Source organism: Myotis daubentonii, chromosome 6 (genome assembly GCF_963259705.1).
Source record: "Myotis daubentonii chromosome 6, mMyoDau2.1, whole genome shotgun sequence".
Lineage (NCBI taxonomy): Eukaryota > Metazoa > Chordata > Mammalia > Chiroptera > Vespertilionidae > Myotis > Myotis daubentonii.
The window spans coordinates 37,164,087-37,452,444 of NC_081845.1; the positions used below are offsets into that span (position 1 = coordinate 37,164,087).

The 288,358-nt window shown below is 42.1% G+C and overlaps 4 protein-coding genes, 2 long non-coding RNA genes, 1 other non-coding gene and 1 pseudogene across 15 annotated transcripts in view; 5 read left to right on the forward strand and 3 right to left on the reverse strand.

Annotated features, from left to right (window-relative positions):
• The first annotated feature begins 17,902 nt into the window (after positions 1-17,902).
• CDK19 (cyclin dependent kinase 19) lies at positions 17,903-156,118 on the forward strand. Of its 3 annotated transcripts, none has more exons than XM_059700713.1 (14): positions 18,156-18,296; positions 38,317-38,378; positions 57,532-57,607; positions 91,657-91,767; positions 93,634-93,774; positions 129,194-129,251; positions 134,537-134,668; positions 138,443-138,586; positions 138,755-138,824; positions 142,265-142,337; positions 142,731-142,828; positions 143,524-143,602; positions 144,423-144,695; positions 151,812-156,118. In XM_059700713.1, exons 3-14 carry the CDS (start codon positions 57,584-57,586, stop codon positions 151,941-151,943), a joined length of 1,335 nt encoding a protein of 444 aa, XP_059556696.1. In that variant the 5' UTR covers positions 18,156-18,296; positions 38,317-38,378; positions 57,532-57,583; the 3' UTR covers positions 151,944-156,118. The 3 variants fall into 3 exon arrangements, with proteins under 3 accessions (XP_059556694.1, XP_059556696.1, XP_059556695.1); XM_059700712.1 differs by lacking the exon at positions 18,156-18,296 and adding an exon at positions 29,407-29,433; XM_059700711.1 differs by lacking the exon at positions 38,317-38,378 and having other exon boundaries at positions 17,903-18,296.
• LOC132237730 (U6 spliceosomal RNA) lies at positions 26,695-26,801 on the reverse strand. Its single transcript, XR_009453574.1, has one exon. It is a non-coding gene; the product is annotated as a U6 spliceosomal RNA (small nuclear RNA).
• LOC132236456 (eukaryotic translation initiation factor 3 subunit H-like) lies at positions 66,140-67,798 on the forward strand (annotated as a pseudogene).
• A 66,759-nt stretch (positions 156,119-222,877) lies between the features above and the next one.
• SLC22A16 (solute carrier family 22 member 16) lies at positions 222,878-248,486 on the forward strand. 2 transcript variants are annotated; one of them, XM_059700715.1, is made up of 8 exons: positions 222,878-222,970; positions 226,133-226,612; positions 231,538-231,655; positions 234,375-234,906; positions 238,440-238,567; positions 245,523-245,632; positions 246,809-246,908; positions 248,100-248,486. In XM_059700715.1, the coding sequence occupies exons 1-8, from the start codon at positions 222,918-222,920 to the stop codon at positions 248,283-248,285; spliced, it is 1,707 nt and encodes a 568-aa protein (XP_059556698.1). In that variant the 5' UTR covers positions 222,878-222,917; the 3' UTR covers positions 248,286-248,486. The 2 variants fall into 2 exon arrangements, with proteins under 2 accessions (XP_059556698.1, XP_059556697.1); XM_059700714.1 differs by lacking the exon at positions 222,878-222,970 and having other exon boundaries at positions 225,072-226,612.
• A 151-nt stretch (positions 248,487-248,637) lies between these two features.
• Positions 248,638-251,422, reverse strand: LOC132236998 (uncharacterized). Its single transcript, XR_009453428.1, has 3 exons — positions 251,293-251,422; positions 250,573-250,807; positions 248,638-250,094 (listed from the first exon to the last, which is right to left on the reverse strand). It is a non-coding gene; the product is annotated as an uncharacterized LOC132236998 (long non-coding RNA).
• Positions 251,423-251,479: 57 nt separating this feature from the next.
• DDO (D-aspartate oxidase) lies at positions 251,480-264,420 on the forward strand. 6 transcript variants are annotated; one of them, XM_059700720.1, is made up of 5 exons: positions 251,518-251,639; positions 253,315-253,490; positions 255,896-256,004; positions 259,608-259,784; positions 262,354-264,382. In XM_059700720.1, exons 2-5 carry the CDS (start codon positions 253,319-253,321, stop codon positions 262,919-262,921), a joined length of 1,026 nt encoding a protein of 341 aa, XP_059556703.1. In that variant the 5' UTR covers positions 251,518-251,639; positions 253,315-253,318; the 3' UTR covers positions 262,922-264,382. The 6 variants fall into 6 exon arrangements, with proteins under 6 accessions (XP_059556699.1, XP_059556700.1, XP_059556703.1 ...); XM_059700718.1 differs by lacking the exon at positions 251,518-251,639 and adding an exon at positions 252,351-252,512 and having other exon boundaries at positions 262,354-264,383; XM_059700722.1 differs by lacking the exon at positions 251,518-251,639 and adding an exon at positions 255,521-255,609 and having other exon boundaries at positions 253,355-253,490; positions 262,354-264,389.
• LOC132236670 (uncharacterized) lies at positions 263,830-274,609 on the forward strand. The gene is given in 13 exon segments (XM_059699754.1): positions 263,830-263,834; positions 272,386-272,731; positions 272,733-272,832; positions 272,835-273,112; positions 273,114-273,306; positions 273,309-273,353; positions 273,356-273,394; positions 273,397-273,496; positions 273,498-273,694; positions 273,697-273,913; positions 273,915-274,069; positions 274,072-274,400; positions 274,403-274,609. Coding segments are annotated over 13 exon segments (2,211 nt in total).
• Positions 274,610-284,143: 9,534 nt separating this feature from the next.
• LOC132237000 (uncharacterized) overlaps positions 284,144-288,358 on the reverse strand; it is a 5,964-nt gene continuing 1,749 nt past the window's right edge. Inside the window, exons 2-3 of the long non-coding RNA XR_009453429.1 lie at positions 288,213-288,358; positions 284,144-285,648 (exon numbers count right to left, since the gene is read on the reverse strand). The exon at positions 288,213-288,358 is cut by the window's right edge and continues 87 nt beyond it. This is a non-coding gene — a long non-coding RNA (uncharacterized LOC132237000). The remainder of the gene's footprint in view (positions 285,649-288,212) is intronic.

Consider the following 288,358-nt stretch of genomic DNA (forward strand, 5'->3'; position numbering starts at 1 on the left):
AAAAAAAGGTTGTGGGTTCGAGTCCCAGTCAGCACACATACCTAGGTTGCAGCCTGATCTGGGCATGTAAAGGAAGCAACCTATCTCTCTCTCTCTCTCTCTCTCTCTCTCTCTCTCTCTCTCTCTCTCCCCCCCTCTCTCTCTCCCTTTCTTCTTCTCTCTAAAAACATATCCTCAGGTGAGGATTAGAAAAAAAAAGATCTAAAGAATCTCCAACTGTCAGACATTTTGGTTGATTTCCTAAGAAAGAGCCATTATTAAACCCTCTTCCTTTCCTCTTCCTCCTTTTCTGGGCTTTCTCAGGAATCAAGTCTTTAGCATTGAATGCTCCCCACGGTGACCTTTGCTCTAACTTCACTTAATTTTTTTTTTTTAAGAAAGCAATTATGTGAACAAAGTATTACAGTAATTCCAGCTTAGCTTTGTTTACTTTGGCTGGTATTGACATATATACCTTATACACTCAGACTGATATAATTATACTCAAGGAGTATTTATTTTACCTACTCAGATTTATACTGAGAGAAGTTATATAGAAGTGATTCCTTCCTCCTGTGTACTCATTTACTTTCCTTTTCTGTACCTTGCTAACCTACATAAAAGTCAGTTGTAACTCATTTAAATTCAGGCTTCCAGTGTGAAGTAGTATATTGCTTAACTCTACAGAGCTATAACCCCAAGTGTGAGAAGAGGAGTGTCAGCGTTTCCCAACAGCAATGTCTTTAGCAATGAAGGTGTGGTGGCACCAGTGCTAAAAAACCCTATTCCAGTCAAACACGTTTCTGTTCTGCATCTTTCATTGTGCAGCAAACTCTCTAATATGTATGTTCTAATCCTTAAATTTAAAAATCCTTAAAGGAGGAAAGCTAGAACAACAACCACAATTCAAAACCAAAAGTCACCTATAGCCTCTGAAAATTCCTGAACATAAAGTGTCAGTCACTGGATTTTCCTTCACCCATGCCAAGTTCTACAGCCTCTGAGCAGGTTTCCCAACAGAAGGTGAGAGAGGAGACGGGGGAAATGTTGCTAAGTAACACATGAATACAATTGTGTGGTGGGTCTATCAGATGACACAGCCTTGAGCCTTACTCTGGTTCACAATCATTCCATCTATACTAATAAAAGGGTAATATGTTAATTAGACCAGATGTTTTCCAGATGAAGCTGGGGCCTGGGAAAAGACAGCCAGGGTCCTGGGTGCCTGCAGGTGGCCAGGGAGAAGTCAGCTGTGGTCCCAGGTGCCTGCCGGCAGCAGGAGGAGGGAAGCCTGGGTACCGGGTGTTGGAAGGAAGCCGGTGCTGGCAGTGGAAGGAAGGCCTACCCTTGCAGGAATTTTTGTGCATTGGGCCTCTAGTGATATAATAAAAGAGCTGCAATATTATGTAGACACAGAGAGCAAAACAGAGAATTCCTAACATAAATTGTTAGTTTCAAAAGGTCAGGTAGTTTAACATGACATGGTTACTTAGCCCTATGAATTTTTCTTGTTAGTCTTATATTTTTCACAGAACACTTTTAGGTTTAGGTATCATCTTTGTGTATTCATGAATGAATGAATGATTTCAATCACTTATTCATGCAACAGCTATTCATCAGTCCCTATTTTGGCATTGTGTTAGGTCTTAAGTATTAAAATTGAGACTCATATTGGTATTGTGAGGTTATTTTTTTTATTTGTTTTTTGTCAATCCTCATCTGAGGTTTTTACAAGAAGTTTGTCACAGCCCTAACCGGTTTGGCTCAGTGGATAGAGCATGGCCTCTGGAATGAAGGGTACTGGGTCTGATTCGGTCCCGGTTCTGATTCTGGTCAAGGGCATGTACCTTGACTCCAGGCTCAATCCCCAGTAGGGGGCATGCAGGAGGCAGCTGATTGATGTTTCTCATTGATGTTTCTATCTCTCTATCCCTCTCTCTAAAATAAATAAAAATATAAAAAATGGTTATAAAAATGACATAGAGATCAAAATCAGTAATTCCTTTAATTACTTATTATTGTTGCACTTTATTTTTAAGATAAATCTAGAATGTAATCCTTTATTTGATATGACTATGGGTTACAAAACATATTTCTCAATTATTAAGGAAGATAGAAGTCTAAACATGAATAGCTACACAATATATATTGGAAGCTACATTATATATAGAAGAATTTAGCAGAGTTTCCTTTTATTTTTTATTTATTTTAAAGTTTTTATTGTTGAAAGTATTACATATGTCCCCCTTTTTTCCCCATTGACCCCTTCTACCCCATCCCTGCACCCTCTCCCCAGAGTTCCCTTTTAAACAAGAAGCTCTGGGTTTGACTTTAGTCCAATTTATACACATTTAAAAAATTGTCTAAAGTGAGCTGCACCTGGTATTTACTTAAAAAATGTTTTTATTGATTTTAGAGAGAGAAAGGGAGGAGAGAAACATCAATCGGCTGCCTCCTGCTCACCCCCTACTGGGGATAGAGCCCACAACAGGTCATGTGTCCTGACCAGGAATCAAATCTGTGACCCCTCAAATGCATGGGATGGCACTCAACCAAATGAGCCATGCCAGCCAGGGCTGTATTTACTTTTTAAAAGACATAATGCTATTGCATACTTAATAGACTACAGTATAGTGTAAACACTGGTGGAGCAAAAGTAGGTTTATAGTTGTTTGTATGGAAAATAATACAATCCTATATAATAAAAGGGTAATATGCAAATTTACTGAACAGCAGAACGACTGATTGCTATGATGTGCACTGACCACCTGGGGGCAGAAGCTCAACACAGGAGCTGCCCCTGGTGGTCAGTGCACTCCCATAGGGGGAGTGCTGCTCAGCCACAAGCCGGGCTGATGGCTGGTGAGTGCAGTGGCCCACCTCCGCAGCAGCGCTAAGAATGTCCCACTGGGCCTAAGCCATCAGTCGGACATCCCTCGAGGGCTTCCGGACTGCAAAAGGCCACAGGCCCGGCTGAGTGACCCCCCCATCCCAGTGCACGAATGTCGTGCACCGGGCCTCTAGTAATTAATAATTAATAATACAAGAATAAACTTTTTTGTGTGTGTACAACTATAAACCTACCTTTTCCCCACCCTGTATAACTTTTGTATGCATCAGAAACCAAAAAATTTGTGTAACTCGCTTTATTGCGATATTTGCTTTATTTTCATGGTCTAGAACCAAACCTGCAATATCACCAAGATATGCCTGTATGTATTTCTTTTCTAGAGGTCTTATTTGGTTCATTTGCAAACTTGGTTGCTCATTTTTTAAGTCACTTGTTTTTTACTCAAATTTTAAGTCTTATCTTTTATTTCTTTAAATATATTAAACATACTTGTTTTGTAGTCTATGTCTAATAATCCTAGTATCTGAAACTTTTGTGAGACTGCCTCTACTTCATGGTACTTTATTTTCTTGTGTGTTATGTGGCTTGGCAAAAAAGCTCATTGTACCTTGGTACAGTATCTGTGAGAATTGTCTGTGGTCTGAATGGAAGGGTGTTCTTCTAGAGAGGATTTTCTTTTGCTTATATTAGTTTTCTAGGGGTACTACTAACCTAGGACCAACTTACTAAATTTTCAGCATATGGTGTTTGGACCACCTGGATATTAAAAACTGTGAAGGGTTTGAGATTTTACCCTGCCAGTTAGCCTGACATTATTGCATGGATTTTGGCAGAAGACACGCTACTCTTGGGCTATAGACCAAGGACAGGTTATTACTCAAAGCAAAGGAATAGCTAGAGTATCAGCATTTGTCGTTGGTTTCCCAAGTCTCAATTCCCACAGGGCAACACAAAGTAGTCCAGGTGACATCTACACACGCAGTGGGTTGAATTCCAGGAAAGGAAGTCTGAACTTGCAGAACATGGATCTTTTATAATGGGTAATAAGCATGTATGCCTTTTTCTCCAGAGGTAGACCTTACAGCCATCTCCCAAGACTATGAGCAAATCTGCCCTCGCTCTCTTCCAACACTGCTCAGGATATAAGCCGCTGAAAGAGTCTGGAACAAAGACAGTTGTGCCTCTGCTCACAAGATGTAGAAACTTGAGAGACTCATGAAGAATAGGCTGTTTAAACTGGGTCATGAACCCATGCCTGTGCTTGCAAATTATTACAGTAGCTTTCCCCTCTTCTATCTAGAGCCAAGAAGAAGACAGGTTAAGTTTTCTTGCTGTCCTCTGGTGCAGGGCAGGTGGTTTTGTTGTTGTTGTTATTTGATGAGGGTGACCTTTGTATGTGTGTGCCTGTGAGGTTCTATTAGATTCCTTATCTTGGCTGGTGTCTTGGCTTTGCTCCTATTTCCTCACCTTTCATGACCATCAGAACTCTAGTTCAAAGTCACCAGAATTAAGATACCCTTCACCCTCCATTAAATTTTTCCTTTTGTGCTGTTCACCGCTCTAGATTCCTGGTTTCACTTGTTTTATGGCCTCTGAAAGTTCGTAACTATTTGCTAGCTCAGAAGTTTATATGAACAGATGTTTTTCATGTTCTAGACAGAATTAAATTTGTTTTGTGTGTGAGGGTTATTTTGAGAATCTAATCTCCCAGAGTGCCTGAAATGCAGGGGAGGTTTTCATAATTGGAACTTAGGGTATCATGAGTCACTTCTGAGAATGCTGAATTCACTTTGGCTGGTGTGGCTCAGTTGGTTGGGCATCTTCCTGTGCACCAAGAGGTTGCCGGTTCAATTCCCGGTCAGGGCACATGTCTGGGTTTTGGACTTGATCACCAGTAGGGAGTGTGCAGGAGGCAGCCGATTGATATCTCTCTGTCATCCATGTTTCTCTCTCTCTCTTCCTCTCTAAAAATCAATAAAAACATGTTTTTTAAAAAAGAATGCTGCCCCTGGCTCAGTGGATAGAGTGTCAGCCCATGGACCAAAGGGTCTTGGGTTTGATTCCAGTCAAGGGCACATACCTCGAGCCCTGGTCAGGGCATGTGTGGGAGACAACCAATTGATGTTCTTCTCTCACATTGATGTTTCTCTCTCTCCCTCTCCCTAAAAATCAATGGAAAAATATCCTCGGGTAAGGATTAACAAACAAAAAATAATGCTGAATTCATCCAGAAGACTGGCATGTTTGGAAAAGGGTATACTTAACCAACATAATTAGGAAATGAGGTTTTTTTTAGTTAACTGGGCTTTTCTCCAAGTTAGAATCAACTGTTTTGGGAGTAATACCTCTCCACATAAGGCTTCAGTACATAGAAAGCAAGACCTCAGGATTCTCTGAGTCATATATAGTCACTGTACAGTTACATTAGTTGATTTTGTTGGCAATTTTAGAAATGCTACACACACTCAATTTCATAGCTTTGTATTCCATTTCATAGTTTTGATATAGCAACTACCTGGATCACTACAGCGTTGACACCTTGTGAAATCTTGCCACTCAGTGTAGCCCATGATCAGCAGCATCAGCACCACCTGGGGGCAGTTGGAAACACAGACTCTTAGGCCCATCCCCAGCCCTACTTAAACATAATCTGCACTTTAACAAGATCCCCAGAGGGTTCTTTTGCTCATTAATGTTTGAGAAGCACTGCCCTTTAAAACATGCTTTGGGCTGGTTGGTGTGGCTCAGTGGTTGAGCATCTACCTATGAACCAGGAGGTCATGGTTTGAGTCTCAGTTGGACCATACGCCCAGGTTGGGGGCTTGATCCCCAGTGGGGGGTGTGTAGGAGGCAGCCAATCAATGATTCTCTTTCATCATTAATGTTTCTATCTCTCTATCCCTCTCCTTTCCTCTTTCTCTAAAATCAATAAAATATGTTTTAAAAAATCACCTGAACTTGAATCTTGAAATCTTTCCTACACAAAGTCAAGACCCCACACATTCCAAACCGTGCTAGGGAAGACATGTTTTTGGCCCAGTTCTTCCCAGTGACACTCCAATTAAAACTTAACCTGCATCCCAGCTTCATGGTTCAATTGAAGCATCATCCCATGCACCAAAAGGTTGGGGGTTCAATTCCAAGTCAGGGCACATACCGAGGTTGCAGGTTTGATCCCAATCGGGGCATGTATGGGAGGTAGCTGATCAATGTTGCTCATATCAATGTTTCTCTCTCCCTTTCTATCTCTATAAAATCAATAAAAGCATATACCCGGGTGATGATTAAAAAAGAAAACAACTTGACCTGCCAGCACTATTCCCCCTAACCCTTTAAAAACCTGCCAGAACCCTGGATCAAGATGACAGGTTTGGACTTTCACTTCATCTCCTCATTTGGCTACCTTTTGAAATAAACCCTTTTCTTGTTGCATACCTGGTGTTTTAGCAATTAGTCTTACTGCATGTTGGCAAATGAACTTGGTTTCGATTACACATATACTATCCTATATCATAAAAGGCTAATATACAAATCAACCAAACGGCAGAATGACTAGTCGCTATGATGTGCACTGACCACCAGGGGGCAGACGCTCAATGCAGGAGCTGTCCCCTGGTGGTTAGTGCACTCCCATTGCTGGTGAGCACAATGGTGGTGGCAGGAGCCTCTCCTGCCTTCACAGCAGCACTAAGGATGTCCAACTGGTGGCCTAAGCCATCACTCGGACATCCCCTGAGGGCTCCCAGACTGTGAGAGGGCGTAGGCCTGGCTGAGGGACCTCCCTTGAGTGCACAAATTCTGTGCACCAGGCCTCTAATTACTTATATAACCAATAATTAAACTGTCTCTAATTTTTTAATCTTAAGAACTATAGTCATGTTAATCTTTGTACATTTGTCTGATTACTTTAAGAGTTCTCAAAAGTGGAATTGTTAGGTCAAAGAGAATATATATTTATATATCCTATATAATAAAAGGCTAATATGCAAATTGACTGAACGGCAGAACAACTAGTCACTATGACCCGCATTGACCACCAGGGTGCAGATGCTCAATGCAGGAGGTTCCCCCTGGTGGTCAGTGTGCTCCCACAGGGGGAGCGCCGCTCAGCCAGAAGCCGGCTCATGGCTGGCATGTGCAGTGGTGGTGGCGGGAGCCCCACTTAGCGTGGGGAGCAGGCCTAAGCTGGCAGTCAGACATCCCTCGAGGGGTCCCGGACTGTGAGAGTGTGCGGGCTGGGCTGAGAGACCCCCTACCCAGTGCACGAATTTTCATGCACCAGGCCTCTAGTATATATGTAGGGTCCAGTCCCATAGCAGCATGGCTCTGGTTCCCTGGGACTGTGGGCCAGCGGGGAGGGACCAAGAGGCCAGTCCAATCGCAGAATGGCTCCGGTTCCCTGGAGCCTGCAGGCAGGGGGAGGGACCAAGAGGCCAGTCTGATGGCAGCATGGCTCTGGTTCCCTGGAGCCTGTAGGCAAGGGGATGGACCCAGAGGCCAGTCCAATGGCAGCATGGCTCCATTCCTACAGCTCCCTCCTGCTGCCGCGCCATGGGCGGCCAGCACCCAGGACTGACTTCTGCTGCGCTGGCCGGGACAACCCCTGGTGTTCGGTTGTCCATCTGGACGTTTAGGGCATGACAGACCCTAGCTCTTTATATATTAGGATATACTGATTGATTTCTGAGAGTAAGGGAGAGAGAGAAACATCAGTAAGAAAGAATCATTGACTGTCTGCCTCCTGTATGCCCCCACCTGGGGATTGAGCCCCAAACCCAGGCATGTGCCCTTGACTGGAATCGAACCCAGGACCCTTCCATCTGCAGGCCTATTCTCTATCCACTGAACCAAACCAGCTAGGGCAAAGAGGATATATATTTAAAATTTTAAATTCACACTTCCAGACTGCATTCAAGAAAGATGATATCAATTTACCTTCCTACCAAAAATGTATAACATTATCTAATTTCCCTGTCTTCAGTGAAACTCAAGCAGCAATCCTATATAATAAAGAGATAATATGCAAATTGACCATCACACCCTTGTACAAGATGGCTGTCCCCATGTGGTGACAAGATGGCTGCCACAAGATAGCTGGCAGGGGAGGGCAGTTGTTGGCGACCAGGCTGGCAGGGGAGGGCAGTTGGGGGCAATCGGGCTGGCAGGGGAGCAGTTAGGTGTCGATCAGGCTGGCAGGGGAGTGGTTAGAGCAGTGGTTCTCAACCTTCCTAATGCCGCAACCTTTTAATACAGTTCCTCATGTTGTGGTGACCCCCAATTTCATTGTTACAAATTGAACATAATTAAAGCATAGTGATTAATCACAAAAACAATATGTAATTATATATGTGTTTTCCGATGGTCTTAGGCGACCCCTGTGAAAGGGTCATTCGACCCCCAAAGGGGTCGCAACCCACAGGTTGAGAACCGCTGCCCTAGAGGGTCTGTGGGACAAGATGGAAAGTAAGCAAAAGCACTTCTGCATACTGAAGTGCAATGATTGTCTCGAGGAAAGGCACTTTTGTAATCGCAGGAATTGATTACACAAGTGGACTAGCCACTTTTTTTTTTCCATAGACCACCATTTTTACTCGAAAGAATCACTGCCTGAAAAACTATGATTATTCAGACTGGGTATTTGGTATTTTCTTAGAAATGAATAAAGTGATTCTGTTAATTCAAGGAAAATAGTTAATGGTATTTATTGCCCATGATAACAACTGAACTTTCAAGCACAAATTAGTAGTTTGAAAAATTTACCTGATACCATAAGCTTGATATCTTCCCAATGCTTAAATCTTTCCTGATGAGACCTGTGGTGATATTAACAAATATTTTTTTGATAATGTAATGTGTCAACATTTGGAAGATCTGCATAATTCAGTGAAACATTTTCTGAATGGCTTATGTATGATGCGTAACTTGACAGTGGGACCAATCAACCTACAAATGTGTGAGGAAAAGATGAATTCAAAGTTCAAGATAGGGCAATGGATTTTTAGGTCATAAAGTATGAAAACTTCATTGCTGTTGGTTTCAGATTCTACATTGTTACTCTCCTTTAATAAACTGCCACTTGTTGAGTTTTGATGTATTATCAGAGAATAATATACATGTACTAGTAGCTACCTAAAAGGGCTATTAAAATATTGCTCCCCTTTGAAACTATATATATATACTTGTGTGATTCTAGATTTTCTTCATAACAAGACATAATTAACCAAATAAAACATAACCAAAACAACGTAATGTATCAGAATGCATGCAGAAGCAGATATGGAAATCTAACTGTGTTCTAATAATCCAGGTATAAAGATTTACACACAAGTGAAACAATGACATTCTTTTCATTAATTTTGTTTTGGAAAGTTATTATTTCTTAATATATATTTTTATTGATTTCAGAGAGGAAGAGGGAGGGAGAGATAGAAACATCAATGAGAGAGAATCATTGATCGGCTGCCTCCTGCACGCCCCCTACTGGGAATCAAGCCCACAGCTAGGGTATGTGCCCTTGACTGGAATTGAACCCAGGACCCTTCAGTCTGCAGGCCAACACTCTATCCACTGAGCCAAACCAGCTAGGGCTGGAAAAGTTATTTTTAATATAAATATGTTAACATATTATTATTATTGAATAATTAATAAAAAGACTACTTAAAATTATTTGTTATTTCCAATACACTATCTGGGAAGAAAGACTTATAAACATGATATGCATAAGATGAAGAAAGTGTAAAGAAATCTTACAGAGTGTTACCAGCATGGATGAGGGGCACTCAACGTAGTCTGGGGAGGCAAGAGAAGACTTGATAAATCTCTTTAATAAACTTTCCTGACCTAGATTAGACTATGGTAATAGAAATGTTATCTCCATATTAAAATTTGACTTCCACATAGCTTATAAACTGGTTATGACTAATGGCATAAGCATTAAAAAAGTCACGATTTTGCTAACTACTTCTATCACATGTGCATCAAACCTGATTGGCAAGATTTGTAGCTCAGTTCTCTTTATGACTAATCCACTGGAATCTGGGCACACCCACCTTTCCTTTGACATGAACAAACTATTGAAACCATCAATTTCTTCTTTCATTGCTCTTCTACCTGTGCCAAATGAACTCAATTTTTTTTAACTCAATATTTTAATGTTCAGATCCAACTTTTCAAATACCTTACCTGCAATGTAATTAGGCCTTATTAATTTCTGTGTGATATCATTAATTTGATTTTTGTTTAAAACTTAGGGCAGAAAACAATTAGCGCTGTATTGGGGCTACAAAGTTTAAAGAATGAAAGAATGACTGGCAAAGTCTTATTTGTGAACTTTTAATTTCTCTCTGTTGTCCTGAAAACATAGTAAGCCAAAGAGACAAATAAGGTTACTATGTAGTCTTGTTCCTTTTTGAAAGGAATTTGACTTTTTTCTTCTCTGAATAAAAAGAAAACAACATCCCTCAACTCTTTGAAATAAACATCTGCTCAATAGTGGGGCTGATCAACCTACTTTATTGTTGTTATTGTAGCACATGGTATTTATTGTATATTTGAGGATACCCTATATTTTTCCAAACATAATCAACTGAAAAATAGCAATAGAAAGAAAAAATGTCTTGCAATCTGTCTACAGAGAATATTAGGTTAATTTTTAATAATCAGATTCATCTACCATGATCTATTTTTGTCAAGGTAGAATAGCTAAAAAATAAAGAGGGAATGTTTAATAATATTCTTATAGTTAGACTCTCCTTTATTAAAAGAAAAATACAAATAAGAAAGCCTAATCTGGGATTTCAAGGTGTTTGATGTTATCTGAGACAGATTGCTTTTTATTTTTTATTTAATTTTTTAATTTTTAAAATTTTTTTATTAAACCCTTATTATTCAGATTATTACATTTGTTCCTCTTTTTTCCCCCCGTAACTCCCCTCCACCCAGTTCCCACCCCACCCTCCTCCCTCACTCCCCATCCACTGTCCTCATCCATAGGTGCACGATTTTTGTCCAGTCTCTTCCCACATCCCCCTCACCCCTTTCCCCCCCAAGAATAGTCAGTCTACTCCCTTTCTATGCCCCTGATTCTATTATAATCACCAGTTAATTCTGTTCATCAGATTATTCACTTGATTTTCAGATTCACTTGTTGATAGATGTGTATTTGTTGTTCAAAATTTGTATCTTTACCTTTTTCTTCTTCTTCCTCTCCTTAAAGGATACCTTTCAGCATTTCATATAATCCTGGTTTGGTGGTGATGAACTCTTTTAGCTTTTTCTTATCTGTGAAGCTCTTTATCTGGCCTTCAATTCTGAATGACAGCTTTGCTGGATAAAGTAATCTTGGTTGTAGGTTCTTGGCATTCATCACTTTGAATATTTCTTGCCACTCCCTTCTGGCCTGCAAAGTTTCTGTTGAGAAATCAGCTGACATTCGTATGGGTATTCCCTTGTAGGTAACTGAGTTTCTTTCTCTTGCTGCTTTTAAGATTCTCTTTGTCTTTTGCTCTTGGCATTTTAATTATGATGTGTCTTGGTGTGGTCCTCTTTGGATTCCTTTTGTTTGGGGTTCTCTGCACTTCCTGGACTTGGAAGTCTATTTCTTTCACCAGGTAGGGGAAGCTTTCTGTCACTATTTCTTCAAATAGGTTTTCAATATCTTGCTCTCTCTCTTCTTCTGGCACCCCTATAATTCTGATGTTGGTGTGCTTGAAGCTGTCCCAGAGGCTCCTTAAGCTATCTTTGTATTTTTGGATTCTTTTTTCATTTTGCTTTTCTGGTTGGGTGTTTTTTGCTTCTTCGTATTTCAAATCGTTGACTTGATTCTTGCGATCCTCTAGTCTGCTGTTGGGAGTCTGTGTAATATTCTTTATTTCAGTCAGTGTATGCTTAATTTCTAGTTGGTCCTTCATCACAACCTCGAGGGTCTCATTAGATTTCTTGTAGGTCTCATTAAGTTTATCGGCAGTTGCTAGAAAATTCTTGAAAAACCTTAAAAGCGTGGTTTTGAGCTCTATATCCAGTAGTTTGCTTTCCTCCATTTCTGTCATTTGTGTCCTTTTTCTTTGTCTCCGCATTTTTTATGCTTCTCTGTGTTGATAAAGTGGTTTTCTGTGCTAAGTGTCCTCTAGGGCCCAGTGGTTCAGCCTCCCCAATTACCTGAGGAGGACACTCTTGGTGCACCCCCTTGTGATCTTTGTGCACAGTCTTGTTGTAGTTAAGCCTTGATTGTTGTAGGTATCACTGGAACGAATTGGCCTCCAGGCCAATTGGCTGTGAGAATCAGCTGTGTCTGCAGTGGGAGAACTTCTGTGCCGGAGACACCCCTCTGGGGCAAGACTTGCTTCAATGGGGCTTTGGTGCTCACTGAGTCTGCCCCCTGAGTGTGTCCTTTATGTTTCCATGGAGCTGCAAACTGGATGGTCCCACTCTGACCTCTGGGTATACTGGCTCCTGGATCTCTAGGGAGGTGCTAATCTAGCCCTTGCCTGAGGCTATCCAGCAAAAGCCTCCCTGCAGGGTTTGGGCTGGGCGGGTCCCACGGGATCAACAAGGCGGGGCTAGCAGTTATGGCTGCTCTCAGTCTTGCCCTCAGAGGCTTTGCTTCTCAATGTCCCGGTAATCGCTGCAAGCCCCTCTGAGAGAAAGCTGCCCTCTAGTTCCGACCGCTGCCAGACAGTCCGCTTCTCCCATATGAGTCTGGGTCCCTAGAGACTCGCCCGGAACTGGAGCTCAGAGCCTGAGACTCCCTCCCGATTGAAAATGATAACTGCTCCCTCAGCCTCCAGCCCGATCAGCACACACCTCTGCACCTTAGTATTTTACTCCCACACTGCGCCTCCTCTGAGTCTCGGTATGCTTTTCTCTTTCCTTCTAGTTGTAGAATTTCCACTCAGGCAGCCTTCCTGTTGTTCTGGGTGATGTCTGTTCCATATTTTAGTTGTATTTTTGAAGTGGTTGTGCGAGGCAGCAATCTCTGGTGTTTACCTATGCTGCCATCTTGGTTTCTCCTATTGCTTTTTATTTTTAACAAAAAAGCATCTGGAGATCCAAGATGGCACCAGAGTAGGTGGAAACTACACTCACCTCATCACAGGACCAAATGAAAATTACAACAAAATCACAGAACATTCAACTGAATAACTAAGTGAAGTCTATGCTCAGTCATAGGCTGGGAGTAGCTCATGGGGAATATGGCCTCACTGCAAATGCAGTGGTAGATTCAGAGCTTAGCAGCTGGGCCTCCCTTCAAGAAGACGACCCACGAGGCATATTTTACAGATTTCACATTATTGTCAGGGCTGCATAATCATTCATTCATGGATGTGCCCTAATTTATTTGTCCAGTCCCCCTCTAGTGAACATTTCTGAGGTGGTTAAGGCAATTCCTGAAGGGGACTCCCAGCAGCTTAGAGGTATACATCCTTTAGTCCTGAACGGGGATCCGGGAGGCACATCACAGTTTCCACCACAAGGAGTATAATTGTAGGATACTACTATGTAACTTTGATAAATGCTGCTAAGATCAAAATCTAATGTAGCCCTAGCCGATTTGGCTCGGTGGATAGCGCTTGGCCTGTGGACTGAAGGGTCCCAAGTTCGATTCCAGTCAAGGGCATGTACCTTGGTTGCAGGCACATCCCCAGTAGGGGGTGTACAGGAGGCAGCTGATTGATGTTTCTAGCTCTCTATTCCTTTCCCTTCCTCGCTGTAAAAAATCAATAAAATATATTTTTTAAAAATCTAATGTATAACATTGGTATGTATTTTTCAAATATTTACTTCCATAGGCAATGTAGGAGAGTATCTGTTTTCCCATATCCTTGATGACACAGGGTGTGGTCCAATTTTGTTATTTTTTTGTTGTTAAGATTTTCATAATTATATTTTAATTTTCACTAACACAATGGTCCACTTTCCATTTACGTTTTTTTTTTTTTAATCCTCACCCAAGGATATTTTTCCATTGATTTTTTTTTTTTTGAGAGAGAGAGTGGAGGGAGAGGGAGAGATAGAGATAGAGAAACATCGATGTGAGAGAGACACATTGATTGGTTGCCTTTCTGTGCTTCGACCAGGGCCGGGGATCGAGCCTGCAACCAAGGTACAAGCCCTTGACCAGAAATGAACCCGGAAAGCCTCAGTCACAGGCCGATGCTCTACCCACTGAACAAAACTGGCTAGGACCACTTTCCATTTATTTTCAAGTACATATGCATTAAGATCTGGCTCTGCAATTTATTAGCTGTTTCAATTTGTTCGAAGATAAAACAGGAATAATATAGCAGACCTAATAGGGATATTTTGAGAATAAATGAGTGCAAAACTCCTATTTTAAAATAGCAACCAACCAGCCCTAGCTGGTTTGGCTCAGTGGATAGAGCATTGGCCTATGGATTGAAGGGTCCTGGGTTCGATTCTAGTCAAGGTCATGTGCTAGGGTGAGGAACTGAGTCATGGAAGGGTTACAAAATGTTAAAGAATGTGGTAAGGGAAGGAAATGAGACATAAGAAATTGAATATACTGGAAAAGGGGAACTGACGTATGGAGAGGAATTATGTCAGGATGTGAAGAAGGATTGTATTAGGGTTAGGAACCATGGAAGGATAATTGCTAGATTGTCATAGAAAAACAATGTGCTATGATACGCTCCAGCCAGGTGTGACTCTGTTTACCCCCCTTTTGTGCTTATGGACTTCTAATGGAATGCTTTGTAGTTGATTTTTCCTAACACTGATTTGCTATAAAAGATCATACTGGCCGAAACCGGTTTGGCTCAGTGGATAGAGCGTCAGCTTGTGGACTGAGGGGTCCCAGGTTCGATTCTGGTCAAGGGCATGTACCTGGGTTGCGGGCACATCCCCAGTGGGAGATGTGCAGGAGGCAGCTGATCGATGCTTCTCTCTCATCGATTTTCTAACTCTCTATCCCTCTCCTTTCCTCTCTGTGAAAAATCAATAAAATATATTTAAAAAAAAAAAAGATCATACTGCACCCTTGGTCTTTGCCACATGCTCCGAATCTCCCAGAGGGGGAGATAGGCGCTGTGGTCAGCTGGCCAGCTTAATAAAAGGCTCTTAAATTTAAATTCCGAGTCAGTGGTCTATCTCGTTGAGCCAACCCATAACAGTCACATGCCTGGGTTGCAGGCTCAACCCCCAGTGGGGGTGGGGGGGCACACAGGAGGCAGCCAATCAATGATTCTCTCATCATTGATGTCTCTCTCTCCCTCCCTCTCTGAAATCAATAAAATACATATAAAAAAAATAAAATAGCAATCAACCAAAAAATATTCTCCACACTCCACCATCATACACTGATGATTTCCATATCTGTACATTTAGGTCAGACTTCCTATTAGCAGGTAAAAATACTCATCTGCTTACTAATTATTTTTATCTTTTTAAAAATATATATATTTCTTTATTGATTTCAGAGAGGAAGGGAGAGGGAGAGATCATTGATCGGCTGCCTCCTACACGCCCCCCACTGGGCATCGAGCCCACAACCCAGGCATGTGCTCTTGGCCAGAATTGAACCTGGGACCCTTCAGTCCACAGGCCGACGCTCCATCCACTGAGCCAAACCAGCTAGGGCTGTTCTTTCTTTCTTTCTTTCTTTTTTAGGGCTGTTATTTCTATGTTGATACCTCACAGGCATTTCAAATTCAACATGTCCCAGGCAAACTCATCATCTTTCTCTTATAAATTGCTCCTATTCTTTTGTTTTCCCATCTTCTCCTTCCCATATTCTCTTCTCATTAACCCTCATATTTAATTAATCACTAGGTCCTGTTGAATTTCGTTCATAAATAATTCTGGTATCTGCTTTTTTTCTCATAATCAGCGCTATCAATCCATGGTTCAGATCCTTGTATTTTACAAGTTTTATGCAATAGCTTTTTACTATTTTCACCTCCCCCAAGTCTATCTCAAATACTGTTGTCAGAAGGATTTTTTGAATACACATTGGTTACACCACTCCTTAGCTCACAAGTCTTAGCTCAGTAGCTTCCTATTGCCTACAGAATGCTGAAATCTAAAACTTCTGCTTAATATACATAGCTCTTTCATAATTTGACCTCTGCTTATCTGTCCAGTTTCTTCTTAGCCTCCTCCCCTCTCCCTTCTTCCGCCCTCCCTCACCCCTTCCCTTTCTCCCCCTTCCTCTCCTTCTTCCTCCTCCAATAGGTTTTAGTTCCCAGATGGAAAAAGATCAGTTTTCATCTAGTACAGTGGTTCTCAACCTTGGCTGCACATTAGAATAACCTGGGAATCTTTTTAAAATCCTGACTTCTGGGCCTCATCCTCAGGAAATTCTGTTTCTTTGTTACGGGGTGGGGCCACAACATTAGTAACAAAGAAACAGAATTTCCAGAGGATGAGGCCCAGAAGTCAGGATTTAAAAAAGATTCCCAGGTGATTCTAATGTGCAGCCAAGGTTGAGAACCACTGCTCTAGTATCTCCAGCATTTATCATAGTGCCTGGAGACAAGAGAAACTCAAATACTTCTTGATTTACTTCAAGATCTGAGGAAGTTTCTCAGGGAACTTACTGTTGTCCTAAATAAACCATCCTCCTTCCTCCTCCTTCTAGGTCCTAGCAGTGGTTCTCAACCTTCCTAATGCCGCGACCCTTTAATACAGTTCCTCATGTTGTGGTGACCCCCAACCATAAAATTATTTCCATTGCTACTTCATAACTGTAATTTTGCTACTGTAATGAAACGTAATGTAAATATCTGATATGCAGGATGTATTTTCATTGTTACAAATTGAACATACTTAAAGCATAGTGATTAATCACAAAAACAATATGTAATTATATACGTGTTTTCCGATGGTCTTAGGTGACCCCTGTGAAAGGGTCGTTAGACCCCCAAAGGGGTGGCGACCCACAGGTTGAGAACCGCTGCTCTGGGTGTCTAGGTTTCTTACAGAACCTAACAGACAGGTCACTGTTCACTCTCCTTACCACTTCAGATAAACTTGACCATTCCCTCCTTTGTGCTTCCACCGAATGTAGTAGGTAAGTCCCATCCTAGCATCAATCATGTTTCATATTGTATTCCAATCATCTGACATGTTATGCACGCAAAAATGAAATGAATTAGCGTTCATCTTGATTAAAGAGACTTTCTTAAACATTCTAGGACGTCAGCATTATGCATAAACCGTAAAAAAACACCTTTGCAACCCAATTCAAATTATTGTTTTTAAAACGCTGCATCCTCCAAAAGCTTTAATTGTCCTCAGACAGATGACCCAAGCTTAGCTACGGAAACTCAAATGTTAGGAGGAGACCATGACTAGAAGGTCAAGAAAAGGATGATTGGCTGTTAGGGCTCAGAAATTACATGCTCTTCTCAGGCCGATGCCAGAACTGGGAAACAGCATGAACAGTAATGTTCAGTTTTTGAAATACGGTTTTTGCATCGTCAAGAAAAAAGATTAACCTATCAGGAAGAAGTCAGCACATTCAATTACCAATCAAGAGCAGGAAAGAAGCCAAAGCCGGGGGATACCCAAGCACCAATGAGGACGTCATGCTCTAGTCTCCGCCAATGAGCGGCTGGATAGGGGGCGGGGCAACAGGCGGACCAATTGCCACAAAATACAATCTGCACTACAACTGTTCTAACCACAGTCCTCGCTTCTCAAACCACTGGAACAAACTCTTGACAAGGCGTTTGTTAAATACTTTCTACTCTCCTCGCCCCGGGAAAGTTATAGTGAAGTCCCTTCCTCATACCAGAACTAAGGCCTTCTTTCCACCAGCTCCCACAGACTCGCAGAAAGAATTGCAACTTTGCACTTTTTGCCTTCACAGGAACTGGCAATCCAGCGTTACCTGAGGGGGTGGGACAGGTACAGTGCGCAGGCGTGCATGCCTTGTGGGGGCGAGGCTGTAGTGACGCAAGGCAACCTGGGAGTTGTATTTTTTTGTGGTGCTGAAACTCAAGTGCTCCTGGGGCCGCCTGAACTACATTTCCCAAGAGCCTCCGCGACTTCGGGGCGGGAGGGCTGGTTTGTTAATGAGCTCGAGGAAGCCGCGGCGCGGCCCACCAGGTTCCAAAACAAGGAAATGAAGGGGGGAGGCGGGATTGGGGGTGTCTGCTGGAGCTGCCGCCACCGCCGCGGAGGAGGAGGAGGAGGTGGCTGCGGGGACCGCAGAGGAATCCCCTGCTGAAGGCGGCCCGCGGGGCGGCGGGTGTCGCGCGCGTGTGCGCGCGCCCGACTGGCGGCTGTTGGAGAAGTGGAGCGGCGGTCGCGGGGGGGAGGAGGAGGAGGGACTGAGCGGCGGCCCCCGCGTCCCGGTGCCTCTATGGGGGAAGCAGACAATGGATTATGATTTCAAGGCGAAGCTGGCGGCGGAGCGGGAGCGGGTGGAGGATTTGTTTGAGTACGAAGGGTGCAAAGTGGGACGCGGCACCTACGGGCACGTCTACAAGGCGAGGCGGAAAGATGGGTAAGAGCTGGGGCGGGGGAGTAGGCTGGCTCGGGTCCTCGCCCTGCCCGCCAGCGCGCGGGGTGGGTGGGTCGGAGCCCGGTCGTGCCCGAGGGGCGAGGCGGAGGTGGTCGCGGCGCCGCGTCCTGGGACGGACTCGGAGGGACGCGGGTTCTCCCCGCCCCCCCATCCCCCCGTGCGGCCCCGTCGCGCCCCTCGAACTCTCGCGGCGCAGCTTGGTCGGGGGGCGTCGGCCCCGTCCGGGAGGGAGATTTCCGCGTGCGAGGAGCTGGCGGCGGGACGCGAGTTGGGGTCTGATCGGAGGTGGAGTTTGTGGGGTCTGAGCTCCTGGGGAGACGCGGAGGGCGGAGAGCTCCGCCGAGGAGTTGCCGCTCGGGCCCTGGGCTGGTGACGGTCGTTATGGAACTTCCAATCGGCTGGGCGCCTTCCGGGGGCGGCGGTTTGAAACCTCGCGGAGAGCGTCGGGCGGCCGAGCGCCGGCGTCCCAGACAGCCTAGCGGGTCCGACCCGCGGGGCACCGCCGCCGTGGGGCCGCCAGCCCATGGCCCTTCAGCGCAGGTCCTCCGTCCCTGCCGGCTACCCGGCGGCTTCTCGACCCCTCCCCCGATGAGCTTTCTCCCGTCTGGGCTCTGCACCTTCCTTCGAATGTGGGGGCCCCCGAGAGCGGAGCCGCGTTTGGCCCGCGGAATGGAAGAGTTCGTCCAGTTCTCTAGTAACTCCTTCCCCCACCGTGGGTCCTCCGAGGTCCTCCGCTCCACCCTCGGCGACAGGGCTGCGGGCCGGGGTTTTCGAGCCCCCGTGATCCAGAGCGGAATGCGGAGCGATACAGATCCGGGCCGAACCTTTGTTTTCCTGGGGGGTGAGGGGGACCTGAAGGAACCCCTTAGGAAGCCCTTGCTGATTGTTCTCCGACTTAGGGGAAGGCGAGCTGGGTAATGTCCCACTGAGGACGCCTGTCTCTGGTCCTGGAGGGCTTGGGCTGGCGCTGCGGGACAGGGGGGGACCCCGCTCCCTGCCTGCGGAGAGGAGGTTTACATCCATCCTTACCTCCTTGCCTATCCTGGCAGGAACTGCCCTGCCCCCCTTAGCCTTTGAGCACGGTCTCACTGTACGGGAGACATGCCTTAGGCTCTCGGCGGAACACGTCTCAATGAGCCATGTCAGTCACAGTGACATCAGTAAGTTTGAAGAGCTGCTTGTCGTTCTGTGCGCCTTGTTGTCATCGGAATGGTGGATACATGGACTTTAGGTAGTGCGTAGGTGTGTGCTAATTTCATACAGGGAATGAAAAGGCACACGTTATAAGTTGCTTTATCATGAAACGTGAAAATTATAAGTTACTACGTAATAGTAAATAATTTCTTCTCGTTATAACTGAATGGGCCCCATAGTATTCAGTTGTTTGTAAGCTTTTTTTTTCTCTCTCCAGAATGCTTTTAGTTAATTGCCCGGTGTCTTTGAGGTACTGTAATTGACTTGTATTTTGTTTTTGGATTTTCCACTTTACTTGGTTACACCGTTGTTCTGGGGGGAATCTACGTCTGAGTGTCCTGATTGGACATTGACATTACAAAACAAACCAGATGTGCTGTTTTTCACACTCATGCTAACTTTGTAATATACTTGATCTGGAATTTTAGAAAATGTTTTTTTGATTTTTTTGTTGGTTAAAATAGCAGGCAACTTTTGAGAAAAGTTAAAAATTCCGCTTCTGAATTGTATTTGAATAGCATGGGCTACAACAGATAATTTAATTCCTGCTTCTATTTCTTCTTTTAAAATATTTCCCTCCTCTAATAAAGTTTTTGAGTCAAATACACCTTTTTCTTGCGTGAAATTTGTTTGACTAGGATTAATGGATATTCTTTAGTAAAGATCAGTTTGTGTATCTTCAAAATATTATGCTTTGAAAAAACTTTCAGGATCTGAAAGCATTAGTTTTCCTTTTATTTTTTTGAAAGCATTAGTTTTTAATTACTATGTTTCTTACATGTAAGAAAAGTCAAAGTAAAGGATTTCTTTCTTGGACCAAAGGTCTAGTTGAAATTTAAGCTACACTTCCACATCTCTTGTGGGTTATGTCAGGTTCATTTTGATGTTAATTGATACCAGCAGTTTGAAAGAAAAAATGTTTAGTGATGGACTAAACCAGCGGTTCTCAACCTGTTGGTCGCGACCCCTTTGGGGTCAAACGACCCGTTCAAAGGGGTTGCCTAAGACCATCGGAAAAAACATACATAATTACATATTGTTTTGTGATTAATCACTATGCTTTAATTATGTTCAATTGTAACAATGAAATTGGGGGTCACCACAACATGAGGAACTGTATTAAAGGGTCGTGGCATTAGGAAGGTTGAGAACCAATGTTATTATACGGATTTGCATAGTAAAGGATTTTATACTCTGATCATGGTAAATAACAGTTTAGCTCTTTCCAGAATTTATTTTGGTTAACTCAGAAAAACGTGTAATTCTATTTTAGGGAGCAAGAAAAATCACATGGATACCTTAAAGAGAAATTAGTGTATATGTAGTGTAGTATACTGTATAACCAATAAATTGTTCAGGTCTTTAGAAAAACTAATGTAACATAAAACATAATTTGAAAAGCCTCTATTTATAGTTTAGTATTACAGTTTATAAAACCTTAGAATTTTATTTCCTTTGAAATGTATAACTTTAACTTAGACCATAAATTTAGAACAGACTGCAAAATGCAAGATTTACATCTGAGTTTTTCACCTTTAAATTTTATTTGTTCCATCTTTTTGTTTTGAAGAAAGAGAATCTTTTCACCCAACTTTTTAAAAAAGAATCAGGTTAAAAATTTATTCTTGAAGAGAAACAAGTTCAGAATATTTCTATATGTTTTAGTATGAGAAGAATTTGTGATAGTTTTTCTTTTAACATTAGTAAAAAGTCACAATAGTTTATGGTTACAAATCTTGAGACCATATTTCTCAAGTTTGAAACACTTTTTGTTTTGATTGATAAAGGAATATTGTTAAAAAGTTCTTTGTCAGTAAGAGGTTCAGACAAACATGATTCCATAGGATAGTGTTATGTCTGAAAACTTGTACCCAACAATACTACTATTCAACTTTGCAGACATTCATTTAGTCTTTTGAACCACTCCAATAAAAGAATGCTCCTTTTTGGAGATGTTTTTGAAAGATACTTAGTAATTGAAAGTGAAATGGCTGACACAGAAGTCTTACAGAGTTAGGGTTTCAGATGAGTAGTTGATGACTATATGTCTTAATGTATGCCATGAAACCTTCTACAAATAAATGTAGTAGGTAAATAATAGAATAGTGTTTGCCTGGTTTTGATGGATTTTTCACATTTGGTTGGTAGTTAAATAGATGATTGTGTTTGCATTTTTTTGGAGACCTGAAAATTAAAGATGTATCAGTATGATCATAGCATTTTAGAACTTGCAAGAGTTTCAGATAATCTTGTCTAATTTCCTCTTTTTACAAATGAGAAAATCAAAGCTTTTAGAAGTTAGTTGTTATGCCCACAGTCTCAGCAGAGACAACCTGAAGTCCAGATCTCTTGACTCTGAATTACTGCATTTCTAATGTCTTTTCCATCCTAATGCCATGGGAGGAGAAACAAAAAAGGCCTTCAGTTTTGACAAACTTGTTATATAAACTTTTTCCATGCAAAGGATACATTTATACCAAAGAATATGGGAAAGGGAAAATAATCACATATGAGGGACATTTTTAAAAAGTAGGCATGCTGGCCTCTGGATTCTATCACTGATTCTCTTCATCTGGTTTCTCTTCATCCTCACCGTCATTACTTTTGGTCATCTTCTGATTTGCACAGTAGCTGATTGGTCTCTGCCATTATCTTTCCTCACTGTTACCCAAGATCAAAGTTGCTGCCAGTGTCATTTTTGTACAAAATAAAATAAATCATGTCATATCTCTTATTGGAAAAACTGTACATTCTCTGTGTCTCATACAGTCACATCCAATCTTAATTCCTTAGTTTGGCATCTAAAAGTATTTCCATTCAGATCCTAAAGCCTTTAGTCTTCACAGTCTTTACACTGCCACCAACTCCCTCTTTTTTTTCCAGTGTGTTCAAGCCATATGCTTTTGTAGCCTTGAACTACCCATTTTTTAGGACTTGCTAAGTTTTTCATGTTTCATTTTCTTTTTTCTATATTGAAATTAGAGTGGTGTTGCTCTACCATTCCTCCCTCTCTCTTCCTCTTACCCCATAGACCTGGCAAACTCCTGCTTATGCTCCAACTTAAATATTTTTTCTTTTAGAAGCCTCCCCTTGTTCACCCAGTATACTCATTAGCTGTGCTTCTGTCCCTCTATTCTTATGTGTATAATAGCACTGTAAGTGATATTTATCTGCCCCTTCAACTAATAGCTACAAATGTGTGATCACAGGGTTGGACAGATACTGCACTCTCAAAATTTGTATTTAATTTAAAAAATGCCCTGAATTGGTAAACATGAACCCCTAATTTTTTAGTAATAATTTTGAAAGCCTGAAATACAGTGATGTTGCATGAGATACATGGTTAAATATAAATAATTCTGTAGCACTAACAAGGTCTAGTGTAATTTTTGTTCTAAGAAATTATATGGTGCTTTTCAAGACAGTTGAAACAATAGATTGATAAGGAGCATAGGTGAATTTTTTTGAATTACTAGGCATTTTTTGGTCTTTATGCCAGCTCTTCTAAAGGATCTAGACTGCAGTTATCTATCTTCTGTGCTTTTAGTACCTATTTTATAGAGATGCTTAGAAAATGTCAGCGTTCAAACATTTTAGGACTTTTTTGGTATCATGGATATATTTTAAAAAGTTAAGTAGCACTTAGTGAATCAAGTAGGCATTGGTATATGTTTAATTGGTTCTTCATTTATGCATTGCAAGCCTTCAAAACTTTATTTTTGAGGCCCAGAGGAAATAAATATTCTTTTCAATGAAATTGAGCAGTGGTTGACAAATTTTTGTAAAGAGGCTGATGCTGCATATTTTAAGCTTTGTGGGCCATACTTTCTATGTTGCAATTTCTTGAATCTGCTATTGTAGTGCCAACATATCAACAGATAATATATAAACAAATACAAATTAGAATGGCTGTGTTTTGTAAGTAAAACTTAATTTACAAAAACAGGTGATGGGTTGGATTTGGCCCTGCAGACTAGTTTGCCAATCCTTTGATTAGAGCGGTGATGTTATTATTTCTGCAGTGATGAGAACACATTTGTGCTGTCCAATATGGTAGCCACTAGTCACATGTGGCTCAAGAGACATGATTAGTGTGTCTGAGAAAGTGGCTAGTAGCAATAATATTGGAATGCACAGGTTTAGAGTTTTTGCAATGAGTGATTTAGCAACACATAATTCTCAAATCCATGGAGTGACCTTTTAATAAAAATGTGTAATGGACGGTGAGGACAAATGAAATAGGAAAGATGCCTTTCAAGTTATAGGTGAAAATTTGAGGCTGAAATTGTTTGATAAAGCAAACCGATAATTGGAACTGGAAAACTCAATTTGTGAGTGGAATCAAGGGTATCTGATTACTTTTTCAAAAAACATTTTATATATAAAAAAAAGAATGCGTAATAAATGCATGTGCACAAAAAGATATAATGTAATGTAGTCTTCCCTTTACCTTTTCTCCTTTCTAGAAGCGACTTGTTTTTTCTTTTTAGAGAGGTTTTCTTGGGGGCTGTGTGTTTGATGATAAATGGTAGTACACGTTTTTCTCTCTAGTTTTTTAACCTTAAATATAGCTGGAAGATTATTATGTATCTTATGTACTGCAATGCCTAGTTCCTCTTAATAGTTTCATTGTATTCTATTGAATTTGTTCTTCTTTATGGGCATTTAGGTCGTCTCCAGTCTTTTGCTAGTACTAACACTGCAGTGAATATCCTAGTAGGTACAGTATTTTGTGTGTATTAGTATAACTGTAAATTAAATTCCTAGAAGTTGTTTACCTTTGGAAGTAATGGCTTGAAATGATTTGCTTAATATGGTTCTGTATGAAATAAAAATTTTCAAAGACTAGAGACAGGGAGCTGAGAATAAAGAAGAGAAATGTTATGGCTTTATAAATAATTATTAGTACATAAAAATGAGTTCTAAATCATTAGTTTGCTATAGGAAGTGAAAGTTACTGGTTTAGTAGCATGGGAAAGGTATGTCTCTGAGTTTTCGATAGGCAAAAAGTAGACAGACTTATGGGGAGGTGTTTTTTTTTAACGCTTACCAGAGGATATTTTTTCCATTGCTTTCTAGAGAGAGAGGGAAGGAGGAGAGGAAGGGGGAGAGAGAGAGAGAGAGAGAGAGAGAGAGAGAGAGAGCAACCGACAGACATGGATGTGAGAGAGACACATTGATTGATTGCCCCACCCACCCCACCCCCCGCAAAAAAAAAAAAAGCAGGGCAGGGGATTGAACCTGCAACTCAGGTATGTGCCCTTGACTGGGAATCAACCTTGGGCAGGCCAATGGGCAGGGAAGATTTTTGATGAATTAAGAATTTTTACTTTAGTGTACTATATTTTTGAACTGGATATGCTGGATAAAGAAATTAATATGTTAAATTGTGTATTAGTTTTGTAAAATGCTCAAGTAGTGCAGTGAAATTTAAGTATCAATGTAGAAGACTTAGGCAGTACATTAGAATTTGAAGTTTTCTTGGTGGTAAATGAATAGAGTCAGAGTATTTGGCTAATGTTTTTAAAGATCAACTTGTTCCTTATCTTGTCATTTTGTGACTGTGTGATGTTAGTGCTGCTTTTGGATTCCAAAACAAAAGAACAAGACACTTGCTTTTCAGAGAGCATTTAAATCTTTTTAAGTACTAGTGTGACTGTGTCTTTAAAATCAGGTAGTTTTTTTGGTCTAGAACCATAAAGAGGTAGCTGACAAAGCTATTTAAAGATTTTTGACCATTTATAAATAGCTGATGGTCCAACAGTTCCAGTAATAGCTGTTTTGAGCATGCATTGTGCAGGATAAAAGAAAGTCTCAAGAGAGACGACAGGATGTAATTCAGGATACAAGTGTGCAGCAGTAGTTTTGAGGGTTTGAGTTCTTATCCAGAAGTCGGTGATTGATCAAAGAGAAATAAAAACCTGTGAAATCCTCAAATAATTGCTATTCTTTTAAAATGTTGTGAATTTCTAATATATGAAGTCTTTCTGAAGGAAAAACACACCCTCCCTATAGAGGCTTTAAACTGTTATGCATTTTCTATTTAAAAATATTATTTCAATGAGGCTTTGTGGTTGATGATCTGTTACCAAGATGAATGTGATTAGCAGATAGCTTGGATTACCAAATAACGCCAGCTACCCTAGTTTTCTTCTGTGACCACAGACCAGCCGTGGGCAAACTACGGCCCGGATCCGGCCCGTTTGAAATGAATAAAACTAAAAAAAAAAAAAAAAAAAAGACCATACCCTTTTATGTAATGATGTTTACTTTGAATTTATATTAGTTCACACAAACACTCCATCCATGCTTTTGTTCCGGCCCTCCGGTCCAGTTTAAGAACCCATTGTGGCCCTCGAGTCAAAAAGCTTGCCCACCCCTGCCACAGACCAAAACCTGTCATGGCAAACTGTTTGGCAGATATTTGTAGATATTTACATTAGGACAGAAAGGTAAGTCCACGGCTGTTAAAAAAAATAAGGCAAAATTTTGGCCTTATAGGTGGGTTAATTGCCTCTTTCTGTAGAAAGTTATAATTTTTGTTGTGATTGTTAAATAAGCTCACCCGTAAAAGTACCAAGCAGTTTGAGGCACAAAGTATGTTACTTTTTACAAAAGCTTGTTCCTTCTTCCCCTTTTCCTTTTGCAATGTAATTATTATAGTTTCATTTTAAGAGTTAAACACTGAGTGAAACCTATCGTTTTGGATTTAGATGCAAATTAAAAAAAATTGACCTTCCTTCTGAAAAGTTATACATTGTAGAGCAAAAAGTTATACATTGTAGGTTTACAGTTGTTCATATGGAAAATAATACAGTAATTAAAAAATAATAATACAAGAATAAATTTTGCATTTCGTTTATTCATAACTGTAAACCTACTTTTGCCCCACTCTGTGTGTAATGTGAGCTTGTGTAACTTAGAAAGTCAGAGTTCTGTTAACTAATTTCTCAGCAACTTTTTGATTTTTATAGCATATTTGTATCAAAATAGAAATGTTTTTATGCTATTAAATTTTGTCAGTTAATAGCACATGATTTAAAAAAACTCCAACAGTACAATTGTACTTACAAGTAAAAGCTTTCTTATTGTCCACTCCCAAGCCTCCTTCACTTCTCAAAGGAAACTAGTGTTAACTGTTTGTGTTTAAAGTTTTGCTGGTGCTTACCATTATAATTTTTTTTTCTTTAATATGGAACGCTTCACGAATTTGCGTGTCATCCTTGCGCAGGGGCCATGCTAATCTTCTCTGTATCGTTCCAATTTTAGTATATGTGCTGCCAAAGCAAGCACCTAACATTATAATTTTAAAGTATTCTATATAATAAAACCCTAATATGCAAATCGACCGAATGGCAGAACTGCACTGACCACCAGGCGGCAAAAGCTCAGTGCAGGAGTTGCCCCCTGGTGGTCAGTGCGCTCCCACAGGGGGACCACCGCTCAGCCAGAAGCCAGGCTCACGGCTGGCGAGCCCAGTGGTGGTGGCGGGATCCTCTCCTGCCTCCGCTGCAGGTGGGTGGTAAGGAGCAAGGGGTCTGGGACTGCGAGAGGGTGCAGGCCGGGCTGAGAGCCCCCCCCCCCTTTTTTTATTATAAGCTTGCTTGCTTCTCTGTGCACTGGGCCTCTAGTATACATATAATTCTGTTTCTTGATTTATCCACTTTAGGCAGTTTCTGTTGACTTTACGTTAGAAAAGCTGAGCAATTTTGTGAATTCTCACTACTTTCAATTCCATATAGAATGTGTAGATTTTCTGAGTTCTTGCGTGTAGTTTGTCCTCATACTTGATTGATAGTTTGGCTGAATATAGAATTCTATATTAAGAATATTTTTTTTTTCTCAGAACCCAAAACTATTGCTCTATGTCTTCTGGTATATTTTGTTGATCATGGGACCTTTTTTTTTAATTAGAAGCTTGCTTGCTTTTCTGTGCACTGGGCCTCTAGTATACATATAATTCTGTTTCTTGATTTATCCACTTTAGGCAGTTTCTGTTGACTTTACGTTAGAAAAGCTGAGCAATTTTGTGAATTCTCACTACTTTCAATTTTCCCTTTTCCCATCTCTACCTTGAAATTTCTTTCTTTAATATATTTTATTGATTTTTTTACAGAGAGGGATAGAGAGCTAGAAACATTGATGAGAGAGAAACATCGATCAGCTGCCTCCTGCACACCCCCCACTGTGGATGTGCCCGCAACCAAGGTACATGCCCTTGACCGGAATCGAACCTGGGACCCTTGAGTCCGCAGGCCGATGCTCCATCCACTGAGCCAAACCGGTTTGGGCTCAACCTTGAAATTTCTTACCTTTTTTTTTTTTTTTTTTTTAACTTTTTATGGTGAATACATTTATGACTTTAAATTATAAACTTAAATTTCTTTTTCTTAATTTATTAGGATATTATATGGACCTTCCTGATATGAATGTTAAAGAAAGTAACACATTTCTCTTACTCTTTTTTTCTCTGTCTCCCAGTTTTTAAAGTGTAATTTTCATAGCATCCTGGTTTATTCATTGCTTTTTGTATATGGGTTGATTCTAAAAAGTGAATATTGGAAACTGTTCAACAGTCTTAAAATATTATGATTATGAAATTTATTTATTGCTGAATGAATTAGGGTATTGAGACCCTTATAGAAGGAAGTGTAATCTTGCGTGTTAAATAAGTGCTTTTTGAAATAATCTAGGTTTTAAGGCCTAATGGAAGTCTTCTGGGCATACTCAGCTAATAGTATTTCTTAATATCCCATGTGTGGTTTTTGTTGGATTCTTTTTTTTTTAAAAAAAAATGTATATTTTTAGTAGCTTTTTCATATAGAATGTGTAGATTTTCTGAGTTCTTGCATGTAGTTTGTCCTCATACTTGATTGATAGTTTGACTGAATATAGAATTCTATATTAAGAATATTTTTTTTTCTCAGAACCCAAAACTATTGCTCTATGTCTTCTGGTATATTTTGTTGGTCATGGGACCTTTTTTTTATTAGAAGCTTGCTTGCTTCTCTGCAATCACTTAGGTTTTACAAAATTAAAAATAAAATAGCCCTAGTCGGTTTGGCTCAGTGGATAGGGCGTCAGCGACATTGATTCCAGTCAAGGGCATGTACCTCAGTTGGAGGCTCGATTCCAAGTCCCCGTCTGGGTACATGTGGGAGGCAATCAATCAATGTGTCTCTCTCACATTGATGTTTCTCTGTCTCTGTCTCTCCTCCTCCCTTCCATTCTCTCTGAAAATCAAAGGAAAGATATCCTCAGGTGATGATTAACAACAACAAAATAAAATAAAATCTTCACACCTGATTTTCCAGGATGCACATCTTCCTGTGTAGGCCAGTCTCCTCTCAATTTTGTGAGTTAAGTCAAAATTACGTGTTCCTCTTTTCCATATATTTTTGCTTGTTAGTGTATTTCTTCTTTTTTAAAGTATATTTTTATTGATTTCAGAGAAAAGGAGAGAGGGAGAGAGAGAAATATCAATGATGATAGCTAATCATTGATTAGCTGCCTCCTGCACACCCCCTACTGGGTATTGATCTCACAACCCAGGTATGTACCCTTGACTGGAATCAAACCTGGGACCTTTCAGTCCACAGGCTGACGCTCTATCCACTGAGCCAAACCAGCTGGCGCTGTTGGTGTATTTCTTGAGCTGTTTCCATATTATTTTTTTCCTTTATGTGAAATGGTTTTGTTTTTTTTAAAAACTTGGGACTACCAAGTTGTAAAGAGGTAGACTATTCAGCTAAGTTGAGAAGGGTGAATTGATAAGCTTGTATTTGTTTTTATAAGTAAATTAATCTGGGGTAAGAGTTGCTTTTTTATTTTTAGGAGTTAGTACTTGACCACTGGTTTGGTACATCTCTGTTTTGGGTGACATGTTTCAACAGCAGGCCTGCTATTTTTCTCCATGACTAACTATGTAAGTGCTTATACTGTAATGGAATAAATTGCTTTTCTACATATAAAAAAAGATTGGGCTTTGAAATTGTATTATCTAGATTCATAATCCCAGCTATACCACTTATTAGCTGTGTGACTTGGGCAAATTAACTCTGTGTCTTAGTTTCCTCATCTGTGAAATGGGGATAATAGTGGTACTTACCTGATAGGATTGGTGTGAGGATTACATAACATGTGAAGTGCTTGCAACCAGTGTGTGGCAGATAACAAACACTTCTATTTATCTTTTTACACTTTGTATTTCTATAGGATAAATTCCTATTAGGGTAAGAGTGTTTAAGACACCAAGTTTCTGTCTTAAAAAGTTGTTCCTTTTGCACTAAAAATGGCATAACAACTTTTTAGTATATCATTGTTATGATTGTGTCCAAGCTCTCTTTCAATGATCTATTTCTATATTTATCTAAATTCTTGAGAAGTCAAAAGATTCATGTATAAAATTGTAAAATTTTCAACTTTTGATTATAAAAACTTTCTAACATACAGAGAAGTTCATAGACTTAGTCCCATGATCACCTGTATATCCATTGTCTAGATCGGGAGTTAGCAAAAAATTTTTTCTGTAAAGGGCCAGTACATAGTTTAGGCTTTGAAGGCCATGTGGTCCCTGTCAAAACTACTCTTAATTCTATAGTTGTAGTGAGACAGCAGCCATAGACAACAGGCAAATGAATGGACATTGGCAGTGTTCTAGTAAAAGTTTATTTATAAAAACAGGCATGGTGGGATTTAGCCTGGGCTGTAGTTTTCCATCCCAGAGTCTGATTAAGCAGTTAACAGATAGCTACATTTGATTTTCTGTAAATGTATTTGCATATACATCATACACACACACACACACACACACACACACACACACACACTAGAGGCCCGGTGCACAAAAATTTGTGCACTCGGGAGGGTCCCTCAGACCGGCCTGTGCCCTCTCACAGTCTGGGACCCCTCGGGGAATGACCACCTGCTGGCTTAGGCCCGCTCCCTGGGGGGATTGGGCCTAAGCTGGCAGTCAGACATCCCTCTGGCAGCCCAGGAGCCCTTGGGGGATGTCCACTTGCCAGCGGGGAGCAGGCCTAGCCGCAGTCGGACATCGTTAGCGCTGCTGAGGAGGCGGGAGAGGCTCCCGCCACCACCGCTGTACTGGCAGCCGTCAGCCTGGCTTGTGGCTGAGCAGAGCTCCCCCTGTGGGAGCACACTGACCACCAGGGGGCAGCTCCTGCATTGAGCGTCTGCCCCCTGGTGGTCAGTGTGTGTCATAGTGACCAGTCATTCCCAGTCTTTCAGCTGTTAGGGTCAATTTGCATATTACCCTTTTATTATATAGGATATATATATATATATATATATATATATTTGTGAACCACTTGAAAGTAAGATGCAATCATTATGGCACTATACCCTTTAATATTTCAGTATGCATCGCCTAAAAATAAACACATTCTCTTGCATAACCATAACACCATTATTACAGCAAAGAACATTATAATTTTCTTTTTTTTAACACATTGTATGCGGGAAACGTGTTTACACGTTTTACGTATTTATACGTTCTACCAGTGTAGTAGAGCGCGGGACACGTATTAATACGTTTTTTATAGACTAGCGGTAGAATGCGGGTAACGTATAAATACGTAAACTAAAGTTATCGTAATTTTACTGAACCTTGCCATTTGCGCAAAAATGGCCCGCGCCACCTGTTAGCGCGCGATAAAAACTACCCGCAAACAATGTGTTAATGGAACCAAGATTATATAATGTAGCACAAAAAAAGTATGAAAATCCTTAGGTTTGCTTCTCAATCATTATATTGAATTGTCTTTATCCCCATCCTCTTTTCCTATATTTTTATTGATTTATTTCTGTAGGTAGAAGTCTGGATTGGTAATGCTGTTTGCTTATTTCATTTGACCCAATTACACAATCAACAAAGGAGTGGTTTTGATTTTTTTCCCATGTGTTTGGTTTATATTTTTAAAAATTTGGGTTATATTTCTTTTTTTTAAAATATATTTTTACTGATTTCAGAGAGGAAGGGGGGAGAGAGGGAGGGAGGGCGAGAGAGAGAAACAGAGAGAGAGAGAGAGAGAGAGAGAGAGAGAGAGAGAGGAGAGAGAAGAGAGAAGAGAGATATGAGATGAGAGGGAATCATTGATCGGCTGCCTGACCAGGAATTGAACCATGACTTTTTGGTTTATAGATTGAATTGACACTCAACCACTGAGCCACGCCGGCTGGGCTGGGTTATATTTCTGTGTTTTATATGATACTAGAGGCCCGGTGCACAAAAATTTGTGCACTGGCTGGGGCGGGGGAGGGTGTCCCTCAGCCCCACTTGTGCCCTCTCACAGTCTGGGACCCCTCGGGATGTAATGACCTGCTGGCTTAGGCCCGCTCCCGGGTGGCAGAGGGCAGGGTGGATCGGGAGGTTGCGATGCCACCCCCAGTCACGTTCAGGGTAGGGCCGATTGGGGGGTTGGGGCGCCACCCCCTGTCACGCACAGAGCAGGGCAGATCAGGGGAATGGGGAGCTGCCCCCTATCACTCACAGAGCAGGGCCCATCGGGGGGTTGGGCCTTCGTACCCTGTCACACACAGAGCAGGGCCAATCAGAGGGTTGGGGATCTCCCCCTTGTCATGCACAGAGTAGGGCCGATAGGGGAGTTGGGGCACCGCCCCCTGTCACACACACAGCAGGGCGGATCAGGGGGTTGGGGTGCCACCCCCTGTCACCCACAGAGCAAGGCCGATCAGGGGGTTGGGGCACTCCCCCCTGTGACATTCAGGGCAGGGCCGATGGGGAGGTTACGGCTCCACCCTGTCACACACAGAGCAGGGCCCATGGGGGGTTGGGGTGCCGCACCCTGTCACACACAGAGCAGGGTCGATCAGGGGGTTGGGGAGCTCCCCCCTATGAGGCACAGAGCAGGGCCGATCAGGGGCTTGGCGCGCCTGCCCCTGTCATGAACAAAGCAGGGCAGATAGGGAGGTTGTGGCCCCACCCCTTGTCACACACAGAGCCGCAGGGTGATCAGGGGGTTTGGGCGCTGCCCCCTGTCACGCTGCTCCAGGGGCCAGGAGGCCTCACAGCTTCACTGATCCCAGTGCCAGGAGGCCTCGCGGCTCCGCTGATCCCAGGGCGTGAGGCCTCGTGGCTCCCCTGATCCCAGATTCAGGAGGCCTTGCGGCTCCGCTGATCCCGGTGCTGGGAGGCATATTACCCTTTTACTATAAAGGATAGAGGCCTGGTGCACGGGTCGGGGCCAGCTGGTTTGCGCTGAAGGGTGTCCTGGATCAGGGTGGGGGTCCCCACTGGGGTGCCTGGCCAGCCTGGATGAGGGGATGATGGCTGTTTGCAGCTGGTCACACCCCCTTCAGGGTGGGGGTCCCCACTGGGGTACCTGGCCAGTCTGTGTGAGGGGCTGAGGGCCGTTTTCAGGCTGGCGGGCAACTGAAGCTCCCAACCTCTCCTTTTTTTCTTTTTTTTTTTTATTCTGGGATTTATTTACCTTCTGTGGCTGTCACTGGAACTGAGAGCTGGCTTTAGCTCTGAGGCTCGGCTCCAGCTCTGAGATCTCGGCTGCTGAAAGCAGGTATCTGGTTTGTTTGGCTTCTATAATTGAAACACTCTTGCAACTCCAGGTCCTCCGGCTGGCTGAAAGCATGGGGTTTGTTTAGCTTCTATAATTGCAACATTGTTTCTTAGAGTGCAAGCTCAGAGCCCAGCAGAGGCAGGTGGGGAACCTTGGCTTCCTCCTTCACTGGAGCAAGCAAGCCTCCTGTTCGCTTCAGCTGCCTGGCTGCTGGCCGCCATCTTGTTTGGCAGTTAATTTGCATATCACCCTGATTATCCAATGGGAAGCATGTTGGAGGTATGGTTAATTTACCGTGTTTGTCTATTATTAGATAGGATGAAATAGAGTTATGTATGATTCATAATAAAAAAGAGATCTCATTAAGTTGCATATAGTCTATAATTTACATTGGATTGTTCTTTTACATAGTAGAAAAAAACTAAAGGAAAGTAAAGCCAATTATGTGCTTTTAAAGTGGCCAACTTTTGGATTTTTATACTAAAAGGAGGGAAAATAGCATAGACATTCTTACTATTTTCAAAGTTAACTTAATCTTTTACTTGATACAAAGATTTATAACACTTCAGATTAAACTATTCCACTCTGTGACAAGTTGTGCTGTAAATTTATCCAGTGTTCTTGCCCTATTTTCCTCTACTCTTCCATCTCCTTCCCAAATTTAGCATTTTGCATTTTGCCTCCTGCCATATCATCTCTTAGGCAAAGGATGCAAAGCATCAACTTATTTTATCCTTTTAAAAGCATCAGTTTCCTTGATTGGGAGGAAAAAATTTAGTTTGTTGGTATAACTGTGGGACTATAGGTTACAGTGGCATACTGCAAGATGAGGTATTTTGGTGCACCTTTCCTCCTCCCCCCACCCCTACACATTGCCTTTGCCTTTCTCTTTCTTAAACTCCAAGGGCCCTTCTTTTGTTTCTATAACTTGTTTCCTGGGCCCATGCAGCCCAGTTGGCTCACTTCTACTACCTCTGTAACTTTTAAAATAAACTTTATCTTATAATTTGAACAAAAAGAAGAAATGGTGTATATTTATTCTTTATTCTTCTTAGATTAATGACTTACTATAACTATTAGTGGAAGGCAGGTTAATTATTAGGGACAGACTCAAGGTGTATCTCTGTTCTACCCAAGGGAAACAAAATGTATAAAATTATGATATAAAGAAATGCACAGCAAGTAATTCAGGATGGATAGAGTAAGTACTTAAGGTGGAGGTTGGCAATACATTTGAGAAAGACTGAGTATGATCATTGCATGCCTGGCTAAGGAATATGGACTGTAATCTGATGGAGAAGTGGAGTATAGTAATTGATTCTAAATGGAATGGAGTCCCAATAGTTCGTAAAGTGGAAATAATAAACTTTTTTTTTTTTAATGTAAAAGGAACACATAACAGAAATAACCACTGCTAACAGTTTGGTGTGTAGCCTCATAGAGGGGACTGTCATAATCAGTTTTTCAGCATTGTGGATAGTGGAGAGGACAAGAGGAGGGTGAGAATGGAAGCAGGAAGGCTATTGGAGAGGTCCAGGTGAGAAGTGGAGGACCTGTTTCTTAGCGGCAGCTGTGGGAGTAGAAAAGGTGGAAGGCTAGGATGAAAAGTTCAAGGAATATTTGGGAGAAAGATAGGATTCAATGACTACTTGGATGAGTGGGGTGAAGGACACCCCAGAAAAGAGGCCTGGATGGTAGTTGAGTTGATTTCCCAGAAGCTAGGAACAAATTGTAGGCTCATTTGAGATGACATAAAGAGGAAAAATAGTTTACCAACTGCATAATGCCAGAGTGGAAAGTGTATCCTTTATTGTTTTCTTCTTTTATTTTTCCAGGCTTATTTAGAAGGGGAGGATAAAAGTAATTTAATTCTGTTGTGATAGATAAGAGCTATTTTATCATGCCCCTTTCTCTTACTAATTGTTTCTTCCTTTAATTAAGGATAGCATCTTCCTTTGAGAAGTTGCTTCTGTTTTGGTGTGTGTGTAAGCATTAGCTCTTGTATTTCACAAAGTTCTTGTTGGAAATTTTTATTCTGAAGAATTGGGATTGGGGTGGGGTGAAGGAGGCACTCGGGCAAGTTACTGGCAGAGGTTCCTTGACTCTTGACGTAAGTACTGATTGGGCCTCTGAGAACGATCTTGCTTTCATAAGGTTCTGCTGTGTTTTTCACCATTGGGAACAGGGCTATAGAATTCACTTTGTGAAAACCCTGTTCTGTGTTATCGTCACAATATTGCTGTCTGTATTGGCATAGAGTGAGTTCTGGGACACAGTGAAGGATCTTCAGTTTCCAGGTAACTAAAGGATGATTGGTTAATGGCTGGGGGTTATAGAACTAAGACATTCATTCCTGGGTGAGGAAGACTTAAGTCACTAACACTAACCTCTCTTGCTTTCAAATAGGATTAAACGTGAACTCCCATATAGATAAAAAATTCTGTATTTTTAAATATTCCCATAGAAGGGAATTTTATACTCTTTGGTTCTTTGCATTGAATATATCAACCAAATCCTCACTGTTGGGACATTTTTTATTCTAACTAAAATGCCTTCTGCCTCTATTTCATGGCACTTGTTTGGTTTTATGTTATGTCCTTTCATGGACCTCTTAAAGAATTGCCTGAACATACGTGTGCTATCATAGTAATATATTTCTTTTGAGTTTGAGAAGATCTGGATAAGGACAGTAGTCATACCATTTAATTTCCCCCCTAGAATGACTTTCTTGTTTAGACTCTATTATTACTATTTTTACTAACCTCTTATGGATATAGTTACTCATCTGAAATAGCCTAAATATATGGTGAGAAAAACATATTTTGTAAAACAGTCATTTGAATTTGACTTTTCTCAGGTGATATTGCACATGCTAATATATATATATATATGTATATATATATGTATATGTATATATATATATGCGCTTATTTATAATTGTTTGATTTCTTACATATAGATAAGTGCCTGGTTTGTGCGATTTTAATTTTATAGACTAGATGATATAGTGACTAAAAGTGTGACTCTAGAAGTAGACAGTTTGTGTTTGTATTGCAGGTCTGCCACCTCTGGCTATGTGCATTTAGCCAAGTTTCTTTTTTAAAAAATATGTTTTTATTGATTTTAGAGAGAGAGGAAGGGAAAGGAATAGAGAGATGGAAACATTGATGAGAGAGAAACATTGATTGTCTGCCTCCTGCATGTTCCTACTGGGGATTGAGCCTGCAACCTTGGTTCATGGATCGATGCTCAACCACTAACCACACTGGTTGGGCTATTTCTTTTTTATTTATTTAAAAAATTTATATATATTTTTATTGATTTCAGAGAGGAAAGGACAGGGAGAGAGAGATAGAAACATCAATGGTGAGAGAGAATCATTGACTGGCTGCCTCCTGCATGCCCCACACTGGGGATCAAGCCTGCAACCCAGGCATGTGCCCTGACTGGGAATCGAACCATGACCTCTTAGTTATAGGTTGATGCTCAACCACTGAGCCAGTCAGCCAGGCTTGGATCCAAAGTTTCTTAAGCTTCCTGTGCCTTAGTTTCTTCATTTGTAAAATGAGGATAATAATAGTACCTATCTCAGAGTTATAAATGAATTTCTGTCATCAGAAAACCTGTAGAGCTGTTAAAACTGTCTGGCACATCATACATCCTATATAAACCTTTGCTGCCACTATTTATTGGGTGGGATCTTATGTCTTTGGTTTTTAGAAATATATGCAATATACAAATAGTTATTGTGTCTCAGATCTTAGCTTAGAATGTCACAAGCATTGCCTTAGAGGAGGGTAACCTATAAAGTTGTTTTGGGAATTAAAGAAGATACATTTGAGATAGATAGTGCTGGGAAAATTGCTAAATTAGTAATATGATAAAACCATCTCTTGGGGACTGTGACCTTCTGGTTGTCATTTAGCTCTGATGACAACTCTAGGCTCTTTTGGTAAACGGCCTTTTTGCTTTGCTTCTTGAGCTTCCTTCCCTACACACTAACCCAAATTCCTTAGCTTGGCACTCTGTATTTCCTCTATTTCTTAGTTAACTTTCAAATTGTTAATTTAAGTCAAATGCACTGATTTAAATTTTTGCAAAATATAACATTCTGTGATTTTTAATACCTTTTTTTATTTGCTATTCAGTATAAATCTGAGAGATGATGAAGTTCTCATTGAACAACTTCTGGTTGTAATGAGAGGTTAAGAGACGTGCCTGATGTCACACAGCTATTAGGTGATTTAGCTGGAACTTGAACTCAAGTCACCTGACTTCGGGGCCAATGTTTAATAATAGTATATTTCTTTCTTGACATACCATCATGTGCTAAGATAATGCTTTGTTCCTTCTTTCCTAATTTGATGATATTTTCAAGGATTTCTAAATATTACATAAAGATTATCTGCCCCTCTTAAATTTAAGAGCTACTAAAAATTATCTGATTTCTTTTCTTATATACCAGCTGTATTTTGTAACTTTTTATTTCTGTCATCAGAAAACAAAGAGATGAAATCAGAAATCTAAATATTTTACCTGATTAAATCCTTCATTTTTTACATGAATGTGTTCTGAAAAGCTTTTCAAGTTTCATACTTATATTTATTTTATAATATTGGGACAAGGTAGATTTTCCTTATACTGCTCAGCATATGTAGTATACCTTGCTCATTTCAACAGTATTGTCAGACTTAAATTAAGTCTTGGCATTAGACTGTCTTTACAGTTCTACTTTTCCCTTTTCCCCTCGGCTTTTGTCCATTTCCAGGTCTTTTCTAATTGTTTTTCTCTTATATTCCCAACACTCTCTGGTCCTAAGAAAGAATGTACCTTGAGTTGTAGGTAATTTTCATTTTGTGAAGTATATTTTTCCATTTAATTTCTTTTATATTTCTCATATATGTATCACCTCCTCCATATACTTGTAAAAATTAAATTGTTACTTTCAACATATATGAATTTATACATAGTTGGTCTGTTAGCATTTCTCATAGTGTAAATCACTTCTGTTGGTGAGAATATAAATTAGTTAAGGCTCAACTCCCCCCCCCACCCCCCATATAATTAGCTGCATAATATATAATGAACTCTGAAAATTATCAACATATTGTTGATTTGCTCATTGTCAAAGCTAAAATCTGATTTCCTTGGCAGATATGTAGACTTGTGATAGTCATTTGGCATTTTATGTTTTGGGCAGTGTAACTTTAAATCTACATAAACTTCTCTGCCTTTTGCCTCTGCTGTGTTCATAGATTCCAGGAGGGCTTCGTGTATGGACCTCAAGCGTTGGAGGTTGCAGACTTTTCAGCAGAAGGTAAAGCAGAGTGTTTGCCTTCTGGTGTCATTGTGTGTGTGTGCTGGGGTGGGTATGTGACAGGTGAACTTTTCACAAATGTCAGCATAAAATAATTTAGAATGATTCATTAGGTAATTCACTTTCACAAAAATTAAAACCAAGTTAATACTTATATAATTTTATTCTGTATTACTAAATTCTATTAAAGAAAGGAAAACTTCCTCTCTGCTGTTAACTAAAGAGTAAGAGTGATTAAAAAAAGATAATGTTAGTGTAATTTGTAGTAAATACTATCTAACTTTCTCAGACCTAACTTCACTATGATTTCTTCCTGGGAAGTTGTCCAAATTATTATTCATATGTTGTAGTCTTCCCTGCTGCTCCTTTTGCTGAAAGATTGCTTCACAATATATAGAAAGGCAGCCTAGTGTATGACTCATTACTGGAGGATAGACATTCTTGCTATAGGTCCCATGTGCCAAAAATGTTAGTTTCCAATATGCTAATTACCTCTCTCTTCAGAACTTGTTAATACGCTCTTTCTCAAGTTAGTTCTTGTTTCAGTAGAGAAACAAACACATCCCACATACTTGTAAAATATGTTTTTATAGAAACCTTCTTAATGAGTTACTTTTTAAGAAAATAATGTGACATAATGCTTCTTTGGGTAATGTTTCTTTGATTTTTTTAAAAAAGAAATATTTTCCCATTTATGTGCCAAATAATATAGATACCGCTTTCTGTGAATTTATGAAACCATTTATGAACTTATTTCAGGTGATACCTGAATCGTTTTTTTTTAAAGATCTATAGTAGTTAACAAAGTTGTAATCTTAGACATAAAGTTAATAATATGCCTAGTTGTTAGATTCTGAATGGGAATTAAAAGAATGTTTTCTTATTTTTTCTGGAAATTATATCTGTTTTGATATCAAGTAAATGGCTGTACATTATACCTTATATTCAAGATGTGAACCTTATGTGAAGTTAGGATAGTACATATTTATTAAATTTATACTATGTTCCCCAAGCAAGACCACTCCATTTTATTATCAACCCTGTTTCACTATTTCTTTTCCTTCCTATTAAGAGAAGGTACTTTTTAAATTAGAGGGAATAGATGATTTTTAGGTATTTATTGAGGTTAGCTACAATTTTACCTCTTAAGCCGTTTCTCCTTTCTATTACTTTTTTCACTAGCCATTTCGAGGATATTTACCAATAATAGATTGAAAGTAATTTCTTTTTTTTTTTTTAATTGCTTAAAGTATTACAAAGGGTATTACATATGTGTCCTTCCCCCCCCCCCCCCCCCGCCCTTGACAGTACCCTAGCCTCCCCTATCCCCCAGTGTCTTAGAAAGTAATTTCTTGAAAGGCCTTTTTATATTTCACTTTCAGGCTAGTTGGTTGTTTTCACCACTGTTGAATTATTCAGTGTTATATTTGTTTAGCTAATATAGTGTGGTGTATTTTGTTGCCAGTTGAGAATCTCAATTGATAATTCTAATTAATAGCATAAAGATATGTAAAGTACTGCCCATATTAAGTCATAGGAAGACTGCTCTCCAGGTCCTTATCTCCCTACTTCTATAAGAAAGATTGATGAAATGAATGGTTTAAAAGTATAAAAAACTGGACTTTATTTTTTAGAGCAGTTTTAGGTTTGAGTGGAAGTACAGAGTCCTTGCCCCTCTCCCATCTCCCTATGATTAATATCTTGCTTTAGTGTGGCACATTTGCTACAATTGATGAGCTAATATTGTTACATATTAATTAACTAAGACCCATAGTTTACCTTAAGGTTCATTCTTAGTGTTGCATATTTTGTGGGTTTGACAAATGTACAATGACATGTACCCATCATAACAACAACATACAGAATAGCTTTTTTTTAAAAAAAATATTTTTATTAATTGCAGAGAGGAAGGGAGAAGGAGAGAGAAGAGAGAGATAGAAACATCAATGATGAGAGTCACTGATCAGCTGCCTCCTGCACGCCGCCTACTGGGGATAGAGCCTGCAACCAGTGCATATACCCTTGACCGGAATCAAAACCAGGACTCTTCAGTCCCCAGGCCAATGCTCTATCCACTGAGCCAAGTCAGCTAGGGCCTTACGGAATAGCTTTATTGCTCTAAACATACACTGTGCTCCACCCATTGATCCCAGGCTCCCTCCTGACAACCACTAATCTCTCTCTGTCTCTATAGTTTTTTTACAGCTTTTCCACAATGTCATAGTTGTAATCATGTAGCCTTTTCAGATTAGCTTTTTTCATCTACACTAATAAAAGACAAAGATGCTAATTGACCATACCTTTGCTATGCCCAAGCCACGCCCACCAGCCAATCAGAGTGACTATATGCAAATTAACCCAACCAAGATGGTGGCCGGCAGCCACGGAGCTGGAGCAAGCAGGAGGCTTGGTTGCCCCGGCGATGGAGGAAGCCAAGCTTCCCCCCTGCTCTGGCTGGCTGTGGCCTCCACAAAAGGCTACAAAGTTTCAATTATAGAAGCTAAATAAATCCCAGATACCTGCTTCCAGCCAGCCTCCACTGGGAGCTTGGGTGGCTGGGGGCTGTGGTCAGCTTGCAAACAGCCATCAGCCCCTCACCCAGGATGGCCACACCCTCATGGGGTGAGGGTCCCTGATGGGGGGCTTGGCCAACCTGCAAAGAGCCATCAGCCCCTCACCCAGACTGGCCAGGCACCCTAGTGGGGACCCCCACCATGAAGGGGCTGTGACCAGCCTGCAAACAGCCATCAGCCACTCACCCAGGCTGGCCAGGCACCCCAGCAGGACTCCCCTCCCTGAAGGGGGTGTGGCCAGCCTGAAAATTGCCCTCAGCCCCTCACCCAGGCTGGCCAGGCACCCCAGTGGGACCCCCACCCTGATCTGGGACACCATTCAGGGCAAACCAGCCGGCCCCCACCCATGCACCAGGCCTCTATCCTATATAGTAAAAGGGTAATATGCAAACTGACCCTAAAAGCAGAAGGACTGGGAATGACTGGTCACTATGGCACACACCAGGGGGCAGACGCTCAATGCAGGATGTCCGACTGCAGCTAGGCCTGCTCCCCGCTGGCAAGTGGACATCCCCCAAGGGCTCCCGGGCTGCCAGAGGGATGTCTGACTGCCAGCTTAGGCCCAATCCCCCAGGGAGCGGGCCTAATCCAGCAGGTGGTCATTCCCCGAGGGGTCCCAGACTGTGAGAGGGCACAGGCCGGTCTGAGGGACCCTCCCGAGTGCACAGATTTTTGTGCACCAGGCCTCTAGTTTTGTAATGAGTATTTAAGGTTCCTCCATGCCTTTTCATAGCTTGATAGCTCATTTCTTTTTAGCACTGAATAACATTCCATGGTTATTATCTATTCACCTACTCAAGGATATCTTGGTTGTTCCAAGTTTTGGCAATTATGAATAAAGCTGCTATAAATATTTGTGTGCAGATTTTGTGTGGATGTAAGTTTTCAGTTCATTTGAGTAAATACCAAGGAGTGTAATTGCTGGGTTGTATGGTAAGAGTATGTTTAGTTTTATAAGAAACTGCCAAACTTTCTTCCAAAGTGACTTACCTTTTTGCATTCCCACCAGCAATGAATGAGTTTTCTTATTGCTCCATATCCTTCTCAGCATTTGATGTTGGCAGTGTCCTGGATTGTGGCCGTTCAAGTAGATGTGTATGGTGTCTCATTGTTTAATTTGTAACCCTCTAATGACATGATGTTGAATATCTTTTCCTATGCATGTCATCTGCATATCTTTAGTGAGATATCTCTTCAGATCTTTTGCCCACTTATTTTGTTTTATTTTTTCCATCACCATTTCTCCCCCTCTATATTATCCATTTTTAAATTGGGTCTTTTGTCTTATTGTTGAGTTTTAACAATATTAAATCAAGTATTTTGGATGCAGGTCCTTTAACATGTATATGTTTTGCAAATATTTTCTCCCAATTTATGGCTTTTTTTTTCTTAAAAGTGTCTTTTTGCAGAGATTCTTTTATAAATGAATTTATCATTATGTAATGTTCTTCTTCGTCTATTATATCCTTTGTTGTGTTTTGTCTGTCCATACCATTACTTTCAGTTTGTGTGTGTCTTTCATTCTTAAGTGGGTCTCTTGTAGACAGCATATATATGGGTGTTGTTTTCTTTTCCATTTACTAGTAGCAACCCTTTGCCCTTTTTTTTCGTAATCCGCATCCAAGGATATGTTTCTACTGATGTTTTAGAGAGAGAGGAAGTGGGGGGTGTGGGGGAGAGAAACATTAGTTGGTTGCCTCTAGCACACGCCCTGACCAGGAATCGAACCCACAACCCAGGATGTGCCCTGACCAGGAATTGAACCTGGAACCTTTTGGTGCACTGAATGACATTCCAATCAACTGAGCCACCTGGCAGGGCTAGCCTATGCCTTTTGATTGGAACATTTAATTCATTTACCTTTATTTAAAAAAACAAACAAACAAACAAACAAATATATATCTATATCTCTTTATTGATTTCAGAGAGGAAGAGGGAGGGAGAGACAGGAACATCAGTGATGAGAGAGAATCATCGATTGGCCGCCTTCCACAAGCCTCCCACCACGGGGGATCAAGCATGTGCCCTGACCAGGAATCAAACCATAACCTCCTGGTTCATATATCACTGCTCAACCACTGAGCTACACTGGCCAAGCTAATTCATTTACCTTTAAAGTGATTATTGATAGGTATATGTTATATACTGTTATTATATTCCTTATAATTATGTTTTCTTTTTTACTTTTCTTCTTAAAGAAGTCCCTTTTAACATTTCTTGTAATACTGGTTTGGTGGTATTATTGCCTGGGAAGTTGTATGCTTCTCCTTCAGTTTTTGTTTTTCCTCCTTCAGTTTTAAATTATAGCCTTTCTGGGTCTCGTCTTAGTTGTAGCTCCTTGCTTTTTATCCCTTTAAATATTTTATGCCAATCCCTTCTGTCCTGAAATGTTTCTGTTGAGAAATCAGCTGGCAGTCTTATGGGAGCTCCCTTGTAGGTAACTAACTGTTTTTCTCTTGCTACTTTTAAGATTCTCTTTTTGTCTTTAACCTTTGCCATCTTAATTATGATGTGTCTTGCTCTCTATGCTTCCTGGTCTTGTGTGTCTCTTTCCTTGACAAGTGTAGGGAAGTTTTCAGTTATTATTTCTTCAAATAGGTTCTCAGTTCCTTGCTCTCTCTCTTTCCCTTCTGATACCCCAGTGATGCAGAAGTTGTTACGCTTGATGTTGTCCCAGAGGTCCTTGAAACTATTCCTATTTTTTTAAACATTTTTTCTTTTTTCTGCTCTGATAGCATTTTCTTTTACTCTGTCTTCCAAATTGCTGATTTGATCCTCTGCTTCATCTAACCTGCTGTTGATTCATTCTAATGTGTTCTTCTTTATAGATCCTGGCTTCTTCATTTCTGATTAGTTCTTTTTTATGGTTCTGTGTCCTCTTTTTTGCTTCCTATCTCTTTGTGGAGGTTCTCACTGAGTTCATCTATTCTTCCCCTAAGTTCCTTGAGCATCCTTATAACCATAGATTGCTTACCTCCATTTCATTTAGTTCTTTTTCTGGAGATTTTTTCCTAATCTTTCATTTGGGGCATCTTTCTTTGTCTCACCATTTTGGCTGCCTCTCCATATTTGTTTCTGTGTGTTAGGTAGATCTGCTATGTCTCCCAGTCTTGGTAGGATGGTCTTTTGTAGTGGGTGTCTTACAGGGCCAGTGGTGCAGTCTCCCTGATCACTTGATGTAGGTGCTCCAGGAATGTTCCTGTGTGGGTATGGGAGCTCTCCTGTTGTAGTTGAGCCTTGATTACTCTTGGCCCATCTGTGGGTGATGTTGACCTTCAGGCTGGCTGACTATGAGGATGGACCCTATAATAGTGTTTGAGCTGCTGTGCGGGGGGTTGACCCAAAATAGTGGAATTTGCCCCAGCAGTGTCTGGTGCCTGCTGAGATCTCCCTTTGGGTGTGCCATTTGTGGTGCCAATTAAGTCATGTTCTGATGTGGTCTGAAGTTTGCCCTGTGGTGTTTTGGTTCTGGGGCCTCTTGGGAGGGACTTTGGTGCAGATTATTGTCAGATGCTGCCTGTGACTAGCTCTGGCTACTTGTTTGGAGCTGAAAAGTGACCCACAGTTTGTGGTTGCCTCTGCTGGTCCGGGGTGCACCTGAGAGGGCCAAGCTGCATACCAAGGCTGGCTTCCACCACACAGTCCAGGGACAGGTCAGCAAAAAGCCCAAGGCACCTCGAGATCTGCCACCGTCTGTTGGTTGCCTGTTAGGCTTAGTCACTGGAATAGACTCTGGCAGTAAATATAGAAATTGTATAAGGTAGGTTTTCAGCGAGTCACCAGGTAGGGGCCAGTGGTGTTCACCAGTTTGATACAGATTTAAACTGTATGCCAATGATGTGTCTAGGCCACTCTGCAAAAGTTTCATTGTACACCAAGGTCAGCCAGTACCCGCCTGGGGTCTGTGGACCAACCTTTGTGATGGAGTGGGGTCTTAAGGAGTTGGCAGGGTGAGGCCAGCCGACTTAGTTTAACACAGATCAAGATTGACTTTTTAATATTAAAGTTGTATTCTACAACCTTGCTATAATCGTTTTCTTGTTCTAGGAGTTTCTTGTTGATTAGTTGGGATTTTCTCCAAAGACAATCACATCATTTGTGAACAAAAACAGTTTTCCCTCCCTTCTCAATTGGCATACTTATTTCCTTTTCTTATTTTATTGTATTAGCTAGGACTACCGGTATGAGATTGAATAGGAGTGATGACAACAGACATTTGCCTGATCTGAGTGGAGAAGCCATCTAGTTTCTCTTTATGAAGTATGATAATCTTGATAGATTATTCTAATCAGTAGTATAAAAGATGTAAAGTAGTACTCATATCATGTCAGAGGAGGACTCCTCTCTTCCCAGTCCCTTCCCCTCACCTAAACTTCTGTGAGACAGGTAGGATTAAATTGATGGTGATAAAAATATTTTAAATTATGGGATTCAGGCAGTTTTCATATAAAGCCTTATATTTAGTTACTATGCACATGACTAAGTTCCTCTATACTCTTGTGAACTCCAGTAGGGCAAACACTATATATACCTCAGTATCTTATTGCAACCCGTGTAGTGTTCAAGATGAAATAGGCATAAGTATATATTGAAAAACTAATTCTAGACTCACACTGTTAACCTCTATTTTATTAGAAAAGGCAGATAATCAATAATATCAGCCCTCTAATTAATGAATTGACCAAATATTTGATTATTAGTTGTGATGCCTATAAAGACATACATGATAATGATAGAAACTTAGTATCCATATTAGAGGCCTGGTGCATGAAATTTGTGCATGAGGGGAAGGTCCCCTCAGCCTGGCCTGCACCCTCTCCAATCCGGGACCCCTTGGGGCATGTCCGACTGCCAGTTTAGGCCCTGCGGGATTGGGCCTAAACTGGCAGTCGGACATTCCTCTCACAATCCAGGACCGCTGGCTCCTAACCACTCGCCTGCCTGCCTGCCTGCCTGATCGCCCCTAATGTCCTCCCCTGCCAGCCTGATCGCCCCTAACTGCCTTCCCCTGCTGGCCTGATCGCCTCTAACTGCCCTCCCCTGCTGGCCTGATCGCCCCTAACCGCTTCTGCCTTGGCCCCTGCCACCATGGCTTTGTCTGGAATGATGTCCAGTCTAATTAGCATATTGCTCTTTTTTTTAGTACAGATAGGAAATGTGAGTTTCAAATTTCATGTTCAAATTTTTTGCTGATTATCTGTTTGTTAAAAAGTCATTTTCTTGTGTCCCTTCATGAATGTTCTAATTGAAGTATCTAGTCACAGATTTCTTTTGTACTCCTTTAAGAAAAGTTTATAGTTTTGATGTAGGAACTGACATTGAGCATGAAGTGGGTGCTGACACTGTGCTAGGTAACTTAGTTATGTGATCTCATTTATCATTAAAACGATTGTGCTGTGTTAGTATTATTATTCCCAATTTGCGGATGCAGAAACTGGTAACGTGGGTATAAGTAACTTATTAGCTCTGTGACTTAGTATAATAGGTGTATGATTCTATGCCCCAGGCTCTTTAAAGCACACACTACAGAAAAGTTACCATACAAAGTGGTATAGGATGAATGTCATGTATATAGTATAGAGATGTGCTTGGAGAATGAGAAGAGAGGTTTGGCCTTAGGTTAGAGTGTTCATAAATTTCTGGAAGCTTGACATTGTCTGATGGATAGGAAGGCAGGGAGGGAGGGAGGGAGAGAGGGAGAGAGGAGAAAAAGGGTACAATTTGAGAGATCAGGGACATCATTCAGTGTGGAAAAGACTGAGAGCCAAAACAGCAAGTATTTTGTGATTTGACAGTATAATATAAAACTATAATAAAATTTATACCATAGTAATAAAATGCTATAGAACAAAGTTTGTTTTTTATTTTATTTTATTTTTTTATTTTTTATGTTTTTTTTTTAAAAAATATATTTTATTGATTTTTTTTTTTTTTTACAGAGAGGAAGGGAGAGAGATAGAGTTAGAAACATCGATGAGAGAGAAACATCGATCAGCTGCCTCTTGCACACCTCCTACTGGGGATGTGCCCGCAACCAAGGTACATGCCCTTCACCGGAATCGAACCTGGGACCTTTCAGTCCGCAGGCCGACGCTCTATCCACTGAGCCAAACCGGTTTCGGCTGTTTTTTATTTTAAATGAGTACCCCCTCCTCTGTTTTCCCCTTAAAATAATTTGCTATTAGGTATTGAGTGTGAGAGAGTAATCATTATGTAACTCCTATATTATCAGTTGTCTGCTGGGTTAGAGCAATTAGTGCAACAAGTACAGAGGGAGCGAAAGCCCAGGGAAGAAAATGGAAGATCAAAGGATCTTAATAAAAGAATTTTCCTAAAATCAAGAATATTATATTTATCTCTTCTCCATATCTCAGTTGGTTAAGTACCTCAAACAGCCATTAATATTGTAAAAGTTGTGGAATTGCAATGGTCTATAGGAGGTATAACAGCTTTCAGTGAACTTAGTGGGGAGACCAGAGTGAAATAATTGGAAGCCACTTAACAATGTTAAGCATGAGATAATGTAGTATACATTATTAATACTGTGATATCCTTTTTCTTGAATGATGTCCTTGAGTTCTGTTCTCCTCTATTCTTAAAATTTCTGTTTCTAAATACTTTCACATCTCTATCTCCAGTTCATATCTCATCAAAATGCCTTTCGGACATCTTCATTTAGACAACATCACAGTACTCTCAGCTTTAATTTTTCTAAAACGACTGTAGTCTTTTTTCTTTCTTAACTGAGTGGATGGCATCATAGTCACCTCGTTATCCAAGCCAGAAACAGAATCATTCTTGCTTTTCTTTCTCTTGTTTCTTAACCACATGATCAGTTGATACTGTTTCCTAATGATACTTCAGAACCATCCGCTTCTTTTTATTTCCTCTGCCACCATCCTAGACTGTAGTCATCTCTTAAATTACTGAAAAGACCTCTTAGTCTCCCTGTGTCCTCTTCACCTCCAAACTATTCACAAACGCACAGTGTGTTTAAAATCCTTTTTTCCTTGAGATGAAGTCCAGTTTTTTTTTTTTTTTTTCTTTTCTGTGGGCTTACCTGTTCTGCTTGATTTGGTCCTGCCTCCTTCTTCAGCTTTAACTTACTTTCCTCTGTTCTAAACTGAACTTAACATGCATTGAGCTCTTTTGTCTCTGAGCCTTGACACATGCTACTCCCTTTTTCCAGAAGAGGAATATAAAGAAATGAAACTGTGGCGATTAAAAGCACACAAACTCAGGAGCCAGACTTCTAGATCCAGGCGAATCTTGGATCATCCACTTAACTAACTGGGTGATCTATAGTGAGTTTCTTAACCTCTGTGCTTTCAGTGGCCTCATCTGTACAATGAGGATAGTAAAAGTATGTGCTTCACAGCATGTTGTGAGAATTAAGAGTTAATGTAATTGAGGCTCTTAGAATGATGCCTGCTTTGTACTAAGTAATATATAAATGTAACTTATTAATAACTCTTATAAATGTGTTGTAATACTGGATAGTATTTTTGTTTTAAAGTTGATTCAATATTAAAAGAAAAAATACTATTTTTCCTCAAATTATGAATTGATTGGCTCATTATTATTGGTAATTCTGTTCTTGAATGGGCAGTAGCTTTATTTTTCTAAATTCTTTTTTTTTTAGCTTTCTAGTGATTAGAATTTGATCTTAGGTTGACATTCCTATGAAAAGGATCACTTATCAACATTAGGTTTACCTGAATTTTTATACAGACTAATTCAGGTCAACCTATATGAAAACTTTTAGAAGAAAATTATTTCTTAATAGCTAATAGCTGACTTTTTACTTTATGATTTATGTGCTATATTGATTAAAGTTTCAAGTAAAGTTCTTTGAAGGAATTGACTCTTTTCCTTTCAAGTTTATTTCTGAAATTGTGGATTATAATGGTTCAAATGGTTTGGGTTCTGGTAAGGATACTTGCTATATAGTATTAGGAACTAGATTTTCTGAGAGAGAAAATTCTACTTCTCTATTCACAACTCCACTTACATTCAACATTCCCCAGAATACTTCTGATACCAGATAATGTGTTTTTTCCTCCCATACTGACCAATTCTCTGACACCAGCTGGGGTATCCTACAGTTTAACTCAGTTTTGACACTAATTACTTGGAGTTGGTACAGACTCCACAGGTTAAGAGCTCAGTCCCACACGATTGTCCCCTAACCCCACTTCAGATGCCAGGCACAAGTATTGGGTCCCCAAGTTAGTTGTCCCCATCTTCTGTCCGACTTGGCTTCAAATCAGAAGTTCCCATGACTCCCTCCTCAGATTCAGTCATTTATTAGAATGTTTCACAGAACTCAGGAAAACAGTTTACTTACTAGATTACTGGTTTATTACAAAGGATATACTGTATAAAGGATAAAAATGAACAGCCACATGAAGGATACATAGGGCTGGGCCTATATCTGGAAGGGTCCCAAGCACAGGAACTTTTATCCCTATGAAGTTTTAGAGTGTGCCGCCCTTCCGGCAAGTGGATGTGTTCTGATTCACCAACCTAGATGCTCTCTGAACTCTGTACTTTGGGGATTTTTATGGCGTTTTCATTATGTAGGCATGATTGATTAAATTGTGACCATTGGTAATTAATTCAACCTCTAGTTACCCCTCTTGGGGGTGGGAGGGGCTGAAAGTTGTAATCACCTGATAATGTTTCCCCGACAACCATCCACCCATCCACTGGTTATCTAGGGACTTTCCAAAACTCAGGTGTGGTTGAAAGGGGCTTGTTATGAATAAAAGAATTTTTTTTCATTTATCCTTCTGGAGCTATTCCAGGAACAAAAATGAAATATTATGGTAAAAGATACTCCTATGCTCTAATCACTTAGGAAATTACAGGGGTTTTAGGAGCTGTGAGCCAGGAACTACGGAGGAAGATTGAAATATATATTTCTTATAATATCACAGTGTCACATTCTGTGTTGTCACAGTAGTTAAGATCAGCTATGAAAAACATGCAAAACCTAAATTTTATCAAAAGAAGATTCCTCAGTTGTCTAGGTTTGGCAGAACCTTCAATAGTATGGTGAAAAACTATACATGTAAATTTTAAGCGTTGCTGTTGACATCTTGACTATTAATTTCTTTTTTGATACGCAAGGTTTTGGGTTTGCTCCCTGCAGGGCACATACAAGAATCAACCAATGAATGCATAAATAAGTGGAACAACAAATCAATGTTTCTCTCTCCCTTTCTCTCTTTCTAAAATCATTGAAAAAGACTAATAAGTTTATTTCAATGCAACAATAGTTGAGTTTCTACTATTTGCAAGGCACTTTGTTAGCTCCTGAATAATATACGGAAACTTTTATAGCTGTTTTTATTTTTTGGTTAATCCTCATCCGAGGATATTTTTCCATTGATTTTTAGAGAGAGTGGAAGGGAGAAGGAGAGACAGAGAGAAACATCCATGTCAGAGAGACACATCGATTGGTTGCCTCCTGCACACACCCCTACTAGGGTCAGGGAACTTGCAACCGAGGTATGTGCCCTTGACCGGAATTGAACGCAGGACCCTTCAGTCCGCGGGACCTTTCAGTCCACGGGCCAATGCGCCAACCATCGAGAAACACCAGCCAGGCTGTCATTTGTTTGTTCATTTTTGGAAAATTTCATGATAAAAAATTTTAAAATATTAGGGTATTACATAAAAGAGAAAGAGTTCCCATGTAAGGAATCATTACTACCAGCCTGTGTGAATATTGAGTTTATAATATTGAATAATGACACCAATGTAAAACTAATCTTTTTTGAGTTTTGTTTTTCCAGATTTTTATTCCTTATTTTGTGTGTGTGATGTGGAAGTCTCTTAATCCGCTAAGCCAAATCATCACATATTAAAGAAAAGAGATATAATAATAACATTGATTTATGCCAATATTCTTCTTGAAGAAAAAAATTGTTGGCAAGACTCAGGTGTCATATTGTTTGAAGAATGTCTTACTGGTAACACATGGTTGTAAAAACTGGTCATACTGTACCATCTTGGATACTGTTATTCTGATGATTTAATTATTTGAATTTTACTCTTACAGTTTTAAAAAGAAAACCTGAAGGATGAATTCATAGAATTGTTTGTGAGAGAGAAGTGCTCAGAAATTGTTCTTTCATCTCTTCTTTCCTCTCTCTGTCTCCTTTCCTCCTTGTCTCAAGTTTTTTCCTGGGCACCAAAAAAGTCATCTATGTGCTGCTTCCTCTAATCCAGAGGTTCTCAACCTTCTGGCCCTTTAAATACAGTTCCTCATGTTGTGACCCAACCATAAAATTACTTTCGTTGCTAATTCATAACTGTAATGTTGCTACTGTTATGAATCATAATGTAAATATCTGATATGCAGGATGGTCTTAGGCGACCCCTGTGAAAGGGTCAGTCTACCGCCAAAGGGGTTGCGACCCACAGGTTGAGAACCGCTGCTCTAATCCAATCTCTCATGAAGGCTCAAGGTCTTTCAATCTGAAACTACTATGATAGGCCCTCAAGAAACATCTTTAGGATATCTCCTCTTGGAACTTCTCAGATATTTTCATTTTGGGTTAAAATTTTTTTCTCTGTAAAAGAATCATAAGAATATTCTGAGATCTGACCCAACTCTTGTTCCCAATGATATCATCCTCCCCATCAGCCAAGCTCAGAACCTCAGACTTAACCTGATTCAATCTTCTTAATCATTATTTATTCATTTGGTTCTGCCAATTCTTCTTAAAAATTACTGTCACAAGTGTTCCTTCTTTTCTCTAGTCTTACTGTTACCACTTTGTTATGGAGAATGTTGAGCTTGGAATTAAGAGATTTTGTCTCAACCCTGCTTCTAGCTGCTGGCCTAGCTTCTTCATCTTTAAAATGAGGAGGTTGTCTTAAGCCCCTTTTGGAGCTAACTTTCTATTACACTAACCCAGGTTCTCACCTTCTTACATTTACAGTAACCTCCTAATTGGTTTTCACACTTGTAATTGCAGTTCTTCCTACATAGATTAATCTTCATATATAACTTCCATTGCCTTTAGAATAGACTCTTATAATATCTGGTCTCCATTTTTTCTCTCACATCATCATTTCTTTGGTTAATGGTGTTATCATTTGCACAATTAGACAAAGTGAAAACTTCATCTGTCTTCGGAATCTTTGATCTACAAAATCAAATTGGTTATGAAATCTGTTGGTTCTGACTCAGAAATGCCTTTTGAAATCCATATTTGTTCTCCTCTGTCACTCTTCTAATCTCCATCTTTTCTAATCTGGACATTTGATGCAACCTACCAAATATTTTGTCTACCATCACAGTTATCCTTCTGAGCAAATATCTGTTAATGTACCTTCTCTGTTCTAAAAACCTCTGGCTCCACATTGTTTACATATGAAAGTATAAGCTTCTTTGACAGCTCACATGGTCCATTCCCTTTACTTTTCTAATCTCATCTCTTGCCCCTTGTCATCATGCCTCCAGCTGCCAGCCATCTAAATACCAGTGGTTTTCTGAAGATGCCTTTTATTTTTCTCATGCTACGCTTCTGCCTGGAAATCTGTATCTCCTCATCCCTTCTTCCTGGAAACTGTTCTCTTAAAGGCATTACTCATGTCGTTAATTTCCTTTCTTAAAACTCTGGAAGAAATATTAGTTTCATTCTTTCTGTTCTTGTTATGCATACCTCTTGAGTGCAGAGGGAGTCATATCAGTTATTTGTCTATATTTTCCACTCACCCAGAATCTCTTTCAGCTGGATTTTGAACTTTGATATCTAGGGTAGTCTAATTTTGTTCATCCTCAGAGCTTGGCATAGTGTTGGGGCATGCACTATTGACTCAGTATTTGTTTGTTGGTTGATGTAAAATAAATTAGTAAGGTACTTCTGTTTTCGTTAGAAACAAAAATGGATTTTAACACTATTAGTTTGAAGACTAAAAATTTTCTCTCAGCCTTACTTGAGCTTGAATTCCCTCATCTTTTTTAAAAAGATACTTCTAGATTTTTGTCTGTCAAAGGTTCTTGGGACCAAAGATGGCCCAGAGCTGATCTGAATACCTTATGGTGTAATTGATAAGAGCCAAGAAAAGCCCTGCATCTGTTTAGTTATGATGATAACAAATGGAGTTTTGGGCAGACCTTAACCATGCTGTGCATACAGGCTGCTGCATGGTGCTTCACCTTGCTAAAAGTGACTGGGGGCTGGTCACCAAGTTTGTACGTTATTAAAAGGTATAAGACTATTTTTTTCATTAAACTGGTTCTTAAGATTTCATTTAAGACATGTTCCTACTGAACTTGTTTCTTTAGCTTGAGCAATTCTTCCCTGAATTACATGCAAATAGTACCACTGAGTCTGGTAGAAATTTTAAGGCAATGATTTCTATAATTTGCACAACTGTGTGCTTTTTATTTTTCCTTCTGTCTATGGAATTGCTTGCATCAAGCGTTTTTCCGAACACAGTGTCTCAGATGGAAAGGTAATCGGGTCACAGTGTCTGCCAGATTTACTTTTTTCTTTTGTTGTTACATAATGTTCCTGTTGAATAATACTTTCTTTGTGACTCTTGAGAGTAAAACCTGCATGGTTTTGCTACACATTACTAACATATAGGAGAAATGTCATTAAATTAAAAAAATTTCTACATTAAATATATCTATTGTTATAGTACAAATTTATGTATTTTTAATTTTGGATTTATTTAGTAAACTCCTTTGATTATTTTCAATATGTAGGCGCTCTAACTTAGCACAGTATCTAATATGTCCTAAAATTTAGAAAGCAGTTTACCTGAAGGCTTTGAAATTGCTTTGTCTGTCTTTATTATAGTAAACAATAAACTACTTTTATTTAGAAATAAAATAGCTTTAAGAAAGAACTAAGCTGCCTGTAAAAGCCAGACCATCATAACAGTATAGGTAAGGTTCACCTGCTTTTCAGCCTTGTTATGTAAAAGGACAAATTATACCTACGGCCCTAACCGGTTTGGCTCAGTGGATAGAGCATTGGCCTGGGGACTGAAAGGTCCCAGGTTCGATTCCAGTCAAGGGCATGTACCTTGGTTGCAGGCACATCCCCAGTGGGGGTATGCAGGAGGCAGCTGGTCGATGTTTCTCTCTCATCGATGTTTCTAACTCTCTATCCCTCTCCCTTCCTCTCTGTAAAAAAATCAATAAAAAAAAAAATTATACCTACGGCATTTAATATTATATGTGCCTGAGACATATAAGCTGTGGGGTATGACTTGTCACTTCCATTTGAAGGAATTCCTGGAGAGGGTCACTCACATGGATTGAGAGCAATAAAGTTTCCCTGCCCCGTGTGCTAGTTATTGAAATATTTGTGGGCCTTGTGGCACGTGACCAAAGATTGGCATTGACATAGTACCATGCTGAAAGTGGGTCCCATATGTCCCCTGGGATTCTGCCACTTGTTCATATGGTGAACTTCAGAGGGGCCATATCATCACTTACTACCTGACAGTTAACATACAAGAGAAATGGTAATGATATATGTACTTTGATTCTCAATCTGAAAGTTGCAAATAATTCTTAAGTTTGCAGACCTTGGAGTATTTTATTAATTTAACAGATGGAAGTTATATTTAAATTTATTAAGTGAAATAATTGCTGGGTTTGTTCCTAGTTCCTATCCACATAATTCAGAATAAGAAGCTTATACTTCAGTCTGTTCTGCTCAAGGTTTCAAATGCCTTTGACAGCCTCAATGTAAAATTCTAAAGCCATTAATGTGATGTGTTAATTTTGTACTTTTTGATTCACTGCAAAAATTTTATAGTTTCCATAGCAACGATAAACTATCCAGATTGTGTAATATTCTTTACAGTATTAAAAATAAAACTGTGCAATTACATGAGCTTCTGGAAGACTTCATTTAGAGAAATAGTATTGAAATATTTGTTTTAAAAAATTATGATTTCATATTAAAATTTTATCAGAAAGCTTATATAATTTTATTTTTATAATTTATTATACTTAAATATTCTGTAATAGATGCCTACTAGTTAATTTAATTATTAAATTAAGAACTTTACATTGTAAGCACTGTGTTAAGTTCTCAGGCACAAGGGCTGTCACATACATACCCACACATATATAGGGTGTCACCAAAAAATGTATATACACTTTAACAGCTGATAGCTTAATTTTGAAATTGAATGTATTTTAATAAGCACTGCCTTTATAATTATTCAAAGTGCATGTATACATTTTTTGGGATACCCTATATTAAGGGTGGGGGGGATATTTGGCTTTAATGACATTCAGTCACCTGCTGCTTGTACTTCTTAGTGGCTTCTGAGTAGTTTGAAAAAGTCTAGTTTTATGTTTGGAGGAAACAGGACAGAGAAAAAGGAAAAATGATCACTTAAGCTTTCCATGTTTTTTACTTTGTTCTTGAAAACACACCTAAGATAGCACTTTGAAAATACTGAAGATTGTTTTAGTAGGTGACTATTTTCTGACTGTCAAATTATTTTGGCTCTTTTCTTTTTTCCTTCAATTCTTACTTAAAAGACAATGTAATGTTAGTACTGAAGCTAATTAACACAACTTTCTCCATCTTAACACAACTGCTTTTCTTTAGCTATATTACCTCAACATATGTCTGGATATATGAATGTTTTTATATGGTATAATTTGTGTAATTCTTAGTAGTTAATGGTAAACATTTTTCATGTTTCTAATGACCTTCATAATTATTATTTTATTAATTGATAGCAGTCCATCCTGTTGAAATATCTGGTGTGTTTTCTTTTTATCAAAATGTTGTTTATAAAAAAAGAAAACAAAAATAAATAAGAAAGTTAAAAAAATGCTGCTTCATTATCTTTTTTTTAAAATTAATCTGAAATAAGGTTTATTTTTTTTTTTAACTTGTCCTAGGTTATGGACAGTAAATGACATTAATTAAATTTCTGCAATTAGTCTTTGAGTAACTTTATATAATCTTTGTTAGAGTGGCAAAAATACAAATTACTTCAGTTTATGAGGCCTAATACATTGACTTTTAATTACAGTTCTTTAGATGTTGGAAGGAAACCTCTCTTTATTTCCTTTCAGAATAATTTTCAGGCCAGCTTTTAGAGTTTCATTTTTTAAAAATCTTTGTCTTTCTTTTTTACACCAGCAACCTACAAGGCTGCTGCTTGGATCTGCTTAATTATCTTGAATGCCATATACTGGAAGAGTAATGGATATAATTTTCACACTGATTGTGGGGGAAAGTAACCATAACTCAGTTATTTGCCCAAAACATAGATGTTTGTGAAAATCTTCAAAAGGCATTAAGTTGTTTTAAATGCATATTATAAATAACCTCTTAAACTGATTTATCTGCTTATAAATGCAGAATGGGGAAAATGAGAAATAGGTAAGTAGGACAGGGTGTGGCACCACTATCATTTGGCAAAACAAAGCATCATGACATGGTGATACCTTGCTGAGGCTCTAATATAATCAAAAGACAAAATTTACAGGGTATGGATTATTCTCCTCTTATCAGAACAACCCTCAATATGAACCACATTTGTGACATTCAGCTGGGGCCTTGGTGTGGCTGATTCTGGTGTCAGCACCTTGAAGATACTGTGTGGTCCTAGCCACTCATCTGATATACTATTATTATTTTTATGAACTGTATCACTATTTTTGAACTGCTGTCTTCACTTGGTTAAGCATCCTGGTAACTACTGTGGTTCCCCACAATCCCTAATCTTACCTCCATTATTTGGAAAATTCACTGTAACTACTGGGTTTTTCCTAGAGTTCTTGAGATGTTGGTGGTTGGAGTTTCTCACCAAGTCTTTCCAAGGCTTTTTGTTGAGTTAATGGGGCTTTTCAATGTTCCCTATACTATGTGAGAACTAGGGTGTCTCAGCGGGTCAATATTCTTCTATAGCTTCTCCCTCCTAATAAATGATTCTGATACGATGAAATTACTTTAAACAAATATAGTTTACATATGGTATTTGTTTTTGTAGTTAATATTTATAACAATGCTTTCATACACCAGATAATTAAAATAGGAGTAGAATTATCTTGCAGTATACTTAAGTTGATATTTATGCTTATTAACTTTTTTTAAAAAAAACATTTTTTTGTTGATTTTAGAGAGGGGAGAGAGATAGAAGCATCAATGATGAGAGAATGATTAATTGGCTGCCTCCTGCATGCACCCTACTGGGGATTGAACCCCCAACCCAAGAATGTGTCCTCATGGGGAATCGAACCATGATCTCCTGACTCAGAGGTTGACACTCAACTACTAAGCCATACCAGCGGGGCTATGCTTGTTTACTTTTTGAAACCAGTGCCTTGTTAGGTATCCTGTTCTGTTTCAGTTTTGAATTTTATGTTTTGGCTGTGTCTGGTATTTTCATTGTGACATGAATTTATTTTGGTATTTTGTATTTCTATAGTTGAAGTATCAGAAATAATAAGCAGTGCATGCATGTGAGAGTGTTGACATATCACTGAGAGACTAGTGCATTTTCATTGTTTTTGTAATTATAATTTTAAATCTGAAAATGTGTAGAAAAAATAATTTTTTTGTGTTCATATGCAGAAAAGATGAAAAGGAATATGCATTGAAGCAAATTGAAGGCACAGGAATATCCATGTCGGCTTGTAGAGAGATTGCAGTAAGTGGATATAAATACTTATTCTGTTATTGATATTGGATGATGATTGGTATTAATATAAAATAGTTTCATTAATGTAAACAATACATGGTTATTTCAAAGATGTTAATGATATATAAGATGAGAAAAGCTGCATAAACTTGTTGATTACTTGAAAACCATCTTTTGAACATTGATTGTCTTAATGATATTTAGGATTTATAATTTTAGAATTACTAAGTTAAATGTTGACTTAATTAATTTAAATTGTGATCTAATGTAATTAACTTAAAAAGGGTTTTAAAAATATATTTTTCTATTGCTTTGAAAATTTCCTTTTTAAAAATGCCCCCTTTGCCCCCTGAAAGTCAAAATTGTTTGGGTATTTTTACAAATATAGGGTGTCATGGGTCATTAGTATATATCTAGTTAGATTATGTACAGGGAAATTTACCATGCCATTTGTATTTATGTAGAGTTTAGTTTAAATGGAAAAATATTTTTACAGTTTATCTTAGCCAAAAGGCTCAGAAACTGTAAACATATTTTTGAAATACAATAAAAAAATGAAAATGAAAGCAGATAAAAAACTGTGACCTTTGATCTTACTGTAAAGATTAAATGTACAGGGATACAAAATCATGCTTTTTCTTGTAAGGCAATATTTTTGCTAATAGAAGCTGGAAGCCAACAAAGCTGAAAAAGCCTCTACTAGTATGTCTGCCAGCCAGAAAACATACTGGGCAGTGTGAATTGTTTTGACAAGAAGGTGGTTTAATTTGGAAAGGCTGGAACTGCTGCCCTGGCCAGTGTTGTTTGGTGGTTAGAGGGTTGACCTGCTCACTGAAGGGTCACAGGTTTGATTTCAGTCAAGGTTGTTTATCTGAGTTGTAGGTTCAATCTCTGCCCTGTTGGGGCATGTGTAGGAGGCAACCAATCCATGTGTCTCTTACATCAGTCTTTCTCTTCTCTCTCTCTCTCTCTCTCTCTCTCTCTCTCTCTCTCTCTCTCTCTCTCTCTCTTTCTCTCTCTCTCTCTTTCTTCTACTGTCTCTAAAAATCAATGGAAAAAGACAACCTTGGGTGAGGATTAACAGTAACAACAAAAGAAAGAAGAAATGGCTGGAAACTTCCCTCTACTGGTATTTGGATTTGCTCCAACACAAAAGCCTAATCTTAAAAAATCTTATAAGTAAAAGTAACAATATGATTGGAGAGGTCCAGATGAATGAAGCTCCCTGAAATCTGGATGTTTTGTGACTGGGAGCAGAGCAGTGAAGACCTCTTTCAGATGACATTAGTCTTCCAGAATTATTCTCATTTTTTCCTTTTAGTCTCAGATCATGGTTTTAAAGGAATTGGAAGTTAGGCCATTTTCTTTCCGCAAGTAACTGAATGAAATTCTGATGTTTCTTAATGAAGCTAGTTTCTCTTTTTTGTTCTTTAAGAACTGATACCATCAAAGATTCTTGTTTTGTGAACCCATTTTGGAAACTGGAAAGACTGTTGAGAGATAAAACAGTGAAAAGTGGCTTGCCATTAAAACTGATGGTACCTGGTAACACATCTGGTTTTGTTGCTTTGATGAAGGAAGCTGTATAGGTCACTATGAATCATTGCTTTTACATTAGCATCATAGACTGTGCCAAAGATCATGAAAGAATTCTTCTCCAATGTCTTAAAAGTCACTCTTTATTCCTTGAATCACTACCTTGTCAAGAGCTTTTATTGAGAAATGGGAGTAGAATATTGCAGGGAGGTTTATTGATTCTCCAAAGAACAAGTCTTAACGCACTGGGGAATTCTAATTCCATTTGCTGCTACATAACTTGGTGTGAATCAGGGTTTTCAGAACACTTGTCTATTGGATTGTTAAAGCTACTGGCATATTGTAAAAAAACACAACCATTCTGCTTACTGTTCTAGCTCTTTATTCAAGAGAAACAGTAGCACCCTTCTAATAGTGGTTGATTTTTGTGAGATTGATTTTTTCTTTTACATTTAATATCCTTTCTAATCTAAGCATCCTTTTTAAGTTGGGAGAGTTTAATCTGTTTACATTAATGTGTCTATTCATATATTTAGAATTCTATTCTCTTATTTTTAAGTTATCTGTGTCTGATGCTGTGATTCTCCCCCTCCACCCCTTCTTTTCTTTTCTTTTTTTTTTTAAAATATATTTTATTGATTTTTTACAGAGAGGAAGAGAGAGAGATAGAGAGTTAGAAACATCGATGAGAGAGAAACATCGATCAGCTGCCTCCTGCACATCTACTGGGGATGTGCCCGCAACCCAGGTACATGCCCTTGACCGGAATCGAACCTGGGACCTTTCAGTCTGCAGGCCGACGCTCTATCCACTGAGCCAAACCAGTTTCGGCACACCCCTTCTTTTCTGATTTATGAAGCATTGATTGAGTTTTCCTTATTTCCTTTTTTTCTAAACTTCTGGTTTGGAAATAACTTACATTATTTCTAGGTTAGTAATTACTCTTGCATTTTTACATACGTATCTGACTTAAATTCTCAAGTTTATCCAGCTGCCTCCATGCAAGGACCTTAGAAGTTTTTAATTCAGTTATTTTCTTTTATTTCCATTATTTTAGTTCTACCTTGTTTTCACTTAACCTCTACGCCTAGTCCCCAACTTTGTATATTTTTAGTTTCTTAGCAGTCAGCACATATTTAGATCTACTTGATTCTTTTTTTGTGCACACTCCTTATTGAGGTATATTTTTAGTGTTTCTTTAATCAAGGGCTTGTTAAATGACAATTTTTTTTAAAGTTTTTGACCAAAAATGTCTATTTTGTCCCCACTTTTGAAATACAGTTTATCTGGATATACAATTTGAAATTTATTCTTCAGCACTTTGAAGATTTCTCCATGGTCTTCTGGTCTTGATTATTGATGATGTGATGTCTGTTGTCAGTGATGTCAGTGATGTCTTGGCTTTCCAGGAAGTCTGTGTTCTCCCTGTTTGATTTTAAGGTTTTGTCTTTGCCTGTGGTATGCTCTGCATGCTGCACAATATAAGGCCCAGGACCTATAGCAAACTTCCTTATATTTTGCCAGGCTAGTGGATAGAGTTTTTCTAGTCCTATTTTTCACTGAAGTTCTTCCTGGGCGCTGGGCACTGTGGAGGGGTCTTTTTTCACTACCTCAAATGTACATACCTAAGATACTATCTTCTACTTAAACAAATTGTTTTTTAATTGATTTCAGAGAGGAAGGGAGAGAGAGAGAGAGAGAGAGAGAGAGAGAGAGAGAGAGAGAGAGAGAACGAACCAACCATCAATGATGAGAGAGAATTATTGATTGGCTGCCTCCTGCATGCCCCTTACTGGGGATCAAACCCACACCCGGGCATGTGCTCTGACTGGGAATCGAACTGTGAACTCCTGGTTCATGGGTCAACACTCAACCACTGAGACACACCTGAGAGGCTATCTTCTATTTTTAAGTGGGAATTTTTGCTTTTACATGTAGTTTGTCATTTTTCAAATACAGTTGACATACAGTATTATATTAGTTTCAGGTATTCACCCCAGTGATTAGATATTATATAACTTACTAAGTGATCATCCTGATAATCTCATACCCATCTAACATCATACATAGTTATTAGAATATTATTCACTATATCCCCCATGCTGTACTTTATATCCCATGATTATTTTGTAACAACTTGGTTGTTACAAAATAATCATGGGATCCCTTCACCTTTTTCACCCATCCCTACAATATCTGGCAACCATCAGAATGTTCTCTGGATCTATGATTCTGTTTCTGTTCTGCTTGTTTGTTTATTTGATATTTTAGATTCAATTATTGATATATATGTGTTTATTGCCTTTTATTCATATATTTGATTTTTGTGTTTCTTCTTAAAGAATACCGTTCAGCATTTTATGTAATACTGGTTTGGTGGTGGTGAACTCCTTTAGCTTTTTCTTGTCTTTGAAGCTCTTTATCTGACCTTCAATTCTAAATGATAGCTTTGTTGGATATAGCAATCTTGGTTGTAGATCCTTGCTATTCATCACTTTGACTATTTCTTTCTACTCCCTTCTGGCCTGCATATTTCTGTTGAGAAATCAGCTGACAGTCGTATGGGTATTCATTGTAGGTAACTAACTGCTTTTCTCTTGCTGCTTTTAAGATTCTCTCTTTGTCTTTAACCCTTGGCATTTTGATTATGATGTGTCTTGGTGTGGGCCTCTTTGGGTTTCTCTTGTTTGGGACTCTGCGCTTCCTGGACTTGTAAGTCTACTTTTTCCCCCAGGTAGGGGAAGTTTTCTGTCATTATTTCTTCAAATAGGTTTACAATATCTTGCTCACTCTCTTTTCCTTCTGGCAACTGCATAATGCAAATGTTGGTATGCTTGAAGTTCTCCCAGAGGCTCCTTACACTATTTTCTTACTCTTTTTTTCTTTTTGCTCTTCTAATTGAGTGTTTTTTTGCTTTCTCATGGGATGGAGCCTGCAACTGAGGTTTGTGCCCTTGATTGGAATTGAATGCATGACACTACAGTCTGAGGGCCAGTGAGCAAAACTTGCTAAGGCTCCTGTTTCTTGTTTAACTTGGGTCTGTCAAAGCCTGTGATCTTCTTAGGCATTTCCAGATAATGTCTGACTATTCTATAAAGATTATGTAATACTTTAATGTTTCTATAGAGAGACTCTTTGCCATGATTTTAGGTACTGGTTCTCAAAGTGTAGTTCCTAAATCTTCAGTACCAACATTACCTGGGATCATACAGTGCACACTGTTTCTTTGTCATTCAGTAGATACTTTTCTTTGTCATGATTTTTAAATTAAAGTTTGATAAAGTTTTTGAACTCATGGGTGGTTCAGTGATGGATACTTTTAACAAGTAGAAATATGAGTTTTATGGTTTGGTTTATTTGTTTTTGTATAGAGAGAGTGCTTATTCTAAGGTATACTGTCAGGTTAAATACTATAAAAATGATACATATGTTGGTATATTTATTATTTCCTTATACTTGAGCATCATTTATTTTTAAAAGTTCTTAAAAGTTAAGTGTTAGATGTGGAATTAAGGAAACATTTTACATCTGTAAATTAATTACTTTTTACCCCCATAATCTGCCTAACCTAAGCTCAGAAGAGAAGTTCAGTGTTATTTACATAACTCCTTTTAGTGATCCCCATGGATTTAAAACGTAATTAGCATTGTTGCACTTCCTTCTGTAGAGAAAATATATGCTGTCTTAATAAATGTAATATGCTTTTGTTCATGAAGAATATTACTTAGTACTGCCAACTATTTTAGGATGCTAAAATAAAAATATTTACAATCCAAGAATACTTTAAAATTATTCTTGTAAAAGAAAGATATTCCATTGTTTGTGGTTATTCATCATAAAAAAATGCTGTGAAAAGCAAACTGCATGACATTTCAAGAGGTGATCATTTAAATTAAGTTTTGCCAAGGTATTAAAACATATGAAATGAGTGATAGAACTATTGTAAAGGCATTAAACAGTCATTGGACTTTTAATTAAGTGCAGAAAACCCACATAGTGTCTCATATAAAGGAGTGTTCAGAAAATACTGGCTTAGTTTAAATGATCAAGTTAATTTTGATGCTCTTAACGTACTAACATAATGTTTTTTTCACTTAGTGAGTAAGCTACTATCAGATATGTTAGACATTGTGAACTGGCCCTCAGTGGTCCCGGATTGTGAGAGGCAGTCAGACATCCCCTGAGGGGTCCCGAATTGGAGAAGGGTGCAGGCTGGCCTGAGAGATCCCCTCCCCCATGCACGAATTTTGTGTACCGGGCCTCTAGTCTATATTATAAAAGGCCTGTGGCTGTAACACCGTAACGACCAACGACTGGACGGGGAACCATGGGGAACCGGGTGGGTGGTGGTGGTGGCTGGAGTGAAGCAGCCCAGGTCCCGGGTGCTTGGCGGCGAGCAGGCGGGTGGGTGGGTGGGTGGGCGGGTGGGCGTGGCGAGGCTCGCGCAGGTCGGCGGGGCCGTGTGATTTTGCGCTCTGGTCTTCTAGTAATAATAAAATGAAAATAAGGGTTGTTGTCAAGGATGTGGGAATTGGAGCCTTCATACATTGTTGATGGAAATGTAAAATAGTTTAGATGTTATGGCAAACATTTGGGTGGTTCTCCCAAAAGCTAAACATAGAATCACCCTATGACCCATCAGTTCTACTCTTAGGAGTATGCCCAATAGAACTGAAAACAGGTGTTCAAACAAAAACTTGTACACAGACGTTTATAGCAGAATCCTATCTAATAATAGACAAACATGGTAATTAACCATACCTCCACTACGCTTCCCATTGGCTAATCAGGGCGATATGCAAATTAACTGCCAAACAAGATGGCGTCCAGCAGCCAGGCAGCTGAAGCGAACATGAGGCTTGTTTGCTCCAGTGAAGGAGGAATCCAAGGTTTTCCAACTGCAACGGCCCAGCTCTGAGCTGCACGCTAAGCAACAATGTTGCAATTATAGAAGCTAAACAAACCCCAGATACCTGCTTTCCGGAGCCGGCCTCGGAGCTGGAGCCGCAACAAAGTTTCAATTATAGAAGGTAAATAAATCCCAGAATAAAAATAAAAGAAAGGAGAGACTGGGAGCTTCAGTTGCAGGCTTGGCCCGCCTGAAAACAGCCCTCAGCCCCTCATCCAGACTGGCCAGGCACCCCAGTGGGGACCCCCACCCTGATCCAGGACACCCTTCAGGGCAAACTAGCCGGCCCCCACCCATGCACCAGGCCTCTATCCTATATAGTAAAAGGGTAATATGCCTCCCAGCACGGGATCAGCGGAGCCGCGAGGCCTCCTGAACCCAGGATCAGCGGAGCCACAAGGCCTCACTGCCCCGGTGTCAAGCGGAGCCGTGAGGCCTCCCAGCACTGGGATCAGCGGAGCCGGAGCCGCGAGACCTCCTGGCCCCTGGAGCAGTGTGACAGGGCCGCGCCCAAACCCCCCCCCCCCGATCGCCCTGTGGCTCTGTGTGTGACAGTGGGCGGGGCCACAACCTCCCTATCCGCCCTGCTCTGTTCGTGACCGGGGAAGGCGCCCCAACCCCCTGATCAGCCCTGCTCTGTGCCTGAATTGGGGAGCTCCCCAACCCCCTGATCCGCCCTGCTCTGTGTGTGAAAGGGGGCGGTGCCCCAGCGCCGCTATCAGCCCTACTCTGTTCATGACAGGGGAGAGCACCCCAACCCCCTCATCGGCCCTGTTCTGTGCGTGACGGGGTAGTCCCCCAACCCCCTAATGGGCCCTGCTCTGTGTGTGACGGGGGGGGAGCTCCCCAACCCCTTGATGGGCCCTGCTCTGTGTGTGACAGGGGGGAGCTCCCCAACCCCCGTGATGGGCCCTGCTCTGTGCTTGACAGGGAGCAGTGCCCCAACCCCCTGATCGGCTGGCTCTGTATGTGAAGGGTGGCACCACAACCCCCTGATCGGCCCTGCTCTGTGCGTGACAGGGGGTGGCGCCACAACCTCCCCATCAACCCTGCCTTGAGTGTGGCAGGGGACGGTGCCCCAACCCCCCAATCGGCCCTACCCTGAGCATGAGTGGGGGTGGCATCGCAACCTCCCGATCCGCCCTGTTCTGTGCATGACAGGGGGCGGTCACCCAACTCTCCAATTGGCCCTGCTCTGAGCCCAACCAGGGGCAGCACCTAGGGATTGGGCCTGCGCTCTGCCACCCGGGAGCAGTCCTAAGCCAGCAGGTCGTTATCCCCCGAGGGGTCCTAGACTGTGAGAGGGCACAAGTGGGGCTGAGGGACAACCTCCCCCCCCCCACCCCCCCGCCAGTGCACAAATTTTTGTGCACCGGGCCTCTAGTTATTTATAATAGCCAAAAATTGGAAACAATTTACATATCCATCAGCTGATGAATGGATAAATAAAATGTAGTATATACATACAATAGAATATTATTCAGCCATAAAAAGAAGTGAAGTATGAAGTACTGATGCTTGCTGTAAGATGGATAAATCTTAATAGCATTAGGTTAAAGAAACCAGACACAAAAAAGCCACATATGGTATGATTCCATTTATAGGAAATGTATAGAATAGGCAAAGCCATAGAGACAGAAAGCAGATTAATGGTTGTCAGGATCTGGGATGAGGGAGCATTGGAGAGTAACTGCTTAATTGGTGTGGATTTTCTTTTTGGGATGTTCTGGAATTAGACAGTGATGATAGTTGCACAACATCATGAAGGTATGGGAAGTTACTGAATTGTATGGTTTAAAATGGTCAAGTTTATATTATATGAATTTTAGCTCAGTAAAAGAGTAATAATTAGTATGATTATAATCCTTTTCTTAGTAAAATATTGCCAAAGTAAAATTTTTAAAATCAAAGGAAACTTTCAACATTGGTATTTTATGCTTAGAAAAATTATAAAATTACATTGTTGAAATATATATGAAGTCAAATAAACATTCTTTCAGGTTTTTGTTTTGGGCCTCATTCAAAGGAGTTTTTGCTAGGTACAAAGAACCTTAGAATAAAGCACTACAGCTCTTTATTCCTGTCTTGCTGGAAAGATGGCATCCCTCGAGGAAGGCACTGGCTGCACCACCAAATCTTAGCTCCACCCCCTGCACAGCAGGGAAGGGCAAAGGCGTGTCTGGAGATTTAGCCATGAAGCAAGTGCAGCTAGATGGCTTCCTGGTATTAAAGATAATCAAACATAATCAAGAAGGACAAGGAGTGCTTTGGGGCCTGGTTGTAGATCGGCTTGAAATTACCAACTGCTTACCTTTCCCCCAGCACATAGAAGGTGATGCTGACTTTGACAAAGTCCAGTATCAGATGGAAATGATGCAGAGCTTTCATCATATCAACATTGACCATCTCCATGGGGGCTGGTAGTAGTCTCCACATACTATGGCTGGTTTGTCACCCAGGTGGTCCTAGATTCTTAGTTCAGTTACCAGTATGCCTTTGAAGAATCTGTCGTTCTCATTTACGATCCCATAAAAATTGCCCAACGGTCTCTCTCACCGAAGGCATGCAAGACTAACTCCTAAACTGATGGAAATCTGTAAAGAGAAGGGTTTTCTTCCTGAAGCACTGAAATAGGAAAGTATTACCTTTGAACACAAATTTGAAGAAGTATTGATTGTAATTAACAATTCGCATCCGATCAATATCCTAATGTGGGAACTTGAGAAAAGAAGTCGGCTGTAGGAGGTAAACATGAATTTCTCAGCCTTATTAGCAGCAATCGTTTGGGAAAGAATCTACAGAGTGGATTAAATGAGCCAAGATATAGTTAAGTATAACACATACGTGAGGAACACAAGTAAACAGCAGCAGCAGACACACCTGCTTCAGTAGCGCTAGAGTTGAGGAGAACCCCCACTTCCTGAGGAGGATCTGTCTGTGTTCTTCGTGAAATCTGTTAGAAGAAAAATTGTTTATAGATGATGTTAACACGATGGTTCCATATAGGCCTGCTATTTCTAAAGATCAAACATTATTTAATGTTTATTATAAGTTTATTATAATGTTTATTATAATAAATTTATTTGTCTATTCAATGCAGAACATGTAGGGAGTCTTAAGAGTAGTATTTATTTTCCAAACTATGTTCCGTAGAATACTAGTACCTGGAAATGTTGGTAGAAGCTCTGTTTTGGAAGGAGGCAGGTTCCATGGTCAGTGTATTTAGGAAAGGATGTTTGCCGCCTGTTGGAGTTCCATAGTGTACCTTAGCCTGTTCAGGGCTTTGAGACATAGTCTAGAAACCTGTTTGACTTAGCATTTCCAAATTTTGGGGAGGGGGAAGCGACTGCATAGCTATTAATATCTTATATAACATCAGTTGGGAGACATTGTCTTAGAGCACTATAAATTTGTACACATTCCTGCATATAAAATTATAGTTATAATCATATTTACATCTGGGGAGATAGCACAGTATACACTTAGTTATGCTTTAACTTATATCCTTTATAATCTGGGCAAAAGCAGTACATTTATTTCTGTTTGAAAATGGTTCTGGCCCTGGCCGGTTTGGCTCGGTGGATAGAGCATTGGCCTGTGGACTGAAGGGTCCTGGGTTCGATTCTGGTCAAGGGCATGTGCCTTGGTTGTGGGCACATCCCCGGTGGGGGGTGTGCAGGAGGCAGCTGATCGATGTTTCTAGCTCTCTATCCCTCTCCCTTCCTCTCTGTAAAAAAAAAAAAAAAAAAAAAAAAAAAATATATATATATATATATATATATATATATATATATATATATATATATATATATATTAAAAAAAGAAAAGAAAATGGTTCTGTTTTGTGATTGCTTCAAATCCAGTAGCTATAAGGGTGATGTGGATTGTTGTTGGCAAAGCTATAGACATCTAGTTAGGTATTGCTTTGGTGGATATTCTTGAATTTTGTATTTCCAAAATTTTTATAACAATCTCTTGTATTTCACTTTGCTTAGAATCATCTATTTCAAGAAAGGATGGGTGGTGGTCAGAGAAAGGTGGAATGGGGCTGTCAGGAAAAGGTTTCACAAAGGACAGAGAGGATGCTTGAGCTGAATCTTGAAGGTGAATGTCTGAGTATTTGCACTGAGCATCTAGACTCGAGGCAGTTTGGTGTGGCTTGAGGTAGTATGCAAGCAAGAGGCTAGCCAGTGAGAAAGCTGTAGAATCAGGTCAAGGAGCTTCAGTGTTACTTTCAGAAATATTTTTAGGATAACAGAAACTGCTAACTCAGTACCACTGTTTTTGTTTGATCAGATCTTTTAAAAAGTGATCACATTTAATAGATACCAGAGATATCTAGAATTGAGGGATTCTGAAGCATGGAATTTTATGAGATGATGGTTTGTCATTTTTTTTTTTTTTAATGACATGAGTCTTACCATGTCACTATATTGACAACTGAAGCTATTTTGGTAGTTTTTTTTATTTTAAGAACAACACCCTTCCTGAAGGATCTTTCAGTTCTTTCTTCTTCCTTCCCTTTTCCTTAGTTGTGCCAATGCTGTAGGGGTATCTTTAAAGAATTTCTGAGTTAGAAGTAAAGGAAGGTAGGAAACTGGGAAGAAGATACAATGGTTTAGTAGCTGATTTTCCCATACTTATTTATAAGTAGCCCCTGTTCTGTATCATGAGCCAATGTTGCTTGATTTTTTCCCTACTTATTTTTTAAAATTTCAAGTCTTTAACAATTAGATATTTCTTTGAGCTAAAGTTAGCAAATAATTCTGGAAGCAGTCATATGTGAAGTCTAAGCAGATGTTTACTTTCTGTTCCCCATGGATTCTTCACTCTTCATATTTAAAAAATGTTGAAGTCTCTCCTCCCATACAAAGCTAAACAATCTGAAAATACCTTTCTGAGTTCTCAGTGCTCCTCTATTTATAGCCAGGTGGTTTCTCCTCACCATTAACTATCAAGGACAGCTAGCTTTTGTTACAATCTGATTTTATTTCCACTTTCAGTGTAGTTCAAAAAATATTTAATGAATGCCCACCACATGACTGGCCTTGCCTTGTTCTCTGTGCAATAAATAACAATAAACAAGACAGATGTGATATCTATACTCATAGAATTTATCATTTCAGTGGAGAAAAACTGTTCTTTCATAGCTTCCTAAATATCTCCAACAGAGGCTGAAAATCCAATAGACAATTCTCTCAACACTTGAAGTAGTCATCTGTTCTCCCTTCTGAGAGGAAGGAAACCCTTCTTGGTTTTTATAACAATACTAGAGGCCTGGTGCACGACATTAATGCACTGGGGTGGGGGGTGGGGTCCCTCAGCCCAGCCTGCTCCCTCTTGCAGTCCGGGGCCACTTGGGGTCTTTAGTGCTGTCTTGGAGGCAGGAGAGGCTCCCGCCACTGCTGCTGCACTTGCCAGCTTCTGGCTGAGCAGTGTTCCCCCTGTGGGTGCACACTGACCACCAGGGGGGCAGCTCCTGTGTTGAGCATATGCCCCCTGGTGGTTAGTGTGCATCATAGTGACTGGTCATTTCGCCATTTGGTTGATTTGCATATTAGCCTTTTATTATATAGGATCCTCTCTTGGGAGAAGGAGGCTTCTCCTTCTCTGAGCACACATACTGAGCCTTTATGTGATCCTTTTTTTTTTAAATGTCTCTTTTTTCCAATGTTTTATTTCCCAAAAGAGCTCTCCACTAATTGCCTTTCTCATCTCTTCATGAAAAACACATCCTTAGTAATCTTCTATCTGTCCTGATGACTCTTCATTTTTTTTGCCTCCAGTTGAGTTCTCTCATATCCAAGCCCACCATCGATATGCACCCATGAATATCTCAAACTCATCATATCTGATTCTAAAATCAACATTGATCCTCATCTCAAAGCTGTAATGCCTTTCCTTGTCTCTAAATTGTACCACTATCTGTTGAGTTGCTTGTACCATCCTGGATCATTAGGCGTTAGCATATCAGTTACTGAGTCCTATTGAATCTGCCCTTTCCTCTTTTTATTCACTACCTCCTTTCTGTTCTTACTGCCATTACCCATATCAGGTACTATCTTCCCTCCCCCTCTTTCTTTTAGACTTATTGAACTCATTGCTTCCAGAGTTAGCCTGGGCCTATGGTCCCAATCTTCTAGGACATATGTTGATTATCTAAATCTCTTTTGTCATGGAACCCGTGCTCTGAACAACTTTTGACTTCTGGATTATTTGAGAACTTAAAAATATAACTAAAAGGAGTTAGTGATATTGACCACACTTTTAATATGGAATGACCATTCAGCTTACCAAATAGTTAGTATAAGCATATATCTATATGTGAAAACATTAGGATATGTGTAAAAAAGATAAAGAATACAAGAAATAACTTGTTAAATTTCAAATGAGTGGTATATATAATTGCTATAGGGATTTGGAAGAATGAGAGCTCATGAATGAATGGAAAGGAACAAAGGAAGTAAAGAGCAAGCAAGTAGTAGTGGAGGATGAGGGGTAGCTAATAGGGAGGGAGAGATAATGTAAGGTAAGTAGTAAAGATCCATGAAATTGAAGTTAGTGAAAGTTAAAAAAAAACAAATGAGTTTTCTACAAATGGTATGACTTAATAATATACATGGTCTGGTTGTTATGTTGGTGAAAACAAAGTCTTGATTTCATTCTGCTATAGTCCTTAATTTTACTTAATTTAGTGATTGAACGGTGTTCTTAACTCTGGCTAGTCATTTTGTAGTTACCTTCTTGATTAAACAGGTGATTGGACAATAAATTGTATTTGTAACCCGAACAAACACATCCTTTGACACCAAAAAAAGACAAAAAAACCCAAAACAACTAAAAATATGTGCCTTCATGATTTTTTGTTGTACATGTATTTTAACTATGTGGTCTTCTCTCAGTATTCTGAAACTCTCAGCCTCATTTTAAAAAAATCTTTTATTTTGGTGATCTCTTTATGGATAAACAATCTTAACTAAACTTCTTTAATTTCAATATTGTCAATTTTAGAGATGATTAATGTGTATAACTTATACTATTCCAAATACATATGTTAATTTTTTAGAATTCACTCAAGTCTTAGTATATGTTGTATAAATGTCATCTTAGTACATCTTTTTAAGTTTTCTCTCTGAGTTTTCAAAAATCATATTTTTTCTTCATGACCTTTTCAAGTTGGTCATATTTAGAATTGACATATAGAAACTCCTTTTAGCCCTAACTGGTTTGGCTCAGTGGATAGAGTGTTGGCCTGCGGACTGAAAGGTCCCAGGTTTGATTCCGATGAAGGGCATGTACCATGGTTGCGGGCACATCCCCAGTAGGGGGTATGCAGGAGACAGCTGATTGATCGTTTCTCTTTCATCGATGTTTCTAACTCTATCCCTCTCCCTTCCTCTCTGTAAAAAATCAATAAAATATATTTTAAAAAAACATAAAATTCATTTTAATATAAAATAGTTCTTATTTTTGAAATGGAAATTGTAAGGCCACTAAGATTTTTTCTGAGTATTTTATTCAAAATACTTTTAACATAATAATTTTGAGCAGTGGTTTTTAAACTTTTTTGACTGGTTTATTATTGCTTTGGCTCTCTCTCTTGCTTAAAAACTGTGATGTGCACTGGTGTTTTAGATTATCTTCTATTTTAGTTTAGTTTAGGTAATCTCACTTGTTGTGGGGAGTGGAGAATGCTGGCTGCAACTCACTAAACTGATTTAATAATCCACTAAAGGGTTATAAGCTGCAATTTGAAAAATAACATCTTCGAGTAAATTTTTACAGAAATTAATTTTTAAAAATGCAGAACAATATAAGGTAGCAAATAAAAATTATAATTTGTTCCTCTGGGTAACTTCCGTTGACATTTTAGAAATATTAAATATGTGCATAATAAGAATTCAAAAAATACAGAAAGATTTAAAATGAAAAATTAGAAATCTCTATCTTCCTTAATTTGGTTCTTCTGCACAAAAGTAACTACTATAAATGACTTCTTAGATCTTACCAAAGTTTTTAGTCATATGCCAGCACATATATATCTTTAAAAAATACCTAGAGCCCTGACTGGTTTGACTCAGTAGATAGAACGTCAGCCTGCAGACTGAAATATCCCAGGTTCGATTCCAGTCAAGGGCATGTACCTTGGTTGCGGGCACATCCCCATTGGGGGTGTGCAGGAGGCAGCTGATTGATGTTTCTCTCTCATCAATGTTTCTAGCTCTCTATCCCTCTCCCTTTCTCTCTATAAAGAATCAATAAAATATATTTTTAAAAAAATCTAGAAATGCTATGATATCTTACGGATCTTTCCACATCTATAACAATAAAAGTGTAATATGCTAATTAGACTGGACATCCTTTTGGACGCATCCTTCCTTCCGGACAAAGCCGCAGTGGGCGGGGGCCGGGGCTAAGGTCCTTGCAGGAATTTCGTGCATCGGCCCTCTAGTTAACAATATAATATCTTATTCTCTATAGCATTATTTTTAATGGCTATAGAATATGTCACTGTGGAGATGGACCTTAATTTATTCAACCAGTTTTCTATTGATACCACTTGATACTATTAAGCTTAAAACATTTTTCCAATCTGGCCCAGCAGTGTGGCTCAGTGGTTGAGCATCAATCTATGAACCAGGTCATACTGTTCGATTCCCAGCCAGGTCACATGCCCATGTTGCTGGCTGATTCTCAGTAGGGGGCATGCAGGAGGCAGCCAATCAATGATTCTTTCTCATTATTTTTTATTTTTTTTTTTTAATCTTTATTGTTCAGGTTATTACATTTGTTCCTCTTTTTCCCCCCCCATAACTCCCCTCCTCTCAGTTCCCGCCCCACCCTCCGCCCTCACTCCCCACCCACTGTCCTCATCCATAGGTACACGATTTTTGTCCAGTCTCTTCCCGAATCTACCACACCCCTTTCCCCCCCAAGAATAGTCAGTCCATTCCCTTTCTATGTTCCTGATTCTATTATAATCACCAGTTCATTCTGTTCATCAGATTATTTATTCACTTGATTCTTAGATTCACTTGTTTTTTTTTTTTTTTTTTTGCATCAGTTTCCTCCAGAAACTTTTTTTTTTTTAATCTTTATTGTTCAGATTATTACATTTGTTCCTCTTTTTCCCCCCCCATAACTCCCCTCCTCTCAGTTCCCGCCCCACCCTCCGCCCTCACTCCCCACCCACTGTCCTCATCCATAGGTGCACGATTTTTGTCCAGTCTCTTCCCGAATCTCCCACACCCCTTTCCCCCCCAAGAATAGTCAGTCCATTCCCTTTCTATGTTCCTGATTCTATTATAATCACCAGTTCATTCTGTTCATCAGATTATTTATTCACTTGATTCTTAGATTCACTTGTTGATAGATGCATATTTGTTGTTCATAATTTGTATCTTTACCTTTTTCTTCCTCTTCCTCTTCTTAAAGGATACCTTTCAGCATTTCATATAATCCTGGTTTGGTGGTGATGAACTCCTTTAGCTTTTCCTTATCTGTGAAGCTCTTTATCTGACCTTCAATTCTGAATGATAGCTTTGCTGGATAAAGTAATCGTGGTTGTAGGTTCTTGGTATTCATCACTTTGAATATTTCTTGCCATTCCCTTCTGGCCTGCAAAGTTTCTGTTGAGAAATCAGCTGACAGTCGTATGGGTATTCCCTTGTAGGTAACTGGGTTTCTTTCTCTTGCTGCTTTTAAGATTCTCTCTTTGTCTTTTGCTCTTGGCATTTTAATTATGATGTGTCTTGGTGTGGTCCTCTTTGGATTCCTTTTGTTTGGGGTTCTCCGCGCTTCTTGGACCTGTAAGTCCATTTCTTTCACCAGGTGGGGGAAGTTTTCTGTCATTATTTCTTCAAATAGGTTTTCAATATCTTGGTCTCTCTCATCTTCTGGCACCCCTATAATTCTGATGTTGGTACGCTTGAAGCTGTCCCAGAGGCTCCTTACACTATTCTCGCATTTTTGGATTCTTTTTTCATTTTGCTGTTCCCATTGGGTGTTTTTTGCTTCCTCGCATTTCAAATCATTGACTTGATTCTTGCGCTCCTCTGGTCTGCTGTCGGGAGTCTGTATAATATTCGTTATTTCAGTCCGTGTATGCTTAATTTCTAGTTGGTTCCCCAATATAACATCGAGGGTCTCATTAGATTTCTTGAGGATCTCACAACATTTATCGGCGGTCTCACCAGTCTTTTCGAGGGCCTTACTAAGTTTATCGGCAGCTTCTAGACAGTTCTTAAGAGACCTTAAAAGTGTGGTTCTGAACTCAATATCCTCCATTGACAGTTTTGTCCTGTTTCTTTGTCTCCGCATTTTTTATGCTTTCTTGGTACACCCCCTAGTGGTCTTTGTGTGCAGTCTTGTTGCCTTTAAGCCTTGATTGATGTCGGCAATACCAGGGGTGAGTTGACCTCCAGGCTAACTGGCTATGAGAGTCCGCTGGGTCTGCAGTGGGAGGGCTTCTGTGCTGGATCTCTAAGGCGGTGCTAATCTAGCCTTTGCCTGAGGCTATCCGGCAAATGGTTCTGCGCAGGGCTTGGGCGGGGCGGGTCCCAGGGGATCTACAGGGCTGGCCGGAGCGAGCAGTTATGGCTGCTCTCAGTTCCTTCCCCAGGGGCTCTGCCTCTCAGAGTCCCAGCAATGGCTGCAAACCTCGGAGAGAAAGCTGCCTTCGAGTTCCGACCGAAGCCAGACAGTCCCGCTTCTCCCGTTTGAGTCTTGCTCCCCAGAGACTCGCCCGGATCTGGAGCTCAGAGTCTGAAACTCCCTCCCGATTGAAAACAACAACCGCGCCCTCCGCCACCAGCCCGCTCCGCCCGCGCGCGCGCACTCCGCACCTGAGTATTTCACTTCAGCACTGCGCCTCCTCTGAGTCTGGGTATGATATTCTCTTTCCTCCTAGTTGTAGAATTTCCAGTCAGCCAGCCTTCCTGTGGTTTTGGATGATGTCCGTTCTGTCCTTTAGTTATATCTCTGAAGTGGTTGTTCGAGGCAGCGATCTCCTGCGTTAACCTACGCCGCCATCTTGGTTTCTCCTCCAGATTCACTTGTTGATAGATGCATATTTGTTGTTCATAATTTGTATCTTTACCTTTTTCTTCCTCTTCCTCTTCTTAAAGGATACCTTTCAGCATTTCATATAATCCTGGTTTGGTGGTGATGAACTCCTTTAGCTTTTCCTTATCTGTGAAGCTCTTTATCTGACCTTCAATTCTGAATGATAGCTTTGCTGGATAAAGTAATCGTGGTTGTAGGTTCTTGGTATTCATCACTTTGAATATTTCTTGCCATTCCCTTCTGGCCTGCAAAGTTTCTGTTGAGAAATCAGCTGACAGTCGTATGGGTATTCCTTTGTAGGTAGCTGGGTTTCTTTCTCTTGCTGCTTTTAAGATTCTCTCTTTATCTTTTGCTCTTGGCATTTTAATTATGATGTGTCTTGGTGTGGTCCTCTTTGGATTCCTTTTGTTTGGGATTCTCCGCGCTTCTTGGACCTGTAAGTCCATTTCTTTCACCAGGTGGGGGAAGTTTTCTGTCATTATTTCTTCAAATAGGTTTTCAATATCTTGGTCTCTCTCATCTTCTGGCACCCCTATAATTCTGATGTTGGTACGCTTGAAGCTGTCCCAGAGGCTCCTTACACTATCCTCGCATTTTTGGATTCTTTTTTCATTTTGCTTTTCCCATTGGGTGTTTTTTGCTTCCTCGCATTTCAAATCATTGACTTGATTCTTGCGCTCCTCTGGTCTGCTGTCGGGAGTCTGTATAATATTCATTATTTCAGTCCGTGTATGCTTAATTTCTAGTTGGTTCCCCAATATAACATCGAGGGTCTCATTAGATTTCTTGAGGATCTCACAACATTTATCGGCGGTCTCACCAGTCTTTTCGAGGGCCTTACTAAGTTTATCGGCAGCTTCTAGACAGTTCTTAAGAGACCTTAAAAGTGTGGTTCTGAACTCAATATCCTCCATTGACAGTTTTGTCCTGTTTCTTTGTCTCCGCATTTTTTATGCTTTCTTGGTACACCCCCTAGTGGTCTTTGTGTGCAGTCTTGTTGCCTTTAAGCCTTGATTGATGTCGGCAATACCGGGGGTGAGTTGACCTCCAGGCTAACTGGCTATGAGAGTCCGCTGGGTCTGCAGTGGGAGGGCTTCTGTGCTGGATCTCTAAGGCGGTGCTAATCTAGCCTTTGCCTGAGGCTATCCGGCAAATGGTTCTGCGCAGGGCTTGGGCGGGGCGGGTCCCAGGGGATCTGAGTATATCACTTCAGCACTGCGCCTCCTCTGAGTCTGGGTATGATATTCTCTTTCCTCCTAGTTGTAGAATTTCCAGTCAGCCAGCCTTCCTGTGGTTTTGGATGATGTCCGTTCTGTCCTTTAGTTATATCTCTGAAGTGGTTGTTCGAGGCAGCGATCTCCTGCGTTAACCTACGCCGCCATCTTGGTTTCTCCTCCAGATTCACTTGTTGATAGATGCATATTTGTTGTTCATAATTTGTATCTTTACCTTTTTCTTCCTCTTCCTCTTCTTAAAGGATACCTTTCAGCATTTCATATAATCCTGGTTTGGTGGTGATGAACTCCTTTAGCTTTTCCTTATCTGTGAAGCTCTTTATCTGACCTTCAATTCTGAATGATAGCTTTGCTGGATAAAGTAATCGTGGTTGTAGGTTCTTGGTATTCATCACTTTGAATATTTCTTGCCATTCCCTTCTGGCCTGCAAAGTTTCTGTTGAGAAATCAGCTGACAGTCGTATGGGTATTCCTTTGTAGGTAGCTGGGTTTCTTTCTCTTGCTGCTTTTAAGATTCTCTCTTTATCTTTTGCTCTTGGCATTTTAATTATGATGTGTCTTGGTGTGGTCCTCTTTGGATTCCTTTTGTTTGGGATTCTCCGCGCTTCTTGGACCTGTAAGTCCATTTCTTTCACCAGGTGGGGGAAGTTTTCTGTCATTATTTCTTCAAATAGGTTTTCAATATCTTGGTCTCTCTCATCTTCTGGCACCCCTATAATTCTGATGTTGGTACGCTTGAAGCTGTCCCAGAGGCTCCTTACACTATCCTCGCATTTTTGGATTCTTTTTTCATTTTGCTTTTCCCATTGGGTGTTTTTTGCTTCCTCGCATTTCAAATCATTGACTTGATTCTTGCGCTCCTCTGGTCTGCTGTCGGGAGTCTGTATAATATTCATTATTTCAGTCCGTGTATGCTTAATTTCTAGTTGGTTCCCCAATATAACATCGAGGGTCTCATTAGATTTCTTGAGGATCTCACAACATTTATCGGCGGTCTCACCAGTCTTTTCGAGGGCCTTACTAAGTTTATCGGCAGCTTCTAGACAGTTCTTAAGAGACCTTAAAAGTGTGGTTCTGAACTCAATATCCTCCATTGACAGTTTTGTCCTGTTTCTTTGTCTCCGCATTTTTTATGCTTTCTTGGTACACCCCCTAGTGGTCTTTGTGTGCAGTCTTGTTGCCTTTAAGCCTTGATTGATGTCGGCAATACCGGGGGTGAGTTGACCTCCAGGCTAACTGGCTATGAGAGTCCGCTGGGTCTGCAGTGGGAGGGCTTCTGTGCTGGATCTCTAAGGCGGTGCTAATCTAGCCTTTGCCTGAGGCTATCCGGCAAATGGTTCTGCGCAGGGCTTGGGCGGGGCGGGTCCCAGGGGATCTGAGTATATCACTTCAGCACTGCGCCTCCTCTGAGTCTGGGTATGATATTCTCTTTCCTCCTAGTTGTAGAATTTCCAGTCAGCCAGCCTTCCTGTGGTTTTGGATGATGTCCGTTCTGTCCTTTAGTTATATCTCTGAAGTGGTTGTTCGAGGCAGCGATCTCCTGCGTTAACCTACGCCGCCATCTTGGTTTCTCCTCCAGATTCACTTGTTGATAGATGCATATTTGTTGTTCATAATTTGTATCTTTACCTTTTTCTTCCTCTTCCTCTTCTTAAAGGATACCTTTCAGCATTTCATATAATCCTGGTTTGGTGGTGATGAACTCCTTTAGCTTTTCCTTATCTGTGAAGCTCTTTATCTGACCTTCAATTCTGAATGATAGCTTTGCTGGATAAAGTAATCGTGGTTGTAGGTTCTTGGTATTCATCACTTTGAATATTTCTTGCCATTCCCTTCTGGCCTGCAAAGTTTCTGTTGAGAAATCAGCTGACAGTCGTATGGGTATTCCTTTGTAGGTAGCTGGGTTTCTTTCTCTTGCTGCTTTTAAGATTCTCTCTTTATCTTTTGCTCTTGGCATTTTAATTATGATGTGTCTTGGTGTGGTCCTCTTTGGATTCCTTTTGTTTGGGATTCTCCGCGCTTCTTGGACCTGTAAGTCCATTTCTTTCACCAGGTGGGGGAAGTTTTCTGTCATTATTTCTTCAAATAGGTTTTCAATATCTTGGTCTCTCTCATCTTCTGGCACCCCTATAATTCTGATGTTGGTACGCTTGAAGCTGTCCCAGAGGCTCCTTACACTATCCTCGCATTTTTGGATTCTTTTTTCATTTTGCTTTTCCCATTGGGTGTTTTTTGCTTCCTCGCATTTCAAATCATTGACTTGATTCTTGCGCTCCTCTGGTCTGCTGTCGGGAGTCTGTATAATATTCATTATTTCAGTCCGTGTATGCTTAATTTCTAGTTGGTTCCCCAATATAACATCGAGGGTCTCATTAGATTTCTTGAGGATCTCACAACATTTATCGGCGGTCTCACCAGTCTTTTCGAGGGCCTTACTAAGTTTATCGGCAGCTTCTAGACAGTTCTTAAGAGACCTTAAAAGTGTGGTTCTGAACTCAATATCCTCCATTGACAGTTTTGTCCTGTTTCTTTGTCTCCGCATTTTTTATGCTTTCTTGGTACACCCCCTAGTGGTCTTTGTGTGCAGTCTTGTTGCCTTTAAGCCTTGATTGATGTCGGCAATACCGGGGGTGAGTTGACCTCCAGGCTAACTGGCTATGAGAGTCCGCTGGGTCTGCAGTGGGAGGGCTTCTGTGCTGGATCTCTAAGGCGGTGCTAATCTAGCCTTTGCCTGAGGCTATCCGGCAAATGGTTCTGCGCAGGGCTTGGGCGGGGCGGGTCCCAGGGGATCTGAGTATATCACTTCAGCACTGCGCCTCCTCTGAGTCTGGGTATGATATTCTCTTTCCTCCTAGTTGTAGAATTTCCAGTCAGCCAGCCTTCCTGTGGTTTTGGATGATGTCCGTTCTGTCCTTTAGTTATATCTCTGAAGTGGTTGTTCGAGGCAGCGATCTCCTGCGTTAACCTACGCCGCCATCTTGGTTTTCCCCTCTTTCTCATTATTGATGTTTCTATCTCTCTGTCTCCCTTCCTCTCTGAAATCAATAAAAATATATTTAAAAACATTTTCCCAATCTGATAGATGAAAAATATATTTCCATTGCTTCAAATTACATTCTTTAAGTAGGGTAGTAATATTTTCTTTATATATATATATTATTGATTTTCTACAGAGAGGAAGGGAGAGTGATAGAGAGTTTGAAACATCAATCAGCTGCCTCCTGCACACTCTCTGCTGGGGATGTGCCCACAGCCAAGTTACATGCTCTTGACTGGAATTGAACCTAGGACCCTTCAGTCTGCAGGCCGACGCTTTATCCACTGAGCCAAACCAGTTAGGGTGGGTAGTAATAGTTTCATATGATTTTTGACTATTTTAATTTATATTTGTGAAATGTCCTATTGAAGTATTTTTCTTTTTAAAAAATGATTCTTATAAGCTCCATAAATCAAGCAAATTAGCCCTTTAATGTCTGACAGTTTGGTGGTGTTTTTCAAAGTTTGTTGTTAGCCTTAAGACTTCGTTTAGGATATATTTTCTATACAAGATAACTTTGTAGTCAAAGATATGACCTTTTGCCCTAGCCGGTTTTGCTCAGTGGTTAGAGCATCGGCCTGCAGACTGAAGGGTCCCGGGTTCGATTTCTGTCAAGGACATGTACATCTGGGTTGCAAGCTTGATCCCTGGCACCATTCAGGGCTTGTATGGGAGGCAACCAATCAATGTGCCTCTCTCATATTGATGTTTCTCTCTCTGTCTCTTCCCCTCCCTTCCAGTCTCTCTAAAAATCAATGGAAAAATATCCACGGGTGAGGATTAACAAAGATACCTTTTCCTTGTGACTTTTACTTAAAAGCAGGTGTTTAGGTGTATTAAAGAATGTGACCAGGACTTATGTGAGAGGATTACATTTCAAAGAGGAGAGTCATTTTATATGTATTTTTCAAACTGCCTTAAAAAGACATTAAATTTCAAAGCTCTAAGATTGTTCAAAGAAAGCTTATTTATTTAATTTTTAAATTAAATGTATTTGGGTGACATTATCTACACTAATAAAAGAGAAAAATGGTAATTGGCGTACGGTGCTACACTTTTCATTGGCTAATCAGGGCTATATGCAACTTAACTGCCAACTAAGATGGCAGTTAACTGCCAACAAAGATGGCGGCTAATTTGCATATGTAGGCACAATGCAGGGAGGCGAAAGGGAAAGCAGGAAGAAGCCCCCTGCCACTGACAGTGATCGGAAACCCAGGGGGGAGCTAAGAGCTGGGGGGCAGGGCAAAGGCAGCCCTGGGGCCGCCTTTGCCCTGCCCCCCAGCCATGATCAGAGAATCAGGCGCCTTTACCGCCCTGGCCAGTGATAGCAGGAAGTAGGGGTGGAGCCAGCGATGGGAGCTGGGCACAGTCGAAGCTGGCAGTCCCGGGAGCTAGGGGTCCCTTGCCTGGGCCTAAAGCGGAGCCCACGATCGCGTGGCCGCTGCAGCTGCGGGTCCCCGCTGCCCGAGCCGGACGCCTCAGCCAGAGGCGTCCTGCAGGGGCAGGGGCGGAGCCCGCACGATCGCGGCACCTCCCGCTGCCACTGCCGGTCCCCGCTGCCCGGCCGGACGCCTAGGCCAGAGGTGTTAGGCCTGGGCAGGGGCAGAGCCTGCAACCCCGGGGAGCTGGGGGTCCCCTGCCCAGGCCTAATGCCTCGGCCAGAGGTGTTAGGCCTGGGCAGAGGCGGAGCCTGCAACCGCGGGGAGCTGGGGATCCCCTGCCCAGGCCTGATACCTCTGCCGGAGGCCTCAGGCCTGGTCAAGGGGCCGATCCGGTGATTGGTGATCGGAGGGTGATGAGGGTCAACCCCTCTGGCCGAGGCATCAGGCCTGGGTGGGGGGCGGAGCTGGGGATTGGAGGGATAGGATGGGGGTCCCCTATCCAAGCCTGACACCTCTGGCGGAGGCGTCAGGCCTGGGCAAGGGGCCGATCAGGCGATCGGAGGGTGATGGGGGTCAACGCCTGAGGGCTCCCAGTATGTGGAGGGGGCAGGCTGGGCTGAGGGACACTCCCCCCCCCACACACACCCAGTGCACGAATTCTGTGCACCGGGCCCCTAGTTGGTTATTAAAATTATATAGATTTCAAGTATAGAAGTCTATGATACATCATCTGTATATTGTGTTTTGTGCCATGACCCAAAGTCAAATCTTTAGACACTGCCCCCTTACCCTTTACTACGACCCAATCCCTTCCTTCTGTTAACCACCTTCCTGTTGTCTGTGTCTATGACTTTTTGTTTGTTTGTTTGTTCATTTGTTGCTTTCAGTTTCATATCCCACATATGAGTGAAATCATATGGTTCTTGACTCTTTCTGTCTGATTTATTTCACTTAACATGGGAAGTTTACTTTAAAGTTAATGCTATTTTTGCATATGTGCTGTGCTAAACACAAAATTATGGAAAGTTAAAGTATTATGAATTAGTTTTCATTGTTATAGTGATTTCTAGTTTTTTTTTTTCCTAATCATTGTCTAACATTTACAGAAAAGCTGCATGTCACACTGAAGCTCTTTTTAAAAAATTAAAGTTAACACTCTTAGTGAAAATATTTAGCTTTTATTGATTAAATCTAGTAGATGTTTAATAGAAAAGAAATCATTTATTTCATTGTGGGAACTCACTCCCTTCTGTATTTTCTTATGATGCATATATAAAGGTTTCTTTGCAGATTAGGAATGAAGTGTATTTTCTGCTTAATGGAAACAATGCAGTAGACATTTCCTGGATTGTATCTTGGTCAGATCATAAAGTAACTTTTCTTGTTACTGTGGTTAAAATTCCTATGAGGTCTTCAGGAACTATAAATGATTAATTTATTTAAGCCTTGACTTCACTGTGTTTATCTTCTGTAGCAGCATAGTGATGTGAAACACGTTCAGTTATTGGCACTGGTAATTTAGCAATTAATAATTAATCAAAATCCTTAGGTTTGAATTGTAAATGTTAGTTCCTTGTAGTTTCAGGCTGGGGTGTGAGATCATAATTCCAGTCATTCTTAAGAGTGGAGCATCCAACATGTATTAGATAAGTTCCTTCAGAAAGCAAAGCCCTTACCTCTCCCTGCAGATTCTCCAGCATGGTGTGTGTGTGTGATGGTCTAGGTGTGTGTGTGTTTGTGTGTGTGTGTGTTTGTGTGTGTGTCATGGTCTAGGGGTGTGTGTGTGTGTATATGTGATGGTCTGTGTGTGTATGTGTGATGGTCTAGGGGTGTGGGTGTGTGTATGTGAATTCCAGGGCTACTTGTTTGCCTGTTTTTACTAAAGAAAATGTCAACTGTATATTTTAGAAATAAAAGTTATAATGGTCTGGATTAGGTGTAAAACCAAATAGCTTACTACTTTATTTTGCTTAATCAATTACCAGCTTCAAGTTATTATTCACACTTATTAAATTCCTTGAACATTCTTAATCTTGTTTGAACATTTCTGATATAAAAAAGGTAACCACAGTTTTGAAATTAACATTCTTTCAATGTGGAATATCATTTCACCAACATGTTTACATAAAAGCCATATTTCATGTACTATTGCTTTCATTTTCTCATTCAACAAAACTTGTTGAGTGCTTGCTTTGCAGGTCCTGTGCTAGGTGGTTTTATAAATATTCATCTGGAAAGAAAAAAAGATGTGCTCTATTACCTAGTGATAGACATCTGCCATAGCAAATTTAGAATAAAGTATGGATTTCATTTAATATTTGCTCCTACAAGATGAATGGTGAAGGAGTTTTTAGAATTAGTGTATTCATGACGTGATGAGAATAACCTGCTCTAGTATACTTTCTTGCTGGTTGAGGCTCTGTGATTCTCATTTTCCTCTTTCTTCATTAGGAGCATCTCCTTTGACTTTTCAGACTAGGTTATTTCTATTGTATGTCATATTCTGTATTTTTCTTAGTAACCTCATCATAATTATAATTTTAAAATTATTTGTTTAATCTGTCTCCTCTTTGATCTCCCTGTGCCTGGAATATGCTGGGCACTCAAAATGTTGATTAATACATTTTGACCTTATTTAAAAAAATCATTGTTACCTGCTGGGTATTTTCTTTTCCTCCCCTCCCCTCCCCTCCCCTCCCCTCCCCTCCCCTCCCCTCCCCTCCCCTCCCTCTCACCCTCACTCCCTCCCTCCTCCCTCTCTCTCTCTCCCTCCCCCTCTCTTATCTTTCTTTCCTGGGTATTTTCTATCACACTTCTGCCTCATCCTACAGGCTACAGTATGTGGATATACCCTAACTCAAACTTAGGTCTCTGAGTTCTAGGGCAAGGCCCTATGGGAGATAATGGGCAGAATTCTGTGCAGTGGAGATCTTGGGAGCTTATTCATGATGATTACATAGGGTGTATCCTTAAGGTGAAGGCCACAACATAGGTATGATATTTCCCTTTGTCAGAGCAAAACTCATTGGTCCTTAATTCGTATCTTATATACCTGCCTCATTTTTGGTTAAAATGTTAGGGTTACTAAGCAGTTTTATCTTGAGTTTCAGCCTACTTCCCCCCTAAAAAATTATTTGTAGGAAAAATGGATTTAGCCTTTGGGGTGGATGGTTTAGAATGTTGTTTTTTTTGGTTTGGTGCCCTGATCAGGAATTGAATCCGTGACCTTTTGGTGCATTGGATGACACGGAACCAACTGAGCCTCACTGGCCAGGGTGGTTTTGAGTGTTCTGTTTAAGAGTTTTAACTTTGAAGTCATTTAAGATTTTGGAATGGGAGAGCTAACATGATCAGACTTTTTATTTTAGCAAGATAATTTGATATCAATATAGGATGTTTTAGAAGAGATAGGAGATAGATCTCATTAATTCTGCAGCATTTGTTGAACACCTACCAGATGTCTGGCTTGTACAAGACGGAAATGTAGAGATGGCAGACATAACGCCTGCACTCTAGTACCTTACAATTTATTAGGGAAGATAAATAATTAAACTTTGTCATAAATTTATGCAGTTAGTGGCAATGTTAAGGGAAATACAGTATGCATGGAAATACAGAAGAGACACATCCATTTCTGACTAGGAGTTTCAGGGAAGATGTCTTAGAAGTAGTAATAAATTAGTCCTATTTAAAATATTTTTCTTTTTTAATTACACTTTACATTCAGTATTATTTTGTATTAGTTTCAGGCATACAGCATAGTGTTTAGACAGTCATATTTTATAAAGTGTTCTCTCCAATATTTTCAGTATCCACCTGACACCACACATAGTTATTACAATATTGACTATATTCATAGTGCTGTACTTTACATCTTCATGACTATTTTGTAACTACAGTGGGGCCTTGACTTACGAGTGTCCCGACTAACGAGTTTTTCGAGATACGAGTGTCTCTCGGCCGATTTTTTGCTGTGAGTTGCGAGCTAAGATTCGGGTTACGAGCCAGCTTCAGATACCCCACCGCTAGTTGGTGCAGCGAACGTCACAGTGAATGCCACAACATTAGCCCAGCATCACGTGTCTCACTCGTTCACTTTATGATTTGACATACGAGTAATTTGAGTTACGAGCTCCGTCAAGGAACTAATTAAACTCGTAAGTCAAGGCCCACTGTACCAATTTGTACTCCTTAATCCCTTCACCTTTTTCTCTCAGTCCCCCAACCTCTCTCCCCTCTGGCAACTACCTGTCTGTTCTCTGTCTCTGTGAGTCTATTTCAGTCTTGTTTGTTCATTAATTTTGTTCTTTAGATTCCACATATAATGAAATCATATGTCATACAACTATTAAGTCAGGACTCAAACTTAGGTCTCTGAGTTCTAAAACCTGTACTTTTTGCATTAAACCTGCTACCTCATTGTCACTTCTACTGGGTGACAATGGGGAACATAGACCTGCTTGAAAATTATGACTCCGTACCTAAGCAGTATCACTAAAGTAAAATAAAGCAAAAAATGTAAGGCCACTTTGAACCACGACTGGGTTACTGTTTTATAGACCCCTTTTCAGGGTATGAGTGCCATCTGCTGGAAGGTTAGAATGTATTATTATGTGCTTGTAAAGACTAGCTTCCAAAAGGCCTGTCACAAGTGTGGGGGGAAAAAAGTGTCAGGTTTCAAAATGCTAATTCTTAAATTTCAGTTTAGGAATACTGGGGAATTTCAGTTTAGGAATATTGGGGAATTTTGTAGTTAAGTAAATCTATTTACCATAAAATACACTGCTTCATTTATTTTCATTTTTGGTGGTATGGGTGGCATAGGGTTTTAAAAAAAAATGATATGCTCAATGCTTTCTTAAATGGATCATAGTTTTACTTGTAACAGATCTAATAAAAATAGAAAATTTGATTTACTTTGAGATAAGTGAGTTATTGAAGTATAAGAGGACTCTCCATTCAGATACCTTAGAAAAGGAATCTGGAACCTATGGGGACATCAGAGAACAAAATGGGAATGAAAGTGGAGGGAAATGTGCAGATAATTATACAAATGGATTCTGTAAATGTTAATCTATCACAAGGCTCCCCAAATTCAGTCAGGATCCTAAATAGTACTTTAGAGGAAAAAGTTTAGGATTGTAACTTTAGATTATTATATATTCAGGACAGTGGAAATTAGATACTTTTTATAGTCAGTTAAATACCCTGAATGGGAATCAGATAAAACTTTGGCATGTTCACTGTACATTCTTTCTTAGGCTCCTCTGGGATCACGTTAGTACTCTGTGAATATCTGGCACAGGAAATGTTGTCATTTAGTGTGGGATTGTTCGAGGAAAATGATGCTATACTTAACTCCTGTTTAGATGTGATTAAAACATATTTATAGTTATATGATGTCATATTGAACAAATATTTGTGTGACAAGAGATTAAAGTCCATTGGTGAAATAAAGAATTAAGGAAAGTAGCAGTCTGATCATCTCCTTTCTTTGTGTAACTGCCTGAGAAGCTGTGATAGTGCAATGATATCTTATCTCAGCAGGTAAATTTCTGGAGAGAAAGGGCTATCTTTTGGGGTGTGTGTGTAAATTATAAGAGTAATGCTCATTGTAGAAAACTTGTAAAATAGAAAAACAGAAAGATCACACATAATCCTACCACTCAGGTAACTATATTAATGTCTTACTAAATTTCCTATTTTATAAACATTTATATTTTGTTGTCTTTTTATATTACATCACAAAATTATAGCCCAAGTCTTTTCTAATGGATCTAAAAACTTCCTCAGCGTATATATTTGAAGCTACAATATGTGGTTATACCATAATTTACTTAACAGTTTTCTTATTATTGAACATTTATATTGTTTACTGTTTTTGTTTCTTCAGTAAATAGTGGTAAGGGAATTTACTTTTTAATTTTTTTGTTTTAGTGAATAGGGGTAAGGACTCTAATTTTGTGTGGAAGTTGTTTAGGGCCTAACATTTTATGAGTACACCAGCCTTGAAAGTAACCAGTGATTGGATTAATATCTGCTTTAGTTCCTCAGGTGTGTTCCTCTTGGTTCCCTCTTCCTGTATATAATTTTCTTTAGGATTTTGTAGCATTTATTGGATTCACAGCCCTTTCAGGAAATGCCCTCATAGTACCCAGGTTTCAGTTTCTACATACACCAGGTTAAATATCTCACCCTGAGCTAGTTAGAGCTATGTTTCTGCTCTTTACTTCACACCATCACATTTATGAGAGACAGTAGAACAGTGGTTACCAGGGGCTGGGAAAAGGGAGATGTTTAAGGTACAAAGTTTCAGTTTGAGATAATGAAACAATTCTGGAGAAAGGATAGAAAGGCTAGTGATTGTTGCATGAAGTGTCAATGTACTTAAATGCTACTGAAGCATATACACAAAAATGGTTAAAATGGTAAATTTTATGTTATGTATATTTTACCACAATAAAAAAAAAGGGTGACCTAGAAATACCATGCAGCTGGAAGAACTAGAAAGATTTCTAGTACTAATATTTTACTGATATTGAGAGATTTCCAAGATTAAGTAAAAAAGGTAAAGTGCTATCTTTTGTGTAAATAAGGCAGGCAAAAAAATATATTTATATATTGTTTGGGTAAAGAAATACAGGAAGGATTAGCAAACAATTAATAAAAATTGTTATCTATGACAGCCATTTTCCACCGGTGTACTGCAGAAAATTTAAAACATACAGTACCTGACTAGTCAGGGGCACTGACTCTTTCCCCTTAGATCCTATCTGATAAAAGAGAAACATGGTAATTAGCGTACAACCGCTACCCTTCCCATTGGCTAATCAGGGCAATATGCAAATTAACTGCTAGCCAAGATGGCGGCCGGCAGCCAGGCAGCTTAAAGCGAACATGAGGCTTGCTTGCTTCAGTGACGGAGGACTCCAACATTCCCCACCTGCTGCTGCAGGCCTCTGAGCTGTAACTCTAAGCAACTATGTTACAAATATAGAAGCTAAACAAAACCCCAGAAACCTGCTTTAGTCGCAGGGCTTCAGCCAGCAGGATCGCAACATTGTTTCAAATACAGAAGGTAAACAAAGGCCAGAAACCTGCTTTCAGCAGCGGAGGCCTAAGAGCTGGAGCCAAGCCTCAAAGCTAAAGCTGGCCCAGAACAAAAAAGAAAAAAAAAGAAAAGAAAAAAAGGAGCAGTTGGGAGCTTCAGTCACCCGCCAGCCTGAAAACAGCCCTCAGCCCCTCACCCAGACTGGCCAGGCACCCCAGGAGGGACCCCCACCCTGAAGGGTGTGTGACCAGCTGCAAACAGCCATCATCCCCTCACCCAGGCTGGCCAGGCACCCCAGTGGGGACCCACACCCTGATCTAGGACACCCTTCAGGGCAAACCAGCCGGCCCCGACCAGTGCACGAGGCTTCTATCCTATATAGTAAAAGGGTAATATGCCTCCCAGCACCGGGATCAGCGGAGCCGAGAGGCCTCCCAGCACCAGGATCAGTGTGACAGGGGGCAGCGCCCAAACCCCCTGATCACCTTGCAGCTCTGTGTGTGACAGGGTGCGGTGCCCCAACCCCTGATCGGCCCTGCTCTGTGTGTGACAGGGCAGCGCCCCAACCCCCTGATCGGCCCTGCTCTGTGCCTGATAGGGGGGACCTCCCCAAACCCCTGATCGCCTTGCGGCTCTGTGTGTGACAGGGTGCAGTGCCCCAACCCCCTGATTGGCCCTGCTCTGTGTGTGACAGGGTGCGGCGCCCCAACTCCCCCCCCCCCCCCCCCCACGGGCCCTGCTCTGTGTGTGACGGGGTAGAGCCATAACCTCCCCATCAGCCCTGCCCTGAGTGTGAGAGTGGTGGTGCCCCAACCCCCTGATCCGCCCTGCTCTGTGTGTGACAGGGGGGAGCTCCCCAACCCCCTTGATGGGCCCTGCTCTGTGCATGACAGGGGGCAGCGCCCCAACCCCTTGATGGGCCCTGCTCTGTGCGTGACAGGAGGTGGCACCGCAACCTCCCCATCGACCCTGCCTTGAGTGTGACGGGGAGGTGCCCCAACCCCCCAATTGGCCCTACCCTGAGCGTGACTGAGGGTGGCATCGCAACCTCCCGGTCTGCCCTGCTCTGTGCATGACAGGGGGCGGCGCCCCAACTCCCTAATCGGCCCTGCTCTGAGCCCGACCAGGGGCTGCACCTAGGGATTGGGCCTGCCCTCTGCCACCCGGGAGCAGGCCTAAGCCAGCAGGTCGTTATCTCCCGAGGGGTCCCGGACTGCGAGAGGGCACAGGCCAAGCTGAGGGACCCACCCGAGTGCACAAATTTTTGTGCACCGGGCCTCTAGTTGTCAAATAAAAGAAAATGACAACAGCCAACACAACAGTAGGCATCTGGTGTGAATGAATCAAAATTATACCTATTTTTTTGTCAGATCAACAAAAAAATACACCTTTTGGTGTGCCACAGATTTTTATTAGTGTATGTGTGTCATGAGATGAAAAAGGTTGAAAATTGCTGATCTAGGAGGCAGGAGGGATTGAGGTCACTGGGAGCAGAAGTGGTAATGAGACATCTCAATCTGTCCTTTTATATAATTTTGAGTTTTGAACCATGTAAATGTATTACCTATTCACAATAATGTGTACACGTGGGGCTTAAGGTAGATTCACTGTAAAGGTATCAACAGACTATAATTATAGAAAACATAATTTTCTAGAGGTATTGATTACATGTTGCTCCATGTGATAGCCTCTCTCCCAGACATGTGGGGTTTAGGCTCTATGGTAACATTTGGTGTTTGAATAGCCTGGTTTACATGCAGAAGTGAGTTTCAACTTCCCTTCCATTGCAGGCAGCAAAGAGAACATATTTTGGGTAGAGACTTAAAGTCAAACTGTCTAAGTTGACCAATGCCAAGGAGTCAGAAAGAAAGGGAGACTAGTTGTGCCTAGAGCATTACCAGGATCCAAGTACTGCAAGTGGGGTCATTAAACATGCATAGTACTCTACTGAGTCTGGGAGCCAAAAATATTCAAAAGCAGAAAACGGAGTAAACTCTGCATCCCTCCAAAATGTCACTGTCTTTGATTCAATCATCAGTTAGGAGCATTTTATGTTTAACATTTGCATCTGAAGCAAGAAGTAGGGTTGCTTAACATTTCTTAGGCAGTGGAAACAGAAATAGAAGCTGATAGCTGAACCAACATCCATCTAATCACCCCTGTCTCCCTCCCACCAAGGGAGGACTATTAGATCTTCCTTGGTCATTTCTCTTCCAGTTCCTTTTCCCCACTTAGATCCACAGGAAATACAGAGACTAGCTGTAAAAAGTGGCTGGCTGGCTAGGTGCAGCCCAGCCTATCCCAGCTATTAACCTCTTAGCTGTGTTCCAGGGCACGTGTGTTGGAGGGAGAACCCAGGGAGTCATATTCGGGAATCCTGTTCAGATCATAGATGATAGGACACTTTCCAGCAAGGTTGTCAAGGTGTAGGTGAAGAGCAAGAGCTGAGGTGCAGAGCCAAAATGAGAGAATTGAGGAACTAGGAAATCTATCATTGAAAGTAGTAAAGAATTAGGCAACTGGGAAATAGTCTATAAAAGTTCCCTAGGATGGAGTTTAGAAGATTTTTTTTTTACATGTTTTAGGACAGGCACTTAAGGTATGCTTTACTCATTTAAAAATACTAGAATGGATAAGCAGTTTATTTTTTTCTGCCTCGTTGATCTGTCTGTATGTTTTCCTCACTATGTTCTGGGCTTTGAAGACACAAACTTCAGCCATAGTGGAGAAAGCGTGGACTTAGGAACCAGGCAGATCTGTTTAAAAGCAAATCTCTTCTCTTTCTAGGTGTTTGGTTTTGGTCATGGTATTTTTATTACACTGAACATCAGGTTCTGTGTGCATCATAGAGTTGTTATAAAAGATTAAATGAGAGAAAACATTTATGTATAGTCATCTTGCACATAGAAAGTATTTGATAGAAGTTTTGTTCTCCCTTTTTGTATCTTCCATAGAGGTTTAGATTTAAAAGGCATTCAATATATTATTCAAATTGAGTATGTTTCTCTGTACCTGTTAAATCTGAACCCTAGTTAAGGATAGTCTGAGACAGGCATATTTATCGGGCTCTTACTTTGAGCAGCTAATGTTATTGTTGTTAAATATTTAATGAAGCATCTGCCTCTTATATATGTGCCAATGCTAACTTTTCACTTGCTGGTTTGGTCTGTCTTTCCTTGTCATTATCGGAGTCCATCTTGAAGCTTCTATTTTGTGAAGTCCTATTCCTTTGCTCTATTTTTAGGACCATTTCACACGAATTTTTATCAGTGGGTATGAGAGTCATTCCCTTATACTCACTACTTTTCTAAAAACTGAAGGACTACACGCTCTACACATGGATGAGTGAAGGACTTGTTAAATTATCTTTCCTTCTTTTGTCAAATATTTATTGAGTATATTCTGTCTAGGGTGGATATAAACAATGTTATTACACAGTTCCTGCCTCTCAAGAAGCTTTTCCCAGCTATTAACCTCTTAGCTGTGTTCCAGGGCATGTGGAACATGCACATGTTCCACGTAAAAAAAAAAAAAGCACATATCAAAATATATTTAATTATTTCGTGATATGATAATACTTTTGTTTACTATTTCACATTTTACCATTTTAAAATGGCCTCATTTAAAACACACACACAGAAAATGGATTGGAAAGATATGCACCAAGATGTTGACAGAGCTTATCTCTGAGTAATGGTATTTTTGAGTGGTATTTTTTCTTTTATTTTGCTTATCTGGATTGTCTAAACGTGCAAAAATTGCATTTTGAAGTTACAAGAAATTCATCATTCTCCCCTCCCTGCTAACAGAATAGTGACTCATCTCTTCCTCTTGCCTGCAGCTTTTGCGAGAATTGAAGCACCCCAATGTGATCGCATTGCAGAAGGTGTTCCTTTCTCACAGTGACAGGAAGGTGTGGCTGCTGTTTGACTATGCAGAACATGATTTGTGGGTAAGTCTAGAATCACTTTCTTTTTAGAACTTTTATATAGGAACATAGAAATAAATGGATGAACTACCTATTGCTAATTCACACAAAGGATAACTTGCTTTGTTGATCGTAGTTCAAAACAAACATAATAAATATAAATGAAGATTTAAAAGAATTTGAGCAATACACATGATCATCTTATTTTACTGAGAAGATAGTATTTGTAATAACCAGAAATTTCACTTCCCACAATGCTAATAAGTGGGATATTGTACTTTTATGCAAGTAATTAATGGTAGTTTACTAATACGTCTAGTGAATTTTGCTCTCTTTTGTGGTACACACAGTAGTTCAAATTTAAGGAATTATGTACTTATATATAGTTTGTTTCCCTTTCTAAGATAAGGTTAACTTCTTTCAGCATCTTCTCATTTAAAACCGACTCCTCCAAATAGAAGTATGTATGTAGTTTTACAAATATTAGGGGTGTTTTATCAACATATAATGGAAGATAAAAATTCTAATTCCAATTCCAAACTTTTAAAGTTAGGATTCAGGGCATTTAAACATATTATCTGAGGAGCTTCTAAAAGTAAAAAAAATTCAAACTTGGCAGTAAGTTCAAATTTTGGATAATAAAATTTTGACTTAATATAGTGTGGTTTGTCATATATGTCAGTTATAAATCTGTTTAGGAATAACTTTAACAACTTATGGGTCTTGAAATAACTTTCAGAGTTAATGCTATTACTGCAGATATTGATAAGAACCTCCATTCTTTTCCTCTATTCTTTTCATGGATATTCAGTACCCATTTTGGCATGTTATGGACAGGGCTGGGGTGGAGAGGAAGGTGGAGATGGTGGTGTGGGAGGCAAGTAGAATTTCATTCCTGTCACTCAATCTTTTATAATAATAAAAGTGTAATATGCTAATTAGACTGGATGGCTGAATGACCTCCTGGACATCCTTCCGGATGACCTTCTGGAAGAAGCTGGGGCTGCAAGGGCTGAGCCCCTTGCATGAATTTCATACATCGGGCCTCTAGTACTTTTATAATACACAATATGACGTGGACATAAAAGTTGGATTATGATGATCCAATTTATTTATTTAAAAAGTAAATTCCCATTTTTCTCTCCTCCTTTCTTTCCAGTAACTATTAGAAATATCTCCTAATTTCATTATGTGCCAAAAGAAGATGGAACTTTACAATTCAAATATACATTGCCCTGACCAGTTTGGCTCAGTGGATAGAGCATCGGCCTACGGGCTGAAGGGTCCCAGGTTCAGTTCCGGTCAAGGGCATGTACCTTGGTTGTGGGCACATCCCTGATGGGGGGTGTGCAGGAGGCAGCTGATCGATGATTCTCTCTCATCGATGTGTCTAACTCTCTATCCCTTTCCCTTCCTCTCTGTAAAAAAAAATCAATAAAAATATTTTTTAAAAAAAGAGAAAATACACACAAATATACATGTAGTCAGTGTAATATTCAAATGCACTATGTGCTAACTTTTTATAGAATAGTAAAGATTTACAGTTTTTCTTCTCTTTAACCTTTCATTCTGTCAGTAGAGACTTTAACTAGTACTGTTTTTAAATAGGCTTTTAAATATCAACCCTTTTGAACCCTTTGGTCCTATTTAATGAAAATCTTAGTGATTTCTGTAAATCTAGTCATTATACCCCATTAAAACTGTCACATTCACCCCCAATATCAATTCCATTTTATTGGTTGGCCTTGTTATTCAAATTATTGTTCTTTGTGTCATTATTGGCCTTTAATAAGTATTTTTTAAAATATAGAGAACTTATTACAGTCTTATTTATGTATTATTGACATAGACAAAGACTATGTATTATTACAGTATTTTTTTTATTTTTAGCATATTATTAAGTTTCACCGTGCATCAAAAGCAAATAAAAAGCCCATGCAGTTGCCAAGATCTATGGTTAAATCATTACTTTATCAGATTCTTGATGGTATCCATTACCTCCATGCAAATTGGGTGCTTCACAGAGATCTGGTAAGTATGTTTATTCAAAATTAATATGTTTTCCCCCTTTCTTTTAAAAGATATACTTTTTTCTTGCTACAATTACAATAAACATTAATTATAGAAAATTTTGAAAATAAGCAGAAAGGAAGAAAAGAAAAGCCATTCATAAACCTATGATAAAAATTTACCATTATTAACATTTGGTGTATGTTCTTCCATTATATGTATGCATGGCTATAAAATATCAGTGTGATTTTCAACAAGCGATTGGTATAACGTTAATGGGATAGTCATATGTGAAAAAAGTACCTTTTGATCCATTTTGGTTTTTTTATTATTGCTCATCATTAGTAAAAACATTAATAATTAAAAACTAAATTCTCATTGTTTTTTTTCTTATAAGCTAAACTGAAATAATGACATTTCATCCAGTGAATTGAATGTTGTTATTGATATTCACAATAAATAAATGAATAAATCTCAAAGGTGGAATGCATCTATTAGGCTAATTAGCCACAATTCAAATCTTTGATTTTACTTTTGTATTCAGTACACATAAAGCAAACACTTATTAATGTCAAATTATATGCTATTCATCTTTGCATTGTTGTCATTTTTAATTTATGTTGTTCTTGAGAAGACAATGGGAACTGAATAATTGTAATACCCATGAGTTTATAATTGGAAGTTTTATTTTGCCCCCCACAAAAGTCATTTCATGATAATTTATTTCTTAGGCTTTTGGAGATGCTAGGTATATGGTAGGTATAAATCTAGGTCAACTCAGTTTTATTAATTGAGGATAAATACTTATTATAGAAAGGAATAAATACTAGTACACAAGGAGACCTAGTTAAGACCCCTTGCTACTTTGTCAGTCAGTCAGTCAGGCCTGTTCATCTGACTTGACCATTCAGACATATTGTACCTCAGTTTTAAACTGGAAGGTTCAAAGTCTTTCACATATCCACTTTACTATTAACCATGAGTCAGCATGGTTTTGATTCTTGGGTTTGTGAGGTTGTTCTTAGATTAAAGACTTCCTATATGAATGGTTTTAGATTTTAAGTTTTAATAATGTAATCTATGTGAGTTATATTTTTGAGGTCACAGTCATTTTTGAATCATCAATCAGAATCCTTTATTGACGATTAACTAGTTTCAACTCATTTCCTTTTTTCACAAAATTGTATTCAGGCATACCTTGGCGATATTGCAGGTTTGGTTCCAGACCACCGCAATAAAGTGAATGTTGCAATATAATGAGTTTTTGTTGTTGTTTCCCCAGTGCATATAAAAGTTATGTTTATACTATAGTCTGTTAAGTGTGCAATAGCATTATGACTAAAGAAAAATGTACATACCTTAGTTTAAAATATTTCATTGCTAAAAATGTTGTTCATCATCTTAAGCCTTCAGTGAGTCCTAAATCTTTTTACTGGTAGAGGGTCTTGCCACAGTGTTGATGGCTGCTGACTGATCAGAGTGGTGATTGCTGAAGGTTGGGGTGGTTGTGGCAATTTTTAAAAAGTGAAGTTTGCTGCATTGACTCGCTCCTTCTTTCACACGTGATTTCTCTAGCATGTGATGCTGTTTGATAGCATTTTACCTACAGTAGATCTTTCAAAATTGGAGTCAGTCCTACCAAACAGTGAAGCTGCTTTATCAATTAAGTTTAATCTTTCATTTTATCAGTAGAGAATATAACTATTCTAAACTCTTTTTGTCATTTCAACAATCTCAATTGCATCTTCACCAGGAGTAGATTCCATCTCAAGAAACACTTTCTTTGTTAATCCATATGAAGCAATTCCTTATCCATTAAAATTTTATTATGAGATTATACAATTTAGTCATATCTTTAGGCTCCACTTCTAGTTCTCTTCCTTATTTCTATCATATCTGCAGTTACTTCCACCACAACTTGGTTGTTTGGCACAGGAGGCCTAGTTTTTGATGTATCTTGGCTTTTAACATGCCTTCCTCACTAAACTTAATCATTTCTAGCTATTGATTAAAGTGAAAGACATGCAACTCTTTCTTTCATTTTAACTCTTAGAGGCCATTGTAAGGTTATTAATTGGCCTGATTTCAGTATTGTGTCGCAGGGAATAAGGAGGCTGAGGAGAGAGATAGGGAAATGGTCTGTAGGTAGAGCAGTCAAAACACAACATTTATCATTTAAGTTTGCCATCTCATATGGGAATGGTTTGTGGTGCCCTCCCCCAACTTATAATAGTAACATCTAAGACCACTGATCACAGATTGCCATAACAAGTCTATACTAATAATAGAGGAATATGCAAATTGTCCAAGACGCCATCACAGTAACGACTGAATAGCAGGCTGCATGGGGCGATCAGGCCAGCATGGGGGGCAGTTGGGGGCGACTAGGCTGGTAGGGGGCCAGTTGGTAATCAGGCCGGCGGAGGGGGGGCAGTTAGGGGTGACCAGGCCAGCAGAGGGGGGCAGTTAGGGGGGACCAGGCCAGTGGCGGGGGGGCAGTTGGGGGCGACCAGGCTGGCAGGGGGGAGCAGTTAGGGGCAGCCAGGCAGGCAGGCAGGTGAGCAGTTAGGAGCCAGTGGTCCCGTATTGTGAGAGGGATGTCCAACTGCTGGCACTCGGATATCCTCTGAGGAGTCCTGGATTGGAGAGGGTGCAGGCTGGGCTGAGGAGACCGCCCCCCCCCCCCCCCGGCACAAATTTCGTGCACCGGGCCTCTAGTATGCTAATAATGAAAAAATTTGAAATAATGCGAGATTACCAAAATGTGACACAGACATGAACTGAACAGATGCTCTTGAAAAGATGGCATCAGGGAGAACCAAGATGGTGGCATAGGTAAACACCAGTACTTACCACCTCCCACAACCACATCAAAATTATTACTAAAACACAGAGCAACCATCATTCAGAACTGCCTGAAATCTGGCTGAATGGAAGTCCTACAACTAGAGAAGTAAAGAAAACACATTGAAATTGGTAGGAGGGGTGGGGTCCGAAATGGCTTGGTCCAACACCCACGTGTGGTGTTTTTTTTCAATCAGGAGAGATATCTCAGCTGCAAATGCCTCCCATGAGGAGCAAGGGGTCCCAGCTCCACACCAGACCCCCAGCCTAGGGTTCTAGTGCCATGAGAGAAGCCCCTGTGACCTTGGGGTATAAAAATTGGGGATTGTAGCTGAGTGACACAGAGGCTACTGGAGACCCAGGCAGTTCACTTAAAGGGTCTGCACATGAACTTACATGGTCCCACTCCCTCTGAACTCCAGCACTGGGGCAGTTGCTTGGAGGGATCCAGGGACATATGAGGAGGAACTGGATTGTCTGGCATTGGAACAAGAACTCAGGACTGGCTCTCTCCCAGACAGTGGTGCTCCCAGGGGTCATTGTTTCTATGCTGAGACCTCCCCCATTGCAAAGCTGACTGGCAGCCACATCTAAGTTTCCATCAGCTTAGCTCACACTGTTCACTCCACCCTAGTGATTTCCTGAGACCATGCCCCATCCAATTTGTAGCCCCACCCAAGCTGTTTGCAGCAGCTTTTCCATATGAATGGCCTGTCCTGGCTCAGTCTTCAGATTTTTCTAAAATTTCTCAAACAAGCAGCAGCTGGCATCAGCAAGACTCTGCACTAGCAGCAGCCTGCCTTGCTTCACAGTTTGGCCTCGCCTGGGCACTTCCAAACCTAACACAAGTAGCAGCCATTTGCAGATAGCTCTGTAGCTCCTGCTGGGTGGCCCTAGTCAGTGGCTGACTTTGCACTGCCTGGGAGGCCCCAGAGCCAGTGCATCCAGTGGACAACTTCAGACCTTAGCAGATTACAACTCTACACAGCCATGAGTGACACACTCAAGGAGCAGACGCAGTGAACACCAAAGCCCCACTGAAGCAAGTCTTACTCCATAGGGGTGCCTCCTGCATAGCAGCTCTTCCACTATACTTGTAGCTAGTCCTCACAGCCATTTGGCCTAGAGGTCAGCTCCTCCCAGTAACATCAACAGCAATCAAGGCTCAACTACAACAAGACTGTGCACACAGCCCACACAAAGGCACACCTAGAGTGCCCCTCAGGTGACTGGGGAGGCTGAGCCACTGGCCCCTCAAGACACCTACTATGCAAGGCCACTCTACCAATTCCAGGAGACATAGCAGCTCTACCTAATACATAGAAATAAACACATGAAAGCAGCCAAAATGCGGAGACAAACATGTCACAAATGAAAGAACAGAAGAAATCTCCCAAAAAAGAATAAATGAATTAGAAGCAAACAGTCTAATAGATACAGAGTTCAAAACAATGGTTAAGGGTGCTCAAGGATCTTAGTGAGAGCTTCAAGGGACCTAGTGAGACTTTCAAAGATCTTAGTGAGATTTTCAAAGACATAAAAAAGGATCAGTCAGAAATTAAGCACACACTAACTGAAATAAAAGATAATTTACAGAGAACCAAAATGGTGGCATAGGTAAACACCGGAGATTGCTGCCTCGCACAACCACTTCAAAAATACAACTAAAAGACGGAACGGACATCACCCAGAACCACAGGAAGGCTGGCTGAGGGGAAATTCTACAACTAGAAGGAAAGAGAAAAGCATATGGAGACTCAGAGGAGGTGCAGTGCGGAAGTCAAATACTAAGGTGCGGAGGTGCGGGCGGAGTGGGCTGGCGGCTGAGGGCATGGTTGTCTGTTTCAATCGGGAGGGAGTCTCAGGCTCTGGGCTCCAGATCCAGGCGAGTCTCTAGGGATCCAGACTCAAACGGGAGAAGCGGGACTGTCTGGCATAGGTCGGAACTCGAGGGCAGTTTTCTCTCCGAGGTTTGCAGCGGTTGCTGGGTCTCTGAGAGGCAGAGCCCCGGGGGACGGGACTGAGAGCAGCCATAACTGCTCGCTCCATTGATCCCGTGCGACCCACCTGCCCAAGCCCTGCACAGAGCCATTTGTCGGATAGCCTCAGGCAAGGGCTAGATAAGCACCTCCCTAGAGGACAAAAGTTTTCCCACTGCAGACACAGCTGATTCTCACAGCCACTTGGCCTGGAGTTCAAATACCCCCTAGTATTACCTACAACAATCAGGGCTTAACTACAACAAGACTGCGCACAAAGACCACTAGGGGGTGCACCAAGAAAACATAAAAAATGCGGAGACAAAGAAACAGGACACAAATGTCAGAAATGGAATATATACAGCTCAAAACCACACTTTTAAGGTCTTTCAATAATTTTCTAGAAACTGCCGATAAATGTAGGGAGATCCTCAAGAAATCTAATGAGACCCTCGATGTTGTGATAAAGAACAAACTAGAAATTAAGCATACACGGACTGAAATAAAGAATATTATACAGACTCCCAACAGCAGACCAGAGGAGTGCAAGAATCAAGTCAAAGATTTGAAATGCGAAGAAGCAAAAAACACCCAACCGGAAAAGCAAAATGAAAAAAGAATCCGAAAATACGAAGATAGTGTAAGGAGCCTCTGGGACAGCTTCAAGCGTACCAACATCAGAATTATAGGGGTGCCAGAAGATGAGAGAGAGCAAGATATTGAAAAACTATTTGAAGAAATAATGACAGAAAACTTCCCCCACCAGGTGAAAGAAATAGACTTACAGGTCCAAGAAGCACAGAGAACCCCAAACAAAAGGAATCCAAAGAGGACCACACCAAGACACATCATCATTAAAATGCCAAGAGCAAAAGACAAAGAGAGAATCTTAAAAGCAGCAAGAGAAAGAAACTCAGTTACCTACAAGGGAATACCCATACGACTGTCAGCTGATTTCTCAACAGAAACTTTGCAGGCCAGAAGGGAGTGGCAAGAAATATTCAAAGTGATGAATGCCAAGAACTTACAACCAAGATTACTTTATCCACCAAAGCTATCATTCAGAATTGAAGGTCAGATAAAGAGCTTCACAGATAAGGAAAAGCTAAAGGAGTTCATGACCACCAAACCAGTATTATATGAAATGCTGAAAGGTATCCTTTAGGAAGAGGAAGAAGAAGAAAAAGATAAAGATACAAATTATGAACAACAAATATGCATCTATCAACAAGTGAATCTAAGAATCAAGTGAATAAATAATCTGATGAACAGAATGAACTGTTGCTCATAATAGAATCAGGGACATAGAATGGGAGTGGACTGACTATTCTTGGGCGGGAAAGGGGTTTGGAGGACGCGGGAAGAGACTGGACAAAAATCGTGCACCTATGGATGAGGACAGTGGGTGGGGAGTGAGGGCGGAGGGTGTGGTGGGAACTGGGAGGAGGGGAGTTATGGGGGGAAAAAAGAGGAACAAATGTAATAATCTGAACAATAAAGATTAAAAAAAAGACAATTTACAGGGAATCAACAGTAGAGTAGAGGATGCTGAGAATCAAATCAATGGCTTATAATATGAGGAAGCATAAAAAACACCCAATCAGAAGAGCAAAAAAAAAAAAAAAAGAATAAAAATATGAAAATAGTGTAAGGAGCCTCTGGGACAACTTCAAGCATACCAACATTTGCATTATTTGGGTGCCAGAAAGAGAAGAGAGAGAGAGAGCAAGATATTGAAAACCTATTTGAAGAAATGATAGAAAACTTCCCCTACCTGGGGAAAGAAGTAGACTTACAAGTCCAGGAAGCACAGTATGTCCCAAACAAGAGGAACCCAAAGAGGCCCATACCAAGACACATCATAATTAAAATGCCAAAGGTTGAAGACAAGGAGAGAATCTTAAAAGCAGCAAGAGAAAAGCAGTTAGTTACCTACAAGGGAACACCCATGTGACAGCTGATTTCTCAACAGAAACTTTGCAGACCAGAATGGAGTGGCAAGAAATATTCAAAGTGATGAATAGCAAGGTCCTACAACCAAGATTACTATATCCAGCAAAGCTATCATTTAGAATTGAAGGTCAGATAAAGAGCTTCACAGACAAGAAAAAGCTAAAATATTACATAAAATGTTGAAGGTATTCTTTAAGAAGAGCAAGAAAGAACAAAAATATGAACAATAAAGTGGCAATGAATACATATCTATCAACAATTAATCTAAAAGTAAAAATAAGTGAACAAGGAATCTAATGAACAAAATAAACTGATGAATAAAATAGAACCAGAGGCATGAAAACATGAAACAGACTGGCGAATCTCAGAGGGAAGGGGGGAGGGGGGACGGGAAGAGATTAACCAGAGAATTTATATGCATATATACTTTACTGATGGAAACCAATAGTAGGGTGGTAAGGCCTGGGGCAGGGCAGGAACTGGGTTAGAGGGGCGTAGTGGGGGACATAGGGGGACATCTTTAGTACTCTCAACAATAAAGATTAAATAGAAAAACTAGAACTGCAATTGCCTCTCCAAAAAAAAAAAAGGAAGGAAGGAAAGAAGGAAAGGAAAAGTTGGTGCCCATAGACTTGCTTGATCCAAACCTTCAATGTGTAAAAAATGCAAAGTCCATAAAGTGAAGGAAAATAAAATGAGACATGCCTATATTTTATTCAAATAGCATAGATTAACACATTTAGTTTGTGATGTTACCACCTGAATGTTCACTGGCACTAAAACTCATTATGACCAGGACTCAGTTTTCTCCCATCCAGACTTGCTGCTGCTTTAGTGCCTTCTATTTTGGTTGTGGCACCACTTTCTTCATAGCCTAGAAACTTCTTCTATTCCTTTCAGACCCTTACATTCCATATCTAGAATTTGCCTAAAGTATCTCCTCTGTTAATGTAATTTCATCTCTAGTGCCTCCTTCCTAGATTAGGCCCTGATTATCTCTTTCTTGTAGTTTGGGTTTAGCCTCTTCACTTGAATCTTTGTCAATAATCCCTTTCCCTTTCAGTCCACTGTAGACCTTTTGACCTCAGCTTCTGTTCACGAACTTTGAAATAGTTCCTCATTGTTTACAGACTAAAGCTCTAGTTCAGCGGTTCTCCACCTGTTGGTCGCGACCCCTTTGGGGGTTGAATGACCCTTTCACAGGGGTCGCCTAAGACCATTGGAAAACACATATATAATTACATATTGTTTTTGTGATTAATCACTATGCTTTAATTATGTTTAATTTGTAACAATGAAATTGGGGGTCACCACAACATGAGGAACTGTATTAAAGGGTCGCAGCATTAGGAAGGTTGAGAACCACTGCTCTAGTTCCTTATTTGGCTTCCAAGATCTTATCAGATGTATCTTCAACTGCCTTTAAATATTTTCTTTAAATATGGACCCATATAATCTTTAACTTAGACACTGTTCTGTTGAACTATTGATTGTTCCTTGTATCCTCCTGAGCTTTCCTGCTGAATGGCCTTTATTTCTCTCGTCTTAAAACTCCTTACCCTGTCTCTACATATTCAAATACTATCTATCTTTCAGGACCCACACATACATTAAAACTTATCCTCATATCCATTTCTATTTGGAAATCATCTCTCCTTCTTATTGGTTGCTGTTGTACTTAATCTTTACTTCTCTTCTGGCGCTTATCTATTAGTATCATAATAATTTATATAGATTTCTAAAAGATGTTCTTGACCATAAACTTCTTGAGAGAGTAGGGTCTAAGATTCATTTGGTGTATCACTATTCCAGTACACAATGGGTACTGAGGAAACAGTACGAATATTATTATGGCATGTTTTTGGATCAATAGCATATATTTTGCATTTCAATACAGTCTCCAATAAATATCATTTCTTTGTATGTGCCAAGCCTGGAGGGGGATAGTACAACTATGACTGCATCAAAGACCTCCTTAGGCATTTAGTTTGAGAGAAGAAATATGACATGCATACCGGTATAAACAGTTACACTGTAAGAGAGATGAGAGAGAATGTGGTCATGGCTATGGGAGAAGTACAGACCTAAATGCTTTCAAGGTTAGAAAAGGTTCTGAGTTAGGGTAAAAGGGAAAGCTTCAGAGAGGTACCATTTGACCTGGACTTTGAAGGGTGAGTAGAATTCAAATAGAGATTTGAGAGGTGAAGTTAACCTATGGGAGTATTGACTGTGAAACTTCTGGGATGGGAAAGCACTTGAATCATCCCAAAAGGTTGTGTAGTTCTGTCTGGCTCAAAAATAGATAAGTTGAATTAAGGTAGTATGAGGTAAGACTAGAAAATATGGGTTGGAGCCTTATTGAAGAAGGCCCTAAATATTAGGTTACGGAGTTTGTTTGTGTTTAAGTGCTAAACGTTTGTGAGCAAGAGAATGAATTTTCCATGGATGAATTATTGTTGCTTCTTCCATAGCATGAACACAATCTTGAAAATATGTTCTGAACAGGGTTCTGATCTAGTATGACACTTGCTTGTATTGTACCCACACATTTACCAAATGCTTCTACTCCTTATGTAAGTAACTCTAATAAGATTTGAAACTTTGAACCAATAGGAATCTAGACTGTGACACCCTACTCAATTCTTTTCATTGATCGTGAGTTCTGTTACCTGAACCATATTGTCATGGTTTTGCCAAAGTATTTTCAGGATAGAAGATTTAAGTTGTATGTTTACTTTTGGATATATTCTATAGTAGATAAAGAAATATAAAGTATAGATATGGTCTTAAAAGGAGCATGTTGGAGACATTTGAAAAATTATTTTTTGTGTGAGCTTAAGAGTAGATTTGTAATTTTAGTCAACAAGTAATTTTTTTAATGCTTTATTTCCTATTTCTGTAAGAAATCTGGCTTTACATTATTTGTTTGTTACAACTGTTTCAGAGTATGTACCATCTCTAAATTAGAGGGTTAGAGTGAATATAAATTTTTAATGTAATTAGTTTAATTCCTAAAACTTAAAAGGTAAATAAAAACGAGTGTTTTAGCCTTGGCACACGTTACAGAATCTGAAGCATTATATCATCAATGAGGTTGGTGTTTTTCATTGTGATTGATTTCATATCTGGAACAGTATTTTAATTATGTCATTTAATCCTAGAATTTAATATAGAAATAGACTATATTTAAAGTCACCAAAAAGATTACTCATATCGAGGAATTGCTTTAAAAGGAAAGGAGAAAAGAAGCTAAATACATTCATCTTGGCTGAGAGACAGTGAAGTAGAGACATAAGTCTATAAACATTTGGAACTTGTAAACAAAGGGGGAAAGATGTATTTTAATTTTATAGCAGTATGTAGCTAAGAGTAAGAAGATGAAATATAGTGTGACTCATTTTTATGAGACTACTATTCTGCTAGGTTGGAAGAATGCCAAGATATCGTATATCTTTTTCAAAATTATGGGCTTCATGAGAGCAAGAATCATATCTCACTAATTTTTGTGTTCCTAGCATTGGCATATTGTTTCTGCTGATAAGTTACTTGAATTTAATTTTAGCAAAACATCTGGTAATTGCACATTTTTCTTTAGCAAGGGTAGAGAAATGCTGGCTAAAGGATAATATTGTTAACTGGATTTATGGCTCCTTAGTTGCAGAATACTGCTACTGAATCAATGACATAAACTGAACTACAAGTTAAACTCTAGTTTTTATTTTCTTATCTTAGCACCTGGCACATGATAAATGCTAGGTGTTTATTGAATGAAAGATTTCAATGAATATTCAAAGATGGCCCTCTGTTTCTATGCATTTGTGAAAGAAAGTGCTGTACTGTTAATCGTGATACTTTGATTAAAATAAGTGCTTGGGCCCTAGCTGGTTTGGCTCAGTGGATAGAGCATTGGTCTGTGGACTGAAAGGTCCTGGGTTCGATTCCGGTCAAGGGCACATGCCTGGGTTGTGGGCTCAATTCCCAGTAGGGGGCATAGAGGAGGCAGCCAGTCAATGATTCTCTCTCATCATTGATGTTTCCATCTCTCTCTCTCTCTCTCTCTCTCCCCCTCCCTCCCTCCCTCCCTCTCCCTTCCTCTCTGAAATCAATAAAAGTATATATTTAAAAAATAACAAAAATAAAGTAAAATAAGTGCTTGGTAGCTGGAGAATTGTCTAGGAATCTCTGTGCAGCACAGCTTCCTTCATACCTTGTCTGACAAGGAGATACAAGTTTTTATTTGTATTTGTGCTAAACAGGCCTGAGAAGGTAATTGTGTTATATCTAAAACAAATCCTTAAAATCTTACTGTAGCTATCCACATTGCAAGCATTTTAATAATATTTCATAGTTTTAGCCTTGTGCAGTTCTCATGATATAGGAGCTTTCAGATCCTAGACTTAAAAAAATTTATTTTTAAGTTAGCTAATCTTGATGATTAAGCCCCAGTTTACTCATTTGTAATATGAGGTTAATGATATATACTTTATATGGTTGTTGACTTCCTACTCTTAGCTCCAGAGTTCCTGAATTCCTCCTAATTTCCCTCTGTAGAAGCTCCTATACTTTCGTTCTGGATTCCATCAGCAAGCCTAAGATGCCCTTTCTTTCTTTCTTTTTTTTAAAATACATATTTTATTGATTTTTTACAGAGAGGAAGGGAGAGGGATAGAGAGTTAGAAACATCGATCAGCTGCCTCCTGCACACCCCCTACTGAGGATGTGCCTGCAACCAAGGTACATGCCCTTGACTGGAACCGAACCTGGGACCCTTCAGTCCGCAGGCCGACGCTCTATCCACTGAGCCAAATCAGTCAGGGCAAGATGCCTTTTCTTTAAACTGCTTTCTTCCCCAGAATTCTTGTAGCCTGATACTCTTCCTACCTTCTTCTGCTTTACAAAGTAGAGCCCTAATAGAAATATGTGAAAGATGCTCCTCTATTTTAAAAAAGAGTAAGCCGTATTTCTTCCTGTTTATATCTAAATATTGCTAACATTTTTACCAAGTCTTCATATTTAAAAATATGAAAGTTTAAAAAAACTTGCTAAAATGAGATCTAAATTAGTGATTCATTTAACTTAGTTTTCATTCAACAGTTCCATGCTAATCAAATGAATTTCTATTCATTGTTTTTCATTTAACTTATTAACATCCTACTTACAGAATTATGATAAAATGCAGTATATATTTTGATATGACTTAATCACCTTAATTTATTTCAGAATGCAGAGCTAACTATGAAAAAGTAAAGTGTGGCTTGGTTATCTTCTAACCTGCAATTTTAGGTGATTTTGGACAATTACAGATCTTGTCATGTTGAAGAATAACACTTGGGATTCCTGTGGAAGACCTCTGATCCCTAACTAGTTCCTTAGAGCCAGGTCCTCAGTCGTCTGTGGCTTAGCCATTCGTGTCTGCAGTCTGAAGGCCTTTGATTGTGGTGATGTCATCCATGTGCAGTGACTCCTGTCCTGCTGCCTCGACACAGATCTTTTGAAGATGAGACAAGATAACGTTTCTTACAATACTCTGGATACTGTGATACATTCCTTAAAAACATAAGAGATATTTTTTTAAGAAGGTATATTGGAAGTGTTTTTAAGGTATGGGTTGTGATTTTTTGGCATGACAGCTTTTCCGTCATTCACACTGATAGCCAGGTACCTGGAGCTTTCTGCAGAGTCCTGTACGCCTGTCTGAGTTAGAGCACAATGCTCTACTAGCTGTTTGATGTGCAGGTGATCCATGCTAAGTGTCACACTTCCAAGAGGACCAACTTCAAAGGAGATGTGTTAGACTCACAATGGCCTATGAGGCCTCCTGAGGTTCAGCTTTGGGACAGGGCTCTTTTGATGATCCCTGACTTGGACATAAAATTTTAATGACTGGTATTGACAAACACATGTACATTCAGAGTGTTAAAAAACAAAATTCAACTGACTGAATTTAAAGATTAAATTGGCTTTAGTTATTCAACTATTCATAAATAGAGCAGCATCTCATCTAGCAAATAAAAAGGAGCTCTGCTGAGCTATAGAAAAGAAAAGGTTTTTAAAGGCAGATAGGGGGCAGGGGAAGAAAGGATATTAGCAAAGAATGCATTGTTTCAAGCAAGGGTCACGGAAGGGGCCTGTTGTGCAGATGACCGCACTATTACTGACCAGAATTACCTAATTCTACATTGACTGTTAAAGATTACATTTCTGGGAGTGGCTGAAACAGTAATTAGATTAAGTGTTAAATCTTGGTTTGCTGATGTGAGGCTTGGCACAAGTGACTCCATTTTGGACCTTTTGTCTCTTTTTTGTGTTTTTGTGTGTGTGTGTGTGTGTGTGTGTGTGTGTGTGTGTGTGTGTGTGTGTTCTTAAACCTCATCGAGGATATGTTTATTGATTTTAGAGAGAGAGGAAGGGCAGAAGGAGGGAGGGAGAGAGAGATTGATTGGTTGCCTCCCTTACATGTCTTGACTGGGGATGGAACCCGTCACCTAGGTATGTGCCCTGAGTGGAATCGAACCAGCAACCCTTTGGTATATGGGACAATGCTCCAAACAACTGAGCCAAATGCCAAGGTTTGTCTCTTTTTTAACAGAGGGCTATGTACCCAACTAACTTCAAGGTCACTAAGAGTATAATTAAGATATATTCCACAGTGACAGCAGTGGCAGGAACTGGTTAGGAACCAAGGTCTACAGAAGAAGTCCCAGTACTTTGAGGCCTGTGTTTAAAACTGAAGAATCAAGTCAGGCATACTATTTTAGTAAATTAATTGTATGGAGGGGGAACTTATATATAATAAGATACACCCATATTAATTACAAATTGATGTATTTGGACAAATGTAATACCTGCGTAATCACCACCACAGGCTTCCTATTGGACTGGCACTATAGGTGGATTCAAGATCCCTTACTGATGGTATCTTCATCAAGAGGGGATCTTGCATGCAAGGTCTGATGATTCATTTCACTGAGAGATTACAGAGGATAGGTATTTTGTGTGATTATCTTACTAAGCACACATCAGAGTAGAAGTCTTCTGGAGGTGAATGCCATAAATCAATTAAGTGATGTGCATTTTCCAAGTGTGTTTTTTTTCTCATAACCCTAGCCTGGAATGTATCTCTGAGAGGTTTGGGTTCTAATCCTGGGTCTGCCACTGTTTGTGGATGGTGAACTTGGTTAAGGTTGTAGGCCTTTCACCTCTGTTTCTTCATGAGTAAAGTCAGAAGGCTCATTTTGATAATTTCTACCTCTGACATTTTAATTTCTCATGATAATGAGACTGAAGTTATTTTATTTGAATTGAATGTCACAAATGTAAATAGAAAACTGCTTTCTACTAGTACATCCTCTCCTTAATGAACGGGATAGAACCTGAATGTCTTTGTAGCATTATTCCTGGCATTGCTGTCTATTTGGCACATATCTTGATTATGTTCTCTTAAGTGACCTTGAAGTTAATTGGGTGAATAACCTTCTAGATACATGTGTTTGTCTTGCATTAAGCTTTTCATAATGGCTGTTCTTTATTGCTTCTTGTAAGAGAAAAGAAAACCTTATCTCTGCTGGTCAGGCCTGTGACCACTCCTAAAAGGCAGAGACAAAGAAGTGTATTGTTAACTGTTGTGCAGTGCCGGGTTGGCAGGCCTTGTTTACTATGAATACCAAGGTTTGATGAACAGAGTTACTTATTATAGATTTCTGTGGGGGCAAGTACTGGTTTACAGACTTAGAATATATGCTTTACAAACATATTTTGACCTCTTAATATGTACTAGACATTATGCTGGACACTGAAAATACACAGATAAATAAAATACAGTCCCTTCCCTTAATGAAGGATTGTGTTTTGCCACTGCATGGCAGAAGATACACATAAATGAATCATCATAAATTAATGTTTGAAAAAAATTATGAGGTATATTCAGAGACCAGCAAGAAGTAGTGAAAGAAAAGGCAGACGTGAGAAGTAAGCATCAGATGATGGTGGATCCTAATTGTCATGTTTAGAAGTGTGGATTTTTCCTGTGGCTAGTTGAAGCTGAGCAGGACAGATTTTTGCTTAAGAAATGCCCAGAGACCAGGATATGAATTGGTTTAAGGGTGCAGGGACAGAAGCTTTATTAGACTTGTAATCAGCTGGTTGAGGAGTGATGAAGGCCTGAATTAAGGTAATCAAGATAGCAGAGTAAGATACACATCTGAGGACTGATTAGATTTGAGGGATAAAGCACAGGGTATGCAGACTTATTTTGTTGACCGAGTGACTGAGAAGGGAACACCAGAAAGAGGCTGTAAAAATTCAGGTTGAATAAGTTGTGTTTGAGATGATTGTGGAGATGGACAGCATACAGTTGACATATCGCGAAGGTATATAGAATTTAGAGTCTAGAAGGATAGATTTGGGAGTCATTAGCATATGGGTGATGGCTGAACCCTGGAATAAATTAGAATTAGGATTTTAAACAAAATCTATATTCAGAGGTAAACTTGCATATTTGGGGGTAAGTGCTTACTCTAGTTTCTTACAACTTCTTTTAAAATGGAGAATTTGCCTAACAAAGAGCCATAAGTACTAACGATTGGCAGTTTCTGTTCATTCATTTATTTGTTTACTCAACAAATATTTATTAAACACTGTGCGTGGATTTCAGCAGATGCCTAAGTGGTAACAGAAATATCTTCCCTAACCTTTAGGAGGTTGCAATCACAATATCAAATTCCTTATGTTTTTAAATCCTCTCCTATCAATGAGGTTATTTGAAGGGGTAAAGGTTATGATAAACTGATGCTATTAGCAAATAACTGTTGTGTTTGCTAAGAAAAGAAAGCACTTATAGTATCTTATTCTTAGATGGTCCTTAGCCCTATCTGTTACAACACAGAATCTTATTTGTTCAAGGTGAACAATGGAGAACAGTGTAACAAAAGGAACATAAACTGAGGGTTTTTTCTTGGGAATGTACTTCTGTTTCAAATGTGAAGAGAGTTGTGGCACTTCTATATTTAAATAGAAGAATAGTGTACCCATTAATATCAGGCCAGCATTGTTCAGAAACTAGTCCGACTGATATTCTGATTGGTTTTGTTCCTATTATTCAGGATTGTAGACAGTTGTGTTTGTGTTTCTCTGTCTTCTTTATTGATGCTGATAAGAGTCATCTTGTGGGTTTCATATTTTGGTTCCTGGGATGGGGAGTAGAAAGCAAATGCAGATGGATAATTCTGTATCTTTAGACTGTTCTAGTTACGATGTGCCAATTAATTGAAAGAAATTTAACCCTGTGAATAAAATTGATTCTATAAAGGCAAAGGCAAATCTGGAGTACATGTAGATATAAATTCAAGAATTAACTGAATTCTTCTAAAATGCAGATATTTCAAGAATAGTTTCTGAGGAATCATATTGTTTATCACATTATTTCCCTGACTTTTACCTTTAAAGTACAATTTAAATAAACCCTGAAGCCTTGATTTGTCTATCCAATTTTACTGCTGATAACTTAAATGTGAGGCATCCAACTCCTGCCATTGCTACTGTTTCTATGGTAACGAAAGTGTGCAAACCCCGCAGTATCACTTTCTTTCACAGCTGGCATTTTGTGTTCACAGTAAGAAGAGGAGTTTTTGTAAAGCATAGTCTGTGTTAATTGGGATGTAACTAGGTCAGAACAATTTTGGTATCCTTTATTCACTCTTTCAGGTTTGTATGTGTGGTTGTAGATGTGTGTTCATGAGCTGCAGTTTCCTTTATTTTCTTTTAAGGTACATACTTTCTTTCACTAAAATTAATCACTGTTAGAGTTAGCCTTTTGAAAATTGAGCATAGTCTCTGTAAACACAGCCCGGTGTGGTATTTTGAGGATTATGTGGAGTTGTTCTGAGACGTCTATTGTCAGATAGACAATAAAATCCTAGCCCTGTAGGCCTTGAGTATTTCCGTTAAGAAAAAGGAAATTTATGTGAAAATGCTTTGAAAAGTTAAATGTATTTTAATGGTCATTATATCACTTATTTTGTTACCATTATTTTAAAACATCAAGAATCTTATGACCTTGACATTTACAGTATTCCCCTCTTATTCTCAGTTTCACTTTGCATAGTTTGAGTTACCTGCAGTCAACTGCAGTCCTAAAATATTAAATGGAAATTCCAGAATTAATTCATGTTTTAAATTTCATGCCATTCTGAGTAGTGTTATGAAACCTCAGGCTGTCCTGCTCCATTCTGCCTGGGATGTAAATCATCCCTTTGTCCAGTGTATCCATGTTGTATAGCTGCCTGACCATGAGTTAACTAGTAGCCATCTCGGTTATGAGAAAGAGAGACAGGCCACATTCACGTAACTGTTATTACAGTACTAGAGGCCCAGTGCATGAATTCATGCACAGGTGGAATCCCTTGGCCTGGCTGGCGATTGGGGCCGTCTCGCCCAGTCCCTATTGAGGCTGATGGGGGCCGGCCAGCCGGAGAGGGATTGTGGGAGGGCTTCAAAACGTGTCCAGCCCTCTCGCCCAGTCCCGATCGGCTGGACCCCAAGCTAACCTACTGGAGCATCTGCACCCTGGTGGTCAGTGAGTATCATAGCGACTGGTCAGGCGACATAACGGTTGACCCATCGGTCAGACACTTAGCATATTATGCTTTTATTATATAGGATGTTGTTCTAATTGCTCCATTTTATTATTAGTTAATGTTAATTTCTTATTGTGCTTAATTTAAAAATTACACTATCATAGATATATGTATAGGGAAAAACATCCATCCTATCTAATAAAAGAGAAACATGGTAATTAGCCATACCTCCGCTACCCTTCCCATTGGCTAATCAGGGCGATATGCAAATTAACTGCCAGCCAAGATGGCGGCTGGCAGCCAGGCAGCTTGAAGCGAACATGAGGCTTGCTTGCTTCAATGATGGAGGATTCCAACGTTCCCCACCTGCCACTGCCGGCCTCTGAGCTTGCAGTTTGAAACATTGTTACAAATATAGAAGCTAAACAAAACCCCAGAAACCTGCTTTCAGCCAGCCGGGATCTCAGAGCTGGAGTTGAAACAGTGTTTCAATTATAGAACCCAAACAAACCAGATACCTGCTTTCAGCAGCGGAGGCCTAAGAGCTGAAGCCAAGCCTCAGAGCTAAAGCTGGCCCAGAATAAAAAAAAAAAAAAAAGGAGCAGTTGGGAGCTTCAGTCACCCGCCAGCCTGAAAACAGCCCTCACCCAGACTGGCCAGGCACCCCAGTGGGGACCCCTACCCTGAAGGGGGTGTGACCAGCTGCAAACAGCCATCATCCCCTCACCCAGGCTGGCCAGGCACCCTAGTGGGGACCCCCACCCTGATCCAGGACACCCTTCAGGGCAAACCAGCCGGCCCCCACCCGTGCACCAGGCCTCTATCCTATATAGTAAAAGGGTAATATGCCTCCCAGCACCGGGATCAGCGGAGCCGCGAGGCCTCCCGGCACCGGGATCAGCATGACGGGGCAGCGCCCAAACCCCCTGATCACCTTGCAGCTCTGTGTGTGACAGGGTGCGGTGCCCCAACCCCCCCGCCCCCCACGTGCCCTGCTCTGTGTGTGACAGGGTAGAGCCATAACCTCCCCATTGGCCCTGCCCTGAGTGTGACAGTGGCGGCGTCCCCAACCCCCTGATCGGCCCTGCTCTGTGGGTGATAGAGGGCAGCGCCCCAACCCCCCGATCCACCCTGCCCTGAGTGTGACAGGGGGCGGTGCCCCAACTCCCCTATCGGCCCTACTTTGTGAGTGACATGGGGGAGCTCCTCAACCCCCTGATCGGCCCTGCTCTGTGCATGACAGGGGAGAGCTCCCCAGCCCCCTGATTGACCCTGCTCTGTGCGTGACAGGGTATGGAGCCCCAACCCCCTTGATGGGCCCTGCTCTGTGCGTGACACGGGGTGGCGCCACAACCTCCCCATCGAACCTGCCTTGAGTGTGACGGGGCGGTGCCCCAACCCCCCAATTGGCCCTACCCTGAGCGTGACTTAGGGTGGCATCGCAACCTCCCAATCTGCCCTGCTCTGTGCATGACAGGGGGTGGCGCCCCATCTCCCCAATCAGCCTTGCTCTGAGCCCCACCAGGGGCTGCACCTAGGGATTGGGCCTGCCCTCTGCCACCCGGGAGCAGGCCTAAGCCAGCAGGTCGTTATCTCCCAAGGGGTCCCAGACTGCAAGAGGGCACAGGCCGAGCTGAGGACCCCCCCTTCCCCCGAGTGCACACATTTTTGTGCACCGGGCCTCTAGTATATATATAAAAGCCTAAGCGACTGTTACAACCGAACGACCAGTCGACTGGTCGCTATTATGCGCACTGACCACCAGGAGGCAGACGCTCAATGCAGGAGCTGCCCCCTGGTGGTCAGTGCACCCCCACAGTGGGAGCACTGCTCAGCCAGAAGACGGGCTCATGGCTGGCAAGCGCAGCTGCAGTGGTGGGAGCCTCCCCTGCCTCAGCGGCAGTGCTACCAGGCGGTGGCGGCAGGTGCATTGGGGTCAGAATGAGCAGCAATGGAGCTGTACCTGGCCCATCTGGGGCTCCTCCCTGGCCGCCTGCACTTTGGTACTGCTACATCCCTCAGGGAGATGTTGGATTGCCGATTTTGGCCCAATCCCTGCAGACCTGGCCTGCAGGGATTGGGCCAAAACAGGCAGTTCAACATCCCCCTGAGGGGTCCCTGATTGTGAGAGGGCGCAGGCCAAGCTGAGGGACCCCACCCATGCATGAATCTGTGCACTGGGCCTCTAGTAATATATATATATATAGGGTTCAGTACTATTCGTGGTTTCATGCATCCACTGGAGGTCTTGAAACTTGTGTTTACTTGTTATGAAAGAGACAAGTGATCCCAATTAAAGGATGTGCATTTAAAAATGACCCTCTGCAATTCTAGATCTTTACTTGACTACAGGAGCCCTTCTCTGTGGATATTGCCCAAGTTCTGTGTTCCTTTCTGCTCCCCTAAACCCTGTCACTACCTTCACCCTCATCTCAGATTTTACATGGAGACCCCACACTTAGAGCTTCCACGGGCTTCAAGTATATCAAAGGTGTTCTCTACTAACTCTAATACTAGCTAGATCCCCCTTTCTCTATATATATATATCCTCATCCCATTGCGGTGCTCATATTTCCTGTTTCTACATAATATTGACTGCAGGAACTTCTAACAAGCATTAGTTCACATTACGTAAGACCAGCTTCCTGCTTTTCTCCTATTTAGCAGCTCATAATCTATTTTCATTTTTTTATATAAAGCAATTTTTGCTCCCATATCATATACTTTTTGTCTTTATCTTATATCATTATTTTTTAAAGCATTTAATCTCAAAATTTAGGAAATTCAAATAATATATCAAATGGTATGTAAGATGGTTTATTTGATAATTTTACAGTTTTAAAATTGTTATATCCTCTTTTCACTAAGGCCTTTAAAAGTATACTCTAATTTTGTCTTTATGTTCTTTCCACTTATTTGGGTATTATTTACTGTGTCTGGCTTCTGTAAATCCACAGAAATTAATTTTTTCAGAGTCACCAATGACTTCCTAATTGTCCAAAAGTTTCCTTTTCACAGTTTCATTCTTTTCTTCATAACGATCATCTCTTCCTTTCTAAACTCTCTTGCTTCTAGAACCCTGTGCTCTTGGTTTTCTTACTGTGGATGCTGCTTTGCAGGTTCTTTCATTGGCTTTTTCATCTAATCACCCTTTATTCCTCTCAGCATTATTTATTCTTTATTATATATTTAAAAATACTATTTCCCTAATGACAGGTAATACCAAAATATACAAAAGCAAACACTATAGAACTACATATTGTAGTAGTAAATGGCAGCCTCTCCAAACCCTGTTATCAGAACACCTGGGCAGAACACCAAAATCTACATATTGTACTATACAACTTGTGGAAATTACACGTTAGACAGAAAGATAAAAAAAACGATACTAATCCTAATCACGTAAAACCTAAAGTTTTTCCGTGTTTCCACATCATTCTGTATGATTGACAACCCCCCTCCTCAACCTTCGCCTTACCTCTGCATTGCTCCTCCTACCCTAACTCTCCTCTCACATTGACTCATTACATTGACTTCTTCGCTTTTTCTCCAGTTTGCCAGCCTGATGTCTCTCCAAGTTTTTTCCTAACTGCTTCACACACCATGACCTTGCCCTTCGGCAAACCTTGTGGCAGCCCTCACCAACTCACAGCACAGGCCAGAGAGTGCTCAAGTACCTGTCCAATTCTCAGATAAATTGTGCCCAAGGCAGAATAATTGGAAACAGCAAGCCAGCCTCCTCTCTTGGGTTTCCTTCTCTAGAATTATTCATGCCCTATCACTGTTCTGTCTGCTGCCCACTGTTTCCCCCTAGCATGTCTCCAGTTCACTAGGCAAACTCCTGCCTCTGGCCTTGCAAATTGCTCTTCCCCATGCAGACTGTTCTTCCCTTTAGATTCCAGCAGGCTTATACTGTACTTTCTTCAGATCTTATCCCAAAGGTCACCTTCTCAAGGAGTTGTTCTCTCAGTAATCCTATCTAATAAAAGAGAAACATGGTAATTAGCTGTACCTCCACTACCCTTCCCATTGGCTAATCAGGGCGATATGCAAATTAACTGCCAGCAAAGATGGCGGCCGGAAGCCAGGAAGCTTGCTTGCTTCAGTGACAGAGGACTCCAACGTTCCCCGCCTGCCGCTGCCGGCCTCTGAGCTTGCAGTTTGAAACATTGTTACAAATATAGAAGCTAAACAAAACCCCAGAAACCTGCTTTCAGCCAGCTGGGATCTCAGAGCTGGAGTTGAAACAGTGTTTTGATTATAGAACCGAAACAAACCAGATACCTGCTTTCAGCAGCGGAGGCCTAAGAGCTGGAGCCAAGCCTCAGAACTAAAGCTGGCCCAGAATGAAAAAAAAAAGAAAAAAAGGAGCAGTTGGGGGCTTCAGTCACCTGCCAGCCTGAAAACAGCCCTCAACCCCTCACCCAGACTGGCCAGGCACCCCAGTGGGGACCCCTACCCTGAAGGGGGTGTGACCAGCTGCAAACAGCCATCATCCCTCATCTAGGCTGGCCAGGCACCCTAGTGGGGACCCCCACCCTGATCCAGGACACCCTTCAGGGCAAACCAGCCGGCCCCCACCCGTGCACCAGGCCTCTACCCTATATAGTAAAAGGGTAATATGTCTCCCAGCACCAGGATCAGAGAGCCGCGAGGCCTCCCGGCACCGGGATCGGCGTGATGGCAGGGCCCAAACCCCCTGATTGCCCTGTGGCTCTGTGTGTGACGTGGCGGGGCCACAATCTCCCTATCCGCCCTACTCTGTTCGTGATGGGAAGGCGCCCAAACCCCCTGATCAGCCCTGCTCTGTGCCTGATAGGGGGAACTCCCCAACACCCTGATTGCCCTGCGGCTCTGTGTGTGACAGGGTGCAGCGCCCCAACCCCCCCCCCCCCACCCCCACGGGCCCTGCTCTGTGTGTGACAGGGTAGAGCTGTAACCTCCCCATCGGCCCTGCCCTGAGAGTGACAGTGGCGGTGCCCCAACCCCCTGATCGGCCCTGCTCTGTGGGTGATAGAGGCGGAGCCCTAACCGCCCCCCCCCCCCACGGGCCCTGATCTGTTTGTGATGGGGTAGAGCCATAACCTCCCCATCGGCCCTGCCCTGAGTGTGACAGGGTGCGGTGCCCCAACTCCCCTATCGGCCCTACTTTGTGAGTGACATGGGGGAGCTCCTCAACCCCCTGATCGGCCCTGCTCTGTGCATGACAGGGGAGAGCTCCCCAGCCCCCTGATTGACCCTGCTCTGTGCGTGACAGGGTATGGAGCCCCAACCCCCTTGATGGGCCCTGCTCTGTGCGTGACACGGGGTGGCGCCACAACCTCCCCATCGAACCTGCCTTGAGTGTGACGGGGCGGTGCCCCAACCCCCCAATTGGCCCTACCCTGAGCGTGACTTAGGGTGGCATCGCAACCTCCCAATCTGCCCTGCTCTGTGCATGACAGGGGGTGGCGCCCCATCTCCCCAATCAGCCTTGCTCTGAGCCCCACCAGGGGCTGCACCTAGGGATTGGGCCTGCCCTCTGCCACCCGGGAGCAGGCCTAAGCCAGCAGGTCGTTATCTCCCAAGGGGTCCCAGACTGCAAGAGGGCACAGGCCGAGCTGAGGACCCCCCCTTCCCCCGAGTGCACACATTTTTGTGCACCGGGCCTCTAGTATATATATAAAAGCCTAAGCGACTGTTACAACCGAACGACCAGTCGACTGGTCGCTATTATGCGCACTGACCACCAGGAGGCAGACGCTCAATGCAGGAGCTGCCCCCTGGTGGTCAGTGCACCCCCACAGTGGGAGCACTGCTCAGCCAGAAGACGGGCTCATGGCTGGCAAGCGCAGCTGCAGTGGTGGGAGCCTCCCCTGCCTCAGCGGCAGTGCTACCAGGCGGTGGCGGCAGGTGCATTGGGGTCAGAATGAGCAGCAATGGAGCTGTACCTGGCCCATCTGGGGCTCCTCCCTGGCCGCCTGCACTTTGGTACTGCTACATCCCTCAGGGAGATGTTGGATTGCCGATTTTGGCCCAATCCCTGCAGACCTGGCCTGCAGGGATTGGGCCAAAACAGGCAGTTCAACATCCCCCTGAGGGGTCCCTGATTGTGAGAGGGCGCAGGCCAAGCTGAGGGACCCCACCCATGCATGAATCTGTGCACTGGGCCTCTAGTAATATATATATATATAGGGTTCAGTACTATTCGTGGTTTCATGCATCCACTGGAGGTCTTGAAACTTGTGTTTACTTGTTATGAAAGAGACAAGTGATCCCAATTAAAGGATGTGCATTTAAAAATGACCCTCTGCAATTCTAGATCTTTACTTGACTACAGGAGCCCTTCTCTGTGGATATTGCCCAAGTTCTGTGTTCCTTTCTGCTCCCCTAAACCCTGTCACTACCTTCACCCTCATCTCAGATTTTACATGGAGACCCCACACTTAGAGCTTCCACGGGCTTCAAGTATATCAAAGGTGTTCTCTACTAACTCTAATACTAGCTAGATCCCCCTTTCTCTATATATATATATCCTCATCCCATTGCGGTGCTCATATTTCCTGTTTCTACATAATATTGACTGCAGGAACTTCTAACAAGCATTAGTTCACATTACGTAAGACCAGCTTCCTGCTTTTCTCCTATTTAGCAGCTCATAATCTATTTTCATTTTTTTATATAAAGCAATTTTTGCTCCCATATCATATACTTTTTGTCTTTATCTTATATCATTATTTTTTAAAGCATTTAATCTCAAAATTTAGGAAATTCAAATAATATATCAAATGGTATGTAAGATGGTTTATTTGATAATTTTACAGTTTTAAAATTGTTATATCCTCTTTTCACTAAGGCCTTTAAAAGTATACTCTAATTTTGTCTTTATGTTCTTTCCACTTATTTGGGTATTATTTACTGTGTCTGGCTTCTGTAAATCCACAGAAATTAATTTTTTCAGAGTCACCAATGACTTCCTAATTGTCCAAAAGTTTCCTTTTCACAGTTTCATTCTTTTCTTCATAACGATCATCTCTTCCTTTCTAAACTCTCTTGCTTCTAGAACCCTGTGCTCTTGGTTTTCTTACTGTGGATGCTGCTTTGCAGGTTCTTTCATTGGCTTTTTCATCTAATCACCCTTTATTCCTCTCAGCATTATTTATTCTTTATTATATATTTAAAAATACTATTTCCCTAATGACAGGTAATACCAAAATATACAAAAGCAAACACTATAGAACTACATATTGTAGTAGTAAATGGCAGCCTCTCCAAACCCTGTTATCAGAACACCTGGGCAGAACACCAAAATCTACATATTGTACTATACAACTTGTGGAAATTACACGTTAGACAGAAAGATAAAAAAAACGATACTAATCCTAATCACGTAAAACCTAAAGTTTTTCCGTGTTTCCACATCATTCTGTATGATTGACAACCCCCCTCCTCAACCTTCGCCTTACCTCTGCATTGCTCCTCCTACCCTAACTCTCCTCTCACATTGACTCATTACATTGACTTCTTCGCTTTTTCTCCAGTTTGCCAGCCTGATGTCTCTCCAAGTTTTTTCCTAACTGCTTCACACACCATGACCTTGCCCTTCGGCAAACCTTGTGGCAGCCCTCACCAACTCACAGCACAGGCCAGAGAGTGCTCAAGTACCTGTCCAATTCTCAGATAAATTGTGCCCAAGGCAGAATAATTGGAAACAGCAAGCCAGCCTCCTCTCTTGGGTTTCCTTCTCTAGAATTATTCATGCCCTATCACTGTTCTGTCTGCTGCCCACTGTTTCCCCCTAGCATGTCTCCAGTTCACTAGGCAAACTCCTGCCTCTGGCCTTGCAAATTGCTCTTCCCCATGCAGACTGTTCTTCCCTTTAGATTCCAGCAGGCTTATACTGTACTTTCTTCAGATCTTATCCCAAAGGTCACCTTCTCAAGGAGTTGTTCTCTCAGTAATCCTATCTAATAAAAGAGAAACATGGTAATTAGCTGTACCTCCACTACCCTTCCCATTGGCTAATCAGGGCGATATGCAAATTAACTGCCAGCAAAGATGGCGGCCGGAAGCCAGGAAGCTTGCTTGCTTCAGTGACAGAGGACTCCAACGTTCCCCGCCTGCCGCTGCCGGCCTCTGAGCTTGCAGTTTGAAACATTGTTACAAATATAGAAGCTAAACAAAACCCCAGAAACCTGCTTTCAGCCAGCTGGGATCTCAGAGCTGGAGTTGAAACAGTGTTTTGATTATAGAACCGAAACAAACCAGATACCTGCTTTCAGCAGCGGAGGCCTAAGAGCTGGAGCCAAGCCTCAGAACTAAAGCTGGCCCAGAATGAAAAAAAAAAGAAAAAAAGGAGCAGTTGGGGGCTTCAGTCACCTGCCAGCCTGAAAACAGCCCTCAACCCCTCACCCAGACTGGCCAGGCACCCCAGTGGGGACCCCTACCCTGAAGGGGGTGTGACCAGCTGCAAACAGCCATCATCCCTCATCTAGGCTGGCCAGGCACCCTAGTGGGGACCCCCACCCTGATCCAGGACACCCTTCAGGGCAAACCAGCCGGCCCCCACCCGTGCACCAGGCCTCTACCCTATATAGTAAAAGGGTAATATGTCTCCCAGCACCAGGATCAGAGAGCCGCGAGGCCTCCCGGCACCGGGATCGGCGTGATGGCAGGGCCCAAACCCCCTGATTGCCCTGTGGCTCTGTGTGTGACGTGGCGGGGCCACAATCTCCCTATCCGCCCTACTCTGTTCGTGATGGGAAGGCGCCCAAACCCCCTGATCAGCCCTGCTCTGTGCCTGATAGGGGGAACTCCCCAACACCCTGATTGCCCTGCGGCTCTGTGTGTGACAGGGTGCAGCGCCCCAACCCCCCCCCCCACCCCCACGGGCCCTGCTCTGTGTGTGACAGGGTAGAGCTGTAACCTCCCCATCGGCCCTGCCCTGAGAGTGACAGTGGCGGTGCCCCAACCCCCTGATCGGCCCTGCTCTGTGGGTGATAGAGGCGGAGCCCTAACCGCCCCCCCCCCCCCACGGGCCCTGATCTGTTTGTGATGGGGTAGAGCCATAACCTCCCCATCGGCCCTGCCCTGAGTGTGACAGGGTGCGGTGCCCCAACCCCCTATTGGCCCTACTCTGTGAGTGATGGGGGAGCTCCCCAACCCCCTGATGGGCCCTGCTCTGTGAGTGACAGGGGGCAGTGCCCCAACCCCCTGATTGGCCCTGCTCTGTGTGTGACGGGGTGGCGCTGCAGCCTCCCCATCGACCCTGCCTTGAGTGTGACAGGGGGCGGTGCCCCAACCCCCCAATCGGCCCTATCCTGAGCGTGACTGAGGGTGGCATCGCAACCTCCCAATCCGCCCTGCTTTGTGCATGACAGGGGGCGGGGCCCCAACTCCCCAATCGGCCCTGCTCTGATCCCGACCAGGGGCTGCACCTAGGGATTGGGCCTGCCCTCTGCCACCCGGGAGAAGGCCTAAGCCAGCAGGTTGTTATCTCCCGAGGGGTCCCAGACTGCAAGATGGCACAGGCCAGGCTGAGGGATCCCCCCCCCCCCCGAGTGCACAAATTACAAATTTTTGTGCACCGGCCTCTAGTCTATATATATAAAAGCCTAATATGCTAAGTGTCCAACCGAGCGGTCAACTGGCTCGGTTGGACTCTTAGTTTTTTACCAATATACCAGGTGTAAATGGTATCTCACTGTGATATTAATCTGTATTTCCCTTATTGTTAATGAAATTGAGCACCTTTTCCTATGCTTAATTGTTAAAGCATGGTTTTTTTGTTGTTAAATGCCTATTTGGACATTTTGTCAAACTTTCTATGTGGTTGTTTTTCATACTGATTTGTAGTTTTTTATTCTGGATAGTATATCCCTGTTACTTAATGTATGCAACATATACTTCCGGCTTGTGCTTAGTTTTTAATTTTCTTTATCTCTAACTAGAGGCCCAGTGCACAAACATTTGTGCACTCAGGGCAGTCCCTCAGCCCGGCCTATGCCCTCTTGCAGTCTGGGACACCTCGGAGAATGTCCACCTGCTGGCTTAGGCCCGCTCCCTGGGGGATCAGGCCCAAGCTGGCAGTAGACATCCCTCTGGCAGCCCGGCAGCCCTCGGGGGATGTCCACTTGCCAGAAGGGAGCAGGCCTAAGCTGCAGTCAGACATCCTTAGTGCTGCTGAGGAGGCGAGAGAGGCTCCCAATACCACCGCTGTACTGGCAGCCGTCAGCCTGGCTTGTGGCTGAGCAGAGCTCCCCCTGTGGGAGCGCACTGACCACCAGGGGCAGCTCCTGCATTGAGCGTCTGCCCCCTGGTGGTCAGTGTGTGTCAAAGTGACCAGTCATTCCCAGTCATTCTGCTGTTAGGGTCAGTTTGCATATTACCCTTTTATTATATAGGAGAGGCCTGGTGCATGGGTGGGGGCCAGCTGGTTTGCCCTGAAGGGTGTCCCAGATAAGGGTGGGGGTCCCACTGGGGTGCCTGGCCAGCCTGGGTGAGGGGCTGATAGCTGTTTGCAGGCTGGTCAAGCCCTCCCTAGTCAGGACCCTCACCCCATGGAGGTTTGGCCAGCCTGGGTGAGAGGCTGATGGCTGTTTTCAGGGGGAGAAACATTGATGTGAGAGAGAAAAATCAATCCATTGCCTCCCATACCTGCATTGCCTCCCAAACCAGGAATTCAATTGCCCCCTTTGATGTACGGGATGATGCTCTGAGTCTTAACAGCCAAGAGAGAAGTTACTTTAATAGCCAAATTTATCAGTCTTTTTTATTGTTATTTTTTGTAATGTGTTTAAGAAATTCTTCCCTACCTCAGGATCATAAAGATTTTTTTCCCAAAAAAGTTTTAAAGTTTTGCTTTTCACATTTAAATCCTTAATCTACCTGAAATTTATGTATATATGGTATAAGGTGAGGATTCATTTATTTTCTCCATTTGGATAACCTGTTGTGCCAGCACCATTTATTGAATAGTTCTCCTTTCTCCACTGATCTGAATTTCCTCTTCTCTCATTATGTTGGTTCCATCTAGATACTCTGTCCTGTCCCATTGATCATTTTGTCTGTCGTTGTACCAAGTATCACACTGTCTACTTTCACAGTATCTTGGCTATTCTTAGCTCTTTGCTCTTCTGCATACATTTTTAAACCAGCTTTTCAAGTTCCACAATAAAAAACCTGGTTGAGATTTTGATTGATGTTGCATAAAATTTACATATAAGTATGGGTAGAATTGGTGTCTTTACTGTACAGGGGTGGGCAAAAGTAGGTTTACATTTGTTCATATGGAAAATAATACAATAATAAGTAAAATATAAGAATAAGCTGTTTTGCGTACTCACAATTGTAAACCTAGTGAACCTATTTTCTGAGACCCTGTGTTGAATCTTCTTATCTATAAATTTATTTAGGACTTCTTTTATATTATTTTATTATTTTTTTAAATTTTCTTTTAGCCCTAGCTGGTTTGGCTCAGAGTAAGTGGCCAACTAAGAGGTCAAGTAATACGTTAAGAAAAGTGACCCTGCCCTAGCTGGTTTGGCTCAGTGGATAGATCGGGGGCTTGTGGACCTAAGGGTCCCGGATTTGATTCCGATCAAGGGCACGTACCTCAGTTGCATGCTCCTGGGCCCTTGTCAGGGCACATGCAGGAAGCAACCAATTGATGTGTTTCTCTCACATCGAGTTTCTCTCTGTCTTTCCTCTCTCTTCCACTCTCCCTAAAAATCAATAGAAAAATATCCTCGTTTGAGGATAAAAAAATAATTATTTTATTTATTTTTAATTTTTTAATCTTTATTGTAAAAGTATTACATATATCCCCTTTTTTCTCCCATTGACCCATTATAGCCCGCCCCTGCCCTCTGCCCCAGACCTCCACTGCCTTATTGTCTGTGTTCATGGGTTATGCATATATGCATACAAGTTCTTTGGTTGATCTCTTCCCACCCACCCACCCCCAGTCTTTTTATTTAGGACTTCTTAATGTCATTTAATGTAAGGTTTTAAGATATTCTGTATAAAGATCTTGTACATCTTTTGCTATTTTTATTCCTAGGCACCTTATAGTTATTTTGTTGCTATAGAAAAATTGTAAAATTATATTTCCCAGCTTTCCCCCCCCCCCCAGCATATAGAAATACAGTTGACTTTTTCATATTGCTCTGTTAGCCAGACATCCTACTAAACTCTGTTACTATTGCTAATGTGTTTGTAAATACTTTGGATTTTCTATGTAGATAATTATGTCATCTCTAAAAAGAATAGTTTTGTTTCTGCCTCTCTAGTCTATACATATACCTTTAATTATTGTTTTATAGCACAGGGCTTACAATAAAATGTTGATTTTAGTTAATATTAAAGGGAATGCTTTCATTGTTTCCTTCTTAGTTTTTGATACCCATTATTGGATGAAGGAAGTTTTTTTAGTCTAACTTGATAGGAGTGTTTATTATGAATGGGTGTTAAATTTTATCAACTGCTTTTTCACTCTCTCAAGGTAATTGTCTATTTTTTAGCCACTATCAAGATAATTATCTTAAATCTGTTAATATGGTGATGGCTTATATAGACTTTCTTAATGTTAAGCCATCCTGGTATTCCTATCTCTGGATTTGGCTTAATAATATTTTGTTTAATAATTTTGCATCTATACTCATGAGTGAGGTTGGCCTAAAAATTTTTTCTTCTCATACGTTCTCTGGTTTTGTTGTCAAGGTTATATTGGCCTTCTAGGATGTGTTGGGAGCATTCTCTCTTTTTCTTTTCTCTGAAAATGTTTGAATAAAATTAAAACAATCTGTTCATTGAAAATTTGGAAAACTTGCCTCTTTGATCAACTTGGGTCTGGTGTTTTTTGGCAGGAAGATTTTTAACTACAGTTTCAATTTATTTAGCACTTTCAGGTTTTCTAATTGATTTTGAGTCAACTTGTCGGTTACATTTTCTTGACTTTGTCTATTTTGTGTGTTTTAAAATTAATAGATATAAAGTTCTTCATATTCCTCTTTTATCTTTGTAACCTCCACTGAATTTAGTTATGTTCCTATTTGCAATTTGTAATGTTGTTTATTTGTACCTTCTCTCCTCTTGCTCTGGTTGTCCTAGAGCAGCAGTTCTCAACCGGTGGGTCACGACCCCTTTGGCGGTTGAACGACCTTTTCACAGGGGTCACCTAAGACCATCCTGCATAGCAGATATTTACATTACAATTCATAACAGTAGCAACATTACAGTTATGAAGTAGTAACGAAAATAATTTTATGGTTGGGTCACAATATGAGGAACTGTATTTTAAAGGGCCAGAAGGTTGAGAACCACTGTCCTAGAGTCTACATAAATTCTCCCTATTCATAGATTTCTACCCTTAACTTTATCTTTTTTATTCCTACCTTATTTTTGTTTATTCTGTTGAGATTTTCTTCTTTTTTTTAACTTGGGCACATAATTATTTTCATCATTCCTCCCTTTCTAACAAATATTTAGGGCTATAAATTTCCCTTGTAAGTACAGCATTAGCTGCATTCTATGGTTTTGATATGGTCTTATTTTTAACTTCTTCATAGTTTCTCCTTTTACCTCTAAGTGATTTAGGAATATTTAAAAAATATTTTTTTAAATTGATTTTTAGAGAGAGAGGAAGGGAGAGGAAAAGAGAAAGAGGAACATCGACGTGAGAGCAGAACATCAGTCTGCTGCCTTTTGCACGCCTCCTACCAGGGATTGAGCCCATAACCTGGTTATGTGTCCTCACCAGGAATCTAACCAGCAACCTTTTGGTGCACAGGATGACGCCCAGCCAACTGAGCTACACTGGTCAGGGCAATTTAGAAATATTTTTGAATTTCCAAATACATGAAATTTTTAATTTATACTTTCATAATTGACTTAATGTAATTGCATTGTGATCAGAGAACATAGCCTGTTTGATGACAGTTCCTTGAAATTTCTTGAGACCTGTTAGTACATGATCAGTATTTGTAAATATTCATGTGTGCTTGAGAAAAATATGTAGTCTCCAATTAATGTGTAAGATGATGTGCATATCACTGCTAAATCAACGTTGCTAATTGTGTCCTTTGGGTAATCTGTACCTTACTAATCTTTTGTCTGCTTGACATACCAGTAATTGAGAAAAATATGGTGTTATTGGTCTTTTCCCTCTCTGAAGTTATATCAATTTTCACTATGCATGTATATTTTTTCAATTACATCACAAGTTTAGGAGTATGCTTCTTCCTGATTAATTGAACCTTGTATTATATAGTTACCATCTTTACACCTAGTAATATTTTTGCCTTTAAGCTATTTTGTCTGACAATACTTAGCTGATCCAGCTTTCTTTTAGCAATTTGGTTTACGTTAGTCCCCTTGAGAGTCTTGGCTGATTGAGGGGTAGCCGCTTAGCTTCCTCACTTTGTAGGTAGCCCAAGTTTCAGTGTTTGTTATTGGCATCTGCTTTCAGGCCCATCCCGCCTTTTGTCACTATCCAACCACAAGGTTACATTATTTGGGCTGAGGCATGAGACTGTAGACCTCTTGTGAGATCAGGGATCCTTCAAGGAATGTTTCTTAATGTGGCATATTTTTTTTCTGTAATAACAGGGTCCCCTAGAGCATTTAGTCAGCCATAATACCAGGTGTGGAAACTTCTTGTATACTCCTTGTTTTTTTTTTTTTTTTTTCACCGTACTTAACGATATCTGATGTATTGTACATTTATTTATTGCCTTTCTTTTCCCATTAGAATGTAAGCTTTGTGAGGACAAGGATTTTTCCTGGTTTTGTTTACTGCTGTATCTCTAGCATCTAAACCACCTCCTGATACTTAGTATGTGCTCAGTCAATACTTGCTGAATAGATGACTATGGAGCAGGAGAAAGTGGTGTAAAAAAGCCATGCCAAGTATTTACCTTTTACCTTAATGCTCTGATTTGTTCCTCCATGACCATTGTCACAAGTTAGGGTGCCCTTACTTTTCCCTAGACCCGTGGTCAGCAAACTGCGACTCGCGAGCCACATGCGGCTCTTTGGCCACTTGAGTGTGGCTCTTCCACAAAATACCATGTGCGGGCGCACACGTACAGTGCGATTGAAACTTCGTGGCCCATGCGCAGAAGTCGGTATTTTGTGGAAGAGCCACACTCAAGGGGCCAAAGAGCCGCATGTGGCTCTCGAGCCACAGTTTGCCAACCACTGCAGACTATTATAGCCCACTTCCGACTTGTCTCTCTGTCTGTACTTTGTGGTTTATCCATTCCTTCCAATTCATTCTTTGTATTGCTATCAGAGTTTTTTCCTAAATATAAATCTGATTACCTCACTAATCTGTCTTGGCTTAGCCCAGGGGTGGGCAACCTTTTTGTGAGTGCGTGCCAAAACCAGCAAAATCTCTGACTCAAAATTCTTCTGCGTGCCAACCCTAATTTTTTGAGAACATGTTACGCCTACTTGATATCTCTTAAGGTGTACGTATGTGAAGAACCTTGAAGAAATAATAAAATTCATTCGAGCGACAAAAACACAGTACATGATGATGAAAAATACATTTATTTTTTAATGTATACATGTACACTGATAGTCCGACAGGAAACTTTATGACTCAGTTTGATATTATCAGTGGGACTTTTGCTGCTGCATCACTGATAACAGAGATATTACATCAGGTTTATATTTCGTGACCTTTGGAGATATGCACGAGCTACTACTTTCATCCGTCAGGCTACTCCAATTAGGAGACTTAACAAAATTCATCACTGAGAACAAAGATTCACAAGTGTATGTGGATGAAACCAAAACACTGGTCGGATCTAGGAAGGCAGGGAGAGTTAAGGCAGAGGCATAGAAATTGCTCTTCCCCTCTCTCGTCAATCCATGTCTGTGGTCTTTAAGATAACTTGTTATGTAAAATTATTTATTTATCTAAGATGCACCTACACTGAATTTCTCTGAAAAGTAAAAAAGTCAATATTAAAGAAAAAATTGTAAATGGAAGATTATAAGAGAGGATTTCGTGTGCCAGCAAAAGTTACTGGTGTGCCATGTTTGGCACGCGTGCCAGGGGTTGCTCACCCCTGGCTTAGTCTATAGAATAAATTCCAGTTTCTTTTTTCTTTTTTCATATATTTTTGATTCCAGAGAGGAAGAAAGCGTAAGAGAGAGATAGAAACCTCAATGATGAAAGTGAATCATCAATCAGCTGCCTTCTGCATGTCCCACACCAGGGATCGAGCGTGCAACCTGGGCAGATGGCTAGACCAGGAATTGAACCGTGCCCTCCTGGTTCATAGGTCAACGCTCAACCCCAGAGCCACACCGGCTGGGCTAAATTCCAGTTTATTTAATGCGGCATTTTATTTCCAACATTGAGCATTCTATGTTCTAGTCATAATAAAACACTTTAGGTTCTTTCAGTATGCCGTATCTGTGATTTTATGTGACCACACCCTTGCTTATAGGGCGTCCTGAGCCTGAAAAGTCATTCTTTTGTTTATGCTTATCAAAATTTTAGTCATCTTTAGTCACCTAAAGCCATCTCCTTGCTAAAGACTAATATTCATTGAGAAGAATCATTCATTCCTGACATTTTATTTTGCTGTTCTGGTACTTTTCATAATACGTTGTATTCTAAAAAGCTGTCTGTTTGTCTTCTCTTACTAGATTTTAAGCTCCTTGAGTCAAGAAGTTTTCTGAAAGTCTCCAATACAGTGTTTTATACATAACGAATCTTTGATAAATAGTTGTCAAGCTTGAATTTTGAACATTCTGTTTTTGTCTGATGCTATTTTTCTCTTCCTGCTATGGTAAACCAATCTTGTCTCTTGTCTTCAGTTATCACACTCTAGTGACAATAACTTTCAAATCCAAATCTTCCTTTTTTCACTTCCCTGGCTAGCCTGACTTAGGCATCTCACCTTCCTAAAACTCAATATGTCATCTCCTTCTCTTGGTTCCCACTCCCAAACCAGTACTTCTCATAACTTTTCCAAAATAAAGGCACCATCATTCTTCCCAGTCAGATAAACTCAAAATCTTGGTGCAGTCTTTACCAACCTTTTTCTTAATTTTCTGACTTCAGCTAGTCAGAAAGTCCTGCTAATTTTAATTTCTTTTTTAAGATGTTACTCACCTCTGTAACTCCTCCATTTTACTGAGAAGACCTTGGAAATGAAGTTTACAGAGGAGACTTATTGTCTAAAGCAGTGATGGCGAACCTTTTGAGCTCGGCTTGTCAGCATTTTGAAAAACCCTAACTTAACTCTGGTGCGTGTCACATATAGAAATTTTTTGATATTTGCAGCCATAGTAAAACAAAGACTTATATTTTTGATATTTATTTTATATATTTAAATGCCATTTAACAAAGAAAAATCAACCAAAAAAATGAGTTTGCATGTCAACTCTGACATGCGTGTCATAGGTTCGCCATCACTGGTCTAAAGATCTATCTTAGCAGTTTCTGTTCCCAGATGTCTACAAATGAGGACGACTTAACAGATCGTGGATACATTTGCAGCCTACTCTTTTCTTTATGTAGCTTTGTATTAGCCTCGGTGTTTATTTTCTTACATCTTGAAATTATATTTTGAATTTCTCACTTTTGCATGAACTATAGCTGATGCCATGTATGAATTTTAATGGAATCTGTTGAATGTTGATCATATTTTCTTACAGTAGTTTAGAAATATTTAGCAAGGAATATTCCATGTGGTATGTTGAGGTTTGAAATTTTATATAAATTTTTCAACCACAAAAACTGTTGTGGGCAGCAAGCAGTTATAATTTGTACAGGTTTTTACATTATTATTACTTATTATTTCTGTGGGACAAATAGAAATGACAGCTTTAATTCATTTGTAATTATTTGTATGACATAATTTTGAAAATAAGATATTTCCATAGCAAGGTTGTTTATGGAAAGTTAGGGCTGACTAACTTTAAAAATGTCAAATGCTTTAACTATGTAGAAGGTACTTAATATTTGATTATAGTTATGTTGAAAATACAGAATATTATAAGAGCTTTTTCACATTATAAGAACTTTTTTCCATTTTAGAGCATGTCAAAAGAATTAGTATAGTAATTTGAATGCTCTATTTTTATTTCTAGAAACCAGCAAATATCCTAGTAATGGGAGAAGGTCCTGAGAGGGGGAGAGTCAAAATAGGTAGGTAATTATTTCTAAAATAATTTATTAAGAAACTGAAGTGACTGCAAAGATGATTTCCCTTTTTAATACTCTTATTTAAGTAGTTAACTTAAAAATTACTTTCTCATATTTTTAGAAAAGATATTAGGAAATATAGATAGATAGTTTATAAAACCCCTCAGGTTGCCCTAGCCTGTTTGGCTCAGTGGATAGAGCGTTGGCCTGTGGACTGAAGGATCCCACGTTCGATTCCGGTCAAGGGCATATGCCTGGGTTGCAGGCTCAATCCCCAGTAGGGGGACATGCAGGAGGCAACTGATCGATGATTCTCTCTATTATTGATGTTTCTCTCTCTCTCTCCCTCCCTTTCTGAAATCAATAAAAATATATATTTTAAAAAAAACCTCAGGTTTATTCCCAAAACAAGGTTTCATAATTCTAAACTGAGGCAAGCAAGCCCACAAAAATTCATTCCCAATCAAAATCCCTAGCATGTGTTTATGTCACTGTTACTGTCCTGCACAGTCACCTTAAACATAATCCCCCAAAATGTTACTTTTGTCTCAGCTTTACCAAATGTTCTTTCCTTAAATACATCCCTCCCACTCTCACCTAATACATATAGAGCTTCACAGATACCTTTCCCCTGCCCCACGTATGTCCTGTGCCAGGTACCAACATATCTTTTCCAAATGAATATATAAGTTTATAGACCCTCTTACTTGCTAATCTTAGATTAAGGCACTGAAAATCAGAGTCTTATCTGTATATTAAAATTTCCTTTTCAACCCTGAAGGATTCATTTATACCTGACAATATTTGGGTAGAAAATTATCTAAGAAATGCTTTATTTTAATTTCTTTTACTAGAAATACGTTTATTGAATGTTCAGTGCTTTTGAGAAGGATTTCAAAATAAATTTTGTGTCATCAACCTGTTGTCTTTGCTGTTAGACTATATCATGATAGGGGCGGTGCAAAGTTATGCTAACTTAACCTACTACAAATTCATTCTGTTCTACTTCAACTGAGCCACCCCTGCTGCTTGATCTTCTACTTCTTCAGTTAATACATCAGCCCAGGCCCTGAAGAAGTTGTTCTAAACCAACTTCCCTTTCTTTAAACCTCTATTCTGAGATTTCTGAGATTCAGTCATTTAGTTTTGTTGATATTAATTAAGAACCAGGTCACTGCTTTCCTTCCCTTTCCCCTTCTCCTTCCTGCCCCATCACCTTTACACCACTCCTCACTTGTTTCTCCCTCACTCTTAACGTTTTTTTTCTTATAGGCATGTATTGAGTACCTACTCTTGCTAGACACTGATGAAAGTGGAGATAAAGGATGGTTCTTTCCCGTGAGAGACAGTAAAATAAACAGTGTACTATCCAGATTGAGAGATACTGTCATACATTAGTTATTTCGTTATTTTATACAACCACTCTGTATGGCAGATATTGTAGATAAGGAGAGCTGGATTTAAGAGGTTGTAGCTTGTTCAGCCTTTCAAAGGAAGGACTTCGAATTCCAAGTCCAGAGTCTCTTTCCCTACCAACATTGCTACCTAGTGACAGCAGAGCTACCTGGTGTGACCTCATCAACCACTTTTTGCCAGCACAGCCCTGCCTTTGAAACTGTCAGAGAAGGAATGACTCTTCCCTCCGAAGGCCCATCTAGTGCCCTTCTTAGCTTCAATAATCTTCCTGCTATCCTTTTGCTCCTTAGATTATGGGATCTCCAGTCTCTCCTTCTCAAGTTTCTCCTCTTCACCTTTAAACATTCATGGTCCTCTTCCCAACTTTAAAAATAAATCTTGTCCTATCCATTTTGTTTTCTGTACCATTTTTTCTGTGTCCCCTTCCCCCCACCTTGTTCCTTTACTTCTAGAACACATATTCACCCATTGGTTCCACTAAAACTGATTTGTTATAATCTGGCCTCTTAATTCCATTCCTCAATTGAAACTGCTCTCTAAAAAGACACCTTTGAACTTTGTCTTACCAAATCTAGTCACCGCTTTCCTTTACTGCCATAGCTATTTGTTCTCCTAACCAGTTTGGCCTGGAGACTTTTTCTTGGTCTATATGGCATCATATAAGTCTGTTTTTCTATATACCACTTTTGCTGTTACTTCTATTATTTGGTTCATTTTGCCTCTTCTATTAACCTTTTGTTTCAAGACACCCTGGGCACTGGCTTTGGACATGGCCTCCCTCTTCTACAGTTACTTCTTTAGGGAATTATTCTAAAGATCTGGATCTCAGATTCCATTCTCTCATCTTAGCTGAATTCTTATCTCTATTTGTTTTCTATTGGCAACCTACACGCCATTATCCCAAACCAAATTCATCATCATCTTCTTATACATTGCCTTGTTTGTACCTGTCATCACATTGAACACAGTCACCCAAACTTAACGTTTCCTCCTTACTGCTCCCAAATAGCTCTACTGTTTCTCAACATAAAATTCTGTATCCTAGCTTTACCATTAAGAGTTTTAGGATTGAAATTCTATCCAAGATTAAGGATAAAACCAGGGATAAAAATTAATAAAAAAGGTCAAGTAAACAATCTAGTTGATAAATTGCTTTAAATTTTAATAACACATTATTTAAAAAAAATTAGTAATACTCTGATTCCTATGTTTAACACTATAATACAGTTCTTTTTGGCCAAAAATAAAAGCGTAGTCAAATGGAAACACATTGTGCCCTTCCCTGTATCTGAGGCTTTCCCTCCTCTGCAACCTAAAGACTTCCCCGGCCTTACCTAAAATACTTATTGTCCTCTTTACTGTTCACAAATATTCTTCCTTCAGCACCCAGCTCAAGTTCTACTTTCAGTTTAGTTCACTTGTACAAATGTTTATCAAACACTGTTCCAGAGAAAACCATGGAGACCTACGCTCTTCTTTCAAGAGACTTACAGTCCAGTAGCAGCGTTCCTTTTCTTACAGTACTTACCCTCTGTATTTTGTTATCTCACTGTCATGTAAGCTCCTTGGTGGTAGACAATGTCTTTTGCTGTTTTTCTATAATTTTATACTACCTAATTAGCACCCACACCAAAATTTTACTACTGATGCCAACTGAATTGGAAATTTCATTCATATCTAATCTTAGGAAAATAACTGTTAGTAATGTTTAAGCTTGTAACCTTTTGTCTAAATTAGTATTTGAAAAACGGTTTAAAACTCCTTTGATTGAAATATTAATGTTTATTGCATGTAACATTATTATATTTAAAATCATTTTTCTTGAAATATTAATGTTTATTGCATGTAAATGGCTAATTATTTTGTATCTACAATCTGGTAGTAAAAAAAAATAATAAAAAAATAAAACTCTTTGAAGTTCATACAATAGGAAGAGATTGTTTCCAGGAATGTATTTTGTGTCCTCTGGTCTTTCATGTGACAGTGAATAGATGTGGCTTACAAAAAATTAAGGAAGTAGAAAACAAGGGGAGAGAAAACTGGCTTTAACCTTTACTTCAAAACAAATGTTTCTCAGTGGGTGGAACAGCATTCTATCAGATTACTTTGCCATCAACAACAGGCAGCATCTGTTAAATTTATAAAGCAGTGCTTTGAAGTAGGCATAATATTGGTAGAATGGTTTGAATATTTTTGTTTGCTATAGGAAAATTTAGTTAAGGAAGAGTAGGCTTTAGCACAGGCTTCCTTGGACGACAGCTTTGCTTTTTTTTTTTTTTTTAATGTCTTTTTTTTTTTAAATATATTTTATTGATTTTTCACAGAGAGGAAGGGAGAGAGACAGAGAGAGAAACATCGATGAGAGAGAAACATCGATCAGCTGCCTCCTGCACATCCCCCACTGGGGATGTGCCCGCAACCCAGGTACATGCCCCTGACCGGAATCGAACCCGGGACCTCTCAGTCCGCAGGCTGACGCTCTATCCACTGAGCCAAAGGGGCTTTGGCCAGCTTTGCTTTTTAAGACCTGGTTTCTTCAAAACATTTCCAGAAAGTCTTATAAATTATTCAAACTCTCAAGAAATAATATCACTGTAAATTAAAGTTTTAATGTATGTTATATCATAGCATTGGTTTTAGATTAAATGAGTCTCTGCAGTTGAAATTTCATGTACTAATTGTGCATTTTATAGTACATTGGGGCCCCTTATAATACAAATATACTGTGTATATTATGTATTTCAAATTACAGAGGTTTATAATTTTTGTGATTTTTGCCTTTGTGACATGCAATTATAACTGTAATCTTATAATTTATTGGCTGTCAGATCAGTGGTTAAGAATGTAGCTGCTAGATTATAATAGATTTTTGTTTGAGCACTGGCATCTTTATTTAGTATCTTTATGACCATGGGCAAGTCATTTAACTGCTTCAGGCCTTAGACTCTATCTGAGAAGTAGGGACCAAAACACTTATTAAACCAGTGTTCTTACGAGGATTAAATAAAGTGATATATGATGTATCTGAGAACGGTTTGTAAAACTCTAAAGTGTTTTGTAGATGTAAGGTATTTGTTGTTTATGAAATCTTAAGAAAATTAGGTGGTCCCCAGGACCTTCTTTAGTAATAAATATTCTTTTCACTGCTTTTGTACTCCTCTAATAGTCAAATCAGTTAGCTTTGATACAGATCTTTGTTAAATGATGAATTACAACAAATTATCTCATACATTCTCTACATGTTCTTGGAAACATGTATGTGATGTAGTGGTCACTGTACAAAACTGGCTCTCTAGCGGGGGAAGCCCCAATTTGTAGCATTTGCTGTTTTCCATGATGTAAATATTCTCACCACAGCCAAGTTCAAGCACCAACATGATGTCACTGAACTCAGAGTTGAGACTAGATATGTACCAGTCAGCTCTCATGAGTCCAAAAGAACTGATTCTAGCACACACTGACCTAAGATTTAGTCCATGTTTAGTCTTACAGAAGTCATAATTAATCATTGAAACTTAGATTATCTTTCAAATTGTATTTTGATCTTTCAATTTAAAAATCTAAGAATATTATTGTGGCTGTCTCTGAAAGACAGGAATTTGAAACCAGACCTGGTTCTCATTCTGACTCTGTACTTAGTAGTTCTGTGACCTTGGGCAAGTCAGAGTATCTTTAAGCCTCAGTTTCTTCATCAGATACTATCACAATAATAGTATCTATCTCAGAAGGGGAGATCTGGTGCCTGGTACAGACCACGGGTTGAAAATGGAGGAAAAGGCTTGCTGTATAAGGGTGCTAACTATTGTCATCAACTTTGAATGCTTTTAATATCATGCCAAACTGAGTTTCATGTTAATTTATTTTATTTTTAGCTGACATGGGTTTTGCCAGATTATTCAATTCTCCTCTAAAGCCACTAGCAGATTTGGATCCAGTAGTTGTGACTTTTTGGTATCGGGCTCCGGAACTTTTGCTTGGTGCAAGGCATTATACAAAAGCCATTGGTAAGTTAGTCTAAAATGATTTAATTACTTGGCATTGAATTATCCTAAATATCAAATGGTATAATAATGAAACTGCTTTGTAAAAACCATTTTCTGTCTCTTTGTGAAAGTCCTGTTGTCTTCTGTACTCCTAGATTTTACAGTCTGTTGGATTTGGATTTTTAACTGTATAGGAGAAAATGGTTCTTTTAAAAGAAGAAAGCATTTTCTTTCAGCGAATAGAGGTATCTGGTCCATTGAGTTGCTATGGAAATAATAACATGTAAATTTTATTTTGCACTCGCCTACTATTGGTCAGAAGAACTGGAGAGAGGTTTAGAATTGTTTCTTCACAAACAGAAACACAGGAGTAGTGGGGTGCTGGAGGAGCCCCCTTCTATCTGGGGAAAAGTTAATCAGTCTTTCCTAAGCAAGAAACTATGATTAATCTTTCTCTCTTGCCATTACAGTTATCAGAATGGTAGTTTCTCCATTAAGGTAGAAAATAGACTCTGGGTAGATTAGCTGTGCTCAGCATTTTGCCATCTCTCCAGGTAAAAAAAGAAACAACTGAGTAGGAAAATCTGTTATAAACATACTCTCTGTAGGATTTAAAGTTGGCTTTAGAACAGAAGCATCAGAGATTTTGCTACCTGGTCACTATATTGTTCTCAGAGGATCCAGCTGCAAACCAAGGGAGTTAAGAAGAGGAGTCTTCCTCAAATCTAGAGATTTCTTTAAAAGAGGTAAAAAGAGAGGATAGGGAGGGAGTATATTTCTTTAGATTTTCCTTTTACAGATAAGTAAGCACAATCCTTTCTGTTAAGCGTATGAAAAACTTGGTGATACCCAAAGAAATACAAAGCAAGTTTTTACATTTGGAAGATTAGACTGATAATTAACCTATTCATCGTAAAAAGGGAAACAGAAATTTTAATATAATAATGTCCTCATTCATCGGGAGATCTGACTTTTGCAAAATTCAGACACCCACAACACATTTATACTTCGTCCGGGGGTTGTTACACTAGCACAGTACTAATGTAATACTTCATAAATACTGCTGAAGGGTTTTATTAAATGAGTAAAAGAGCCCATGAGTAACCTTAGCACTGTGAGATGAACCAGTATGTATTTGATAGTTAGAAGAGTGTAGACCCTTCCCGTGGCAGCGGAGCCCATAGTAAAGCTCTGTTTCAGAGGTGTCAAGGCCACACTGTTAGCAACTGACAGTGGCAGTTCTGTGAAGGGTGAAGAAAGAACTACCAAAAGCAAATGGAAGGAATAGAGTGGTTCTAAGAATGAGGAGTTAAAATCAGTGCCTGACTCTACTCAGTGAGTGACTTTGACCATAGGGCTGTGATTTTAGACTTTTAGGCTTATGTTTGCTTTTTCTGTTATTGGATCTCTTACTATGGAGAACAGTAAATCTCTTAGGCAACCACAGAAGGCACCAGAGGATAAGAAGAGACTGAAAGTGAGCCAGAGAAGGAGGGAGTGTTAGTTAGAAGTAACAGGTATGCTTTAGAACATAATTGAATGTGAGATAATCCAGGGCTCGGGTAGGGATAAAGGATGTGATAACAGTAGAAATTTGTATGTGTTGGACTCTTAGCAAGCACTGATACAATCTATATCTAAAAGGGCCGAAACTGGTTTGGCTCAGTGCATAGAGCGTCGGCCTGCGGACTGAAAGTTCCCAGGTTTGATTCCGGTCAAGGGCATGTACCTGGGTTGCGGGCACATCCCCAGTGGGAGATGTGCGGGAGGCAGCTGATCAATGTTTCTCTCTCATCGATGTTTCTCTCTCATCGATGTTTCTAACTCTCTATCTCTCTCCCTTCTTCTCTGTAGAAAATCAATAAAATATATTAAAAAATAAAAAATAAAAAAAATAAATAAATAAAAGGGAGATTCCCAGTAAGAAAAGGCAAATTCAGCCAAAATCCTCTGTTAAACTAAATGAGCCTCCACCAAACTTCTCAGAGATTCTTATACAAAATCCATGGTAAGGCCAGGCCCATTTAAAAAATTCTCTCTCTCTCTCTCTCTCTCTTTCTCTCTCTCTCTCTCTCTCTCTCTCTCTCTCTCTCTCTCTCTCGGCCTGGTGCATGAAATTTGTGTACTGGGGAGGGGGGCCCTCAGCCCAGCCTGCGCCCTCTCGCTGTCCAGGAGCCTTTGGGGGATGCCCGACTGACGGCTCCCAGGGGGAGCAGGCCTAAGCCAGCAGTCGGACATCCTTAGCGCTGCTGTAGAGGTGGGAGAGGCTCCTGCCACTGCTGCTGCACTCGCCAGCCATAAGCCTGGCTCAGGGCTTTTGGCTGAGTAGCACTCCCCCTGTAGGAGTGCACTGATGGCCAGGGGGCAGCTCCTGCATTGAGCGTCTGCCCCCTGGTGGTCAGTGCGTGTCACAGTGACTGCTTGTTCCACCGTTTGGTCAATTTGCATATTAGTCTTATTATATTGGATATATGTATTTCAGAGAGGAAGGGAGAGAGAATCATTGATCAGCTGCCTCCTGCACCCCCCCTACTGGGGAGTGATTGAGCCTACAACCTGGGCATGTACCCTGACTGGGAATCAAACTGTGATCTCCTGGTTTATAGATTGATGTTCAACCAATGAGACACGCTGGCCCGGCAAGGCCCGTTTTTAACATGTACCATTAGGTGATTCTATTGTATGTGGTCCACACACTTTGACAACCCACACTTTGAGAAACAGTTTTATGAATACTTTATAATTAAATGTTTTGCTTTTAAAATCAAAATAGATGTGTTTTTTGAGAAATAAAGATAATTTTTTAAAAATATGTTTTTATTGATTTGAGAGAGAGAGGGAGAGGCATAGAGAGAAACTGTCTACATTATTTTTAAAAAATATTTATTAATATATTTGACAAAGCATTGTGAATATAATCTCTGAATCTGAATTACAGTTTTTCAATCTATAAAATCAAAATAAGTGGTGGTTTGAAATAGTTAATAAAACTTTGAAAGATGCCTAACTTTATCCTGAGGTATTGGAGGATTGGGGAAACATCTAAGTCAGGGGTAGGGAACCTGTGTTCTGTCAAGGGCCATTTGGGTATCAGCTGATAAATTAGCCTGCTATTTTGGTCAAACATTTAATTAACTCACCCTTAATGCCTTGTAAGTGCCAGACCAAATTTGCAGGCCTTACAGAGCCTTGGACTGGACATTCCCCACCCCTAAGTGAGTGTATTTAGATAACCTCTCTCTACTGGTGTCTGTCTACCTCTGTATTTATCAACTTCTGAACCTTAGAATTTGTTGAAAAACTGAAGTTGGTAGTCTTTCAGCCAAAAGTTGAGTTTTTTCCAAATAATTTTATGTGGTATTACTGTTGGAATCAGACATTCTGCTCTATAGTTATGTAATTGATTGCTTTAAAGAATGTATTGCTATACCTGATGGTGATATTGCTTTAGTCTATCAGATCTTGAGTAATAGATTATCAGTTGAATGCTTTAGTAATTGAATTACTAACAGTGGTTAGGAAGACTTTTGCCTATATATAAAGTAAATTCATTGCTTACTAAATTGAGTTTCCTAAGCTTATCTTCATCAGGAAATACACAGGTAAATGTTTTTTTATTTGGCTTTCAATGCGTTGTGTGATAATCATCTGTTCATGTCTTCTTAATACACTTATTGTATTTTGTATATTGCTTTACTGAAAAGTATTTTTGTGTGTAGGCTGTGATTATACCAGGAATTATAACCAAAGACGTATAATAAATGTGTACAAAAACTTGTTTTCCTTTCTTCGTAGATATATGGGCAATAGGTTGCATATTTGCTGAATTGTTGACTTCAGAGCCCATTTTTCACTGTCGTCAGGAAGATATAAAAACAAGCAATCCCTTTCATCATGATCAACTTGATCGGATATTTAGTGTCATGGGATTTCCTGCAGGTAATTTATTTTCTTTTTCAAAATATGTAGTCCTATTTCAAAATCATTTCTTTTCAAAAGCATATTTTTAAGTATTATATATATATATTGAGCTAAAGTAACTAGGAAATTATTTTATAAAAATAACACATTATTTCCTATAACAACATTCAATATTTTTTTTGTAAGATAAAGACTGGGAAGATATTAGAAAGATGCCAGAATACCCCACACTTCAAAAGGACTTTAGAAGAACAACGTAAGTAACTTCATTTAAATAGAAGCAGCCATTTCATTGGGAATATTTAATATTTTTAAAAAAACAGATACAGATTATTTAAACTAGAAACCTAGATTTTTAAAAAATATTCTTTATGCCTATGATTTAAAGAAGATATTACAGATGTTCACATATATGGTAGGCTTACGCTGTATTATTTTAAAACTTCTAAGAATTTAAGGGGCAATAGATAGTTTAAATGTCTCCTCTGTTTTAGCAGGATAAAGGGCTCAGTTCAGGGCCACAACTATGATTTTTATCTTTCTCTGAGTAATGACTGGTGACCGAAATGCTGGGCTAGCTGCCAAGATGACAGAGGAAGAACACATGGCAGGGATCTGAGTAACTGGCGGGACATTTATGTTGAGCAGAAACAAGAGGATGGGAAAGGTGGCATGAGAGGACTTTATTAGAAGTATATATGCTCAGAGGAAAAGGTGAAGGAGGCTCCCTTTTAGGCAACTTAATGGAAAATTTTCAGGACAGGAGAGCTTGCAGCGGTTTTCAACCTATGGGTCGCGAACAATGAAAATACATCCTGCATATCAGATATTTACATTACGATTCATAACAGTAGCAAAATTACAGTTATGAAGTAGCAACAAAAATAATTTTATGGTTGGGGGTCACCACAACATGAGGAACTGTATTAAAGGGTCGCGGCATTAGGAAGGTTGAGAACCACTGGCTTATAGGAACAAAAGCAGACATCATAAATAGAAGTAGAGAGTGGCACTCACCATTTTTGGCCCCTCTGTTACACAGTCCTTGGTAGGTCTTTTGCCTCTTCCTATCTCTAAAAACACACACACACACACATACACATACAAATTCTATGGTTAGATGCCATTGTCAGACTCGGACCTCTTTCATTCTTGTCAAGGGGGGAGTATTGACCTCCTCTCCTTTCATACAAATGGCACCTCTTAAAGATAGCCTTGATATTGTTCAAGGTTTTCTCTTCTCGCCCTAGACATTTTCCCAGGAAGCCTCCATGATCCTAATGGCCACAATTTACTGTCAGTTATGCTGATAATTCCCAATTAATATATCCTACTCAGATTTCTTTTCCAAGTTTCAGACCCATTCATCTAATTGTCTCATGGAACTCAATTTCAGTGTCCACAAATACTTCAGTTAAATGTCCCAAACTGAATTCATCATTTATCCTCCTAAACCTCTCCTCTGCTTTATTTCCTCCCTACTTATGTATCTTATAATACTACTCAGTGTACATGATTCACCTAATTATTGGAGCCAAAAGCATCTCACTCTCTTCTATTTTGCTCCCTAGTGTCCAAACAGTAAATCTAGTCAGTTCTTTGTTCTAAATATCCCCTGAACCATTGTATTTCTCTCCATTCACCCTGCCACTATTAAAATGCAGACCACCACTGTCTCACCCAGAATCTTGAAATGGCCTCCTAAGTGGTATTTCTACCTCCAGTCTTCATTCCAACTCACTGTCTATACTGCAATCATTCCAAAAGCAGATTTGATCATGTCAGTCTTCTAGTTGCTCTTCAGTCACCATTGCTCTGAAATTCCTTAATACAGCTAACAAAAGCTTGGCTTCTGCATCACCAAATTCAGCTCATAAACCACTCTTCACTTTGTGTTCTATACCCTAGACATCGTGAATTTTTTTAAAAAAATGTATTTTTATTGATTTCAGAGAGGAAGGGAGAGGAAGAGAGAGATAGAAACATCAGTGATGAGAGAGAATCATTGATTGGCTGCCTCCTGCACGCCCCCCACCGGGGATCGAGCCCGCAAACCAGGCACATGACCTGAACAGGAATTGAACTATGACCTCCTGGTTTGTAGGTCAACACCCAACCCCTGAGCCATGCCAGCCAGGCAGAATCTATATTTCTAATGTAGGCTCTCAGGTGCCCATGCTACAGACCTGGAGGCCAGGTTTGTGTAGCAGGGTCCTAGAGCACATAAAAGGGTTTTGAAATGTACATATGCTTTGACCAAATAATTCCAAGAATTTGTTCTGTGGAAGCAATTTGAGCAGCTAATTCAGTACTTACTATGTGCCTGGCATGTCCTATACCCTTTACCTACATTTTCTCATATGATCGTTATACCAACTCCGTAATGTAGGTATAATTATAATCCTCACTTTCAAATGAGGAATCTAAGCCTTTCATAGTGCTAACTACCCAAGATCACGCAGTAGTAAATGACAGTCAGGGTCCAGTAGGCGTCTCTGATTCTCACCTGCTCTGCAGTTATTGTCTCCCTACAGTGTGTACCAGATTTCCTACAAGGTGAATAATAACTATTGTGAAACACATTAGTAACAGTAGGAGGTAGGCAACCACTACAGAATAAGTTTAAAGGACATTTGACAAGGAAAAATGCTTATAAAACAATAGTAAGTGAAAAAAGGGCAATTTATACAGTATGATCCCAGTTTTATAAAAACAAAACAAAAATCCCTCAGTGTTTGTATAATGTGTGTGTGTGTGTGTGTGTGTGTGTGTGTATAATGTCAGGAAATTATCAAAATCTTGACAGTGGTTCTTTATCACTAAATGGCTTTATACTCTACTATATTCTCTAAATTTTCTGCCATGAACATATATTTTCTATTTTTTACCCATTTAAATTTGAAATATTTCATATTTAGAAAAGAATGTATATGATATATATAGTTTATTTAGAATAATAAATGAATACCCTTCTACCTCACCTCTCAACCAAAAGAAATAGAACATTACTAAGATTACAGAAGTACTCTATGTACCCTCCCTTCCTGTTCATGTCCCTCCCAAAGGGTAGCCCCTGTTCTGAATTTGTATTTATCATTCTTCATTTTTCATTATAGTTTTACTACAAATAAATTATTGTTCAGTTTAATGTATCTTTGAATTTTTATATAAATAGTATTATACTTCTGCACTTTGTTTTCCCTCATTCAACCTCTGTATTCATTTTTACTATTGTTAGCATTCTATTATGTCAACACTTAACAATTTAATTACCCATTCTTTAGTAGATATACATTTGGATTGTTTACAGTTTATTCTATTACCAAAATGCTGCCAAGAACATTTATTGTCTATGTATCCTGTTATGCATGTGCAAAAATCTCTCTTAGACTAGAGTATGTACCTAGGAAAAGAATTGCTGGGTCATAGGATATTCACATTTTCAACTCTAATGGTTAATGCATAATTATTTTCAAAGTGATTGTAAAAATGTAAACTCTTGCATGCGGTGTGTAACACTTCCTATTTCTTCACACATTTACCAATGTTTAGTTGTGTATTCCTTTTTAATCAGAAAAAACAATGGCGTAAACTTATACCTTATAGGAAAAATCAGTCTTCGAGCTTTCCTCGAGCTTTCCATTATATGAATGGTGTAAGTGTTCCCAATGATGTTTGATTGTTATGTCCTTACAGATATGCCAACAGTAGCCTCATAAAGTACATGGAAAAACACAAGGTCAAGCCCGACAGCAAAGTGTTCCTCTTGGTAGGTGCATCTCCCCCAGATTGGGAAGTCAGAACCTTAGTGCAGCTCTCACCTCATCCCATTTCCCATGGAATTGTCCCAGCTGTTCCTTCTCTTTAAAAGGAAAAGAAATCAGTGGATGCTGGAGCAAATTAAATATTTTTCTTTGGAGATGTTATCCATGACTTTCAGCCTTATTTCCCCCCCAATAATTTTATCAGCAGAAAAAGAATTAAATTCTGTAACTGCTTTAATGCTAATGTTTTTTGCCAATTCCACATAAATGTGTGTAGTGTGCTAATCATGCAGTAAGTGAGCTGTACAAAATGGCATTTGATACTAATCCTGTTAGACAGTAATTTAAAAGTCAAAACTGACTTGTAAACAACTTTTTTGTGTGTCATCACTCCCTAGCTTCAGAAACTCCTCACTATGGATCCAACGAAGAGAATCACCTCAGAACAAGCTCTGCAGGACCCCTATTTCCAGGAGGACCCCCTGCCCACCTTGGAGTATGTGTCCGACCTTTTCTGTGTCTTTTGCTCCCGGTCGAGGGTGTCGGGTAGTGGCTGAAAGCAAGAGAGCACTTGTTTGGAAGTATTTTACTGTCTCCATTAATGCTGCTTTGGAGAAAAATACTTGTATTTTGAAGGAAGCAAAGCTGTAGAGAGGTGTGAATGAAAAGAAGTATTTTAGGAATGACGATTAATCAGTTTTACAGGTAAAAACAAATGGGACAGATGGGACTTTTATAGAAGGTCCGTCAGAACAGTTTAAACGGAACCAGTGGGGAACTGAGAAGTTAAAATTCAGTGTGTCTCCATCCTTGGTTATACCCATGTATATGGTTGTGATTAGGTTTGTTAGAGGTGCAGCTTTTCTTAAAAGAAAAGTTATTTTCTTTGTTGAAGCAAATACAAATTCAGTTATTATTAGTGCCAATGAAGTTTGTGTGGAGAAATTCTGTCATATGTCAACTCCCTAACAGCAGCTAAGATTTGGTATTGAACATGGCAACGTGTAAAATTAAGACAACAAATTGTTCTTTAATGCTTAAATTAAGTTGTGATGGGAGACATCCAACAAGCACCAATCACAGATGAAGAATAGGAAATACGTTGAGAAAAAAGTGGAATTTTAAATTAACAAGGTCAGTGATATCATAGCTTTTCGGTCATGACATTTCTTTCTTTATAATGATTTTTAGTGTGTTTGCTGGCTGCCAGATTCCATACCCCAAACGAGAATTCCTAAATGAAGATGAACCTGAAGAGAAAGGCGATAAGGTATGAACTGCACAGTACATTTTCACTTCCAGAGGGTAAGGAGGCAAAAGGAGAACATAGGGAAGTATAATTTAATAATCCCTATGTATTTAACCACCTTTTATTTAATTAAACCTGTATTTATGTAGGCTGCTTTGAAATTTGAAATGTAATAAGCTTACAGATGGATGACCTTCCTGATTTGTTTTATAGCCTACTAGAGGCCCAGTACACAATTTCAGGGTGGGGAGGCTGATCGAGGGTGGGGCGGGGGGGAGGAGGAGGAGGGCCCAAGGGCAGTTGGCCAGCTGGCCCCACCCCCTGGTCAAACTCCCTGTTGAGGGGACAGTTTGCATATTAGGCTTTTATTATATAGGATTTTATTCCCTGACTCGTCATTCTTGCTTTTTGTTTGTTCAGCATTATTACCATCACCTTATGCAGGCTGCTTTTCAAAGCATCATTCTGTTCTTGATATACTTGGAGATATAAGGCCCTTCCCACACCCCTGTACCTGAAAATTACTCTCGAAAGACTATTGGAGCTGTTTTAATGAGGGCAGAACTATTTCCTGTGTGCCTTTGGTCTTCAGTGGGATGTCTGTGTCTGGTTGGAGGATTACTATGCCATTGAATGGACTTCAGAGAATGAGTCCCATTCAGGGCCCAGCACGTTGACCTTTGGGGATGCTGTAGTCCTTGGCTGCTCCATTTTCCAGCCATTCCAGCCACTTTGGTGTCCCACATAGGTCGCCCTGCATGTTGGCTCAGCACATCAAGTATTGAAAGACATTTCCTGTTAATGTAGTTCCATACCATGCTTGCTTTTTTTCCCTTCCAAGAATCAGCAACAGCAACAGAACCAACATCAGCAGCCCACGGTCCCTCCAGCACAGACAGCAGCCCCTCCGCAGGCACCCCCTCAGCAGCAGAGCAGCACCCAGACCAACGGGACTGCAGGAGGGGCCGGGGCCGGGGCCGGGGCTGGGGGCACCGCAGCAGGGCTGCAGCACAGTCAGGACTCCGGCCTCAACCAGGTGCCTCCCAGCAAGAAGCCACGGCTGGGGCCTTCAGGCGCAAACTCAGGCGGGCCTGTCATGCCATCAGATTATCAGGTATTCCCCTGAATTTTGTACTTTTAATGTTTATACATTTTTATTAAATCAATGCTTTTAGAATTAAGTAGCACTTAACGTTAAAGTTTGTACAAACTGTACAATCCTGTTTCTAGGGCATTATGAAAATGAATATCTTTGTTGTATTTTATGTAATTGCAAGATATTTCTCTCTTGACTTGTTTATCCTGACACCCCAAGAAGGGAAGCTGAGGCAGGCCCTTTCCTCCTCAAAGAAAATTTCTTCTTTTGCACAGACAGCTGCCTTTCAGCTTTGGACCAGAAAAAGATACCTAGATAAGCAATTGAAAAGGGAGAAGAGTGGTAGCATATTTTGGACAAAATAGCTATATACCAGAAAGATTTGCCGTCACTGGAAGAAAATAGTAAATAGCCACATAAACATAGAAGAGAAAAGGATTAAAATTGAAATTTCTCAGAAATAACCATTAAATCTCACTAGAAATAATTTTGAGACTAGAAAATACTTTTAAAGTACTTTGATAAAAAGAGAATTATAATTGTAATACAAATTCTGGAAATTAAAGAAAAATTAAAGGTTTGGTATTTGGGAAGAGAGGTAAAAATACTTGTGAAAACTGCAGGAATCTTGTTTTCAAGGTAGCAACAAGCTAAGAAAAGGTCTAAGAAAATGAGAAAAAAAAACTTAAATGAAAGGTAGAAAGAAAAAAGGTATAGAACCATGTCCCTTGGGAAACTGGTGGAGGAGGAGCAGTTAGGTTAGAAATAATAGAAAACAAAACCACAGCAAGGGAGCCATAAACTCACTGGTAAGGAACTGGAATTAACAAAAACATTAGAGAACCAAGATGGCGGCATAGGTTAACGCTGGAGTTTGCTGCTTTGAACAACTACTTCAAAAGTGAAACTAAAAGACGGAAGAGACATCACCCAGAACCACAAGAACGCTGGCTGAGTGGAAGTCCTACAACTAGGAGGAAAGAGAAACGCATACGGACACTCAGAGGAGGCGCAGTGCTGAAGTCAAATTCTGAGATGCGGAGTGCGCGGAGCGGGCTGGCGGCGGAGGGCGCGGTTGGCGTTTTCAATCGGGAGGGAGTCGCAGACTCTGAGCTCCAGATCCGGGCGAGTCTTTAGGGACCCAGACTCAAACGGGAGAAGCGAGACTGTCTGGCTTCGGTCAGAGCGAGTGCAGCTTTCTCTCCCAGCTTTGCAGCGGGTGCTGGGACTCAGAGAGGCAGAGCCCCTGGGGACAGGACTGAGAGCCGCCATAACTGCTCTCTCCGGCCCACCCTGTTGATCCTGTGCGACCCGCCCCGCCCAAGCCCTGCACAGAGGCATTTGCCGGATAGCCTCAGGCAAAGGCTAGATTAGCACCTCCCTAGAGGACAGAAGTTCTCTCACTGCTGACACAGCTGATTCTCATAGCCACTTGGCCTGGAGGTCAAACCCTCCCTGGAATTAGCCACAACAATCAAGATTTATCTATAAGACTGCGAACAAAGACCACTAGGGGGTGCACCAAGGAAGCATAACAAAATGCGGAGACAAAGAAACAGGACAAAATTGTCAATGGAAGAAATAGAGTTCAGAACCACACTTTTAAGGTCTCTCAAGAACTGTTTAGAAGCTGCCGATAAACTTAATGAGATTTACACGAAAACTAATAAGACCCTCGATCTTATATTGGGGAACCAACTAGAAATTAAGCACACACGGACTGAAATAACGAATATTATACAGACGCCCGACAGCAAACCAGAGGCGCTCAAGAATCAAGTCAATGATTTGAAATGCGAGGAAGCAAAAAACATCCAACCGGAAAAGCAAAATGAAAAAAGAATCCAAAAATGCGAGGATAGTGTAAGGAGCCTCTGGGACAGCTTCAAGCGTACCAACATCAGAATTATAGGGGTGCCAGAAGATGAGAGAGAGCAAGATATTGAAAAACTATTTGAAGAAATAATGACAGAAAACTTCCCCCACCTGGTGAAAGAAATGGACTTACAGGTCCAAGAAGCTCGGAGAACCCCAAACAAAAGGAATCTGAAGAGGACCACACCAAGACACATCATCATTAAAATGCCAAGAGCAAAAGACAAAGAGAGAATCTTAAAAACAGCAAGAGAAAGAAACTCAGTTACCTACAAGGGAATACCCATACGACTGTCAGCTGATTTCTCAACAGAAACTTTGCAGGCCAGAAGGGAGTGGCAAGAAATATTCAAAGTGATGAATACCAAGAACCTACAACCAAGATTACTTTATCCAGCAAAGCTATCATTCAGAATTGAAGGTCTGATAAAGAGCTTCACAGATAAGGAAAAGCTAAAGGAGTTCATCACCACCAAACCAGGATTATATGAAATGCTGAAAGGTATCCTTTAAGAAGAGGAAGAGGAAGAAAAAGGTAAAGATACAAATTATGAACAACAAATATGCATCTATCAACAAGTGAATCTAAGAATCAAGTGAATAAATAATCTGATGAACAGAATGAACTGTTGATTATAATAGAATCAGGGACATAGAAAGGGAATGGACTGACTATTCTTGAGGGGGAAAGGGGTGTGGGAGATGTGGGAAGAGACTGGACAAAAATCGTGCACCTAGGGATGAGGACAGTGGGTGGGGAGTGAGGGCGGAGGGTGGGGCGGGAACTGGGAGGAGGGGAGTTATGGGGGGGGGGGCAAGGAACAAATGTAATAATCTGAACAATAAAGATTTAATTTAAAAAAAAAAAAAGAAAAAAAAGAAAAGAAAAACATTAACAGGAAAGATATAATAAGTAGCTGCCCAAACAGGCTTTCCATTTTGAACATCTTACAAAATGAAATATATTTTCTCGCACAACTGCGTCTCTGAAAACCTCTCTTGGAAGATTCCCTACAAGCAGAGGGGATAGAACAGCAGTGCCATTTGGTTCCAGTTAAACTAGTCAAGGTTACCATTTGATCCTCTAAAAACAGCAGGTCATGAACCTCTTTGAATTTTCTCATAAATTCAGATTTCCCCCCCTAACATTGGTTTATTCTTATCATATGAGCAATAAACCTTTACTATATACTGGCTTATCTTTGTGTCTCTGATTGTATTTGTTAAGGTAAGAAACATTTAAACCTGTAAAAAAAAATTGTGAGTTTATTTGAGCCAAACTGTCAACAATTGCCGGGAAACAGAATCTCCGGGAGAATGGCAGTTTTTCACCTAGTTTTATAAATTACCATCAAAGGAGGATATAAAATCTGCTGGTGATCGATTAGAGGTGGGAGATAGCAAAGCGGGGAAACTTCTGGGATTGGGTAAAAAGTAAAATGATAGACACATGCTTCTTTTACATAGGTGGGTACAGGATAGTTATCAATCAACAATTAAACACGATAACAGTAACAATGAGGGAATTTGTGGTCTCCATCCTGGCACTTTGGTTTTGCCCTGAGGGGTGGGGGTGGGTGGGATGTTGCAAGGTACCTTGATACTCCAAAGGTATGTTATCATAGATGCAAAAAGACAATAGGCTCAGTTAAGATAAAAGTTGATCTTTGTCAGGGAAAATACTGGCCTAAGACAAGATTATCCACAATAGACTGCTTTTTAATTTAAAAAGTTTTAATTTCAGACCATCCTTTGTGGTTACTTTAGGTCTCTGAGTTTGCAAGGCCACCACACAGGCCTTCTCTGAGTTAGGTTAGCATGTGCCCCTTTTTGCCTACATATTATAATAACCTGATTATAGACAGTTGTGGACAGATTACTTTAAAAATTGTTTTTAATTTATTAATTTTAGAGAAAAAAAAGAGTGAGAGAGAGAAACATCGATTTGTTATGCCACTTATTTATATATTCATTGGTTGATTCTTGTGCATGCCTTGACTGGGGATCAAACCCGCAACCTTGGTGTATTGAAATGATGCTCTAACCATCTGAGCTACCTGGTCAGGATCTTAATTACTGTTTTTATTCCTTTCAAACTGAAGAGCTCTTCAAAATCTTTTTCTTTGTCCATCTTGTGCTATTTACTTAAAAACAAAACAGCATCTTTATAAAATGGGTAGATCTCAGCTATTTAGTTGGATAGACTAGCACGAGGAGGGGTAGTCCCTTTGCATCTATTTGCAACTCTAACATCATCAATGTGTTTGTGCTTTATCTGGTACGGAAAATCCAGTGTGTGTGTCCAGTCTGCTCAAGTGAAAGTGGTCTTGGCCAACCTAACAATTACAGGGCTTGTGAATGGAAAGAACGTTTTTTCATAATAAACTTTCAAAATAAAACATAGTTAGAATGTGGAATTTTGGAAGGCTGCTTATACTGACACAACTAATCAGAGTTATGTAACTTAGGAAGGATCCAGTCATTTGTGTTAACCAAGCCCATCTTGCTGCCCTGTTGTCTTGGGCCAGATGTTCCAAGTCCAGTTTGGCAGCCTATGCACCTGAGGTGGGGACCTTGTTGATTTGTCCTTTCTTAACCCTAATACCACCTCCAAGTCATTTACATTTTAACTACAAATAATAGCTTTATTATGTATATTCTTTCCCACTTTGCTCAGAGGAAGAACTGGCCTTCTGAGCATAGCCAAAGACATTGGTCCCAGCTATTCTGTTTGACCAGGCACCATGTTTTTATTCTATTGACAAATTTTCCTTTCGCATATTTTTTCATATGTGCCCTATGAAGATGAATGTTTCATTTAAAGTAATAAAGCCCTAACCGGTTTGGCTCAGTGGATAGATGCCGGGGTCCAACCCCAGCGGGTCCAGGGGTCCCCAAAGGTGTGGACGGAGTCAGCGAAGAAGGAATGACACGGGGACAGTGTTCAGTTGATCAGCAACCTAGCCAGGATCTCTAGCCCGGATCTCCAGAGAGGTTCTGCTTCGGATCTCCAGCGAGGTTCTGTAGCCATGTTCCCTCGCTAGGTTCTCCAGCCAGGTTCTGTCCAGGCTCTCCAGTCAGGTTCAGTGTCCAGGTTCCAGTCAGGTTCTCCTGCCAATCTCTGTAGTCAGGTTCAGTCCAGGATCCCTTGCCATGTTCTCCTGCTAGGCTCTGTCTCTAGGCTCCGAGGCCAGTCCCTCTCCAGGATCCTCCGGCATGCTCTCGCCAGCGAAGTTCTTCTGTCTCTAGAGAACTTTCTGTGTAGGTTCTGTGCCTAGGCTCTGTCTCTCTTGGTCCTGTCTTCCAAGCCCTGTGTCCTTAGTTCTGTGTTCTGAGATCTGTGTCATGAGTTCTGAGTTCTGTCTTCTGTCTTGTTACAACTGTATTTATACCAATTGATTCAATCCTATCAATCTCTATTACAAAGGTTAGGGCGTTTCTTATCTCCATTCCAGGGAGTAAAGATTATGTAGCTTAAGCATGATTGTTCGTAGTTAAAGTGATTAATTACCCACCTGGCACTTAGTTGAGGGGTTTTATTCCCTCCCTAACTTCAGGGGAAAATCCCTACCTGGGGATTCAACCTTTCTCGGAGAGGTGACCTTGGTTAAAACACAGGGCCAAGAAGGTGAGCAAACATATTAAGAACCATATGCCATATATGCCAGGTCCCTTGAAACAGCAAGGATGGACCGGCTCCCGGCAAATTCCCCCTTTTTTATTTTTTAAAAGCAAGCATTAAAAAGAAAACCCTCAAATGCTCTCTTATATCCATTTTAAGGTTAGGATTGGCGCTTTCCGCTATTACCTGAGTCCTGATCTATCACCCCAGGGAGAGCTTGCCAATCCTGCACTTTCCCAGGGTGGAGAGGCTGCAGTGGGGTTAAGGATAAGGCTCCTTGGGCCTACCTTCTCCCATGCCTCTACATTTACCTTTCCGGCACCTTTCCTTCCTCAGAAAAGCATGGACGTATTTCTTGTATAAAATGTTCCATCTGACTGGGAGTAACCTTAATTCCGCTGCTAACAAGCATATGTGTTAAAAGATCAATACGGAGTCTTTTTTCTTTAGACTCAGTATGGCACATCTTCTTAATCTAAAGATCAATACAGAGTCTTCTTTCTTTGGACTCAGTATGGCACATTTTCTCAATCTAAGTTCTGTACTATCCACCTTCTTACCCTATTTATCCTCTATAGGGGGGTCTGTAGCACCCTGGTGGAGTCCTATCCGTCCCGAGTGTGGGGGTTCTCAAGGGGGGGGGGCTTACCTAGGGGAATCCTGTTCCAGGCATTCCCAAAGGTGTGGACGGAGTCGGCGAAGACTATCCACCCTCTTCCTATGGTGGAGTCCTATCCGTCCCGAGTGCAGGGCGCTTACCTAGGGGGTCCCTGTTCGGGCGCCAGATGCCGGGGTCCGACCTGGCGCCCGAACAGGGACCCCCTAGGTAAGCGCCCTGCAGATAGAGCATTGGCCTGCGGACTGAAGGGTCTCGGGTTCGGTTTCGGTCAAGGGCATGTACCTTGGTTGCGGGCACATCCCCAGTAGGGGGTGTGCAGGAGGCAGCTGATTGATGTTTCTAACTCTCTATCCCTCTCCCTTCCTCTCTGTAAAAAATCAATAAAATATATTTTAAAAATAAAATAAAATAAAGTAATAAAAACATTGAATTGAAATACATTTGTGTCTGCCTCCTCCTGAGGGCATTTTCATATATGAACATTTTTTTATTCTAAGTAAGACCTGAGGTTCATAAAGCCCACTCATTGCTGCCATGCCCTGCCCAACTCTGCCTTGCTTTGTCATGGAGGTGCTGCTGCTGCCCCCACTCTGGCCTCTACCTCTGAAAACTTTTTCTCTACAAATGATTTCTTAATCACAGCTTTTTTATTTATAATGAGAAAATTAACAGGCACCTGTAGATATTATGGATAATTTTGGCCGAATGTGCCAAATTAATGATTCTTGTTTGTAAATCTCACTTATGCAACCAGAATTAGTCAGTACCAAGAGCAGTGGGCAACAAGTTTCCCCACTGCCTTGTGTGTGTGTGCCAGTGCAGCTCATCTCCCAAAGAACTCCAGCCAAACGTGTGGTTATAGTGGTGGCAGGCTATGATTTTCAATCAACAAAATGTATTAACAAACTAAGCTGGATCTGATCCAGGAGCCTCTGATGAGCGGCTCACTTCTCCATTCCATTGTGGTGATCATCTCTTCTTTCATCAGTAACTCCCTTCTCCTGTTTCCTTCTCCTAGCACTCCAGTTCTCGCCTGAATTACCAAAGCAGTGTTCAGGGATCCTCGCAGTCCCAGAGCACACTAGGCTACTCCTCCTCATCTCAGCAGAGCACCCAGTACCACCCATCTCACCAGGCCCATCGGTACTGACTCCCGCAGCCCAGAGCAGACTCCAGCAATATGATGTCCACATTGAAGAGAACCAAAAATGCAAAAACTGTGATGCCATGTAAAACTTACCCACGTGGGAGGAAGACTGTATTCTGAGCATCTTGCAGGACTGATGTCTCTTCTCTATTGACTTCAGAAGATTTTCGTGAAGTTTCCCCAGCACCCTTTCCCTGCATGTGTTCATCGTGACTTCTCTGATGGGGCGTCTGATCCAATCCCAGCACTTACCTTCTGTGACCTTCAGCATTCTTTTGAAGGATTTCCTGGTGCACCTTTCTCGTGCTGTAGCAATCACTATGATTTATCTTTTCAAAGCTCTTTTAATAGGATTTTAATGTTCTAGAATCAGGACTTCAGTGGTGTAAAGTTTTATACTTCATCAACTAACCTAGCAACACAGGTAAAAACGTACCTTTTAAAGCACTGCGTTATTTTCACAAAATATAACTGTTTTGCTCATGGAAGTCTTAAACAGAAATTGTTACTGTCCCAAAGTACTTTACTATTATGTTTTTATTTATCTAGTTTCAGGGAAGGTCTAATAAAAAGACAAGTGGTGGGACAGAGGGAGCCTACAACCAAAAACAGCCTACATCTTCGCAGTTGGTATGCTTCATGCAATGAAGCACCGAAGTGTGTGATGGTTTTTATGTAATCATTTACATGGAACTTAGTTCCCAGAATCATCTTATCCTGAACAGTAGTCAGTAATGAAGAATTATAAATTTAACTTCCTGTAGCTAAGTCTGCGTTAAAAGGGTTTTGAGAGCTTTGATGAAATGCAGTCCTCTGGTGACCCGCACCAGAGAGCTGAAGAGAACATTAACTGCACTAGGATTCTTTAAGGAGCAATGCTGATCAGAGGATGTATTACTTTCCTTTGAAGGAAAAGCTTCTAGTGTGTATTGTACATAAAGTTGGCTTCTCTAAAGAGCTGTTGGTTTCTTCACATGTGGGCCATCTTGAGTAACTTTCTTACATAATCAAGGGTACTCGACAGAAGCCTGCCAATGAATCTGCTTTTAAAATAAAGAGCAGTGTTCTCCATTCGTATTTGCATTAGATATAGAGTGACTATTTTTAAGGCATGTTAAAAATTTAGGTTTTATTCATGTTTAAAGTATGTATTATGTATGCATAATTTTGCTGTTGTTACTGAAACATAATTCTATCAAGAATCTTTTCATTGCACTGAATTCTTTCTTTTGCCCCTAGGGGAAAACTAATAATTGTGCCTAAAAAACTATGGGCAGATAGTATACAACTAAACTAGATAAAGTGCATATTTGCATTTCCATGATCTATGAATTAGAGGCCGAGTTCTTTCTCAGTCAGTGTAAAGAACCCCTCACTCCCCAGCGTCACAAAGAAATGTCGTCTTAGAGCTCTCGTTGTAATGTAAGGGACAGGACATTTGTGTTCTCTGAATGCTACTAGCAGCACCAGCCTTGTTTGAAACGTTTTCTTAGCTAGAAGAAATAGCTGATTGTTGTATATGCAAGTTATAAGCATTTTTTTACTATTCTTTATGAACTTATCTACCTGGTTATATACTCTGGGTCCATACACAAGTAACATAAGACTTTAGACAGAAGCCAGTATATATTTTGCACTATTGATGTGATCCTGTAGCCAGCAAGGACCTTACTGATTTCAGCATAATAATGCTTATTAATAATAAAGACTATATAGTGATGCTCACCAACACTGACACAGTTGCATGCATGCTCCATAGGAAGGAATTTCTGATTGTCTCTATGGTAATTTACCCCTTCCGTTTTCAAAATGAAAAATTAATAGCCCTCTGCCTAATGTAGCTACATATATAAGGTTCTGTCCTGTGCCTGAAGCCTCACTGTCCAGAGTTATTGTTCCTCAGATGCTCACTGCACCCTCACCGTGTACCCAGTGCTGTGCTGGATGGAAGATACAAAGGACAAGACGTACTTGCTGGCTCTTAAGGAGCTTATGTTCCACTCCATGAAAGGGAGCTCTGCTGGGATGGTTGGCTTATAAGGGAAAACATCTGAGAATGTGAAGGTCCTTTTGTTCACTTCTAAACCCACTTGGATGGAGTCACTATTCCAAATTCTGCTCCACAAGAAACTGTTATGGAGAGGTTTCTATGTGTTGTTACCTTTGAGAACGCCAGCAATTCAGTATCACAGCAGGCATTCATGTACATTTGAAATGTTCACAGCAGCCTTTCAATATTGGGTGGCTCTTGGTAGGCAGAACACTATTAAATAGCTGTAGGAAATTAGAATGAAAATAGAAGCTCTGTCCTGCCCTCAAGGGGACCTTACATTTAATGAAAGACATACCCAAGTATGTGCATGAACCAAAATGCCATGTCCCTTCATACTTTATACGCAACTTTGAAATACAGTTCTTGTGATATGTGCTTATAGGATCATAGGACTACCTAGCATTCCTGGTGTGTGGTGAATTTTACTGGCAGAACCGATGGAGAGGCTGTAAGGGGATTTCATCAGTTGTTCCCAGTACGATGTTCTCCAGAATCGAGCCAGATATCCCCATTCCATACAGGACCGGGTTTCTGGTCATTGCACTGGCCCTGGCCCTTTCCTCCTGTGGTCCTGCCTCAGAGTTGGCGATGCCCGTTATCTTTTAAGATAATTTTGATTTGTAATTTCTGTTTCCCTGTAAAGGGGCACAAAGCCTTGAACACATTTATGGTCCCTAAAATTGTGGGACCTCAAAGGAGAACTACGAAGCTTTTTAAGGTTCAAATTTGCCTTTGTAGTCCCCAAATGGCCACATTCCTCTTTGAAAATTTATTATTCTCATGTCCCCGAGAATGCAGGGGGAGATTCCTCAGCATATGGGAACACCTAAACCAGGGAAAGTCACAGGAAAGAAGGCATCGACATGAAGGTGCTCTGCTCCCCATGTTACAAATCAATTTGAGGTAGCTTTCTGGTGAGGTGTGTGTTTGGAAAACGGGATTTCAGGGCAGCTGAGCTCAAGGGTAAGGTGGCCTGGTGGCAGGACTGACACTAAGAGGCTGAAGCAATCCTTGTGAGGAAACAGATCATGCAGTAACATACAAAAACCAAGGACATGTATATTTTTATATCTGTGTGGTTCTAAAACTTTAGTACTTAGAATTTTGGCCTTCTGCACTACTCTTTTGCTCTTATAAACAATTTACCTTTAAAAATGGAAAGGGACGGCATTTACATATGTGTTCACTGCCTCATTCCTGGTGAAGCAGCTGTTAGTTATATGCCTCTAAAACTATGCTGTTTTCTCTGCTAAAGAGAGAAAAAATAGTTGGATAATAAGACTTGCCACTTAGTCTGCTTTGAATAAATTTATGTAGCAGAAACTATATAATGAAGGAAGAAATCTATGAAAATTGCAAACCCCAACCTATCTATGGTGAGATCTTTGCAGGAAATGGAGGAAGGCAGTGAAATGGCAGTGAGAGTAAAGGAGACTTGAAGGATTCAAGTATAAGTAACGTTTTATATAAAGCATAGTAGTTTAGGTCCCCATAATCTTAAAGAATATCATAAAGCAAAGTTCATTGGTTTAGGATTTTTAAAAAATGTGTTGTACCTAAGGCCATACTTACTCTTCTATGCTGTCACTGCAAAGGCGTGATAAGTATGTATTATATGAAAAAAAAATCCTTAATGCACTGTTATCTCCTAAATATTTAGTAAATTAATACTATTTAATTTTTTTAAAGATTTGTCTGTGTAGACACTAAAGGTATTACACAAAATCTGGACTGACGATGTCCTTTTTAACAACAATTTAAAATACTTTTTATATATGTTATGTAGTACATGCTTTCTTAAACTGCATAGTTTGTATTTCCCATAATTCCTATTTGTGAAGTGTGCTCGTCCTTGTCTCACTTCAGTCATTTCCTGCATGCATCCCTCTTTATGGCTATAGAGATGACTGTATGCTCTCCACACTCTGCTACGAGGTGTCGCTCAGGGCGCTGCACCCAGCGAGGCCCGCCCTGGAGGTGCAGGACAAGCCGCCGCTTTGGAGCGGAGTGTCCCCCCGCTTTTGAGTTGTCCTGGCCTCCTCCTTGAAATGACTGTTAAAACTAAAATAAATTACATTGCATTTATTTTATATTCTTGGTTGTAATAAAAATTTAATTGACTTTGTTTCTGTGTGGCTTCTTTAAGTATAAAAAACTCTTGTTATAAGTGTTGGTGTTGAGATTTGAATGGTGCGCCTAGAAGCTTTTCCGATCACACTTGTCCAGCAGCAATACAGCCTCCCTGTGAGTAGCCACTTGGGGTTGTATTCAGCGTGTTTATGATGTCACAAAACCACAGAGGCAAGGCTTGCAATACCTCAGAAGCAAAATTACAGTCTTTAAAACATCTCCCCGGGAAACGTCCTATTTTTGAAAATGAAAATTAAAATGGTGTTTTAGAAGAAAACAAATAGGCAGCATTTTGTGGGGAGAGTGGCGCTGGGAGTCTGTCCTTTTATAAGAACGCTCCGTTGTACCTGGCTTCCCCTTGCGGTTTACGCGATGAGTCCTCTGAGGTTAATCCAAGGGTCAAAGGCATCGTGGAGTGAGTTGAAGAATGGTTAAGTGACACACAATTTCCATTTCTATTTAAAATAGATATTGCACATATCTAACTGCTTCACTGCTTGACACAGATTGGTTTTTCAAAACTGTGCTATTCACAGGGTAGAGCTTCTCTTGGAAAACTTTTTTGACCACGGCTGCCTTTCTAAGCAGCCACCTGGGTAAGAGAAAGTGGATGACTGCGCAAACCCCTCACCTCCAGGGAAAGGGACCTGAAAGGTGGGTCTGTCTCCCCAGCGAAGTGTAAGTTTTGTGGACAGCGCCTAGGATTTATTCCTCCCGCACTCCCAGCAGCTGGCAGGATGCTCAACACAGCAGATAATACGGCGAGTCACTAGCATCCCTTCTGTACACTGGCATAGAATTCCCACATCACTTAATATGTCGTATTTATATTTGGACATGGATGCATGATATATAATTTCCATGAATAATGAAAATGCTAGAAATAGGCATCACTTCTTAAAATAGGTTCATTTCTTATATTTTTGGCTGCAAAGTCAATATAAAATATCACCCCCCCCAAAAAAAAAAAATAAATAAAATATCACCCCAAAGGAACCATCTAAATTGCATTTAAATAAAAAATTAAGCCAAGTTAGCTGTACTCACCAATCTTAGGAAGCCATCTTTCTCCTGGCTGCCTAGAGGTGGGCATTTTCACGCCTTACAGAGTGTTTTATCTACAGGCAGTAGAGAGCCAGCATGGCCAAGCAGCACACACACCTAATAGGAACATGTGTTCATTTGATCTAAATGAGAATACAGGGGAAAGAAATGAAAATATTGACTTAAAGCATTACAATGTATTTAGCACATTCCTTTGGCTTTTTTATACTTTTTCAGAAATTGCTGCTGATTTTTTTCACACAAAGATGCTATAATGGACTGAATATTTGTGTGTCCTTCCCTCCTCCAAATTCTTTTTTTTTTTAATTAAATCTTTATTGTTCAGATTATTACATTTGTTCCTCTTTTTACCCCCCATAACTCTCCTCCACCCAGTTCCCACCCGACCCTCCTCCCTCACTCCCCACCCACTGTCCTCATCCATAGGTGCACGATTTTTGTCCAGTCTCTTCCCTCATCTCCCTCACTCCTTTCCCCCACAAGAATAGTCAGTCCACTCCTTTTCTATGCCCCTGATTCTATTATAATCACCCGTTCATTCTGTTCATCAGATTATTCACTTGATTTTCAGATTCACTTGTTGATAGATGTGTATTTGTTGTTCATAATTTGTAACTTTACTTTTTTCTTCTTCCTCTTCTTAAAGGATACCTTTCAGCATTTCATATAATCCTGGTTTGGTGGTGATGAACTCCTTTAGCTTTTCCTTATCTGTGAAGCTCTTTATCTGACCTTCAATTCTGAATGATAGCTTTGCTGGATATAGTAATCTTGGTTGTAGGTTCTTGCTATTCATCACTTTGAATATTTCTTGCCACTCCCTTCTGGCCTGCATAGTTTCTGTTGAGAAATCAGCTGACAGTCGTATGGGTACTCCCTTGTATATAACTGACTGTCTTTCTCTTGCTGCTTTTAAGATTCTCTGTTTGTCTTTTGCTCTTGGCATTTTAATTATGATGTGTCTTGGTGTGGTCCTCTTTGGATTCCTTTTGTTTGGGGTTCTCTGCGCTTCCTGGACTTGTAAGTCTATTTCTTTCACCAGGTAGGGGAAGTTTTCTATCATTATTTCTTCAAATAGGTTTTCAATATCTTGCCCTCTCTCTTCTTCTGGCACCCCTATAATTCTGATGTTGGTACGCTTGAAGTTGTCCCAGAGGCTCCTTACATTATCTTCATATTTTTGGATTCTTTTTTCATTTTGCTTTTCCGGTTGGGTGTTTTTTGCTTCTTTGTATTTCAAATCGTTGACTTGATTCTTGCGATCCTCTAGTCTGCTGTTGGGAGTCTGTATAATATTCTTTATTTCAGTCAGTGTATGCTTAATTTCTAGTTGGTCCTTCATCACAACCTCGAGGGTCTCATTAGATTTCTTGTAGGCCTCATTAAGTTTATCGGCAGTTGCTAGAAAATTCTTGAAAAACCTTAAAAGTGTGGTTTTGAACTCTATATCCAGTAGTTTGCTTTCCTCCATTTCTGTCATTTGTGTCCTTTTTCTTTGTCTCCGCATTTTTTATGCTTCCCTGTGTTGATAAAGTGGTTTTCTGTGCTAAGTGTCCTCTAGGGCCCAGTGGTTCAGCCTCCCCAATTACCTGAGGAGGACACTCTTGGTGCACCCCCTTGTGGTCTTTGTGCACAGTCTTGTTGTAGTTAAGCCTTGATTGTTGTAGGTATCACTGGGAGGAATTGACCTCCAGGCCAATTGGCTGTGAGAATCAGCTGTGTCTGCAGTGGGAGAACTTCTGTGCCGGAGACACCCCTCTGGGGCAAGACTTGCTTCAATTGGGCTTTGGTGCTCCCTGAGTGTGTCTTTTATGGTTCCATGGAGCTGCAAACTGGATGGTCCCACTCTGACCTCTGGGTACACTGGCTCCTGGATCTCTCAGGAGGTGCTAATCTAGCCTCTGCCTTAGGCTACCCAGCAAAAGCCTCCCTGCAGGGCTTGGGCGGGGCGGGTCCCATGGGATCAACAAGGCGGGGCTAGCAGTTATGACTGCTCTCAGAGGCCCACCTTCTCAGTGTCTTGGCAATCGCTGCAAGCCCCTCTGAGAGAAAGCTGCCCTTGAGTTCTGACTGATGCCAGACAGTCCCACTTCTCCCGTATGAGTCTGGGTCCCCAGAGACTCGCCGGGAACTGGAGCTCAGAGCCTGAGACTCCTTCCCGATTGAAAATGACAACGGCGCCCTCAGCCACCAGACCGCTCTGTGTGCACCTCTGTAACTTGGTATTTTACTTCTGCACTGTGCCTCCTCTGAGTCTCGGTATGCTTTTCTCTTTCCTTCTAGTTGTAGAATTTCCACTCAGCCAGCCTTCCTGTGGTTCTGGATGATGTCCATTCCGTCTTTTAGTTGTATTTTTGAAGTGGTTGTGCGAGGCAGCAAACTCCGGTGTTTACCTATGCCGCCATCTTGGTTTCATTCCCCAAATTCTTATGTTGAAGCCCTTATCCCCAGTGCAGCTGTATTGGGAGATGGGGCCTTTATAAGGTTAAATGAGTTCATAAGACTAGGGCCTTGATCCAGTAAGTTTAGTGTCCTTGTTAAAAGAGACACCAGAGAGCTCTCCCCTCTCCCTGCTTTCTCCTCCCCATCCCCTTTCTCTTCCTCCTGTGTCTCTATCTCTCCCTCCCCAGCTCCCATCCCCTTACATGCATTGGCTGGTCCTGGGAACCCCCCTTTGAATCTGGGTTCTCCAAGCAAATGTTATCCTATAACAAGTTTTCCCTTTTGGTTGTAAGGTTAACCTAAATTCATTGAAGCCTGCAGACCTTAAATTATAAATGGGCAAGATTTGATTGAATTCAGGAGAAGGTGCCATATTTGAGGTGTAACTGTAGGGTTAAGTTCTCTTTTCTCTATTGACATCATTCACAAGCAGTAAAATGCAGATATTTTAACACATTGTATGTGGGAAACGTATTTATACGTTTTACTTATTCATTTTACATTGACTGGTAGTAGAGTGCGGGACACATATTAATATGTTTTTTATAGACTAGCAGTAGATTGCGGGTAACGTATAAATACGTAAACTAAAGTTATTGTAATTTTACTGAACGTTGCCATTTGCGCAATAAATTAGCAAAAATGGCCCGCGCCACCTGTTAGCACGCGATAAAAACTACCCACAAACAATGCGCTAGGTGTACAGTTCAAAGAGTTTTGAGAACTGTATACATTCATGCAAATAAAACCCAAATCAAGAAATAGAACATTTCCATCACTCCAGAATGTTCTCATTCTCCTTTCTGGTAAATAACTCTACACTCACAGAGGCAGCCACTGTTTTGATTTCTTCTTAAAAAGACATTTTTATTTATTTTAGAGAGGGGGAGAGAGAGAGAGAGAGAATCATCAATGGTGAGAGATAATCATTGATCAGCTGCCTCCTGCACACCCCACACTGGGGATTGAGCCCACAATCTGGGCATATGGCCTGACTAGGAATCAAACCATAACCTCCTGGGTCATAGGTCAATGCTTAACCACTGTGCCACACCACAGGGAACTGTTGTTCTGATTTCTATCACCATATATTAACTTTGTCCTTTTAGAATTTTATGTAAATGGAATCATACAGTTTGTACTCTTTTGTGTCTGGATTCTTTAGTGCAACATAATGTTTTTAAGAGTCATCCATGTTGGGTATATCAGTAATTTGTTTCTTTTTATTGCTGAATAATATTCCATTGTATAAATATAACACAATTTGATTAGTCATTTGTCTGTTGATGGGCACTTGGGTTTCCTGTTTGAGATTATTATAAAGAAAGATACTATAAACATTTCTGTATAAGTTTTGCTGTGGTCATGTTTTAATTTTCTTGGGCTTATTTAGAAGTGGAATTGGTAGGTCAAAGGAGGGGTATGAATTTTTAAAATAAATTTCCAAAGAGTTTTATAATATACTAGAGGCCTGGTGCATGACATTTGTGCGCTTGGGGGGGAGCAGTCCCTCAGCCAGACCTGCACCCTCACACAGTCCAGGGCTCCTTGGGGGATGTCTGCCTGCCGCAGAGGTGGGAGAGACTCCCGCCACTGCTGCTGCGCTTGCCAGCCATGAGCCCGGCTTCTGGCTGAGCGGCACTCCCCCTGTGGGAGAGCACTGACCACCAAGGGGCAGCTTCTGCGTTGAGCGTCTGCCCCCTGGTGGTCAATGCACATCATAGCGACCAGTTGTTCTGCCGCTCAGTCAATTTGCATATTAGGGTTTTATTATATAGGATGTACCACTTTATACTCTGCAAGTAATACATGAACTGAGAATAAATTCTGTTATTGTAAGCCACCAAGTTTGTGGTATAATTTGTTATAGTAACTATAGAAAACTAATATAGATTTTGATCATGACAGATTATCATTTTTCTGATTTGCTTTGCTTCATTTGCTGGTATTTTGTTAAGGACTTTTGTATCTATATTTGCAAAGTGTATTTATTGTTCTTTAAGTTTCTTGTGATGTCCTTGTCAGGTTTGGTATCAGGGTTATGCAGGACTCATAAAATGACTTGGGAAATGTTCTTTCTTCCTCTGTTATCTGAAAGAGTTTGCACAATATTTGCACAGCATGAGCTTGAATAATATTGTTTCATTCAATGTCATTTCGTTATAATGTTGACGAGGAGAAAAAAATCTGTTCCCAGTCAGAAGCAGTGTCTGTGTGGAGTTGTCCCCAGGTCTGCACGAGTATTCTCCTGGTCCTCCCATCTCCTCCCACATGCCAAAAATGTGCATGTCAGGTGAACTGGTGTGTCTACATTGTTACAGTCTGAGTGGGCGTGGGGTGTGTGCGTGTACCCTGTGATGGAAGGGTGTCCTCTCCAGGGTGGGTTCCCACCTAGCGCCCTGAGCTGCCAGGATAGGCTCCAGCCACCCACAACCCTGAATGGAATAAGAGGGCTAGAAAATTATTATCTTACTTGTTTTTTTAATTGTTCTTAAATGTATATAAAGTTCACATTAATTTCAGTGTTTACTAGTACAAGTGTTGTGGGTCTTTAGAAGTTTAGAGATATTTTTATCACCAGAAATATGCAGCAGGAACTTAACTCTTGTTTATATCAGTATGGTAAATTGGCTTTGGTTATAGGTCATTTTGCTTAAAGTTGCAATTTCCAAGAATCTATGGACGATGTTAAGTGAGGACCTACGGTATTATTTCTTCCTTAAATATGTGGTAGAAGACACCAATGAGGCCTTCTGGGCTTGGAGTTTTCTTTATGAGAAACATCTGAATTATAAATTTGATTAAAGGATATAGAGCTATGGAGATTTTCTATTTCTTCTGGAGTCAGTTTGGTTAAGTTGTATTTTTTAACAAATTTGTTTCATTTAAGTTATAATGTAAATATCTTTCTTAAAAAATATATTTAGACATGGAACTGTCAAAAAGAATGAGCATTTTAAGTTATGATAACGTTTATTGTGTTAACTTTCACCAAGCACTTCCTATATGCACTTTACATATATTAACTCGTTTAATTCTCACAACAGCTGTAAGAAGTGGACACTATTATTGTCCCCATTTTTAATAAATGAATAAAACCCCAGACAGAGTGGATAAGCAGCTTGTATAAGTCACACAGCTGATAACCATCAGAACCAAGCTCACACCTGGTAAGCAGTTATTCTAGTGGTTCTCAAAGTGTTCTCTCTGGACCAGCAGCATCAGAATCGTCTGGGAACTTGTCAGAAATGCAAATTCTCAGACTCCACCCCAAACCACTGAATCAGAAACTCTGCCGGTGGTGCCCAGAAATGTGTTTTAATGAGCCTCCTGGTGATTCTGATGCTAAAGTTTGGGAACCACTGACTTTCCCCACACTCTTCTCACAATACTCCCAAGTTACCTTCCAAAGGCTATCTTAATTTACTTTTACTAATAGAATGTGCCAGTGCCCATATCTCTTGGCCTTACCGAAACTCACATTGAGTGATCTTTACATTATGTACCAGTCTGATAGGCAAAGGGTAGTGTCTTGTCTCTTTAAAAGACATCCTAATTAAGCCCTGTTAAGGCTCAGTTAGTTGGAGCATACAGTCCCATACACCAAAAGGTATGGGCACATACCTCAGTTGTGGGTCCGGTCTCCTGTCAAGGCATGTGCAGGAGGCAACTGATCCATGTTTCTCTCTCACATGGGTGTTTCTCTCTCTTCCTCTCTTTCTAAGATCAATAAACATGTTCTCCTATGGGAATAAAAACAACAACAAACACACCCTACGATTAAAACTATGAAGAAAATTTTGTGTTTCATTTCAAAGAAAAAAAAAAGCTAAAATATTAAAAGGAAAATAAAAGTAATACTTTCTAACAAAAGCATTGCAGTCCTCCTTGCTGTGAGAGTCAAGCCCTGTCCCTTCTGCTGCCCTTTGTGAGCCCCCTCTGTTCTGCATGGCCTCTGGCTCCATTCACCTTCCTTTTCGGAGGGTTGTCAATCCCAGTGCTTCTGACTTTGCGAGGCCACCACGTACTTGAGTGCTAAATTAACCTCATTCTTTGAGAGTCGGGAGAAGCAAATTATTTATATCTTATATAAATAATACAAAATTTGTTTTTGAGCCTGCAATACAAAGACTTTTTCAGCTTTTGTTAATGATAATCCTTCTGTAAGTTGTATGCTTTTCTTGGACCTCTGTGCACCTCTTGGCACTAGGTGCCAGTGTACTGAACATCACTGAGGTATAGGAACAGATTCGTAGTCACCCCTACTGATAGCCTCAACGTGCTTAGGGGGCGCTGGCTGATGTGGCTCAGTTGGTTGAGCATCATCCCTTGAACAGAGAGGTTGCCGTTTGATTCGCGGTCAGGGCATGTGTCTGGGTTGTGGGCTCGATCCCCAGTAGGGGAGTGCAGGAGGCAGCAGATCAATGACTCTCTCTCATTGACGATTCCCTCTCCCTTTCTCTCTCTCTCTCTAGAATCAATAAACACATGTTTTAATAAAAAACAAAGTGCTTAGGGGAACCTAGTCCCCAATCTCAATATTTTTTTTGAGAGGGTATACCTTTCTCATATCCAAGAGCTGAAAAACCTTGATTGACCAAATGTCCCCATGAGTTGATTTTGTGATGTTTCCCATTGCATTTTCACCACATTGCAGAAAAGACCATAAAATTTGAGCGGGTTAAATCTCACAGGACTAATTCCCACTTACAGTCCCAGTAATTATCGAGCTGTAAAATTCACATCAGCCATGTCAACATGGCATGACAGAAAGAACATGGGTTTTGGAGACAAACTTAGCCCTGAAACGCAGCTCTTCTACCTCTGAGCTGTGTGGCCTAGGTTAAGTTATTTAACCTCTTTGATCTTTTTTTTTTTTTAATTGATTTCAGAGAGGAAGGAAGAGGGAGAAAGATATAGAAACATCAATGATGAGAAAAAAATCATTGATTGCTGCTTCCTGCACATCCCCTGCTGGGGGCTGAGCCCACAACCCGGGCATGTGCACTGACCCCGGGAGTCGAACTGTGACCTCCAGGTTCATAGGTCGAAGCTCAACTACTGACCCATGCCAGCTGGGCGCGTGATCTTTTACTATCTATAAAATGTCAAAAATAGCATCTGCCTTTTAGAGTTTAAGGATTAAATGAGATAATATGTGGTATGTCTTAGCAGAGTGCCTGGCCCATAAAATACTCTCAATAAATGTGGATTCCACTGGGTTTTCTCTTTCCTCTGCAATTTCAATGTGGTTGAATGTGTGCTTCTAGTATTAACAAGAGGTTTACCTCCTTCATTTGATGATCTCTCTCTCTCTCTCTCTCTCTCTCTCTCTCTCTCTCTCTCTCTCTCTCTCTCTTTGTTGTTAATCCTCACCCGAGGATATTTTTCCATTGATTTTTAGAGAGAGTGGAAGGGAAGGGGGGAGAGACAGTGAGAAAAACATGAATGTGAGAGAGACACATCAAATGGTTGCCTCCTGCACATGCCCCGACTAGGGCTGGGGATTGAGCCCACAACCGAAGTACATGCCCTTGACCGGAATCAAACAGACTGAAGCTCTATCCACTGAGTAAGCTGGCTAGGGCTGATCTCTCTGTCGACAGAAGATGACATCTACACCTGTGCAAACTACTAGGTGAGCCATTTGAAGGCCACCACCCTTCAAGCCAGGGAGCACTCTTACAGGCACAGAGGACAATGTAACAGGCACCAGGGTTCAACTTCTTTAATGAAATGCTATAAAAAAAATGAGGGACTCTTTTTGGTGGCACCACCCATCACCTCTTTTTTGTTCTACCCCAACAAGAAGTTCATTAAATTGTGTTTCCACACCATTTATGGCTATAGTTATACCAACAAGAGCAACTACCACTTTCGAGCATGCAATTGCAACATGAAGTAGAAGCCACCTACCTAGTTTGGATCCAAAAAGAACATAATTCCTCCATTTCCCCACTGTGGCTCTCATAAATTACCATCTGTGCTTCCAACTCAGAGTGATCAGATCTCATAAAGTCATGGTCCAGAGATTTGCAAAACTCCTCAGCTACGAAACACTTTTGTACCATTCATATGCGAAAGATTGCCAGGAACAAAAACAACTCCTGAACTTTGCCTCTTAGCCCTTATCTGCCAGGTTTGGAAGGTCTGGCCCATTAACAGGAGACGAGGGAAGAGAGAAAGGAGATCCTCTCTGTGTGAGTGGACAGCGTGAGGGGTCCCACTGATCAGAGCAGCCCTCTGTGGGTGAGTCTGGCGGTTCCAGGACTCCAGTCTGCTGGGGAGTGTGCCATGGTGGAAAGGCTTGATGGAACTGGAGCAGTCTGGGCCCAAACTTCAAACCAATAAAACAAAGTTCCCTTCCAGAAAGTCCTGCACTTGGGAGAAAGTGCTGGAAGCATCATTTGAACTGAGCAAGGCATGGGCTACAAGGCCAAAGGAACGAGAAGGTCCCAGTGAAAACGGGAGCGAGCAGAAGAGGTGGGTCCACAACACCCAAAGGGCATATTACCCCTCACGTATCTGCAGAAACACATTATATTTAAGCTTTTTAAATCATGAACATTATCACTCTACCCATATATCTAAAAATCTCCTCCCCCCACCCCCCAAAGAAAGCCACTTGATTTTCCAATGGCTTAAAAATTCTACGCATTTTTTCTGCTTAAGCAAGGAATAGATTTATATTTGCTTCTCCACCCACACTATGTATATGGAAAGCTCTTTTGGCACGAACAAGGAGCTTAGCATTGATTGTAATACATGTGCATATATAGTTTTCATATATAATTACTTATTTGCAATTCATGGGAATTTTCATATGAAGATGATCCAAAAGAAAACGATCCTTAAAGTGGGGCTCCTGCCAACTAAACGATGTGAAAAGTTCTTGTACAATTTTTGAAAGCGTGTTATTTATTTCTAGCGAGGCCTGGACACAGTTGTTAAGCAGAAATCCAGGGTGTGTCTCACGTAGTCTCAACACCGGCTGGTGACTTCACGTGAAGCTGCCCTACATCCTTGAGCTACTCTATTGTCCCTTTAATATTTGGACTAGTATGGACACCAACGAGACAGAGCACTTGTTCAAGCGAGGAACATGTTCTGTTTTTGTTCATCCTCGAGAGGCCCGGCATCTTATTCATGGAATGAACCTTCAATACATGTGCTAAGTGAGCTACAGAAGATTCAGGTTGGGCACATGAAGTGACTTCCTAAGTTGAAATTCTCCTAAGTGGTTAGTGACATAAGTGAGGCCACAAAACCTGAGGGAGGAACAGGTTTTCCTCTACCCCCACGGTTCCTCTGGCTGGCCTAACAATCAAATAGACATGAGACACATTAGCAAGAGAAAATAACCAAATTTAATCCATGGAATCCCAAAGGGTCAGAGACCCCACATGAGGAGAGGTCGAGAGACAGACAGGGGGGTCGAGGTATACGACATTCTGAGCCAGGGAGGAGGTAATGCGCCTTGGTGGCTTCACAGGGTCCATGCAGGATGATAAGAACAGCAGGTGTTTAGTGAATGGTTTGCCCTGCCATAGGGTGAGTTGAAGAGGTTATCACTGATAATCTCTTATTACCGTCAAGAACCACAATTCAGATTCTTCTAGGTAATTAAAGGGAGGGGCAGCAGTTTCTCTTGATCCTGAAGCTAAAATTGCCTTTAGCTCAAAACAATCTGCACGGCACAGAGGCACATCTTGGAGGGACTAGCTCTGAGCCCCTACACCGGTGGCTCTCAACCTCCCTAGTGCCGCGACCCTTTAATACAGTTCCTCGTGTTGTGGTGACCCCCAACCATAGAATTATTTTCGTTGCTACTTCATAACTGTAATTTTGCTACTGTTATGAATCGTAATGTAAATATCTGATATGCAGGATGTATTTTGTTACAAATTGAACATAATTAAAGCATAGTGATTAATCACAAAAACAATATGTAATTATATATGTTTTCTGATGGTCTTAGGCGACCCCTGTGAAAGGGTTGTTCGACCCCCGTAGGGGTCGCGAGCCACAGGTTGAGAACTGCTGCCCTACACCCTCACTGTGGGAAACTATTAACCACTATGTTGCCCTTGGGGTGGTTGAAGTACCATATGACTTGGCTTGTTCTTGTCTCCCTGTTCTGTGAGAAAACAAAATAATAGAAAGGCTGGACATCTTATCTGGAACTCACCCTGGCCAACAGAATTAACTTTTGTTTGCTCCAGAGGCTAAGTAATGAAAACAATGGATCTAGGATCTAGATCTTTTCACCAGATCGAGTTTCAGCAAACAAGTCAGTCTCCAGCCCACTGCAGCCACCACACCCTTTCTGATTCAGAGAAGGGAACAAATGAATTCTGCAACATCTTTATGCTCTTTTTAAAAAAGTAGCAAAACATGCCAAAATAAAACTGTCTACAGTTCTTTTTATAAATGTACCGGCACATACATCTAACTTGAACTACTGCTGCAGAAGCTGTACGAATAGCCAGTATCCAGCCCAGGTCCCACAAACAGATGTCTCATGGAACGCTACTTCTGTTGGGTTGTTCATAGACAAAAGTTTACATGGTAAAATACCTCTGGAAAAATCTGGATTAAAGGCAAAGTACAGGCTTTCTCAGAGCGTTTAATATGCCGATGACATTGTGAATTTCCAGGAAGGTGATTATGGCCCATTTTTCAAGTTTATTTGGTCAAAGAATTTCCTTTCCCTGCAGTTCTTCTGAACAATGCTCTGCCGAAACGATGTGGAAGTCCCTGGTTGTGGCAGACGCTGCTGTCGCCTCCTCCACAGGCTTCCCCTGCTCCCTCGTTGTCGTCAGAAGCCTGATTTGTTCCCTCTGTCCAGAGCAGCCATCTCCTTCCACGTAGGACGGGCCCCTCCTCAGCTCCACAGGATGAATATGGATGCTATCAAACCCAACAGACTGGTCTCATTCCCTTTGCCAAACTATTGGTTCAAGTACGCGCATGTCATGCAATTCTGGCCAATGAAATTTGAGGGAAAACCTCCTGGGAGTGTTTCTAGGAGGCTTTGTTTCAAGCTTGAAAAGATAACCAAGACACTAACACTGCCTTTTCTATCTCTGGACTTCTGTATATAAGCTGGCAACAGTGGCAGCCAGCTCAGGACCACGAATGTAGCCAGCCCCTGAGGCCACACTGAAACTCTAGAGTCTAGGGTCACTAAGAAAGGTGGAAAGAGCTGGCATCCTTGGGAACTGCAGCGAATCACTGATTCTATGAGCCTTGGAGCTGCCCTATCTCTGCAACTCTCTTCTGGGACATTAGAAATGTCCTTATTTTAAAAATCAATTTCATTTGGGTTTCTTTCTTTCTTTTCTTTTTTTTTTTAATATTTGCAGTCAAAATCATCCAGATGTGGGGGACTAACTAGTCAGAACCTTAATGTGATTGGCTCGAGTACAGAACATTCAAATCATTGTGTTTGGAAATGTTAATTGTTAAGAAGCAGTGGCTTGCCGAAACCGGTTTGGCTCAGTGGATAGAGCGTCGGCCTGCGGACTGAAAGGTCCCGGGTTCGATTCCGGTCAAGGGCATGTACCTGGGTTGCGGGCACATCCCCAGTAGGAGATGTGCAGGAGGCAGCTGATCGATGTTTCTCTCTCATCGATGTTTCTAGCTCTCTATCTCTCTCCCTTCCTCTCTCTAATAAATCAATAAAATATATATATATAAAAAAAAAAAAAAAAAAAAAAAGAAGCAGTGGCTTATGACAAACTGAGTGTCTCCTACTATTATTACCAAGATCTGCAATCTTTATATTTAAACGAATGACTCTCATATTATCATGTTAGTGTCTCTAAGTTAGAAAATTAAACATTTATTCCTCAGCGGCAGTGATAGGCTATGATAATAAACATAAATCATCAAAGTGCTGTAGCAATGAAATCCATAAAATCCCTCGAAGCCCCTTAGAAAGCAAAACATGCACAACGGCACCATGTCTCTCCGTGGTTGCCTGGTGTGGCTGCATGATGTCTGGGCTAAGGCTGCGCTCCTCTCTGCACTCAGAAAATTCGCGGAGTCCTCCCTCTGTGCGAAGCTCTGGGAGAGGTTCCCGCCTCTGTCCTGCAAGTCCTACTCCCCCGTGAAAGTCCTGCTTAAAGTCCCATTTCCAGGAAACCTCCCTAATTATTCCAGCCTCCACTAAGCAACCTTTTAAAAGCATTCTTCCTAGGTGCCTATTAAACCATTGACTTTGGCATTTAATTGTGCTTACCCATATTTCCTCTTATTGGTGAATGTTTTATCAAGCCCCCACCCCCCATCGAATGAAAGTAGTAAAGAGAAGATGGAAGTGATAAGAATATTGTCTAAGTTGGTGGTTGTCAACTCTGTGAGACCCAACATCCCCTTTTCATAAATGTTTTCGTAATGCGCTCTCTCTCTCTCTCTCTCTCTCTCTCTCTCTCTCTCTCTCTCTCTCTTATAATGCTTTTTAATTATCATGAAAAAGGTCTGGGGGGTGGGGAGTGTTGGCTCTAGTAAGATCCACTGAGCTAAAGCTAGGCCAGCTGGGAAGGGGATTATTACTAGATAACCTAGAACCTGATCCTAGGGCTTTAAAGGCCCCGAAAGCCTGAGGTAAACCCCCAAACACTGCCGGGAGCCGGTCCATCCTTGCTGTTTCAAGGGACCTGGCATATATGGCATACGGTTCTTAATATGTTTGCTCACCTTCTGGGCACTATGTGTTTTAACCAAGGTCACCTCTCTGAGAAAGGTTGTTTCCCCAGGTAGGGATTTTCCCCTGAAGTTAGGGAGGGAATAAAACCCCTTAACTAAGTGCCAGGCGGGTAGTTAATCACTTTAACTACGAACAATCATGCTTAAGCTACATAATCTTTACTCCCTGGAATGGAGAAAAGAAACGCCCTAACCTTTGGAATAGAGATTGATAGGATTGAATCAACTGGTATAAATACAGATGTAACAAGACAACAGGACACAGAACCTAGACACAGAACCTAGAGACAGAAGAACTTGGCTGGAGAACCTAGCAAGAGAACATGGACACAGAACCTGGCTGGAGATCCTAACCAGAACTTTGCTAGAGATCCTGAAAAGAACTTGGCTGGAGATTGTGGCTGGAGAACCTGGACAGAACCTGGCTGGAGAACCTAGCGAGGGAACATGGCTACAGAACCTGGCGAACCTGGCTGGAGAACCTAGCAAGAGAACATGGACACAGAACCTGGCTGGAGATCCTAACCAGAACTTCGCTGGAGATCCTGGCTAGAGATCCTGGCTAGGCTGCTGATCAACTGAACGCTGTCTCCGTGTCATTCCTTCTTCGCCGACTCTGTCCACACATTTGGGGACCCCTGGACCTGCTGGGGTTGGACCCCAGCAAAACACCAGGTGTTGGTTCATTGCTGTGGTTCTCAAGGGGGTTCTGCAGACCAATCAAAGGAGTCAGCAAGTCAAGTGGGAGGGGGGGGGGAGGGGGGGATGGGGGGGCGGAATCTGCTTCATCTTCAGGTGTTTCAACTTTTTCCATTTACTAGGTGACTTCTCACCTATACTTCTGAACAAAGAGTTCCTCAGTTTTAAGAAGTAAATATTATAGGTTTATAGTTTCTGGGAGAGGATGTGTTGACTTCCTTACCCCATTATGCCAGAAATGAATGTCCCAGTTGGTTCTTTTTTTATAGTTTCTACCTCTCTATTGAGTCATTGTTATCATAGTTTCCACTGATTCTTTCAACATATTTATAATAGCTGCTGTGAAGTCTTTGCTAAATCTAACTTCTGGTCCCGTGCAGAGTCACTGAGCTCTGCTGGTCACTCAAACCTGAATCTCACATCTCAATGTTCAATTAACACATTCGCTTCCTGTGGTCAAAAGTTCTTGGGAGGCCCTGGCCAGGTTGCTCAGTTGATCATCCTGATATGCCAAAGTTGCAGGTTCGACCTCTGGTCAGGGCACTTACAAGAAGCAACCAATGAATGCATAAATATGTGGAACAACCAATCTCTCTCTCTCTCTCTCTCTCTCTCTCTCTCTCTCTCTCTCTCTCTCTCTCTTTCATCAATAAGTTAAAAAAAAAAGTTCATGGGAAGCCATTGTAAGTAGCTTCTTTTAAAACTCACCATGAGAAAGTCCTGTCCAAGGATAGAAACCTCTCAGGTGGTAGACTTACTCATTAGCTCCTATTCTTCTCCGAGGTTGGAACAGCTAAGAATAGAGGGCTCTAGGGTAAAGAAGTACTATGAACCATAGCTGGATGGCCTGGATCAGCAGTCAGGGCCTTCTGGAAGAATTGCAATGACAGGCATCACCAAGGAAAGAAAAGTCCCATCAGCTGGCATGTTGTCGTCTTGCAGGCTGCTCATGAGAGAGAGCATGGGGAGCCTGGACACAGAACTTGGGGAGATGGAAGATCAGAAGATTCTCTGGCTTCCAGCTCGAGAGGCTGGTTACTATGATCCATTGCTACTCAAAATACTTCTGATACCAAATGTGGGAGTTTTCCACACCAAACAATTATCCAATTCTCTGTAGACACCAACTGGGAGTCCTACAATTTAATTCAATTCTCGCACTAACTACCTGGAGTTAGACCCAGTTTAAAGGCTCAGTCCCACGAGATGGCCTCCACCTCAGAGCCAATCATATGTCTAGGCCTCTTATATTTCTGAGTGACTGGCTGTTCATCAGGGATTCCCATGATCCCCTCCTCAAGTTTGATAATTTGCTAGAAAAGCTCATAGAATTTAAGAAAACAGTTTACTTACTCTTCCTGGTTTGTTATAAAGGATACAACTCAGGAGCAGTCAAATGGAAAAGATGCTTAGGGCAGGTATGATGGGGAACTGGGGCCACAGAGCGTCCATGCCTTTCCTGGCACATCACCCTTCCAGTGCCTTGATGTGTTCCCCATCGTGGATGCTCTCCAAACACTGTCATGCAGAGCTTTATGGAGGTTCCATCATGTGGACGTGATGGATCAAATCATTGGCCATTGGGGATTACCTCAACCTCCAGCCTTTCTCCATGCCCTGGAGGTTGCGGAATGAGGCGGAGATCATGCCTTGGTCTTTTGGAACTCTGTGCCCATTATGAAGCCATTTAGGGGACACTCTTACACTTCAGAGACTTCAAGGGCCTCAGAAACTCCTGTGTCAGGAACTGGCGACTGAGACCAAGTCTACAACAGAAGATGCTCCTATAACCCCTATCACTCAGGAAATTACAAGCATTTTAGCTCATGCCAGGAACTGGGAAGGAAGACCAAGTAGATATCTCATATTATATCACAATGTCACATTGATGCATTCATCTTGCAGCCAGTTGCCCTGGGAGCCTGCCTCTGGGTTAGAAATACTCACTTCCTCAGCCAAGTTCCAGTCCCCTGACTGTGCTCCTGTCTGCCTTGTCTCTATCTGCCGGGGCCTCTCCTTGCCTGATCTTCCTTGGCTGACCCACCCCCAGCCCATTTGACAACTCTATTTAGACACTGAATATATTCCGACTGGAGACAGTAGAAGCTTCTGAGCCTGGGAGCTACTTGTAGACAGCTCCTCTTTGATCCATAGACAGTTTAACCCTCATAGAGTAATGTTATTTCTCACATTTCCACTGCCCAAAGGAGCTCACTTGAGCCTTCAAAGGCATGACAACTTCCTCATCTGGATGGTGAGCCCGGGAGGGACACAAAGCAGCTCTGGGGAAGGCAGATCTGGGCCCAGCTCCTTCTCACCAATTGTGTGTGTGCTTTGGGGTGAGCTATTTCTCTCTCAGGGCCTAGAATACCAACGGCAATGAGGATAATAATACTTCATAGGGCTAATATGAAGACAAAATGAAATAAGGTATGGGCAGCATTTGGTTAAGATGTTAATGATAGCCCTAGTCGGTTTGTCTTAGCGTCAGCCTGCCGACGGAAGGGTCCTGGGTTCGATCCGGTCAAGGGCATGTACCTCGGCTGCAGGCTCTTCCCTGGCCCAGGCCCTGGTCGGGGCTCATGCAGGAGAGAACCAATTGATATGTTTCTCTCACATTGATATTTCTCTCTGTCTTTACCTCTCTCTTCCACTCTCTCTAAAAAGCAATGGGAGCCCTAACCAGTTTGGCTCAGTGGATAGAGCATCGGCCTGCGGACTGAAGGGTCCCAGGTTCGATTCCAGTCAAGGGCATGTACCTTGGTTGTGGGCACATCCCCAGTAGGGAGTGTGCAGGAGGCGGCTGATCGATGTTTCTCTCTCATCGATGTTTCTAACTCTGTATCCCTCTCCTTTCCTCTCTGTAAGAAATCAATAAAATATATTTAAAAACCAATGGGAAAATATCCTCAGGTAAGGATTAAACAACAACAAAAAAAGATGTTAATGATAAACATTACTATCTTTTCCTATCTCTTCAAAGGCTATATTTCCTGTGGAACTCCTATAATGTCTAGACCAGTGCTTGGTTCCCAGCTGCTGCCCAGTAAATATTTGTTAGGGGAATTACATCCTGCTTCTCTGCTCTCCTGCATTTTTTTGTTGTTGTTGTTGGTGATCTTCATACCATGCTCAGTGCGGTCTTAGGGGTTCTGAGGAGGTGCCCAAGAGCCCAGGTGGGTCAGGACAGGTAAGAGTTAATAAAGGATAGAAAGTAGAGGAGAGAGTAGCTGGCTCCAGCCCTACCACTTTGTTAGCTAGTTTACATTTTAAATTAGTTTGGAAACAATTTTTTTTTTTTAAAGAGGGATTCCATGATTTACAGTTTGAAAATAACTGCCTTATACTCTGGATAGCTTAGAGGAGGAATTTAATTTTATGAATGGCACAAATGTCTCTATCTTCATTCTCCCAAACATTAGCCACTATAATGAAATTAAATTAAAATTCAATTGAATTCCTCGGTTTCACTGGCCACATTTCAAGTCCTCCACAGCTACATGTGACCTGCGGCTACCATTTTGGACAGTACTGACACAAACATTTTTATCATTGCAGAAAGTTCTGTTAGGTGGCACTGGTCTATCCTATATAATAAAAGCTTAGTATGCAAACTGTCCCCTGGACCAGGAGTTCGTCCGGGAGTTCAACCAGGGGGTAGGGCCGGCTGGGGGAAGAGAAGGAGGACCCGGGCCAGCAGCTGGCAGCTGGTAGGGACCCTACCAGTGCACTAATTTCGTGCACTGGGCCTCTGATAGTTTATATTATTTAAATCATAGAACTTAATTGACAGTGGCTGTGTACTTTGTGCTGTAATGTTTCTAGGCTTAAAGGTTAAATTGAGTTGCTGATAGATACAGGTTTGGATCCTGCTATAACTTGCCATATTGCCTACTGGACTAACTTTAGGTTCCCTCCTCTGAACCAGGGAGGTCTGGGCCACATAAGAGTTTTCCATCTATTTTATCTCCAAAGGTCCCTTTCATTGTGACTTTGTTCCCTTGGACCCACACCCATGTTTAAAATAAACTGCTTTATTAGGTAATAATTGGCTTACTCTTCCACTTTTGTTAACCAGTGCTATTTATAGTTACCAACAAAAACCTCTGATCAGCATAAGATTACCAGAATTCTTATTCTGAGTTGAAATAATTCCAGACCGAAACTTAGAAATGGGATATTGTGGTTAGATTGGCCTTATCTCTGGTAATTGTACAACTTCCATGTGGTGTTTTTGAAATATTGAAAATAACGTATTAATTGCTCCTCCCTGTCACTGTTACTACTTTCTAGTACCCTTAGGGCTTAAGGAGCCCAAGTTAGGAGTCTCCTGATGACATAATCACTTGAGATCTTTTTAAGTTTTTAAAGGGATTCTAGGTCAAAGGAGGTAATGATCCCAAAAGCTCATTTTGGGAATTTAGAAAATTAACCAAAGGAAGTCAAGTTATCAAATGCATGAATCAGACTGAAAATCTAGAATAGATAGACTTTTCGGTGTACAAAACAGGATGTTCAGTGTGATTGCATTGTAAAAGCATATGTTGGGTGAGACTTCTCACTATTGCAGAGTGGGTGCCAAATTCTTACTCCAAAAACTAATATATAAAACTGGGAAGAACTGTAGAAAACAACAATTGGAAATTAATCAAAGGTAAACAACAAGTTGAGAAGCACTTACTCATGAAAAACTGCTAAAATTGTATATGAAAATGATGATAGTCCGCGGCCTTCATGCCTGGAGCTGCTTCCTCCCCTGTGCCCAGCACACTTAGCTAGTAATTTTGCAGGGCAATACTAGCTTTGAAAACCAGCAGCCTCACTGTCAGAGGGGGATGGATTTATTTGGATTTGAGGATGAAAACCCATACCCAGCTGTGTTGTCAATAAAAGTGGCAAACTCAATAGAAATTGAAAAAAACATACCCTCACAGCTCTGCTAGCCTGAGATTGCAGTCCTGGTTGGGGTGAGCAGCTTGCCAGCCAGAAATTTAATGGGGGAAATCCTAGAAATGCGAGAGCCATGGAAAAACTATACAACCTCTCCACACATTCTGGATTGACCAGGAAACTATGCATATACACAGGGGCCCGCCGAGAGAGGCTGGAAGACAGTAAAAGTCAGGCAGACTTGGAAACTGACCTACACGCAGACTCATCAATAGAGGATGGAACTTATAAACTTAGGATGTTTGAGCATAACCTTGGCTCAATTGTGCAGACACAGGGACAAGACTTAGGGAGACAGGCTAAAAATTAAACATAAGAATTAAAAACAAGAAACTGAGCAGACACATCAGTGGCCACAAACTGCAGGAGACACAGTTCTACAGATTAAGTCCAGGGAAGTTGATAAAACCAATAATAACCAACCGAGTAAAGAAATCAGAGTCCAGAGTTGCTATAGTATATTATCTAAGATGTCAAACTTTCAACAAAAATTATGAGACATGTAAAGAAACAAAAAATCTAAATCACACTCTAAAAAAAAGTGTGACCCATACTCAGGGGGATAAAAGCAAACAATAGAAACGGATTCTGAGTAGGCCCAGAAATTAGATTTATCAGACAAAAGATTTTTTTATAATAAATTAAGCTGTTATTCATATTGCTTCATTAGGTCAGACAAAGATTTTAAAGAAGTTATTATAAATATGTTCAAAGAACTAAAGGAAACCATGCTTAAGAATGAAAGGACTGTATAATGACAATGACTCAACAAATACAGGATCTCAACAAAGAAATGAACATGTAAAAAATCTAATGACAAATTTGAGTTGTAATATATAATAACAGACATTTTAAAACCTACTAGAGGGGGGTCACAGAAGAAAGAATCCAGATCATTAGGAATTATTCAATCTGAAGAACAGAGATGAAAAAGATTAAAGAAAAATAAACAGAGCCTCAGAGATTGGTGGGATATCAAGCATACCAACATACATGTAATCAGCGTCCCAGAAGGCTAGAAGAGAAAGTGGCAGAAAAATATGTAATGATATAATAACTGAAAAATTGATGAAGACATTCATCCACAGACCCCAGAAGCTCAATAAACCCCGAGTAAAATAAGTAAAAGTAGATCTACACCTACACAGATCAGAGTCAAACTACTGGGAGCCAAAGACAAGAGAAAATCTTGAAATGACTGAGAGGAAAAAAAACTTATCATGTACAAGGGAAAATATGATTAATGGTCAACTTATTAGAAACTGGGGTCAAGCGGAGTCCTCGGTGAAACCAGGCAGAGGAGCCACCTGAATCACGGGGACTTCTTTTGCCAGGTAACATAACTCATTCATAGGTTCTGCAGGTTATGACATGAACATTGTTGGGAGGGCATTACTCTGTCTAATACAAATGCCTAATACAGCAGATCTCTGACTTTTTAAAAAAAAATTTAAATTCTGTATTGTTGAAAGTATTACATATGTCTCCTTTTCCCCTCATTGACACCCTCCCCGGCCGCTCCTGCCCCCCAGCACATGCCCTTGCCCCCCCCCCCCCCCCCCCTAGTGTCAGTGTCCATTGGTTATGCTTATCTGCATGCATACTGTTCTTTGGTTGACCTCTTACCCCGCCTCTCCCACCCTCCCCTGTCTTCCTTCTGAGGTTTGATGATCTGTTTGATGCTTCTGTCTCTGGATCTACTTTTGTTCATCAGTTTATGTTGTTCATTATAAGATCTCTGACTTTTGAATTTCACAAACAGTTTAACCAGACAGCTGTTCTGGTTATCTGTTTCTGTGTAACAAATTACCCCCAAACTTAGTGGTTTAAAGCAACAAAAATAATTTATTTTCCTCACAAATCTGCAATCTGGGCAGGGCTTGGTGGGACTCATCTTTGCTCCACACAGTGTTGTCAGCGGTGGGTGGTCAAGGGGGTCTCTGGCCAGAGACAGTACTTTGTGCTGCTAGTCCTTGTCATTCTAGGAATGAATTCAAACAAGGGACAACAAATGGCAGCAAAAGCAGGCAAGGATTTATTTGTGGGAAAGAAATACACTCAGATAGGACCTGAGCAGGCAGCTCAGCTGGCTGAGACCAAACTGAGTGCCCGATATTTGGGAGTTTAGAGGATTTATACGCCTATGCTGGAACGCCCCGAGGCAAGGAGCAAGTCACCCCCTTCTTCAGGTCTCAAAAAAAAAAAAAAAGTATCTTTAAGCTATAAGGCTCCTTCATCTAGGTGTTTGACCACTAGTAAGACCATATCCTGGAGGGGCTCTGAGTCCTTCCTGCTCACATAGGGGCCTGCCAACTCCATTGTCTATATCCAGTTTGTCACGTCCACACATACTTCCTCCAAGCCCCAGCTGCCCCTCCCAGCTCATATCTACCTAGCTGCCTACTCTAACAATGTCCGCTGTGGCAGCTCAGCTGGGGCTCTAGGCTCTACCTCCGAAAGGGCTCACTCCAGGACTGGCGAGTTGGTGCTGGCTACTGGTTAGGAGTTCATCTAGTGCTGTTGGCCAGGGGGCTTGCTTCCTCGGTATGTGGGCTTCTCCTTGGGGCTGCTTGGGCTTCCTCCCAGCATGGCAATGGGTTCCAAGAGTAAAGTCCCAAGAGGCCTGGGAGGAAGGGACAAGACTTCCAATGACCTACTTTCAGACATTCTATCTAGACTGTCATGTGCACCACATTTTATTGGCCAAGTAAGTCCGGAAGGCCAGCCCACATCCCAGAGGAGGCAAATTAGTTGCACCCCCAAAGAGAGACCTGCCGAAGGATCTGTGAACATCTTTAACGTACTGCACATATAAACAAACAGACTCACAAGCAAACGAAATGGAGGACCAACTAAAATTGCCATATTTTGTTTTGATAAATAGGAATATTAAAAAGCAACTTCCAAAATATTGTCTATTATATTATCCAATCTGTTTCTTTTTTTAAAATATATATTTTATTGATTTTTTTTTTACCAAGAGGAAGGGAGAGGGATAGAGAGTTAGAAACATCAATCAGCTGCCTCCTGCACACCCCCTACTGGGGATGTGCCCGCAACCAAGGTACATGCCCTTGACTGGAATCCAACCCAAGACCCTTCAGTCCGCAGGCTGATGCTCTATCCACTGAGCCAAACCGGTTAGGGCTCCAATCTGTTTCTTAAAACTACTTTTTCTACCAAAAAAAGTAGAAAGGACATAGTCCCAGAACAGATGACAGTTTTTAAAATTGAACAAATTTAGCCTAATGAAAAACTCACTGTGCTATACTTGTTTTTTTCATTTCAGCCCAGGTAGAGAACTAGGTCATGGGTAGGTCATCCAGAAGGGCTTCTAGAAACCACCAGCCATAAGGCATGAGTGCTTCTGTGGTTCTGACAGCAGTTCATGCCACCCCCTCACCCTGGTTTGCAGCCAGACTATCCATGAGCCCTAGAACCCTATGTCCGGCTGGCTCTGGAGACTTACTACCCGACTCAATTCCCTGTCCCCAGGGAACTGCTGAAGGTCTCATAGATAGGATCTGTCTGATGCTGTCCGGGCTTTGCCTTGGGGCAGCCACCATAGGACTCTTTTCTGGCAGTGTCAGGCTCTCGGGGCCCCAGCTTGGACTTCTTTCAACATGGCTTTTGCTTTGTGGGCTGGGCTCTTCTGACTCTGCAGGTCTGGACAAGGCAGTGAGGTCATGGGAAGCCTGCCAGAGACCTCCACCTTCACCCTATCTTAGCTTATCAGCCATCACCTTATCTTAGCTTATCAGAATCCCTGGGGCTGGGGGGGTGGGGGGGAGGTTTTTCAGAGCCAGGCCCCATCCTCCTTGAAATTCTGACACCTCTTAGATACTAGGGAGCTTCCAGGTCCCAGAATGGAAATGCTTTGCTAGATCAATAAGAGACCTTTGTGTGGTTTTCTGAGACCAGGATGAAGAGACTTCTGTGTCAAGCCAGTGCAGTGTTTCCAATACCTTGCCCACCTCAGCCAGGCCCAGGAAGGGCACAAGGACTGGCATCAACGAGAAGTTCTTTTTTCCATCACCATTTATCCCCTCTATGCCCTCGTCCACCTCCGCCCATCCCCCTCCACCTCCACCATCACCACACTGTTGTCCATGTCCCTGAGTAGCTCTCTCTTTTTCCCCTTTTTTGCTCAGTCCCTCCACCTGTCTCCCCACCCTCAGAAGAGCTGTCTGTCTGCTCTCTCTCTATGAGTCAATGAGGCATTCTTAAAAGGATAACTGAGGTTGACCTGTGGAAGAGAATTACCTGCTCACCATCAGCTACTCCTGTGGTTGAGGATTGATTTCTTAATTGTCGCTGACTTACACAGAAAAGCATGTTGAGGTGGAAGCAGGAGGAGTCCATGGCAGGGAGACTCACACCCTCCATTATCTCCTTTTTCCGGTGCCTCAGTGTTTCAGGGAAGTTGAGTCCTACTCCATTTTCACTTCACAAACAACCAAGGGAGCCATTTCTAAAATGCTGATGCAGCCGGACCAGCGTGGCTCAGTGGTTGAGCGTTGACCTATGAACCAGGAGGTCATGGTTCAATTCCAGCCCATCCCTTGGTTGCGGGCTGGATCCCCAGCGCGGGGCTGTGCAGGAGGCAGCTGATCAATGATTCTCTCTCATCACTGATGTTTCCATCTCTCTCTCCCTTCCTGTCTGAAATCAATAAATATATTTTAAGAATAAAATGCTTGATGCAGAGGGAGGAGCCAGCATTCACTGTCCACCCGACACCTTTTAGGTAAACATTTCGCTCTTTGAGAAATGGCCTCAACACGGACGTCTGTTAATTAAAGTTATTATCGGAATAAAAGGGCAAACTAGGAACCAGAATCATTGTCTGTTCACGAATCTTAGAACGACAGCTTGTTTTTAAGGACAGGTGCCGTGAGGGGGTGAGAGCACAGCCCCTCGGGCCTAGGCGATTCCTCTGACACAGGACATCAAGGAGCGGGCTTGGGGGGCACCCTCCCCGTCTACTGATGTATCTAAGAAGCAGGTCAGCCAGCACAGGCCGGCCCAGAGCCCTCTGTTTGCAATTAGCACAAAGAGCCAATTCACCAGCCCACAAAGCTCATCCTCCATAATAATCCTAATTAGAAACATTATACATAAGGAGGGGAAACAATTTACACAGACTCCAGCATGAGCTCATGGCAAGAGAGTTGTTTGTTTTTCAACCCTCAGGCTATAGACACACACGTCTCAAAAAGTAATGCATATGTATTTCAAAGACTACTATTTGCAGACACTAAAAGAAACGTGGCAGCAGCAATATGTTGTGGTAAAACAGCCTCAAATCTCTCCCCCTTGCAATTGATTTACTTCTGCTGCTGCCCATCTTGGTGCGGGTTAGGATTTTGTTAGTGGCTTAATATTTCAAAAAAGAATGTAAACCTGTTTTGTCTTCTCTCTCCTCATCTAACCTTGAACTTGAAACATCTTTCTGCTGGTTTTTGTCCTTTACTGGGCAGACCCTGAGGGTGTTCCCTTTGCCTATCGAAGCAGAAATCTGCTGCCTTTCTGTTGAGCAGAGATGCTGCCTGGAGGAAGTCAAGTCAGCACATTTTGCACGTTAACATTGATGTTACTTACCCGTTGCTAGGGGAGCCAGAGAGAAAAGACAAAGAGCATAAACCACAGCGTCTCACTGATATTTTGCCAGCAACACTCTTCTCTCTCCTCATTTGGAGCAGGGTTTTTTGTTTATTCCACCCCCCTCCCCCCGCCCCCATAGTCTCTCTGTTTGTTGCAATGGAAGGGAATTATTCATCCTGGCTTTGGGGGATTCATAGGGGGTGTCATCCCAGCCTCATCTTCAGTACAACCTCACTCTCTACGCCTCTTGTCCCTTCTTTTGCCACTGCCTGCCTCTTCTGCCTCTTCTCCTGGCCCCTATCCACCCGCAATGGCTGGTGGAAAGTGCTCGGCCTGTGGGTCCACCTTGCCTGGGCTCAGGTCCTGGCTCCAGGTATGTGACCTTGGGTCAGTTCCTTGACCTCTAACCCTGTTTCCTCCTCTGCAAAATAGGGGAGTTGCCGCCCCTTCCCCACGGTACTGAGTCCAGCATTAAATGAGATATTGCCTGTGGAGAGCCTAGTGCTGAGCAAGCATTTGATAAACGTTTGTCTTGTCATCAGTATGCTCACGGCTTTCTAGATGTTCTTGGTGGCTGGGCCTCAGTGAAACTGGGAATAGAGGTGTGTCCAGAGCACACAGAGTAGATGTCCCATAGGTGCCATGTGATGAGCACCATTTTTAAAAATATATATTTTATTGATTTTTTTACAGAGAGGGAGGGAGAGGATAGAGAGTTAGAAGCATCAATGAGAGAGCAACATCGATCAGCTGCCTCCTGCACACCCCCTACTGGGGATGTGCCCACAACCAAGGTACATGCCCTTGACCGGAATCGAACATGGGACCCTTCAGTCCGCAGGCTGAAGCTCTATCCACTGAGCCAAACCGGTTAGGGCTTTTTTTTCTCTTTTTAATATATTTCTTTATTGATTTCAGAGAGGAAGAGAGAAGGAGAGAGAGATAGAAACATCGATGATGAGAGAGAATCATTGATCGGCTGCCTCCTGCACACCCCTCACTGGGGATTAAGCTGCAACCAGGGCATGTGCCCTTGGCCGGAATCGAACCTGGAACCCTTCAGTCCGCAGGCTGATGCTCTATCCACTGAGCCAAGCTGGCTAGGGCGATGAGCACCATTTTTAATTTGCCCCCAAACTATGCTGAACATGATGAATCATTGATGCTTTCGAAAGCACCTCAGGGCCTCCCCGTGCTATGGGGTGGCTGTAGGCGGGGTTGACACTTTACTTCCCTCATGAAGAGGTGAAGACTAATCAAGGGACAAAATGCCCCTGTAGCCCAGCCCGTCTCCTGCTCCCTCCCACCGGCCCGGACTGAGGCCTCCTCCTATGGGTTGAGATAAAAGTCTGTGGAGGGCAGTGTGGGGAGTATTAAGTGACACCCAGGAAATTTGCCTTAAAGACAATGTTTGAAATTGTTTTTCTTTCCACTGGATACAAAGTGTATTTTGCCGCGAGGCTCTTCCTGATGACCCAGTTTTATTTTCCCACTCTTTTAGCCATTAGAAAATTCTCCACTTTCAGACTCTGCCCAGTTCAGCTCTGTCTGAAAATGTCCAAGTTCATAAAGGAAGTTAAACTAATTACCACAGTAGACTGGTATAGAGAGGGGTGTGTTTTTGGACTGCTTTTGTGGACATAAGATTTCTTCCTATGTTTCCCTACGTGGACTCTGTCCTGGCCCTGCCACCTCCTCTGCCCTGGGAGCCTGGCTCAGCTCGGCCACCGAGGAACCGCAGACGTGTCGGAAAGGGGTAAAGCGGTGCAATTGAGAGGCTCAGACCATTGCCCGGGCTCTGAACCGAGGAGCAATTGCAAGTAACTCCAAACACTAACACTGCACTCACAGCACAAAGACAAGTTCCGTTCCTTTGTGCTTTCCAGAGCCTTTGCCAGCTCTTAGGTCACGTTGCCCGGAACTGTGTGGTCCTGCAATGAAAGGCCCCATTGTGATGCCTCGTCAACAAGGCAGAGCACAGGTTCCCTGTGCATCAGAACCTGGGCCTTACGTGCTGAGAAGTGTGTGCTCCGTATTGTGTTAAAGCAAATGGGGAGGCTCAGTTCCTTCACGAGGCTCTCAAACAAAGGAAAATAGATACGTATCTGCTCAGTGATCCAAACGAGAGGTTTTTAAAAGGACCCGAGGAATGGGCTTATTACTTTCATTGTTTCCTTCCTTCTTCCTCCGCTTTCTCTCTGACACTTGTCCTCCTCCCCAAACACTTCCTCTCATAGTGACCCCAGGGTTCTGTTGGGAATTCTCACCCTGCTGTGCAGATGAATAAGCAAGACCTGCTATTATATGTGCTCTGAAAACATGGACAAAAAGACTTGGAAAAGTTTCTGATACAGAATTCCAGCTGGAATTGGAGTGGTTCTTACGGATAAAAGATGTAGTGAGCTGGCGACATATATTAAACATATATTAAAAATACAGCATCATCAGGAGCTGACTGGTTAGCACGGAAGCACATTGTCTTGCACAGATGGGCATCTGAGTGTAAAGTCAGTCTCAGCTCTCAGTGCACCAGGGGACCCGGCTGGTCTCCATTTCCTTGTCTATAAAAGGATATGTTGGCTCAGGTAATTTTCAGGCTCCCTTGCGAAGCCTTTGGAGTATGAAGTCAATCCCAGATCTGCTATCTGCCTCTTCCTAGTTCTGAGAGTCTATATTATCCTTCCATTATTCTAGGAGATTGACTTGGTAGAGGACATACGGAGGGAATGGAAGCCTCTATATATCAATACAGAAATTGAGGTTAGGGGTCAACCTCATCGAAGGCACAAAACATGGTAAATTTTCCCAAGAGAGGAAGACAGGGAGACACTGAGAGCAACTGACTCTACTTACTCTTTGATTTAAAGCCCCCCAAGTTCCTTCTTTTCTCCTGGGAGCTCACTTCTTTCCAAACAACTCCCATCTAAAGTCAGGAGACCTGGCCCTGTTCAGGGTCTGCCACAAATTCAGCCTGGTACCTTCTCCTGCCTCAGTTTCTTCATTGGCAAGTGGGAGGTTTGGACTTAGTTGATTTCTAAAGCCCATCTAAGAGCTAACATTCATTATTCCAGGAATTACAGAAAATGCACACTAAAACCAGAGATCTGAATCAAGTGAAAACAACAAAACAAAACAAAACAAAACAAGACAAAACAGACCAAATATCTGAATCAATGATTTTCAGACATTGCACCACAGGCAGCGCATGAGAGTGATTCCCGAGAGAGTAGAAACATAGGAGGCCAGTCCCGTGATTGTCCCAGCTTACTCACTGGACAGAATGTCCAGGCCACAGCACTGGGAAGAGGAATCCGAGTGGAGCCCAGCAGTCTCCCTGAGTAGAGAAGATGGAACTGGGTTCCCCAATGAACAGAACTGTAGAGGGGAGAGCTTCACAGAGGAAAACAATCCAAAATTCTGCAGTGTCCTCTTTGAGTCTGCAGCTGAGTACTGATTAGCACTTGCAGGTGAGGGAATTACACGAGGCCATGGAAACACCCAAAGGATTGCAGGGAACATTCCCTGGTGCTCACACAGGACAGGCAGTAGTCCCTGTTTCCACCAGCCAGAGTCGAAAACCTTATAATTCATGGGGTATTGAGTAGAGTACTCAGAAGGGTTTTGTCTCAGTAATGGGGCCTAATTAGCCTTAGACTAAATATTGCTCTGATCCTTTTTTTTTTTTAAAGCAAATCTTGAAAGGATGAAACTATTTCCAAGTAACTTAACTGTGTCCCAAAACAACACTCAGCAATATTAAAAAAATGAAAGCGTATCCAGCATTCAACAGGGTAAAATTCAAGCAAGAGAAACATGAAAAAATTATACCAAGGCACATCATAATTAAATTGCTCAAAACCAGTGATAAAGAGAAAAAATATATATATTTCAGAGAGGAAGGGAGAGAGAGAGATAGAAACATCAAGATGAGAGAGAATCATTGATTGGCTGCCTCCTGCACACCCCACACTGGGGATGGAGCCCACAGCCTGGGCATGTGCCTTGACTGGAAATCAAACCATGACCTCCTGGTTCATAGGTTGATGCTCAACCACTGAGCCATGCCAGCTTGGCCATAAAGAAAGAACCTTAAAAGTAGTCAGAGAAAAATATTTATGATATGAAACAAAGATAAGAATGACAGCAGAATTCTTGTTAGAAACAAAACAAGTGACAAGACAGAGGAACAATAATCATTTCAGTATTGAAAGAAAAAAGTATTGTCAACTTAAAATTCTATACCCAGCAAAAGTATCTTTCAAAAAACTGATGTGAAAACTTTTTCAGCCGAACCGGTTTGGCTCAGTGGATAGAGCGTCGGTCTGCGGACTCAAGGGTCCCGGGTTCGATTCCGGTCAAGGGCATGTACCTGGGTTGCGGGCACATCCCCAGTGGGAGATGTGCAGGAGGCAGCTGATCGATGTTTCTCTCTCGTCGATGTTTCTAACTCTCTATCCCTCTCCCTTCCTCTCTGTAAAAAATCAATAAAACATTTAAAAAAAAAAAAACTTTTTCAGATGTACAAAAATGGAAAGAATCCATCCTCAAAGACCTGTACTATAAGAAATGTTAAAGAAAGTTCTTCAGACAGGAGGGAAATGAACCGGATAAAGTTCTGGCTTTCCACAAAGGAATGAAAAGCTCTGCAAGTGGAACTTTGTTTACTTTAAACATGTAACAAGCTATTTAGTAGGATTCTTTCTGTTGGCCTGGACTTGGCTACTAGTACCCAAGAGTGAGAACAGAGACATTCTCAATACCTGAGCCAGCATACATAAGAGTCAGAGAACTAAGAATTCCTATGAGGAGACAGATGTGATCCTGTTACCATCAACCACTATCTTCTACCTAATGAGACTAGAAATGAGAGAAAGAGAAGTCAATCTGAGGGTCACTGGAGTATAGTAAGAGGAGAAGTGAGTCCTTCTCTTCCTGAGGGGATGGGAAAGGCGGGAAGCTATACTTTCTGGTGAGGAGATTATAAGGAAATCATTCATAAAGATTGGGATATAAGTTAATTCTCTAGTTGGACATTTGATTAGGAAAAAGATTTGCTGATTTACCAGCACATCATTAGGAACAGAGAGAAGAGTCTTGAAGAAGGAAGAGAAGACAGAAATAAAGGTTGCAGGGGGCAGTCTGACTGCACCAAATTTGTTAAGGCCAGGCAATGAGTTTCCCCAGGTTCAAGTGCATGTTACTCAGCAAGTAGTTGACTTTGTTCCATTCCCATCCTAAGACAGCTCTCCGGACTCCTCAGGGAGTTTGAATTCAAACAGTCTGTAGAGCATGCATCCAGAAATAGTACTTCAGTAAGCCAGGGCCCAGGTCCAAGCTCCCATTGCATAGGGTGGGAGAGGGGCAGAAGTGAGACTAGAATCTAGTTTAGAAGTAATGTTTTAAACTGCACTGAGGCCTAAAATTACAAAACAGCTGGAAAATAATGGATCTTCCTCAGACAGCATTAAGAGATCTACTATTACCCATTGGATAAGGTAAACTTGGTATAATACATTTTGGAAGAGTGTTTGAGAAAAATAAAAAGCGTTTATGTCTTGAAAACCAAAAACCAAAATAGTCTTTCCCCCACAGGCACAATTACCTTTGTGAAGATGCTTTTCATCTTAGTGCTGTGATTCCCCGCAGTGAGTGAGGTGTTAATGAGGCTAGGGCGCGGCTCAGGAGATCACTCCACAGTTACCCCAGCTCCTGGTGATCCCAGCACATCTGGTCCTTGGGCTGGAGCCTTTTCTCCCCAGCTGTTCTTTATGTTTTTTATTTTATTTTTTAAAATATATTTTATTGATTTTTTACAGAGAGGGAGGGAGAGGGATAGACAGTTAGGAACATCGATGAGAGAGAAACATTAATCAGCTGCCTCCTGCACACCCCTCCCCCTCACTGGGGATGTGCCCGCAACCAAGGTACATGCCCTTGACTGGAATCGAACCAGGGACCCTTTAGTCCGCAGGCCGTCGCTCTATCCACTGAACCAAACCGGTTAGGGCTGCAGCTGTTCTTTAGTGAGTGGCCTGTCTTCCTGGAAGGAAAACTGGGTGAGTGACCTGGTCCAGCTTTGAGTAAAGGTCTTCCATGCCATGTGTCCCTCTTCAGCAAAGGGAGTGGTTCCTGAGTCCAAGCTCGGCTTTGGAGCCATCACTAGGCCCTGGAAGCTGCTGTCCAAGTTGGTCCCATGGGAGGGCCACAGGTGGTGTCTCTGAGGATGGGGTGGGGGTGAGGCTCTCCTGAGAAAAGCCCCTGGCAGCAGCTGAGCTTCGCCTGAGTTGAAACTGTTATACTTGATTATGTCCTTGGACTCCACAAATTACACATGTTCGTAGTAGAATAAGTTGGAACCTAAAGGTAAACAAATGGAGAAATAGATGCCTCCCATAATCTCACACCAAACAGCCATTGTTAACAGTTTTGTGCTTTTCCTCCCAGACTGGGTGAATGTATGTCATATACACACACAAACACAAAATGGATTGATATTGTGCACAGAGATTGTGGGGCATTTATATTAGTCACAACTTTTATTCTCTTAAATAATGAAAACCCTTGCACATAAATCTTTGTGTATATTGTTTATGATTTCCTTGAATAAATTCCCAAAAGTAAGCTGTAGCAGGGAGAGAGTATGTTTTTAATGGCCAGCAACTGAGTTTCGTGGAGGACTTGGGAAGAAGGGGGAGGCCCAGGAGGGGCTGGACCCCTGAGAAGCCAGAGAAGCTGCTCCTGTCCTTGAATCCTCCTGCTTACCTGTTAGCCCACCCCTGCCCAATCCAGGCTCCCCTTCTCTTCCTCCGTAGTGCCCTTTAATTCCTTCATCTTTTGCCTTTTCTACCATTTCAACCATGAGCTTGCCCCTCCTGTGCTCAAACCCCATTCTCCTTTGAACGTTCCCTCCATTGCTCGGCCTTCCTCCCTTTGTGCTGGCTTCCTGACCAGGTGCCATGCAGTAAAAATGTGACTGCAGCAGCCTCACGTGCACATCCTCTGGGATTTCTCTACCACAGGGAAGTGGGCGTGTCTTTTCTTTCTCCTTTTTTTAAATAGTATATTTTTATTGATTTCAGAGAGGAATGGAGAGGGAGAGAGAGATAGAAACATCAGTGATGAGGATCATTGATCAGCTGCCTCCTGCAGGCCCCCCACTGGGGACTGAGCCCACAAACTGGGCATGTGCCCTGACCCAGAATCGAACCACGGCCTCCTGGTTCCTAGGTGGATGCTCATCTGTTGAGCCACACCGGCCGGGCTGAGTGTCTTTTCTAGTGGGTCCCACAATTCCCTGGTGACGCATTGGATTGGTTTAGGTCACATGCTCATTTCAGAACCAGTGAGCGTGGCTGGAGAATGCAATGTTTTGATTGGCCACGGCCAGGCCACTTGGAGCCCTGGAGTTGGGACTGAAGCCTCAGGTCACCTATAGGAACTGAAGGTGGGGAGAGGAGGAGCTTGGAGGAAAAGCCAGCCCCATTCCAGATACAGTGGGGATATCCTGGAAACATCTACCTCAGGAAAACAGTGGCATGCTCCCTGTACATAGCAGTGGAAAATAGGACAAAATGTATGATGTGAAGGTTTTGCTTTTAAATTTAATGTGTCAGAGTCACACCTAAGGAGTGACTGAAAAGTATTAAATAGATGAAAATAGTAAGTGAACACAAATCTGAAGGGCATATATTAGCTTATCTAATACTACAAATTTGTTTGCTTTTTTTCTTTGAAGAAAAATCCACCCTGACCGGTTTAGCTCAGTGGATAGAGTGTCAGCCTGCGGACTGAAGGGTCCTGGGTTCGATTCCGGTCAAGGGCATGCACCATGGTTGTGGGCACATCTGCAGTAGGGAGTGTGCAGAAAGCAGCTGAATCGATGTTTCTAACTCTCTATCCCTGTCCTTCTCTCTTCCTCTCTGTAAAAAAATCAATAAAATATATTTTAAAAAATAGTTTTTTTTAAAAAAGAAAAATCCCTCACATGTCTCATAAACACAAACAAGATTCCAAAGGAAGGACAACCCAATCTTTCCTTTCACCTAAATTTCCAGTGTTAAAAATAATTTCATTAGCCCTAACCGGTTTGGCTCAGTGGATAGAATGTCGGCCTGCGGACTCAAGGGTCCCAGGTTAGATTCCGGTCAAGGGCATGTACCTTGGTTGCGGGCACATCCCCAGGGGAGAGTGTGCAGGAGGCAGCTGATCGATGTTTCTCTCTCATTGATGTTTCTGACTCTCTATCCTTCTCCCTTCCTCTCTGTAAAAAATCAATAAAATATATTTTTAAAAAATTTCATTATTGACGAGTACCTTTTCAGACCCTGAGCTACGCTCTTTAACATATTATTATTTTTAAGCCCTTATGACAACTTTGCAAAGTATTTAATAATCCCATTTTACAGATTAGGAAACTGGGGCTAAGGGAGGTTAAATCACTTTCCCAGAGCGACGCAACCAGTAGCTCCCACCAAGTAACGCAAACCCAGGTTGCACATGCCGGAATATCTTTCTCTGCTAAGAAAACAGTAAATTCCCTAAACATGTGTTCAGTTGAATTTCTGAGGGGGCTTTTAGTGCTCAAAGTACTTTTACACCTTTAGAAGCTGCAGCTTCAGACTGCTTTTGATCATCTCCATGGCCACCAGGACGGAAATAGCACTACATGGAGAATGGATCCAAAGAAGAATCCACCATTTCAGATATTGTATAGACAGAAAGATATGCTACGTGGGTCTTTTCAAATGCTTTATAGCAGTGATTTTCAACTTTCTTCATGTCACAGTACACATAAAATAATTACTAAAATTCTGTGGCACAGCAAAAAAAGTTCTATTTTTTGCCAATCCCGACAACAACAAAAAAGATGTAATTTTTATTCATTCACACCGGATGGCTATTGTGTTGGCTGCTGTCATTTTTTTATTTGACAATCTAAGAGAAAAGAGAGCAGTGCCCCTGAGTAAAGAGTCAGGTATGGCATGTTTTAAAACTTTGCAGCACACCAGTGTGCCTCTTCCTGATTGAGAATCGCTGGATCAAAGAATGCCACACCTAGTGCCGGAAGCCAATTCCAGCATGTCAGCAGGGCTGAATCATCTGGAGATGGCTGAGGGCGTTTCCCCAAACCTGAAAAGGATGCATAAATTGATTGATTGCTGCCAGACAGCTGAGGGCATTTCAATCTACATGTTATTGCCTCCTACTGGCCAAACACCTGAGCAGCCGTAGGCAGTTTTTCACCAATCTGACAATGGATTCTGTATACTAACCCTACCCTTTGATGTGTATATCTGCCTTGCCTTAGGACAAATTGTGTTAATAAATAGCAAGGGGTCCTGAGACAAGAACTTGGTTTTTTTAGCCAAGCTCCTCTGGGCCCCCAAAATGCCTTTCAAATTATGTTTCGTCTCTAGACTCTCGATTAATTTACACACAGCCCTTGTCTAGATTCCAGAACCATTCTAGAGCCTGGATCAAGACCACCGGCGTTAACCTAGGTTTCACAAAATGACTGTTTCCTTTTGGTGTGGCTGCATTGGTGAGGGGTGTGTGCAGGCTTCTTAAGAGCCTTCTGATGCCATCTCCTGGTGAGGCCAAGGGCTTGGAAGTGGACCGCACGAGAAGCAAGCACCCAGCGGAGGGCCGCACATCCTATCCTCTCTGTGCCTCTGTTTCTGCAGCCTGGAGTTCCCTTGTAATGCCCGCATCAGGTCCTTAGCCACCTTCGACTTCTGTAATTCTCACTCACAGGACTCCAGGCTTGAGGTGATAGTCTTTGTTGCCGTCTTATCTGCTACAGAAATCCAGAGCAGGAAAGTTGATGCTGCCCCTGGCAGGTGGGTCACCAACAAAAGTCTGAATTGCCCAGAGGTGATGGTTCCAGCCAAGCTGGTGAATTCCATGCACTGACAAAGCCCAGTGTGTAGCCCCGTCAGATAAGAATAATCTGAGGTGTGTTTTCTGTTTGGAACAGGAAACAAGAGGTGGGTGACTCCACTTTGTGGAATCTGGCAATCTTCTCTTCAGTCCGTATCTCTTATTTTGTTACTCATAGTTTACCAGAAAGAAAAGAGGCCTTTTAGAAGACTGCGAAACCCATATTTTGAATGTGGAAAGGTAAGGAAGGAAGCGTGGGATGTGTCCAGAGGACAGACAGTTCATCCTTTTGGCTGGAGCAGAGGGCATGTGGCGGTCAGAGAGCATCAGTGTCAGCTCAGGGCGGGCGGTGAAGGCTCCTCTAAGGAGGGTAGGCTTTATTCTCAACATAGTGGGAGCTAATGAAGGTGTTTTTTGTTTTTTTTTTTAAATGCATTTTATGTTTGTGTTTTTTTTTTTATTGATTTCAGAGAGGAAGAGAGAGGGAGATAGATACATCAGTGATAAGAGAGAATCATTGATCGGCTGCCTCCTGAAAGCTCCCTACTGGCTAACAAATCTGTAACCCCGGCATGTGCCCTTGACTGGAATTGAACCTGGGGCCCTTCAGTCCGCAGGTTGACGCTCTATCCCCTGAGCCAAACCAGTCAGGGCGCCAATGAAGGTTTTTGATGAGGTGGGTTAGAAGTGTATTTTAAGGATAACCATGAGTTAACAATGTGTGACATGGAATGGAAATAGAGAAAGCGGACACAGGGAAGCCTGAGCGGTCCACTCGTCTTCCAGGCTGGAGAAAGGAGGCAGGGCAATGTCAGAATGGAAAAGACTCTCCGGGGTGGGGCAGGGCGTGGAGCCACTGCAGGGATACAAGTTACAGGATCGGAATGGATGTGGAAGGCAAAACGGTGCCAAGATTTCCCCACTGGGTGAGTGGGAGGAGGGGTGCCATGTGGAGATACGGAAGAAACATGAGTTTGAAGGAAGAGGCCACGAGTCCCTGTTGGACAGACTGAGTTTGAGGTGCGTATGGGCCATGTAGGTGGAGAGCAGAGGGCAACTGGGAATGTGTGCCTAGGACTCAGAGGCTTACGCTATTAGCTCAGCTTTTAGGCCAGGCTTCAGCTTAAATGAGTTGTCTGCATTGGGGTGGTGGCTGAAGCCGTAACATTGAATGAGAACATGGGAGGTTTCCCAGGGAGCAATCAAAACCCAGGGAACTGGGCAGGTCCTTGGAGGATCCCGACTTAGGGAATAGGAGGAGAAGGAGTTAGAGAAATAGTTTAACTAGACACTAATAGGGGCCTGGGAAGCTGAGGGAAGAGTTCTAAGAAGGGAGTGTTTGGCAGCTGGGCCCGCGTGGCTCAGTGGTTGAGGGTCGACTTATGAACCAGGAGGTCACAGCTTGATTCCCGGTCAGGGAACATGCCCAGGTTGCAGGCTCCATCCCCAGTAGGGGGCATGCAGGAGGCAGCCAATTGATTCTCTCATCATTGATGTTCCTATCTCTCTCTGCTTCTCCTTCCTCTCTCTGAAATCAATAAAAACATAAAAAAAAGAGGGGGGGGGGTGGTCGCAGCCTCCACGTTGGTAAAGGAGCTGAGAAAGTGGAGGATGAGAGCTGGTGACCTTTGGGAGAACCATTACAGGACTGTGGTGAAGGTCAAAGCCAAACAACAGAGCATTGAAGAGGAAGTGGGTGCAACTAATGCCACAGAACTGTACATTTACAAGTGGTCAAACTGGCAAACTTTATGTCATATTTTACCACACAAAAAAGAGAAAAATGTAAACATTTAGAAGGTCATATTGTTCTCTACATCAGCAATTCTCAACTGGTACGTCACAAGAATTATTAAAACAAACATTACCTGACTATTGAGTCAGGGCACTGACCTCTTTTCCCCTAGACTGCCAAACAAAAAAAAAAATGACAACAGCCAACACAACTATAGCCATCCAGTGTGAATCAAAATTATGCCTACTCTTTTTTTGTCAAACCGGCAAAAAATAGACCATTTTTGGGTGTGCTGCAGAATTTTAGCAATTAGTTTATATGTGCCATGAGATAAAAAAACAACGTTGAACATCTCTGCTCCACACTTTTCTCTATGCCTAAAATACATAATAACGTGCTTTAAAAAGTAAGCGGAGAAAAAAATTAATCGGTGAGGCAGAACTGGAGGGAGCAGGGGCAGATTACTCGTTGGGGACATGTGCTAGCTGAGGAAGGAACGAAGGGGTAGATGGCACAGCTTGAAAGAGTAAGAGGATAGATACCACGTATTTTCCTTTCCATAGGCACCTTATATATGTTTCTAGATTGAGTGTGAGGACCCAGAGGGAGGGAGAGAGTGAAGGTGAGGGGTGGGTAGTAGGTGGTGTCCAAAAGATAGGTCTGTGTCCTAATCCCCTAATCCCGGGAACTGGGAACGTGACCTTATTTGAAAAGAGGGATCTGACATGAGATCATCTGGTGATAAATCCAACAAGGGACTTTATAGGGAACAGAAGAGAAGACAAGAGAGACTAGAAGGCTGTGTGAGGAAGACAAGGCAGGGATGGGAGTGATGTAGCCACAGGCCAAGGAATGGCTATGCCCTCCTGAGCCCCTGGAGGGAGCATGGCCCTGCCCAGGCCTTGAGTTCAGACATCTGCCCGCTAGCACCACTTCTATTGTTTTAAGCCTCCGTGTTTATGTTTATTTGTTAGAGCAGCCCAGGAAACCAATGTAGGAGTCAGGGCTTAGGGATGGAAGGCAGGGAACTTGGCTCTAGTCCGAGGTCCTGAAACAGCCCTGGGGCTGTGTCTCCCACATCTCAGGGGTCAGTGCACAGCCCAGGGCCAGGACAGCTAGGTGCACAGTCGTTAGTTAGTGCAGTAATTCTAATGTGAATGTTGTTATGTCCCAGAGGGTCCTTAGACTATCTTCATATTTTTGGATTCTTTTTGCTCTTCTGGTTGGGTGTTTTTTGCTTCCTCATATTTCTTTCTTTCTTTCTTTCTTTTTTTTAAAATAAATATTTATTGTTCAGATTATTACAGTTGTTCCTCTTTTTTCCCCCCATAGCTCCCCTCCACCCAGTTCCCATCCCACCCTCTGCCCTTACGCCCCCCCCCCCACTGTCCTCATCCATAGGTGTACGATTTTTGTCCAGTCTCTTCCCACACCCCCCACACCCCTTTCCCCCCGAGAATTGTCAGTCTATGCCCCTGATTCTATTATATTCACCAGTTTACTCTCTTCATCAGATTTTTTATTCACTTGATTTTTAGATTCACTTGTTAATAGATATGTATTTGTTGTTCATAATTTTTATCTTTACCTTTTTCTTCTTCCTCTTCTTAAAGAATACCTTTCAGCATTTCATATAATACTGGTTTGGTGGTGATGAACTTTAGCTTTTTTTTTTTTTAATCAGTGAAGCTCTTTATCTGACCTTCAATTCTGAATGATAGCTTTGCTGGATTAAGTAATCTTGGTTGTAAGTTCTTGCTATTCATCACTTTGAACATTTCTTGCCACTCCCTTCTGGCCTGCATAGTTTCTGTTGAGAAATCAGCTGACAGTCGTATGGGTACTCCCTTGTAGGTAATGAACTGTTTTTCTCTTGCTGCTTTTAAGATTCTCTCTTTGGCCCTGATCGGTTTGGCTCAGTGGATGGAGCATTGGCCTGTGGACTGAAGGGTCCCAGGTTTGATTCCCATCAAGGGCATGTACCTTGGTTGCGGGCACATCCCCAGTAGGGAGTGTGCAGGAGGCAACTGATCAATGTTTCTCTCTCATCGATGTTTCTAACTCTCTATCCCTCTCCCTTCCTTTCTGTAAAAAAATCAATAAAATATATTTTAAAAAAAAGATTCTCTCTTTGTCTTTTGCTCTTGGCATTTTAATTATGATGTGTCTTGGTGTGGTCCTCATTGGATTCCTTTTGTTTGGGGTTTTCTGTGCTTCCTGGACTTGTAAGTCTATTTCTTTCACCAGGTAGGGGAAGTTTTCTATCATTATTTCTTCAAATAGGTTTTCAATATCTTGCTCTCTTCTTCTGGCACCCCTATAATTTGGATGTTGGTACACTTGAAGTTGTCCCAGAGGCTCCTTACACTATCTTCATATTTTTGGATTCTTTTTTCTTTTTGCTTTTCTGGTTGGGTGTTTTTTGCTTTTTCGTATTTCAAATCTTTGACTTGATTCTTGAGATCCTCTTATCTGCTGTTGGATCTCTGTATATTATTCTTTATTTCAGTCAGTGTATGCTTAATTTCTAGTTGGTCCTTTTTCATATCCTCGAGGGTCTCACTAAATTTATTGGCGGTTTCTAGAAAATTCTTGAAAAACCTTAAAAGTGTGGTTTTGAACTCTATATCCAGTAGTTTGCTTTCCTCCATTTCTGTCATTTATGACCTGTTTCTTTGTCTCTGCATTTTGGCTGCTTCCCTGTGTTGATAGAGTGGCTTTGTGTGCTAGGTGTCCTATAGAGCCCAGTGGGTCAGCGTCCCCAATTACCGGAGTTGGACACTCTTGGTGCACCCCTTTGTGGGCTTTGTGCACAGTCTTGTTGTAGTTAAGCCTTGATTGTTGTAGGTATCACTGGGAGGAATTGACCTCCAGGCCAGTTGTCTGTGAGAATCAGCTGTGTCTACAGTGGGAGAACTTCTGTACTGAAGACACCCTTATGGGGCAAGACTTGCTTCAGTGGGGCTTTGGTGCTCCCTGAGTATGTCCCTTATGGATCTGAGGAGTTGTAATCTGGATGGTCCCACTCTGACCACTGGGTACACTGGCTCTTGAATCTCTAAGGAGGTGCTAATTTAGCCTCTGCCTGAGGCTACCCAGCAGGAGCTAAGAAGAGATCTGCAGATTCCTCTTCCTTGTTTTGGGTTTGGAGGTGCCTAGATGAGGCCCAGCTATCAATGCAAGCTGCTGTGGGGCCTTGAGCCTTCTTTTGGATGTTCTGGGTCTCTCTGACCCAGCTGCAGTTTGTTAGGTAATTTTAGATTTCAAAGGGCCAGCCCATTCATATGCAAAAGACTCTGCTAGCAGCTTGGGCGGGGCAGGGTCTCAGGGAATCAGCAAGGCAGAGCAAACAGCTATGGCTGATCCTCAGCCCTACCCTAAGAGGCCCTGGGTCTCAGTGTCCCTGTAATCGCTGCAAGCACCTCTGAGAGAAAGCCGCCCTTGAGTTCTGCCTGATGCCAGACAGTCCAGTTTCTCCCCGTGTGAGTCTGAGTCCCCAGAGACTCGCCCGGAACTGGAGTTCAGAGCTGTCGGGAGCTTGAGACTCCCTCCCGATTGAAAAAGACACCGGCGTCCTCTGTTGCCAGGTCTTTCCGCGCTCGCCCCCATACCTCTGCACTTTACTTCCGCACCTCCTCAGTCTCCATGTGCTTTTCTCTTTCCTTCTAGTTGTAGAATTTCCACTCAGCCAACCTTCCTGTGGTTCTGGATGATGTCTGTTTTGTCTTTTAGTTGTAGTTTTGAAGTGGTTGTGCAAGGCAGCAATTTCCGGTGTTTACCTATGCCGCCATCTTGGTTTCTCTCTCTTTTTTTAAAATATATATTTTATTGATTTTTTACAGAGAGGAAGGGAGAGGGATAGAGAGCTAGAAACAGAAACATCGATGAGAGAGAACCATCCATCAGCTGCCTCCCGCACACTCCCCACTGGGCATGTACCCACAACCAGTGTACATGCCCCCGACTGGAACCGAACCTGGGACCCTTGAGTCCGCAGGCCAATGCTCTGTCCACTGAGCCAAACCAGTTAGGGCACTTCCTCTTTATTTCAAATCGTTTATTTGATTCTCAGAATTCTCTACTCTACTGTTGAATCCCTGTATGGGGATCAAATAAACAGAACAGGATGTCACTCACAGAAATATTTTCCTGTTGTCTTTACTTTTTTCCTTTCTCTTTCCCACTCAGTTTTAGAAAATCAATAAAGATTTCAGGATGGATGCCTTTCTCTTTCACCTTCCTCTTATAAACTGAGAGTAGAGTCACAGGGTGGTCCTCAGGGGCTTCTAGGGGAAATGTCCCTGGGAGCTTGCACCTCAAGGTCATTCACACAGGCCAAGTGACAAGAGGGGGAGGGGGGCTGTGACGAGCTGGGCAGCAGGTGGCGAAGTGGAGAGCTCTGGGGAGGCTGCAGACGGGCCTTCCCCTCATAAATGCCATGTGGTGAGTTACTGATTTGGACCCTCCCAATCCTTCCGAATTCCAGGGACAGGGAGGGCCTCTCGAGGGGTGGGTGCTCAGCAACCCGGGGGAGATGACAATCCCTTTAGTCACGTATCCCCTGCCCAGCACGCTGACCTATGTGGGTGGAAAGCATTTCCCCGGGAGAAGCTGGAAGAAGACGGAAGCTCATAAGGTGCCTGAGGACAGGACAGACTGTGCCATGCGGTGTACTAGAACCTTCCCCATGCCCGGGTCCTGTGCACACAGTGGATGCTCAATAACCTCTTTTGCCTTTATATCGAGGAAAGAAACTTGACTCTCTTAAATTTAACGCATAGCCATCTTAATTCCCACATGGAGCATTTCATCATTGTAAAGCTCCCAAAGTAATGACAATATTTAAAAAGCATGCTTTACTGAAGGGCTTCTGGCTAGGATCTTTGAACCTGTGCCCCCCGAGGGCTCCGGGGCAGGACTCCAGGCGGGAGCTGTAGGACTGGCTGTCCTGATGTGGTTGGCAGTTGCTAGAACAGGGACTGTTTTGTTTCGCTAACAGAGGGAAGCACGCCGTCAGCAGACAGCAATAGCCATGGGACAAAACACAACCAAACCTGACTTTGAAACATCCTGTCCTAGCCACTAACAACTCCCTCCCTGAGGGGTTCTCCAGGAGAAAGACAGGGATCAGACCAGGAGAGCGCCCTGAAGAGGAATTAAGTTGCAGTCAATCTAAAGGGTCCTGAATATTGGGCTACCCAACACGCCCCAAACCTTGCCTGCTGCAAAGCAGAATTCAGTGTCCAGGAGGGCTGTCTTGGACTCCACCTAAGAGGGTTCGTTTTCAAGAAAAGAATTCCCAGCATATCTGTAGGGTGAGCGTGAGAGCCAGGTTCCAAAGGATTATGTTGTCCAAGGTGCTTTAGCACCCTGCTTAACGAGACGTTAACAGGAATAAAAGGTTGTTCGACTGGAGTCCATGCATCTAAGAGGCACACCTTTCCTACACCCCACTAATGCACAACCTCAGCCCACAACTGGATTCAATTACTGCGTGGAAAGAAAGGCATTTTCTCATAAAGCCGCTCTGTTTCCGCGCCCGGCTGCGAGCTGGGGCAGCCATGACAGAGACAAGCCTGTGTGTTGTTTTGGGTTGTTTTTCTTTTCGAGCTTGTCCACTGGTACTGCCAGGCCCCAAGCTGTTTGGATGGGTGATGCGGGGGCCAGCTTACTTGTTTTGGCTTTCGGCCTTTTTGTCCAGCGTTGATGACAGAAGAGCAAGCTGATGGGTGCCCTGCATGACCAGTGACCTTTAGTCACTCAGAAATATTTTCCTGTTGTCTTTACTTTTTTCCTTTCTCTCTGGGCTACCCAGCTTGACTCGGGTTGCATGTGCGCCGGTGCCCTGAGGAACAGTAATTGTGAGGAAGGCCCACATTCTAAGGAAGGAGTGTGGCGAGATCGTTAGGCATCTTGAGAGGGGTACAGCATCAATGGGTTCGTGTCGCTGTTCTCAAAGATTAATCATAATACCTAAGATATATTATGATGCGCTATGTGCTAGCCTGTTCTAAGAGCTTTACATGTATCAGCTCACTTAATCCTCCCAACAATCCTCTGAAGTAGGTACTATCATTATCTCTAACTTACAGATGGGAACACTGAGGCACAGAGGGGTGACATAATTTGCCCAAGGTTACACCATTAGTAAGTGGCTCAGAACCCAGGATCTTGGTCACTACATGGTCAAAGAGTATGTTGCAGAAACTTTAAAACAATGGCATTTATTAAGCCACTAAACACACTCTAAACATAAGCTACTAAGCAGTATTTTTAAAATATATATATTTTATTGATTTTTTTACAGAGAGGAAAGGAGAGGGATAGAGAGTCAGAAACATCGATGAGAGAGAAACATCGATCAGCTGCCTCCTGCACACCTCCTACTGGGGATGTGCCCGCAACAAAGGTACATGCCCTTGACCAGAATCGAACCTGGGACCCTTCAGTCTGCAGGCTCTATCCACTGAGCCAAACCAGTTAGGGCTAAACAGTATTTTTAATGCATTATTTCCCTTAATGACCTGAATGACACATTTGTATTGCCATATAGTTGTTTTAAATCACAAGCCTTGGAAGACAAGGCATGATTGCTGTGGAAAGGCAGTGGGCTTCTGTAAAAGATGTTGCACCCACGGAGGCTAGGAACCAGGCGGCTCAATGGGCTGACCCACAGCTCAGGCTTCCTACTTGAGCTTGGCTCTCTGATAGGAAAATCTGGGCCTTCCAGCCCGGCTGGCCTGGCTCAGTGGTTGAGTGTCGACCTATGAACCAGGAGGTCACGGTTCGAGTCCCAGTTTGGGTACTTGCCAGGGCTGCAGGCTTGGCTCATCCCCAGTAGGGGACGTGCAGGGGGCAGCCAATTAACGATTCTCTCTCATCATTGATGTTTCTACCTCTCCCTCTCCCTTCCTTTTTGAAATCAATAAAAATATATTTTTTAAAATCTGGGGCTTCCAGCCTGGAATGAACATGTGGATAGTTCAAGCTCCACCCATCCGCTTAATTCACTGCTCTAATTTTCATTTTGTTGCCTCTCAGCTCCAAACCCACCCTTCCTTACCTGCTCAGCAGTGATGGACCTGGAGCCAGCAGCAGCTCTCCTTTGCCAGCTGGTGAGGTTTAAGCCGTGTTGGTAGAGGGTCCTGAGGGCTTCCCAGCAGGCACATCTGTTTCTGCAGTGCAGGTGGCCAGCACAGTGTGCCTCCCAGTGGTCAGCTTCCCAGGGGATCTCCCTGTGAGTGACATCTGTGGGACCCCACAGGAGGCTGCACAGTAGAGTGCCAGAACTGGGGTGCCGGGGTCCAACCCCAGCGGGTCCAGGGGTCCCCAAAGGTGTGGACGGAGTCGGCGAAGAAGGAAGGACACGGAGATAGCGTTCAGTTGATCAGCAGCCTAGCCAGGATCTCCAGCCAAGTTCTGGTCTCGATCTCCAGAGAGGTTCTGCTTCGGATCTCCAGCAAGGTTCTGTAGCCATGTTCCCTTGCTAGGTTCTTCAGCCAGGTTCTGTCCAGGTTTTCCAGCCAGGTTGAGTCACCGGGTTCTAGTCAGGCTCTCCTGCCAATCTCTGTAGTCAGGTTCAGTCCAGGATCCCTTGCCATGTTCTCCCGCTAGGCTCTGTCTCTAGGCTCTGAGGCCAGTCCCTCTCCAGGATCCTCCGGCATGCTCTCTCCAGCGAAGTTCTTCTGTCTCTAGGCTCCGTGTAGGTTCTGTCTTCTTGATTCTGTTCTAAGTTCTGAGTCTTTCTGTCTTGTTACAACTGTATTTATACCAGTTGATTTAATCCTATCAATCTCTATTACAAAGGTTAGGGCATTTCTTATCTCCATTCCAGGGAGAAAAGATTATGTAGCTTAAGCATGATTGTTCGTAGTTAAAGGGATTAATTACCCGCCTGGCACTTAGTTGAGGGGTTTTATTCCCTCCCTAACTTCAGGGGAAAATCCCTACCTGGGGATTCAACCTTTCTCGGAGAGGTGACCTTGGTTAAAACACAGCGCCAAGAAGGTGAGCAAACATATTAAGAACCATATGCCATATATGCCAGGTCCCTTGAAACAGCAAGGATGGACCGGCTCCCGGCACTGGGGTACCTCCCTGTGGATGGCTTCCCTGGTACTCCCCTGGGGAGGCCTGCAGTGAATTCTGGGGCATGGTACCCTACCCCGTGAATGGTCTCAGCACTCCAGAGAGCAGGTCTCTGGAAGGTCTCCCCAGTGCAGCCCCCTATGAACTTTTCCACCAGAAAGCTGCTGTCATACTTCTGCATTGAGGTCTAGACCTCAGCCCTGGGAGGAGGCAGCCTCCTCCTGACTGTTCTCTCTCAGCCTCGGGGTAGCTCTCTGGGTCTGCTATTCTTGTTTTCCTTAGCGCTCTGTTTACCTCTTACTAGCCAATCTCTTGTTCTTCTAATTCCCTGTTAATAATTACTTTAAAAAAAATACCATTTTTTAATTGAGTTCAGAGAGGAAGGGAGAGGGAGAGATAGAAGCATCAACAATGAAAGAGAATCATTGATTCCTTGTATAAATTACTGAGTTATGTTTCCTGTTTAAAATCTAAGTAATAAATTCATCATGTTTTTTTCAGTCCATCATCCTATATAACAAAAGGCTAATATGCAAATAGACCAAATGGTGGAACAACCAGTCGCTATAATGCACACTGACCACCAGAGGGCAGACACCCAATGCAAGAGCTGCCCCCAGGTGGTTAGTGTGCTCCTACAGGGGGAGTGCTGCTCAGCCAGAAGCTGGGCTCATGGCTGGTGAGAGCAGCAGTGGTGGCAGGAGCCTCTCCCACCTCTGCGGCAGCGCTAAGGACTGTGAGAGGGCGCAGGCCGGGCTGAGGGGGACCCTCCCCCCCCACTGCACAAATGTCATGCACCGGTCCTCTAGTCCTATATAATAAAAGCCTAATATGCTAAGTGTCGACTGTTTGACCAGTCACTATGAAGCGCACTGACCACTATGGGGCAGATACTCCAACTGGTAGGTTACTTGCTGCTGGGGTCCAGATGATTGGGACTGGGCGAGACAGGCTGGATACGCGGTCCCTCCCCAGCCTGGATCATGCACTAGTGGGAGTCCCTTGTCTGGGGCCTGTGCCCTTTCGCAATCCAGGACCCCTCAGGGGATGTCGGAGAGCCGGTTTCAGCCCAATCCCCACAGGTCAGGTCGAGTGACCCCACCGGTGCAAGAATCCATGCACCGGGCCTCTACTTTAAAATAAAAATGTAGTCTCCTGTCTATGAAAAACATGTAAGAATCATAGAAGAAACACAAACAACATAAAAACATGGAAACACTTTCACTGTAAATTTGCTAATAAGTACTAATAATTAAATAATAAATTTACAAAGTTAGAAAGCTCTGTACCTCTTCAATTCTTAGCTCTGTATCTGCATTATTCTCATTCACTCGTAACCCTTGTGTGTAATCAAGTCTGTGCTCTGTGCTTATCAGTTTGACATCAAACAGTTTGATGTAGTCCCATGATCCACATGGAGCCAGTGTTCACACATTTACCATCAGTCGTGGAAATACAATATTCCATTTTTTCATGTGCTAAAGTTTTCTTAGCCAGTTCCTAATTGCAGAATACTTAGGTTGGTTCCTACCTTTCCACATTACAAAAAGCACAGCTTAAAATATCTCTGCTTACGTCGCAGCAGCCTCACCTAATTTGTGGTGTCTCTCCCTCTCTCATTCTCTAACAGGTGGGCTTGCACACTTTCCCGCAGGCAGACAAGAGATGACGGGAAAGGGGATGAGAAACAGGGGGAATGCCTGCCCAAGATGGAGGCAGAGCTTTTTCCTGGAGGAAAGGCTTCGAGAAGCAGTAGGTACTACCCAGGAAGTAGCTCCCGCCAGGAATGGAACCAGGTTCAGCGGCCGGGCGTGAGAACTGGTTGGAGGGGGCAGGAACGAAGCCTTGGGAAGAAAGTCATTCCAGAGACCAAGCTGTCTTCCCTTGAGTTCCTCATATGGTAACTTGTGACTAATGCATTAGTCACACTGAGCACGAGGAAACTGCACAATATAGGAAACTGCACAATATATACTAGGAAAACACTTTAGGGCTCAAGAATAGCCTCAGAGCCAGGCAGCACTTGAAGTAATTGAGAGTGGGAAGCACATTGTGATCCCTGCTCTCTGACATTCTGAAGCACTAATAACTCAATTGTTTCCTGAATTCCCAGAGAGTCAGGAACACCAAGAAACCCCTCTTTGTCAACTCAACTAAGTGATTGTTAACCTCATATTAAAATCTTTTTTTTCCCCACACAAAAATAGGGTTTCTGGTATGATGCCCAGAAGGGAACTTAAGCATGGCACCCTTCATATTGTTCATATATAATAATTATCTGAAGATTCTTTATTTCTCACTCATTCTTTTTTTTTTAAAAAAAATATTTTTATTGAATTCAGAGAGGAAGGGAGAGGGAGAGGGGGAGGGAGAGATAGAAACATCAATGATGAGAGAGAATCATGGATCGGCTGCCTCCTGCACGCCCCCCACTGGGGATCAGCCCACAACCAGAGCATGTGCCCTTGATCAGAATCAAATCCGGGACCCTTCAGTCCCCAGGCCAATGCTTTATCCATGGAGCCAAACCGACTAGTGCTCTCACTCATTCTTTTTTTTTTTTTTTTTTTTTTAATATAAACACTTTATTTTTATTTATTTATTTTTAGTTAGATACCCTTTTCTTAAAGTATATTTTATTGATTTTAGAGTGGAAGGGAGAGACATATAGAAACATCAATGATGAGAAAGAATCATTGATTGGCTGCCTCCTGCACGCCCCCTACTGGGGATTGAGGCCGAAACCCAGGCATGTGCCCTTGGTCGGAATCGAACCGGGGACCCTTCAGTTTGCAGGTTGACGCTCTATCCATTGAACCAAACCACTCATTCTTAAAAAGAGTTTTGTTGCATATGCCAGTCTCAGTTATTTTCTCTGATCACTTTGAAGATGTAGTTCTACAGTTTTCTGGCTGCTCTATAAGGGTGATGACCTAATTGGTTCTTTGTAGGCAATCTGCCTTTTTTTGGCTTGTGGCCTTTAAGATCTTTTTGAGTTTAGCTACACTTATACTACAACTACAGGCCCGGTGCACAAAATTCGTGCACAGGTGTGGTCCCTAGGCCTTGCCGGCGATTGAAAAGCGAGAGTCTGGCGTGGAAGGGCAGGTTCCAGCTGACCTCTGGGCCCTGGGCAGCACCTGGGCCCCTGCTCACACCCACCTTAGCCTGGCACCACCCGCTCACCTGCTCCACCATCCTGCTGCGGTCCCGCTCTCATTGGGGCCTATCTGGGCCGGCAGTGCCTCCACTGCCACCTGCTGCCAGAGCTGTATCACCAACACCTGCCATGTTCCGTGCCGCTACCTGGTGGTCAGCGCATGTCATAGCGAGCGGTTGAACTCCCGGTCGAACGACTGTCCGAGAAGACAATTTGCATATTAGGCTTTTATTATATAGGATGTGTCTGACTGTAGATTTTTAAAAATTTATCCTGCATGGTATATATTATGCTTCTTGTAATTGTGGATTCATATTGCCCACCAGCTCTGGGCTTCTCATTCATTATCTCTCTGAATATTGCCTTTTCACCTATTCTCTCTAGTCCAGGGGTGGGCAAACTTTTTGACTCGAGGGCCACAATGCGTTCTTAAACTGGACCGGAGGGCCGGAACAAAAGCATGGATGGAGTGTTTGTGTGAACTAATATAAATTCAAAGTAAACATCATTACATAAAAGGGTACGGTCTTTTTTTTTTTTTAGTTTTATTCATTTCAAACGGCCGGATCTGGCCCGCGGGCCGTAGTTTGCCCACGGCTGCTCTAGTCTCTTCTGGGACTCCTATGATCAGTCTAGTAAACCTTCTCATTCAGTCCTCCATGACTCACCCCTCTTCCACACTTTCTACCTTCCTGCCTCTCCCTGTGCTGTATTCTGGATGATCGATTCAGACACACTAGTTAACTGATTCTCTTTCAGCTGTGTCTTATTTACTGTTTAATCCAGCCATTGAGTTCTTATTTCCAACAATGATATTTTTCATTTAATATTGTTACTGGGGTCTTTTTCAAATCTGCCTGGTTATATTTCATAGTCTCTTGGTACGTGCACACACAGATGATTCCATCTTGGATTTCTTTAAACATTTCATATACAGTATTTACAAATTTTCACTTGATAATTCCAGTTCCAAAGATTATAAATGTATTATTTATTGTTTCTGCTTTCTCTTATATATGGTGGCTTATATTTTTGCTGTTTGGTGATCTTTGATTCTGAACTCACTTTGCTCCATCTGTGGGAATCCTAAGGGCCTAAACTGGAGTTGTTTACTCCGGAAGAGGTTTTTATTTGCTTCCTTCAGGACCCCTTCAAGAGTCAGGGTTTAAAGCGGGAGACTTAGTTTAGCTTTTGCACCTTGCAATGGGCCCAGAACTTAGTGCTCAGTTTTGTCCTGCACTTACCACCTCCCGCTTGGATTTCAGCTCACTGCTCATTTCTTTGGACTCTGGAGAGGTGCTCTCTGCGAGCCCAGCAGTACACATTAAAAACCACGTAGTGTTCAGGGTCTAATAGACTTGTGGCAGGAGCGCCAGTGGGGAGTCAGCTCTGCCATAATGCTCGGAATGACATCATGTGCCATAATACCCAGGCCGCACAGACACAGCAGCAAGATAGACACGTGCAGGAGACATAGCCTGCTCTTCAAAATTGTAAGGTAAAACAAAGCTATAATAAATAATTAGAGAAAATTTCAAAGCTCTTGCTCTCTCTTTATATATAGGGTGTCCCCCCCCAAAATGTATACACACCCTTTGAATAACTATAAAGGCAGTGGCTATTAAAATACATTTCATGTTCAGCTGTTAAAATGTGTATACAGTTTTTTGGAACATCCTGTGTATACATACATATATGCACACACACACATGCATGCACACACACACAGAGCATATATTTATATACATAATAAAGAAGTTACAGATGGGTGAAGTGCTGAAACCCAAAGTAAGTATAAGATTTCCTTTCAGGACAGAAGCTGGTATTCAGGGTGGAGTAAACAGCATTAACAGAGGCACCAAGAGGGAATAAGTAAGGTCTTATCTTTGAGTCTCTGTTTATAAAACAGGCCTCACCTCACTGCTATTTTATCCCTCTGGCTTCATAATTATAAGACTTAGCTAGTAATTTTTCACATGAATATCCCTTTGAAAGTCCCCTATAATTTTCTTCTTTACAATGTGGGTGCTCATGAGAGTGCTGGTCCTCTCGGGTGGCTTTTATATGTGGACAGTGAATGGCTGGCCAGGGCATTTACTCTCCTTAATGATTTTCCAGTGACAGGTGCTGCAACCCAGCAGCAGCATCTCAGAAAAGTGCATCTCGTTGCCTACTTCTGCGTGCGAAGTGAACGCATTCTCCTTTCAATGGTCACTCATTGAGGGGCTCTGGAGAGCACTGGCTTCTGTTTTTTAATGCTACAATCCCCCCCCCCTGACATGATACACCTTCTCCTTGGTGCAGCGAAGTCCTCTGGCTCAGTTCCCATCCCCATCTGTGGGGCCATACTGCACTTTGTATTTCTGTCGTCTTCAGAACAAAATGACCCCAAACAGGGCCCACTTCTGGGTTGGCAATTAGTTGTAGAAAATCTGGGCTCTGAACAAAAACCACATTTGAAAGAGTATGTCTTTCCTTTTATTGGCTTTTGCTCTAAAAAGCAAAGGCTGAAAAACAGCTGTTAGCTGTTTATACAGTATTTTTTATGGAAGTGTTAGACAATAGCTGTTTTCTTCTCCAGTTAGAAAGGCACATTTTTTTTCTCGGGCCATTAAGTCCTCTCTCCGTGTGGCCTCAAGTATTGGTATGCACCTCCTCTCTCTCCCTAGGTTTCTGGAGGAGATCAAGGTCTTTGTTTTTCCCCCCTCTTTCTTCAGTTTCTGTTTTTTGTCTTGAAGTCAGACTTTGGTTTCCCAGAATAGCTGGCTGAGTTTGGTACCAGGTCAGAACTCTGCGGGTAGTCTTTTGGGCCAACTTGACACAGGTACTCACACAAGACACTCTAAAGGAAGTTTCTCTTGGGGCCCAGGGCCTCTAGGTTTGTGGGTAGGTCACATGAAAAGAATTAGTTATGGATTTAGCTACTGTCATCTAGTCTGGAGCCCTGAACACTGATGGCTGGTTTCCTTTATTTGGAATTCAGAAGTCAATTCTTGCCAATCCCCGCTTCCTCAGACTTGCTCCAAGGACGCTGTTTTTCATCATCACCCTCACGGTCAAGAGCAAAGCAAGATCAGCAGGACTCATGGACAACTTGTAGATGAGTGGGAAACAGTCCTTACCCTAAAAAGGACACAGCCAATACTTTTTCTTGTATGCTCATCTCATATACATGTTACCATAGCAATTCTTATTACATAAGACAGCGTAACAACAACCAAGTTACATGTTATTTCAGGTTTTCCTGGGATTTTATTTGCCCACAACTGGCTTCCTTCTAATCAAGTTAGCTTCTTTCAGATCATCACCTTGTATTGATGTGTTTGTGGGGGAAATAGTGTAGTTTATGACTTTTATTTTTATTTAGTCTTTAAAAATATATTTTTATTGATTTCAGAGAGGAAGGGAGAGGGAGAGAGAAACATCAATGATGAGAATCATTGATCGGCTGCCTCCTACACGCCCCCTATTGGGGATTGAGCCTGAAAACCAGGCATGTGCTCGGACTGGGAATTGAACTGTGACCTCCTGGTTCATAGGTTGAAGCTCAACCACTGAGCTATGCTGTTGAGCTGGCCAATTATTCTTTTGAGCAGGGGCCGATGGGACTACTCAGAGGAAGGTGATTTCTATTTGTTAATGAAATCTGTGTGGGAATGTATCGCGTATGCCACGCATAGCAGAGACTGCATGTTGTGTTTGGCAGCAGGTTTATTCGGTTACATTTATGCCCACATAATGTGCACACTCTTTGCAAGGAGAAAAGAAAAAGCTGGAAACTTTTTTACTAATGGTTGCATAACAATCATTAGTTTCATAGCTGAGTAAGTTATGCAGAACAGTGCTTTCAGTTATTTGGTTACCAATCTGCCCCCAGGAGCAAGATGATGCTGATAAAATGTTTATGGGCTAGTAAATTTTTTTCTACTAATTTGCAAGGCTGTAATAAAACCCATGAACTTGATGGCCTGCAGGAAACATAATAAGAACTAGTAATTTGGAGCAAAAAGGCCGCTGAAGGCCCTTACAGGAAATGACTCCCAGAAAAAGAGATGAATCACAGTCTTTTAAACAGAGGAGAGTGATGCTAAGTTTGTACTTAACCAGTTACAGCCTGAGAAAAGATTTTCCCGAAGGAAATGGTGGAAATTTCTGCTTTCAATTATTCTTGCTTTAAGGAATACAATTAATTCAAGTGCATAAAAACAACATGCAAATGAAAACAATTACTGGAGTACAATGTATTTTGTTGTGTAATATTAACCTTTAGGATCGTTGATTGTTTCGCATGGTATGAACAGTCACACTGTGCCCTCTTGTGGCAGAAATATTGCAATTAAAATTTAGAAGACACCCTGGCGTATTTTATACAGGAATGGATCAGATTTGTTTTGGGAAAGTTTGTTCAGGGGGCAAGATGGTTTGCAGAAGTTGTTTGGCAAAAAGGGTTGTTGTTGGGGCACCTTAGGAGAGCATGTACATCTGGGTGGGGAGCAGCTGTTGAAAGAAACCCTGATATTTTATTAAATGCAAAGACATATCCATCCCAGAAGGCTGGTATTTTAATTTTATGTTGATTGTTAAAATTTACCCATTTTTTCCCCACAGATACCGAAAATCAATATGTATAAATCTTTTGCTTTTCTATACACTTATAATAAAGTATCAGAAAGAGAAATTAAAAAACAATCCCATTTGCAATTGCATCATAAAAAATAAGTACCTAGGAATAAACTGAAACAAGGAGGTGAAAGCCCTGTACTCTGAAAACTAGAAGACACTGATTAAAGAAATTCAAGAGGACATAAATAAATGGAAAGATATTCCTGTTTTTAGATTGGAAGATTTAGAAGTGTTAAAATGTTCATACTACACAAAGCAATCCACAGATTCAATACAATCCCTAGCAAAATTCCAATGGCATTTTTTAAAGAAATAGAAAGTTCCTAAAATTTGTATACAACCCAGATAGCCAAGCAATCTTAAGAAGAACAAAGCTAGAGGTATCATACTCCCTGATTTCAAACTATATTACAAAGTTATAGTAATCAAAACAGTATGGTATTTGGCATAAAAGCAGACACATAGATCAATGGAACAAATAGAAAGGCAAGAAATAAACCCATGCATACATGGTCAATTAATTTATGACAAAGGAGCCAAGAATATACAATAGGGAAAGGACAGACTCTTCTATAAATGGTGCTGGAAAAACTGGACAGCAGCATGCAACAGAAATAAACTAGACCACTGTGTTACACCATAGACAAAAAGTAACTCAAAATGAATTAAAGTCTCGAATGTAAGACCTGAAACCATAAAACTTCTAAAAGAAAATAAGCAGTAAGCTCCGTGACATTAATTTTGGTGATGATATTTTTTTGGATTCGACACCAAAGCAGCAGCAGCAGCAACAACAACAACAACAAAAACACACAAAAGGAAAAATAAACAAGTGGGACTACATCAAACTAAAAAGCTTCTCAACAAAAGAGATCATCAACAAAATGAAAAGGTAACCTACTGAAAAGGAGAAAATATTTGCAAATCATATATCCAATAAAGAGCTAAAACCCAAAATATATAAAGAACTCGCACAACCCAATATTAAACAAACAATCCAATTGAAAAATGAGAAGAGGATCCAAATAGACATTTTCCCAAAGAAGACATACAGATGGCTAGCAGGTACATAAAAAGATGCTCAACATCACTAGTCATCAGGGAAATACATATTAAAACAACAATGAGTTCTCACCTCAGACCTATCACAATAGCTCTTGTAAAAAAGATGAGAAATAACTGCTGGAGGGGATGTGGAGGGAAGAAAACCCTCATGCATTATCGGGAGGACTGTGAAGTGGTGCCTCTACTGAGCAATTCCGTTACCTTTCGTGGCACTGCATTCATTCAGCACACATGGGCTGAGAGCCAGAACCAGGCGAGGAGTTCAAGATGTGACCGTTGATGAAATCCCTCATGGATCATATAACCTGTGGAGGAATACTCTTCTGTAAGAATAAGTCTCAATTTTATAATTGAAGTAATTTGGGGAGAAAAGGATGTTCTTGGGTATCTGGTGAGAAGAGGTGAAGGGAAGATACATTTCGAGAACCGATGAATGAATGTGCAGGAGGAGAGGAGAGGGAGGCATACATTTTATAACTTGGAACAGCCACAAACAATTCCTCCTTGAGTGTAACTCTCCTTTTTACCTCAGTTATGCAAAGTTAGTTGCTACTCTGTTATGGACTTTATGATCTTCCACCAGTGCCTTAATTTATGTGCAGTGCCCTGGATGAGATGCTCTCCAAGGCTCTGCCACGGAACCACAGAACATATCTTTCCATTTTGAGCAGTAACTGGAGAAGTTGTTTTGTCAAATTGTTGCAAAAAAAAAAAAAAACTCCATCCCACATATTAACTGTGTCTGCAAACCTCTACATCACCCTCCCCCTTTCTCCTTTTACGGTTCTAGGTAAATCCACGGGCATTACGAAATCAACCACAATGGTAAACGACATGCGAAAATGGACATGCTTTGCCCTCTCTGCTCTTTAGCTAACAGTATTCAAATCATGAACCCCAGCAGGATTCTGTTCAAAATCTTATCTGCAATTATTGTTTTGGCTCGTTTCTTTCATTATTCCAAACAGAGCCACACCGAGCTCACACACTTTTGAAAGGACCATTTGTTTCCCCATACTGCAAAAGGCTGACCAGGATTTTCTGTCTCAGAGCTCTTGTTTTCCCAGGGCGCATTCATATCTCACAGCTACATTTCCTAATGCTGGCTGCACGCTCATTTGTTTGTTTCTTTCAAATGCCCTTCCTTAATGGATTTCAAGTAAATGCAGTTTTTAGTCAATTAAACTCTCCCCCACTTTTTCTCCCCATTTTTACCCAGATTGACTATTTCTCTATTTCGCAGGAAACAAAGCAATGGTTAAGTCTGAGCAACCACATTAAAGCAGCCGTGTAACCATTTCCCATTAAGGGCTAATTACTAAATACTTGGTAAAAGCAATAGTAGTCTTTTTGTTTTATTGTTCTGACCTTTACATGTTTTTATTCTCTCACATATACTTGTGTAGTTCAATTATATTTGTCACACAGTTTGAAAAATTAAGTGGTTCTAAGTTCCTTCTACTATTGGAGGGAATTGATATGTGATTGCACAAATCATTCTATATTTTTCAAGTTAGGCTAAATACTCATGTGCTTTTCTTCATGAACTAGGGCCCATCTAGTCTTAAAGCTTATTACGAGTTTTCCATATATCTTTGTATGAATTAGTATTCTATGTTGCAAATAACTGAAAGTTCCTTAAACAATGAAGAGAAATATTGGCCTCTGTAACAGAAAAGTCCAGAGGTAGTAGGCTTCAGGTAAGGTTTGATCCAGCAAACAATGTCATGGAGGAGAAAAGGATTAAAGAGTATCAGAGCATTTAGTAATAAAACTATTAGGTTGTTTTTTGTGATTTTTTTGGTATTTTTCAACTTTTGAAATTTGTAATGCATTATGATTTTTTCTTATTCTAAATAATTTTGTATTCATAATTTTTAATCCACTAAAGTGGTTTCTGTAAATTGTATAAACTTCAAGTTTCACAAAACCTGGATCTGTCCCTGCTGAAGAGAGGATGAGAAAGTTGCTCCCAGAAGAAAAAGTTTCATGAAAATGAAAGTGAAGGGACATCTAATGATAAAAACAAGATATGACCACTAACTCCTGATTTGAACTTCCTTAGTTTTTAATTCTGTGTAGATGAGTCTAATAAATATTTCTATTGGTAATGAAGCAATTTAAAGTTGGGGACAAAAAAAGAAGGTGGGGTCTAAGTGTTAAATTTCTCTGGTTGTACCTCCAGTGATCAACAAAGTATTTTGTATGTAAAAACATATTGCTTTTCTAATGCTTCTTTCCAGAACTGTGATTCCAAAATGATTATACTCTGTTTTTATTTGATTATACACAAAAGTTTCATGGAAGAATCCAAGTTCCATGGAGGGGTTAAATCATAAACTCAAAGTACCCTATATAGAAACACCATTACAACAACAGCAAAACATGTTTATAAACAAAACAATGATCTAAACCATGACTACTTGACCCACTTATTTCAAATGATTATGTATTGGCTATGTCCCTGGTATGAGTTGAAATAGAGCTTTAACTAAAGAAATCTTGCCAGATGTAAGATTGTTATTAATTTAAGAATTATCAAATGTAACTCAGTGCTTTCTAGCATCCTTGAAGAGCATATGTTTATTTTAAAGGTTGATGTAGAAAATGCATTTTATCAAAGAACTAGGGGCCCGGTGCACGAAATTCGTGCACTGGGTGTGTGTGTGGGGGGGAGTGTCCCTCAGCCCAGCCTGCCCCCTCTCACATACTGGGAGCCCTCAGGCGTTGACCCCCATCACCCTCCAATTGCAGGATCTGCCCCTTGCCCAGGCCTGACGCCTCTGACAGAGGCGTCAGGCCTGGGCAGGGGACCCTCATTTCCCCCCATCACTGGTTCTGCCCCCAGCCCAGGCCTGATGCCTCGGCCAGAGGCGTAGACCCCCATCACCCTCCGATCGCCTGATTGGCCCCTTGCCCAGGCCTGATGCCTCCGCCAGAGGTGTCAGGCTTGGACAGGGGACCCCCATCTCCCCCTGATCACTGGCTCTGGCCCCCGCCCAGGCCTGAGGCCTCTGGCCCAGGAATCATGCCTGGGCAGGGGACCCCCATCTCCCTCTGATCGCTTGCTCCACCCCCTGCCCAAGCCTGAGGCCTCTGACCCAGGCTTCAGGCCTGGGCAAGGGGACCATCATATCCCCCCAATCCCCGGCTCCGCCCCCCACCCAGGCCTGATGCCTTGGCCAGAGGAGTTGACCCTCATCACCCTCCGAGCACCAATCACCGGATCGGCCCCTTGACCAGGCCTGAGGCCTCTGGCAGAGGTGTCAGGCCTGGGCAGGGGACCCCCAGCTCCCCGTGGTTGCAGGCTCCGCCCCTGCCCAGGCCTAACGCCTCTGGCCTAGGCGTCCGGCCCGGGCAGCGGGGACCCGCAGCTGCAGCGGCCCCGCGATCGTGGGCTCCGCTTTAGGCCCAGGCAAGGGACCCCTAGCTCCTGGGACTGCCAGCTTCGACCGTGCCCAGCTCCCATCGTTGGCTCCACCCCTACTTCCTGCTATCACTGGCCAGGGTGGAAAAGGCGCTTGATTCTCCGATCATGGCTGGGGGGCAGGGCAAAGGCGGGCCCCAGGGCCGCCTTTGCCCTGCCCCCCAGCTCTTAGCTCCCCCCTGGGTTTCTGATCACTGTCAGTGGCAGGGGGCTTCTTCCTGCTTTCCCTTTCGCCTCCCTGCATTGTGCCTACATATGCAAATTAACCGCCATCTTGTTGGCAGTTAACTGCCAATCTTAGTTGGCAGTTAATTTGCATATAGCCCTGATTAGCCAATGAAAAGGGTATCGTCGTATGCCAATTACCATTTTTCTCTTTTATTAGATTAGATTGATGTGAAATTCCTTAGGAGGAAAATATTTGACTTAGACTGCCCACCTTGACCTTTCCAGGAAAGGTTTGAAATTCATCTTGGTTTTTGAATTTAACTGAAATTCCTTCTCAGGGAGAAAACTTGTGAGAATGAACTAGGTCAGGTTTGTCTAGAGCAGGGGTGGGCAACCCCTGGCACGCGTGCCAAACATGGCATGCCAGTAACTTGCTGGCACGCGAAACCCTCTCTTATAATCTTCCATTTACAATTTTCCCCTTAATATCGACTTTTTTATTTTTCAGATAAATTCAGTGTAGGTGCATCTTAGATAAATAAATAATTTTACATAACAAGTTATCTTAAAGACCATAGACATGGATTGACGAGAGAGGGGAAGAGCAATTTTAATAGTGTCGAAAACTAACTATTGAGGACTTGGAATGTGCCGGAAGCCGGTCCATCCTTGCTGCTTGACACAGTCGCTACAGAAAAGAAACATCTGCACAGCATATGTTTCAAGGGACCTGGGGTATATAGCATACTGTTCTTTTTTTTTTTTTTTTAAATATATTTTATTGATTTTTTACAGAGAAGAAGGGAGAGAGATAGTTAGAAACATCGATGAGAGAGAAACATCAATCAGCTGCCTCCTGCACACCTCCCACTGGGGATGTGCCCGCAACCCAGGTACATGCCCTTGACCGGAATCGAACCCGGGACCCTTCAGTCCACAGGCCGACACTCTATCCACTGAGCCAAACCGGTTTTGGCAGCATACTGTTCTTAATATGTTTGCTCTCCGTAGCGCTATGTGTTTTAACCAAGGTCACCTCTCCTAGAAAGGTTGTTTCCCCAGGTAGGGATTTTCCCCTGAAGTTAGGGAGGGGATAAAACTCCTTAACTAAGTGCCAGGCGGGTAGTTAATCACTTTAACTACAAACAATCACGCTTAAGCTACATAATCTTTACTCCCTGGAATGGAGATAAGAAACGCCCTAACCTTTGCAATAGAAATTGACAGGATTAAAATCAACTGGTATAAATACAGATGTAACAAGACAATAAACACCAGAACTTGGCTAGAGATCCTGGTTAGGCTGCTGATCAACTGAACGCTGTCTCCATGTCAGACAGAAAACACTGTAACTTAACCAGTCTACTGAGAACATTTAGCTTTTAAATTGCTTCCTTTTTTGCTTTCATTATACACTAGAGGCCCGATGCATGAAATTTGTGCAAGAGTAGGCCTTTCTTTCCCTGGCTGCTGGCACCGGCTTCCCTCTGGGACCCGGCACCCGGGCTTCCCTTGCAGCCCCGGCTTCGTCTGGAAGGTTGTCCGGAAGGATGTCTGGTCTAGTTAACATATTACGCTTTTATTATTATAGATAAGTAAGGGGTTTTCCCCCTATGAATATTCTCTTCCTATCATTATTTATTTCAAGGCTCAAATTGTACCAGTATTGGCTAGTGGGAACCCCTTTTGTATGACTCCCGCTGACCTTTTCACAAATCTTCATCTGCCTTGAGCACTTTCTTCCTTACTTTCTGCCCTCACAAGATGTTCAATGTTTACTTTGCAATGTCCTTTCTTTCCCCAGCTCTGGAATCAGTTATTTCTCCAAGGAGTTCCAATTCTTTTTAGTTAGATACTAGGGGCCTAGTGCACAAATTTGTGCACCTTGAAAGGAACTATGGGCCTCAAGGCTGCAGTAGGAACAGTGGCGGGTCTTGGCCCATCCTCCACACCCCTGCCTTGTCCCTCCCACTGCAGCCCCTGGTCCCCTGTCTGCTGGCAGCCCCGTTCCCACTGCCACTGCTCCTAAGTGCTGATGGGGCCAGCCCTGCTCACACCCACTGATGGTGCGGAGCAATTGGGGCTGGCATCGTCAGTGGAGCGAGCAGTGGCTGCTGTCCCGATCACCCCTCAGGGGCGATTGGGGCTGGCAGCAGCCACTCACACCCACTGATGGTGCTGAGTGATTGGGGCCGGCTCCGGGCACCGGCAGCAGGTGTGAGCGGGACCGGTGCTGGCAGTGGGTGTGAGCGCCAGCTCTGGCGCAGGCAGCAGGTGCGAGTGCCAGGTGGGACCGCCAGGTGGGACTGCGGCTCATGGAAGCAAAGAATTGTCAGTAACCACCAGAGGCTCGCCCCAGTGACAGCGACCAGTGCCTGCCTTGGTCTGGTGCCCCTGCTCACCTGCTCCCCCATCCTGCTGTGGCCAATGCCCGCCATGCTCCGCACATGCCCCCTGGTGGTCAGCACACATCATAGCGACTGGTTGTTCAGTTGCTCCGGTTGTTCTGCTGTTTGTTCTATTTGCATATTTGGTCTATTTTATTATATAGGATAATACTGTATTAAAATTTGCATATACACCTTTGTACATTTCTCTGATTATTTTCTCACTTTAATGATATTTTAATATCCGTATGGTATAAGGGTAATGTATGGTTGTCAAATTTAGAAATAATAAACTTATTTTTATCTGAGGCAGTTGAGACAAGTAGATGTTTGATTAAATAAAAAAGTTGGTAAAGCAAGGAAGCATTAAAAAATAAAGAAACTTTATGAAAGACACAAATGACTACAATACCATTTAAACTTCCAGAACAAAGAAAGAGAATTCAAGTATCCAAATTATTTTATATGAAGCTAACATAACAATTGATAACAATATGCAACAATTATTGCTCAAGAAAACCATAGCGTGATCTCACATATGACAATTCAGAATATCAATCCAACAATCCATTATAAATATTAGCAATCAGACTTCAGTAGCACATGAAGAGAATAATAACATTAACAATTAGGACTTCACGAATGCAGGGGCTATTCCAAATTAGGAAATCTATTATTATGATAGAAGGTTAATATTATCTCTCTAATGGGTAGTAAGAAGGCATTTGATAAAATTCAATATCCGTCCCTGGTAAATATGCAGTAAGCTGGCAATAGATTACTATTTACTTAGTAACTATGTATTTAGTAACTTGTTGCTGGTTACTGCATATTTATCAGGAAAAAAATGAATTATTTAGTCAATGGCATTGGATAAACTGAATGACTCTCTGAAAATAAATTATATTGGATCCATACCTCATACCTTATACTAAAATAAATTTCAGATGGGCCCGAGACTTAAATATAAAAAGTAAAGAGAAGTAGGAAAAAGCAAGGAGATATTTTCATCTTGGAGTGGGGAAAAATTTCTAAGTATGTATGAAACCCAGAAGTCTTAAAAGAAAAGTTTGTTAAATTGGGATATATAAAAATAAAAAAGTTCAGTCTGACAAAAATCACCATAAGGAAAGTCGACAGTCAGACAACAAACTGGGGGGAGTTTGCAATTCTTACCACACATAAAGGTTTTATTTTTCTGTTAAAATAAAGGGCACCTATGAAACAATAAGAAAAATACTAACAATCAAAAAAGGAGATAAATTGTAGAAGAAAAACACAAAAGGCTTTTAAGTACATGAAAAAATAATCTCACACATAACAAGAAAATGCAAAAAAGGAAAGAAAAGAAAGAAAAACTATAAAGAAACATTTGACCTGCTAATTTGGCAAATCTCAGAAGTTTGCTAACATATTGTGTAGGTGAAACTGAGGGAAAACCAAATACTATTACACATACTAAATGGAGTGTAAATTGGCACAATGACTATGCAGGGCAATTTGGCAATATTTAGCAAGATTATAGTTATGAGTATATATTTACCCAGCAATTCCTTTCTAGGAATTTAGCCAACAAATAGTTCTCATATGTGCAAATGGCTTATGTGCAAAGTTATTCTGTGTAGCTTTATATGTAATCACACAAAAATTGGAGCAATCTAAATATTTAGCAATAGAAGTGTGGCTTTAAGTCCAGCCGGTGTGGCTCAGTGGTTGAGCATCAACCTATGAACCAGGAGGTCACAGTTCGATTCCCGGTCAGGGCATATGCCCAGGTTGTGAGCTCGATCCCCAGTGTGGGGTGTGCAGGAGGCAGTTGATTGATGATTTTCTCTCATCATTTAAGTTTCTATTCTCTCTCCCTCTCTGAAATCAATAAAAATATATTTTTTTAAAAAAGAAGTTTGGCTTAGATAACAGAAATTTATTTTCTCACAGTTCTGGAGGCTGGAAGCCTGAGATCGGGGTGTCAACATAGTCAGGTTTTGGTGAGAGATCTCTTTCTGGTTTGTAGAGGGTCACCTTCTCACTGTGTCCTCACATGGTGGAGAAAGAGCAAGCTCTCTGGTGTGTCTACTTATAATAGCACTAGAGGCCCAGTGCACGAATTCGTGCATCAGTGGGGTCCCTCGGCCTGGCCTGTGGGATGGGGCCAAAACTGGCTCTCTGACATCCTCTGAGGGGTCCCAGATTGCGAGAGGGTGCAGGCGAGGCACATGGGAGGTTGGCCAGCAGGGGAGGGACCCAGGGAGGGCACCAGGATGTGTCCAGCCTGTCTTGCTCAGTCCCGATTGGCCGGACCCCAGCAGCAAGCTAACCTACCAGTTGAAGCATCTGCCCCCTGGTGGTCAGTGCACGTCATAGTGAGTGGTTGAGCAGCCTTAGCATATCATTAGCGTACTATGCTTTGATTGGTTGAACAGATGACCGGACAACTGGACACTTAGCATATTAGGCTTTTATTATTTTAGATTAATCCCATTATGAGGGCCCTAGTCTCATGACCTCATTGGAACCTAATTAACTTCCAAGGTTTCCACTTCTAAATACTATTACAGTGGAGATTAGAGGCTTCAACATATGAATTTTGGGTGGGGATACAATTCAGTCCATAGCACCAAGTAATTGGAAATAGCAGTTGCTTCTGGACCAGGAAGGAAAACAGGAGTGAGGCAATAGGACTGTAAAGGGGATTTTTCTTTTACTTTTTTAATTTTCTTTTTTTTATTTCTTATTTTATTTTTTTAATTAAATCTTTATTGTTCAGATTATTACATTTGTTCCTCTTTTTCCCCCCCCATAACTCCCCTTCTTCCAGTTCCCACACCACCCTCCGCCCTCACTCCCCACCCACTGTCCTCATCCATAGGTGCACGATTTTTGTCCAGTCTCTTCCCGCATCTCCCACACCCCTTTCCCCCCCAAGAATAGTCAGTCCATTCCCTTTCTATGTCCCTGATTCTATTATGATCACCAGATTATTTATTCACTTGATTCTTAGATTCACTTGTTGATAGATGCATGTTTGTTGTTCATAATTTGTATCTTTACCTTTTTCTTCTTCTTCCTCTTCTTAAAGGATACCTTTCAGCATTTCATATAATCCTGGTTTGGTGGTGATGAACTCCTTTAGCTTTTCCTTATCTGTGAAGCTCTTTATCTGACCTTCAATTCTGAATGATAGCTTTTCTGGATAAAATAATCTTGGTTGTAGGTTCTTGGCATTCATCACTTTGAATATTTCTTGCCACTCCCTTCTGGCCTGCAAAGTTTCTGTTGAGAAATCAGCTGACAGTCATATGGGTATTCCCTTGTAGGTAACTGAGTTTCTTTCTCTTGCTGCTTTTAAGATTCTCTCTTTGTCTTTTGCTCTTGGCATTTTAATTATGATGTGTCTTGGTGTGGTCCTCTTTGGATTCCTTTTGTTTGGGGTTCTCTGTGCTTCCTGGACCTGTAAGTCTATTTCTTTCACCAGGAAGGGGAAGTTTTCTGTCATTATTTCTTCAGATAGGTTTTCAATATCTTGCTCTCTCTCATCTTCTGGCACCCCTATAATTCTGATGTTGGTACGCTTGAAGCTGTCCCAGAGGCTCCTTACACTATCTTCATATTTTTGGATTCTCTTTTCATTTTGCTTTTCTGGTTGGGTGTTTTTTGCTTCTTCGCATTTCAAATCTTTGACTTGATTCTTGTGCTCCTCTGGTCTGCTGTTGGGAGTCTGTATAATATTCTTTATTTCAGTCCGTGTATGCTTAATTTCTAGTTGGTTCTTTATCACAACATCGAGGGTCTCATTAGATTTCTTGTAGATCTCAGTAAGTTTATTGGTGGCTTCTAGACAGTTCTTGAGAGACCTTAAAAGTGTGGTTCTGAACTCAATATCCTCCACTGACAATTTTGTCCTGTTTCTTTGTCTCCGCAATTTTTATGCTTTCTTGGTGCAACCCCTAGTGGTCTTTGTGCGCAGTCTTGTTGTAGTTAAGCCTTGATTGTTGTAGTTAATACTAGGGGGATTTGACCTCCGGGCCAACTGGCTGTGAGAATCCGCTGTGTCTGCAGTGGAAAAACATCTGTCCTCTGGGGAGATGCTAATCTAGCCTTTGCCTGAGGCTATCCGGCAAATGGCTCTGTGCAGGGCTTGGGCAGGGCGGGTCCCAGGGGATCAACAGGGCAGGCGGAGGGAGCAATTATGGCTGCTCTCAGTCCCGTCCCCAGAGGCACTGCCTCTCAGTGTTCCAGCAACCGCTGCAAACCTTGGAGAGAAAGCTGCCCTCGCGCTCCGACCGATGCCAGACAGTCCCGCTTCTCCCGTTTGAGTCTGGGTCCCCAGAGACTCACCCGGAACTGGAGCTCAGGGCCTGAGCCTCCCTCCCGATTGAAAACAACAACCTCGCCCTCAGCCACCAGCCAGCTCCTCGCGCACCTCCGCACCTTTGTATTTTCCGCACTGCGCCTCCTCTGAGTCTCGGTATGCTGTTCTCTCTCCTTCTAGTTGAAGAATTTCCCCTCAGCCAGCCTTCCTGTGGTTCTGGGTGATGTCCGTTTCGTCTCTTAGTTGTATTTTTGAAGTGGTTGTTTGAGGCAGCAAACTCTGGTGTTTACCTATGCTGCCATCTTGGTTTCTCTCCCATCTGTAAAGGGGATTTTTCATGGTTTACTCTTTATTCCTCTGTAATTCTTCAATTCTTCAACATCAACTAGTGTCCAAGAAGTTATTCAATTTTGACACTATCTACTTGGAGTAAACATCAGAACCCACAGTTAAAGGGCTCAGTCCCACAAGACGGCCCTAACTTCAGATGTCACAGGTCCTGGGCACCTGGGCTTCTGACAAGCCAAATTGGGGGTTCCTGGGACTCACTCTTCCGGTTGGATAATTTGCAGGAATGGCTCACAGAACACTTTATTTACATTTAGCAGGTTAATATAAAGGATGCCAATACGCAGCCAGGTGAAGTGGCTAGAAGGGTCCCGAGTGCAGGAGCTCCTTTGTCTGTGGAGTTGGGTTGCACCCCCTCCTGGCATGTGGATGTGTTCCCTAACCTGGAAGCTCTCCAAACCCTGTTTAGGGATTTTTATGGAGGTCTCATTACATAGGCCAATGATTGATCAAATCATTGGCATTGGTTACTGAACTCGATGTCCAGCCCCTCTTCCCTCCCCCTACGTGCCCTGACCAGGAATCGAAGTGAAGACCTTTTGATGACACTCAACCAACTAACCACTTCATTTGATTTATGTTGTGGCATTTCTTCCTAGTGTAATTAGAAATAGCGGATGAAAAGTCCAACGTTTTCCCAATCTTTTTCAGTTAACTCTCCTTTTGGTGCTTTGACACAATATAGGACCTTTTTAAATTTTTATTTATTTTATATTTTATTATTATTTTTAATTTCTTTATTGATTAAGGTATTACATATGTGTCCTTATCCCCCCATTACCCCCCAATTCCCCCCTCATGCCCTAACAATATAGGATCTTGACTGGTCCCTGTGGTCCCCACCTTTCCTCCTAGGTTAGCCTTTGGCAAAACTACTCCTTCCCTCTCTCCTTACCACTTGTACCTCTCCAGCATTTCCCACCATAAGTCTTTCTAGTTAGCAGGAATCAACTTTTAAAAACCCACTCTAAATTGTTTATTACTCTTTGATTAGTCAGCCCAGGAGCATGTGCATTTCCAAAGAAAGTGTCTCTGTGACTAGTAAGTGAGGGAGGTACTTTGGGACTGGCCTTTTCTCTCCTTTTCAAATCCTTTCAACTGCAGATTTGTTTTTACTTTTGTGCTTAAGTTTCCACCAAGGGAGTTGCCTTTGCCTTACGGTTAAGGTAACATCTCGGACACAGCCTGCAAGATCCTGCCCGTCTCGAATTCATCAGAATCCATTCTTTTTTTTTAAAATATATATATTTTATTGATTTTTTTACAGAGAGGAAGGGAGAGACAGTTAGAAACATCGATGAGAGAGCAACATCAATCAGCTGCCTCCCGCAAACTCCCTACTGGGGATGTGCCCGCAACCAAGGTACATGCCCTTGACCGGAATCGAACCTGGGACCCCTTGAGTCCGCAGGGCGACGCTCTATCCACTGAGCCAAACCGGCCGGCTAGGGCCAGAATCCATTCTTGATGTTCTCTCCTGTAGACCCCCCGTCTTGGAGGTCTAATTGTGGGACTTCTCTGAGAAAACATTTGTGACCCAGAGTGGAGTCCAGAAATGTACAAACGGGGCCACCTAGCGTGCTGACGAGAGAGGAGGCGCTAAGTCTGAATCCCGGCCTTCCACTTACCCCTGGCGATGCGGGGAGAGAGTACTGCCGCAGACTAATCACGAACGTTTGAAAGCCGTGGTGATAGGCAGCCATCCTGCAGATGCCGGGTTCTGGCCGAGCCCGAGCCGCGCCGCATTCCCGCCTTGGGCTGTCGGGTGAACCCCTCCACAAACGCCCTGGCTTCCTTCCAGAGCGGCGGCCACGCGACCCCGGGGGTGTTCAGGTGTGGACGGCGCCCCGGGACCACGGCGCGTTGGGAAGAGGCCCTGGTGGCGGGGAGAAGCCGAGGCTGCTGGGCGAGGGGCTGGGTGGTGGGCTGGTGCGGGGACAGCCGTTGAGGAACAAGGAGGGAGAGCTGGGCCCCGCGCGCGTCCCGATCACTCGGACGCGCGGGGACGCAGAGGGCTGGGGCGGCCCTGGGCACGCGGCCGCGGGGTCGGGGTGGGGAGGGGCGGGTGGTGACGGCGGCGACCTGGGCGAGTTTGGCGCGTCCGGCTTCGGGGCGCGGTGCGCGGCCGCACCATGGGGCCCAGCAACTTGGAGCTGATTTTTGACCGCGTGGGGCACTTTGGCAGGTAGGGAGTTGGGGGTGCGGCTGGGGGAGGACGGCCCGGGCGATCCGGAGCCGCGTGAGTGGAGGCGTCGGTGGGGTCTGTTTCTGTCCGTTGCAGTGGGGTTTGAGCGCTGCGCTCGCGATCTGCAGACACCTTCACCCCATGTGTCCCGGGAAGTCGGGAGACCCTGGGCCAGACTTACTCTGGTGGCGGGACCTCCCCACAGCGAGGAGAAGGGCCTTGGGGTTCCCTTCGGGAATGGGGGTGGCAGGGCCCGCCCGGCGTGCCTGCGGCAGGGCAGGAGGAACTTGGGGCGCACCTTCCTGGGGAGCTGAGGCCGGGAGGCCCAGTGGGAGAGGCCGGGTTACAGGAACAGAGGAGCGCTGGTTTCTCCAATCCTCCAGTTTCCTCTTTCACATCCCAAGACACTGCTGCCCTGCCCCACCTCGCCCGCCCTCGGGTCTTCTCAGTGCCTGGCAGGCATTGCCCCACGAACAACCAGTCCTGGGAGTTTGTTGCCATTTATAGGAAGCTAGCATGTGCCAGGCACACTGTGCCAGGTAGCAACGCACAGTGTTTCACTTGATACTGCTTTCCTGGTCCTCACGCACATGGTCAAAGGTAGCTCACAGTGGTGGAAGAAGTGGGGACTAGATTTTGGGAGACAATTCCTAGCCTGCCACAATAATGTATGCAAAACGCTTATCTATAATAATAAAAGCATAATATGCAAATCACCCGAATGGCCGAACAGTGGAACCACCGTCTGGACGACGGCGCTATGACACCCACTGACACCAGGCCAGCCAAGGCGGGTGTGATGCCATTGGTGGGGGAGAGGGGGCCCGCTATCACCCTTCAATCACCCTGTAGAGGGAGGCCCAGGCCACTGGTCAGCGGGGTGACCAATCAGGGGGCTCTGCAGAACCAGGGAACTGGGGGGGTGTGGTGGCTGACCAGGGCCAGGCCAAGATGGGTGTGCGTGGCGGGCCGGGCTGCCAAGGCCTACCCTTGGGCCTCCAGTAATGCAATAAGTTCTCAATATCATAACTGTTATTGTCACCTGAGCCTCCATCCTGGAAGGGTTGATGGTGAAAGCAGCTTATGAGAAGGAAAAGGGTAACAAATCAAAGCTTACAGCAAAAGGTTTGCAAAAAGTATGACTAACATGGCACCCCATCTTTTCTCTCATGTTTTGCTGTAATTGGTCTCTTTATTTATAAAGAGGAAGGGAGGCTATTGTGTATTATTAGCCTTCTCTTAAGAAAACCTAGTGAAAGCGTTAAGTAGAGATCTGTGATTACCTTTCACTGCTCATTAGTCATTTCTAAGATAAGGAAGCTCTACCCTAATCACCTTTAAGGGAGGGAAGCAGGACACCTAAGAACTAAAAAGCACCTTCAGGACTTGCTCTAAAATTGTACTGAAGTTCCATAAACTTCATGGCATAAGTCCCGAGTGAGAGGGAATTGAGGACACTGAGATGCAGGCATCTGTGTTGGGAGAATCTAAGAACCTGGGTCCCTGAGTTGTTCTGGGGCCAGGGTAGAGATGCTTTAAAATATCAGACTTGGACTGTGGAGCCTACATCTATGTGTGTGTGTTTTTTCCAAAATATGAACCTTTTTTTTTTTTTGCTCTTCTTTTTTGACTTTCCTTTAAGAACATCATAATAGCTAACACATGCACCTACAATGTGCCATAGTGCTCTACATGTATTAAATCTTCGCATTCCCACGACCACCCAGACGAGGAAACTGAGGCATAGCAAAGTTAAGGCTCTTGTCCGAAGTCCCATATGGTGACAAAGTCAAGATTCAAGCCTTGACAGTCTGGCTCTGGAGTCCACCCTTTTAGGCACAGCGGGGTGCCACCAGCTATGCTTTTTTAAGGCAGCATGGCATAAATCTGGAACTGGAAGTTTCTTCACCCATCACCCAGATTGCATGGCCCATTTTCAGGGAGTTCTGGCCATTTTTGCTTTCCCTTGTGCCGGGAACCAATTCCAGCATGTCATAATTTCAAGAGTTTCATCAAAAGGTTGATGAAACTTGGGGACTCAACAGGGTTGAGTCACACATGTAGTTGCCTGTTGGGAATGGCTAAAGGCATTTCCCAAACCTGAATAGGAAACTGATTGTGGCTGCCAGACAGTTAAAGGGCATCTTAATCAACATGTTATTGCCTCCTACTGGCCAAACACCTGAACAGCCGTAGGCTAATTCCCCCAAACTGACAATGCTTCTGTACCCTTTGAAACCTTACCCTTTGAAGTGTATTATCTCCACCTTGCCTTAGGACAAATTGTGTTAATAAAAGCAAGGGTCCTAGACAAGGAGGGAGTCTTCAGTTCCTTTAGCTGAAGGTCCTCTGACCCCCAATGCCTTTCAAAATTATATCTCGTCTCCAGACTCTTTATTAGTCTCTGGATTCCTATGTCATCTACGCACAGCCCTTTCTCCAGATTCCTGAACCCTTCTTGATGCTGGGACATGAACCCCGGCATAAATGGACGCCCGAAGTGGGACTTTCTGAACCCTGGAAGCACCAGCACCCTTGCATCTGGGTTTTCTGCCTTTTGGGTCTGTATGCTTCTTTTTCATGTGTGTGCCCCTCCAGCTGTGTGCACTGTATCCACAGGTATGTTGTCGTAGAGGGGTTTTAGTTTGGGCACGTGGATGACACGTGATGGATAACAGGCTTTGTAAGGGACAGAGGGATATGTTAGAATACTAGACACCTAAGGAGGTAGGGTTTTGTTTTTTTCAAGAAGTTATCCTTGCAAAAGAGAAAGGAAGGTTTAAATGGAAAGCATGCTCAGGATCTTTTGTATTTTGAGCACTTCCTTACTTTCGGATATTACAAGATGCTCCAGGTTTAGTTTGTATTCTCCCCCTCCTGGTCTCTTTTGCCTGGTTTCCTTTATTGGAGAATGGTATTTAGAAATCAAGATCTGGGCACTGGGTGTGCTTGTTGCTATTGGGGTTTCATTGCTTCTAGGCCCTCTCAACAGAGCTATGCATATATGTATACACACTAACCTGTGCATACGGACATATCTATGATTGTTCTGTATTTATCCATCTGTACATATGTTAAGGTAAACATGATAAAGACCGTTCATATTTGCTTATGTTTTTTTTTTTGTCCGTATATAATAACTTGCTTTTCTTCTCTTTTCAGATACCAGGTATTTCTCTATTTCACGGTTGCCTTCCAGAATATCTCTTGTGGTGTCCACTACTTGGCATCTGTGTTTATGACGGTGCTCCCCAGGTACGCCTGCAGGCCCCCAGGCAATGTGAGCCGGGTTCTTTTCCACAATGTTTCTGATTGGAGGTTGGACAACATCTGGAAGCTGTCTTCCTCGGGCCATGAAGAGCAAGTTGTGGTGCAGCTACAGGACGGTGAGATCTGGGAGCTCAAAAGGTGTAACAGGTTCCGGAGAGATAACTTGTCGAATCTGGACTATAATTATAACGGCCATAAAAGTCGTTTTCCTTGCTTGGATGGCTACATCTATGACACAAGCAAATGGGACAGCACCGTGGTGACTCAGTGGGATCTGGTCTGTAACCGAGAATGGTTTGCCAAGCTGATCCAGCCTACATTCATGGTAGGAGTCCTGCTGGGAGCGCTGATTTTTGGCTACCTTTCTGACAGGTACAGTGAAATAGTTAGCATTGCTGCTCGGGGTGGGGTTTATTTTCCTATCTGGTTTTCTAAGGGGACAGGGAATTATGTTAAAAGCTTTAGTCATTTTCATGCTTCAAAAAATAATAGTGGTGAGAGGATGGGCTCTGAAGACAGGCTGCCTGCGTTCAAACCCTGGTTCTGTGGCCTCTGGGCAAAGCGCCTAACCCGCGTTTTAGAGTCTTGTTTGTAAGCTGGAGATGAAAACAGTAGCATTCACTTCAAAGGGTTATTGTAAAATTAATACAGAAAAAGTACTTTGGGGGAGGGGTCAATCGGGGGAAAAAGGAAACATATGTAATACTTTAAACAATTAAAATAATAAATTAAAAAATGTACCTTGGACATTTAACCACTCAACATATACTGGTTATTACTTTGATTTTTTTTTTGTTGTTGTTGTTAAATAGACTTGGTCTTCAAGAGGTGTACCTAGTTCTGCACAAAGATTTCAAATACTGGAATTACCAGGCATAGATAATTAAGTAACTATGTTTATATTCCTTTTTTTGTTATTGTTGTTAATTCTCACCCGAGGATATTTTTCCATTGATTTTTAGAGAGAGTGGAAGTTAGTGGGGGAGAGACAGAGAGAGAGAAACATAGATATAAGAGAGACACATCGACTTGTTGCCTCCTGCACACACCCCGACTAGGGCTGGGGATCTAGCCTGCAACCGAGCAAGGTACATGCCCCTGACTGGAATCGAACTTGGGACCCTTAAGTCTGTGGGCCCACATTCTATTCACTGAGCCAAACCAGCCAGGGCTATGTTTATATTCTTAAAGAAATAGAAGACAAATTTTAAAACATTGCTAAAAGTCTGGAAATTGTATTTTAAAATGACATAAAATTGAAGAACACCTACCTAGAACATCTAGAAATTAAAAAATAAAAAGGGACTAACAAACTTCCCGGGTACTTTTAACAACCCATTATACACAGCTAAAGAAAGAATTAGTAACATGGATGATAGTTGAGAAAAAAATGATCAATAATAAAACTCAGAAAGACAGAGTTGGAAAATATGAGAGATTGAAATTTATAGAATAAGGTATGGAGCATATTTATTTTAGAAACAAATCAGTAGAAGAGAGCACAATTCTTATCACCAACTCAGTAAACAAGAAGAGCATTTGATAAATTTCAAAATTCATTCATGATAAAACCTAAAAATAGAAGAATGTGCCATGCACATCTTCATTGTGAACTGTTAAAAGCTTTTCCACTGAGATCAGCAACAGACAAGGATATGTGCAACCCCACTTCCACTTAGTATTGTACTGGAGATTCTAGCTAGTACCATAAAGCAAAAGAGAGGGAGGAAAAGAAAGAGGGAGGAGGGCGAGGATGGGAGAAAGACATGAGGGGAAAGAGAGAAGAAAAAAGATTTATTATTTGTAGCCATTACAATCCTGCATATCCCTCTGCAGGAATACACTGCAGTACATGTGTCTATGATGTGGTGGAAGGATGTTTGGCTTGTTTGCAGTGCCGGCTGTTAGGAACAATACTATAGGAACATTCTTATGCATGTACCCACGTGGACATGTGCAAGAGCATCTCCAGAGTACATCCCCTAGAACCTGAGGGGGAGGGGGTGGGGGGAGGGGGAGGTCCACATTACCGGCTTCTCTATAGAATGCTAAAGTATTCTTTGGTTTTCCTGATTTGTATTCCCAATTTGCATTCACACCAGCAGGGTGAGAGACCCTATTACTCCATATCCTTGCCAACACTTGGTATTACAAGACTTTTTACTTTTGACAACTGGTCAGAAATAAACAGCATGATTATATGTCATTGACACCTTTTTCATCCTTTTAACCAGATTTCTCTTTTATGAAGTGACTTTAAATCTTTTCCCCATTTTGTCTGTTTCGTATCTATATATATAAAAGCCTAAGTGACCGTCCAACCATTCGACAATCCGATTGGTAGCTATGACACGCAATTACTACCAGGGGACAGATACTCTGACCAGTAGCTATGACACGCACTGACGCTGAATGCAGGAGCTGCTGAGCTGAAGTGACTTGGCAGCTACAGTTCTCAGGTGATGCACCCGGAACCAGAGAGGAGGGAGCCTGATTCTAGGGTGTCACCCGAGAACTGCCCTCTCACAATCCAGGACCCTTTGGGGGATGTTGGAGAGCTGGTTTCAGCCCGATCCCTGCAGGCTAGGCCAAGGGACCCCACCAGTGCACGAATTCAAAAGTCCTTTGACTATTCTGGATCCTTATCCTTTAGTTATATGTAAAACAAATAAATATTTCCCCTCCCTCCCTCCCTCCCTCCCTCCCTCCCTCCCTCCCTCCCTCCCTCCCTTCCTCCCTCCCATGTGTCTTCTTTTTGTCTCTTTTAAATATATTTTTATTAATTTCAGAGATGAAGGGAGAGAGAGATAGAAACATCAATGAAGAGAGAGAATCATTGATTGGCTGCCTTCTGCACACCCCCACTGGGGATCGAGCCTGCAACCCTAGCATGTGCCCTGATGGGAATCGAACCATGACCTCCTGGTTTATAGGTCAACACTCAACTAATGAGCCACGCCAGCCAGGAGTGTCTTTCAGATGGACGTGAAATCAAATGTATTATCCTTTCCTTCATGGTTAGTGCTTTCTGTATCTTAAAAAAAATGTCTTCCCTTCCTGCATGAGGTTCTGAAGATATTCTCCAATATCATCTTCCTAAAGTTATATGGTTTTGCATTTCACATATGCGCCTTTAATCCTTCTGGGACTGATTTTTATAATGTAAGTTATGAGAAAGGGACTCCGGTTGTATTTTCTTCTATATGGCTAGCCGGTTGTCCCAGCATCACTTACTGATTCTTTTTCTGCTAATGTGCAGTGCCTTATTCGTTCCATACTTCTGCCTATGAACGCACTAGTCTGTTTCAGAGTCCTCTAAGGGACCATTAGTCTCTTTCTAATGATATATCTATTTCCCTTAATGATTTGATTCTTGAAGTTTGTCCTTTTCTCTATAGAGCATTTACAAGCTTTTTGTTAGATTTATTCATATATAGTTCACAGCTCTAAGGTATTGCAATGGCATTTAAAAATGTTTATATTTGTTACTGGTATACAGAAATAGAATTAATTTATATATATTGATAATATATCCAGCCACCTCATTAAATGCTCATGAATTCTAATAATTTACCTACTGGTTGGAATCTCGGGACTATATATTTTTTTGCCTTAAAAACTATCTGTTAGAGACAACTCACAGGGAGAAAATATTTGCAAGTCGTATATCTAATAAGAGTCAGTATCAGAATATATAAATAACTCTTACAACTCAACAATAAAAAGAAAATCCAATTTAAAAGTGGACAAAGGACTTGGATAGATATTTCCCTAAAGAACATATATGAAATGCTCACCATTATTAATCACTGGGGGAATGTAAATCAAAATCACAACGAGATACTCCTGCACACGCACTAGGATGGCAGTAATAAAAAGGGCCAATAATAACAAGTGTTGTGGAGCATATGGAGAAATTGGCACCCTCATATGTTGCTGGTAGGAGTGTAAAAAACAGGGCAGCCACTTTGGGAAAAACTCCGGAAGTTCTTCAAAAAGTTAAAACATAGAGTTATTATATAACCCCGCAATTTCACTCGTCAGAGTATATCCAAGAGAATTGAAAACATAAGTTCACACAAAATCTTGTTCAGGAATGATGATGGCAGCATTATTTATAATAATCAAAAAGTGAAACAACCCACTGTCCATCAACTGATGAGTAGATAAACAATGTGGCATATCCATACAATTGAATGTTAGTTACTCATCAAGAAGACTAAAGTATTGATACATGCTACGACATGGGTGAATGTTGAAAACATAATCCTAAGTAAATGAAGCCAGACATGCAAGGTCATATATTGTATGGCTGCATTTATATAAAATGTCCTGAAGAGGCAACTCTACAGAGACAGAAAGTAGGTTGGTGGTGGTCAAGGGCTGGAGGGAGCAGAGGATGAGGGATGACAGCTCTGGGGTGCAGAGTTTCTGTTTGCAGTGATGGAAATGTCCTGGAATTAGATTGTGATGACAGTTGCCCAACTCTGTGAACACACTAAAAGCCACTGAATTGTAATCTTTAAAAAGTTGGTTTTTGTGGCATGTAAATTATATCTCAATTAAAATAAAATCTGTCAGGAATAGAATTTGTTTTCATTTATATTTATGTATTTATGTATATATTTATTTTTATTAATTTCAGAGAGGAAGGGAGAGGGAAAGAGAAATCGAAACATCAATGATGAGAGAGAATCATTGATTGGCTGCCCCTTACTGGAGGTCAAACCCATAACCCACGCATGTGCTCTGACTGGGAATGGAACTGTGGCCTCCTGGTTCATAGGTTGACACTTAACCACTGAACTACGCGGTCAGGCTGTTATTTGTTTTTAGACAAAGAAATACCCTTCCCCAACTATAAAAATGTAGGGCAAGTAAGCATCTTACTTTATGAGCAGAATGTAGCAAGATCTCTATCTATAAGAAAGCTTAGCAAGAGCTGCCTCAGCCTTGGTGGGCAGCACCAGCTCGGTTGGGAAGGTGGTCCAACAGATCAGAGACTGGGAGTCCTGGGAGGGAAGGGACACATGCTCCCTCCTTTCCCCCCAAATCCCAGACTAGTGGATCTCCTGGGGATCACCCAGAGTGATCATATATGTATATTAGCAGCTTAGGTAGAGACCTCGCCACTGAAAGACTGGCCTCTTGAAGAAATAAGTCTTTACTCATGGTTTGCCGAAGACAATAACCAGAAACATAAGCTATTAAAAACATGGGTAACACATCTTTCATGAATTGGGGTGGATGTTTACAACTCTATCCTGCTTCCTCCGCTGTTGATGCTTCTCTTTCAGGATAGGAAGACGACTTGTCTTGTGGTCCACAAGCATTGGCATGTACTTCTTTGGCATAGCAGCGGCATTCACATTGGATTATTACAGCTTCATGCTTGCACGCTTTCTTCTTGCTATTGTGAGTTGTGGTTTTTTTTACTTTTCTAATTGGACACAGTGTTTCACATCGAAGCTCAACTCTCTCAGATATGCCAATTTGGAATCTAGGGCAAGAGATCAAGGCTTAACCTTGGTTCACTCCCTTGCCGAAGTTCTTTCTGTGGAACATTAATGTCCTTTGTTTAGAATGGGACTCATTAAAATGAATAATTGTTGCCTACTAGGCAGAAACTTTTTTGTTTGACTCTATGCCTGGCACAGGGTCCACATTCCACAGTTCCTAAGGCATTATTTTATTTCTGAGCAATTAATTATATTGGTCTCATCAGGCCCTGCATGTATGAGCCAAACAGATGGGTAAGGTGTTAAAGAAGTCGTTTGTGTATTGTGCAGTAAGAATGAAAACAGGAAGGCGTTAGGCCTTTATGTTCTGAGGAGCCAGGGGAGCCCTGTGAGAAAGGCATGAGTTTGTCACAGATTGGCTTCTTAGCTGTGTGACCGTGGGGAACCATGCTATCCTCTTTGAGCCTTAGTTTCTAAACTCTAAGCTGTGGGAAATAATACCTGCTTCTCAGCGCTGTTATCAGCGTTCAGTGGGATTACAGTAAACATCTGTGGGACAGCACCCGGCAGGGAGGAGGCTCTCTGCAACAGGGACTGTCACTGTGGGCCAGCGAGTGAGGACGTTGTTTCCACATTTGGAGTGGCTTTCAGACAGCTTCCAAATGACCAAACAGCAGCAGGGATTCTGTATGAAGGTCACTAGTCAAGGATAATGGAGTGACTTTTTTATCTGCGGGAAGAGCTTGTAATCTTGCTGAACACAGAGAAGGGAACGTATCCCCTCTCACCAGGGGTCCAGAAATTAACATCCACACAGGTTTCAAAAGAGTATAATTCAAATATTAAAGAATGAAGAGAAGCCTTTGGGAAAATTGGTGGTGCTCTGGAATAATTTTGCAAAAATTAACTTTATGATTGTGTTGTAAAAGTCAAATATGAAATAATTTTGCAGGAAAAATTCTAATCCTTTCACCACTCCCCTAAAAAACAATCCATCATTTGACTCATTCTTTTTATATTCCAAGAAAGATCACAGACTACTATTATAATCTAAATATTGTTAAAAATGGGACTATTTTATTTTCTTATTTAAAAAGATCTTTATTGTTGAAAGTATTACATATATCCCCTTTTTTCTCTCCCTTGGTCCCCTCCAGCTTGCTGGGCCTATTTTCAAGATAAAGGTTTCTTCCCATTTTTTTTTTAATTGTGGTAAGACACACATCACATAAAATTTACCAACTGAACTGAAGTGTATAGTTCAGTGATGTTAGGTACCTTCACATTGCTGTCCAACCATCACCATCATTCATTTCCAGAATATTTTTCATCTTGCAAAACTGAAACTTTGTACCCATTAAATAATAATTCCCCTTTCTCTCTAGCCCTTTAGTCCTTAGCAAGCATCATTCTACGTTCTCTCTCTAGGCACTCCCTATAAATTCAGCCATACAGTATTTGTCTTTTTGTGATTGTCTTATTTCATTTAGCATAATGTCCTCAAAGTTTACTCATGTTGTAGCTTATGTCAGAATATTCTTCCTCCCTCCTTTTCAAGGCTAAATAATATTCCACTGTATGCATACAACACACTTTGCTTATCTGTTCATCCGTTCATGGATACTTGTGTTGTTTCCACATTTTAGCTACTGTGAATAAGGCTGTTATGAACATGGATGTACAGATGTCTCTTTGAGACCTTGCTTTCAGTTTTTGTGGTTATCTAACCAAAGAGGGATTCCTGGGTCATATAGTAGCTCTATTTTTTAATTTTTGAGGAATTCCCATAAAGCTTGCTTTAGTGGTTGCATCACTTTACATTCCCACTAGCAGTACACAAAGGTTCCAATTTCTTGCATCCTTGCCAACGCTTGTTATTTTCTGTTTTTATTTTTTTTTTGTAGCAGCCGTCTTAATGGCTATGAGATGGTATCACATTGTGATTTTGATTTGCATTTCTCTAATGATTAGTGATGTTGTTTGGCCATTCACATCTCTTCCTTTGGAGAAATCCCAGTTCCTTGTTTGCTCATTTTTGAATTAGATTGTTTGTTTGTTGAGTTTTTAGAAGTTCTCTATATATTCTGGATAATTTTCCTTATCATATATGTGTTTTGCAAATGTCTCAATCCTTAGGTTGCCTTTTCACTCCAGTGATAGTGTCCTCGGATGCACAGAAGTTTTAAATTTTCATGATGCCCAACTTATCTGTTTTTTTCCTTTGTTGCTGGTCAAAATAGAGTTTTAGTTAAATCTTTTTTCTTCCTACTACTTACCACAACTTTTTGTCCCTATTTAAAATTTAGGATTTAATAATAAGGACCTCATGCATATATAGATAAAAGGATATGTACAGTTACAAGGAACTGAGAAATAAATTCACAGTGTAAAGGAATATTTAAATGAAACAGAAAGCCATGTCTCACCTTTATTTATACATTACCGCTCAAGTTTTGCCATGGAGTGTGGAGAAGGTGGAGGAAGATGAAAGGACCCCTTTTAAAATGGAAGGATGGATCAGATTAGGTGCCCTTTTATAAATGTGATATGGGTTCCAGAAAACAATTCTTTGGCATTTTCTTTCTTGCCTACACGTCACTGGCAGAGACGGCAGACCACTTAGGAGCTGTCAATGTGACCTTAAATCTAGACCGCCTTCCCCTTGTGTTTTTCAGGTTTCAAGCGGTTATCTCGTGGTGGTGTTCGTCTATGTGACAGAATTTATCGGCATGAAGGCTCGGACGTGGGCATGCATCCAAGTGCACTCCTTTTTTGCCATTGGAACGATGGTGGTGGCTTTGACAGGCTACTTGGTCAGGACCTGGTGGATCTACCAGATAATCCTCTCTACAGTGACTGCCCCCTTTGTCTTGTTCTGTTGGATGCTCCCGGAGACTCCTTTTTGGCTTCTTTCAGAGGGAAAATATGAAGAAGCACAAACAGTGGTTGATCAGATGGCCAAGTGGAATAGGGCCGGCACCTTTAAGCTGTCAGAACTCTTATCCCTGGATCTATACAGTCCTGCTGATCAACAGTCTCTTTACGCTAATAAGCACAGGCTATTATATCTGTTTTATGACTGCAATATTGGAAAAAGGACACTTATTGTTTGGCTGATTTGGTTCACGGGGTGTTTGGGATACTATTCCTTCTCCTTGAATTCTGTTAATCTAGGAGGCAATGTATATTTAAACCTCTTTCTCATAGGTAAGTAGTTAAATTATATTTATGTGTAACAATGAAATGCAATTTCTGCCATGTTTTTATTGTCTTTTTTTCTTCTAGGAACAATACTGCCAACTACATGATTATTGTCTCATGTAGTGTAATTATACTGTAACACATGTATATATAGGGTGGGCAAAAGTAGGCTTACAGTTGTTCATATGGAAAATAATACAATAAATAATAATACAAGAATAAACTGTGTTTTGCGTACTCACGACTGTGAACACACTTTTGCCCCACCCTGTATTTTCTTTTTTAAAAAGGCAAATAGAAGAATTTAGTCCTTTTCTGCCTCTTGCTTGCTTGCTTGCTTCCTTCTTTTAGGCCCATCCTATCTCAGATCTCTCTTCCAGGGGTAACTGCTGTAATATTTGGCTTTTGCCCTTTCACATCTCTTTCCATGCATATCCATACATTTGTGCAGATAAACGTTTCTTATTTGAACATAAGTGAGATTACTCACTGCATGTTGCTCTTGGTACGTTGTTTTCCTTTTAAAATGTAATATGTCTTGGAAATCTTCTGGTTTCTTTTCTCCTTCTAATGTCCTTACTTTAGAAATTTTAGTCAGTAAAAGCGCTTAAATACATGCGGTTATAATTGATGTGGTGGTTCTTCCATTGTAGCAGCAGGTTAACACTGGCTTCAGATAGTGCTGTGATCGTTTGCGGTGTGACTCTTAGGGTAAACCAAATTCGCTCCAAACATGAGAGAAATCGTAGAAATCTATCTGCACTTGTTCATCTAGTCTTAACTTCTGGTCCTGTAGGCTGCCTGTGCTTGATATTGTCCTCAGAAAAATCTTGCTTTAACATTTTTATACACAGGAAGCATCCCTTCTCATTAAAGTGCTCCGATGACATCTATTTTTGTTTATTACAGCTCAGTAGGAATTGTGAGGGAAGTCATTTTAAGGAAAAAAACTCCACACAAAAACCTTTGCTCTCTTTTTGGGAAAACCATCAAGCTTGTAGAAAGAGCCCATCTTGACTTCATCCCCATCCTATACATCAGTTTGAGAAATGAAGCAGTATTCTTAGGACAGAGCAGCAAATGGTAGGAAAATGAGGTGGGGACAGGGAAAGCTGAAGTTTTAGATCTTTATGATATGGTTTCTTTTAAAAAAATCTATCTACTATCATCTATCTATCTTTCTATCTATCTTCCTATCTATCTATCTATCTATCTATCTATCTATCTATCTATCTATCTATCATCTATCATCTATATTTGATTTCAGAGAGGAAGGGAGAGGGAGAGAGGGATAGAAACATCAATGATGAGAAAGAATCATCGATTGGCTGCCTCCTGCATGCCCCACCCTGGGGATCGAGCCCAAAACTCGGGCATGTGCCCTGACTGGGAATTGAACTGTGACCTGGTTCATAGGTTCACGCTCAATCACTGAGCCACGCTGGCTGGGCTGATATGGTTTCTTAATTTTGATGGAGATACACATTCTCAAGAAACTGGGTAATTGCATAACTGTAAAAATGTTTCCAAGGCAAATCTACATGGTTTGATAGTCTCTTCTGTCTTGGATTTCTCATATCTGTACCCTTTCCAGTGGTCCTCTTGCAGACAGGCACTTCCATGCTGTGAAAGTTTTGAACAAGCTTTCATTTCCTGAGATGGTTTGGGGCTGGCGGGAACTTCAGCTCTGGTTTTCTGCCACTTGCAGATGAGAGCCTTTGGGATTAGTGCAGATAGGAGTGGAATAGGGCCCGAGTGATTAGAGAGATATTTTATAAGGTGAAGAATGTAATGAACCATTGTCCTAATTCCAGAAGACGTGGGCCTCATTCCTGCCCCATTTCTTTCCCAGACATGGCCAAGCCAAAAATCAGATGTAGTGTCAGTACCCTGAAGCAACAACTCAAGGGAAACCAGTGTAGTCCACTTTCACTGTCCCTTTAGCGGTTTCACAGTTGCTGCCCAGCTGTGCTAGACTCTGTTGTCTGTTGTCTTTGCACACAGTGCTGCACAGGGGACAGCTCTGAGCCCACATGCAGGAAGGTCGTGGGGGAGGAAGGCTGCAGGACAGGCCCCTTGGCTCACCAAGACCTTGCTTCCACTTCCTGAACTGGCATTTACTCTTTTGGCTCAAATAATTTACTTTTAGTTGTCAAGTAGGGATAACAATCCTAGCTTACTCTCAGGAAGCTCTTTTAAAGACCACTGTCTTATTTGATCGTGAAAAATGCTTGATAAACTCTTTAAAAAAAGAAAAAGAGTAGAGTAATAGGGTTATCTACTGTCCTGGCCAGGAAACATGGAACTGACTGCAGCATCTGTGAAAGGAAGGTGCTTGAGAGAGAGAGAGAGAGAGAGAGAGAGAGAGAGGCTGTCTCTCAAATGGGACTCAGAATGTCAGAATGTTGTTATTATTTTTTGCTTTTGTCTGAGTCAGTTTTTTTCTGAGCAGCTGCAGCCGAGTTTAATTTCTGATGTGCTACCAATACGTATCTACCCCCTAGGATGTGTCCCCGAACCTGCGGGAGACATTTAGACCCGGATCTGCCTCTCCAGGTGCTTGCAAGCTTCTGTAGATGAAATGACAAATGCTCATCACTCCTAAAAGGCAGTGGTGGGTAGTGTCCTGAGATAAGACTGCTGCAAAGGGAGGAAAGAACAAACTTTGAATTACAAGGAAGATCTGGGCTGGGCTGGCTCCTTTCCCAAAGGAGATGGTTGGCTTGACTCAGTTTTGCTGAGAGATCTTTCTTACTTCCTGTTTGGTTCTGACTGATGGATAGAAAAGCTTTTTTTTTTTTTTTTGGTTGTTGTTCTAGTGCTAGGATTCGAACGTTGGTTCTTCAAGGGAAGGGCTTTTATGTCAATTATGGATTCAGCTCTTTAATTTTTGTTGTGGGGGAGTGAAAAGAGGTCCAAAACCAGCCCCTGTTCTGTGGGTGATCCATATTAGGTTAAAAACGTTTATTGTTAGGTTTAAAATCCACCAAGCAGTTACATTAGTTTATGTACTTGGCTGACATTGGATTTTCTACTTTAGTTTCTAAGTTTGACGTTACTGATACACCCCCCCCCCCAGTTTTGTCAAGCATAAGAAACCAAAGATCAGAAATGATCAATGTTGTCTGTTAATTTTACTTATTTATTCATTCAACAGGCCTGCCCTCCAGGCACCTTGCTGTGTCCTGGGGGTGCTTACAGCTTAGTGAATAGGTGAATAGAGTAGAATAGAATAGAATAGAATAGAATAGAATAGAATAGAATAGAATAGAATAGAATAGAATAGAATAGAATAGAATAGAATAGGTGAGTAGAATAGAATAAGTGCTGGACTGATTACAGTAGCATTTCACAGGAGACATCCTCCAGGGAGTTTAAAGGGGTGGGACTTGGTGCTTCTCAAGTAGCTGACAGTTCTTAGAGGCCCCTGGAAGCAGAAATACTGCTCATCACTCCTTTGGGGGAATGGGTTACAAGGTGAGGTGCCCTTGTACAGCTGGACACCATGGCTTATCGAGGGCCCTTTTGCTCACTGACAGGTGCAGTGGATATTCCTGCCTCCATTGTGTTGTGCTTCGGGATGGACATTCTGGGGAGGAAGAAAGCTCTGATCACCGCCCTTTTCTCAAGTGCAGTTTTCTGTGGTTTGATTATGGTGATTCCCTTGGTGAGTTATTTTATGTTTTATTTAGGGAATGGTTAGTTATATACTATGACAGTTTGATGAGGGAATTTTTAGCTTATTACAGTAAATATGAAGGTCAATTGAGATATATGGACAGGATGCATGCATAATATTTAACAATATATTTTCTTTTAAAAAATTCTGTTATATAAGTAGTACATGCTCATTGTTGAAAATTTACAGAAAAAAGAAATATATTTTTAAAAATGCCCATCATCCCATTTCCAAAGATGGCCAGTGTTGTATTTGGGAAACACAGTAATTTTGAGTGAGGAAAGTAGGTACCTCTCAGCGATTATAATCCTAAACATGTATTCATTCATCCAGCATCTATTATGTACCAGGTGCTGTTCTAGGTGCTGAAGATATGTAGTGAATCAAGTTTCTGTAAGTATAACAGAAAAAACAGGAAGAGGAATAGAGAATGACTGTGGATGGGGGGAGCACACCTGTATACTATTTTATTTTATCTAGGCTGATCAAGGACGGGGTGCCTCTCAGAGAAGGTGGCATTTGATCAGAAACCTGAAGGAGAGAGGGAGCCATGGAGACATCTGGAGGATATTATCCTATCTAATAAAAGAGTAATATGCAAATTAACCATCACTCTATCACAAAGATGGCCATGGCCACGAAGCTGGAGCGAGCAGGAGGCTTGGGTTGCCCCTGGCGATGGAGGAAGTCAGGCTTCCTGCCTGCCCTGGCCAGCACTGGGCTCTGCTCAAGGCTACAAAGTTTCAGTTATAGAAGATAAATAAATCCCAGATACCTGCTGGAAAATAAAAGAAATAAAGGAGAGACTGGGAGCTTGGGTCGCCAGGGGGCATGGCCAGCCTGGAAATGGCCATCATCCCCTCACCCAGGCTGGCCAGGAACCCCACTAGGGACCCCCACCCTGAAGGGGGTGTGGCCAGCCTGAAAACAACCCTCAGACCCTCACCCAGGCTGGCCAGGCACCCCAGTGGGACCCTAACCCTGATCCGGGACACCCTTCAGGGCAAACCAGTGGGCCCCCACCAGTGCAACAGCCCTCTATCCTATATAATAAATTGACCCTAACTGCTGAACAACTGGGAATGAATGGTCACTATGACACAAACTGACCACCAGGGGGCAGGTGCTCAATGCAGGAGCTGTCCCCTGGTGGTCAGTGCACTCCCACAGAGGGAGCTCTGCTCAGCCACAAGCCAGGCTGCCAGCTGCCAGCACAGCAGTGGTGGCAGGAGCCTCTCCTGCCTCCTCAGCAGCGCTAAGGATGTTTGACTGCAGCTTAGGCCTGCTCCCTGCTGGCAAGTGGACATCCCCCGAGGGCTCCTGGGCTGCCAGAGGGATGTCTGACTGCCAGCTTAGGCCCGATCCCCAGAGGAGCATCCCCCAAGGGGTCTCAGACTGCGAGAAGGCACAGGCTGGGCTGAGGGATCCCCCTGAGTGCACAAATTTTTGTGCACTGGGCCTCTAGTGTCTTATATTCAGGACTAGAGGCCCGGTGCACAAAAATTTGTGCACTGGGGCCCCTCAGCCTGGCCTGTGCCCTCTCGCAGTCTGGGACCCCTCAGGAGATAACGCCCTGCTGGCTTAGGCCTGCTCCCGGGTGGCAGAGGGCAGGCCCAATCCTTAGGTGCAGCCCCTGGTCAGGCTCAGAGCAGGGCCGATTGGGGAGTTGGGGCGCCGCCCCCTGTCATGCACAGAGCAGGGCGGATCGGGAGGTTGCGATGCCACCCCCAGTCACGCTCAGGGTAGGGCCGATTGGGGGGTTGGGGCACCGCCCCCTCTCACACTCAAGGCAGGGTCGATGGGGAGGTTGCGGCGCCACCCCCTGTCATGCACAGAGCAGGGCCCATCAGGGGGTTGAGGAGCTCCCCTCTGTCACTCAGAGAGTAGGGCTGATAGGGGAGCTGGGGCACCACCCCCTGTCACACACAGAGCAGGGCGGGTCAGGGGGTTGGGGCACTGCCCTCTATCACCCACAGAGCAGGGCCGATCAGGGGGTTGGGGTGCTGCCACTCTCACACTCAGGGCAGGACCGATGGGGAGGTTATGGCTCTACCCTGTCACACACAGAGCAGGGCCCGTGGGGGAGGGTGGGGATTGGGGCGCCGCACCCTGTCACACACAGAGCAGGGCCGATCAGGGGGTTGGGGCGCCGCGCCCTGTCACACACAGAACCGCAGGGCAATCAGAGGTTGGGGAGCTCCCCCGTATCAGGCACAGAGCAGGGCTGATCAGGAGGTTGGGGCGCCTTCCCCTGTCACGAACAGAGCAGGGCAGATAGGGAGGTTGTGGCCCCGCCCCCTGTCACACACAGAGCCGCAGGGCGATTAGGGGGTTTGGACGCTGCCCCCTGTCACGCTGATCCCGGTGCCGGGAGGCCTCTCGGCTTCGCTGATCCCGGTGCTGGGAGGCATATTACCCTTTTACTATATAGGATAGAGGCCTGGTGCATGGGTGGGGCTGACTGGTTTGCCCTGAAGGGTGTTCTGGATCAGGGTGGGGGTCCCCACTGGGGTGCCTGGCCAGCCTGGGTGAGGGGCTGAGGGCTGTTTTCAAGCTGGCGGGTGACAGAAGCTCCCAACCACTCCTTTTTTTCTTCTTCTTTTTTTTTTTAATTCTGGGCCAGCTTTAGCTCTGAGGTTCCAGCTCTTAGGCCTCCGCTGCTGAAAGTAGGTAATCGAAACAATGTATAACTCCAGCTCTGACTCCAGCTCTGAGATCCCAGCTCGCTGAAAGCTGGTTTCTGGGTTTATTTTTAGCTTCTATATTTGTTAAAATGTTTCAAACTGCAGGCTCAGAGGCCGGCAAGGCAGGCGGGGAACGTTGGAATCCTCTGTCACTGAAGCAAGGAAGCCTCATATTAGTTTCAAGCTGCCTGGCTGCCTGCCGCCATCTTGGCTGACAGTTAATTTGCATATCTCCCTGATTAGCCAATGGGAAGGTAGCGGTTGTACGCCAATTACCATGTTTCTCTTTTATTAGATAGGATTGTTCCTATTTAAATAGTCTTGTTTTTCATTGTGGTAGATTAGCAGTTAGAAATTTGTAGTGTGCACATGTCCCCTGAGGAGCTTGTTTTTAAAAATGCAGTTTCTTAGTGGGAAGCACTGCCATAACCTATTGAAGCAACTTTCACATTCCCATATTTGAGCAAGCTTCACCTCCTAGAACACCTCTTGCATCCAGAAGTGCCCCTTCTTTTCCCCCCACAATCTTATCAGAACCTGTATTTTCATTCTGTGTTTGAAAAATATGGTCACTGTAACAATGTTTCACAGTACTTTATATAATTTTCTCCAGTGATTATATAATTATTAAGCAATAGTATCTCAACATGTAGCATAAGGTATTTTAGGTTTTATATATATATATTTTACCAGATAGGTGGTACACTTTATTTTTATTTATTTATTTTATTAAATATTTATTGTTCAGATTATTACAGTTGTTCCTCTTTATTCCCCCCATAGCTCCCCTCCACCCAGTTCCCACCCCACCCTCTGCCCTTACCCCCCCACCACTGTCCTCATCCATAGGTGCACGATTTTTGTCCAGTCTCTTCCCGCACCCCCGACACCCCTTTCCCCCCCAGAGACTAGTCAGTCCATTCCCTTTCTATGCCCCTAATTCTATTATATTCACCAGTTTATTCTTTTCATCAGATTATTTATTCACTTGATTTTTAGATTCACTTGTTGATAGATGTGTATTTGTTGTTCATAATTTGTGTCTTTACCTTCTTCTTCTTCTTCCTCTTCTTAAAGAATACCTTTCAGCATTTCATATAATACTGGTTTCGTGGTGATGAACTCCTTTAGCTTTTTCTTATCAGTGAAGCTCTTTATCTGACCTTCTATTCTGAATGATAGCTTTGCTGGATAAAGTAATCTTGGTTGTAGGTTCTTGACATTCATCACTTTGAATATTTCTTGCCACTCCCTTCTGGCCTGCATAGTTTCTATTGAGAAATCAGCTGACAGTCGTATGGGTAATCCCTTGTAGGTAACTGACTGTTTTTCTCTTGCTGTTTTTAAGATTCTCTGTTTGTCTTTTGCTCTTGGCATTTTAATGATGATGTGTCTTGGTGTGGTCCTCTTTGGATTGCTTTTGTTTGGGGTTCTCTGTGCTTCCTGGACTTGTAAGTCTATTTCTTTCATCAGGTAGGGGAAGTTTTCTGTCATTATTTCTTCAAATAGGTTTTCAATATCTTGCTCTCTCTCTTCTTCTGGTACCCCTATAATTTGGATGTTGGTACGCTTGAAGTTGTCCCAGAGGCTCCTTACACTATCTTCATATTTTTGGATTCTTTTTTCTTTTTGCTTTTCCGGTTGGGTGTTTTTTGCTTCTTCGTATTTCAAATCTTTGATTTGATTCTTGCGATCCTCTAGTCTGCTGTTGGAATTCTGTATAATATTCTTTATTTCAGTCAGTATATGCTTAATTTCTAGTTGGTCCTTTTTCATATCCTCGAGGGTCTCACTAGATTTCTTGAGGGTCTCACTACATTTATCAGCTGTCTCACTAGACTTATTGAGGGTCTTACTAAATTTATCGGCGGTTTCTAGAAAATTCTTGAAAAACCTTAAAAGTGTGGTTTTGAACTCTATATCCAGTAGTTTGCTTTCCTCCATTTCTGTCATTTGTGACCTGTTTTTTTGTCTCCACATTTTTTATGCTTCCCTGTGTTGATAGAGTGGCTTTCTGTGCTGGGTGTCCTATAGAGCCCAGTGGCTCAGCCTCCCCAATTACTTGAGGTAGACACTCTTGATGCACCCCCTTGTGGGCTTTGTGCACAGTCTTTTTGTAGTTAAGCCTTGATTGTTGTAGGTATCACTGGGAGGAATTGACCTCCATGCCAATTGTCTGTGAGAATCAGCTGTGTCTGCAGTGTGCTGGAGACACCCTTCTGGGGCAAGACTTGCTTCAGTGGGGCTTTGGTGTTCACTGAGTCTGCCCCCTGAGTGTGTCCCTTATGGATCTGAGGAGTTGTAATCTGGATGGTCCCACTCTGACCACTGGGTACACTGGCTCTTGGATCTCTAAGGAGGTGCTAATTTAGCCTCTGCCTGAGGCTACCCAGCAGCAGCCCAGCTGTGAAGCAATGCAAGCTGCTGTGGGGCCTTGGGCCTTCTTTTGGATGTTCTGGGTTTCTCTGATCCAGCTGCAGTTTGTCAGGTAATTTTCAGATTGCAAAGGGCCAGGGCATTCATATGCAAAAGCCTCTGTGCACAGCTTGGGTGGGGTGGGGTCTCAGGGGATTAACAGGGCGGAGCAAGCTGCTATGGCTGCTCCTCAGTCCTGCCCTAAGAGGCCCTGCTTCTCAGTGTCCCGGTAATCGCTGCAAGCACCTCTGAGAGAAAGCTGCCCTCAAGTTCTGACTGATGCCAGACAGTCCAGTTTCTCCCCATATGAGTCTGGGTCCCCAGAGACTCACCTGGAACTGGAGTTCAGAACAGTTGGGAGCTTGTGACTCCCTCCCGATTGAAAAAGACAACCGTGTCCTCAGTTGCCAGCCCATTCTGCTTGCACCTCCGTACCTCTGCACTTTACTTCCGCAGCTCCTCTGAGTCTCAGTGTGCTTTTCTCTTTCCTTCTACTTGTAGAATTTCCACTTGGCCAGCCTTCCTGTGGTTCTGGATGATGTTGTTTTGTCTTTTAGTTGTATTTTTGAAGTGTTTGTGTGAGGCAGAAATTTCTGGTGTTTACCTATGCCGCCATCTTGGTTTCTCTCTGGTTTTGTTTATTGTTTGACATTACATTTAAGCTAACCAGTGACTTTCTTTTATGGTGATAATTTACTGAATTATCAGGGTTGGTGACTTGAATGTTTCATGTAACTGAAATTTCCAGGTGGTGATTAATATACAACAGATATGAATACAATAAAACTACTCAGGATGAGGAGGTTTCTGCCAATTTGAGGGAGCTTCATCCATACTTGTTTTTGTTTGTGTTTTTAGGTACTTTGCATTGATATTAGTTGAGTTGATGGCAGCTGCCTTTGAACTGGCAAAATTTCTCCCCAAATGGCAGTGATAACACAATACACATTTTTTAAGTCACAGTAATTTATTCAACAAACATTGTCTACAAGACTGATTAATATGACAAGGTGACACCAGCTGCTTTAATAGAGACATCCCCAAATCTCAGTGACTTCACATAATAGATGCTGATTTCTTGCTCATAGAAAGTCTGATGTGTGTGTACCTGGTTGGTAGCAGTGGGAATGGTGAGGAGAGTATGTCTGGCTCCATGGAGTCATTCAGGGACTCAGGTTGACAGAGGCGCTGCCATCCTCAACACATGGACTCCAGGTCGTCTGGGTCTCAAAATCCACCTGGCATATACGGGGGAAGAGAAGGGATGGACTATGGGAGGTCCTTGTGAGCCACTGCTGGCAGTGGGACGCAGTGGGAAGCGAAACGAAAGGTTTTGCTGATGAATGCATCAGCCAAAGGGCGGGGGATGGAGGGGTGGAGAGTCTGTACTAATAGTTCAGTTATCACTTTCAAATTATTCTCTGAAGATAATTTATAAGCCGTGGGATTATTGCTGCAAAGGGCACAATTTGTTTTTATGGCTCTTTGATTTATTCTGCTGGCTCAGTTCCAGGAGTTGGTCAGTTATTGGTGGAACCGGCATGTCTGGAAGTCTGGATGTTTCTTGTTCCACAGCAATCTCCCCAAGAGATATTCTTTCCTTATTTGGTCATTTGAAATCTCCAAGGCTGAGGAGGAGGCACAAAGTTTTTCCTAAATTTCATAAAGATGGAAAGCTTTTGCAGGCCATGAGTAGAGTTTACAAAACGAATTCAAACAGAAAAATAGAACTCTTCACTGTTGTGAAAAATACTGGAGGATTAAAGTTTTAAATAATAATTTTCAAGTTTTTATATTTTTCTTTAATTACTTATGACAGTCTTTCTGCTAACGTATTTTTTCAGAAGTACTATTTTTGGACTATGGTGACAACTATGGCTGGAAAATTTGCCATAGGAGCAGCATTTGGCCTCATTTACCTTTACACAGCAGAACTATATCCAACCGTGATAAGGTAAGAGTTACTTATTTTTTGTTGTTGTTTTCCTATTATCTTTCACTTACATATCATTTCCTTATATTTGGCCTTTGGGTATAAATGCTTTACTTTCAAAACCATTACCTGAACTCTAAGATATGGGGAACTTACATGATGCTCATTCCGAATCTGAAACTTTGTCTATACTTCCATTAGCAAGGGTAGTAAAGAAATTGTTTTGAAATAACACTGTTATCTTAAAACCAATTTAAATCTCAAATATAATTGACTTACGCTGACTGTCCATTGAAGCAGGCTAATTTTCTCAGGATGTGTCTCTTGGTGTTCTGATTCAGTTGTGTTAGTTTGCTAGGGCTGCTATAACAAAACCCCAAAGCTGGGAGGTTCAAACAACAGAAATTTATTTTCTCACAGTTCTGGGAACTAGAATTCCAAGATCAATGTGTTTGGCAGGTTTGGTTTCTCCTCGGGTCTCTCTCTTTGGTGTAAGAAAAGATACTCACATGAAAAGCACATTGTTTCCTGTTAGATATTTTATAAGGTTATTTAAATACGTTTAAAAATTCTTTTTTTAATGAGAGAGAGAGAGAAAGAGAGAGAGAGAGAGAGATATCAACTGGTTGCTTCCTGTACAAGAGCTGACTGGGGATCAATCCCTCAGCCTAGGTATATGCCTGTCTGGGAGTTGAACCTGCAACCTATGGACGATGCTCCAACCAACTGAGCCACCTGGCTTGGGCTAAATACCTTGCAAAAAAAAGCACATTAAGATATCACTTGACTTTTAAAAAATAAAGAAAATGTTCCATAGAGATAAATATCCCAAATTCCCACTTCCTACCCCAAACAAATTCCGGCTCTAGAAATTGATTTGTCCTCAATAATAGATAGACTGAATATACATGAGGGCCTCATCTGCCTACTGGATGAAGAATAGTTTTTGGGTCTTGGATTATTTGCATGCTTGCACATACCAACGCAGAATGTGGATTTAAATCACGAGTGATTCTTGAAAAATTAAAGTAAAATGATTTCCAAGTATATGAAGCCAAGCTTAAGTTGTATTATTTACCATTTGCTGGAGGGTGGACAGGGGCTTCAGGAAGTTGTTCCATCACTCTCTGTGTCATCTGTGCTCCACTTGTCTTCCATCCTTGCCTGTATCTGTCTTAATTCTCCTCTTGTTTTTAGGACACAGGCCGTGGGAAGTGGCAGCATGGTGTCCCGTGCGGGAAGCATCGTGGCCCCGTTCTCCGTTAACCTCTCCAGCATTTGGATCTTTATACCCCAGGTGTTTAATCACTTTATAGAAACTTGGTGAGATGGCAGAGCAGCTTCTGTGGGTGGTGGGAGAGGGCCAGGTGGAAGGAGAGCTGAGAGAGGAGGCAGTGACCACTGTGGAGAGGATGGCCCTCTTTTGCTTGTTTTAACAGATATCATTTTTCCACTGCTCACCATGGGCCAGGCACTCTTTTAAGTGCCTTGTAGGCATTATTTAATTTAATCCTTTCAACAATCTTTTGGGACCGGCACTATTAGTATTTCCATTTTACAGATAAGGAAACCGAGGAGTAAAAAAGTCAGGTAACTTGCCCAGGGCCACACTGGTAGCAAGTTACCGGGCAGAGTGGGTTTGGAGATGATAAGAGGCTTGAGGACTTTGATTTTTACTAGCCGGTGGCAAGGAAAAGGTCATACATCTGTGAGAGGGAGGGAGGTCTGCAGATGGAGGAAGACCTGGAGAAGGAGGTGAGAGGCAGTGGGACCTGGAGAGGATGAAAGGCTCCGCCCCGTCCAGGGAGGAAGGGGAGGGGAGGGGCGCTGTTGGGATGTTTGTGGGAGGGAGGGAGCTGGCCAGGATGGCAGGGGAATTTTTCTAGAAGGTCAGATGGACCACCCCACTCTCTAAAGTAGCAGTTAATTTCTCTTGCCCTTGTTTGGTTTCCCCTTAAACTCTGTAGATTTTGGCTCATTGAAATATTTATTTGTGCATGCATTCATTCATTCCCCATCATTTATTGAATGCCGATAGAGTAATGATCATCAGGGCAAGGACAGGGTTGATTAAGACAGTGCCTGACCATGAAGTCCCAACCCAAGGCTCAGTAGCTGGGTTTCTCCACAAGACTCTGGAGCCTGGGAAAAGGGGACAGGGCCTTTTTTCTCTGTGGAGCAGCTCCTAGGACAGCGCCTGCGGGAGTAGTAATGCAGGCAGCACCTGGGACTGATGGAGTAGGGGCGCCACAGTGGTTTAGGAATGAATTCATGAGTGATCAGATTAAGCCTGGACGATGAGCTCAAGAACTCCCAGTCCAGCCTCAGTCACCAAAGGTCTTGCTGCTAAAAAAATGTCAGCTGGTATGTCAAATTCAGTTCTGTTTCCCTCTGAAAAAGATTCAGAATTATTATTTGCTGGAGGGTACATTTATTTCTTGATGTGTCATTTATTTCTTCTTCTTCTTTTTTTTTTAATTCCTGCTAGTTGCTTATTGGGTGTTTGGCCTTTGTGAGTGGAATTCTAACATTCCAACTTCCAGAAACCCTCCGGAAGCCTCTGATAAGTACTTGGGAGGAGGCTACCACACCGGATGCAGAAAAAGAGAGCAGTTCAGGCAAATTGTCTCCCACAACCAGTAACACTGATGCCGGACAAACCAGAAGTGATTAATTCAGGGGGTTCTGGTTTGGCAAATGACTGTGCTATGTGTGCTGTCTAGCACCTGAAAAATTGTTTACTTTACTGCCTTTGTATTAGAGGAATACTATTCTCATTTCCTGCATGTCATTTTTGTCTTTTAAAAAATTTTTGTAAGAAAGTTTTAAAACAATGATTTTGTAAAAGAAATAAAAACTAAGGTGAGGATGCTCACTTTTTAGGCTGCTTTCTTGTTGTCGTCAAATATTTTTCCATGTTTGTTCTTCTGTGTCGTCGTTTCTCAGCCTTTCCCACTCACCACCCGAGGGAGTATCACATACTCCAGTCCCATCCGGCTCCCCTCCTTCCCCCAGCCACTGTCAACTCTGAGAGCGTGTTTCTTTCTTCTTTCTCTTCCATATTATTTTTATTTATTTATTTTTCAATTGCAGTTGACTTTTAACATTATTTTACTTTAGTTTCAGGTGTATAGCATTGTGGCTAAACATTTATATAATTTATGAAATATTCCCCCTAATTTTTCTAATATCCACCTGACACCATATCAAGCTATTACATTATTGACGATATTCCCTATGCTGTACTTTACATCCCCATGACTATATTGTAACTATCAATTTGTATGTCTTAATCCCTTCACTTTTTTCATCCAGACCCCCAACCCTCCTCCAATCTGGCAACCCTGTTTGTTCTCTATACCTGTGAGTCTTTTTTATTTATTTTTTCTTAATCCTCACCAGAGAATATTTTCCCATTGGTTTTTAGAGAGAATGGAAGAGACAGGGATAGACAGAAATATCGATGTGAGAGAACCACATTGATTGGTTGCCTCCTGCAAGCGTCCTGACCAGGGCCTGGGCCACAGAGAAGCCTGCAACCGAGGTGTATGCTTTTGACCTGAATCGAACACGGGACCTTTGGTCCACAGTCCGATGCTCTATCCACTGAGCCAAACTGGCTAGGGCTGTGAGTCTTTTCTGTTTTATTTGTTTATTTTGTTCTTTAAATTCCATTAAAACGATAGCTATAAAAGAAAAGATATCTTGCTTTCCAGCACTCTGAGCAAAGAGGGCTTCAATGTATAGTCAAATGTTTTTGTGTTTGGTCCAGTTAAGGGACACACATCTGCTAGGAGCCAGGAGTGAGTATTGTAGCCAGATATTTTACTTTCCCAAATTTAAAGACTTTTCTCCGTAAGTCTCAGAGACGTGAGTGCCCTCCTCCCCTCCTTCCCTGGACCATCCTGGAGCCACACGCAGCAAAATCCTGGTCCTGGGAGACTTTGCTTCCTCAGCAGCCTTCTGAAGAGTTCAAGTCCCATTGGATTGCGGCCCTTTATTTACTGGCAGACTAACACACCAGCAGGACCGACACATTCCAAGCCCCTGACAGCCATGCAGAACAGCAGGCAGAGCTGGATGTGCAGGGAGTTCCCTGTCCACTGCACAGGTGAGGTTCTGGGCACCTCCAGAGCTCAAGGTAAACGTTTCTGAAAGATTGCTGGGGTGGAGTGTGACGCTGTGCTTGCCTACCGTCTCCCGGAGATAACTTCAACTCTTTGGACCTTAGCCACACGCCTATAACATGACAACATAAGGTCCCACTGGATGGTCCTTGAGTCCCCTTTTAACTCTTGCCTTCAGTGCGCCCGAATCTGCTGTTGGTTTTCTGAATGACCCCTCATTTAAGTCATATTGCGATAGTTCTGTGCAGCCGCAAATGAACGACCTATTAACTGTACGTGTGCACAGCTTTCTTTCTTGGTTTCATTACTGAATGTTTTCTTCTTGTCTTCCTTTCAGAGGTAAGTAGAGTCCAGACCTGGGCCGGGAGAAGAAGGAGCCCTCTCAGATATTTTCCGTCGTTCCCATTACTTTTTGGATACAGTCCTCCATCCTAGCCAGATGTATGGCACTTTCTCACTCCACTCACACAAACCTCCCCATGGAGCCACCCACGGTTTCCTCAGCTCTCTCTCAACTTCCTGCCTCTGCGACTTTGCTCCTACCATCCTCCCTCCCAACATTGCCCATCTTCTCCTTTGTCCCTCCTGGACTGGCCACTTGGGCCCACCACGCTCCCTCTCTCCTGAGCAATCACAGTGCTCACTTGTTAGAGGTCTGTCTTATTCTGCCTCATTTCCTCTCTTGAGGGAGAAAACATCATTTTAGGGACCCTTGAGTCTCTCATAGTTCTTGCAACATGCCTTGGACAGAGTGCTCTGTAAATGTTCGTTGGTTGGTTTTACAGTAGGTGCTCAATGAAATATATATACCACCTTACAAAGAAATTTACATACCTCAACTCAGCAGGTGCTCACAACAACTTGTAAGAGAAATCTTAGTTCATTTCCAGTTTTCTTAGTTCATTTCATAAGTGAGATGACTCGCTCAGGGTAAAACGGATTGTCTGTGGCCCCTCCGTATGTGCTTTGGTGAAGACCTTGAGCCTGGGACTCTGACATTCAGACTGGGCTTTCCCATTTAAGAGACCTTGGGCCCTTCCTTATTCTCTTGGAGCCTCGATTTTCTCATCTGTGGATTGGGGATAATAACAGTACCTATCTCATAGGGTGTTTGTGTTAATGGTGTCATGCATGTGTCTAGCAGATGGTTAAAGCTAAACATGCATTAGTTACAACATTATCATCATTATTTTGATACATCAAACTGCTTTCCTGTAAACAGACTTGTTGACTATAATTTTATAGTCTGCCACACAGTGGACACTCAGCAAATATTTGAATATGTGGACTAAAGGATCATTTAGTTTTTAGCCTAGATTTTTTTCCTAAATAATTTTTCCAACTGCAATCAGGGCATCATCTCAGGGATCAACAACATTATTCTGTCCTTGCAGCCCACCCTTCCCATTCCACACTGCCCTCCCCGCCCTCCCCCTCAGACCCAGCGGACACAGCAGAGCCAGGAACCCGGGGAGATGGCAGCCACATGAGGCAGCCAGGGTTTGCTTCTGGCCGGAACTGGCTGGGAGCTGGACAGCTTTGGCCGTTACTTACCACGCCCACGAACCAGCTGCCAAAACCCCAGGCTGGTGGTGAGGTGGTTTGTAAACGAGAAAAAGAAGAGCTGCTAAGTAGGCCCACTTCCAGGGCTGGCGGAGCCCCAGCTTCACAGTTTACAAGAGGAGGTCCATGGCTCCTTTCTCCAGGGAAGCAAGTGACAGAGACACAGGCGTGTGGGCCAATGGAGAGTCAGGTTAGAGGCAACGTCCTCAGGCATGTCCCCAATGGGAAGCAGTTTTGCTTTCCCTTCGTCTCTCAGGCACTGGACCAACCACTCACTGGGAAAACAAGTGCTGGTGCCAGAGCCTCCTGTGGATTCCAGGCCGCCTTTGCAGAGACAGGTACCGGGATCCTCCTGCTCACGGCTCCGGGCTCACGCTGTACACACTCAGGGAGCGTGGGTGTGTGTCTTAAAGGGATCAGGTGACCTGACTCACAGGTCACGGGGCCAGGCTGTACCCACCTTGCTGGCTCACATTTCTGCTCCCTGGCAGCTGGTTATTCTTAGCCACGGATTACTTTCCTTCTCAATTGATTAGAGCTGCTTTGGGAAAGTTGCTGGGCAGGGAGGACATAGCGAAGCAGGAAAGGCAGTAAGGGAATAGGTGGCTGCCTTCTACCTCTGGAGCACGCGTGCAGGGCCACACTCCTCAAGCTTGCCTCCTCTGCTTGGCTGCCCCTTGCCTGGACCCTCCCCTGCTCCGCCCTCTGCCCTGGCAATCCTGCTCTTTCTTAGTTAGCCAGCCCGTTGTGGAGCAATCAGACGAACTAATGGCCGAGGAAATGCATATGTAGCTTGAGAAATAGAAATAACACACAGAGAACTTCACTGGAGGACTTGACAGTATCAGCCAGCGTCCGAGGCGGAACAGACCACTGACAGCTGAGCCCCACCCAGTTTGTCCTGCTCACAGCAGAGGGCACTGCCCCGCCTCCTCCTGAGGAAGGTGACGTGCGTGTAGGTGGCCATGGTTTATATCACACGACCCGATGCCCTGGCTACTGCTGATTAGACAGAGAAGGGCCACTGTGCCAAGGGCAGAGGTACAGGTTGGTTTAGTGCAATGAGCTGGCCTGCTGCTAAACATTGATAGGGATGGCAATGATCAACTAGACAAATTGTATTTCTCTCTCTGGAGTTTGAGCCTGAGACCTATAGAGACAGAGAGCAAAACCAGAGCTGGACAGACAAGCAGGGAAGGCATGACAGACAGGTAAGCTGGCAGTGGAGCAGGGCTCAGTGGCGAGGGGGTGGGAGTGTGTTGAGCCCGCATTAACCCTCTGGTTCTTACACTGGGTGCTGGTCTCAGGCGCCTGCCCAGCCCAGGCTTCTGCATTTCCATACGGACTCTCAGAAAGAGCCCTCTTTATGAGACACACTCTGTGGGTCTTTCTCATTTACCACCCAGAGGAGTTAATAAGGAATTCATATGGCTTGGTTTATAGATGAGGGCGTCCAGGGTAGGAGGCCATGGGTTGCTCCCCAGCTTACAGAAAAGCCTGCTTTCAGAGGGCAGGGTTTCAGGCATAGGGTGAGGGTGAGTGTGGGAGTGCGGAGCTTGGGAAAGCAGTGACAGAGGTAGGGAAGGAGGCGAGGAAAGAGGAGATGTTGAGTTCAGTCAGACTTTCTGTCAAATGTTGTTATATTTGCTGCTGTGTCTACCTTGCTTACTCCACTCACCTTTCCTAGGTTTTACCCAGAGGGAAAGTAGTTTAGGAAAGGGGGCCGAATGAGTAGAAATATCCCCTCAAAGGCAATCTCACAAAACTATCGTATGTTCCAAGGGCAACTCCAGGCCGGTTTTGCGCTCATGTCTAAAACTCCATCCAGACCTTGCTGCCCATACCCCGATACTTAATGGGAAGAGAACTTACAGGGAGCTCTCCTTATCCCACGAGAAATGCCAATAGGAAAGGTCTTATTGTGAGAGGCTTTGGACCTCGGGCCAAACCTTGTACTGGATGGAATAACCGCTCAAATGAGATTTAGAGCTCACACACCTTCTTTCCCTGCAGGCCCATGGATCCAGTCCGGGTTGCCGTGGTGGGGGCAGGTGTGATGGGGCTCTCCACCGCTCTGTGCATTTCCAAACTGGTCCCAGGATGCTCCATCACAGTCATTTCAGACAAGTTCACTCCTGAGACAACGAGTGATGTGGCAGCTGGAATCCTTATTCCCCACGTTTACCCAGGTGAGAGGGATCTTCCTTCCTCTGTCCAACATGGTGGATGTCAGGTAGACTGAGGATGCATGGAGTGTCATGTGAGCTTTTAACATCTTATTGGTTCATCTGTTAGCAAGAGCTCAGTTATGCTGTAAGATAGGAACAGCCTCCAAACTTTAGCAGCTTAAGAAGCAAGGGTTTACTTCTTGCTCACGGTATATGTTTGTTGAGCATCAGCAAGGGATCAGCAGGGACCTAAGCTGCTGGAGCAGCTGCTGCTTGAATGTCATCAGTATCTGTGTTTGTGTTGGGGGAGAGCTCTGGTGGGGAGGGGTCTCACCTCTGCAATTAAAGGCTCTGGCCAAGTGACTTTTATCACTTGTGATGACAGCACCGCTCACATGCTCTCACCCCTCAGAGGAGGCCAGGAAGTGCAGTTCTGTAAGGCTCCCAGCAGATGGACAGGCAGAAGTATTTGGTGAACGGCGCTAATAACTGCCACAATTGGCAACTCTGTCTTTCCATTGATTCCAGTAATGACCATCAAGTCAGAAACTACCTGTGGGTAAAGGGACCAATATCCTTATCTCTAAGCCAGAATAGAACAACCAGTCAGTATGTGTTCAGGCTGAAAGATGCATTGGGTTTGAGTTTGTTTTTGCTTGTTAATCCTCACCGGAGGATTTTTTTGGGGGGGGGGGGTGGGTGGGAGGGGGAGAGACACACAGAGAGAAACATCTATGTGAGAGAGACACATAGAGAGAAACATTGACATGAGAGTGACTCATCGATTGGTTGCCTCCCACATGTGCTCCGACCAGGCCCAGTGGTAAATATCTTCTGTGCTCAGGAGTATCAACACCATATGAGGACCATACTGGTCTTATAGGGTCGTGTGAAAATTCAATGGATTAATATATGTAAAGCACTTAGAACAGTGCCTGGGACATAGCAAGTGCTATATACTTAGTTGCTATTGTTATTACTGCCACTCGGGCTACCGTTTCTTTTTACCAGCACGAGAACATGGATTAGGTCACCAGGCTTGCTCTACTCGCTGTTGAACTGAGTAGAGCAGTTCTTTTGGGATGATTTCATGTGGATCTCAGCCACTATTTTGTTTTTCAGGTTTTGGGTGGGAACAGGGAATGCATTTTAATACAGCCCCATACACTGGCCTAGATTGTTGGGGTATAATCCTTAAGGGTCTAATTTAGTTTTCTTTGGAGTTTATTATTTATTTCTTCCTGATCTCTACCACGGTGGCACAGTCCACAGTCTTGGAATACAGTGTCGAGTACACAATGGGCACATGCTTAAAGACAGCACATTGTCTCTCCTAACAAGTTTTGAAACCCTGCTACTGAAACGCTCTCATTGACCTGGGGTTTGTCTGGGGAGCAGGGTGACTCCAGGGGCATGTTCACTCTACTGTGAACCACAGGGACATCTCTCCAAACAGAGCTGACCAGCATCTTTTGTGCCTCAGTTCCCTCCTCTCCTCTGTGCTGCCCCCACTGCAGCCCCTCAGAATGACTGTTCCCTGGCCTGGCCCTGGTCTCTCCCTTACGAACCTTCCACAGGAACCAGAGGGCCAAATACTTTACCCACAGTTAGATTTATCTGTGCCTGCGTTGGACACTCTTATTTGGGGGCTGCACCCTGACCCTTATTTCCTCCCTGACAGGCCTGCTACCCTTCTAGAAACTGTGTCCAGGCCCCATCTCCTGGGCTCTGGCAGGGATGCCTGGGGAATAGGGAGCACTGGTCTGCAGGACTCTGACAGAGGCGGTGCTGGTGCGGTCCTGCACGCCCCTGCTGCCCGAGGCATGCTGCTCTAAGCGGCCCGTGATTCATGGAGTGGAACGGATGGAGGGCATGGCAGCCTGGCTGGGGCTGCAGGGAGCCCTTCCTGAGGAGCTCACCTTCATAATTCAGGGCTTGTTTCCTTGTGGCAGCGGGTGAGCTCTCCAGCTTCCCATTGATGTGCATTCCCTTCTCTGTCCTGGCTGACCTGGGCCTCACAGGTCTCCCTTTGTCACCCACCATGTTTTCAGTCCCCAGGAAAGTGGCCCTGGATTCTTTCTCCTCTTGTTTTAACTGTATGGCCGGCTGGATGCCTCACCATGAACTGACTTCCGCTCAGGTTGGTTACAGACCCTTCAATGACCTCTGCCCAAGACCACCTGCCAGCTGGCTCACCAATCAGACCCCCCCTCATTGGTTGGTTCCCCCTTTGTTGATTGTCATTATACAAACAAATGCTGACAGCAGAACTCTGGTCACTGATAAATCCTCCACAGTGTGGTACTTGATCTAAATGTTCCTCTTCACCTCTTTATTCTTTTCCCCGGCATCTAGAAGGAGCTCATCTGAAGCATAGTCATTATAATTTCCCTTTCTGTTCCACTTGCTTTTCTCCCTGATTATAGACACACCCATCCACAAGCAAAAGCAGTGGTTCAGAGAGACCTTTGACCACCTATCGGCAATTGCCAATTCTGCAGAAGCCGGGGAGGCTGCCGTTCACCTGGTGTCTGGGTAAGAGAGGAGAGCTGAGGTTACTTTAGAATTTAGAATGATCTAAACAGACTTCAGAGTTCAACATATATTATTGTCTGGTGTCTGCTGCGCAGAATGCTGACCTGGATGTGGGAGGATTTAGAAGAACAGTTTAGGCTTTACTCCAAAGAACTCAAGAAAGGCAGGTTACGGTGTTAGACTTTTTAATAATGAACATCCATTACAGTTTCTCAACAAATACTGCTTTGAGTTTCCTTGGGGGTTATGCAGTGATTTGCAAATATGGCCGCAAAAATATGTCAGGTAAGCAGTGAGGTGGGTTATGTGAGGATAATGGGGCTGATGGAAAGCAAACAGGTGTGACACTCGAGTGGGTGCAGAGACCCAAAATATAGGGACATCTTATATACTTAGTGTCTGTGGAGAATGCTACGTTCCAAAAATGTAAATTTTGTGGTCACCAAAGTTACCTTGTGAAGTGCCACTTAGGAAAAAAATATTTCTGAAATGGTTAGCCCACTCCTATTGATTCTTCATATCTGATTTCAGGAGACGCACAATTAAACAAAAGAGTTTAAAAATAAATCCTATGTAACATTTCTAACACAAACCAGCACTTAAAATATTGCAATATTTTTCTATATGGCCTTAAGTAGAGATCACTAACCATTCTATCACTTTTAACTTAGTGACATAACCTATATGCATCTGTGTTATCCTGTGTTATTTAACACAGTCATGCCCTACAACCTTTGAAAGAGCAGAGGGATGTTTGCCTTTTGCTAAATTCTTAAATCCACTGCACCCTTTGTGCTATTTCTAAAGCAAAACAAACAAACAAACAACCTCCCCCCCCCCCAACAAAAACCAAAAAACCCTGTCCTCCCTCCTCTTTTGACAATGTCTGCTGACATTTTTTGCTGGTGAACACACCTGTATCAGGCAGATTTCTACCCTTTTCCTTTTCTTGCCCTCCCTCACCATCACAAATACCAAAATATGTTGACATCACTAGTTCCTCAAAGTCTTTGTCCAAAGTAGCAACTTTCACTTCTCTACCTTCTGAAGATAGATGGTTCTATAACTGTCCCCAAAACCAGCTGATGAACCATGTAGGCAAATGGTTCTCATTAATAGATGGCCACCCTTCATTTTTGTCAAAACCAATGTGGTCCTATCTAATTCACAAACTTTGGCTCTACGTAATTTTTAAAAACAGCTGTGTCCACAATTTAAATGACCTTTCAAGAGTAAGACTGCCACCATTGAGGTTATTATAAAGAAGGCACGTTAAGCTATTCCAGAAGAGAGCTCTTCATTTCCCCTCACATGAATGATTTTTATCCTACTTGCTTCCAAAAAGGATTTGGATGAGTCAAGCCAAGACAAGGGCACAATGCTCTGTGCATCTTTGGCTTAAGTATACCACTTTATTAATCTGTTTATTCCTTCAAAACAAGTTTTCAGCATTCATCAGTGTCAGGTACTATCCTAGGTATTAGGGATATATAAATGAGCAATTTAATACATACTGCTTGGCATGTAGTAGATGCTCAATAAATATATATGAAGTGATTTTTAAAAGAAGGACAGATATGGTCCTGCCCTCATGTAGCTTATGGTATGTGGATAATGTCCTAAGTCTAATGAGACACAAATTACGAAAGCAGTTATCTGGAGAATAAACTTGCTCTGGGATTTTATGAGAAGCCACCAGGAAGAAAGTGATGTTTCAGTGCAGACCATCCAGATGAGGGTAGGTTAGTCCGGTGATGTGTAGAGGTGAAAGGGGCACAGACACGGTCGCGGACAGAGGAGGCAGCATTCTGGGTAGAGGGAAGGGCACATGCATAGACCTGAGTCTGGGGTGACTGTGGTGTGTTGGAGGGATTGAAAAATTCCAATGTAACGGGAAGGATTTTACACAGTGAAGTAACTGATCATAGTTACATTTCAAAAGTATTCTGTCTGTAGTGTGGAAGACAGATTTGTGGAACGTGAGATGATGATGGGATAGACTAGCTGTTGATAGTGGGGATAGAGAGTAGATGAATTAAGAAATGCTTAAGAGGAGATTTATTATTATTATTTAAATATTTTTATTGATTTCAGAGAGGAAGGAAGAGGGAGAGAGAGATAGAAACATCCATGATGAGAGAGAATCATGGATTGGCTGCCTCCTGCAAGTCCCCCTCTGGGGATCGAGCCCACAACCCGGGCATGTGCCCGTGACTGGAATCCAACCTGGGACCTTTCAGTTCGCAGGCCGATGCTCTATCCACTGATCCAAAATGGCTAGGGCTATTATTATTATTTTAATTCTCACCTGAGCGAGGGAAGGAGAGAGAGAGAGAAAAAAAGAAACACGGGAGTGTGAGAGAGAAACATCCATTGGTTGCCACCTGTAGGCACCCTGACCAAGGATCTAACCCCTAACTTGGGTATATGCCCTGACTGGGAATTGAACCCAGTCTTTGGTGTATGGGATGACATTCCAACCAACTGAGTCACCAGGCCAGGGCTTATGAGGAGATTTGATGGGACCTGATAGTTGATGGCATGCAGGGGTTGAGAGAGTAAAGGGTGATTTTTGGGTTCCTGGCATTAGCACCTGTGTGGATGGGATCCCATTTTCTGAGTTGGATAAGATGGGGAAAGGAGTAGGGGAAGTGTGTGTGTGTTTATTGTATGAGATATGAGGTCGGCATTCAGTGGGGAGTAGGAAACATGATGGGTGTGGATCTGATTTTGGAACTCATGAGAGAGAAGTGGGCTGGAGATGTAGCCTGCTGAGTGTTTGGCCTACAGATGATGGTGAAGATATGGAAGAGGGCAATCTAGCCCAGAGAGAGCTTGCAGCATGAGCACACATTACAGAGCCCTGAGGCAAACTACTTAGTTATGAATTACTCACATCATTAGCAACCATGTACAGCACTCAAATGATTTTCCTGACTATTTCAGAGCAGCCATGATTTACAACATTTATTCCTATTAATGAAAAACACTTGTAACTTCAACATATGCCTCACAGCTATTGGTAGAATTATTACAGGCTTCTTGTTGTCAATCAATATCATTCCAGCCTCATCCACCCCAACCATGACTTCGCAGGAACAGGACTTCTCCAGACAACTTCTTTTATCAAGAGCTAAACGAATGACCTACAACTTAAGTCATAATTTGCACCCCAGCCTCCTGAACTCTCACCATTACTCATTCCAATTTAGATATTTTGTTCAGGAATGAGGCCAACCTTTAAAATTTTGATAGTTTGCTTATAATTTATGTCAAGCATTATGCAAAACAGGAAAAGCTTTCCTCTAATGTGCATAGTCATAAGGAAACAAGAAAATCTAGGCAAGAGCTTTTTGGGGAAAAAAAGAATTAAATCCAATCTTTAAAAGATACACTACCTGTTAAATGTCTTATTCCCCTCACTCATGAACATTTTAAATTTAGCTGCTAAGGTATCTGAACCCAAGAGAATGGAAGAATAGGTCTTTTGCTCATCTACAGGAAGTGTGATTTGTCATTGCTTTAGAGAATGTCACATGGGGTTCATAAGAGATGTGTTATTTCACAAAATTTCAGGAAATTTATTCTCCTAATATGCTTCAGTTGGCAGGTATTTCAGAGCATTCCTACTGAAGAAGTGCCATTCTGGGCTGACGTGGTTCTGGGGTTTCGAAAGATGACCCAGGCTGAACTGAAGAAATTTCCCCAACATGTGTTTGGTCAGGCTTTTACAACACTGAAATGCGAAGGTTCTGCCTACCTCCCATGGTTGGAGAAAAGGTCAGTTTACATGGCTCTTTGCTGCTTCCTTCATCGGTCATAGCCATAATTAACTTCTTAGCTATTCACAAAATATATACTGAAAATTCTCTGTGGTCCCTCAGAGCTCTTGCATTGTGTCTCGTTGGTCACAGATGGCTAGGGCTTTGAAAACAATTTGAAGACAGTGCTTGAGTCACAGGAGTGAGTCACACCATTCTTTTTGATGAGTGACATGCCTATCTTCTACTTGTAGTGTGCATCTTTTTTTTTTTTTTAAATATATCTTATTGGTTTTTTTACAGAGAGGAAGGAAGAGAGATAGTTAGAAACATCAATGAGAGAGAAACATCGATCAGCCGCTTCCTGCACACCTCCCACTGGGGATGTGCCCGCAACCCAGGTACATGCCCTTGACTGGAATTGAACCTGGGACCTTTCAGTCCGCAGGCTGATGCTCTATTCACTGAGCCAAACCGGCCACGGCTGTAGTGTGCATCTTGATGCACAATATGGTTCACCACCACCACCACGACACACCAATAAAACCAACTTATTGAAATAGTATCTTAGTCTCCTGGCCTGTACAGGAGAGTTTGGAAAATATGCTTCCAGTTATATAAAATTACTAGTAGATAATTTACTCTAGTTCTTTGAATGAGAGAATCCTATGCTTATTATAAATTATTTTTGAATATCTTCCTCATTGGTGGTAAAGAAACTAGCTTCATTGTTTTCTTTTGTTATAAACAAGAACTCTAAAACTGAGGGTTTATCTAAATTATGTAATTCCTTCCTCACCAAGGTTAGCCCCAAATACCTTCAACTTGCATTTTGGCTTGGTTTTCAGGACTTCCTATTTCCATTAGGATTCCTCTGTCCCACAGCCTGGATTTTAGGCTTAATGAAAATGGACACTTGGATTTTAGGGTGATGATCAGAGGACTTGGGCTGAGGCTATGTAGTGAGCACAGCTTCTTGACACCCCCCCACCCCCATTTCCTCCTGGGTGGTTGGGGCAATGGTATCCTCCCTGCCCAGGGTGAGGTCAGTTGCAGGAAGCTCTAAGAGCAAAGTCACCAAGCTTCTTATACCCCCAACCACGTCACTCGAAACCTCCCGAATAACTACTTCATATGATGGTAAAGGCAGCCATGTAGGTACCTGATTACCTAAAACTTCTAGCTTCCAGGTGCAGTTTCCTCCTACATTTTTGTGCCATGTTAATGCATTGGCCATGGCTATACGATAACGACTGAGTATCACCACATGGTCACATCACAACTGCACAAGGATAACTGGGCACATTCAGTAAGTTTTCTTGTGAGGCATGAGGGCTGGGAGGAACTCAGCACAGCAAGCCTGACAGGGCTTCCCAACACCCTGTGCTCTATGCTAATTTAAGAAGTTTCCAGGTGGAGGATGAACTTTCATCAGTAGGTCAATCAGCAAGGTACCCTTGAAATGGAAAAGAAGGATACTTACATTTATTGAATTCCTACATAATTGTCATAAAAAACCATGAGAGCTCAGCACTCTTGTCTCTAGGTTATAGCTGAAAAAACAAATTTAGTGAGTTTAACTAATTTGCTCAAATTCCAAGGCTGGTAAATCCTCTTATTTTTCTGAATTAGGAGAATAATTTTGAGTTCTAATTGGGATGGTTGGAACACAGAACATAATGTTTAAATATTAGCCCTCTCCTGCTAACATCCCTGTGGTAGATCTAAGGGGAGCATGTCAGCCCTGTTCCAACCATCTAGTTAGGGAGCTACTTAAAGTTCAGGCTCCCTGGGTGAAGCATTTTATCCGAGATGGGAGTGGACTGGCATATATTTACCCTGGTGCATCCAACGTAACCCTGGGTGGAAGTAGGCAATACAAAGGAACATACAAGACAAAAATGTCCCAGGCAGTTAATTTAGGTGCTAAGTAAATGACATAAAGAAGAAATACTTGGGTATTTAAAATACCCAGATTAATTTGGTACTTATTTGGCATCTAGAATGATATAGAAACTCTACTACACATAGAAAGGACAGCCCGGCTAGTGTGACTCAATGTTTGAGTGACATGGTTCCATTCTGGTCAGGGCACATGCCCAGGTTGTGGGCTTGATTGCCAGTAGGGGGTGTGCAGGAGGCAGCCATCAATGATTTTCTGTCATCATTTCTATCTCTCTCTCCCTCTCCCTTCTTCTCTGAAATCAGTAAAAAAAAAATATTTAAAAAAATCCCACATAGGACAAAGAACAGGATTTGTAGCTGTGAGTACTTGAAACAGAGTTTATCCTTGTATTATTATTTATTAAGTATTGTATTGTTTTCCATATGAACAACTGTAAAGCTACTTTTGCCCCACCCTGCGTATTATTTACTTGGCTTTGAATTTTTGAAATAGGTTTTTATTTCGGTTCCACTTTTGGAATCCCCAGTTGCCAAGAATACGAAGCAATTGGTGGCTAGAGTTCGGCCTGCTCGGGCCTGGAAGCTCTTGAGCTGTTTGTTTCCATGTCCCTGCCCATCACTGCCCGTACAGGGTTGAGCAGGAAGTTGCCAAGGCTCACCTCCTGGTCTCTTCATCTCCCCAGGGTCAAAGAAAGCGGGGGCATGATACTCACCCGGCGAATAGAAGACCTGTGGGAGCTTCACCCGTCCTTCGACATCGTGGTCAACTGTTCGGGCCTTGGAAGCAGACAGCTTGCTGGAGACTTGGAGATTTTCCCCGTGAGGGGCCAGCTACTTAAAGTTCAGGCTCCCTGGGTGAAGCATTTTATCCGAGATGGGAGTGGACTGACATATATTTACCCCGGTGCATCCAACGTAACCCTGGGTGGAAGCAGGCAAAAGGGAGACTGGAATCTGTCCCCAGATGCAGAAATTAGCAGAGATATTCTTTCCCGATGCTGTGCTCTGGAGCCCTCTCTCCACGGAGCCTGGGACATAAAGGAGACGGTGGGCTTGAGGCCCTACAGAGCAGGTGTCCGGCTGCAGAAAGAGCTCCTAGCCCGGGATGGCCGGAGGCTGCCTGTGGTCCATCACTATGGCCATGGGAGCGGGGGCTTCTCCATGCATTGGGGGACGGCTCTGGAGGCCACCAGGCTGCTAAAGGAGTGTGTGCAAGCCCTCAGGGCCCCCGCTCCCAAGTCAAAGATGTAAGTGACATGAAATGACAGCAAATGGCCCAGGAGACTACTGACCAACATAATTTCTGATACAATGTGTACGAGTAGATTTGGAACTAGTACTAATCTAATCTAGTGCTATTCTGGTACTAGATTTACGTCTATTACTAATCACCTGGAACATAAAGCTCTATTTCTATTAAAAATAAAGATTTTGATAAAAAAAAGATTTCTTTTAGATCTAGTGTCCAAGAATCTATGTTCATTTACATGGATGCTGGAAGCTGTAGGGATTTTGACATCTTTGGCTCATAAATCCACAGGAGGAGATAAGGCATGGGAGCCACTGAGCTCACTGCCAGTTGCAGAGCTGCCCATGATGCTCCCTGGTTGTAGTCGAATGAGATTAAAGTCCTCGTAAATAAAATGACACGGGGATCATGCGATACAAGTTTATTACAGTTAATGAAAGACAAAGCATGACTCCTGCTAGAAGAATTCCTGGTGGAAGACACAGTGGCATCAACTCCATAGCTGTCTGGGGTCAACTCCCTGAGGGCCGCACTTTGCATTACCATGGGCAATTGAGAGCTGGCTTGTTGTATGGTGGACTGTGCCCAAGCATTTTTGAAGATTGAATAGAATGTGCAGCCAAAGAGCTAATTTGCTAATTAAGATGGAACAATCCTTCTGAATGAAATATAACCAGAGTTTTTTTTGCAAGTTCTGGGGAGGAGGGGTTGTGTCTCATGATAAAATGAGTTTGGGAATTAAATATATCTAACTGGTTTCTTGACGCGGGCCTACTCAGAGCCTTTCATCTGTTCATGTGTATTATGAATTCTCAGGAGGGTTTGGTTTGAGTGAATGGCAAAGGAGATGCTCTTCGTTGAGATGAGGAAGCTTGGGAGAAACAGGGGTGATTTTAATTTGGGGGGGAAGATGGCGTATGTTTAGAGATGAATTCTATTTTGAATACTCTGAGGGAGATGTGGGGTTGGCAATGAGAATGTGGGGAAGAGAAAGCCTCTAGCACAGTTTTATTTTTGCTGTTTTGTTCACTGAGCTTTTGCATCTGATTTTGTTTGAAGAAAAAATACTGCTGGGAGAGAGGAAGAAGATGTATGGGAGAGGGGTTGGGGCAGGGGCTGGGGTGGTGGAGAAAGCATTCCAGTGTGGCTTCTTTTCTATAGATTTCCACCAGGGGGTGGTATTGCATTAAATTCAGATAAATTGGCAAATCTGAAATTTAGAAATGACTGGAAATAAAAAATGGATACCAGGTGATTTGAGCGAATATGTGATTCTTTTGAGTATATATGCCCCAAATGCCTGTTGTTCTGAATTCTGTGTCAAGTATTTGATAAATGTACAAACTTAGCTGAAATACATACAGACACATGAGCACACACTCTCATTACATGAAACCTATGAGAAATAATGTTATGATAAAATGGCATTTTAAAGAAGGGGGAATACATTTTTAATGGTTAAAAATAAAAATGAAGAATGCTGCTCAGAACAGGTAGTCTTTCCGTCACTTTCACGATGGTTTGAAGTGTTTTGAATTTGTTGCTTATGGCCCAGTTTCAATAATGCTGCATTTTCATGTCGTGTAGGCAGGCTCACACTCTATGACACGGTCTACTTGCTACTCTCAGAGTTTAGTTTCACTCTGTATTTTATATTTCTAACGCCCAACATTACAAGACTGAGAGATGGGAGGCTTCCTGAGAAAGTGGTCGTGGCTGCAGCCCTGCTTCATTTTCACTAGTGGCTAAGAATGTGCTCCCAGTATTGCTCAAAGGTTTCGGTCACTAGCTGCCAACCAGACTGCACATTAGAATCCTCTAGGAAGTTTAGGAAAAATATTGATGTCCAGCCCTACTCTATTAAATTAGAATCTTTGGAGGTGGGGTGGGCTGTAATATCGGTACCTGCTCAATACCACTAGCCTTCCCTTCCTTTCTCGCCTTCTCAGGGCATCGTCCTGGGGACGTGCTCACATAAGCAGGGATGTCATAGGTACTTCTGGGCAAGGTGGCCAAGCTGTCTCCCAAAGTGGGTCTCTAGAAACGCCGGGAATCACCTCGCTGCCTGTAGACAGCTATCTGTCTTTGTCTGAAAGATGAGAGACAATTTTCAAACGGGCGATGGCCGTTTGTAAAAATAGAAGCTGACCCACAGCTTGCAGCAGCCTGTCCAGGAAACCTTATTTATAATAGCCGGCCCCAGGAGCCAGCCTGCTATAGGTCAGATTTGCAGGAAGCCGGGTTGCTATCTTTAGTAATAATCCAGAAAGCTACACCATCATTTCTGAAACAATTGGCCCCAAATGGCCAGGAACTTGATGAATAACTGACAGGTCCCCTAATTTTTGTTCCATTGCTAACATAGGACCAACCAGAGAAAGCTCAACATGCTCTCCTAACCAATCACAGTGGACGCCTTGCTTCTTGTTGGCCATCTACAGCTTCCCAGGGTGGCAGCCTCCACTCAGGGCACACCTGCAGTTCCTTTTTTTCACTATTAAGCTTCCAATTCCTCTGCCTGCCTTGAGGTGATGGTGGCTGACTCCTTTGCTAAAGCAAGCCCTGAATATAGCCATTGCTTTTCTCATGTGCCTTTCCTTTCCTTTCCTTTCCTTTCCTTTCCTTTCCTTTCCTTTCCTTTCCTTTCCTTTCCTTTCCTTTCCTTTCCTTTCCTTTCCTTTCCTTTCCTTTCCTTTCCTTTCCTTTCCTTTCCTTTCCTTTCCTTTCCTTTCCTTTCCTTTCCTTTCCTTTCCTTTCCTTTCGTTTCCTTTCCTCTTCGTTTCCTTTCCTCTCCTTTCCTTTCCTTTCCTTTCCTCTTCGTTTCCTTTCCTCTTCGTTTCTTTTCTTTTTATTCCACAAAGATTTCCTGAGGTCTCTGGTGATCTGTGCTAAGGCCTGAGAATGGACTACTTTGCTGTTTGTTTTTCCCCCCTGTTTTCTATTACAGACCATTAAAAACTTATTTTCTTCTGAACATGGAGAACAACTGATTTCTTTCTTAAATCCCTGTGTTTGACACAGTGTCTAGCATTTGTGCCTGAGCTCAGACCTGCTGCTCCTGTGACCTAGAGCGACATGGCAGCTGTGAGGGCACCGGTGTTGCAGGCATGGAGCTTCTTCACAGAGGCTATGGACGCACTTTTAGGGTTTATTCACTTAGGAAGAAAAGAAGCTGTACAGGAAGGCCATAGCCCAGTAGAACACGTAGAAGAAAGGCTATTTTTTAAAAATTATAAATGTTATAGTCTTCCTTTTATTGAATAGATTCATTCAAACCAGTTGCTATTGAAACCAATTTTTTTCTCACCCCATTAAGAGCTTTTATAGAAAAGGAGGAAAAAAAATGATGATGGGACCTGTGTCCATTGGGAGTTGTAGTTCTGGGAAACCTGGTCCAGGACTCTCAAGAATGTCAGGTATTTGAAATGAATGTAATGTTACCCACCCCCAACCCCCGTTTTTTCTTTTCCCCATAGCATAGCAATTTTTTTCTTGATTCCTCTCATCTTTCTTCTTGGGGCTGTGAACAATGGAGGCACATAGGAAACCTGTTTCCTCTGGGTGTCATTCACTTAGGAAAAGCCGATTGAAATGTTCAAGCCGTCCCTTTCTTCTTGAAAAATCTCAGCAGTTTGCCATGAGGCCTGGGGGCTTTATTATCCCAAGTGGCTGTGCCGCCTATAAATCATAGCCCTAAGCAGCGAAAGGAAACGAGTTAACCAGATCCCAGAAAATATGTAACCAGTGTTTCTTCAATTATTAGCAGAACAACTGACTCCCATCTGCTCAGAGCACCTGCCGACCTGGCCTGCAGCCACATTACCCACAATTCCACCGCCCAGAGCCCGCTTCTCTTGAATTGTCATTTTACCCTGGTGCATGTTCTGTGATATCAGCCCACGCCAAAACTTTTCATGCATTCTAGGATTTCTTTTCCATACAGACCCAAGCTGTGTGGCAATGGAACTCAGGGATTGTGGTGAAACACCATACAGTTTGCCAACTCTGTTCAGGGCCCTTTTCCTAAATCTGCTCAGACGTGGAAATTCGCTACCTGGTATCTCTTGTGTCCTGCCTCTCTGGTCACAGCTTATTGGATCATAGGAAACCATCGGGTTCAAACCCCAAATAGTTGGCATGTGTTTCTCTCTGGACGTAGGCAGTCAGGACTGTCATCAGGACCTCATCAGTGGCCCAGGCTGTTCACATTCAGCTATCTCCAGGATGTGGCTCTTGTGCTCATGGCTCCAGGATGGCGGTGGGAGCTCCAGCCAGCACACCACCACATCCACCCCCAAGGAAACGTCCCAGAAGACTCATGGAGCACATTTGCTTATGTATCACTGCATGGGATTCAGCCTCAGGCCTACACTGAGGTTCAAGGGAAGCTGGGAATGTAGTCCATTGGCTTTTGACAATGGAAAGTCCAAGGTTTGAGCAGACTCTGCTGAAAGTATCAAATTATAAATAAGGTTGAGACAGTCAGGTCCTTAAGAATTTGTACTAAAGGATTGTGTTTCCTAGTACTGGTAGGCTCTGGAGACCTGGAAACTTGAGCTGACAGTCCAAGTTGTTCAGGTTTACACAGAGGAAGTCAGCTAAGAAAGAGAGGCAGAGAAAAGCAGAGAGCTCCGGTCCCACCATCCCCTGAGATTCTGATTTATTGGGTCTGGAATCTATATTATTTACTTATTTTTATGGAATTTATTGGGGTGATATTGGTTAATAAATTATGTAGGTTTCAGGTATACAATTCTATAATACATATACATGAAATCTATATGATAAAAAAGCTCCCCAGGTGATTCTGATGTAAAAAAATCAGAATCAGGGTGTCTCAATCCTGGATCCACATTAACATGACCATGGTAAGGGAGCGGGGAGCTTTTTAAAAATATTACTGCTATCCCTGCTCAAGAGATGCTAATTCTGTTGGTCTCGGGATGGGTCCAGGTATCAGATTTTTGTTTTGTTTTGCTCTCCAGGTGATTCCCATGCACAGTCAGGGTTAAATATCTCTGGTCCAGACAGCCAAATGGGATTTTTGTTTAAGGAAGTTACTGTAACCCACATTTGAATGGGTGCAAAAGTAAGGCAAAACAAGGGAGACCAGACATATGGAAAGTGCTATGGGTGGGCGAGGTGAACAGCAGGATGCAGGGATCAGTGAGGGAAGGGCTGGAAGCATCAAGCTCGCCAGAAGATCTTCTGGACAATGTAGTTTCCAGACACAGGACTGATGTTCTTATCTTCTATCTTGTTCCTCTCCTACTAGGAGCCAGATCCCAGGCACAACATACCTGGAAGCTGCAGAGACCTTAAAGGCAGGGAAGAGACATGGTAGCTGCTCTCTTACCTGACAGCAGCCTTACACTCCTGCGTGGTCCCAGTAGACTAATGCCAGTGGAATGTGCAGACCTGGATTGGGGGGGTGCGGTGGGGGGTTAATGGACAGACCGGCTTTGATTCTAAGAAAATTTTCTTCATGCTTATTCTTTCTTGCTGGTAAGATAACTCAACTGCCTGAGAATGCAGGCCATGAATGTATTCTCTGTGGTATACGCAAACTGAGATGTTAGCAGTATGTAGATAGGTTTTTGTAGTTTTTAAGGAAAATCGATCAGCAAGCCAAAAAAGAGAGCTTGTTGAATGAGGCTTACTAGTTTTTTCAAATTTTAGCTGGGATAATCTGTTCATTGATGCCACATTAATAATTTACTCACCCAGTCATTCAACAAAAGGTTTTTTGAGTACCAGGCTTGGTGTTTTGGGGTACCCGTCTTCAGATATGAAGTGTTAAACCAGACATGTCCTTGCCCACATGGAACTTATAATTTAGAGCAAAGCAAATCATAGCCCTCAGGCCAAATTTGGCCCTCTGTCTGTTTTTGTGAATAAAGTTTTATTGGAACACAGCCATGACCATTTGTCTACATATTATCTCAATGCTTTCAGGCTACAGCAGCAAAGTTGAGGAGCTGAGAGACAGTGTGGCCCACAAGGCCTAAAATATTGACTATCAGGTTCTTTCAGAAGCAGTTTGCAGACCCAGTGAATAGTTTAAATGTTTTCCCATCACAGGGATTCCCTTATTTTTAAGGTGTCTTAGACCAGGGTTTTTGGTGGAAAGGAGAAAATTTATTTAAATGTGCTCAAGGAGATACTTACCTGGCAGGGGAGATACCGTGATCATGAAGGTGGTTTTCCCATTGCACTTATCCATTGCTGACCGGATATGCTGACCCTGCAGTTTCCGCAAATGTGAGGGACTGTGTTCGTGCTCGCCCCTGAAAAAATAAAAATAAATGTGCACAAGGAGAAAGGAAAATTACGATAAAATATATCCCAGGGACAGGAAATTAATGCAGGCATTTCTCTTACAGCATGAGTCTTTGCCATGTAAATTGGCCATAATTCAATTCTATTAACTAAGGAACATAATCTGCATTACTAAGGACACCATTGGTTACAACAAGATCTTGACCAGAAACTAATAATATAATCAGGAATTAGCTCTGCTATGAGAAAAAACTGTTGCCCGAGCAACACGAGTGCTTTGCTTGGGTAGTTTTGACTTTGTTTATCCTAACAATGGGAAATAATAATGGTAAAGGAGATAAGGATATATAAAATGTCCCCTTTTGGTGATAGAAAAAGGAAGGACAAGATTTAAAGGGAAAGCCAGAAGTCACTAAATACTGAATTTGTTCCATGATATTTAGATTTTATTCTTTTTTTTATTTTTATTTATTTTTTATTTTTTTTAAATTAAATCTTTATTGTTCAGATTATTAAACTTGCTCCTCCTTTTCCCCCCCCCCCATAACTCCCCTCCTCCCAGTTCCCGCCCCACCCTCCGCCCCCACTCCCCACCCACTGTCCTCATCCATAGGTGCACGATTTTTGTCCAGTCTCTTCCCACATCTCCCACACCCCTTTCCCCCCCAAGAATAGTCAGTCCATTCCCTTTCTATGTCCCTGATTCCATCATAATCAACAGTTCATTCTGTTCATCAGATTATTTATTCACTTGATTCTTAGATTCACCTGTTGATAGATGGACATTTGCTGTTCATAATTTGTATCTTTATCTTTTTCTTCCTCTTCCTCTTCCTCTTCTTAAAGGATACCTTTCAGCATTTCATATAATCCTGGTTTGGTGGTGATGAACTCCTTTAGCTTTTCCTTATCTGTGAAGCTCTTTATCTGACCTTCAATTCTGAATGATAGCTTTGCTGGATAAAGTAATCTTGGTTGTAGGTTCTTGGTATTCATCACTTTGAATATTTCTTGCCACTCCCTTCTGGCCTGCAAAGTTTCTGTTGAGAAATCAGCTGACAGTCGTATGGGTATTCCCTTGTAGGTAACTGAGTTTCTTTCTCTTGCTGTTTTTAAGATTCTCTCTTTGTCTTTTGCTCTTGGCATTTTAATGATGATGTGTCTTGGTGTGGTCCTCTTTGGATTCCTTTTGTTTGGGGTTCTCCGCGCTTCTTGGACCTGTAAGTCCATTTCTTTCACCAGGTGGGGGAAGTTTTCTGTCATTATTTCTTCAAATAGGTTTTCAATATCTTGCTCTCTCTCATCTTCTGGCACCCCTATAATTCTGATGTTGGTACGCTTGAAGCTGTCCCAGAGGCTCCTTACACTATCCTCGCATTTTTGGATTCTTTTTTCATTTTGCTTTTCCGGTTGGATGTTTTTTGCTTCCTCGCATTTCAAATCATTGACTTGATTCTTGCGCTCCTCTGGTCTGCTGTCGGGCATCTGTATAATATTCGTTATTTCAGTCCATGTATGCTTAATTTCTAGTTGGTTCCCCAATATAAGATCGAGGGTCTTATTAGTTTTCGTGTAGATCGCATTAAGTTTATCGGCAGCTTCTAAACAGTTCTTGAGAGACCTTAAAAGTGTGGTTCTGAACTCTATATCTTCCATTGACAATTTTGTCCTGTTTCTTTGTCTCCGCATTTTGTTATGCTTCCTTGGTGCACCCCCTAGTGGTCTTTGTTCGCAGTCTTATAGTTAAATCTTGATTGTTGTAGCTAATTCCAGGGAGGGTTTGACCTCCAGGCCAAGTGGCTATGAGAATCAGCTGTGTCAGCAGTGAGAGAACTTCTGTCCTCTAGGGAGGTGCTAACCTAGCCTTTGCCTGAGGCTATCCGGCAAATGCCTCTGTGCAGGGCTTGGGCGGGGCGGGTCGCACAGGATCAACAGGGTGGGCCGGAGAGAGCAGTTATGGCGGCTCTCAGTCCTGTCCCCAGGGGCTCTGCCTCTCTGAGTCCCAGCACCCGCTGCAAAGCTCGGAGAGAAAGCTGCACTCGCTCTGACCGAAGCCAGACAGTCCCGCTTCTCCCGTTTGAGTCTGGGTCCCTAAAGACTCGCCCGGATCTGGTGCTCAGAGTCTGCGACTCCCTCCCGATTGAAAACGTCAACCGCGCCCTCCGCCACCAGCCCGCTCCACGCACTCCGCACCTCAGAATTTGACTTCAGCACTGAGCCTCCTCTGAGTGTCCGTGTGCGTTTCTCTTTCCTCCTAGTTGTAGGACTTCCACTCAGCCAGCGTTCCTGTGGTTCTGGGTGATGTCCCTTCCGTTTTTTGGTTTCACTTTTGAAGTAGTTGTTCAAAGCAGCAAACTCCGGCGTTAACCTATGCCGCCATCTTGGTTCTCCAGATTTTATTCTTATAGCTTTAAAAAGTATCCTTATTATTAAAATTACTACAGAAAAAATAACCTTTTTTTGGGGGGGGTGATCTGAAACTTTCCAGTTCCCATTGCCTTTCCTTAATATAATAATTTTTATTAAAAAATTTAAATTAGTTCTTACCAAAACTTTTTTAAAAAGTGAGATTTCTGAGGAATAAAGAATTGGCTGTCTAGTCAGACGTCATGCCGGAGACCAATTCCAGCATGTCATAATTTCAAGAGTTTCATCAAAAGGTTGATGAGACTTGGGGACTCAACAGGGCTGAGTCACACATGTAGTCACTTGCATCTGGGAATGGCTAAAGTCATTTCCCCAAACCTGAATAGGATACATTAAATAGATGGTGGCTGCCAGACAGCTAATAGGCATCTTAATCTACATGTTATTGCCCCCTACTGGCCAAACACCTGAACAGCCGTAGGCTAATTCCCCCATTCTGACAAGTGACTCTGTACCAAACCCTGACCCTTTGAAGTGTATATCTCTGCCTCGCCTCAGGACAAATTGTGTTAATAAAAAGCATGGGGTCCTGGGGGCCTTAGACTTAAGATCTTGGATCTTAGCTCCTTTAGCTAAGCTCCTCTGACCCCCAATGCCTTCCAAAATTATATCCCGTCTCCAGACTCTTTATTAGTCTCTGGATTCCTATTTAACATCTACACACAGCCTTCTCCAGATTCCTGAACCCTTCTTGATGCTGGGACAAGAACCCCGGCACCTCATGAGAAGTGGAACTGGAATCAACACCATCGGCTCTCAGGCCTTTACACTGCACCACTGGCCTAATTTTCACAGTCCTACCTCAGGGGTACATCAGCTCTCCAGCCCTATGTCATAATTTAGTTTGCAGTGGTTTTGACTACTTTTTCTTTCCACAAGGTATCACGCTGGTCCACTACATTGTTGACACTATACTGACTGGACCTGGTGATCAAGAGGTAGCCACTACTCTAGGTTTATTGGTAAGACATTTGCAGATCCAAAAGTGGGATATGTCTGACAAGAATTCAGGAGACTCCCATCTTAGTGAGTTTCTAGGGGCTCAGTAGTGTGGGGGCATATCAACATATCCCTCTAGGTGAAGGATGTGATGCCTCTGGCCTCCTCACAACCACAGAAGAGGCACAATGTCTAGTGGGCCTCTTTGGGTTTGGGAAGCAACGTCTTCCTCATTTGAGTGTGTTACTCTGGCCCATTTCCTGAGCGACCTGAAAGTTGCTAGTTTTGAATGGGTTCCAGAACAAGAGAAGGTTGTGCAACAGGTCCAGGCTGCCGTGCAAGCTGCTCTGCCACTTGGGCCATGTGATCCCGCTGATCCACTGGTGCTTGGCGTGGCAGTGGCAGACAGGGATGCTGCTTGGAGCCTTTGGCAGTCCCCTATTGGCAACTCACAGTACAGGCCCTAAGGATTTTGGAGCAAAGCCCTGCCGTCATCTGCAGATAACTACTTTCCTTTTGAAAAACAGCTCTTGGCCTGCTACTGGGAACACAGTAGAGACTGAAGGCTTAACCATGGGCCACCAAGTTACTATGTGATCTGAGATGCTCTGCACAGACTGGGTGTCATCTGACCCACTGAACCATCATGAGCATGCACAGCAGCATTCCATCATCAAATGGGTGTGGAATATAAGTGTGTGGGTCCAAGCAGGTCCTGAAGGCACAAGTAATTTACATGAAGAATAGTCCAAATGTCTGTGATTTCCATTTCTGCTTCACTGCCTTCTTGCCCCAGCCTGCACCTATGGCCTCATGGGGCATTCCCTGTGATTAGTGGAAGAGAAGGCCTGCTTTACAGGCACCAGCTGAAAGTGGACAGGTACACACGATAGCCCCTTCCTGGGACATCCCTGAAGAGAAGTAGTGGAGGGAATCCTTCCAGTGGGAAGAACTTCAAGCAATGCACCTGGTTGTTCACTTTGCTTGGAAGGAGAAATGACCAGATGTTCGATTATATACCGATTCATGGGCTATGGCTCATGGTTTTGCTGGATGGCTAGTGGACTTGCAAAGAACATGATTGGAAATTGGTGACAAGGAAATCTGGGGAAGAGGTATGTGGATAGAAATCTCAAATGGTCACAGAATGTGAAGATATTTGTGTGCCATGGGAATGCTTACCCAAGCATGACCTCAGCAGAGGAGGATTTTAATAATTGAGTTGATAGGATGACTCATTCTGTGGGTACCAATCAGCCCCTTTCCTCAGACACCCCTGTCATCGCTCAAAGTGGCTTTGGTGGCAAGAATAGAGGTTACGCAGGGACTCAGCAACATGGACTTCCACTCCAAGGCCAACCTGACTATGGCCATTGTTGAAAGACCAATCTGCCAGCGGCAGAGACCAACACTGAGCCCCTGATATGGCACCACTGCCTGGGGAGATCAGCCAGCCCCCTGGGAGCAGCTTGATTACACTGGATCACTTTTATCATGAAAAGGGCATGTTTTGTTCTTGTTGGAATAGACGCTTATTCTGGGTATGGATTTGCCTGCCCTGCACACAATACTTCTGCCAAGACGACCATCTGTGGACTTACAGAATGCTTTACCCACCATTATAATATTCCACACAGCATTGCTGCTGATCAAGGAGCTCACTTTACAGCAATAAAAGTATGCCATTGGGCCCATGCTCATGGAACTCACTGTTTTTACCATGTTGTCCACCACCCTGAAGCAGCTGGTTTGAGGAAGAGCCTTTGGAAAGCTCAGTTACAGTGCCAGCTAGGTGGCAATACTTGGCAGAGCTGTGGCAAGGTTCTCCAGAAGGCTGTCTTGTCTATGCTCTGAGTCAGACTCCAATATATGGTGCTGTCTCTCTGAAAGTCAGGATTCAGGGGTCCAGGAAGCACGGGGTAAAAATGGGAGTGTCACCACTCACTGTTGCACCTAGTGAACCACTAGCAAAATTTTGCATTCTGTTCCTACAACCTATGCTTTGCTGGCCTAGAGGTCCCAGTTCCAGAAAGAGGCAGACATGAGGAGACACAACAATGATTCCTTTGACCTGGAAGTAAAGACTACCACCAGCCACTTTGGGCTCCTCATGCCTCTGAATTAATAGGCAGTGTGCTAGGGGGTTGGCTGGGGTGATTGATCGTGACTACCAAGGGGACATGGACTACTGCTCCAAAATGGAAGTAAGGAAGAGTGTGTCTGAGCCCTTAGGGAAGCGGTTCTCAACCTGTGGGTCACAACCCCTTTGGGGGTCGAATGACCCTTTCACAGGGGTCACCTAAGACCATCGGAAAACACATATATAATGACAAATTGTTTTTGTGATTAATCACTATGCTTTAATTATGTTCAATTTGTAACAATGAAATTGGGGGTCACCACAACATGAGGAACTGTATTAAAGGGTCACGGCATTGGGAAGGTTGAGAACCACTGCCTTAGGGTGTCTCTTAGCAGTACCATGTCCTGTGATTAAGGCCAGTGGGAAACTACAACAACCCAATCCAGACAGCACTCTTGAGAAATAGAGGTTTGGGTCATCCCACCAGGTAAGAACCAGAACCAGCTGAAATGCTTGCTGAAGGCAAAGGGAATACAGAATAGGTGATGGAAAAAGGTAGCTATTAATATCAGCTTTGACCATGGATGTGACCAGTTATAGAAAAAAATAAGAACTATATACCTCCTTATTTTGTTATAAATATATTTTATGTATGTAAATGTATATACACATATATGTATATACACATATGCTGTGTTTATGCTACTATTTGCAGCACAGTAATTAATGTTATGATTATAATTTTAGGTCATTGAGAAAAAAATAAATTTCATTTAGTTCTTTTTTTTTTTTTTTTTTTAACAGGCTGGGAAAAGTGGAAAACACTTGAAAAAATGTTTCACAGAATAGTTACAATAAAGGTTTCTAATACCTCAAGAGTGGTCTTCAGTTGTATTGGAACGTCCCGCATTGGGAATACAAGGCAGTAGGTTCTATGAATTGCTCAATGCTATTTCTCCTTACAGTGTGCCTTTCTGCACTGTCGAAAACGAAAAACTCCATTTCTTCGACTCTCCCACAGCTAGCGTTCCGTATGTGACTTAGGCTCCTTTGGACGGATGCGTTTGCATGAAACTTGGATTTGGAACTGAGTAAAGTGTGGAAAGAGGCAGGGCCAGAAGCATCCACTCCTGCTGGAGTGGTTGGTGGCAGACACCTTGTGGCTCTACATTTGCTGCATCCGAGAGCAGTGGCAGCGGCTTTTCCAGCAGTAGCTCAGTCAGCACCTCTTCCTCTACTTTTCCATGACTTAGGAAGCCACATAATACTTGGAAATAAGTACCTTTCAGCTTATATTAACCCTAACTGTAGCATTTGCTATCTGCAACTGAATGCTACATACCAACCAGGCCCGGTACCTGAGAAGCCATCACACCATCTCCACCACTCAGTTCTCGGTTCCTGGTACCATGTAGCCCCATAATCAGGTTAGGCTAGCCTGCAGGTAGACTAGGAAGCACCCAGGTTGAGTAGCTTCAGGGGAGGCCCTCTGTTTCCTGAGTTTACTACCATCAAATTTCACCCGAAATTCCATTCTTAGGGTATCATTCTTTAATTTAAGCGCCCCCCCTTTTTTTGCCTCCTCTAAACCATTCCTATGTACTTCACACCTCTGTTGGGGCATGTCTTATTGTATATAGCTTTTGTTTTTTTAACAGTAATGAAATTTCCCTTCTGCTCTTCTCACTGGGGAGAGGTTGTGGGATGAAAAATGGGGAGAGAAGGTGTATTCAGCGTCCGAAAAGGAGAAGCACATGAAGTAAAACTATTTAGAAAGGTGTAGCTCCTTAAAGCAGATCCCAGTGACTTACAGCTTCATGGGAATGTGTTGCAGCCTCAGCTGAAAGTTGATTTTGATAAGGTAGAGTTGGGGATGGGCAGGGTGGTGGAGTAAAAGGTGGACGTGTGTGGGAATGCCATGTCTTGGGTCTCTGCTGGAGTTGGACGTGTTGGTTGCTGAGGGTTTGATGTGCAGAGCATGGAGGTATCAATATACAGTTTTGCTGAGGGTGGGCCATGCCTTACCCATTAGGGCATAAGTGACAGAATAGAACATGATGATATGAACAGATTGTAAACAGGAGGCAATGCACTTGCTAGTTCTTATATTTGGAAGGAGACAAAGGAAAATGTGTTTTGAGGCTAGGAAGGGCGGGGTAGGGAGAATATCTCCTCTCCTGGACAAGGCAGGGCTGCTGGAATTTCTCTCCTGACTAATCCAGGAAGGGTCTGGAGGGGTGGTGATTTTTCCTTTTTGTCTGTCATGTATGAAATACTTTTGGGCTTCAAGCAAAATGATTTCCAAGAGCTATTCAGAGATGAGGGGACTGACTGCTGGGTCAGCCGAATCCTGGGTTTTTAATGGGAGAAAGCTGTGAGATGGGATCATTCTGACTATTTTAAAGTTCCAACGCGCAAGTTTATCCACAAAGCATTTCTCTAGCCTTTCCTAGGAGAATGAGAAACATTTTCACAGCTATCTAATTTTAATCTTTCCAACATCCTTGTAAGTAGGTAAGAAAAAATATTCTTACACTTTCTTTTCTTTTTTTTTAACAGATCATAAAATCTCATGACAAGTAGCTTCCCAAAAAACCACGTGAGGCCAAAGTGTGAAGCCAGCCAGAGCGGGCTGCCTTCTGAGAGCAGAGCTGCTATTCCTGTTGCTGGAGCACTTGCTTCAGTCTGAGCTCTCTGCTTTCTCTCCTGACTTCTCAGCTCCCGCTGGCCCAGTGTAGTGATGTGGGGCTTAGCATCGGCCCAGCACAATTCAAAGAGCGTTAATCACGAAGGCTTTCCTATGGCTCTGAGAGTGGACTGTGCATAGAATATGCTTTTCTTTTGCTGGGCACTTAGAGAGGTTTCAGAGTTGCAGAAAATTTCTCTGATACAGGAAGCTGTTAAACCTTAGGAGCTGTCTTTTGTTCAGAAACTCAAAAAAGCCTTTTCTGGATCATGAACTGCTAATGAAAGGCAGGTTTTATTTTTTTTTCTAAAGACATTGCTAATCATTATCTTCTTACCCTCTATTGTCTGAGGAGAAAAATAATTCTATTGATCTGCCCTGCTAAGTTTTACCTCTTTCAGTAACAAAGACTTAATTTCTAACAATGGCAGATGAATAATAGATGAACAGCCAATTTATCCTGAGATGTTAAAGCCTGAAAAATAATGGGACTTCTCCCCTTTGTTTAACATAGGGTTTGAGACAGGCTACACAGAAAGAGCTGTATTTTATTAAAGCATGGTGGCCAAGAAGATAAAGACCTCTGTGTTAAAGAGGGTCTCTCTGTTTAAAGAGATATGATTGTGAGATTGTGGATTTAGTTTTGATTTTTATTTCTTAGTCATGAAACCTTAAGGTAGCTTCTTTTCATGAGTAACTTAGTTGTTGTTGTTTTTAAAAGCTTAGGGCTAAAGGACCCTTTGTGAAATTGATCCCCTTTTGCTTTTAAACCAGAATTAGGCAAAATGAAGAATTTGCCCAATGCTCACCAGTTTCCTCTTGTGCTGAAATTAAGTGCTGGAACATGATTGTGTGGCTTGCAAACGATTTTCATTATTGTCTACCAGACTTAGGAGGGCTCTAATCTAATGTACTATACAAAATGAAGATTCCCTTAAAATTTCATCAGTGCAGCATTTAAAGGTTTCAAGACACTTTAGATCAAGCATGTCAAACTCGTGGCCTGTGGGCTGCATGCAGCCCACAATGAATATTTTTGCGGCCCACAATGAATATTTTTGCAGCCCAACCAATATAACAGTATGTAAGAAACATTTTAATAAAAATTTCACAACTTAATTTTTACAATATCCTGTTATACATAATTATGAATAATGAACCACAAAGTTCGCTAGTGACTGGTTACTATAATCAAGTCGCATTCGTTTCCCTTACACGCCTTATGTGCAGGCGCACCATTTCTCTCCACTAATACTAGCAGCGAATATTTTAGCAGCCGATTAGTCTTGAACTGACGTGTTTGGTGTGCACAACAGGAGATATTTTGCTTTCAGAGAACAAGAAAAATAGGTTTATTTGTGTTACGCTTATTAATTTGTGCAGTTATTCAGTGTCTGGTAAGTTAATGTTCGAGAGAAAATATTAATTTGTATTAAAATGTTCTATTATTTTATGTTAACGATTCCTCATTTATTTCAGCCCTTTGTATTCAGCATGTCTCTATCGAAATAAACCTACGTTTCTATGAAAATTGAAGCGTTTGTTTAGTTGCGGCCACATACACGTAAACCTTGTTTATTTGGCCCGGGTGAGCCTTTGAGTTGGACACGCTGCTTTAGATGCACTGTGAGGCTGTTCTCGGGGCCTTCTGTGAGGCTGCAGCAAAAGTGAGAGGATTTAGTCTGAAACAATTATGCTCCACCCTTGCCTAATTTTGTGTGAAGAAAATACATAGACAGGCAAGACCACTTTATTTTGTTAGATCTCTATATTCAAACCTAATAACACTTGGTATATTTCTGGGAGAATGTTCTACAATAAAGAAAGAGGTCCATGTCAGTCTTGAGTGGTGAGGAGGAGAGAAAGGTCTGGGAAAGACCCTCTTTTTGCCTCCAGAATTTTACATCAGCAGATGGAGGATCAACTGTGGGATCAAGCTTTTTCCATGTCAATATAGCTGATGTTTTGTGTTTTACTATTTGGTACTGTTTTTACTTTGAAGTATGTAAAGTGGGGGTTTGCGAGTGCCATGATCTGCATTCTTCAGGTCTTAAAGGCCTTAAAGGGGCTCAACCTTGAACTCACACCTGTGTCTTCTGCTCAAAACCCACCAACGGCTCCCCATTACCCATTAAATAAAATCTACACTCCTCAGCTTGCTCTTTTGGCACTTGCTAGGACTAGGACCTTCTCATCTCCAGGACAGGGCGGCATTGTCCCTTTCAGGCAGGAGGACTAGCATGAGCAAAGGTCCGGAGGCAGGAAAACACCGTTGTATTTGGGGTGTAGCCCATGGAGAGGCCCGGCTGGAATGCAGGACGCCTGAAGGTGGGGTTTATCTATATACTGTCTCTCAGGCAGTTTGAAATCCTTAGTCGCACACTTTTACTGAGCTCCTCTCCCTGCCAGAGACTGCTTACCACAGGAGGGCAAAAATAAATAATTTACCGCCCCTGTGCCCACCAGTACCTGCCTGCGGGACTTAGGCCAGTACCCAGCCACCGCGGAGGCCGTGAGTGCCGGGATACCTGAGCAGCAGAAGTTATGTCAGTAATGAGAATTTGTTTCCTGCTTTTTATTTACAATTTCCCCACACTAACAGCTAAATTAAAAACCCACAAAGACATTAAAGTAAGAACTGCAGCTATTAAAAACCTATTCCTGTGATCTCATACTTTTCGGTTAGAGCACCTAATGGCAGCTACACACCCGCAACATTAGCCAGACACCAGAACCCGTCCCCACTCTGCTATGTCGTCTGGCCTAGAGCCGCTTTTCTCCTGGCCGCCCTTTGTGACAGGGAACTATTTCTCCTGCTTCTCTCCTAGCAACGGCAACCTTCTTTCAAGACAGCATTTGTTTCTCTCTCTCTCTGAGCAACGCTCTAAGTCGCTGAGGAGGGTGGTGAGGAGGGAGAGTATCTTCTGGCCTCTGTCCCCTCTGGGAGGGGGCAGTTCTCTGGAAATTCTCAGCAGCCTTGTGCACAGTGAACAGTCCTGAAGGAGGTGTAGGGATGAGTGCTCCGCAATTGAGTTTGCATCTAACATGGACGGTGCAAATTCATAGTCAAGTGATCCAGGCTGTGGTTGTTCTAAGGGGCAGGTTGAAAGGAATCAGAGGTGATGGAACCGGCACGGTATGAAGAGCTTGCTTTAAAGAGAAAAGGTACAAGTGAGCACAGCCAACAATGAGAAAGGTAAAAGGGGGGAAAGTGGTGTGCCTAAATGGTACCCAAAACCAAAGAAATCAGAACTATAGGGAAAAAGGACATGGCTTTGAATACTGTGGATCAAAGGGAGAAGAAAAAGACCGGCTAGTTAAATGGGATCAATGTGCTTTCCCAGAAATAATGGAAACCTTAGTAAGATAGGCCCTGGCACCTGAAGATTCTAAAGCAGCGGTTCTCAACCTGTGGGTCACGACCCCTTTGGGGGTTGAACGACCCTTTCACAGGGGTCGCCTAAGACCCTCCTGCATATCAGATATTTGCATTACAATTCATAACAGTAGCAACATTACAGTTATGAAGTAGCAACGAAAATAATTTTGTGGTTGGGGGTCACCAGAACATGAGGAACTATATTAAAGGGTCGCGGCATCAGGAAAGTTGAGAACCCCTGTAAGGAAAAAGACCATGGGCTCAGGAGTAACACGGAAGTGGAGATGTGGTTTCCATGCCCTCTTATGTCATTCGAGTGGAGACCCAGTAAGCCCAAGCCCCAAACAGACAATTCAGCTGGCAGGTAAGAGGGATATAAACTAGGGCACAAGGAAAACAATTGTCCTTTCCTACGTGAACAATGACAATAACCCATTACACATGACAGCACTTACTATGGGCCAGAAAGAACGACACTAAGTTCTTTAAATGAGTTCATTAACTCATTCAACGACCATGACAGCCCTATGGGAAAGTTGTTACTGTCTCTATGTTATGTATGAGGAGACCGAGGCACAGAGAGGTAAGGGAACTTGTGAAAGGCCACGCTGCTAGTGAGCCGTTTAAGGGACGCCAAGCTGAGACTCGGGTCTTCTGCTCCACCTGACCTTCTGGCTTTGCTTTTTAAATCTCCCTTCCTGGGCTCATGTCTCTTTAAGTCTCTGGGGTCCTATAGTGAGTGGAAGGACATTGTGTTCCAGAGAGGGTGTTGCAGATTTCAAGGTGCTATGGTCTTACTTAGAATAAGCAAGGAGCAGCTCTGGCCTTACAGTATAATTGAGGGTATCCCCAACTCCTTTCCCTTTCATTCAAGAGCTCTGGGAAGTTCTCAGAGCAAATGAAGGAAGGAAGGAAGGAAGGAAGGAAGGAAGGAAGGAAGGAAGGAAGGAAGGAAGGAAGCTGTTCTCTTTGTAGTCCTTTTACTTCCCCATCAGGTGCCAAGGGGGCTCCTGAAATTTTGAATATGAGGCCCTCTTGTTAATGCCTAAAACTTTTTTTTTTAATTAAATCTTTATTGTTCAGATTATTACATTTGCTCCTCTTTTTTTCCCCCCCATAACTCCCCTCCTCCCAGTTCCCGCCCCACCCTCCGCCCTCACTCCCCACCCACTGTCCTCATCCATAGGTGCACGATTTTTGTCCAGTCTCTTCCCACATCTCCCACACCCCTTTTTCCCCCAAGAATAGTCAGTCCATTCCCTTTCTATGTCCCTGATTCTATTATAATCAACAGTTCATTCTGTTCATCAGATTATTTATTCACTTGATTCTTAGATTCACTTGTTGATAGATGTAATGCCTAAAACTTGGTTAGTAACGATACCTAGAAGGTTGAGAGAGAACATTTGCACCCATGGATACATGAACACCTTGTACTAACTGCTTCCTACTTTCTGTCATCTCCCCCTCTTCCCCCCCGCCTTGCCACGCCAACCATCATCATGACTGGGGCACCTCTATGCCAAGGCTTCTAAAAGTTGGATCCCGGGCCACCTGCAGCTTATTAAAATAAAGATTCTGGGGGCTCGCCTCTGACTGAGCTCTGGAGGTGGGGCTTCTGAACCGCCATTTACATAACTCCCCGGGGGTTCTCATGCACACCTAAGTTTGAGAGCCCCTGATTATGATCTGAAAATAATGTACTTCTTATGCTTTCCCCAGGGCTGGAGCAGTGATGTGATGAGAAAAGAAGATGGCTTTTGACCTCAGGACTTTTAATATATTCACAAGCTAAGCTGGAATGACAGCGCCCTGAGATTTTTGCCTTTGGGCCTGCTGTGCTTCACTTAATCCTGTCAGTTCCCTGGTGATCTTTTCTGACCTTAAAAGGGTTTTTAAGCCCTTGACTTTGGGAAAATTTCAACCAGGAAATGTCTTTGACTTCAAAGTGAGCTGTAGCTGGGAGATTTTTTCTGGCATGTGTAGCTGGGAGATCCTTTCTGGCATGTGTCATAATGATAAGATGAGCCGAGGGTGAGGGAGGGGCAGCGCTCCACAGGTGGGCCTATGAGCCCAGCAGTGTTTTGATCATTCTTAGCCTAAACTGCTTTAGTGTCATAAAAACCCAGGAGTTTCTCATCGTGGGAGTTAATGTCTGTAAATAAACCTATCTAACAATGCCTCCGATGTGTTTTCAGAATTCGAGAAAGTGTATGCGATACGCATCTTTTATGAACTTCCTGTTTGGGCCCAGGGTTTACCTAAGAGCTATCAGCCGCCATGGCTGCTCCCCTGACACCCACATCTCTCACCTTTGTTCTTTTTTTTCTAATGGCTCCCGTGAAGCATCCGCTGTTCCTTGAGGTGAAAAAGGTACCAGGTTGGAGATCTTCCTTGTGAGCCATCACAGATTTGGGTGTGATTCCTTTTCAGTTAGGACGAATGAGCAATGGATCTGCTGCAAGACATGTGCTCTCTTGGGTCTGATCTCAGCAGGGTTGGGTTTGATATCTGTTGTTTGTCAACAATTGCAGAGTCATGATGGAGGCCCATCCGTGTAAGGCGCTGCAGGGGGTCCGGAGTGAGCAAGACCCCTTCCCTGTGCTTGGGAAACAGTCTGTGCAGAGGGAGGATAAAGCAAGTCCACAAATGCTGGAGAGAGATAAACACCGAGAATGGAAGAACTCAGAGTTAGGGATTCAAAAGAGGCCGGAAGGCTCAAGCTCTCTTTCCCAAGCAGGCCGGGGCATGAAGCAATTCCCCGGGCATTTTCCACAGGACTAGCCCAGAGGCAGCTTTATTAGGCCGTGGACCAGGCGGTGGTGTGATTATAGGCAGGGCTCCCAGCCGCAAGTAGCGGATCCCGGGCCTGTCATCCTCCTATCACTTTGTTCTAGGCCTTGAAAGCTTTCATTTTGGTGAGTTCTTCCTTTAATATGGCTATTGCTGATGGGGCCTTAAATCATGTTGAGCTAGCATCTCAATATTTAGCTACGTCCTCGAGGTGGGGAGGAGGCAACGAATTGACAGTAGAGTGAACACAAATCCACCTGGGATGGGGCTTGGGCTTGGCACTGGGGGGGAGTTTAAGTGTGGGTTCAACTGTAGTAAGAGTAGGAGGGGACGAAAAAGAAACTGCTCAGTCTATCTGTCTGCCAGAGGCTGGCTCAAGCTATCCTTTGAGGTTTCCCATTGATAACAAAGGAATATTTGATGAGCTTTAAATGGAATCAATACAGCCTTTTTTTTTGATTGATTGAAAAATTGATAATAGCACTTCACATTGAAAGACCTATAATTTTGCTTTAACTTAGTGATTCTACTCTTTTAAAAATTTAACATAATGAAATAATTTTGAATGCACATGGATTTGATTCATTCTTTAGTTTTTAATTCAACAGATATTTATTGAGTACATACTACATGCCAGAGACTGTTCTAGGAACTGGGATTAATAATCGAAGTAGACCAAGTCCTGACCTCATGGATTTTATATTCTAGTTGGGAGGGAGAATAAACAAGGCATCATGTCACCAAATCTCATGGGCAGTTTTCAGCCCACACTTTATTAGCCCACACTCTCAGTGTCTTCCTTCAAGAATTACTTCATTTACTTGGTTTCTGGAACAGTGAATTCTCTTATTTTACTGCCTTAGTACCCTTTGTTGGATCCTCCTCATCTTCCTGACTTTATATTGGTGGACCCAGAGCTAAGTCTTCATATATTTTGCCCCTCCCTCACTCAACATCACTGTGCTAATGATCCAAAAATATATTTACAGCCTTAACTGCTCTCCTAAATTCCAGTCTGTCTTTTCAATCCAACTACCTACTTGACATCTCCACTTGGGATGTCTTCCCAAGCTTGAATGGCTTCCCAAACTTAATATGACCACCAAAATCAAACTCCTAATTTTCCACCCAGAATTATTCTTACTTGAGTCTTTTCCTTCTCAGTTAATGGCAACTTTATTCTTGCAATACTTTGGGAAAACCGTGGTATCATCCTTGACTTCTTTCTTTCTCTCACAGAGTCCACATCTGATCTATCAGGTTCAGCTAAAAAGATGTCCACACAGCATTGTTTATAACACTAAAACTTGGAAATGATCTAACTGTTTAACAGTGGCAGATTGGTTAAATCATGGTACATGTAGCCGTTAAAAATATGTTATAGAAGGCACATGAAAAGGTGTTCAACATCATTAATTATTAGGGAAATGCAAATCAAAATTACCATGAGATATCATCTCACACCTCTTAGATGGGTGTCATAAAAATATAAGAAATAACTAATATTTGAGAAGATGCAGAGAAAAGGGAACCATCATATACTGTTGGTGGGAGTGTAAATTGGTATAGCCAATATGGAAAACAGTATGGAGATTGCTCAAAAAATTAAGAATAGACCTAATATGTGATCCAGTTGAGGAGGCTAAAAGGCTAATTCCAATGTAACCCTGATATTTGGGGGTGGTGGTGGGGAGGCTAGCAATCTGAATCTGTGCCAGCAAGCCCAGTGTACATTCTTGATAACCTATAATTAAGTCACTACCTCTTTCCCAGAAACTGGTCTTGAAGAACCTGTTATCTAAATACAGAGGCCATAAAACTGTGAACAGTGCAATGCCCGGAGGGGGAGTTACTAACACTGGCACCAGGCCAGACCATCAGATATGGCCTGGAGACCCCCAACACCTGGGGATCTTCTTGCAAAGCCCGCAAAAAGGACCAGAAGCATAATCCATATTTGTGGGACAAAGACACCAGAAAGATATAAAAGAGAAGCTCCCTGCATGTTATTTTACTCAGATTCGGAAAATTATTCTGCTGAGTCCGCCGGCGTAAATAAACAGTGTAACTCCTTTTCTCTAAAGCATCGCTTGGTTTTTCTCTGGTCTTCTGCAACACAGTAATTCCACTTCTGGGTATTTATCTGAAGAATATAAAAACACTAATTTAAAAAGATATATACACCTCTATGTCCATTGCAGCATTATTTATAATAGCTAAGATATGGAAACAACCTAAATGTCCATCAACAGATGAATGGATAAAGAAGATATGGTACATATACAAGATGGAATACTACTTAGCAATAAAAAGATAAAATCTTGACATCTGTGACAATATGGATGAACCTTGAGAGTATTATGTCAAGCAAAATAAGTCAGACAGAGAAAGACAAATGTTGTATGATTAAAAAAAAAAATCCCACATGAACAAACAAAACAAAAAGAAACTCGCAGAGGCAGACAACGGTTACCAGAGGGGAGAGAGTGTAGGAGGGCAAAATGGGTAAAGAGGGTCAATTGCATGGTAATGGATGGAAAGTAGACTTTCGGTGGTGAGCATGATGTAGAATATACAGATGTCAAATTATAACATTGTACACCTGACATTTATGCAATAATAATTATAAACTCTAGTTTCATTTATACCCTGAGTTGTCTCCCATCTCCCCACTAGATTGTTTTTAAGCAAATTCCAGACATCATATTATTTAATATGTAAATTATATAATAACATTGTTATTAAACATTATAAAGAAATATGTATAATATCTCATTTTGTAAACAATATATATGCATAGACAAAAGTCTGAGAGGGTAGCTATCTCTGAATCATTCTATCTGAATGACTATTGATGTCTTCTTTTGCTTGCATATATTTTCCACAATGAACACGTATTACATGGAGAAAAGATGATGGGGTAGGTGGGGTGGAGGAAGATACCGATGTCAGAAATTCCAGCTTTATTCCTTCCTAATCTTGATGACTTTAATTCAGGCTAGGTACTTCACATTGTGAAACAGAAATAACTACATTGTGAGGTGAGGATCCTTGACTGTCAGCCTGTTTTCTCTCTGGACAGTCTGTAATTAAAAGACATCTATGTTATGCGACATCAGGGTTTCTCAACTTCAGCAATATGGGCATTTTGGGCTGGATAATTTTTTTGTGTGGAAAACTATTCCTTGTATTGGAGGACTTTTGGCAGCAGCCCTCTTCTCTATCCCTTAGATGTCAGCAGCACCTCCCCGCACCATCTCCTGTTGTAACAACCGAAATGTCTTCAGAAATTGGCCAAATGTTCCTGAGAGGCAAAATTAACCCAGTTTGAGCACCACTGCACTGCAGCATGTGTGCAAATTGGAAATGTATGAGGTCTAGGAGATTAGGGGTAAACAATGTTCTGTTTTACTCATTTTGTTGGCTCAAACCTCAAGGAGGATGTAATTTGTGATCTAATGAAAGCTGCTTTTGTGGTTTACTGACCTGCATGCATGTTGAATTAACCAATGTAAGACTCAGTGGTTAATGATTATCTGCATTTTTGAAACATATCCAGAAACAACCAAGACAAGTTCAACTCTATGAGAAAAGCAAAGGTCGTGAATGAAAGATTGCTTTTCAGCTATGACAGTGATTGGATTTGCCTCCCATTTCACTTATCAACTGACTATTCATTATCATCCATGACACAGGGAAATATTGTGTGGAAGTTAAAAATGGGAGATTTCTTCCTGGAAAGTTAATGGTGCTATATACATATAAACAGTTCCTTTTAATTAGTAATAAACACATGGAGACATAAACACATGCACTTGCTTGAATTCTTCAAAAACAGTTGCAAAAGATAAGAAAAGGGGCATTTCAATATTGCACTTTATTTAAATTTTGTAATGGAAACATTATTAGAGAACCAGAGACATGAGATAAGGGAAAATATGAGGTCATTTTCCCCATTCTCTTCAAGAGCTACACTGTTCTATGTGTCTCCCCTCTCCACCCCCCAGTCCAGTCTTATTAAATATTCCCATTTTTTAAAATATATTTTATTGACTTTTTACAGAGAGGAAGGGAGATAGAGAGCTAGAAACATCGATCAGCTGCCTCCTGCACATTTCCTACTGGGGATGTGCCCGCAACCCAGGTACATGCCCTTGATGGGAATCGAACCTGGGACCTTTCAGTCCACAGACCGACGCTCTATCCACTGAGCCAAACCGGTTTCGGCTAAATATTCCCATTTTAATAATATAGGATACTCCTCATTTTTCCCCTCTGAAGAGTAATTCAACAGATGAGCCAAGGGCATAAATTAGTGATATCATAATCTTCAAAAGGTTACATCTTTAGTTAGTGACATTGTGTTGGTCGCATGAAAAATACAACTTCTATCTAGGTTTATCAAGTACAATATAAATCGTGTCTTAAATGGCATTACACAATTATACAACTAATAGGGTGCACTTGTGGGATCTTGAAGCTTCGAGGCTGTTTCTTGCATTGTTGGGTACTCCTAATTCCAGGACTACAAATCTCTGTATACTTTCTTATATTTACCTACGTTGGAATCAATGCTTACATTTTGCTTTTCATGACAATAAACATCCAGGCTTTTCTTTAATGATAAATAATAAAAATAATTGCTATTAATTGAGTATCGTCTGTGGACTAAACATGTAATATTTTATTCAATCTTTGTAACCTTACCAGATATATAGGTCTACTTGTCCATGAAAAAACTGAGGCTCAAAAAGATTAAGTGCTTTGTCCAAAGTCTCACAGCTTTTGAAAGGCAGAATCTTGATTCAACACACAGTTCATATCTGACATCTCGGCTCACGTTGTTTATGTGA

Coding starts and splice junctions, on each gene's coding strand:
- CDK19 (XM_059700711.1), top strand. CDS start 18,169: ATGGATTATGATTTCAAGGCGAAGCTGGCGGCGGAGCGGGAGCGGGTG. Junction 134,669..138,442: donor GCATTATACAAAAGCCATTG/GTAAGTTAGTCT, acceptor CTTTCTTCGTAG/ATATATGGGCAATAGGTTGC. Junction 142,829..143,523: donor GACCCCCTGCCCACCTTGGA/GTATGTGTCCGA, acceptor AATGATTTTTAG/TGTGTTTGCTGGCTGCCAGA.
- SLC22A16 (XM_059700714.1), top strand. CDS start 226,011: ATGATTGTTCTGTATTTATCCATCTGTACATATGTTAAGGTAAACATG. Junction 245,633..246,808: donor CTATATCCAACCGTGATAAG/GTAAGAGTTACT, acceptor TCTTGTTTTTAG/GACACAGGCCGTGGGAAGTG. Junction 246,909..248,099: donor TTTGGATCTTTATACCCCAG/GTGTTTAATCAC, acceptor AATTCCTGCTAG/TTGCTTATTGGGTGTTTGGC.
- DDO (XM_059700718.1), top strand. Junction 253,491..255,895: donor TATTCCCCACGTTTACCCAG/GTGAGAGGGATC, acceptor CCCTGATTATAG/ACACACCCATCCACAAGCAA. Junction 259,785..262,353: donor CTCCCATGGTTGGAGAAAAG/GTCAGTTTACAT, acceptor TCATCTCCCCAG/GGTCAAAGAAAGCGGGGGCA.